At 38.8% G+C, this 288,358-nt stretch overlaps 3 protein-coding genes across 6 annotated transcripts; 2 read left to right on the top strand and 1 right to left on the bottom strand.

The window, feature by feature from the left end:
- Positions 1–11,988: 11,988 nt before the first annotated feature.
- On the top strand, positions 11,989–20,920 carry SMPX (small muscle protein X-linked; the record flags this gene model as incomplete). Its single annotated transcript, XM_080361497.1, has 3 exons — positions 11,989–12,027; positions 16,770–16,859; positions 20,780–20,920. The coding sequence occupies 3 exons, from the start codon at positions 11,989–11,991 to the stop codon at positions 20,918–20,920; spliced, it is 270 nt and encodes an 89-aa protein (XP_080217623.1).
- A 45,332-nt stretch (positions 20,921–66,252) lies between these two features.
- KLHL34 (kelch like family member 34) lies at positions 66,253–68,446 on the top strand (the record flags this gene model as incomplete). The annotated part of the gene is made up of 1 exon (XM_080350846.1): positions 66,253–68,446. The coding sequence occupies exon 1, from the start codon at positions 66,659–66,661 to the stop codon at positions 68,444–68,446; it is 1,788 nt and encodes a 595-aa protein (XP_080206972.1). The 5' UTR covers positions 66,253–66,658.
- Positions 68,447–71,892: 3,446 nt separating this feature from the next.
- Positions 71,893–284,408, bottom strand: CNKSR2 (connector enhancer of kinase suppressor of Ras 2; the record flags this gene model as incomplete). Of its 4 annotated transcripts, XM_080363336.1 has the most annotated exons (22): positions 71,893–72,108; positions 75,204–75,400; positions 111,892–112,429; positions 113,620–113,720; positions 118,986–119,053; positions 125,283–125,354; positions 127,804–127,877; positions 129,963–130,135; positions 130,993–131,041; positions 150,385–150,599; positions 152,135–152,224; positions 156,087–156,298; positions 160,118–160,251; positions 170,106–170,252; positions 186,999–187,067; positions 191,703–191,762; positions 198,020–198,139; positions 209,171–209,212; positions 224,733–224,820; positions 236,654–236,856; positions 248,161–248,324; positions 284,345–284,408. In XM_080363336.1, 22 exons carry the CDS (start codon positions 284,406–284,408, stop codon positions 71,893–71,895), a joined length of 3,096 nt encoding a protein of 1,031 aa, XP_080219462.1. The 4 variants fall into 4 exon arrangements, with proteins under 4 accessions (XP_080219462.1, XP_080219463.1, XP_080219464.1 ...); XM_080363337.1 differs by lacking the exon at positions 152,135–152,224; XM_080363338.1 differs by lacking the exon at positions 170,106–170,252.
- Between the last annotated feature and the right edge of the window lie 3,950 nt (positions 284,409–288,358).

The raw sequence follows: 288,358 nt of genomic DNA, 5'->3' as shown, positions 1-288,358 counted from the left end.
TGTTAACAACACATTAATTAAGATATTATCCAATTCAGTCAGCAGCTTAATATCGTAGGCATCTTTTTCTAGACAAAGGAAATATATTTGCCTTAAAATTAATTATCAACGTGTCTAATGATTAATCTCTTCAACTTTGATCTATTATTGAAGTAGATATGTGATTGTTCAGATATTCCCACATGTGACTTGTTACAAAATAAAAGTAAAACCAGTCTTAACCACACTTTCAAAAACTCTGATGTCAGCGCAGTTTGCAGGGCTTCAGGGAAATTGTACCTGCTCACAGTTCATTGGAGGCTCAGACCTGAAACCAGCTAAGATGTAGATTTTGGCACTGAGAGGTTGTAAATGTTGCCAGTTTGAAGACAATACAATCAGAACACAACTTGATGGGATAATTGTTTGAGCCTTGAGGAGAGCAAGTGGGTTTTTAGATATATTTTGAGTAGTATTCATTACTAGGTTGTTGGGCATTGAGATGAGCTGGGCAGAGGAGAGGGCAGCTGGAGCAAAATGTGCCATGATTCTACAAATGTTTATGTGCCAGCCTAACTTGGAATGAAGGGGTGCTTTCATGGAGCGCGTGAATGTTTGCAAAATGAGCACTCACGCCTAGCTGAGAATTTAAAGTACAGACAAGGATGCATGAAAGAAGAAATAGATGGGAAAAGATGAAATAGATGGTCCATTAAGCATTTATGCAGGTTAGGAAATAAAAAGATTGAATAAAAGAGTGACTAAAAAGATTAGAGTAATGAAGAAATCTGAGACATGAGACACAGAGACTGAGTTGCTACCAAGACATGTATAGCATTGTTTGTACATGTCTGTGGGCAAATATGTTTTCATTTACCTTACTAATATTATTATGTGAGCATCTCAGTATATAGGAGAAATTCTGGTAATGGGAATTATGGAGATGTGTAATATGTGTGGTCTTTTAAACTGAAATTCAAACAAGAAAACAAATAAACGAACAAACCTCACAAAAAACAAACAACACCTTTGGTCCTTGCTGTGGCTGGGAAAGAGCAGAGTGTTACACAGTTTTCTTTACAGTTTTTTATGTTCGAATTACAGTACAAAAGAGTCTTTTTTTTTTTTTTTTTTAATTTTAATAGAAATGAGGTCAAAGTATTCTGTTAAGGTTCAAGGTTTGTTTGCAGTATTTAACCTGGTTACCAAAAATGCATACTGGAAATGTGGGATTCTGTCTCTTAAATGAAACTTATTTTTAAGTCTATTCATATGAACAACATAAGTAAAGAAAGAACATAGGCATTCATAGAAACATGCCTTTACTATAATGGGTTAATCTGCGACAAAGAGTAGTTGTACGTGCTTTTTCTTCATTTGTTAATTACTAGTGTCTATAACAAAACAAATTACAGGTCTTTCTTAACTGTTATCCATTTTCAGCATTTACCCATCAGTTGTAATTCTGTAATGCACATCATGACTGAAATAACATCTAAAATAAGGTCCTCCAAAGCTGTTGCCCTACAAGGAGAAACAGGTGTCAGACTCTAAAGAAAAATAAAGGCAAAAGAGAAACTTGAGAGATTTGAGTCAAATATTATTCTAGAATCCAGTTCTGTAAGAATATTAGTTTGAGGCTTCAGCTACTCATTTTAGCTGATAATCTTGCTTGCTCAGCTCTTGGGCTTTGCTTCCTCTGCAGTGATTTAGAAGTTGTATATGAGAAAAAGCATCCAATATCTACTGCAGAGTACCTATTCAGCATTAGCTCCTGTGTTGGGATGCTTGAAAATGGATTTACCTGAACTGCAGGGATAAAAGGGCTCAGTCAGTGAAGGAGAAGAGCACAAAAGCAGAGCTAATGCCAAACAGCTGCTGGGTTTGGATTTTTTTGTTTGGTTTCTGTTTGTTTGTTTTGCTTGGTTTGGTTGTTTTGGGCGTGTTTATTTGTTTGTTTCTTTACATTACCTCTGAAAGTCCCTAAGTACACAAACTCCTCTCCTACCACAGAATGAAAATAAATACAGGTATTGTTTCTTGCTCACTGTAATCTGAAGTAAATGCACATGATAGCATTAGATTTATTAAGTTTGAACCCCCAAACCTGTCGGGCAGCCTCAGACCCTAGGGAAAGATGTGTACTTAGAGACTGAGTAAGTCAAAGTGAGGTAACGCTTTGAAGAAAACGTTTAGCTGACTGTTAAAGCCCATAGCACATCTATTCACTGGCATACATAGCATTCAGGTGTTCTGAGTAAGAAGAATGTCTTTTGCAGGATGAACTGATGAGGATATCACTGTAACTGTCCACCTGGACTATATAGATAGTTGAAGTAACTCCTGAATTGCTTCATGATACAGCACAGCACTTGGTTAAACCAGCACTGATGCTCTGCCACAAGGAGCCAGCTGTAAGGAGCTGCTTCATGATCACCCAGCCCTCCACGCTGCGGATAAACTCTGATTTGGGCCGGTGTCCCAGTACTACAAATCCCCACTGCTCCTTGTCAGCCAGAGCACCTGGGAACTACCCATTGCAAAACAATGGTTTGGCCTTACATAGAGCAGTTTATGTTAGAAACCTGAGCTAAGAACATCTCCTTTTTTCCTGATGAAAATAAATAATCATTTTGAGAGCTGGCTGCAATAAAGCCGTGAACATTTTCGTGGATACTCTAATCAGAGCATCAAGATTATGGCCTAGCACCTCACCGGTGGTGGTGGGCACAGGAAACACAGAGCAGCCTGCTGTTCTCAAAAGTCTTTTCCAGGATAGATGATTTTCAAGTGCCACTTTTAGCTGCAGACCTTGAGAACCGAACTGTACTTCAAAGGGCTACCCCTGTGCTGCACAGCCCTATGTGACTGAATGAAGCAGCTCAATATTTATAAGTTCTTTTTCCACTTGTGTTATTATCCTTGGATAGAAGATATTGCCAGTCCACAACTTTACTTCGTATGGGTGTGAAGTAAGATGTGAAGATTTTTAAAACTGCTTTCCTAAGAGAAACTGTTAATACTATTTTTAATACTTGAAATTTGATATTGTATTGGGAAACATAATCTAGAAATTAGCAGATGGACGACTTTACTGGTCTTTCTGTGCCAACACTGATTGCTTTTGGCAATTTCTTTCTAAACAGGTACAATATTGGTATGGCAGGAGACCACAGATGATTGAAAAATGTTCCTGTAACAGATCTAATTCAATAAAAGTAAGGTTTGATATAGATCATATTTGACTACTTGATATATCCGTATGACTAGTAGATTTATTCATATCTTCACTGTGAAAAGCATTCATTCTTAATTTTCCTGTTTTTCAGAACATTGGTGGTATGTGAAGCTAAGAATTTTTTTCCTTATGACTCATGGGAACTAAGATAAGTGTCCTGATATTGATTCAAGCTTTAAAAAACTTCACACTCATAGATTATCAATCTTCATCTTTTATGTTCTGTTCAGCAGCTATAAACCAAAGATAGCAACTGATCAATCACAAATGATTCAGCACGTTGGTGCTGTTGTCCTTGATTTTGGTAATTTCTTTATAATATCCTTGATATTCTGCTTCCTCCAGCCCATTACTTGATATCTTTTGTTCTGAGTCCATCTTTCTGCCAGGTGGATTTTTTTGTGTCTCAGCCATATCTTTATTCCTGTTCATATGCCATTCAAATGACAAATCATCAGAAATTTGTCTTTGTTTTCTTTGTTAGACTTCAGACGATTGCTGTACTCAAGTCCACTCTCACAGCAGGATCGGAGCTGTGTGTGAAACTGATTACCTGCACAGCTGTAATTTTGTTTCACACTTTATTACAAGAGATCAGTATGTAGCTGTGTGGTGCTGAGTCCCCGGGTCCTCTGGTGTATCTGTACCTCCTTCTTGTACAGCTTTGGGTCACATGGATACTACAGCGAAATTCCTTACTGGACATCAGGTGAGGTTTAATCTGACCATTAAAGACAAGAACTTAGAGTGTTCAGCAGATGTAATCAACAAGTAGGGATGGCCTTCATCAAAATAAATGTATTATGGGACTGAAAAAAAAAATAGCTGCCTATTTGAATTATCTCGATTTGTGAAAAAAACAGGTAGTTTTTTTTGTTTAAAATTCAACCAATGATTAAGTCAGTTCCTATTTTGTCAAACTTGTTTGCCCAGAACAATATCTGATGCTGCAATGTCATGGGTTTTGTTTCTTTTCCAAATGGTGCTGAATCACTATAGCAGACAGGATGTTTACAAAATCAGCATGTAATTTAAAATTCATTTTCCCTTCAAAAACTGCCAGTACCCTTGCTATTTCTTATGGTATCAGCTTTGCCAGGTATAGTGGCTAAAATTTCCCAGGAGAAATGCGCAAACAAATTTGTTGCTTGTACATCATGATCACAGTTCAGTTACTCAAAACCTTTTGTTAAGTGAGAATTTTATGGAATACAAAGCAACAGAGAATATGGCTTTTGAGTAATTCAGTGGTCAAAGCTATGATGTTCTAGCATTTGTGTGGGTTATACTCATAATGTAGCTTTTAGAACTTAATACAAACTCTTAGATGATGCTAATGATGCTATTAAAAGATGCTGGAACTCTGAAATTTAGAACAAGGTCACTGGCAGCCTCTAATGAGACCATCTTCTTAATACAAGGCTAATTATTTCTTGATGGAACAGCCTGTGATAATAATCACCATGCTTTTATATGGGAAAGAAAGAGAGCATGCAGGAGTTGAATTAATATTTAGCAGCTCAGAAATGTCACAGAAACAAAATCAGCTAATTTAGATAAGTTTGTTAATTTCCTGTCCACTAGATAATAGCAAACATTTTTTCATGCTATTTTATGTCATTCATTATTTAAATAGCCTGATGTTATTGTTGTTGGCATAGCTGTATAATTAGAGACTCCAGAGAAAGTGCTTGATTTTTTTCTTGATATTAAGAAACATATAGATTGAGGGAAACTAGGAGAAGCAATCAAACAGTAGATGATAGTTCCTCAAACAACAAAGCAGCTGAAATCTGATATTCTTTCTGCAATCTAGGATTCAAAATTACTTTCAGTTTAAAGCAAGAATAAGAGTGGGCTCTGATGCCTGGCAATTGCAATATCCACTGTATTTTAAATTTCTGTAGTTCTGTCTAACCTCATATGTCTGGCTACCTTTGCTAAAAGTATCTGTCTTTCATCAAGTGTATGTGCCAAATCATTGTTACATGGACTAGATACATCTTTACTGAAGGAAAAGAGCCCAAAAGTACAAATAAAATCTATGTGAGTTACAAAATGAATGGTGTGCTCCTCTTGTTGTCTGTTTGTCTTTGTTCGTTTCGTTGGTTGATTGGTTTTGGGTTTGGATTAGGGGTTTTTTTATTGTGTTGTTTTGTTTTGTTTTGTTTTCCAGCATCCTCTGTGTTAGCTGTCTGACAAATCTGTATGATAGCAAGTTTCTCATTTTTAAATCTTAGTCGATAACAGTCGTGTCAAATGAAAAGAACAGTTTATCTTGCATTGCAACTTTAGTTTTCATATTCTTCACCAAACAATTGAAATGAAGGTAGTGATAGGGATTAATTAACCAAATGCTTGATATACTGGGCCAACTATTCTTACCTGCTAATAAACTGTAATTTATAGAGCTAAAATTAAGATAGGGAAGGAAAGTTTTGCATTGCTGAAGATCTATGATATGTTGCTACTACTTGATAATTTGAAGCAAAACTCCAGGAATGTATTTTTTAACTTTTTACTTTAAAGAAGTCTTATTTCAAGTGAGCTTAGATTGTGAGTACTCCTTTGTTGGCTTGCATTTTTAATCATATTACTTTGCCTGCATTACACTAAAACAATTTAGACTATAATAAAAAAAATATTTTTATTTTGGGAGACTCAGGGAAGTTGTATCTGCACTTAGGAGGTTGCTCAAAAAGCAAAATATTTAAGTAAGCTTATTAAGTTGTGACAGCTTAAAGAAACAATTCTGACATTATGCAGTGAAATTTCTCAGTCAAGAAGTAAGACACATACACATTTCTGTTAACCATCAACTTCACTTTCAAAACTAATAAACTGCTCTAGGAAGCACATTAATTAGAAAACATTCTAGTAGTGCAATAAAATATATTTTGGATCTATATTGTGATTTTCATAAATCAAATAAATACATTGTTATTGTGTCCTTTGGACCTCTGTACATGAGACATAATAATTTTATGCAGTGTGTGTCAATGTACCTGGCCCTAAATTGCCAGGCATTGAATCCATCATCTGAAATGCACATATGTCTCATTATTTACTTACTAAATCATCTGCTGCATGTATTCAGCAGATGAATCTGCAAGTCATGGGTCTGTGCGTCCCAGTGGTTATTAAAAGGCAATGGTATCCTGCCAAGTAATGGTAAAAACGTATAGTTTTCCCTTTAAAATGTACTCAGATCTACATTTTGTAATATCAGTGGTAAAATGTGGGGTCACTCCTTTTATCCCAACAATTCAATACGTTTTAGATGTGATTGTCGATGGCTGTTAGGTATGTGACAGAGGTAGATTCTTTTCCTATTTACACATCGCTAGGACTATCTATTAAATTACTTGTCACTTCCATGAAAATTTGTTGAAGGAAACAGTGTTGAGCTGGTGTTTCTTAGGCATATTTGCAAGATTATAGAATTACAAAATATAAGCAATGGCCTACCTTTGTTAAATTAATGGCACATGGAAGGAAGAACTGTGTATTCCAGAGCTGGTTTGTAATATAACTGCTGTAATATCAATTGAAATAAATTCGTGTACAAGATCATGTTACAAAGTTATATTGCCTCTTTCAGTGCTTTCTAATACTTTTGTTGTAAACATGAACCTTCACAAGGGAGTGTGTAAAGTCATTTATCTGACTCCAGCTCTGCTGTAAGATGGTGTCAACCTCCTGGAAGGCAGGACCCTAGACTGTGACAGCAAGCTCCTCCATTCTAGGCAAAAGACAGGTCTGTGGGCCCTGTTGTGAGCTCTGCCATGTTTCAAGTGCAATAATGTTCTCATAGCTCAAATACTTGACAACAGCCATGCTCAGCCTTTCTGAGGAAACAGGCCAAGGGGTCTCCTTGGAAGGAGCTGTTTGTTATACGTGCCTCCATCAGTCTCGACCTAACACAAACACATGTCCCTGTTTCATACTTAGTTGTGTGTCCACCTTGTCATGGATCCTTGGGAAGAGGGGGTGGCTATGAGTAGTCTACAAGCTGTAGAGCAAGTTGTCAGATCTATCAGCTGCTTCCAGATGACAGCACTTCTAGGAGAAGAGGCAGCAGAGTGAGTCACAGGCTTAATGAAGTCATCTGGTAGGTCATCCTCCTCTTTGAGATACTTGAAAAGAGTGATTGGTCAAATAAATTAAAGTCAAAGGAAATCCTCTCTGAAATCACCATCCCAACCACTAGCTGTTATAAATAACTTTGTCACCAATTTTGAAAATTGTGGATCTTGTCCTAAAAGTTTCAAGTACCAGCAGCACATGGCCAGTACAGTGTTGCCCATGACACTGCTGTTGTCACCATTGCTGTTGTGGATCAAGTGGAGAACAGGTATGGCAGAGGAAAGTTCACTCTTGCAAAGGTGCAGCGAAAAGGAGGCTGCACTTCTAGGGGTGGTAACGTGAGTCTGTGCCCCATGCACGACTTGCTATGACAAATCTCCTGTGGCAGCCTTCACTGAAAACAGCACTTATAGGTATAATAACATTTCAGTTCCCTGACTACCTATTGCAACTCCTCCCCACACTCTTCCTTTAGCTTCTCTTCATCCACACACCCTAAGGTTCAGCCACTGGCCACTGTGGCCTCACCCTGTTAGAAGTCCTCCCCACGAGCAAGGCTGTTCTGCCAGCAGGAACATCACTCCAAGACCCTGAGGCAGCTGCTGCACGAGTTCACTCCCAACCCAACAGCAACGTAGTTGCACTGATGTGGCATTCACTTCCCATGGTTAGTCCCTCTGAGGTGAGTTCTTTGTAATTACATCTCCATAATTATTTCCTTCTCTGGCATGGCAGCAGGGATGCACACACTGCCCCAAACATCACAGGAGGAGCTGTGTGGTACCTTCTGCCACCGAATGCCTGGAGCCTGTGAATAGCCCAGAAAGACGGGGAGAGGGAGGGCAAGAAAAGGACCCAAAGGTGTGTTCTTTCAACACCTCCTGCTTGACACTTTAGTCCTGGCTTTACGATGGTCAAGTGTCACAGAGGACCAAGTTACAGGGTGAATCAAACTCTATATTTAGGAAGAACAACTGGAAGCTATGACAGGAATTCCCTTTTACACTTTGCTTCTCAGCTGAGTCCCACTCCAGCCTGGAGCAGCTCTCAGCGCCGGCCGAGCTGAAAGCATTGGAGCTATTTCAGACACATTAAAAGGATCACAGTCAATACCTCAGCTGGTAGAAGAAGGTACCTTTTTCAGCATCAAAAGGAGGTGCACATACTTGACGGTTTGGAGCTTTTTTTATATAAGTAAATAAGTAAGCTAACCTTGAAGGGGTCAATTAAAAACTTTAAAGACCCTTATGAAAACTCTTTAATAACTGCCGTGAGGTGACTACAATAGTTGTGGGTTTCTGCTTATTTAATATGCAGCATATCAGCATATTCAGAGCAGATTGTTATTGCTTCATAGCCTTTGGGAATCTTTAAAGATTTAAAACAGAAAGCCGCTTAAATACCTAGTGACCTGTATGAAGCCTGTGTATTAGCTCAAATACTGTAGTACACAGGTACACGCTTACTGTTTTCTATATGTTTGTTACAGCTAGTGAATTATTATAGGAGGGGGGTTGAGGGTAGGAGGGGTGTTCTTTTGCTGTAAGCTTAATAGGTAACTGTAGTGGAAACAACTGCGTTACAGAAAACATTATTGTATTTGCCTAGAGCTCGTAGTAAGTTTTTGTGTAGCAGACTGGAAGCTGCAAAGCAGGGGGTTCTTTTATTTCTTTGTACTAGCTGAATCTCACAGTAGTATAGTTCCTGTCAAAGCCTTTTAAGAAGATAATGCACTTCAGTTCTGTGTCCAAAATACCCCTTGTGCTTGATGCTGCAAGTGTGGTGGGGGGGTAAAGAGAGCTTCCAGGTGGGGTGTGGGGAGGGTTCTTTCTGTTGTCTGTGTGCTGCTGAACATTTCTGCGGATTACGAAAGATAGTATCATGATATCTCATTGTATTTAAAGCAAATTGAATAAGTCAGCGTATTATCTTGCTGCAGCACTGTCAGAACTTATTTTTAGCAGAGGAACAGTAGATACGTCCTTTGTTTTAAAAAGGTTTTCTTCAAAACACTGATTTATTTCACCGTAGTGGTCCTATATTTCACAAGTAGCCCTGTTCATGGGTACTTTCACTGAGAAGCAAGGGAATTCACAGGGGAAGTCTGGCATGAAACAGCTCCAAACTGAACTAACGTTGCTGTTGCTTTCTAAGTTTGGCTCAGCATGCAGCCCATAAAAGGTAAAAGGTAAGGTGTGGGGAAGCCAAAAAAACACTGGGGAATACAGGCTGCGTGCGTCTGCATTTTGCTGGGTGCTTACTTGTGAAGTCCTGTGGTGGAAATGAGGGTGAAGAGTGATTTCTTCAAGTTTGCAGAGCTGATTGGAATGCCAGAACTTAATACAATCAGTGCAGCACACTTGACTCTCTCTCTGAGGTGCATGGCAAAAGAACAGAGAAATTTATATAAATGAACTAATCACTTCAGTAATAGATGCATCTGTAACCTAAGGTTTATTTTCCTGTAACTGATGGTCAGTATTGCTCTGGAGAGAAACTCAGGGAAGGGAGGGAAAGGAAGAGAGCCAGAGAAGATTGTCTATTTTTACTCAGTAGCATGGTGTTGTCCTGATTTCTCTTGGAGTAATGAGGACAGTATGAACCGGTAGGAAAATCACCACCTCCAAAAGCAGTCCTGCACAATTGTATCATGCATCTATCTTTAGGAAGCAGTGTCTGATTGAAATCATTTCCAATGCAGACTTCTTGTGAACCCAGAGCACCTCACTGAGGAGTACTATTGCTGTGCTTGGTTAAAGTCGAGATTCAGCGTAAATCCCTGTCTGTTGAGCTCTTGGTGTCCTGAGAAGTGTGTATTGGTGTTTTTTATAATGCACAGGCACGCAAGATGGAAAAGTAAATCTTAGCTTTAATTTCTTTGTGACAGTGTTTAGAAACTAGATTCACAGTGCTTTGAAGTGTTTTATGTTAATTTCCTGTGCTTTTGTTTCCATTTCTCATTCTGATTAGAAAGAGAAAAAGATGATAAGAAAAATTAATTAAACTTTTCTGTGTTATGAACCCTATCTTTCCGATAAACTGGGGGATTGTTTTGTATTTATCTTTGGAATACAACCACTGGTTAACAGCACAGTTATTTCTATGCATAGTAAAGATTTTCAGAAAGGAAAGAGAGTGCAGTAAATGCTTTTGGCTTTTGGAAAACTGTGCAAATTTTGTCATGAACTTCAGTGGCTGAGATTTAATTCCCTGAAGTTTTAAAACTGCCTCTGATTTTAAGATTTTATATGTAAATGTAAGACCACAATATGAAACTCACTGGAAGCACACTGGTTTTCTTTTGCATAGTGGGATTTTTTTCTGATTTAATAATTCGGTGGAAGCCATTTAAACCCAAGCAACCTATGAAGATGCCATCCTCTGATTTAATACTATGTGTTGGCTTGGGCAGCACTATACAGCTGGGAGTGTGATCAGAGGGAGACCTCTAATGGCAGGTCATTTTTACTTTGAGTAAACTACTTTCTGTGCAGAGTTACACACAAATTTAAAGCCAATGCAAGAGCAAGTCTTCCATGAGGCTCTGGTGATACACTTTTATGCTGATATTCCAGACTGAAGCCAACCTACAACTCATCTGCCTTTCTTTGGTACCGCTTCCATATGACACACTCTTTGGAGAACCAAAGTCTTTGACCCACTTTTGATTTCTCAGTATATTTCTATTCTCTCCTATGTCACTTATTACTTTTCTCAATGTTTTCTTTCTCATCTCAGGTTAAATATTGCAGCAAACATATGCTGTAGTTTGTTTGTGATCAATGAGTTCTCTGGTGAACTCATTTGTCACCTTTTAGTATTTTGAGTAATAATGAGATAGTTTAAATAGCCAGACTTTGATGAAGGTCTAGTCCAGTCAGAATATTAAGAATGAGAAGTCAAGAAAACGTTTTAATTCATGTGATAGCAAAATTTCTTGCATTTTATTTTTACCTTTATAGAATCTATTGACTTTCGTGATTTCCATTTGTTATTGTATGTTAATACTGTGTCAGTCCATATTTCTATGTATGCATAAAATCATATGGAAATGTCCATTCTTTCTTATCTACCTTCTTGCTAAAGAAAATCAATGAATCTATGTGAACTAAACTTTGAAGAGAGGCTACTTTGTGCCCTAGGTACTGCCAAACAAATTTATGGTTTCTTGATCATTTCGAATCTACATGCATTAAAGATTTGCAAGGCTCTGTGAGTCAGAAAATGGTTATGTCTGCATTTATCAATGTTTTGTAGTAAGTTATGCTTTATTGAAAGAAGGTTTAAACAGAGTTCAAATAATTCCCACATACATAGTGTGGTAGAAATAATCATACATGGTTTATCCTCAAATGCTTCCCTTAATTCTTACTCATTTTACAATGCCATTAAGGAGAGATTCCTTATCTCTACTCGTTATTGTTTTTAATGTGAAAGAGATAGCTCTATTTGTGGCTATGAAAGATTAATTAGAGCAGCTCAGGTGTACTGTCGCTTTCTGATATTCAGAAGGAATAACTAAGCAACTCTGAAACTGAGATGGAAAGAGGATCTGGGCAGATGAAATGGATGCCTGTCAAGAGGCAGCATGGGTTAAGTTCTAGCTTATCTCCCCCAGCTATCAGAATGTCAGAGCCTGTAACACTTTCCCATTTTGCTTGCAGGGATAAGCCTCTGTCTTAAAAATGTCAAACCAACCAGCGTCACATGTCAAAGCCATTCAGGTAAGAGACAGTATTTTGTTTCTAATATAACAAAAATAGGAAATCTCAACCTCCATTGCTTGACAAACTGCATTTTGCTCATACGAAACACTGCAGAAGTGCTAACTGGAAATTGCTTTTTTAAAGTACAAAGCTTGGCAGATATGAAAGCACTGCAAAAGTTTGACCGGAAGAGCATCTTATAATCTGAGCTGATAAAAAACTGGATCAGATAGCTTGGTTGATTGCTTGTTTTCATGGTCTTTCCAATGTTAGGCTATGTCTGTTCATGGGTCAGCTAAGCAAAACGTGGTGATACAACTGCATAACTGATCAGAACTATAAGTAAAAATAATTCTCGCAACTATTAGATTTTCCACAGAGTTAATAAAATGCTGGAAGAATTATAGGCTAAAAAGATGGTATTGAAGTTTTTCATGTCTGCATTCCTTTCAAAAAAAGCCCACAACTTCCAATATTTGCTTAAGAAACATTTTATTTAAAAGCCAAAGTAAAATGAGAGAAATGTTGATGTTTTCATTAAAAAAAAAAATCTTATGTGTCACATACCTCCTCAGATGGCATATGCTCTCAAGGATGCCGTTGGTTGTTACATACTTGTAAAAGAAAGCTGGAGAATTATCCCAACATCATCATGAAGCAGCATCATGGAGACTGTATTTAGCTATCATCAATTCTGGTTGAAAGGCCAAAGTAGCCCCTGAGCTCCAGATTTTTACAGAATTTTAATGTATTTTGTAAAATGCACTTGCAATCAAATTTTCCAATGAATTCAGATTCCCTTAAGATTATGTAAGAAGCACAAATCGGAATTTCTGAAGTCCAATCTATCCTATATTTCCCCAAGATAATACTAAGTCCATGGACTGGAGTATCAAGAAGATTAATTACCCAGTGGTATACTGAAGTTGCAAGGCACTGTAAAAATGTTAATTCTCTTTACCATCATCAACTCCCCAAACTTCTGTGCTGTAGTTCAGTTGATATCAGCTGAGGTTTGCCATTGATTTCACTCAGTACAAATTTTTGTCCCTCTTTTACAGTGACTGTGGAAATGTTTGCATGATTAATGAACAAATGTAGATAATTTATAGCTCAAAATATTTACATTTTACATTTAGATTCCGTGGGCACATATAAGCATTTTTAAGGAATTAATTTGGTTTACTTTTCCCTTAAAGATGCAGTTATAGACTCCTTTTTATGTTTATGATGACTTCTAAATGTAAAAAATTGCTTCTAGTTTCTCCATTTAAAAAGTGCATTGAGTTTCAGCACTAAGTTTGATGCCTTAAGAAACTTTAATTATTGCAAAGGTAATTCGAATAATAATAATAAGAAAAAATTACAGCACAAACTTTAAACTAAATCTATTAAACATTCCGTCAAAGTTTGCTCCAGCAGGGAGACTTGCACTTGAATTGATGCCTATTACACTTCAAGAACTGTTAAGAACCATAACTCAAAATGTCGCTTTACTTTTATACATTGTGATTCATATATTATGATCCTTTGTTAATATGTGCTATTATAGTAGGACTGACATCTGCTGGAGAATATACATCATGCTGCAGCAATGAAAATTTAATGGCGCTTTACTAACAGAAGTATTTCAATGGCAGTCTGTGTCAGAAGTGGCTTCTTTCTGACCATGTGCAATGTAAGCTAAAATCTTCACCTGCCAACAGCCATTAAATGAAGATGTAGGAGAGTTAAAGTTAGAAACTAGTTCCCAAGAATAGTTTGGAGCAATAGAGGACAGAAGTGGTTCCCAAGAGTAGTTTGTGGTGATAGAGGACCAAAATGGTGTTAATTCCTGGCAACATTCATTGCTGGCCTCCTCCTCTCAGTGTGTAAAAGGCTGTGGGCAGCTCTGGCTAATAATTATTTGACCTACAAACACCACTCCTGGCTTTCCCCAGAGGTAAGGGCGAGGGGTTTCCTGGTTTTTTTTTGGTTTTGGTTTTATGTTTTGTTTTGTTTGTTTGGGTTTTTTTGTATTTGCACTTGTTTGTTTGTTTTTGCATTGTTATTTTTGTTGTTGCTTGTTTGTTTTTGTTTGTTGGTTTTGTTTTGTTTTGTGGGTTACATTCAGTTTTCTCTGTTCTCTTTTTTTTTAAACAAACAAAACAAAACGAACGTGTTTATACTGAAGTGGCTTTCCAGCTTATTCAGTCATCCTTCTGGACAGCTAGGAATGGCTGTGATGCTGTGGAGAGTTTACCGCAACAGTCCTCAGCTCATGCAGGGCTGCCAGTAATTCAAGACGCAACAGTTCCTGATCTGGATGCCCTGTTTCTAATAAACAGAAAGAAGAACACAAACAGATCTCTAAATACTGGTTTAATTGTGTCAAACCAGCAATCTGTGTCATATGTCATGTTTACAGATAATTTTTCCTTTGGTCTGTTCAGGAAGACCTTAGTCCAGTGAATCAGTACACATACCTACTCATTATGAGAACTGCAATGGCATCTAAAACATGGTAAACACTTTCCAAAATGAAAGGAAGATGCAAACCAACTAGTTTTAATAATTAGTATGCTTAATAATAATAATCACATCTAGAAAGCGTGTCTAAACCAATTATAATTTAGGATTTCAAGAGTCTGGAATGAAAAATTTCCTGATTAGCATTTCACTGGATGGGGAGCAGGCTCATATCTCAGTCCCAGCAGACAGGTGACAACAGGCCTGAAACATATTTTAAAATCAAAGTTGCAAACCCATGCTGATTGCAGCACAACACAGTCCTCGCAGAGCCCTGCTGGCGCACAGAATTTGGTCCACCCAATACTTAATTAAATGTTATGGTCCATTCGATGATGGACTCGTGATGATTCTTTTACCTTGATCTCAGAGCGCAAAATTACCCCTTCACAGAACAATTCTCATCATCATGAGAACAACACCCCTTTTGCACTTTGAGATCTTTTGGTTTGATTCCGAGAGACAGAGGCCTCTACACTACTTGCATTCCTCTGTTTCCCAGAATCCCATCCTCATCGCCAATTAAACATCACAGTCCATTCAGTGTTTCAGCTCTGCAAACCTGTATGACCATGCTAGCTGTAAATTGCAGAGAAGTTTCATATTCCAAAAAAAGAAGCTGCCTGGAGGTACCAGAGCCTGGCAGGGGAGATGATTAAAAATAAAAATAGGAAAGCTGTTTTTTTTCCATTCCTAAAAGAAATAATGGGTTAAGTACTGTGAGGCTGAAAATGCCCTATCCCCTGGGAACTTAGGAAGTGCAGATGAAAGGTTTCACAGCATCTAAACTAATGCTTAGTGAAAAAACCTTATGAAACTAATACCCTGTTGTCTATAAAGTAACATGGCCCTGCAGACATTTGCCAGCCCCACTGAAATCACCTTACATAAGTAAAATAAAGGGAAATAAATATATAAGTAGAATAAAAGTAAGGGTGCTTGTTTCTTGGCAAATTGATTACAGCTGTCTGAACAGTTGTTGTTACTGAAAACAGTGGGCTGTTTTCCTCCGGTTGCCCAAGCTCGGGCACGATCTGCGAGACCATGATTTGAGCAAAAGGATGGGATTGTTCATCTTCATTTAATGCAAATCAGTCAGATAGTAAGCTAACAATAACAGAGCTTGCTGTTGGAAGGTTCTCTGTTTCCACTCCATAATATCACCAATTCACCCCCTGGTTTTACCAGTGGGAGTCATGATATTTTGATGACATTTCCTAGGAGCAGCTTCTCTTCTGAGATCATGAGATAAGAATAAGTACAAATTGTGCATTTTGTTGATCACACCGTTTGACTTTTAAAATAGTCCAGGCTGGGTCATATGGGAAAATAGATACATTTTAGCTGCTCTTTCCTAAACGATGTTTTCTGCCATTCTTTTCTCAAAAATCTTTATTTTCAAGATATCTATTATAAGCCTCATTTGTGTTATGGCTACTGGCTTTCTGCCACAGACAAAAAAATCAAACTGAGACGGCCAGGTGGATATCATTCTGGAGGGAGTTTGCTAAAGCCAGGTCTGTCTGGCCTTAGAGCCAGCTCAGTCTGCTTGGACTGCTGAGTCCTTGCTGCAGACCAGGCTGGGGTTTCTGGGCAAAACCTAGTGGGTACTGGAGAGGCAACAAGCCTTCCTGCCTTTTCCTACACATCCTTTTTGCAACCAAGGGACCTATTTCTAGGACTAAGGCATTGCATTTGCAGTTTGTAACACCCGTGGGTAGATTTTGTTCATAAAATCACATTTTAAACACTCATGGCTTAAATTGGCTCAGGATGGGCTTTCCTATCCGACTGTGATTAAGTGAAGTGAGAACTGGTGTCATTGGGGGAGGGACAGTGGTCCAGTGGTTTGGGTGTTACTGTAGGATTTGGGTGACTTACACTTAAATGCTGATTCTGGCACTCACTTTCTGTTTGACCTTGCCAAAACTGAAGTAGACCCAGATATCTAAAGACACTTTTGTGTCTAATACTGATTTGTTTAAAGTCCAGTGGAATCAGAGAACGTCAGGCTAAAATTCAGAACTTGAAAAGCTTTCCGAGTAGCTTTTTCTTTTCTGCTTTCCATCTTTAAAATGGAGCTGAAAGCACTTCTCTTTCCCACAGGAGTGGTGTGATGATGCACACATTCAAGGCATAAATGCTTGGGAATCTCAATAATGTCTATATTTTTGTTACACCCCTTTATAGAGTTTTGCCATTTACGTCTATTTCTCAGTCACTATTTATGCATCATAATTTCCTTCTCCCAGGCTAATATTAACATCCCAATGGGAGCATTTCGACCTGGTGCGGGCCACCCCCATAAAAGAAAAGAACTTACACCTGAAGAAGTGGAGGAGGTAAGGAAAAAAGTTGGTTTTGTTTGTTTGTTTTATTCTTATTTTTTCCCTTAGGAGAATCCCTGCCATTGATGGAAGAAAGACTTTTAGTCAAGTTATACCAGTCTTAGGTACCACAGGTGAACATACACTGATCATACGTGGAAATAACTGGACACCTGCTGAACACTATATATACATTGTTCTGGTTTCGATGCCAAGGCACCTATAGGAATTTAAACTGTTTCAAAGGTATGTATGTCGCTCCACTTAACAGCAGGATGATATCTGCTGTCAGGAAAGAGAGACAGGATCTCACCAGCAGTGTTTCTCAAGACTGGAGTTGATTGGATACAGCACGAAAAGTTATAGCAAGGCTTTGACATAATCTCCTACTATCTGCTGCCCTGCAGAGGGATTTATTGTTACAGCTTAACAATACTCAAACAGGTTTTCAAACCTGACACTTTGGAATATTTATCAATGAGTAGAAATTGAATGTGGAGACTATACATTTGCAAGTTAAAAACAGAAATTGTGAATCCATTTACCTACACAGGGTGAAAATACTTCCTTTTAGATGGAATTCCGTGTTTGCATGCCAGTGTTTTACAGTGGGTATTTAACACTGAGGTTTACACTCAGATTTTTTCCTTAACCAACACTGAGCACAAAGGTTATGATTAAATGCAGCTGTCATGTTTCTGGATGATGTTAAAAGATTCTATTTACCATGAACTTCTATCATAAACAAGAACTAAAACCAACAATGGAGAACAAGTTAGTGGAATACTCCAAACAAGAAAAAAATGCAAACAAGAATGAGTGCTTAGGACTTTCTGGACAGCTGGCTTAGTTTGGATTTATAATTCCCAGCTGAGAACTGGTCCTGCTGGACCAGAGCTGTGGATGCTCCCCACAACCAAGGGCAGGAAAGGTTCCAGCTGACCCCACACAGCCAGACTGTCTCTCTTGCTGCCATGCGGGTGAAGCGAGGCTGTGGTGTTAGGAGGGAGTCTTGCCCCCAGGCAGACTAGAGCTGTGAGGACCAGGAGGGAGGTTGATAGTCACTTGTCTCCAGGCACAAAGAGGCGCTGCTACTGATGCAGCCCCAAACAAGAAGCAACAAAATTCGTTTTGGACAATCAACAGCTCCTTCCGACCTGGTACCGGCACTTGCAATGGTCAGGTTTAGTTATATAAGAGCTGATTCTTCCTTTTCTGTCCAAATCAGACAGATTTTTTCTGAATTTCATCATATTTGATATAAATAGTGCTCTATTTACAGATAATTTTCCTAAAGAAATCAAACCCAGGCTGGCTTAACTGTTCTTAAAAAGATTTTAAAAACTCAAAACCAAACATATAAAGTGACCTTGAACACATATTGTGACTTTCTCCCCTGGAAAGAAATTAAAACACATTCTCTCTGCAGTAATTAAGCTAGTGAAGGCATGCATGTTATTAAGCTGAAACTAATATAGGATGTGTGAATTCTGTTAGCATTTGAGAAATAAAATAAATGGCTAGTGCTAATAATTAGATTGGGTTGGGTAACTGAATATTGCTTTGCTTATCAGTTATGTGAATACTACATATGAGACAGACATTATGGGATCAAAGTTCTTTCCCCCAGTTTTCTAGTCAATATGCAAGCCAAGCAATGAGAGTAAAGACTACAGAAACAGATCTTGTAATATAAATAGAATAAAACCACTACCAGTGGACTTATCTTTTCAGCTTTCTCATTTTATTAAGTTTTGCAGTGCAGCTCATGATTCTTTAGATCAGCGTTAGACAAATACAACTAAACACAACTTCCTCTAAAGTGTTTAGCATTTTTCACTGTATTTTAAAATCTTGGTGAAGGAGATGAGGGAAACATATGTCTTACTCAAAGGAATTGTTAAATCATAAGTCAACAGTATTTTTGAAGGTCAATGGAACAGATGCGTTAATATACAACATAAATGAGGGGGTGGGAATTTCAGAAAATAACTCTTCTTCAGTCAGAGTATTTCCATGTGGGTATTTGTTAACTCCTGTATGTCGAAGTCACTCTTCAGACTTCAATAAAACTGAAGGCCAAGGTCTGATATCAGCTGTGCATTGCACACAGAGTGGGTGATACAGGGAGGGGTGCAGTCTTAAACAGTACACTCCTGAGATTAGAAAGGAAAGCTAACAGAAATGTATGGAGTGAAAATTCTCCAAAATTTGGTCAAAGTTTGCATCATTTGAGCTATGAGAGGAATGGTATTGTAGATCACTTGAAACTGTATTTTTAACACAGTATCTGCTATGTACTAATAAGAAGTAAGGAGCTAAGGGGATGGTATTTTTTCATAGTTATTCAGATTACCTAGCTGTTCAAGAAAGTTGTCGAAAGAAAGGTCTTGGCATCTTTGACTGCCAACACAATTTTGTACATCCCTCCAAACACCTTCTGTATCAATTTCTTTATTCTTCTTCTCTGCTTTGCCACTGTTCCAGGATGTTAGACCATTAATCTAGACATTAGACGGTATATATAGTAGCTGAGGATGGACTACTGACTGAGATTTTAAATTATCAAACCAGAATAATAGTATAATATTATTAGCATTATCTTGTGTTAACTAATAGCATATTAGCTAAAAAGTGAGAAAAGATAACACAAGTTTATTAGGCCAAACAGTATAATTGTTGCTTCAGTTTTCTTATAAATGGTGATCTCTAGAAAGTTCATAAAGATCAGATAAGAAATGTCAGTTTTCTAAAATTCCTTGGGCTTTTGTGACTTGACATTGCAAAAATTTTACTTCCTAATTAGCATGTAGTCCATTAGTCAACAGAAAAAAAGCGGTTTATTGGCCAATAATCTTTGACTGAAAACTTTGGAGTTTTAAAAATGAAGGCAAATATTAAGAACTGACTGTTCAGAGTCAATACAGCTTTCAAAAAAGGGTGGCTAATAAATCTAAATAGGGAATTGACTCCAAAAAGCCCATCCAAAGAAGACATTCACACAGTAGTCAAAAAAGAAAAAATAATTTCAGAGTGAAATTATTTGCAGTAAAATATTAGCTCATCTCTAAACCTACATGATTCCCCCTGTATGCCGGATTTATAAAATACAGGACAGTCTGGAACAGCCTTAAATTGCCTACTGGAAAACTACTGTTTCAAAACATGGCTCAGTCTGGAACAGAAATTGTCTACAACACATACTGTACCTTATCTAGGAGTAATATTACAGCCGAGGAAGTACCAAAGGCTGAGATACTGTGGTTCATTGGGTGATTAACTGAGATGCTTGGTATTGTGTGACTGCTGTTACTTAGCCTGTATTTTAACAAGTCAGCAAAATAGCCATTAGGCACTACCCTAATTCAAACATAAAATGAGTAAAACCCTTCTGATCTCTACAACTGAGGTTAAGAAAAAATAAATGTAAACTCAAGCTCCACTTGGATGGAGCTTTTGGGGTCCATAACCTACTATCATAGCTCCTCTCCAGAGCTGCAGAAGGGCATGATGGTTTCCTTCCCCAACTGACTGGCAACTATGAGACTCTCAAATAAATTAGATGGTAAGAATGGTTCTTCCACTTTTTTCTCCCTAAAATATGAAGCAACTGGGAGTTGCCTTTAATGTTCTGCTCAGCTTATTTTCCACTGGTGGTCTGACACTGTAAATTCTTATTCATTTACCAAAAGATCCACATCCCTCCACACTGAGCACCTTCTAATTTTTTTTTCTTTTTGGAAGGTTTTTAGACAACCACCAACAAAACAACCTATCTCTTCATTCCACCACCACCACCCTCCCATTCCCTCAATTTCCATTGGGACTGTATTTAGTATAAAAAGCTTATTTCTTGTTTCTCAAATAACTGACCTATGCTCATGCTCAAGAAGTTGCTATTGTAGCAGTAAGGTCTCTGATATCCTTTCGTGCAGAGTGTTCCTGCTTCAACAGAGGAGGAGAAAGACAAGAAACATCTCCCAGGAGCTAAGAAACTTCCCGGTCCTGCTGTCAACTTGTCAGAGATTCAGAATATAAAGAGCGAGCTGAAATTTGTCCCCAAAGCTGAACAGTAGCCACAACAAGCAGGTGAGTAAAAGGTTCTTTGCATTGCTCTATGAGAAGCAGGCTGATCCAGAAACCTCTCTGTGTCAAAAGCTAGCTTTCCAATTGCTTCAAAGTATCTGGAATCAGGTGCCATATTTCAAAATATAAGAAGAAAAGGTCATAATTCTTGGCATTCTCTGTTATTTCAAACACGCAGCATGTGGGAGGTTATATCTGATGACATATGGCACCCATCATCCAGCCTAACAAAATGTGTGTTCAGCTATTAGGAATATTGAACCCAGCTTAAAAATACAAGCTTCTTGCCTTGCAAGTACAAATTCCAGTTTTACAGAATATAGGACTTGTAGTTATGGACACTAACTACAAATAAAGGTATTACAGTGCAAATAAATCTATCACAATTATGGACAAGTAGGTCAGTATTTCTAAAACGCTCCTTTGAAACATTAGAGATTTGATAATATTTTATTTCTGTAATTCAAAACCGATATGCTAATGGCTTCATGTATTTGATCATACAAATGTACCCAGTGCTACTTGTGGCACCCAAGGACTTCCTATCTATCTGTGTGGACCCAGAAATATGATGTAGGGGATCTTGGGGAGGTCTGTGCTCCTCTGGAGTGGCAGCTGGAGACCAGGCAGGGACCCTCAGGCCCTGCAGGCAGCATCAGACACCTATGGGTTGAACCACTGGTCCATGACTAGCACCACAACTCATTCCTCACCTTATTTTACTGAGAAGGAAATGTTCAGCACTTCAGCACAGGTTTCAGAACTATTTCTATCTAACTGCAAACAAGGCCCATAAGCCTCCATTGTTCTACATTCTGAGCCTTAAAGATACAAATGATCATGTCCATGTAATTATCCTCTGATTTTCTTTGAAAAGCCTGAGTCAGAAAAGATGCATCGAGCAGTCACAGTGAAATTCAGCTGTACAGAGAAGCTTCAATTACAACAAAAAGCCTGTCTACAGTAAGAAAGAGTTGTGCCACATAGTAGTCATCTGAATTACCAATTGTGCCCAATGACACAAGTCCTTTTTATGATGATAAGAGGCAGAGGAGCTATGCTGAGTAAAAGAACATCCTCTGGTAGTTAGTGCACCAAAACATAAATGAAGAACAGAAGAAAACAGAAAGCAGTGCAAAAGGATCATAGGAATACAGAAGCTCTATGGACCCAGAATCTGAAGGAAATGGCATACAATCTGAGTTAATTGCCCCAATACACACTGCAACATTAACTTATTTTTTATCTGCAAAGTAAGTATGCCATTTAGAAGGAAAAAGTGTCTATTTTTTTTCTTGCTTTTGCCCTGCTGTGTCATAATGTTCCTGCTATTTTAAAGAAACAACAGTCTTCCTCTTTACAAAATCTGAGAAAAGGAAAATTAACATTTTGTAAAATGTAACATTGTAGCCATTACACTAAAGCAGTGCCCAGAGAAATATGATTTTTTTAATGCTGGGGCTTTAAAGAGTTTTTGCTCTGTAAGAGATATTTAGACATAAATTTAATCCCATACTTATTCTCAGATGATTGCTATTTTCAGTGTTTAAAATAGTTAGTTTTTTAATAATTATCTTACGGAGAATCTGACCGAAACATTAAGGATGTGGACAGAGATTCACTCTAAAGAAAATATTTTTATGGAAAGATCAGCAAAGTAAAGGGCATCGTGAAAGGCGTTGCTGATCATCCTTTGGATGTGATGTTCTCTAGATAGTGGTAAACTGACTGGTCAATAGAATATGTCTGTGCAGAGTGTGTACTGATAAATGAGGGCATTCTTTGGTTTTCACAGTTTGGAAATGAATTCTCTTTCACATCAGTATAATAAACTCTTCAGATATTCACTGTCACGGGATTCCCCTTTGTTAATATTTTTATATTTTTTGTGATGTTCTGTAGGAAATACCCACTGAAACAGACTAACTGCAAATTCTCTGGATAATTTCCATTATCCTGTGATCCTATAACATGATCTCATGAAAGTATCAAAGATATACACATATATATATCAAAAATACCAAAGGTTTTAAAACTACAACAATTATTTCTAACACTTCCTCCTGGTATTGCCATTCTCATCGGATAGTTTCAATAAATTGCAAGTCCGCATGATCAATTTTATTTTAATTTTGATCCATATTTTCTTGCTTGGTTTTACAGAGTGAAAACCCATCAGCAAAAATAAGGAACTTGCAAAAGAGCAGGTTGCTTCATTATTTACAAACCTATTCCTACATAATTTGCCCTTTAGAGTAACTTCTGTTAAATACTTTTGGTCTTGCTCTTTCTCCAAATTAGGAAACATGAATAGACTTGCTAAGATCATAGTTGTGAGTCTAACAGTTTGTGGGAGGGATATAATTAGTGAGATGTCATGAAGCTGGATCCACTGAAGGTCATAAAGTGCTTATCAGTTAAGATGTTCCTGTAGTCATCCCCTGCTGCTGGTCTATCACTTATAATTAACTAATTAGCTTGCTCTTCTTTGTCGTAAAGAATTTTTTTCTTCCACGGGCCTGTAGATTATGTGTTTGATGCAGCTAGTTTTAATATACAACACAAGCTGTGATTATTTTTCCTTTTCTCCATCTACAGTTTGTTGTTGTTGTTGTTGTTGTTTTTCTGCTCCCTTCACATGCACATTTCTACCTGCACAAGAGCAAAACATGCAAAATAAAATAGTAAGAAAATAGCACATGCTAATCAGCTAAATATATGTCCTACTGAATAAGTAATGATACGAAGCATCCAATTTGTGACAAACGAACTCTGGTATGGCGGAGATTTATTGCTGATTGTTGTGATACCTCATGTGATAACTAGTATGGTGATTGTACCTGAAAACGGGTCTGAGCACAAACTGGCATTTTACCTGAGAATATATATAATTGCAAACATTTACTATTACAATTCATATTTGGGTTCTTCATTCTGTTTTGTGTCCTGAAGTGTGGAGGTTTGTGTAACAAGACTTTTTATGATGCACTGTGAAGGGCCATGGGGTCTGAATGCTGGACTTCAGTTTTAAAGGACCTAAACCTTCAGCCAGAGTGGTCTATTTTTTTTTTTTTTCTTGAAGAAGACTTTTATACTTACTGAAGGAACTTCAGTAAAAAAAAAAGCAAAAAGGGAAATTTACTGCCTTGAAGTTACAAAAAAGTCTGTCATGAACATATGGGCAGCATTCCTGACACTGCATTCTGGTTTTACTTGGAGAAAGTGCTTGTCAGGATCCCCATCACAGTTCTACTCAGAATTTGCTCAGACAAGGTTGCTGAACCATGCCTGCGCTGTTCCTAACAGGGTACCTATCTTGTTCGAGGTGTGATAAGCCATGCAACTGATAGATAATCTATTATCTTTCCTGGGAACTCTACTGGGGAGGGTAGTTTAATTGCAGAAGCTGAATGGTATTTCTGTTGTCAGATTACAGAAGGAAGGGTGTTGTATTTTGAGGGTAGAAGATTAAACAGCTAGCAAAAGCTTTCCAGGGCTGCTTAGTCATTATATTACTTGCAGCATTACCTCTTCTGTAACATATTGGGAATCCTGCCTTGCACAAAATGAGAAATCTTGTCAGCAGAGCAGTCCCTGAGATTGGCATCACTTGGGGAAGAGAAAGTGAGAAAGAGAAAAGAAAAATTCCCTTAGGGAACAGAGTTCTTATATCCATACTTACAAGATGTTCCTTGGTGTTGCTATTAATTATGTACAAAAAATGTCAATTACCCTGGGCTAAAAATACACATTATACATTTGTTCACTGAGTGCTGCAGATTTTAATTGCAGTTTTGTGCTATATGCTGCTCTTAAGCTGCATCTCAGCCATCTACATCTCTCGACGTCACTACTCTGACACACTGTTCAATGGTTTTGTCTATTCTTGTGCTCACATGGACCAGAGGGATATGGTTAAACTGTCGTGCAGTAACAAGCAAAGTTATTGCCTTTTTGTTCAGCAAACATATCCAGTGCCTTGCTAGTAGAGGAACTCTGACATGCTGTGAGCTCTTGAAGCAGCCCCCAGGTTTTAAGAAAATGTGTTCATTTGATTAATTCCAAGTAGTCAGCCCTCACGCAAGAGAAGGGGATTTTACATCGAGAGGATGCCAAGGTAGGTCAGGACCTCTGATCTCCTTAGCTGGCATGGGAACAATGAGATGAAGAAGGAGAATGTGCTGCAAGAATTTCTGCAGTGACCTTCTGCCAAAGTCAGAGGAGGCTTGGGGGTATCTCGTCAATGTGTGTAAGTACCTGAACGGCAAGTGCAAAGAGGATGGAACCAGGCTCTTGTCAGTAGTGCCCAGTGACAGGCCAACCCCAGACCCACTCACTGTTTGGCCTGTGATAATTTCAAAGTACTTATTGTGTTTTTCTATCCTTGGTTTCCTACGATCCTTCTGTCTTTTGTTCAGAGTTCTCAGATTAGTAGCACTTGGGGATTTTGTGGTCAGCCATAAATTTTGCCAGGTCACTTCTGTTTGTAAAATTGTTCTAAGAAACTAGGTATTTGAGGGTTTTTAGGGTTTTTTTAACAGCATGTTTAAGGTTCTTTTGGTTTGCCTTCTAGGCTTTTTGAGTCTACTTTTATCATACTTTCAGACTTCAAAACAGAAGAGCTAGAAGTTTCTTTTCAAAGACAAAACTGTAATCCCCAGGACATCATTTAATATCAGAGGAACCTTTGGAATCACGTTATCTCCTCTAGAAAAAAAAAAAAAGAAAAAAAGAAAAAAAAGAAATAATCATGTTCTGTTTCACAGAGTTTTTCATTCATAAGTGAAAATTCTGTTCATTGTCTCTAACATAGCCTGCAGCTGTCCATCCTGACCTGAGAGTCTCTTCTCTAACACCAACGAAATGCTGTGGTAAGCTCCCAACATGTTATTCTGCAGGCCTTTGCAAATCAAAGAGAGGCTTCCTCCACATTCTCTTATTGAATGGTGGAAGTGAGGAGAAGAGCAGACTGGAGAGACTCTGCTTTCTAGATGCCTAAGAAAGCTTGAAGTTATGCATTAGGAAGTTGATTTTACTGAGTAAAGAACAGGGCTTATTCTTATGAACAACAAATGCTTCTATATAACTAGTTAGGAAAAGATTAATATTTTAAAGATATTAAAAATATTTTAAAGATTAATAACTTCAAAACAAACACTTAACAATCAGAGAACATTTTGTTCCAAAGCAAACGACAAGAATGGATCCTTGTGCTTTTTCAAAGCATAAAATATGCAAAGTCTTTTATTTCCAAACTCTGTCTTCAAGCAGAGCATTTATATTACCGGAAGAGATAAGCACAAAGTAATAATTTGAAGTAATCACTATTAATTTTTAGAACATGAGCAGGTTTTTTACTTCTCTACCTTTGCTATACTCAAGAGAGTTTACAAACATGTAGAGACAAACAGGCCTCTACACAAAGACAGAAGAAGTTTCCTCATTGAGCCTCTTGCTTTGAAATGTTAAGGCCCTTAAAATAACAAAATACTTCCCATGCTAGCAATGTGGTCCCACAAATCTCTGCTCCATTCTCAAGTGAGAACTGTCATTTTCTTGGAGAAACTTCTAAGTATTTTGTTTGAAAGCTGAAAATTCTCTTTAAAAAAAAATGGTCACTGCTGTCTAGTAATAGGTTTCCTGGGATCACTCTGTTGGTTACTTGGTCCTGAACTTTCATTGTCAGACTCTTTTATATAGAAACCTCTATGTTTCTATCAGGGCTATTTGTGACAGATTTTTGTAAGAACTAAACTGTTTAGTCAATTCCCTGAGTTGGATGCAATTTCTGGGATGATGTCCCTCAAAGGAAGGTCAGAGAGGCAGGAAGCCTCCTGAAGGTACCAGGTGTGGGGGGATCAGTGGTGAGGGAAGAGGGGATACAGTCAGTGGAATTTTTCTTGCTTATCTCTGCTAAATGTAGTAAGACGTAATACAAATGCATTGCAGCATTAAACAATAAGTACCACTGGAGTGTATTCCTCTTAGAAATGTCAGAATGGGATATCAGGAATTCCTAAAACTCCAGCTATTTGCTGTATGAACCGACCCTGGTATTTAGAGTAGGTCCTGTGAATTACATGGCACTTACCATGAGGCATACGCATCCGAATACAAAGCCATGCAGAACGAATTGTAACCAAGGAACTGTGGGCATTCAATACTATTTGGAGAGGAGAAAAGAAACAGAACTGACCACTATTAAAGAGTTATGAGTGAGATGAGAGTGATGTTGTTTCTCTGTCCTTGGGAACTGTACCACCAGCATTAGGTATGCCTGGAGGACTCAGATTGAAATGACAGGTGTCATCAGGAATCCAAAATAATAAATAATTCCAGCCTCTCTAACCTTACACAGTTCAAAATGTGTCCAGCACAAAGGTTTTCTAGTGCATACATCAGAGTAAAACAGCTAACTGCTTTTGAATACATGAAGTGCAACTTCCTACGTTATTAACGGCTCAGATAGTTTTATCAAATCTACATAAATTGTAGCCAATTAAGCTGACAGTATGAACTGAAATATCATGACTCTGATGTGATAATCAAATGAATTTTCTTCTAAATTTAGTGCCTCATCATTTTGGTTTATAGTTTTTTTGTTCGTTTCATTTGATAAAAGACTACCAATTATGTTTTCACAGCCTTGTGCTCAAGAACCACATAAATTACTGCGTCATGGTACTTTTTAATCTCTTGCAGAGATGGCTTGATATTGCATGAGCCTTGTGATTCCTGTCTGGGAGCTGGCCATGCACATGTGTCATGAGCCCTACTCTGTATTTAGGATTAGGCCTGCTTTAGCCACCAAATTGCTCCTGCTGTGCCTTGTTTTGAACTGTGTAGCTTTTTTTAGTGCCAAGGCTACTTCTGTTCCATGCTGAGTTGCAAATTTCTTATGAAAATAGATAACACCATACAACAGTAGAGCTCACCGTATGTAGTAAAGTGTCTTATATAGGTAGAGCTCACCATTACAGTGATCCCAACATCTGTTGCCCAGTTGGCAACACTACTGTGGAAATACTATTCTGCAGATGTTACTGGGTTTTGTTGTTTGTATCTGCTGCCATTCCCCTAATTCCCCTCTCTTAATTCCCTTCTGACTTGCAGTAGCAGTTTCAAATACAATGTATTTCCATGCACTAGGAGAGCAAAGTACACAGTCATAAATTAGCATTTCCTATGGGAATGTGTATTGGTTTAATTCTCAGCATTGGTCACACTGATTTGCTGCAGGTTGAACTAAACTTTTGATTGAACTTGGGAACAAATATAAGGTCTTGTTTTCTCTCCTTCCATTTAGTGGTTATATTAGTATGGCTGTATTTGTTTCTGACCACCAATGGCTGAGCTCCATGTATAGATACGGATTCAATAAAAGCAGAATAAACCCCTCAGACTAAGTCTTTAGAACTTACTCCCCTGCTTTGGAAAAGTTGCCATAATATTGCTTTTAATTTAATAACTCAGTTTTTCAACTGATAAAAACAAACAAATCAAGCCCTTCAGCTTTTAGCTCTCTTGAGTCTTTGTTTCGGTTTGTTGCCTTGGAGCAAACCTCATCTTAAAATTGCTGTTACTCCTGCCTGGCCTTCTAGAGCCTTTTACAGTACAGAAATGTAATCTTGGAGCAAACAATAGCTGCAGTCGTGAATGCACTTAGGGAAGAAGAGGGCAATGGCCGTACCGGCCCTGCGTCCTAGCAAATGAACCATGGGAGAAGCAGGCTAACCGGCCCATGTCTTCTGCCGTATTAGTGCATTTTAACGGCAGTGGTAGCAGCAATGCTGGTGTGCACAAGGAGAGAGCAGGAATGGCAAAATTGCTTTGACTGAGGAAACATCAAAGGACAAAAAAACTTGCCCCAAAGCCAAACTGCTGCTGCTCTGAGGGAAGGTCATGATGGCAATAACTAGGTGGTGTTATCTCAAGGCTTTGAAAGGTGCAGCCTTTATATAGAAGATGAAACCAACACAAAGTGTGTACTGAAATGGAAGAAAATAGGAATCTGAAGGCTTCATACCAAATATTTGAGTAGGCAGAATGCAAAGAAGAGCAAATCTCCAGTTATTTCTGTGTTTGCAAATCATGCTGTTCTCGAGTGCAGTATTCTTCCCAAAGACTGTCAAAGACTGAGACAGACTATGTCCTCTGCTGTACACATCATTTAAAGAGCTCAGATATTTTAATTTCTCAGTTTCCTTGTCTTTTTATGAAAATAGTTGAACTAATCTGTCTCTTCAGGGTCTGAATGGAAGCTTTTATTTTGAAAGAAGAAGGAATCTTTCTCCCTTTTAATGCTCAAGACAAGAACAACTCTCTCTGTGAAAACAAGAGGCATATTTTCAGTTTTCAGTCCACTCTGCTGAAAGTAAAATGAATTCAGACAGACATATCTCACATTTACCTCTTTTTTTTTTATTTAAGCCCTTTATTAAAAAGTACCAAATTATGCAATGAGGTAGTATTGCATTCCTTTCCTCTTTATATGCTTTTATTATTTTTCTTCTCAAGGGAGACATGTCTTAGAATAGATTTGCTATTAGATGTTCGAACAATTACTTCTGGGGCAAATAATTTCTGCTTTTTTAAGGAAGAGCTAAATGTTGTCTATCGATTTACTTCAGTTTAACACATCAGTAGACAACACCTGAATCTCTGTTGAGCATGTGAATGCTTCAAAGTCTTTGACAAGCCAGTAGAAATCTCAGCGAGAATGTTCCCGTTCTGCTTCATGTGTGAAAAATAAGAGATTGAACCTAGCCAAACACCATAACTCAGCTGTGTTTGCTGGGTCACAGGGCAACTTGGTTACATGTCCAAGTGTGAAGTTTTTTATAGTTTGGTTAAAAATTAAAGAAATCTGTTACCCTAAGGCTGGATGAGAAGTAGAGAAATTATTTCCGGCTCCTTAAATGCCTTACTGTAATAGACACCACGGTGGTGACTAGAGACTCGTTCCCAGAGAAGCGCGTGCTGACCTGAGACTAAAGGCCTCATTTCTGAGCTGATGATTAACTATCCTTCAGCAAGGCAAAATCCTTGAGACCCCACCCGCAGTGCAAGTTTTGGCATCTAATTCCTTCCATCAAGGCAAGCCTCTGTTATGAAAATCACACGCAATGGCATTAGGGTGCCTTGAGCCAGTGGAGTATTCCTTGATGTTCCTCACCAATGGCTGTGATTTTATTAACAGTGCAGGGATCACATACCTTTTTGGGCAAAATGGTGCAGGCAACTGTTTCTGGCAGCCATGGAGAATGGCAGAACACAATGAACTGCTCTGTACTCATTTGCCTCAGAGAGGCACTACAAGCTCTGTGTCTCCCAAAGTCTCTCTTGACCGTGGAGGTGATCCTTTTGTATGAGCTTCCAGTGGATATAACTGCCTGGACTCTACCTTCTGTTAAATGTCTTCTGGCTGGCTGGCTTCACCATTAAAGAGGGGAGCTGAAGTGCTCCAGACCCTGGGGGTATTCCGACAGGTGCAGAGAATAGATGGCCCAGAGCCTATGCCACCACCTTCTGCCTTGATTGCTGTGACCCAAGGGCTGGATGAAGGCTGGCATTGTCTTCCCTTGCCAGGGTGCAGTAGCATTGCTCAGGGACAAATCCTGGTCCTTCCCAAGAGGAAACTGACTGTAAGGAGACATACAAGGTTACAAAGAGAAGAGAGGGAGGTTGACACCCTTGTCTCACCCATCTCACCTTATAACATGGGGCCATTCAGAAACCTTCTGCCCTGTAGAAACCTGCTCTTCTGCCACCTCAAGAAGATGGCACTGCATATGCTGTTAAGAAACCTTGATCTACTTCTGCAAACAGCATTGTAAAGCTTATGTGGAGAGCTGTTAAGATGATACAAATAGAAAAAGTTGAAAACAATTAGATTTGTCTTCTGTGGGGCTTCAGCAATGTCCTACCTAGAGCCAGAAGCCATTTCCCCTTGCATTAGATTTACAGTGTGAACCATCTCCTCCAGATTTATACCTGAGCACTTTTTTAAAAAACAAAAAGAACAATTTGAAAACATGCAAGAGAAGGAACGTGCTGGTGGTCCCTCCCTTCTGCCTTGGCTCAGTGATTATCACACATACCCAGCCAGGATGCATGAATAAAGAACATCAATTCCTTCTTCTCCTCAGAAGGATTAAAACCCACATTTCTTGCCTCCCCGGAGGCTGCAGACTACCTTGGCAGGGGGGACCCTTTCTTGACTTTGAGCTAAAGCTAGGCTGCTGTGCAGAAATGAATTTAAATTCATCTGTGGACAAGTGAGCCTGACAGCAGCTTAGTGATGTAGAGCTCGGCTGGCAACAGGGAAACCTGCTTCCATGTGCCTTAGCCTGTGGACTGCTGTGTACCTTGTCTAAAGGCTAAATTGTGTAACAACAGTTTCCTCAAGCTGTGCTTTAAAAGAAACCAAGGTAGCTGCTGCTGTGTTTTTGTGCAAAGCCTGGTGCAATTAGGTAGGTGCTGAGGAAGATCTCTGTGGAAACCCACCAACTTTCTGGACGCTGCTCAAGGTTACATGTTTCTCAGGCACTCAGCTGAGCAAGTTGTCAAAACTCAGGTATTTGTAGATGGGCATGAGCATGATTTAAGTGTATGATGTAGTCAGACCGTGGTTTTGAGGGTCACAGTTTCGGAGTTAAGCACCCAAGTCACTTAAGGCATCTAAATTGCTGGGACTGTGTTCCACTCAGTTGGAACTATGTTCCTGAATTGCTTAAGTGCTTCTCAAAATCCCACCCCAAATCTGAATATGCAAATTGTATATTGTTCATTGTTAAGAGTGAATGGGCCTCTGTGTCTTTCTGCAGTCAGATCCAGGACTTCCACTGATAGAGCTGCAGGAGTACTCCAAAAGAAACTACTACATATATGTTCTGAGAAGAGATGAGCCAAATCAATCTTTTCCATTGGAGAATATGATGGTGCAAATTCAAAAAATAATTTGTCTTGGATGCCTTTTTTTTTTTTTTTTTAACAGCAGGTGATTCCTCTCGCCTTCTCCTTCTGTTTCTCTGTGGAAAACATACTTTTTGTTGTTATTGTTTTCTCAGTTTGTTTAGCCAAAAACCATTTTTCTTTTTTTTTTAGTGAAACAGGATGTCATGGTAAAATTTAGTTCTCCCATGTATTTTCTCAGTCCTAATACCTCATTTCTAAATGCTTGCCTGTCACAGATTGCAAAATCAAGTGTTAACAGTACAGCCTTGTACAGACAAGTTGCCGTAACACTTTCATTTATGTTTTGAGTAAATCGATTTATTCCATGGGAAAAAGATGGGCTTACATTTGAAGCTCTAATAAATGACAAAACCCTATCAACACAACAGATATATATGTGTATATATATATACACACACTAGTTATTGATGTGAAATAACTTCATGTGTACTGCAGCTGTATTTATCAACTATTAAATGACTGGACAATAAGCTTTACAAAGAAGAGACAATTACCACACTACCTGCAGTAACTTTGAAGAAGCAAGATAATGTGAGGAATTAAGCATATCTTGCATGGACCAGATGTCAGAATACACAGCTTTCTAATACAATCAGTTATATGTCAAGTTAAATTAGCAGCCTGAGTATGATGTCTCGCCTTCATGCTTATCCATTTCTGAAGGGATCCTCTGGGTCATGTACAAGACGGCTGTCAAATTTCCTGAGCTGATTAAGACCTCTTGCTTTTCCATGGCAAGGAGGCCACGAAATCCAGGACAGGAGTGTTAAACGTTCAGAAGAGGCTGCAGAGACTGTGAATTAGGGAAATACTAATTTTGACAGTTAGCAACCACTTTCTTACAACCCTTCCTTTTCCTCCCATTTGCTATATTTTTTCGATGTATTTGACTTCATATGAAGTGCTACGCATTTCAGAAAAAGTATTTGCATAGTGCACAGAGAGACCCCTCAGTCTCGATTTGAATATTTTGAAAATAAAATCATAGCCAAGTTCCATCTCTTTTGTACCTGTATTTGCAGAGGTGTGACCACAGTTTCTGGCCCTTTCTTTTTATTGCGTGTGCAAGAACTGAAAGAAAACAGGTGGATTAATAGTATCACAATTAATCACAGTTCAATAATGCATGATATTATCTGTAGGCATATCAGATGTACACTCTATTTATATGGAACAACACTCATATATTATGAGTTCTGTTGAGAAGAAGCCATATGACCAGGAGAAAGTAACGTTTTTAGAAACTGTAACTAGCAGAGGGTCAAATGTAAGCTATTTGCAGTACAGCCTGGGTAAGGTGGCAGAAGAGGCAGAATTCATGATAAATGAGTTGGATACCTCTGCTCAAATAGCTGATATTTCTATTTTCTTGCTTGGAGAGGAGCCCCTTCTCAGTGTGTCCAAGATCACAGAGCTTTCTGCTAATGCATTAAAAGCAAAGAAATCAATCTGAGAAAACTTACTGCTTCAGGAGCAGCAGCACTTGGCTGGCACCAAACCCACCACCCCCACACCTCCCATCCTTGTTCCTGCAATAAAGCCGCGCTAAAGTAGTGAGGAGAAATAACCTCCCTTGCCCTTACACCTCAGCAGGGATCACTAAACATCCCTTTATCTGGCTGGGATCTCTGGGGACATCTTATCTTTTGGCTGAAGGGCCAGAGAAATGCCAGAGAAATCTCTGAAAAACCCTAAAATTACAGCAAAGCTGCATCCCTTTGCTGAGACTTTCAAACAAACCCGAGATCCTGGCAAAGCCCTCGCTAAGGTTTAGCTCTAGGCGGCTTCTGGAGAGAAGCGGGACAATTCTCTTTGCTAACTTTAATCGCTATTTAGGTTTGAAGCCCTGAGCGCAGCCGGCGGCAGCGGACGAGCCTTTGCAGGGCGGTCCCTCCTCCTCCGGTTGCCAAGGCGGGAGGTGCCGGCCCTAGGGGCGGCGCTGGCTCCGGGGGGCGGCGGGGAAGCTTCGCCCCGGCCCCGGCCCCAAACGGTTCCAGGCTCGGCCCTGACGCCGTCACTGCCCCGGCCCCCGCTCCGCCACGGCGCTGGGCAGGTGGAGGCGGGAGGAAGGAGCATTTCTTGCGTTTTAAGTGCCAAGGAGCCTTTTGTCCTCACTGGCGAAGGCATCATCTCTCTCTGTACATAAGGGATTTGTGTAAGTTAACCCGCTGGATTTTTTCCCTTTCACCGTGAGAGCAGAAGCAGGTTGTCCGTGCTGCTGGCCATTCTGGGTTTCCCCGGCTGCCACCGAAACGAGCCTTTTTACTTCCCCCAACCTCCCTCGTCTCAATAATAACGTAAAGCAGCAGTCTGTCCTGCGGCTCCTTCAGCCATGTGAAGTGCTAAAATGCGAAAGTCTCATTTCTGACTGTTATTTCTCTTCTTGTGCTCACTGGGTTTATCATTAATGAAGGCCTTTTATTTATTTATTTATTTATTTATTTATTTTTTCAAACCATTAATTTTCAAATGAAATTGTGGTTTTACCAACTCAACTTATATAACGATTCTAGTAGAGAACATTGCTCAAAGGGCTAAGGCTGAATCTAGTTGCTTTACACTCCAGGTTGCTGGCAGGATTTTGGGCGGGCTGTGATTTTTTAAAAATTTTATTTTTAGGAAAGAAGTGGAAATAATTATTCCAGAGAGAAAAAAAATCACAGTCAAATATATGTAAATACTGCATCGTGACAGTAACTCTTCAGGGAAACTAGAGGGCAGACTTCTAAAATACTTCAAACTCTCTGAAGCTGTAAATAGGTACCACACCGGCTTTCCAGAAAAACGCTAAGTGCCTGGCCTCGAGGGGTTTTCGAGCTTAACCAGTTAAATGCTTTGCCTTCAAAACACTGGCCTGAGATGGCTCAAGAAGCTTATAGCATAATAATAATATTAATTGCTGCGCATCAGCAGGTGAGCAGCTCCTATTTTAAGTCTGCTAATTATTCTACCAAATATAACCAAGTTGCCATTTCCTTATGCCTCCCTTTGTCTCAAAGTTGTTGTGTCATGAATTGTGTCTTACTGTGTACTAGAAATCACCTTGGACTGAACAGGGTTTTATTATTGTTGTTGTTGTTGTTGTTGTCGTCGTTGTTATTATTATTATTATATGTGTGAGTATTGCTTAGCATCTGCATAGGGCTTGGCTTCTGACCCATTCATTGTGGCATGTTTACAAAGATCCTTGCAGTGGCATACAAAAATGGAGAGAAGGAAATTAAATGAACAAAAAATTTATTTGGATTTTTTTTTTTTTTTAAATACTTCTCGTGGTCTGGTCTTTGAGTCTGTGGGAGATGGGGCATACAGTATAATTTTTAGAGTTTGGAATTGTCAAAATGAATCTTGAAGGGCAGCATTAAAGTATTTGACATCACACATCAGAATGGAAGTGGAGATCAATGCAGCAGGAAACTGGGATAAGGCAGAAGCTGTGGAACCATTCTGGACATGCCAGTTTCATGTTATACTGCAGAGCTGTTCCCTTCCCTCATCTGGACCACAAAAGTGCAGGAATATCTGAGGTTAAACCATACAATTTAGTTTAAAAACACAGAATATTTATCCCCTGAGTAGAGAAACTAGCTGTTTCCAGCAACTTCTGGATGGCAGAAGTTTTGAGCAGGAATTAGGGATTTCAAGTCTGGCAGACTTGAAGTTCTTGGCCCTTGGAAGCCCCGTCAAAGGGCTGCACCAGCCTGTTGGCAGCCTGCCGGGAGCCAGCACGGGGGCTGATAAGAAACTGCCCAGATCAGTCATGCTCAGTGTTCCATGTTGCAACAGAAGAATTGCTGAAAGCAAGATGTTTCCATAAAAAGTTACACGTTCAAAGCATAAACCTTTCCCAGTGGAGAAATGTTCCATCACAAAATGTTGGACCAGTTTGACTCTTGGCATATTCTAAGGTACCAAAGCTCGTTGCATTTTAAATAAACTTCAGCAGCCTCAGCCCATGCCAGCTCTCAGACAACAAATCAAACAAACTCGGCTTTTTCTCCCATAATTATCCAACCTAATAATTCTCTTGTCATTTTCCTCTTTCGCTTCACTGAAGGAAGAAAGGTTGTGTTTGCAGTACACCAAGATGCTGTTTGCTTTTAGTTTCATTGCCCTGGAATGTGAAATTCATAAACAGTCATGATATAAATATATATAGCTTTAATCCCAAATTATGTATGTAAAAGCAACACCAAAATTCAATTACCTTCAGGACACAGATGATTGGGCTTTGTTTTATAAAACATTTTGTGACATAGTCCTTTCTAAAACCACCATGAAATGCACATTTTCTTCACGGACAAATGAAAGACAAATTTTGCCTTGCCAAGGTTTGAACACATGGCTCTTCAAAGTCTAAGCAATTAACACCTAATGCTTAGACGTTTCCGCTCAAACTTTAAAGTTGCATGAGAGGTGGAGAGTGTCTGCCATGAAAAATGAATGGCAGAGCTAGCATCCTGGAGGATATGTGAATTCTAAAGACTAAATGAAAGTGCTGAGGCAATGTTAAAATCTGGTAGGTATTTATGTGTTTGCCAGTGCAGGCGAATTAACACACTGTACAGTCTGCCTTATATTGTGCTACTTGAAAGCTACAATTTATAACAATTTTGCCCTGACCATTTCATATCTGCAAAATTATGTGTGGCTACAAAACTAACACAGTAGCATTGAGTCATCTTTTATACATACTGGTATGTCTCTGAAGTAACCTACGTCACTTTAAGTATAGGGGAAAGAAAATTTGGTACCTATATCTTACCTTTTAAATATGAATAACCACTATTAGGCTACGTGTTCAATCTTAAGCGATTAACTGATGCATATGTGAGTAATTTATCAACTTAATATTGCTTTAATATTGCTTTTTATCATTCAATTCCTCAACTTTTTTTTTTTTTTTTTTTAAAAAAGGAAAGAGCCATCAACTCCACGAATGTCAGGGGGCAACAAAGACCAATGGCACTTTAGAAATGCCATTAATGAGGGCATGCACTTGTGGACTCCACAGAAATAAGCAACGAGCCAGATATTTCACTTTCTGCAGCCTTTGCCCCTGTAACTCTACCATCTCCAGCAAAATAAAAGTTCAGATTATCTTAATTACAATTTTTGATTTAAAAATGCAAATATTTTTTAAACTCTTCTCAGTATGCAAAATCCATGCAGGTACCAAGCAGTGTTGCTTACCACTGAGCATGCATCTCTGGAGAAAATGCCAGCTTCTCAGGACTATTAAGTGTCAGCCAGCATGACAGTAACAAAAGACATGAGCATTAAAGTGTGACATCAGAGAACCCTTTTCCAACAGCAGCATTTTGCTGTGTGATACGTTGCATTCAGATTGGTGAGAAAGTTTTGTACATAATTTACAGTGGAGCTTTTAATATTTGATTGGAGCTAGCACCAAATGAAGTGCCAGTGTAAAAGAAGTCCAAGGCAAGTGCCTTCCTCCAGAATGTCTTTCATGTAGTAAAACAATCACTTGAAAATCGGTGCTCATCATTTAATTATGTAGCAGAGTTCTGCATTTTAGAGTTCATATGGCGTGAAACAGCATGATCTTGAGAGTGATAGCCCACTCCAAAAAAGCTTTTATTGTACTGTTTGAGAGACTAAAATAAGACTGCTGAAAGGATTCAACTGGAAGATATTTTACTCTACAATAAAAATGTCAGTAAAAATAAGGTCACCTTTCTCCAAATTTCCATCTTTCAAAATCAACTACTTTTAATGTAAAAGAAAACTAGGTAGCCTGAATTTTCACAGAAAAGCACAGAATATCTGGGGATTTTTCAAAATTTTTAAACAAAATCAGGCAGTCTTTGCATGAAGCTCTGTTTTGTGAGATTTCCAGCTTCCTGTCCATCCTGAATAACAAATAACATTTTTAAGTACTTCTAACACCTGTTGTTCAGCAGCTTCAAACCCTCGATGCTATGGCTGTGGTGCAGACACAGGCCATTAAGATTGTTATAGTCCAGGCTATTGACTGAGGATTTACAAGGCCACGAGATGCCACCACATGTCCTCTTTTGCTGCTTGGCACAGGCCCTGGTGGTGGCTGGCCCACGCAGCTGCCTGTAGGTTGCTGTGAGCTGAGCGCCTGGCCAAGCCTGGCAAGGCTGGTGGGGTGAAGCTTCCAGAATAGTGAATGGGACTGCCATGAGATCAGGCAGCAAGGTTTTGAGAAGTGCCAAATGCCTTTGGTCCCCATGCTTGTGCTGTGGGACATGAAAGGATTTGACTTTTTGGAGCCGTAGTGCTTGCGATGTGTTAGCTCATGAACCAGCCAGAAGGTTGTGGCCCCTACACTCGTAAGTCCCTTTTGAAACAGTCTAGGAATACTGGCGTTTTTTTAACCTCATAATAATTTGACCATGTTTAATCCAAGCTACACAGCACGATGTCAGTCATTGTGTTCTTGCTTCCTGTACTTTTGCCACAGACACCTGTGAGGCATTTGCCCCCCAGTTATCCCTGTGGTGAGCTACTAAGCACTGACTGCATGGAGTCCCTGTAGCAAGAGTGCTCACCATAATATACATTTTCTCCTAGCTGGAAATTTGACTTTCAGAGAAACATCCTGGTTGAGAAACTCCAGTCATGCAATTAACTCTCAGCAGGTGCATTTCATATTGCATCAATGAGTGCCCCTTACAGAGCCTTCATCACCTTCAGTACAACAAAGACATCCTGTAGCTTCGAATATCATAGCATCTTTGGACTTTATCTTTTAGTAGCACATTTTTATTGCTGATTTTTTTAAGTGCTGAAGATCTTATGAATCTTTATTTTACTTCTAATAGTGCTTAGCCTGGCCACTTCTGTACATTTCTTTGTCCTGTAGACATCACAATTACCAGGCTGAGGCTGTTTTTCATGGGGGGACCTAGCAACATCTTTTCATTTTTGTGGTGCACCATCACCCAGGTGATGCAGGTGCATTTCTACTGTCTGTTTTTCACCCTGTGCATGCAAGCTGCTAAGTGGTTTTGGTTATCATTGGAGAAATCAATAGGATTTGTAGCACCTCAAATTAAATAATAAGCACTTTGCAGGGTTGGATCTCAGGCCTTTGCTACCTCACTGATGAATTTGCTATGACAATAATTCCTGAAGTTTCACTGTCTCTGTAGCTATTATAGGGAATAAAAATGAAGTAAAATTAAACTGTCCCAGAAATCCCTTTCTAATCTCAGCGTCATAAATTTTTTACTGCTTAAGCTCTTAAGGTCATGTGGCTTCATTAACAGACTATTTGGGCATACGTGCTAATGTGATCAAGATGATACCTTAATAAAGGAACCAAGCCGTTGAGTGATGCCTATATTGAGAATCCAAATCCTTTTTAAAGCAGAGGTGCTGTAGGTGAATGAGAATAGCTTAACATGAACTCAGAGAACAAATTTTCCGCCATATTTATTAATAATTACAACAAACAATAATTCTAAGCATGCACCTGAATGAATGAACCTATCAAGCTTTAGTAATGTACCACAGAGGAAAAATATTTGGGTGGGTTATTTTTATTTTTTTTCAACTTCAGAAGGCACTAAGTTCAGAGGTAGCAAGTACCACAGCATAGTTCTTATTAACAGAGGTAGAAGGAGGGACTGCAGCACCTCATCAATAAATTTAATCACAGCATTTGGTATATACTACTTGATCTTCCCATTGAGAATCAAAAATGACCTCATACGCTCCAAAAACTGAAGATAGATCTGCAAAACCATTTTATAGGTATGACACTTTAGGTTATGAGAAGTTGGAGGGAAAACATTAATAAAAAGCAGAAAGTCAAAAATAAAATCTGAATTTAATGTGAGGTAAATGTGTTACAGCCACCATCTTTTAAGACATGTAAACTGTGGAGAGAAAATGTTGAGGGTAGCTCCAGAAAAAGTCACAGCAGCAATACTGATAACAGAAGGTATATCAGAGTTTGTATAGGTTTTTTTTTGTAATACCATTTTTAAGTGTTATAAATAATCAGTCCTTAAAAATTCAGTCTTTTTATGAACTACTTAGTTATGATAAACCTCGAGATATGCTTTCCTGACTTTGAAACTGTTAATTTTTATCCTATAAACAGCATATTTATACCAGGGTCTGTTGTGAATCCATAAGATGAAAACATGCTCATTAAGGGTTTACTTCATCTAAATGATGACAACTAGCAGCCCATAACATATTGTTTTAGGCAGCTTCCTGATCTCAGCCAAGAGATGCTGACATAAAGACAATTTAATAAGTAGAGCAAAACCCATACACACAAGCAAAGCAAAACAGGATTCATTCACCACTTCCCATGGGCAGGCAGGTGTTCAGTCATCTCCGGGAAAGTCGGGTTCCATCACACATAAGGGTTACTTGGGAAGACAAATGCCATCACTCTGGATATCCTCTCCATGCTTTTCTTCCCCCAGCTTTATGCTGACCATGATGTCATATGGTATGGAATATCCCTTTGGTCAGTTGCGGTCAGCTGTCCCAGCTGTGCCTCCTCCATCTAGTGCACCACCAGCCTAATCACTGGGAGGGAGGGATGAGGAACAGAAAAGGCCTTGACTTTGTGTAAGAACTGCTCAACAGTAATGAAAACAGCCATGAATTATCAAGACTGTTCTGGCACAAATCCAGATCACAGCCCCATACTAGCTACTTTGAAGAAAAGTAACTTTACACCAGCCTAAACCAGCACACTGATGAATGTATAGAAGCCAAGGTGTTGCTTCAGCAGGCTTCAGCTAGGAGTCTATGTGCAACTGTCACTGTAAATAATATTCACATGTATGATTTGTTGATGTGTTCTCTTGTTCACGCTTACTAACTCTCTGGGAACCACTTGCAAGAATCAACTGCTGTGCCCAAGTAGTTGCAATCTCCAAATAACTAAGGGAACAACCTAGAAACCAGGCACAGTTTAATATTTCTGCACTGAGCCAAAAATCCTTCAAAGAGCTTCAACTGCATACTATCTAATGTGGATTTTGACCACTTCAACTATTATGGCAGCCATTAGGTCAGTGCAATGCCATTCTTAATTGTGTTATGTCAGCTAAGTACACAATTTATACCTTTCAAAAATGCCACAGATATCTTCCTTATTTGGCAGGACATAAATCTCCTGCCATAACATATTGATCCGAAAGACCTTCAATCAATAGCTGTCACTTTGGAGCCACTGGGCTAAACTATTTCTCTTCTGCAAGTCCTTTTGCTGACAAAGCTTTTTGTTAGTGTAGGTAACAAGTAATTTTGACAACAGTATAATGCAAGAATTGCTTTCACTTGACTGTTTTTTTGTCTTAAATGAAAAGATCTATTGCAATTGACTAGACATGCTGTTACACTGTGCTCTATTGCAGCTGCCTTGTGCGTGCACTACTGAACCATAAACAGTGGAAAGGGTCAAAACTGACCTTAGTTACTCATGTCATACTGTCTGAGGACAGATGTAAATTAAATTGAGGAACAACATCTATATGAGAAAGTGAGCATATGGCTTTCAATAATTTCTTCATAGTGAAAATAACCAAAGATCATTATCAAAAAGATAATGTCTTTATTTCAGTGGAAAAGACATCATTTTTGTCTAATATTCTATGTGGATGAACCTAAAGAATAAAAGTTTTGAACTTTTTTGTTTTGAAACTCTATGAGTATGTATATGTGCAACCTGAAGCTCAATTTTTAGCTGCTTCCTCTCATATTCCAATTGACTGCAGGTAAAGTGCAAGAAAATATAGGAGAAATTATTTAATCAGTAATTCACAGATTCACAGAATAGTTAAGGTTGGAAGGGACGTCTGGAGGTCGTCTGATCCAACCCCCCTGCTAAAGTAGGGGTACCTAGAGCTGGCTGCCCAAGACCATGTGCGGAAACTATGAATGAGGGCAAATATATTTTAAAAGGTATATGAGAGATACTCAGATATACAAGAGTTGCTATTGTTATTTTGTTATTTTTTAATTAAAAGAAGACTTTTTCATTTAGTCAACCAGCTACCATTGGGAGAGATTCAAAGGATGAATTTATCTTTGCAACATAAAACATCTCTGATGGCTCTTCATGGTATTAATTAGTTAACCTGGAGCACATTTGATTTCCTACTGCTTCTTCCACCATCCATGTGGACAGTGATTCCAGACAGGATGTAAACATTAAAGCAGTTGAACAGAAGAAGATGATCTTAGCAAGTGCTGACCACCAAAGCGAAGTGAGGACAGATGAATTAAAGCAGATCCCTTGGCACTTCAGGTTACCGTCTCAGGAAGGACAAGGCTTTTACCAGATGTGTAGGAGACTTAGGGAGTCAAAGGAGATAGTCCATCTCTATTTCACATTCTCAATTCACTAGAACAATCAATATAGTTATGTCCCTGAATCTACCTTTTTCACAGCTTTTTCCTTCTGAAGATTAGTGTGTTTGTAAGTCTAGGCTAATTCTGCTCCAGACTAACAAAAGTTCATGAACTTTGTCCCCTTCTTACCTTACTGAAACCGATATCCTTTTCATTCCCAGGGTGCTATTTGCTAGGAATGCCCAGATGTCATTTAAAAGTTGTGGGAACAAAATGCTTTCCTGGGTCTCCTAACCCCACAGGAAGTCATTACCTTCATTTCTCACTTGCACTTTTGAGGAGGCATTTTTTGACCCCTTTTATCAATTTTTCCCAGTCAGTGCAAAATTTGATTCAAGCAGCCGTATGTGTTGTCCATGTGCAATGCTGACGGTATGTAATGAATGCTTTCAATTGATTATAATCTTTGGAGTTTTCATGATTTGAATCATGCTTCACAGCTTGGTTAAAGAGTATTGTAAAGAAAAGACCCAGTTCTCCAACTGTAACCCCCCATCTGCTCCCAAATAGAGGGCTTCTTGCTGCCTTTTCTTATATACTGCATGTATGACTGTGATAGTGGTGAGTAAGAGATCTATAAATGGGTTCTGGTGAGGAGTAAACATCATGTGGTCGTTCACTTTGGAAGCTTGTTGAGTGGGAGGCATTTACTGAACCTTGGTGCACTTGCTATAATCACTGATTTTCTATGGAGTGATAATGGGATATGTCTGTTTTCTCCTTTGTAAAGTTACTTCTTATAAAATAGGCTGCCTTAACAGAATCTTAGGGTTAAATATATATAAGGCTGGAAACTGCTCAAATAAAGACAAATTTTATTTAGCCCTCAGGTGATTCATGGACAGTCTTTCATTATATAATATCAGCACTGAATGTGGTCATTTTATTGCATATATGGAGATACAGCCAAAATCTGGATTAATTTCATATTTCATCTTCTTTTAGCTAACATGTTATATAAGACCAGAAAATATTGATGGTTGGAATTACTGGTGATTTTTTTAGGGCAAACCTTTTATCTGCTTGCTGCTAACTAGTTTGGGCATATTTTCAGGTCAAAAAAAAAATGGAGATGCAACATTAGAAACTGTCATTTTGAAGAAGAAAAAAAAAAGTGAGATTTTGCAATTCATTAATACATTTAGAGTTATTTTTGAAGTTGCATCTATGTTGAATAGCACATAAATTAAATCATTTATCACATAAAAATAGCCACTGCTTTTTGCTGTGGCTAGAAAACTTGGGGACCCAGTCTTTTTTGTCCAAGAAACTAACACTAGCACCACACTGACTGCAATCACAGCCCTGCAGCTTCTCAGAAAGGAAACAGAGAAAGTCTTGAGGGCTGAGAAAAACTCTAATTCCATTATTCAAAAAAGCTCCTAGGAATGTGCTTAAGTCCATCCTTAATCAGGACAATATTTAAGTATTTGCTATCGAGAACATAATTTTCAGTTTTCTTTAAAATGGCAGAGTGTTGTTCAGTAGAATAAGGTTGAGTGGAGTGGCAAGAGAGGCTCTGGTAGATAAGCTGCAGCAGCTGGAAGAATAACCAGGGAACATAAATGTGAGGATTATTAATGTACCATAAGCAACCTATTTTTGAGTTTACAGACTCCCATTGATCTCTGGAGGAGTTTGAGCTCTAAAAATAACGTGCCTTTGGGATCTGGGAGAGAGAGAATTGGAGCCGGCTGGAGGGAGGTCTGAGTGGATTGGAACATCATGGGGAGATAATAGAGGGTCTGTTGACTGCAGAGGGAGTTCAGGTAGCAATTATAAGCAACCAGAGAGCAGAGAGTACACCTGAGAGAAGGATAATATTATTAGCAGGTGTTTAAACAGCACTGCTTGCAAGCAGTGTGCTTTAGACAAAGTTTGAGAACAGTAGGCTTGATTTTTAAAAGCATCTGAGCACTGAGGCGAGGTTTATCATCATGGCAATTTGGTTGTTTCTCTGTTTGGATGGCAAGTGTCAGGGTTCTTGGGTGTTACAGTATGTTTTTGCTTCTCCTGCTACTTAGCTGGTCTTGTAGGTGCATGGCCTCCTAGAAGACTGGGTTACTTTTAACTAGAGCTGCCATGTCTCACTTGTGACTGGGAGAACTGGAGACAGCAAAGCTTTTGGTGGGTCCACTGCCTACTAAGACTCCTGTGCCGTAGGAGTGGGGAGAGGAGAAATGCTCGCTCAGCTGAATGAGATTTGATGCCAGTTGGGACATTTCAGTTCTGAGGCATAAAGGTATTAACTGATATTAATTATTATTTTAGTGTGACCTGGGTACCAAAGGTTTGGTATCTATAAGGAAATGACAAGGGAGTATTTGAAGAAAAGGAGCATGTGGCTAAAAGTAAACCCAGCAGCCAGATTACTTTTATTATTAACAAGACAGTGATATAGTATGTAACACCTTGCTGGTTTAGTTTGTAAACTCACTGACAGTTCCACAGCAAAGCAGGAGCAAGCAGGGACCTTGCACCTCGCTCACAAATCCACCCTGCCCCTCATTGAGTGGAGGACAGCTTCCCTTGGGACAAACAAAGGCTCTTCCCAGACTCACAGGCTGTCTGAAGCTTGAGAGCACCTCTGGAGACTGTCCAGTCCAACCCCCTGTTCAGGACAAGGTCATTGCTCAGAGCCATGTCCAGTTGGGTTTTGAATATCTCCAAGGATGGAGACTCCACAACCTCTCTGGGCAATCTGCTCCACTGTTTGACTGCCCTGACAGCAAAAGATTTTTTTTACATGAAATTCCTTATGCTTCAGTTTCTGCCAGTTGTCTCCTGTCCTGTCACTGGGCACCACTGAGGAAATCCTGGCTCCATCTTCTTTGCACCCTGATTACCAATATCCCTGAGAATTTGAAGTGCAGAGCACAGGTGGGCTGGTATTTGGAGCTCAGGAAATAAGGAAAGGCTAAACTATAATACTTGGAGAAGATAAGCATGGTGCTCCCATTCAGGGCAGGTTTCGCCTCCAGGATGATACCTGCAGGAAACACAGCCTTACCATCTAAGATGCTGAATCTGCTAGAAAGTTACAAAAAAATATAATGTAATCCTAAAAACCAGAATGTTAAATTACAGGTGTCCTTCATGCCATAAACCAGCCCAGGATGTGTTCGAAGGCAAAACCTGACACTGGCCTCTTTCAGCAGAAGAATCTGAAAACCATTGTGACATTGAGGACCACATTATGCTCAGATGTGCATGCTGCTCACTGCACGCTCTCTCCTGATCCCAGGCTTGAGCACCCGAGTTTAATCACAGCCAGAATTGTTTTATCCACCCACCACTAGAAAACAGTCACCTTGTGACATTCAGGAACAGGCACAGAACAGTTTGAAAGAGAAAAGAGAATACTCAATTGAAACACATAGAGAGCATGTGTAGGCAGGTGTTAATTATATAGGACAGGATTACACGTGCATGCATATCCTGGGGAGCCGTCAAATACAGCCTTAAAGTTGGATTTTGTCTTTGAGATCAGAAAGATAAGTACCTAAAATTACCTTGAAAACAAAATTCAAATGAAACAGAATAGTACATTGCCTCACTGAATCGGGCTACGAGACAGTTAGGTTGGTTGATTGCTAATTGCCATGCAGGGTTAGTAGCACTATGTGTAGTTTTATGACCTCTTTTTTGTGGACAATTACACCCCCTCAGTTATTTTCAGGTCATGTTAATTAATATTCAACTTCTTTATTCAAAACTTGCTAGCACTTTCAAGCAGTTAGCATAGGCCAGGTAGGGTTTTTCTGCATAGCACCTCTTTTCCCCAGGGAAGCCTTTCTTCTCAAAGCTAAGCAATTCCAGTCTTTTGAACGTCCCTCCAATATTTATTCAAATGTGTGCAGCCTACACATGTTCAGGAGCCTAGAAAAGACTGATTTTATGTAACTCATCATGAAGTATAGAAAGTTGTCTTTTTTTTCTCTGTCCCGTGGTTGGTTTGGTTTTTTTTTTTTCCCTCTGCTTTCATATGTGAACGGTTCAGGAAATCAATAAAATTTACCAAAAACAGAGATATGCCTCCATCCCAAATGCTTACATCTTATCTGTTTAAACCTATATGCTGAGAAAGTTAGTGTCTTGAGCTTTTGAAAGTTATTTGCAAAACCTGTTTTCTTCAGTATTGAGCTGTCTGGAACTGCTGCTATGAACAGCAACTGCCAATACTTGTTAACTTCAAAGAGAACAGGAATAGACCCTATGCTGGGCTTCAAATTAGCTGTGACTATGCAGGAAAGAGTCGCTCTAGACAGGTCAGTAGAAATTGCTCATCATTCCCCAGACAGCAGCTAAACACCTCCCCACCTCACTTTACATAAATAAATTAATTAACTCCCGTGGAATTTATACAAACAGCACAGAAAATACTATTCTGCCATGTCTAGAATACTGTCTTCAGTGCTGGTCAGTCATGAAAATTAAAGCAGAAGTAGGGGAGGAGTGAATTTGTGACAAAAATAGTTACAGGAACAGATACACTACTAAAAGAAGAGAGGCTGAAAATCCCTGGGACTGTTCAGTTTGGACAGGAGACAAAGAAGGACGCTAACTACCAGTAAGGACTCTAATGGGCAAACAGAGGAAGCAAGAGAAGAGGATAACCAAAGCAACTGAAAAAAATATTGAAAATTAATATATATACACATATATGTATATATCAGTAAATAGTATTTGCTGGTAAAATTAAATGTTATTTTGATTTTTATCGAATTGATGTGTCCCCACTACCTGTGGTGTGGCGTAATATATATGTCCATATCAGTAAGTAGTATTTCCTGGTAAAATTAAATACTAGTTTGATTTTTATCCAGTTGATGTGTCCCTACTACCTGTGGCATGGCCACACTGCTGTGGCACAGTGCAGGATTTGCCACTGGTGCCTGCAGAAGCTGCACTGGGGCTTCCCCAAGCATGAGTCCCAAGATCTGGGCAGGGCTGGACCCTGCTGGCCCAAGGGAAGGGGCAGCCCAGGAGCCCCCCGCACCTCATCTGCAAAACTCAAGGCTTCAAGGACCTGAGCTCTTAACAGAGTCATTAAGTTTAATCAGACAGAGATTCAGAGTGTGGGTGGAAAAAGCTAGTGGATCAGAAAGATTTGTTTCACACCCACACTGTATTCCCTGAGCTTGGGTATAAACAAGTACACTGAGTGAAAGCAAAATTGCTGGTGCAGGGAATATACTCCCCCTCACAACTTACAGGTACTTTTCTGCATGCCCTCAAAATACCTGTGAATGCACCAACGAATGATTAATTTCTGGTCTTGTATTTGTCACACAGGTCTGACAAGAGAAACCGAATGTATTCCAATGAATGAAGATAATTTGAAATATTTTATATATTTGTATGAAGACTATGAACTTCCTAACTCTGCAATACCCCATAGGAAGCATCTTCTTTGTATGTTTATATCAACACTTTCTTGTTGTGCATTTTGTTTAACATAGGGAAGTATTGCCGAAATTAAACACAACACAGCAACTAGCAATTAACATGTATGTATTGGGGAATAATTTTGACTTGAGAATGGGGAATAGTGTAATTTGAAATTTGAGAAAAAGTGGAATAAATACTTTTAAAAAAATATTATTTGTAGACAATCAGGTTTCTTTCCTTTTGAAAAAAAAATCAATATGGACAAGAAGGTTTTAAAATTATTTGACAAAATGCAGAATAAATGAGGAATGTAACATCTAGTTTGCTATTGTGTATTCCGGGTTATAGAAGAGGAATTGTGTATCATGTATAATAAAGGAAATGAAGATATTAAAAGTGATGGTCTTTCTGATGACTTCAGCTAAATTCTTTTGTTGTAAAGCCCAAGTATTTATTTTTCTTGAGAATCTAAAATGCACTGGTGCTCTGATATCTGTGCATCACCTTTACTTTCTACAATGAAAATACAAGATGTGAGCTAGCTGATAGCAAACCTGCAACCTTTATTCAAATAAAAAGATCAACCGGCCTTGATGGAACATGCTCCTGTATATAGGTTGGAGGATCACAGTGTTCAGAAGCCCAAATAAAAAGGGGACATTGAAATGCTGATGCTGAGCAAAAATCATGTACGATCACATCAACTTTTACATATGATGATTAATCCCTGACACTTGTTTTATATGGACTGTACATAAACAAAAACTGTTCAATGCATATTCTATTTTTGGAAATGATATCTTATTGTCAGAGAAATTTCATACACCGTGTCTCCATAGTCTCTATTGTGTTATTTACTGTGAAGGGATAAGAGGAGCTGTTTTGTAATAATATTCTGCTACTGTTGATTGAAAACTATTCTACATGCTCTGCAACTCTCAGCCTGCCTCTTGTTTATTCAATTAAAATAAAGATAATTATTCTGGTTAGAAAACAGATTTCAAGATGAATATTGCTAACAATGGCATCCATTTGATTGTTTTTTGCTACATCAAATAGCACAAAAGCTAACTGGCAATATTTTTGTATTTTAGGTTATTACATATATTTGCATGGCTTTGTGCAGGAAATTAGAAAAGAGCTCTACTCGCTGTAGCTCAATTAAATGGACATTATTGTATTTTTTACTTTCAATGTGCAATACAGACATCCCTTACTATCCTGTTTCATCCTTATATGCTCATGGCTGATTTCCCTTAATGCATTCCTTTGAGGCGAACATCCCCAAAAGACAGGTTGAAATGAAAGTGTCAAGAGGCAGAATGCATCAGGAGCACCTTTCATTTACATACCAATAACATTAACATGTCTATTCAATCAAAAATGAACAATTTCTCCCCACACTGCATTATCAGTCACTGATATTGGACTGGATTGTTCCTGCCAGCATGGAAGTGATAAAAAGAGGAGAAAACACAATCCCTCGAGCCAAAAGCATGTTGAAGGCGAGATGAGTCAGGGCCTCAGCTTTCATTATACTTTATTCAATTTAAAAATACTAATTTCAGAGAACTGCAGAAAGGTAAAGCCTCATTCTTCCCACTCCTTTTACAGTTAGGAAACTTCATATTGGAAATTCTAGGGGATGGGGAGACCTGAGACCACATCCCAGTCATCACATCTGGATGTGTAAGTGGAAGGACTCTATCCCTGACATAGTAGTGTGCTGCTTTTGCCAGATTTCAACTCCTTGTTACAAAGTGGAGGGGTACCACCAGTGGCCATCAAAACATCTTAATGGTGGTAAGGGGCTAGGCAAAGGCAAACAATATATTTTCTCAGCTTAATTTTTTATTTTAAAGGAAATTTCAAAATATATTCTGGACTGTCTAGAGGCTGACAGCTATGGAGCGTGGGGATCAACGAGGACCCCAAGTTAGGTCTTAGCACTACAAGGAAGATTTACTAAAGCATAAAATTAGCAACTAAACAGTAGTTGCATCTCAGCTAGTAAACTGTTAACAACTGGTCTGAACCATCATGTGCTAGTGATGTTGCTTTCTAAGTCTCATTAAAGGGTCTGACTATAGGGCATGAACAGACTAGTGAAAGATGCCCCAGGCAACTCTGCAGTCTGTTACTTCCGACATGGAAAACGTTGCCTGCAAATGTTAGATTTTGTCACAAATGTAGGGAGAGACTGAGTGAAGGATGAGCACAGAAATACATAACAACAGATCATGCTAAAATCATGCCTATTTCATCTGGTTATGTGCCAGACTTTGTGGGTATGAGCCCAACTCACTAACAGCTCTGATGTATTAACACCTCACTAATGAGATGATACATGATCACCACTCAGCAGTGAAGCCAGAGGAATGGTTGCAGCAAAATAAATAGTTATCACAACTGAACCACAGAGAGATAAACCCCTCTCCACCCCACAATCCCTAACCTGCTGAATAGGGAACACATGAAGTAAAGCAAAATACCTGAATTTCAATGTCATCCCTATGCTCTGGTTTCCACATAGGGCTGGTGTGTGTGACCGTAAATCAAAAGGACAGTATAATGCTGGTGTCACTAAGCTCTGTGCATGTGAAGTGGAGGAAGAGTTCACTTTCTCAACTCCCTACCCAGTTCTCTGCACTGTAGTTTTTTGTTGTCCCAATGCTGAAATAGAGACTTCTTCAATCTAAGTGAACATGTTTTTCTGAGAAACTGCGCAACAATGTGGTGAGTTCTTGTTCTGTTAGAAAAACAGAAATAGTTATTGTGCTGTGCCTATGGCAAAGGGTTTAGTCTAATCAGAAACCAAGATGCCAGCACATTTGGTGAGAGACTTTTAATCATCAACTGCTGAACAAAAACACACTCTAATGATTTCTCTGATCATCTGCACAGAAAAATTCAAACATGTTTAACTTAGAGATAATGATAAAGGTAGAAATAAAATCATAATTACTGTTACCAGAAAGCTGTTGCTGAGTTTGAGTGTATTTCAATTGATGACTCTGCTTTAATCACTTCCAGTTAAAGGATTATAATGCTTCTGCATTTCTAAGACAAATAATGTTACTTGCCTTAAAACTCTGGAGACCTGACTTTATGTATAACTCGAATTATAGAACTAAACTGGCAGTTTTGCATTTTCTCTGATAGTGTAGGTTATTATTCTTAGTAGTAAAAGGAAGGCCTCATTGTACTACTTTTTACTTATTGCACTAGCAAAACATCTGTAGCTAAATGCAACTGTGTTTATAGATGTGAATTCCCAAAATCAAAGTCTTGAGCTGCAGTTCATTGAGTTCAGTGGCTTCTTACCAGGACCGTGCTCAGTGCAATCACATGGGTGATAAAGATAGCAATTTTATTTATCTCTTGTTCCATGCTGTCTGTAAATTACTTATGGGAAGATGTAATAAAAATCCATCACTTTGGCCATTTTTTGTTGTAAAAAATTGATGTTGAGAGAAGAGAATCAGAGAAGGCTATCCAAGGAAAGTAGCTGTATTTTTCTTGGCAATAGCTTCAGGGTCAAAATGTTGAAATAATTTTCTTTTGCCCTTGTGACAAAGTCCTGGTTTCCCTAATGTGTGCACATTTAATTTGAATTATTTTTTGCTTTATAAGTGAGGCAGATTAAGTAATGTGTTTGGCAAAAAAAAAAAAAAAAAAATCTTGTATTTAGTATACAAGCTGCTTAGTGCTACTGGTGCATGAATAATTACAAAGGAAATCCCCCCTCATACCAGTTTTTCAGCTCTTAAAAAGTACTGCAGTTTTGCTCCTTACTTTATGCCTCTAGATGAAACAATTCTCTAGAGACAAAAAGCTAAGGGTTGGATATAAGATCAGTCGAATTTGGTAAAACTCAATTTTCCTGAGTCTTTGGAAGGAGTCTAAAGACATTTATAAAATAAACACATCTGTTCATGTGTTATACTCTCTTCCCATTACATTATTTTGCACTAACTATGAAGTGGATGTTTTCAAAGATACTCTACAGAAAACTGGTGACTAGTTGCATGTGCAATATCGAAGTGACAATGTTCTGGCCCTGATACCAGTTGTGGGTTTCTCATGCACCAGTGGCTGATAAATCTTGTCTGCTAACTAATTACATTTTATTTTGTCTGGATGTTGTACTGTGAAAAGTGATCTAATCCTTTGCTGTATTTTTAGTGAAAGTGAAATTCTGTTTGTCTTTCTTACAGATGTTATGTTCTTAGTAAATGGTTTTTACAGGTTCTGCAGTAGTTTCTATTGAGAGCATTCTTCCTCTAAAACAGTGGTTCTTCATCTTCATCTAATGCGGTCCACAGTGTGCATGCACGTGGCTTCACTCAAAACAATACTGGAGCCGTCCCTGAGTCCCGGAGAAGTACACACTTGCCTAAACACGGTGTGGGATTATTTTTAAAGAGATACACGTACTTGTAGTGAGTACGGGAAGTGTACGCTCGTGATTCCGCGAGGGTAAATTTATAATACACTCGCAATCCTGCGAGGGTTAATTTACTTACATGTGCAAATGTGCACGGAATATTACACATGCTTATGTGGAAGCACGGGAGGAAAATACACTTGTGATTGTGTGAGGAAATAATTTATACACGTGCTCATATTGAGCACGGAAAGTTACATGTGCAAATGTGCACGGAAAGTACACGTGCTTGTATTAAGCATGGAAAGTACGTGTGCAAATGTGCACGGAAAGTTCCACGTGCAAATGTGCACGGAAGGAAAATACACCCGCGATTCTGCGAGGATTAATTTTACACGTGTTCATATGGAGCATAGAAAGTTACACGTGCATATGTGCACGGAAAGTATAAATATACTCGCAATCCTGCAAGAAGTTTTACTCACACCCGTGGCGGCACGGCAAGCGGAGTCTCCATCCCGGGGAGGGGGGTCTCGGCAGCAGCATCTTGCTCGTGCTCCGAGAGACCCACGACAATGGGCGGAGTCTCGACGAGAATCCTGTTTTTTATAGGCTGATCAGATCTGACTGTAGGCATTCCAGCAGCTGCTCTGCACCCCCACACTGGCTGTGGGTGCCCCTGAAGCCTCCAAACATTCCCCACACTGGCTGCAGGTGCCCAGTGGCTCACTGGTGCCTCGGCACTCCCTTCTCCTAATGGCCCTGGCCAGGGTGCTCTGGGGCCAAACAACAGAAGCTGTTAGCCTCAAACAGCAGAGAGAGAGGGAGATGTGCCTACTTCTTCCATACTGAAGGAGGGGCAGAGAGGGGGGTTTGCATCCTGCCACAGAAGGTCAGGAGAATACCCAGATTCATGCTTTCCTACACAAACCAGGAGAGGAGCACGAATTCCTAACTTTACTGCACAGTAAAGTGGCAAATGCACACACATACAAAATCAAATAAAGCACTCTGTCCCGTGAAACACATAGTGTCCTTGTCCTCCCTCTTTCCATGACAGCCACATGTCACTGGAGCTGGGGTATGGTTTATCAGCCCTCTCACTTTCACAATGTTCTCAGCGCTTCTCGCATACTTCCTGCATGCACATCCGTGTGCTCATCCTCCATTTTTATTGCTGGAGGTTAGTGAGGATAAATGAAAGCCTCCAATGCCACCTTCTATGGCCAGTTTAGATCTCTCAGATAATCTCTCGTGAGGTCACCCACCTCTTCTAAATGTCATGCATGCATGTGATCTGAAAGCCTTCACAGGCTGTCCTCAGGCCTGAATGACATCCCAGTGACTCAGGTACTAATATCTCCAAATGAAGCCATGTCTTAATTCCCTGCTTTGACTGTTTCTCCAATAAAATGCTGCTGCCAATCCTCACATTGAGAGCTAGCAAATGGGGCAGTACGAGGGTGGAGTTTTGTGAAGATCAGGAAAATTATACTGAAAATGGCACTACACAGTTGAAAAAAATCAGTCAGCAGCAAATTAATATAGTTGTTGTGACATAAATGGAACATCTGGGCTTTTCCCTGGCCCTTGAGAAGAGAGGAATGCGCTCTGCCTATGCCCCATGTCCAGCAAGGCAAGTGAAAGCTGCATATGCCACAGTCATGACGATGACCTAAAACCAAGGTCTGGGTCATATTCTGGTGCACTCGTGTCACTGAAACCAAGCTGGTTTGCACCAGAGTAACTTTCACTTGCAGCTTTGGAGAAAAGGAGGAAAGAAAGACACTTGGAAGAGTGTAAGCTGCAAGGGAGGAAAAAAGATGAGCAGCATCATTCACCCTGTGGGAAGGTGAATTTCATTTCCTGAATTGGTATTCCATGTATAAAGAGCCCATGACTCACCAGTGCTCACCTGGAGAATGGCCTTAAGTAGATCGTGGGCTCTGGAGAAGCCTGGGGAAGAGTGTGATTCAGAAAAGAATCAGATGGGACTGAAGCCTCCCAAACCCCATCCTACTCAGGTGGCAGCAGGCCAAGGCAGCAGAGAGGGAGGACCAGTGACTTTCTTTTCCCTCCTCTTCCCTCCAGTGACAGCCAGACTCTGCCAGCTTGGTCTCTCCCATGGTCGACCCCATCCAGCCTTCTCAGTTGGAGCTTCCTGCCCTGCTGTCCCACAGGGAGCTACTCACATCCATGGAGAAGCAGCCAGAATATCCAGGATTTCTAGTCCTTCCTCACGAAACCCTCAGAGAGCTTCTTTAGTTTGACTGTGTTTTCCACTGCAGAGTCATTTTGGCCTGCTTGAGCAGTAAGTGAACCATCATGTTGGGGAAGGGATTTTGCATTCCAAGATGACATGGTTATTTCAGAAAATGCACATGTATGTTGATGCAGAGGTATTATTCCACCAGAAATTGTCTTGTTGTGTCCCAGCATTCACACTGGTGTTGCATTGCAAATCTTTACCAAAAGTAGCTTCCAGCTCTGAAAGTGGGCCTGTATGAACTTGGTGCAGGACAGAATGAATTCTACAGAAGAACATGGCTGTTGTGACATTTTAACTTATTGATTATTTTAGCTTACTGATATTTTACATGCTTTGCTCCTTCTCTTCAAACAAACAAACAAACAAACAACAACAACAACCAAAGGAAGGGCACATCCAGAAACACAAATTCCTAATATCCTAATATCCAGAATAAGAACTGTTTCTACCCTTTAAATTTCAAATAAGATAGAAAATGACCTACTTTGTTTCTGCGAGGCAGCATAGAAGAAGATGAAGTAACTCTGATGTTGGTTGTAGTGGAGTTCATTTCTGTATTACATCAGTCAGTTGTAAAAAAGGTATTCTTTATGGATTGATCTGAGTGGAAGTGCTCAAGTTGTGACATCCCCAGGGAACAGCTTTTTAAACAGTAGTGTTGTTGGGCACTGATCTTCCAATGGCTCTTTCTGTGAGGAGAGTCACTAGTTTCAGACAGACACTTTGCATGGCCTTTGTCCTGTACACTTTCAGCTTACTGACAGGCTCGGTAAAATTTTCAGACACAGCGATTATGATGTCTCCAAAGCATCACACACCAGCATGCAATCCAAGCTTTTTCCTATATAAGGCTTTTGTTTTTCAGCAAAGCACCTCTATTTAGAGAATCACTTGTGCGAATCACCAAGGCCTGATAAGACACATGCCTCATAGTTCAGAAGACTTTGTGATGGAGAGCTTATCTTGAGCAGAAGACATGGAGTACAGCCCTCAGAAGGATTCGGAAGACCATCTAATCCATCTCCTTGCTTCCAAGCCCAAGCAGCTATTCCTGCCGAATTCCAGGCAGATTTGTAGGGAACATATTATTTACAGCACACTTTGAAGATCCGCCCATGATGGCAACCTTACAACCTCCCTAGGCAACCTATCCTAGCATTTTCTTATCTTTACTGTTAGAAATTTTCTCCTATTCAAAGGTGATATTATTGGCCTGCATAAATGTAATGTATTTGGGTGATATGACATGTGATATTTGTGCAGGAAACATACAACACTGAGTAGAGCAATCAAATTATAAAATGATGTCAATCCTATCAATTTCCATCCTAGGGGTGTTAAAGTAAGACTTGTATTTCCCAAGGCTTGATTAACCTGTGTGCAAAGGCATCTTAAGTGAGGGCCTTGGTCTCTTGTGATTCTTCTAGCTCAGATGACAAAAATGAGTCTTAAAAGAAAGTGAACTCGTTCTTGCTGAACTCAAGCAAGACCTAAATGATCCCAGTCAGGAAGAGAACTGGTAGCTCCCAGTTATATAAAGCTTCACCTTCACTAATGCCTATACAGACCAAAGCCAAAACAAGGCAGAAAAGGAAGAGGAGACATGACTAGAAATTTACAAGTCAAACTCCAAACCACTGCGCCAGGCAGAGGGTGTAGCTCAGAACACAGTTGTCTTCACAGGCAAGTAGTTCAGATGAGCATGAAGGCAATTGGTGTTATTAGAAATTATGCAATTGAAATGAAAAGAGTTAGCATGAAATAATCAGTGCATGAAATTTGATAAAACCTTCCCCAATGATTCTCCTGGTTGAGATTTTTGGTAATGATGAAATGAAAGGTAGGTATAAAAAGTAACTACCAGAGAGTATTTCTTGCCTGAATAGTCTTAAGAACTTGAGATGAGGCCGGGAGCTAAAATGAGTTAAAGCTTTTGTGAAGCTACAGATTACTACATATGGTGGACTACATAGTGGACATAGAAGGGCTATTATGGTTTTGGAAAACCTAGACTTATTTTTTTTTTTTCTTAATTCAAACTTTTACCACTAATACCAATCCCAAGAAACACATTTTCTCTCTCCTCCATCCAGATTTATTATATGAGAAAGTAATTCTTACATCTAAGCAGACGATTAGCATCTAACACATCAACCCTCTTCAAACGGATAAGCAGAATGGAGGCATCTATTGCCATCACTGAATGCATAAGCTTTTAAAAATAACATGCTGAAGAGGGCCAAGAGGAGAAGAACCTTTTACTCCTCCATCCTTACACATAAGTCCCATAGTGATGCCTGCTTTTATGGCACCGCAGGCTTGTACAGGAAGCCAATATTAAATAGTTTAAGGTTGAATAGCTTGGCTCCCCTTGGAGGTGGCATCTGTGACCTTTAGAAGACTGTGCGAATCAGAAGCTGGTAAATATTTGTTTCTCAGAGAAACCCAGACAACTAAGAGCAACAAGTTTTATTGACAGCAGGGACTTAACAGCAGTGGTCTCATGGGAGGGGAGTTGACTGCACTTTTGGAGTGTTTCTAAAGTGCTTATCACACAGAACCCTGTCCTGAACCAACTCGGACAGTTTCATGTCACCTTGATAACAGAATTGCTGTCACTAGGAAGGACATTGTCATGAGCAACAATGACCATTATATTTTTTAGATGCCTGAAGGCATCCTGACCTGTAACTGTTCTTTCTGCCTATGAAAATTTCCTACACACTTTTGTTCCTGAAGTCTTTGCGATCCCTATTTATTCTCTCATTTGATCTTTTTAGTTGAGAATTTCAATGTATGGGAAACTATGAATGGCCTATAGGAACTGAAGTTCTCTGCAGTGCCTCTTTTCTGGAGGTTGTGGTAGTGTGTTGTAATTCTGGAGGCTGTGGAAATGTGGTATTTCTCCAGTAACTCTTTTCCAAAAACCTGAGGAAGAATCAGAAGTCCCTACCCACCTAGCTGAAAAAAAAAAACAAACCAACAAACCACTAAATAAAATCAAATCAAATCAAATCAATCAATCAATCAAAATTTTTATCATTTAATGAAAACAATTCCAGAGGGTGAGGCAGTAGGAAACAATCCTGCAAGCCTATCTGTTTCTGAAGTAACCCAAGTGAAATCAACAATAGTGACAGCAAGGGCAGCCATGCAACACTGATGGCTGAAGACTTTGCTCTCTCAAGAGTCAATGAAGGCTGCAGCACGGGAGCATCTGAGCAGTGATTACTGCTGCCCTTTCCCAGCCTTGCTCACTAGGGCCTGCTAACCTCATACAGACTGCTGCTCTGTTAACAGGTTAAAAATAATACGCGATACGTAGAAACTCATCAGGCTCTCTTCTGTAGCAGATGAGGGTCTCAACTGTAAAGGCTCTGATCTTTAATGCAACCTTTATTGCAATAGCACCATTGGGAACTGAATATGACCCTGGCACGTAAGGCTAAAAAATGAAGCTAAGACAGATGCTTTGGCCCACAAAGCTTCTCTCTGCTCAGAATGTTGCATTTCTGCTTGTACCAGAGTTGATGGCTATATTCCTATTGGCTTCAAAGGAATCAAAATCAGCCCCTATTTCCATACAAGTCTGTAAATGTTAAACTGAAAAATATTTATTAGATCAAAAAACTCATTTGAAGAAAATTGCAAAATATAAACCCCTGCAGAAAATTTGTCAGACTTTTAACAGCTGTTTTGTTTTGTTAAAGGCAAGTAAACTCACTTGGGGAAAAAAGGACAGGTGATTTTTATGGTGATTGCTTTCATTTTCTTATTTTTTTTATTTTATTTATAGCCTCTTAACCATAGTCAGGAGGAGTAGTAATATCAGAGTGTGCAGTTTGTTTGCAAAGATAGCTTGTTATTTTACATCTATAGCTTGTTATTTTGTGTGTTAGTGATGTTGAGAAGTATGGGAAAATATACTTAATTAAATCCATCTTTTTAAAAACTTTCACTTAGCTAGTGTAATGAAAGTGCTATACTAGCAGTGTACAGTAGTTCCTTACATAGTGATGGGCTGGAAGTCTGCCTCAGGACTAGTTTGTGAAGTTAATACATTAATTTTGACATTTTTTTACAAGGGCCGTAGGCACATCCATATATTTCTGTGAGATAAATGGTGAGAGATTATCTACTCCTCTACATATAGAAACCTACTTACCTTTTTAAGTCAGGTTTTCTCTGACCAGATTTGTCATTTCCATAGTGAAAATTAAGTAAATTTTCTTTGCAGCAACTTGCTTGTTGGACCATAGTTCAGCAAAGAGGAAGACTGGAAGAGGCCAGAAGGTAGAAAAGCCGTGCTTTTACCCTGTCAAGATCATAGAATGTTTTGAGTTGTAAGGGACCTTCAGAGGTCATCTAGTCCAACCTGCTGCCATGAGCAGGGACATCTTCAACTAGATCAGGTTGTTAGGAGCTCCATCCAGCCTGGTCTGGAATGCTTCCAGGTCTACCACTTCTCTGGGCAACCTGTTACAATATTTTACCACTCCCACTGTAAAAAATTTCTTCCTCATGTCTAGTCTGAATCTCACTTTGTCCTGTCGTAGCACACCCTTCCTAGATGGCCAACCTTGGCCTAAACTACTGTGTTACTGTCATTGCACTACCTCCAGAAAGTACTAGCACTGTCATTACTTGTAAGTTTAAATAATTTAAAGCATGTACATTCACTTTTGATCTCCTGTTCAATGGTAGGATATAAAATTTACAGCATTGTATGGTAGCTCCATATAACCACATTTCTCATTTAACTCCAGCTCTTATTCGCATCCCTCCTTTTGAAGTGATCACTGTCAGGATAGGAGGAGGTTCCTAGACATCAGAGCTGCTTCTGCAAGCAGAAGAGGAGAATCAACTGGACTAGTTTTGTGTGGATGAGGATTCTGGATTTTCTGAAAGAAGTATGATAACCTGTTGAAACATATTCCCCACCCTCACCCCAAAAGAGCACCGTCTCTGTACTGCAGGAGGAGTTTTTCCAGTTTTTCCACTTGAGAGGGCATCTCAAGCTGACCCACATGTCTCAGAAGGACATGTACTTACCCTGAGTGCATTGCTTTGTACCTCAGCAAGACTGGAGCAGCCTGTCTATGGGCTGCTGACTTCTAATGTCAGACAAATGCCATGGTTCTCCTGAGAGACACCTAGTACCCCTGGGAGATGGGCCACCTGAGAGATCTACAGCCAGATAAATCTTTGGAGTATTGGAAGGTGGTTTGCTCTTAGCCATTTTGAACTTCATGTTTTCCCTCAAAGTCTTTCGTGGGTTTCAGGTCCATCTGCCTTATGCTTTTCTCTTTACTTGTCTACATTTTTATTTTTTTTGGTGCGGCAGAAGAGCTAACATACAGCATCAACTTTTCCACTTCAGGCAAAATCCCTTAAAAACTCTGCGATTGTACCAAGAAAATGATGCTGCACTCTCAAGCCAGGGAGATGACCAAAGCCATGGTGTGCAAGAATTCTGTCCTGGAGAGGAAAACTTGACATATGCAGTCCAGTTTCTATAACTACTCTAGAAATTTCTTCCAGGAGTGGTATTTAGAGACTGTGTCTAGTCTGGAGGGAGACATCTCTCCCTATTTGGTAAGGCCACCAGTACCTTACACTGCTATGGACTGGCTCTCAGCTCAGCCTGACAAATGATCAGTGAGGCTTGCTAGTCATGGACCATTCAGTAACCCAAGAAGATTAGGAGAGTGAATGAAACACATCCCATTAATGTCTTTGCCACACTCCACCATGGCTTTACTCAGTCAGAAGTCATTAAGACAAAAAGCCCTCTACAAACTTGGTGGTTTGCTATCTGTCATCCATTCCACAGTGCATGCAATTCATTCCAACTGCACTTCACCGAGTTTGAGGGCTTGGGTGTTCTTCCTTAGCTGTCCCTCCTACTTTCAAACCTGTGTGCTTGTGGGCAAATGACATGGGATCAGCAGATGAAGGTGCAATCCCGTCAGTCTCAGGCTAAGCCAGAGAGTTGCAGAACATGGAGGGACTGAGTCCAGAGTCACTGGGTAACATGATAACAACAATGATGAAATAGTGTACAGATTCTAGGAACACATTTAGTGATCAATTGAGTGTGGACATCAGGTTCTCATTATCTCATAGAGTAACAGTGTTAAGAGCAGCTGATTACGCTGTAACCTTTACTTTGCTAAGCAACAGCCTATATCTCAGAGAACATTTGCTTGAATGTGAATTAGGGAATGGAAGGGGATGGAAAATGTGAAAAGCATCTTGATTTTAGAGAGGCCTCTGCAGTCTGCAGCAAACTCTGTGAAGGTGCTTAGCTTTACTTCATCTATACAATGTTCTAATAGAGGGAACTGTCATTTTTGTTTTCTCCTCTGTGATCCCAGAACAGTGGTTGTTCCTGACGTTTCTATCCCTGTAAAAACAAATCCCAGCTCTGGTTATAAATAAATGCCTTAAGGGACCATTGCAATATGGGGAGCCAGTCTCCATTTCCTTATAATTTTCTTAGACCTGAGGTGTGGATCCCAGTTATACTGGTTTTGAACATGTATTACTAGGAGCACAGAAAACAGATCAGGGAGGACTGGGCTATCTGCAGCAGGAGCTGCTGGGCATATCCAACCACAGACAGAAGGGCAAGTCTCAGCTCTCCTGCCATTAGTGGTCATACAGCCTGAAACTGCAGCTTTTGACAGTAGATGCTCACAAAAAAATAAAGTTTGGGAACCCAGTTCAACAAACCACAAAGTCTCAGGCAGGCAGGTGGGCTTCATGGGGGTCAGAAAAGTTCATTTTATAGCTAGGGATCCTGCACATATGCAGAAGTGACCTGTGAGCAGAGCAGCTTCAGCTTTGCTGAAGGGCTACACATGCCCTCTCCGTGTGAAGTCAGCAGCCACCATGGTCTCTGAGCAGCTTTGAATTGGATGCAAAGCAAAGGTCCCATGGGCAGGGACCACAGGTCCCTCTCTACCCCAGCTACAGGATGGGCAGTGCTGGCTGCCCAGGGGCTGAAAAGCAAGGTCTCAATGCAGAGCACCTCCAGTGCCACCAGACCATCACAGGTGCAGACAGACACAAAGGTGACCCAAGGTGAAAACTGCCCTCTGCTCTGAAGCGCTGTGAAGGCCATTAGTACGTCTGCTCTTGTTAAAATACACATTCACCTTTGTTATCCCGCAGCTGTGTTGCCTGACTCATCCCACTGCAGTTGCTCTGAAATGGGAACCCAAGTTAAAACTTTCCCAACTTGGTTTTTATTAACTGAGGAAGCTCACATCTAACCCACCGAGAGAGCAATGGAAACCATAACGACATTGGTCTGCCTGGGAGGAGAACAAAAGGGAACCTGAAAAAAACGAGAGAGGAAACAAATGAGGCACAGGTTGACTGAAAGACCATTATAATATTTCACGTTGCCTTTCACGGTTTGACACAGGATGCTTTCTCGTATCCGTGTAGCTGATGCTCGCATAACCCAACTGAGACATGGCACCTCCAACCCAGGTGTGCCAACAGTATTGCTTCCTTTCTTCCTCTTTTTCCATAAAACCACAGAAAACTGCCACATAGCCATGGCTGTGCAGACATGGCCTTGCAGGAGGCTTCGGCTGAGATCCCTGTGCTGACTGCTGGCCACACCAAACCTCTCCTTCTCCCCAGAGGCAGGCAGAGGATTGCACTCAGACAAAGCTTCTTACCAGCATCATCCCTGGACACAGATGCCTCCTAGGTGGCAGGCGAATGGATACAGTGTGCCGAGGGTTGGCACATTCCTGCAAGGGGCCAGGGAATGAGCTGCCCTGTGCTGCTTTCCTGCTCCCCCAGCTCACAGTGGGGCAAAGTGTCCTGTGGGCATCTCCATCTCCTTCACACACAGACTGTGCTTAAAGCCACGTGAGTCCCCAGCCTCGCCCAGCAAAAATGGAAACCTCACAGTCTCAACTCACCTCATCCAAGCTGGTAACTTTCTCCTGCACTTTTATACACAGACATGATCTCACCATACATTGCTTTTAGCTGCAAGAAAATTTTTCTCTCTTGCTGTTTTAAAGACTCCCTTCCCGAGCTAAACATACTTTGCTTTAAATAGGCAGGGTGACCCAAATACTATTGTGGATGGTTATTCAAGGATTAAGTACAGATTCTGGTCTAATGATTTTTACAAGACAACTTAAATCAATATGAACTTTCTGATTAGTGGTTTCTAGAAAACCTATATGCTACATCATCCCTATTACATTCAGCATTTGGCTTCCTTTTGCTATATTTGTTCATGTGGGAGATTATCAAGCATCTGAAGTGTTTGTTGTCCTCTGGACTGCACTGATTTCTTCTGGAATGAAGTGTAGCTTAGAAATTCTCTGCTGTGGATTTTTGTAATGAATATTTTACAGTAAGCCACTTGTTACTAACGAGCATAATTTTACTTGCACAACTCATTTTATAACCTTTACTCTTAAAAAATAATTGGGAAAATTTACAATGGTGATTGAAGTGTTTATTAACCAATGTCCTACTTGCAAGATTAGACTGAACACAGCATTGCGATTCAGGCCATTTTTCAGCTTTATATAGGCAAAAAAATAACTGCAAGTATGGAAGCCTACATTTTTCACAGTATACTCCTGAATATTCTTTTTATATTGCAGACTATATCTAGTATATCAATGATTTCAACAGAAAATATACTGAAATCAGAATCTCATTTAAAGTCTTCATGATGCACATGATTAAAAAGGTATTATATATTCCCAGTAAATCACATATCACTGAAACACTAATGTTTCCCTAATTTTAAGCACCACGTAGTGAGTCAAACATTAGATCTGATCTTCCAAATTACAGCTGAGAAAAATAAGATCATGGCTTGACTGCATCCCATCTAGTGCTAGGTCTATTCCTGAGATTCATAACCTAGCTGTTCAGTCACTGCCTGCTCTCTTGCTAATGGACATTAAAAATTCCTCCAAAGGTGAGAAAGACCCTAGCTCCATCTGGAGATAATTTGTCTGTTGACAAAGGAGGGTACTGGCCGAGTAGGCTTCCTAGTTAGACAAAGCTAACTGCCTAAAAGCAGAGCCAGGAGAAACCTCATTTTGATAAATATATGTATATATGTTATTATTATTTTCCAGAGCAAGGAACTGGAAGAGATTTGGCTTTATTTCAACTTTAAGTGGAAGAAAAGACGTCTCCAGGCAAATAAATAGCTTTATAAGGATCATGATTCTTACTACTTCTATTTGCCAGCTTGCCATGAAGATGAAGTAGGTCTGAGAGGGAAATGCACAGCAAAACAGCATATAATTAGAGGACCTGCTTATCTGGCTCTGGTATTAAATCAGTTCAGCTAAATCAGTACTGCGTCCTGTGGCAACACACTGTAGTCGACTGGCAACTGAGCCACATGAACTGCAGTCAATGCGCAGAATTCATTGGGAGAGCAACTGGTGCTCAACCAGTTGGGTTAATGCTGCATCTCTCTGGGCACAGGAGCATTCAGACTGAGCCTCATTTGGCCTCTCTGAAGTTACAGGGCTTGTGGTTGGTGCTGTGCTGGTACTACACAAGTGCCAGCAAAACTGGCACAAATGTGACACTGCCAGGCCTGGCCTTGCTGAGGGAGAGAAAAAGCCGTGTTGCCTTTGCTAGGGAGTGCATTGCTTAATGTGGGAGTGTGATTTTTCTGCTGCTGCTAATACCCATCGTTGCCAAAGACACATCTCTGACTCTTTTCTGGTATATCTGGATCTGGGGGAAATAGGATTTCATTAATTATGTGTTCTCAGTCCCAGCTTCTATGGCTTACCATCATACACAAAACACTTTACCAGTGCTGGGGGACTGCTGGCCATGGCTCAATGGCAGAAGATCAGTCTAGTTTCTGTGTGTCAGGTGGGTGTCACATGCCAAATGTGTCTCCTGATGGTGGATCCCCAACCAGTGGCTTGCTCCTGGCCTCTGCTGTACTCTGGGTTGGCATTACATCTGCCTGGGGAGCCACACAGTGCGGGAGGCTGAGAACCTAATCTGGGCTGCAGAGACCTCTCTGCTGTTTTATTTTTGGATTTTTTGGATTTCCCCCATTCCCCTTGCTTATGTCAGAGCAGCTGCAGAAAAGCTCCTCAAACTCACCCCTGCACTGAAGGCTCAGCCTCCCTGCTTCCCTGTGCTCAGTGCTTGCTCTCGTGGGGAAAGTGCGATGTTGTAGTGCCCAGCTTGCTGTTCCAAAACAGTCAAGGTTTATGTGCACTTCATGTTATTGAAACCTGGTACCTTATGAGTTCAAACTGAGGAAAACAATACCTTTAGGAGGAACAACTTTTAAGGCCTGGTCTCCCATCACCAGCATACCTGAATGTCAAGGGGTTAAAGAGATGCCTGGTCTCCGGTCTGTGCAGAACAGGAAAAGCATCAGACCAGGAGTTTCAACTCAATGGCAGAACAAATGACATCTGAAATACTTCAGAGTTGCCCAAACGTGGACATAAGCAAAACCACTGAAAAAGAGAAACAAGGCATCCCTTTCCTCCTTCATCCTCACTGCCCGTACATGTTATTTTGCTAGCAAGGGGGAAGATTTTTTAGCAAGATTTGTGGTCTATAATGTCAAGACAGAAAGCTGGTTCAAGCAGAAAAATCAATTTTCAGAACTATATAGCAACAAAGAATGATGTTTTTGAAGTCCTTCCCCACAAACAGAGCAGAGCATGTGTAGGTATCAGTCTACATATCAGAACAGTTTAAGCGCACTGGAAGAGTTGCTCAGCATGCACGATCCATATTAGGATCCAGTCAGTTCCCAAACACCCCTCAATTACAGGGGTGAGCTGGAATTTTATGACATCACATAAATAATTACAAACAAATACAGTAAAAAGGCTTTACCTTGGGCTTGAGCAAAAGGTGAAATTTTTCAGTCCTGTGGGAACCTCTTCTGGCCCCAAGTCTGCTGGCTCATGATGCAGCAAAGTGGTCTGGCATTTATCAACCCTGTCAAGGTTTGAAAGTCCTGAGCATGTTTGACCTAGAAAGAAAGGTGTCAGGAGGAGATTCCTGAAGACCTCCACCCAGTTATGCAGGGGAAATAAGGAAAAAAAAAGCAAGCTTTAAGAGGTCAGGATGTGTAGCCTGCCCAAAGCTACTATTCCTGGTTGAAATTAGATCCTGAAGGGCTCAGGTGAAAATCAGGGATAATCCCTTTGTACGTGCTTCTAATTGGGACAAAGTGAAAGTGAGAAAACCGAGCGAGTCAGCTCCAGCCCATTCTCAGGGGCTCTGGATTTGTTCTCAGCTGGTAACCAAGAGTGCAATTATGTAAAACCTCCTCTATAAACAGATTTCAGTTTATTATGGCCGAACTGGGGGAATCTATTTTTGTCCCTGCCTTGTGTGAATGTGTTACCCTTGTGATTTCCAGCCAGGTCATTCCAAGTCAGCTGCTTTGGCTGTGGCTGTCAGTGGAAGCTCCTCCGTCTGCCCGGTCCCTGGCCCCTCTGCTCGCCCGCCTGTGGTCGGCTCTCGGGCAGGGGGGACAAGGGGATGTGCCTGCGGCTATTCTGGTAGCTGTGAGTTATGGTGGTGTCATGTGAAGCAAAGAGCCCAGAAATGCGTGTCAAATCAAACCAGTGACTAATCCTGATATTTTGGTTGTCTTACTGCCTGCCAGGCAAAGATTTATGGTCTTAGAAAATCTTCATGCAATAATCCCCGGCTGCTGATTTGATCTTCAGCTGAGGTTTCCTACAAGAGTGTGAAAAGAGGACGAAAAGAGGACTGCTGTTCCAGGGGTGGCGAAGTCTGACTTTATCTGAGTTGGAACTACAAATAAGCAACGAGAAAAGCCAGCACTTCCTTCTCATCTCTGTGTGTGCTTGGAGCCATGCGCTGGCAGCCACAGACGATCTATTTGATCTGCCTGCGGAGCAAGAAGGGTCGAGGGCGACGGCTGAGCAGACACAAAGTGTCATTTGTTGGGATTGTCGTCTAGCTCCCTCATCTGTCACCTGATGGCCAGCCAAGCAAGGGCTCAGCACAACCGTGGACCATTCATTCTTGAACAAGCGACGGAGGCCCGAAAAGTAAGCATTCTACAGCTGTTACGATATTCAGCTGTTTTTTCTATGAAGGAATGCATTGAATTCACTACAAATTTACTAACTGTCCCCCTATGCCAGACAAGAGACTGATTTTTTTTTTTTTTTTGGTTGGGCTTTTCTCTAACAGCTGGAGGTCTTCTGGGCATTCAAGCAATGGCTGTTGAGTAGGGCAGCTGTTTCAATATCTAAGTGCATTTTAGCTTTAATAACTCAAGGGGAAAGAATTGCATTGCCTACCATGAGTTACTTCCTCTCCTACTGCAAAGCACACTGTACCACTGTGCTCGCCCAGTACCAGACCCTGAGATCAGAGGGATTTCTGTGTGATATTTTGCTGAAAGTGAAGGAGAATGAGTTTCCTGCACACAAGTCCTTGTTGGCATGCTCGAGCGACTATTTCCGAGCCCTGTTCAAAAGTTATACCCAAGAGTCTAAGGCCAGTGTAATTCATCTGCAAGTTGTCTCACCCGTTGGTCTCCAGCATGTCCTGGATTTCATTTACACTTCCTTGTTGCCCCTCTCCTTTGAAAGCCTGGAGGATATCTTGGAAGCTGCAAGCTACTTGCAAGTGACTGATGCTATTGGCTTGTGCAATCAGTACTTAGTTAACAATCTTGCCCTGGAAAACTGCTGCTTCTCCGCCAATGTGGCCAGAAAGTTCTACCTGCCGGATGCCTTAGCAGCAACAGAAAAATACATTGTCAATAATTTCTGGAAGCTGTTGGACTTGGATTTGACAGGACTGCTCGAGCTGAACTTCAGGTCTTTGCTAGCAGTGGTTGAATCACCAGATCTGCCCATGGTGAGAGAAACTCGTTTGCTTAATCTTGTGCTGCTGTGGCTGAAGCAGGATAAATCCAGGCTGGCTCACACAAGCAGCCTTTTAGAGCACATAAGATATGGCCTCATCCCGGTGGAAGAGTTGAGAAGAACCTACACACAGTCAGAAGTGCCCCTCTCTGCAGGTATTAAGTGCTTGATCATTAAGGCAATTAATTACCATACATATGTTTTCAAGCAGCCTGTCCTGCAGGACAAGTCCACCATGCTGAGGAACCAGAAAACCCAGATCATTCTGCTGGGGGGAGGGACAGCAAGTGGGGGGCTCGTCACCGATGTGGTGGCCTTTGATGTTTACAATCACAAATGGCGAGCTCTCACGCAGGTGCGGGACAGGGTGCAGAACCACAGCGTGTGCGTAGTGGGGAACTTCCTCTACGTCTTGGGTGGGGAAATAGAAGGTGGTTCCCCGGGTGATGCTAAAACCAACAAGATCTTATCAGTTACGAACAAGGTCCATCGTTATGATCCAAGATTTAACACGTGGACCCAAGTCATGGCTATGTTGGAAAAGAGAAGCCAGTTTTCTTGTTGTGTCCTAGGCAATGATATTTTTGCCATTGGTGGAAGGGGTGAGGACGGGTTGCTGCATTCATCTGTGGAAGTCTACAACATCGGCAGAGACAGATGGACGAAGGCCAGGGAATTGCCACAAAAAATACATGGCCATGCCAGTGCCATTTGCAAGAATACTATATACATCTGTGGGGGCAAGTATTCAGACTCAACCAGCACAAGCAAGGACTTATATTCTCTGAGCTCACTTGAAGGGCAGTGGATGAAACAAGCACCCATGAGCATTGCTCGGTTTGGGCATCAGATGGCAACAATCAGAGAATCCATATTCACCTTTTTAGGACTATATGAACCATTCTCTGAAATAGAAAGATACGACCCTGATCTAAACCAATGGACTCGGTTGAGACCACTGATCTATGATCGATTTTGCTATGGTCTGGCAGTGGTAGAGGAAACGGCTCTTCTTATTGGGGGAAAGAAATGGCAAAACTCACGGGAAGTCCCCACACAAGACGTGGTTGGCTACGACATTGACAACGATGGCTGGGAGGAGATCTGCAAAGCCCCCTTGCCTTGGTGTGGGCTGCAGTGTGCGGTGCTCCAACTCTCCGAACTGGCCGACGACCAAGACAGTGACAACCAGCAGAAGAGGCCACCAAACTGCTGAGCTAACACTCTGCGGAGTAATCATCCCAGGAGATGAACCAGCGGTGTAGTCCTGGAGAAGAAGAAAATTGCAATGGCACTGAATGTGACAGAGTGGAGGTTTTGCTTTGATAAGCCAAAGACTTGGTGGAAAAGGGCAAGAAAGTCTGGCTCCAGCATGGGAAAAGGTGCTGGGAGTTACAGAGCCAGAGGCTGATCTCACTGAAGAAGGATGTAGCAAGTAGCACGTTTAGATGAGAGAGAATGGTAATCCTTGACTTTTGAAGAATAATACCTAGATAGCAATTAATTAGTGTTGCAAGTCAGATTTTTCAAAGGTTAAAAAATATAATCAATCTTTTGCTGTTTTCTTAAGCAGAGGTAATTTTCCAAGCTGGTAAGTGCTATTGAATTTTTATGCTATGGCTAAGCAAAATGAAAGTGAGCTGTATAAAGACCAGAAAATTGATGCCTACGAGAACTAATAATAAGTACTGCCAAAGAAAAGGTATTATTTGATATGTTACATACCAGGCAAGAATGCTTTAGCTAACCAGCATGAAATTACTGGACAGAATGCATGGATTTTTTGATATGTAGGAAAAAAGTTAAAACAGTGACTGTTTGATAGAAGCCATTTCTCTATGAGCAGCCTTTGTTGTAGCGTGCCTTTCAGATGCTTATTTTGCATTATTTTAAAGACACACACTACTGGTACAGTACATTTCTGTTGTATCCAAATCTTGTGTTAATTAGATGGCCAGAGACGTAAGGGTATACTTATCATCAGACTCTAAGAAAAATGTTACAGGAGTTACTGTAATTAATGTTTTGACACTTACCTTGGTGGCATACACAGCTTTTTCACACCTGTTCATAACACTAAAACTGTTCATAGTTCCTGAACTGGTACATGAGTGAATCCTGCAGTCAAAAAAGGTTTACTTTTTTCAAAGAGTACAATGGGGAGGGGGTAACTGAAGGTTTTCTGAAGTCTGTTTAGTGTCTGTCTACATACGAAACAGCAATAGTCTCACTTTTTGGCTGTGTTGGCAGAGTTTGAGGGCATAGATTATGGGGGTACTTCAAGGTACGTGGATCTGTGAAATGTAGGCATAGTAATGGTCAGATGGTGGAGAATAATTTTGGTATGGAGTAAATTTAATCTCAAGTCACAAGTGTTCATTTAAAAGCTAAATTTATTGTACTTCATTTTATAGTGTTCCCTTTCTAGGCTGAGAGTTGATACAATAAAAATATATATAGAAGAACATTTAATAGTCTTAAAAGAAGGCAGCACAATGGATAGGACACGTTCTTTGTCACCAGACTAGCTTAAAAAACTGTAATGTTTAATTTTCACCTTTAAAGCAATCAAGCTGACTTTACTAATGTAAAGTGCAGGCAGAATAGCTGTTGCATAGCAACAGATCTAAGTCTTCCGAACTGCCTTGGTTTTGACAAGGAATCAACTACACAATGTGCATATACATCCATCAGATATAAAGAGTTTTTTATATGAATATATTTACTTTTGGTCCAGTAAAACAATAGCAGGAGAATCTAAATGCTTGGAACAAACAGCACAATCCATTTCAAGTCAAGCATTTTTGGAGAGAAATTTACAAAAACCTCACAAATTTAATATACAAGTCAGTACCCATGCAGTAAATAAATGTAGAGTTTATACAAACAATATTTTTCTAATGGTACAAATTTTACACTGGATCCAGAATTTTATACAAACATTGATAAATGATTTGTCATCCATATCGACTTGAATATAGGAGTACGGAAAACGGGCTACAGAAAGGCCACTCTTCTGTACAATTGTGCAAAATCTGCAAAACGTTTGCAATCCAAATGCAATAAAATAAGAAAGAGGGAAAGAAAAAGAAAGAGAGAGGAGGGAAAGAGAGAAAAAGAGGGAGAGAAAGAGATTGGAATAAAATGAAAAGAAGAAAGAGAAAATAAATCTGTCCACTCTTTCCTTCATGTCTGCATGGATACAACTGCCAGGAAATATCAGAGCTCATAAGGTTTAAAGTACATTCACTGAGCTGTACAGGCAATAGTCTAAAGTTGGTGAAGAGTACAACTCACTGTAAAAAGTATAGAAGAGGCTTTTCCCTTTTACATGAGCATTATGAAATCATGTAGAGAGTCCTAAGTTATGCAGCAAATTACTGAAAAGCAGCAGAAACATTTTGTCATGCTCTCTTCACTTTTTGAAAACAAGCCCATAAAATGAAAATCCACAATTTAATATTTTCTTCCCACTTTCCTCTTCCGGGCATGTGCCTAACTCTAAGGAACTATTTCCACTCATATTCACTGGGTTGTCTCCAGTCCACCTCAACTCTCATGGAAGTTTAAAACATTTCAATTGGCTTGTGAACCCAGCAGAACCCAGAGACATCCCTTTCCCTTCAAAAGCAAACCAGAGGCTTTCTTACTCCTCAGTTATTTTTTAGTCCTGTGCTCAGCTCTGCTCCCATCACACATTTTCCCTGCATACAATATGGCCAAATTTCACAGATCAGAAAACACATAGAATAGTTGAAAAATCCTATTGATTCCTTTTCTATTGCTGGAATTTTCAAAGCCTCTCAGATTCAGACCATTTTCTTGGGAACCTTTTATGGGCAAGAGAAACGCTGATATCACGGATGTTCAAAGTCTATGTTTTATCTTCTGCAAAATCTGCACATTATACTGATACCGTCAGTAAAAAAGCAGCATGACAGTACCATGACTAATTAAAAAAAAAATAAAAAATCAACCAAATGTGACTAAGAGACAACACATAATTTGGTCTTGATTAGAATACAAACTGCTATCTCTTTGCACTGATGGTAAACCTTAGCAACAGGCTTTAAAAAAGCATAAGGAAATAAGATGTAACCTTTTGATACTTAAATTCATGTCAGTCATTTCTGTCTGCTGATTTTCACCCTTTTGTGTGTTTGACAAAACCAAAACACAACTACAGCATTACACTTTTCCCTTGTTATTTAATAAAACTCCTAGAGTTTCTCATTAAATATAAAAAATGGTTTTCTTCCACCACCAAAATAGTACCTGCACTCCAAAAATGCAATGCAACACTGGGATTATATAATACAAAATATCGTTGCAAAAGTGACCTTCAATATCAAAACCTTTAGCTTGTAGAACTTTCTTGTGAAGGCCACAGTCTTCCAAAAATGCTTTTAAATACTTTTCTTTAATAGCTAAAGATCATATATGCTATTTCACAGAAGGTAAACACAAGCGGAGCATTGCTAGCGTATAAAATATACAAATCTTCAATAAAGACATGGTATTGTTGACCATTGAAGGTTTACTTCACACAGCTGAGTAACATTAAAATATAGTTTACTAGAGCTCCCACATATTGATATAAAACCTACTTTATGCATTTAAGTAAAGGGCTGGACTGTAGCAAATGGACAAAAAGAGAGACTTTTATACATGTGTTTCAATGTAAGAGTGAGTATGCGCTAAGGAGGCTATAAGTGCATCAACCTCTGACGAGCCATTAACAGAGTCCCTCGGGGTGCTGCTTTGATAGATGTCCATGAAGAGATCAAGGTACATTTGTTTCCATTCTTGAAAGTCTCTAGACGTCAAAGCTGGATTATCCAGAACTTTGTCTATAATGGCTACTTCTCCTTCCCTGGCCTGTGAGAAAAAAGGAACAAGGAGAGTCAATGTGAGCGATGAGTCACTGGCAAAGTCAATCACATGGGTGGAAGGAGAGAATGGGGGCAGCAAATGCAAGTCCTAGAGCCCCTAAAAGCAGGAGGGCTACCTGACTGCTATAGAACCACTTGCAAACAGATGCCCTTCCTACAGGGCATCACACACCACCCTACGGGGCTGGAGCTTCCCTTGTCTTGTCCAGCATCCTCGGAAGAGTCCCTATTCCCCCTCACCCCTTGTTCAGCTCAAGGAAGTGCAAGCCCTGTGCTGTTTACTATTAGCTGCTTGCAATTCTCAAGACGGGTTTCACACGACGAAGTGCCATCTGTTTACTCTTCTTGATCAGCATAAGAAATACTGGATGGGTGCGTGGGATGCAGCCAGATGGCCTCCCGCCCACCAGCAGAGCTAAGGCTTTTTTACCAGGCTTGTCATGGGGACATCTGAGCACTACTTTTTGCAAAGGCTTGTGCAAGGACCCCTATGTTAATGATAACCGATCTTCATTAAAGATTGGGTGTATGTGATGGGCTAGCTGGCTGCAACCTCCTCTTGCCACTGCAGTGGCAAAGAGAAAAGGGTAAAATCTAACATAACTGCTGGTACCTCCTCACCCATCGTCAAGGCAGGGATGTGGCTGTGTCATACTTACTGGCCAGTGATTAGTTTAGCAAGAGATGACAGGCCGCCAGTAGGCAGACAGGCAGACAGATCAGACTAAACCTTAGATATACCCAGAGCCCCTCGCAGTTGTTGCAGGCAGTGGAAGATGGATGCACACCACATAACCCTGGGAAACACAGCTAACATGCAGGTTTCCAGCACTACTCCTCTGCATAGGAATGGCACGGTCACTAGCAATCTCCCCTCTATCTTCCCTGCCAGACAGGTTTCACACTCATCATTGCTAACTCACATTTTCCATGTCCATACTATGAGTATGTTAAATCTTTCTGTGGAGCATGTTAAAGGGAAATATTAAGTTGTGTCAGTCCACGTTAATGGGAGAAGATCAGAGGGTCAGAGATGTCACTCATAAGCAATAGGTTGAAATGTATTTTTCATGCTTTGCAAACAGCAGCTAATTAACACTATCTGTTAGAATACTGATTTTCAGAAATGGAGGTGCAAGCTGAGAATGACCAGTGGGAACTAAACCATGGGAACTCCAGATTACCTTATCTCTGCTTGAACTAGTGTAACCTGCTTCTCACAGATTGCAGCTGTACCCACACTTCTGCACCACCAGCCAGGTATCGCATACTCGCTGGCAGGAGAATGGTTTTGTGTTGTGTCTCAGGAAAGAGAGCAGAGGGTTTTTCCTTAAGGACCTAGATGATGGCACAGAGAGCCTACAAACAATTTGGAGTGCTGTCTAAGGCTACTATTAATTTGGATAAATTCAAGGTGAGTTCAGAATACCAGTTCCAACAGGCCAGTGCAATTGGCTGCATTCAGAAAGGATAGATCAAGGGCACTGATAAAAAAGAAAGAATAACTGATTAGGTAACAGCAGTAGTTATGACTGCCAGTAGTATGACAGAGATGGACCTCTAGGCTATAACAGAGCTAGAAATTCATCCATGATGTCATTACAGAACAGGCACTTGTCACTACACTGTTGCTGTACTCAAGAAACAGTCATTATCTGTCTTTGGTACTTGTTGCCATTGCGTTTTCAATTATTGGTGCCATGCACTTTAAGAAAGATTTATACTCATCAAGGTCCAAACAGGAATGGCAACAGGTTTAGAAGATATGGCCTATAGAAACAGAATGAATGAATTGTATTTGCTTGGTGCAAAAGAGGGAAGTCCCAGAGACTCATGAAAACAGGCATCTGCTGGGTCAAGAGGTTGTAATTCCCTGGAGGAAAGCAATTCCATCTGTAGGAAGCCGTTGGTACCAAGTAGCTCAAGTGTCAAGAAATGCTAAGAAGAAAGACAATTAAGCATGGCAGCAAGCTGCTGACACTGAACCACAATTTTGGTATGAGTGATCCTGTCGTGGTGCAAAAGTACAGATACAGTGTGAACCTCCTGACACCCTGACACATCTGAGAGTACTGTGATTTTGTTTCAGTTTTTCACACGTCTATAAGTCATTTGGAAAGCCCATGTATCTTGACTTTTTCCAATGGCTTTAATTCTGTAAAGACCCACCCAGATAATACTACAAGCAGTAGTTACCTTCAATGAGAAGATACAGTGCACAAAGTTAAGTATGTGTAAGAATTTTTCAGCATGGGAGTCCCAGAGTATGAAAATAATATTGCTTAAATGCTTCTCTAGGTGATGGAAAACTAAATTAAATAATGTTGATAAAGCCCTCTTTGATGAAAGCTGTTACAAAGTCCACTGTGCAATTATCTAGTGACTGAAAATGTGATAATTTAATATAGTTAACAGGGTCCCTGGGGAAATCCAGCATATTGTTTGCCAAAATCTCTAACAGGACAGAATTGAAATTGCTGTAACAAACAAAGAAGCTGACAAGAAGGTTAAATGAACTGTGGTACATTTAGAATAACCATAAAAATCTTAAAATCTATCATTACTACTATCTATGTATTTAATAAATCCTACTGATTAAATACAAAGTTCTATCAGCTTATGCAGAAAGCAAGAGTGCAGTTTCCTCCTGGACAAGCTCAGCAATCAGAAAATAATCAAGTGTAGTAAAAGGTATTGCTCCCTTCTGAAAGGCTGCCTTTGCTTAAATTCATACTTCAGCAATTACAGAGTGAATGCATTCTGGTAAATGAAAATGTTTGGGACTCAAAAAGGGATTAAGGTCTCCTCTGATAATTTGAGTTGAATTCTGTTAAACAAGCTAGAAGAGGAGCAGCTGACTGAGATTTTTATCTACTCAAAAATAAAAGCTGATCCCCTCACTTCGACTGCTCTCCCAAGGCACATTTTTCCCTACTTTGCAAACAGCATTTCCCCATGTCTCCCCTGCTTGTTTAACACACCAGGTTCAGCCTGAACTCCAGCTGTGCACAATTAATCTCTAAATACAGTGCAGTCCGATTCAACCCTGGGGCAGGATTTTTCCTCGCTCTTTTATCTCACCTTTAAAGTGCTTTTCAGAATTCGCAGCTGGTGCAGTTTTTCATTGACTACTGGATCGCTACATCTCTTTATAAAAGATTTCTTATACTCCAGCTTAGTGGAAATCCGGTGTTCTCCTAAAGGAGAGAGGCTGGCCTGCTCCAGGGCTCTGTACAAATCTTGCAAGGAGTCTGCTGTTTTTTCCTCTATAGTTTCAACTGTAATGAGAAAAACAAAAAAAAAAAAAAAAAGGAGGAAAAATAGAGAAAGAAACAACATATCATTAATGTTATTGTATAGAGATCTATCAAAAACCTTCGCAAAACATTTAACAGAGTTAACTAGGCCATAAAGAGAATATTTCACACCTGCTAAATTCCAGAAAAAAGCGCTACAATTGTAACTGCTCCTTCTTGCTATTGCCTTCAGGAGAAAGGGAGAAAAAACTTCCAAGAATGTAAAGTCTTGACATGCACAGAAAGAATCAAAAAAAAGAAAAACGTTGCAAGGTGTAGTAATATTAGAGTGAGACACTTAGAAATCCTATCTCTAGTATTGGAGTTAAATACACTGGTTATTACAGGAAAAGGAAGCCCTGGAAGCACTGGAAGCATGCTGCTGAGGAAGGTGATCAGGAATTGGATCTCGTCCCCAGAGTGCTGATAATGGCATTCAAGATTATGTTTATGATGCTGGTTTTGGAATGACATGTTGTTTTCCTTCCTAGAAAAGTCCACTTCGTTTTATCTCTTATTTTGGATACTCGAGAGTGTTGTTCAATAGTTAGCAATGATGTCACACATGGGGTGTTTTTACTGTACTATTACCTGAAGGTTCAGCAGTAGACTACAGACTGGACATAAGAGCACATTCATGACAGCCTACCCAGCGGCACAGCAAACCAAACCAGAGCTGTTTGCATTATAGGTGTGTTTATTTATTTATTATAGGTTTTAAAATATTTGTTTTAACTAGTACTGCGAACATTTTAAAGAAAAAATAAAAAAGAAAGAGATTTTGCTTCTCTAAAACCAAAATCAAGCAAAGGGTGGTGATGAAATGTTACTCTGATATGAGCATTTGAAATGCTTCCATTAGAAAGCATCAAAACATTTCAACTTCTCACACACTTGTTCCTCCAGAAGAAATGGTCTGATGACTCAGTACAAACATAGGAAGTGCCAGTGAACTGCCAGGATCAGCAGGGTGGTGACCAGAGTAGCCAGAGTAGCCGTGGGGGAGCCAACAGGCAGTGAGACAGGCAGCTCCATCCCGGCTACCTCTCGCACACTGACACACCTGTACAGACAACAACCGGCCACCACCCGTGCATGACCTCCCTGTTGTCTCCAGAGCCCTCAGGAGCACCCCCACCCAGTCTTGGCTTTCATAGTGTTGTTTGTGTTCCTGCCCCCATGTGTCTGTGTTCTCAGGATGCTTTCATGAAAACTCTTGTTAGGAAGGCTACATTTGTTTGGTTTCAAGTGTTGCTTTTATCCTGCAACTGACACTGCACCAAGACAGTGCCATCTCCACGGGCTGAAAGATCAGCACATGCTACATGTCTGTAAGTAATGAACCTCAGTCTCCTCAGGTGTTTAGAGGGTTTTTTATTGAGCACCAACAGGGAGGACAGCTGTTGTTTAGAAGTGACATTTCCAGCCCACCAGCAGCTACCCGAGACAATCTTCCATTCAAGACCATACTGTGCAGTATGGCAACTACTCACCTCAGGCTCAAGCAAGAACTCCAGAGACCCCAGTCTCCACACCCCATCACACAACATGTTTGCATTTGTGTAGATCTTAACACAATCAAAGAATTTTGCAGTCAGCAACTAATCTAGCTATATCTCTCATCAGTTTATTCCTTTGCCCTTTCTAGGGGACAGCTGTTTTTAAAGCACTCGCTTTTATTAAAGAGATATGAAAGTAAAGAAGGGTTAGAGGCGTTTTATTGATGGAGGTGTTGTGGGTCTGTACAGAGCTACTTCAATCCCCCCAGCATGTGCTACCCTGCTCGGAGACGTGGGTTCATCACTGTAACAGAAATGAGATGCGTTTCCATATCTTGCTGATTTCTTTCTGACTAAAACATCTAATGTGTTTAAGGGCAAAACATTCAGTAGCTGAATACTTAAAGCTTTGTTAAATTTCCCTGCAGTCTTGATTTTTATGCTTTCTGAAAAAGTCCATGCAGCAACAAGAGCGAATGTTTGGGATCTCTCTATCAGTTCATATCTCTGAACACCAAAGTCCACTAGTCTGACAGATGGGGAATGTAAGTGATTTGCTAAAGAGCAAAGGGAAAAAAAAAACAACACCTCAGTCTGCAAGGAAGTATTTTACATCTGTTTCTCTTTTCTCTTATCCCTTGCTATACAAGGTAAAAAAGATCTCTCTTCAGGTCTCTTTTCCCCAGCAGAATTGCCGTGTTGTACCCTCATGGGATTAGTACAGGGACAGTCTGCTGAAGAAGCAAGCCAGTGCTTTGACTCTGTGTCATCTGAATTTTGCTTTCACAGAATCCTACAATCATTTGGGTTGGAAAAGACCCTCAAGATTATCAAGTCCAACCATATGCTAACACTGGCAGTAAACCATGTCCCTAAGAACCTCATCTGTACATATTTTAAACCCCTCCGGGGATGGTGACTCCACCACTTGCCTGGGCAGCCTGTTCCAGTGCCTGACAACCCTTTCTGGGAAGAAATTTTTCCTCATATCCAATCTAAACATCCACTGGCACAACTTGAGGCCATTTCCTTTTGTCCTATTGCTTCCTACTTGGGAGAAGACACTGACACTCACCTTGCTACAGCCTCCTGTCATGTAGTTGTAGACAGCGATAAGGTCTCCCCTCAGCCTCCAGGCTGAACAGCCTCAGTTCCCTCAGCTGATCCTCATCAGACTTGTGCTCCAGACCCCTCACCAGCTTCCTTGCCCTTCTCTGAACTCTCTTCAGCACTTCAGTGTCTTTCTTGTAGTGAGGGGCTTAACACAGTATTTGAGGTGGGGCCTCACCAGTGCTGAGAACAGTGAGACAGTCACTTCCTTAGACCTGCTGGCCACACTTTGCTAGGGTGACCTAGAGCCTGGACCAGCAGCTGGCCATCATGTCCAGGCTTGCCACTGAAAATACATGGCTTCCTGAAAAACAAAAGGTTCTCACCATAGAGAAGGACAATTTTGGGTTCAACCCTGAGGTTCAATCCTAAATGACAAGTGCCTGGAAGGCAGCATGGCCCATGTGGGTTCAACCATGAAGCTGGGGGGCTTTGCCATACCATACCCTCCCTCCCCATGCCACTGGCCTGTAGGTCCACATGGCTGGTGCTCCTCAGGGTTCACCTCCTTGGGCAGGCTGCCACTGCCCAGTGTGGGCCTCAGAGAGACTGCGGACAGGGGATTCCTAACCTCACCTCAAATGGGGACGGCTCTGAGGCTGCATAGGAAGAGGCACAGGACTACAGGGGCATGATGCAGGCAGGCTTAGGCAGCAAAGCACTGAGAGGAGCTCTTTGAAGTTCACCGGCACATCACCTTACCCAACTGGGGCTGCCTCCTCCAGGCTCTGTCACAGCCTCGGTGCTGTAGCTATGAGCTGCATGTAGAAAAGGGGATGTAATTTGCTATAAAGGAAAGAGAAGGGTGGAAAACCAGCAGGTTCCTTCTCTTAAATGTGTCACAGCTGCTGGAGCTGGGGAAGCTCAAACAGGGCAAGATGCTGACTTGTTCCACCCACGGTGGGGAGAGGGCGGCAGGCGTCACGCTAACACATCCCATGCCCTTAATATTTCCAGAGAAACACTGAAGGTGGTGGTACTGCTGCTCTCAATGGTTCTCAGTAGGCAGGAATGAGATTATACACGAATATCCCCTCCCTCACCCTTCTGCTAAAGGCTTTGATTGATTTCCTGTAGGTGTTGGTGAAACCCTTAACACCATAAAGCATCTGAGGCACTTGATTAAATACACAGCTGAGCTTAAAACATATTTTCTTTTTTTTTTTTAAATTGGTGGATTTGTATGGGAGTCATGCTATTACAGCAGGGCTGTCTCCTTAAGGAAGAATAAGGCCTCGGGTAATGTCTTATTTAGGTGGAAAATGCAGCCTAATGGGGTTTTGCAGATGACCTCAGAAGAGCAGCCAATGCAGCAGGTTGGTTTTCACCCTCACTTGGCTGTTGAGTCATGGGTTTCATCTCCCCAGCCATCATCTTTCTCTGAATACACTGGTATTCCACATCCTGCTAAAAAGTAGGGTCTCTTCTCTGAAGCACTAATTTTGTCCTCCACGCCACCCAAACCTGAACAACTCTGTAATTCTGGAGCAGAAATAAAGCTGTGTAAACTGTGCAGCACACAGCATCTACATTCAGAACCACATCTTCCAAATACAAGAATATGCTGGTAACAATGAAGCTTCCGCTGTGTCTTCAAGTGAATTCAAAGCCATTTGCATCAAATTCAGGAGATAAAAAATAAATCAGTCTAGTAAAAGGCGTGTTATTACTTTTCATTGTTCTGTTTTCCACAAGGAAGATTTTCTGAACTTTTTGTACTCTGCCCTCACTTCTTAAAATGCAATAAATATTTGTACCTACTTTTACGTTTTCTCAGGAGAGGGAGATGGAAGTTGTGGCTGGGTGGGTGAAACTCAAAGAGGTCAGGAATGGTTTGGGTTGTTGGCATTCAGGCAAAACTGGTGGGATTTCTTAGACTGTGCTGTCATTTGTTGTTGAAAAGATCCTGCCCTGAGCTCCACAATGTACTAAGTGTAACCACCTCTGAGCTCCATTGGGGTATCCATATTTCCATTGTTTCCCTCTTATAAACCAAGATTCTAAGAGCAATAAATAGGAATATGAGGCACTTGAGTGAAAAGTGACCAGAGAGAAACAGTTAACATTGGTATTTACATTTGATCAAGAGACGATCGGTCCATGTGAACTGATGATTCAGGAACATAGTACTGAATTAGGGCCATGTGAGTGGTCATTGTTGCATCCCAGCTCACTCTCTGGATGCAGAGAAGCTCTAGGCACACATTTCTCGTAAATCTGCTTTAAATATATGGAATAATCCCTACCAATTTTCAGTGGAGGTTCCTACACTTCTGTGACTCACTTTGTAAGAGCTCCCGCCACTGGAAGCTTGCATGGTTTTCCTCTTTCAGTGAGATACCAGAGGAACCAGCGATTGCACTGGGGACTGTAAGTGGACATAACTGCCCATGCAAGGATAGTGTAACACAGTTAATAATAAATTTTGCCACTCTCTGTGCTGACAAGGTCAGATTTTTCAAGGGTTGAAGCTCTCCTTTGAGACCCCTTTGTGCTTTGCTAGTGCCTCCTAATGCCACCCAGGCTCATTCTGTCACCTTCAGGCTCCTCATCCTGACTGATGGACACCGCTGCTGCCCTGATGGCATTCTTCATTTTTCTGCTATCCTCTTTGCTGCTTGCTACCTTTACATCTTAGTGATGTGTTTTCCTTTGCCCTGCAACTCCTCCCATGCACGCCCACTCCTCTACTTGCCCTGCATTTGAACAAAATAACCACCCTCTGCAAATCCTGAGTAAGCTGAGCTGTTGCAAAGTCTGTGACAGGCAGTGAACAAGGCACAAAGAGTCAGACTGAAATCCCCCAGCTCCATTGAAATTTAAGAGCCCCTCCTTTTAGTAAGCTTGCTTTCTCTGGCAGAGGAATCAGCTCAGCTCAGCTTTCTCAGGATCTTAAGGAAGCAATTTTGTTAGAATACATCACTAATTACATTATGAAACAGCTGCCATATGTTATTCTCCCCCTACAAATTCCAAAGATTTGCTTCCAATTTGAGAGTTACACTATCCTGCTTCACCATTCACACAGGAGAGGCACCTACCTGAAGCCTCCCAGAGACTTTCTGTGAGTGTCAGTAAATGCTCCAGCGAAACAGAGAGCATCCCTGGCCTCTGGGAAAAAGTCTCAAGGTAGATAAAACAGGCCCTGATGCACAAATCTCTGGGTGTGCATTTTTTTTTTTTTTTTTTTTTGCTTTGCTTTCTTGACCCTGATGCATCTATTTTGGGAACAGAAAAGCTTGTCTCCTAACTAATCGGTGATATAATCCCAGGACTGACAAAGTGTTTTGTAATCTTTCTATGCCACAGCACATAGGCTGCGCTGTGTCTAATGAACAAGTCTATCAACACTTGCCTGGTCCTGCAGTGGTTTCACTGGTAGGGAGTGGAGAGGAGATGGACACCTGCTGATCCCTTGAGGAGGGGAGGTCTCCCTCGGCAAGCTCCTGAGCACCAGCTCTGTCTATCTGTCGGCCCAAGTGTGCCCATGAGCAGGCAGGGCACGTACCATGGCCACAGGGTTCAACAGCCTGGCTGGCCTTGGGGGGAACATTTCAGAGAAAGACAGGAGGGATCTCCCTGTATTTAAGGTGAGAAAGGAAAAGGATGGAAGGAGAGTGGATGTGAGGTTTAGCTGTGCTGGAGGAGAGGAGAGAGAAGAAATCCTCCAAAGTAGTTGTTGTTGGTTTCTCAGTGTGAGGCTTAAATCCAACTTTGCTGCTGTCCAGGTTAACAAACTGCACAAACTGCACAAGAGGGAGGCATGTCCAAATGCTTATGATGCAAAGAAACAGGAATTACAGTCATTTTTTACACTATTTGGGTGGATGGCAGGCAGGCTAAACTAGCTATTTCCTTTCTCTCCAGACTATAAACTCAAAGGAAGAAAATGGTGAAACCAAAGGAAGATAGTTTTACAAGGAGACAGTGTCTGCACAGCTGTGTGCTGTGTATGAGGTCATCCCTGCACAGGTACGAGCCATGGTGAAATGGAAAATCAGCTCCTGGCAGGAGAAGGTTACAGAAATCACATCTCTGATTACTGAGAAAAGGAAGAAAGAACACAGTGTTTAAGCCTGGCACGACACAGCAGGCAGGAGGTACAATAACAGGTCTATGTGGAAGCTCTGGGTAATGAGGAGCAGATTTCCCTGTCAAATAGACACAAATAGAAACCTATGTCATCTCCTACTCCATGTTATGGCAAACTCAAGGTCTGACTGAGTGTGTGAGCATGCCTATGCATCTCTATATATATACGTATGCATATAAATATACACACATATATATTAATGAGAGTTCCATGAATGAAGAAAAGTTTAAGCTTAAGGGAAGCTTGAGAAAAGCTGAGGGATTCTTGTGCAGTGCCTTTGCAGGTCTTCTGTTTTTCTCTCCCTTTGCCTGCCCTTTTCTGATTTGTGTAATCCTCCATCCTTTCTGACCCCGTGTATCGGAAAGTGCAGGATTTCCCCCAAAGTCTTTAGTCAAGGAAGTGCGGAGCAGTGTATAAGAACAAGCTTTGATACATGTGTTTAGTGAAACATTAGTGGCTGGAGGATCAGAGAACGAGTATTAAGTTTGCATTTCATACTATTCTTTCCTCTAAAGAGGAAGTATTTTTGAGTTATTGGGATAGGGGTACATGGTTACTATTCTCTCCTGTTATGTAAATCTGCTGGCAAAAAAGATATTCCCTAGAGACGGTGTTCACTGAAAGCACCAACAAAACAGAGCTCTGCAATATGCTGAAGTTTTCCACTCAATGGTACGGCGCTGCTTCTCCTCTCATGTGCATGAGCGCAAATTGGTTTCTTGAAATAAAGCGAACTGTGCAGCCACATGGAAAACTCATCTCGCATAGGACAGATTTCTGAAGATATTTTAGGCATTCTCCACTACAACCAAGTTCAATCAGTAGCAGTGAGGTACCATAACTGCTTTTAAAAGATCTGACCCATGCCTTTGTAAGGCCTAAACGATGCTAAACCTTTGTGATGGCACCAGAGGTCTAATTCTTTATGTGAAATACTTATAGCACTAGTGGTTTTCTTTTTGGATCAGTAGATCCCTGCAAATTTATTTTCTTCTGAGGTCACCTTCCTGGTGTAATTTGAATGACCAGCTACCTACACTTTGTCACAGCCTTGCAAGCCACCACTGCCCTGCAGAGCGCAGCTGGTGAGCTGGTAGGCTGAAGCGTGTTCAACCTCCATAGGACACTTGAGCTGGTCTTACTAGAAGTCTCACGCCCATGTCAGTCACGTCTCTTCAGCTTCCCACACAACTGGAATAGCTTATTAAAAACAGTCAGTGCTAAACTCAACATTAGAAAAAAATTAGTCCTCGAGGTTTCTCCCTGCAGACCTGCATTGTTGCGCTGACAGTAACATTTTGGTGTTTTCAACATCCACTTAGCAATGAAGTACAGGTGCCAGCCAATGAGTTAATGTGTTAGTGAGAAGGGAAAACACAGACAGAGGGAATAATTAGCTCACTGTGCTCGTGCTGCCTCTGGACAGCTCTTAGCCACCTCGAATGGGCATCGGGAGAAACTCCTCACTTGCTCCCAGCCCTGCTGTTTCATGAGGTTATATTGGTGGTCTGTGATTTCAGAGATGGCGTAAGATTGAAGATGAAATAACTCCAAAGCTTCCCAAAGTAACAGGGAACTCTGATCGGTGGCAGAACTTTTTGGCAGCAGTGTTCTAAGTGCATCCTTTGGTATTTGGACACGGTACGCTACTCATTAAGTTGCCTATGAAGGCATCAGTTTAACCTTCATCTGCTGAACAGATTTTAGTGACTCTTTGGGAGAATTTTAACATGATGAAATAGGATATCCTGACATTTTTCTGTGCCACACATCAGCGTAAGTGCTGTTCAATTCTACCACAAGCTACCAATGTTGAAGTGAAATAAACAGAACAATTACATTTTGATAATATGCTTCCCCTCAGTCCCACGGTTCCGAAACAATGAGAAACTTGTCGTACTCATGAGGTATGCTGGGAGCTGAAGCAAACTGGGTAAACTGCTATATATGTGGGGATGTTGTGATTTTTAAACAGGATGAGGAAGCCCCTACAGATACATCTCACAAGCAATATATGGAAGCAATTACTCCTTGAGGATTTTTTTTTTTTTCCACAAATCTAAGCTGCTAGAGCACATGAATTTGTGAAAGGCTAAGTGACAAATGATATGGACTCAGCGACATTACTCACTAGTCAGAATCAAGCCACAGTCACTCTTGTGCAACAGCCATGCCTGTCAAGGTTTAAGGGCTTGATACATGAAAGCAAGCCTGAAGGGAAGGAGTGGGTGTTACTGGTGAACAACATCCACCAAGAAAATGAACTTCAGGCTACATCCCAAGTTTGCTTATTTATATGAAAATGTAACACTGAGAGTGAAATTTTTGAAAGCACTTGCATCACTTAGGAATTGCAATCCTACTTTCAACATGAAAGAAACATGGCAAATTAGTGTGGGCGGGGGGCAGATTATTTTAATAGCTGGCTCAGTTACCTCTGTAGTGTACTGCAGTCTCTTGGGGAAGCACCTCCTGGGGCATTTAGGAAAGGGGCCTGAAATACTTCTGAAAACATTGTCCCAGAAGATATCTTATTTATTCAGATTTATTATTGCATTTATAATTGCACGTTATGATAGCTGCACTGACTAGATTCCAGACTAATTAATCTGTACCCTGATTTACATGTTATTTAAGTGGGGAACGACACTGGCAAATATTAAGCACTCCCTGTCAGCTGCTGAATGCCCACCACGCCACCATGGTCTGTAGGCACCGCACAGAGTTCAAAGTACCTTTGAGAGCAAAAGTTATTACCGTGACAAGAGAAATGCAACACCATGCGGCTTTTCTAGACTGTACTCATGTCATCAGATGTCACAATGAACTTGTGAACACATCTGCACCTCAACGTAAAGCTCTCTCTCAAAACCGGCATGAGAGTCGTCACAGGAGAAAGGTCTGTTTCCCATCCATTGGGCAGAATGTGTTTGCACACAAAAGGAACAAGAGAAAGGAAATGAACATCAGCCCTTACAGATGATGGTTATGCAAAGGCAAAACTGAAAATTTGCTGGCTTATTTCCTTTATTAAGCCCAAAATGACACCTTCAAAAAATCCTGACTTCATAAATAAATCAAGTGCCTTCATTAAAGAAACATTTACTGCCATTTTCTATACTTTATTTTAAGGCATACAGAAAAATATTTAACAAATGTGTATGCAATTAAATGCCGGGGACTGCTAATTACAGCCCTTCTGAATGCCTCTGCAAAACAAAGATACTCAATACAGTATGTTAGAAAGGGTGGGGAAAAGAAAGAGAGGAAGCTGAAGACAATCTAATTCATTTTAGCACAGATATATGTTGGCCTTTGGCTACAAGCAGAGAATAAGCTGTCAGCGTAACCCCAAATGGCAACCAAAGGACATTTTAGAGTTACATCTTTGCTTCTGCTTCTCTAATTCATTTCCAAGACATTTCACCTCTAACTAATTACGGAATTTAATGACAGAATGTAAAGGACTGTCTGGGGTTGCAGGCCATTCCAACAAGGCTTTAATGACATATCCTTCAGGTTGCACAATCTTTATGTACTTAGCAGTGATTGATCGGCCCTGGCAGAGGCAGGTATTTCAAAGGCAACCTTATACAAAAAATAAATTCTGCCTTTGCCAAGTGTTGGAAAGAGCACTAAATTGAATTTAAAAATCAATTCCTACAGACAAGAGAGTCATAAAAACTCAGTGGGTTTGTCTATTTGGCCAACAGGCAAAAAATTTATGACAGTACAGTTTTGTAATTAATAATAGCAATACAGTGTATGTTTTTGATTGGAAAAATTAAAGATGCCAAAACAACATTGCTAAATATTTAGGCTGATTTGTGACAGTCCCATTGAGCAGAAACACAAAACATGCATTTTGATGAATTTCCAAGTAGTGTATGTCATACTATACTTTTTATTTTTCAAAAAAGAATATTAAAACTATTATAAGCTTTGTCATCTGCTGTAAGGCAGAATGATGTAATTTTATTCACTGCACATTTCCTGTTTGTGAGGCAAAAAAGCATAATTTACTTCTTATAAAAGGGAAATATATATAACTATATATATATAATTTTATTGGTATTAACATAATGCAATACCATACATTGAGCAAACAGAAAGAAAACATTTCAAAATACATTTTTTTAAAAGTATCTCCCCGTAAGATAGTATGAAATACCAAATAATTAGCATTAACATTATTACAATACACCCTTAGCCAAATATATTAAGGAAAATCCACATTCTAACCACAGAGAGAGAGGCAAACATCAACCCAGAGGGGACCCAGAACATAATGATAAATACAATATCTGAATCTACTTTGAGTGACATCCAGACAAATACTGGCCCCAAAACAGCCCCCTGGAGTCTGGGTGTTATACAGAGAATACTTTGTGCCTGCTTGGCCAGGCAGCATCACTCACATGTTTAAGTCCTAGAAGATAAAGAGGAACTGAAGAGTTTATCTGCAGAGTCTAATAAATCTCAGCGTGAGGCATCTTCTCCGTCATCATCCAAACCAGTGTCAGTGTACCCTCTGGTAATTCATTACAAATCATTAGATAAACGGAAGTCTCTGAAAGGTCTGTACATACCTCTACTTGACAGAATACACTTAGTTTAGCATGACACTGCAAGGTGACTTCCTTCACTAACGTGAAGTACGCTTAAATGACACAGGTCTGGTTGGCCTGAATGGGTTCACTGGAGTTCAGTACAAGCAACAGGATTTTACAGTTACCATGGCTGAATCCCTCTTTAATTCCTCGAGGTCTGCAGAACAAAACTGAGTGACATCAAAGCCCTTCCCTGCCAAGACCCTCTTCCCCTTCCGTTCTCCCGTGCGGGGGGCAGTATTTTCTGCAAATGTGCTCCGTGTAGACTGGATCTGACCTTGTGCCTAGTCCCATTGTGGAAAGGGTGCATTCTTCAAAAGACTGGCCATGCCCTTTGACACCTTCCTGGAAGCCTCATATCCAGGCATGTGGTTGTCTATGCTTTAACAGGTCTGTTCTCTGTTACAAACATCAGTTATTCAAGAAGAACTGACTTTCTGAACGGAGGCCATTAAGTTGCTTGCAAGAGGCTGAAGTTGAGTCTCCGTCGTGTCAATTCTCTAATGATAAGTTTATCAACCTTTGAGTCCAATCGGTTCAGTGCCAAGAGAAGTAGATCCCATTTGACATGGAGAGGTGCTATCAACTCTCGCAGTGTATTAGCCTAATACGATAAAGCAGTGATACAATATGGTGAAAGAACTGTGATGTGCCATTATTTCCATATCATATATCAGAAATACTGTCATGCAAACAAGAGCAAATAGCAAATCTGGCATACAGTAGCAGCACTACAGAGCTTTTCTAATCTGCATGCAGCTATGCTCATGAGGACAGAGACATGGCACTGTTCTGCTGTTAGACACTGCTCCATCCCTGATGCAGAAGAGGTATTTAGGGCAGAAAGGTATGTATTGTATCTTTGTGGATATGCTTAAAAAAAAGAGCAGAACAAAGACCAATTAAAAAAAAACAAACCAAACCAAAACAAACAATACAATAAAACAAGAGAACAATACACAGCCTAACCAACTTGGGTTGGTCTCCTCCGTGTTTAGAAGACATTAGCTCATTTGGAAGCACTGGAAAAGGGTCACATGAATGAGGACAAAGGAAGCAAAATATGTGCCCCAAATCCACCAAACGTGCTACAAACACAGAAAAATATCCTGTTGGCAACTTATCCATGAACTAGAAAAAGAAGCGGCACAACACACTCTGGCTCTTTTCCTTGTCCTAGCTGACAATCCAGCTTTGGGCAACGTTGGGCAAAGGATAAGATAGGGAGCTGGGAAATCATGTGATTTTGAAACCACACTGACACTACATACATTCAAAAGCTAGGGCTTGAGAACCTGAGAATCTTTGTGGGCCTGAGTTAGCAAAGAAAAGAGAGAAGAGGTGGAATAAACAGCATACAGCTAAGTTTTTTACTCAGAGGCTCTGTGTGGATATGCAGTCACTGCACAGAGGGCAGCTTCAAAAGCCCAGCTGCTCTCAGTACATACCCTGTTCTATTGTCTACTACACTTACTTGTAATAAAATAGGAAAATTTCCATGGATCTTGAAATCCATTATAGTTTTAGATCCCACATATGAAAAGCTGGGGGATATTTTGTTCTTAAAAAACAAACACTTTGGGAAAGAGTTCAACTGTGCAGAATAGAAAGATGCACAAATTAAATCCAATTTAACTGGTGAGACTTGTTTATCCCTTGTTAAAGAGATTTTTTTTTTTTCCAAAGGACAGGATTAAAAAGGAAGGGAAATATCAAGCATTGCCTTTTTTACTCTCGAGTATATCACAAAAGGTCTGGAAAGCAGAAAAGAAATGTCTCAGTGACAGAAGGCACAAGGTGGAAAAAATCCCAGATGGAAACATTGCTGCCATTTACTCCACCCACGGCAGCAACTGGAAAATGAGTTTCCAGAGAGGCAGAGAGTGAGCAATGCTATGGAACTCAAACCCTGTTCAACCTCTCCTCCAGTGCTGAGGCTTCCCAGGGACTCTGTGCATCGGCAGGGAGAGGAGGAAGAACAGAGGAAAACAGTTTATATAACTATGTCCTAAGTATAGCAGTTGAGATAAATTTTTACATAACTTATTGTTTCAAATAAGGAATGCTTAATTCTACAACCAAAATTTGACAAAAAATCCCACTAAACAAACAAAAAAACCCACAAAAACCAAAACAACAACAAAAAAACTAAAACCAAAAAACCCCACCAAAGCAAACTAAACAACCAAAACAACAACAAAACACAAAAAAGAAACAAAACACCCTCCCCTGTCCTCCCCCCCAAAAAAATTCCAACCCCCAAACCCCTGAGAAACAAAAGGCCAAACCAGCACATTTCAGGATTCATTGGGTTGAGGGAAGGGAGACTTTAGTAGACGGCAAAAGGGAATGGTTTTTACATTTCATCGTGTTTTGTTCTATAAACAGTCACAGCATTTAAAATAAGAGTCTTGGATTTGTTTGGAAAAACATGATAAGTGAAAGAGGATACTTCTGTCTCACATGCGTCACTTCTGCAGCTTCAGGAGATCCCGTTGTCTCATGGATGTTGCTCATATAACTTTATCTCTAAACATTCAGGAAGTTTGGTTTCAGAGGTGAGGCTTTGAGGAAAGCAGTTTTCCTTTTCATGAAACAAGGTGGCTATGAGTTAAAGGAGGGTTATTGAAGGCAGGGCAAATGTGTTGCCTAGGGCATGTCTATACCCTGCTCTATATATTTACACCCTGAGGCTGGCTGGGACACGTCCTCTGTGTCTACTGAAAAATTGTGTTTCCTTCAACAGATGGCGGGACAGGACTTTATTATGTGCCTAAAATCCAACTCAATAGGTGACTATTTCTAAAAGAAACTGCTAAGAAGACACATTTTCAAAAAGCCTACTTAGTAATATTGCTAAGGCCATTATAGGCCTATCACTGGTAATTCTTCACTGTACCAGTTTGGATCAGTCATAATGTGCATGAACAGCCTTTCATTAGGACCTCTTAAGATAAGTGGCAGCATACACTGTCCTATTTATCTGTCAGTGAATATAATTAACAGGCACACTTGAGGAGCTATTCTAAATAGATTTTCTTATTTACTATACCACTGTTACTGAGAGTAATTTCTTATTACAATATTTCCTATTAGTGTAGATACACATTAAGAGTTTAGAAATTCTGCTTTTCGGTTTTTCATATTATAGAAACCACATTTTTCTTTCTGTATCACTAGCATTAGCAAAAGAATATAAGTAAACAATCTCCAGCATATGGTTCCCTTTCTCGATAAGTTTGGGTTTTTTTAAATGTTTTTTAAAGGATAACAAATACAAATAACAAAGAACAAATAATGTACTTTTAGATGGATACTTATTGACACTTTGACTTACAAAACTCATGAGACTTGCAAATGCTTTGAAAAATAAACCGGCTGCCATTCATATACAAAATGAATACGACCCTATGAAAATAATGAAGTGAACTTACTGCATTTATCAACCAAATTACACTTGTGTTATGAGAAGAGCTTTACAGCAAATGACTTCCCCAGAGAGGTTACAGAAACAAAACTGCCTGCTATAAATCTGCACGTATTTCTTCAGCTAATGTGGTCACATAAGATATGAGGTATCTTATGTCTGAGCAAACCTGTAGCAGTGAGGGGTATTTACCCATTGAAAGTGGTGGTGACAGAATGCATCAGGACTGGGATCAACTCACCAAGCAAGAGCAAAGGAAAACTCCACAGGCCTTCCTGGGCATTTTACCACAGTCACTTGAGAATACACTTTCTTATGAGTGTTCACATTACATATTTTACCTAAACACACTACAAGATGCCTTATTATTAAATGGTACATTTATGGTAAATTTGCTTTTCAGACATGGGTTAGGTTGAATAATAGCAGGTTAAGAAACTTACTTTTGAAATAAGTACCGAGGTTTTTATAAATTTCAGACTTCCCATCTATAGAGACAATCAGTATAACTGTAACCACCCTCTGAATCTCTGTCCTTTGATAGAATCATTGAATCATTTTGGTTGGAAAAGATCTTTAAGATCGTCGAGTCCAACCATTAACCTTGCACTGCCAAATGTACCTCTAAACCACGTTTCCTTCATTTGTATCCCATTTTGTGTACATATTTCTACTTCTCTCTATATATCTATGAGACATACAGAAGAACTTCAACTAGATGCTCTTCCTTATTATCTAGTCCAATAATGATGTATGTCTAGTTACGCATATTCCCCTAAAGGTAAATACTACGTGTGGTATCTGGCTGCTTCTGTTAGAAGTCCAGTGCCAGGTACACCTCCCTCCTTGCTAGGGAAATGGCTCGACACCATTTGACACAGAGTCCTCAGAAGGAATGCTGGCAGATCTACAAACTGTCCATTGGTCAATGGTGGGAAGCTCCTACTGTCTTCAGGACTGCCCAGGTCTCAGATAGATGCCATGCAAAGATGAAAAGGAGCTGGTACAGAGCCTGGCAATGAGAGTGCCTGAAGAAAGAGGGTTTCAAAGACACATCCAGTGCAGCCCCCTGACACTATACTCCAAAGCAGCATCTCTACAAGTTATCCTGTAAGGAGTGAGTTAGATGTGGATGGAGCAGCAGGAGTCACTCAGTACTCCTCTGGAGATTGAGTTACTGCAGTAAAGGGCACTAAATCAAACAATGACAACATGGGAATACGCTACCTATAAATAGCAAGTTCCAGCTTTTTCATCAGCACAGCATATGCTTTAATGTCCTTCGCGTCCTCACTGGGCTAAACACAGGAACACCAAGAGCATGAATGTTATATGAGAAAGCACCACAATGAAGAAGAGGTGCAGGGACAACAGATGGTGGCATCTGAGCACATATAACCTCCAGTATCTGCTCCTCTGCAAGTGCTGTGCTTGACTCCATGAAAACAAGACACAAGGAAATTACAGGGCTCTGATCAGCAGGCATTTTTCCTCCCACTTACCACAGTATTTCTAAATGCATAAAGGTATCTTGGCTGTCCCACTATGTACTACATATACTATAGCTATTGCTAAATAACCCTCTATCTATTCAACACTAAAAAATTATGTAACCTCCCATCCCAAACAAACAAGTAAGCAAGAACCTCACTAGAGTTACAGAAAAAAAAAAAAAAACAACCCAAAACCACCTGGAGAACTGAAAATTCATAGTTGAGGTTGTCTAATACACTCCAGCACCATACCACTAACATACTTATTAGCACACAGAACAACATTATTCTCTGAATCATCCTATCTTAAGCTGTGCACATATACACTGAATCGTACTGATCTCACCTCACATGCAGGGAAGCCCCAGAAGCCTATAAACTCATGATGGTTTTCCCCAGACTCCTGCTTAGCCGTGCAGCTGTGGTGCCCGACACCGCTCTGTCTCTTGGTGCCAACTCATCGCACGGTGTGTGCTGAGGTCACCTGCACTCAGAATGCTCTTACTGCTCCATGGAAGCCACCTCTGATAACAACAGCCATGGACTTGGAACCCTTCTTTCTGCACTACCTTCTGCTGAAGTAAGACATTACCCAACTATGTCAAGGAAAAGGTTTACATAAAGATCATGCATTTGCTTTACTAATATTGTTTCTCTAGCTGACAAAAAGCTTTGATAATGCCACTAGAGCTCCTATATTATTTGCTCTTTGTTTATGGATCTTTTATTAATTGATGAGCTTCCAGCTTGCTTAACAAATAAGGATGATACCTATATCTATAGCTAAACAACTGAGGAAGGAGCACCACCCACCCATAAGGACCCCATTTTTGTCTCCTCTTTGGTATACAGATTTTTTTTTATGTAGCACATTAACTTATCAATTCCCTCCATATTATATATGTCTCATGGTTATTCTTGTGCTGTACAGGTCCCTCTTTAATATCTGTAAAACTCTTTCCTTTAGCTCATTACTGGGGTCTTACTGGAGTGACAGATCACAACTCCAAGATGGAGCAGCTTGAGTTGTGGCTCTGCCTGAAATCTGCAGTTATTTTTCCAGAGTAGTTTGTTTCATAACCATTGTAAACTAATACCATAGATTTGCTTGCAGACACAGGAGGCCCTCTAATTTGGGACACAAACAGTGAGGTTGGGTAAATCATGGAAAACATCCATTGTTATTTGTATAAAAAGAAAAACACACTTTGTTCTTTTGGATGGGAGAAAAAAGCACACAGTTGAATAACGACAGTCAGAAAAAAAAAAAAGAAGTTGGCTGATTTCTCATATTTTATATATGTTCAGAGGGCACAAAATGTAATCAGAACTTCAGTGTCCCATGGGGCAATTTATGAATTCTGAAAACTTTAAATTCCTGCATATTGGCACTCTAATTGCTGGATTATACTGAAATTAAGCTATGTATGCTGATGGGACAAGCCTCACCCAGGAGAACTCTACGTTACATTCAAAAGACAAGCAGATGAGGCATACATCTAAAGGTGAGGTTCCTTTCCATCCAATTTTTAGTCCTGTCATAAGCTAAAATTAGCCAGGCTATGACTATAATGGTATATAAAGCTCAGTTTAGTCTACCAAACCTCCTGTATAGTTTATACTGAACCGCTTGAAAAGACATCTTTATTTCGTGACCATGAAGTAGCAGGAACTGTAGTTCCAGTTTGTTGTCCCATGAAAGAATGAGTTATAATACAGCACAAAAACGGGAGTTGTGCTTCCTGACTAATGCTTTGGACTTCAACCCTGGGAAAAAAAAAAGAGGTAATGCACAAAGTTTTTGCATTTGTATCATCAAATTTTTTAATAAGGAATATTTAAGGAGAATCGGTCCTATTATTATAGCAAGCTATTCTCAATATCACTTTTATTAGCAGCATATTTCTGGAAACTTTTATACATTAACTCACTTGGGCTTTAAAAGCAAACAGAAATGTATGGAATTAATTATGACATGTCAAATTTAAATTCACACAAGTTTTTAACTTCAACCGGTAGAAAGCACTTGAGATAAAGAACACTTTGATACATCATCACATAACATAATTGCTCTTTCTGATGGTGCCTTCCATACTGGCAACAAAAATATCGGTGCACTGACAAAATCACTCACGTGACTACATAACACGTGGCCAGACTGTCATCTCCTCACTGCCTGCCTGCATCCAAGGGCAGAGAATTGAGATGCTGCCCTCATCACGGCTGCTGACAATGGCAGCAGCTTTCCATCCTTGCCAAGGATCTCATCTAAATGAGTCAATAAAACAGACAGAACACATAAACATTTTAAGTTACTGGTATCAGACTATGTGGTTAAGGTGAAATGAACAGACTGAGCAAAAAGCGTCATCTTTGTGCCCTGTTCTGCTGGGGCTCTTCGGTGGCTTTTGCTAAAACATCTAATAAGAATGGTGTGAAAAACCACCCAGTTAGGGAAAGCTGCAAGGGCTGATTTATTATTATTATTAGATATTTTAATCTAATCTGCAGCTCACTGGAGAAGCACACTATGTTATTACTTATCTGGAGCGGCCATTAAGTGAAATGTTGACAACTCCCCCTCACCGGCTGTGCTACATGTAACAAAGGGGTCCCCTTCTCTCTCCTCATGTGTTAGCACGTGTTTGATCTGTTAATCCAACTTGCCTTGTCTGCTCCCGGGCAAGTCATAGGGTTCTGCTCCAACTCTATTTTTGATTTAGTCAGGTCTCTTCCAGGCTCAAGGAGGACCATATTTAGGAATACAAATACTTTCAGACCTCAAACCCCTTGCTCAGATCATGAAACTGAAATACACTGCACAAAATTAGCATATAAAGAAACTGATTGTAGAAACCTTGCTTCTAATTAATTTGATTTCCATAAAAATAAGGCATAAATAGCTTTTTTATGCTTTAAAACAATGATTCAGCTGCTTTCTCAGGTGTCTACAGTGTCCTGGAAGCCCACCAGACCAATACAGCAGTGAGCTGCTTGTTTTGCTGCAGTGAATTCATTACCTACTCGGGAATATAAAATGAAGAATTAATGATAAAATGTTTCACACCTGGTAGATAGTGAAAGCATACATCTTCATCTGGTGAATTTGAATTTTATTTTTTATGAGAATAATTATGTCTACATAAAAAGCTTGCACAGAAAGGTTTTACGTAAGGTATTCTTCCGGCAATTAGAACATTGCTCTGCTTTTTGCTTATAATCGCTTGTATATTTCTAACATGCAAGAGCTATTTTCAGAGGTGCTCCAAATTTTTCATAAAATATGTATCCTAAGCCTATCATATGCCAAACAATGCAGTCACCACTGTAAGAAGAGAAAATCAGAACTGGACAGGGATTTCATGAGGCTAAAGGCTCCTCTTACAGGAGTCAAATGCTGAAAATGTCAGAAGATCCCCAGTGTATTTCAACTTTAAAGATAGCAACAAACAACAAACTTTCAAGTATTTCAAATCTCTGAACATGGTACAGTGAGTATGATCTCTTTAATTGGACAGTATCTCTTCAAGCTTGCAAGAAAGTACTTCTATATACAATTTAGGAGGGGGAAAAAACAGCAAACTAATCTGTCATATCACCATATGTGTTCAAACTCCTGGCTAAATACTAATTCAGAAAACCACAAGGCAGCTGTCTGGTGAAAGAAAAGGTAAAAGGCATTTGTCAGGCTGGTCAGGAAGCCCGGAGGAGGCTTTGGATGACATGTCTGGGTTTCCCAGCCACATCATGCCCAGCCATTGAAGAGCCCTTAGCTCTGCTGCCCAGCCTTCCTCTGAAATCCAGGCACCTGTCAAAGGACCTCTTGGTGACAGAGGACGTGGTGTGCCCAGCAGCTTTTAAGGGAAGATCCCAATCAAGTTCTTGGTGTGCTGGAGATAACTGGGAAGGAGTTATTCCTACACTGTCACTAATCCCTACAAGGTTTTTACCGTCCACGTTCTTTGTACAAAGGTAAAAAGACATTGGTGCCCAAATGAATTGTTTCTCATTAGCCTCCTCCTTCCTAGTTCATCCTCAAGCATCTCCTAAACACTAAAACGTTTCTGTCACACACAGAATCATAGATTAGTTGGGTTGGAAGAGACATCCAAAGCTCATCTAGTTCAACCTCCTGCAATGAGCAGGCACATCTTCAACTAGATCAGGTTGTTCAGAGCGCCGGTCCAGCCTGGCCTGGAATGCTTCCAGAGACGGGCATTGTGTTTGATGAGGTGCAGTTTCCATAGTTCTGTATGATGCTATTGTTTCGCAGAAGAAAGAATCCTGCATTGGAAAGATTGCAGCACCAATACCTGATTTGGGCACTGGTTCTCTTCTCCTGCACATCTGCCCCCTTCCCAATGCGGGAGGGCAGAGCCCTGCTCCTGCCTCAGTGTCCCATCCCATGGAGCTGAGGGCAACACTCCTGAGCTCTGGGGAGACCTGCTGTCCTCTTGGAGTGATGCAGCAGCACACAGGGACAACCAGCATAGCCTCATCAGCACCCAGGTACCCATTTCCCTTTTCCTACAGCAGCATAAGTTCCTCTATCAGCACAAACCACCAGAGCAGCATCGGAGATGGGCACTTCTCAAAATATTTTGAAATGTTAAAAGTGTTCTTTTTCAGGAGAATGAAAATACAATTTCTTTGGCTTTCGGCTAGAACTGAAAGAACGATCTTAGGACGTGCATGACTACTTGCTAACTCTTGTTACCTCATCCAGGGTTTTAGGCCACAAGTGGGGAAAAAAAGTTTTTAGCTTCCTCAAAGTTATCCATAACCGGAAAAAGAGAAGACTAATGAAATAAAGGAGGGTCCTTCCCCAAGGACGGCCCCAGCTCTGGGAGCAGTTGGGTAGCAGGGGTACTGCTAGAACAAGATGGCAGCTGAGCAGAATGAGCCCATCTCTTCGGCAAGGAAGAAGAGCAGGAAGAAGGCTGGTGTTGGGTGGGTGGGAGTACCCACGGCAGCTCTACCACTGACACCTGACCTTGGCTTTGCCATAGCAATCTGCTGGGAAGTGGGTGATGCATTTCAGACATCACTAGTATAAAAAAATACCCTTGATCTGGGTAATAGTATCAAGTGCTCAGGAAGGCTTGGCCTGCTCCACTGGCAGCCTCCAGGCGAGCAAGCGATGCTGGTGCCCTGGGCCGCCAAGCACTAGGCCCTGGGTCCTGCCCAGGGCAACAGGGTATTGAGAGGCTTGTTGAGGAAATCCTTATTGTCACCACAATTGGTGGCTGTTGTGTGCAAGGGAATCCTGCTTTGCAAAGGGGCTCAGGGAATGTGCTGAAACACCCTCTGATGCTGGAGGGAGGGCTTCCTGTAGAAACAGTCTCCCTTGGGAACTGCTGGATAAGTGTGCTCTTCCTTCAGAACATGGTCAGCCAAAGGACACTTGTCCTTAGGAGTTTCTGCTCTCCAGACCAGTTGCATGGTCATTCCTCCACTGGGCAAGCTCTGGCATGACCCAGAGCCACTCTGCAGTGGATACGTGCCCAGCAACTCACCACTCACTCCTCCTTCGTTTTGCTTAAGTGCTTTTCATCACTAAACAAAGAAAATAACAACACCTCTACAGTCTGAAAAACACTGAATATCATGCAACTGAGCTCTGCTCTCATCCCACGATAGCAACCTCCCTCCTATTGTGATTTCTCAGGCTGCTCAGTTAGCTATGTCCTCTGCTAATTTCTTTTGTAACTATGTTGTCTTTTTTAGTTTTCTTCTCCTCTGCAGTCTTGTATATGATAAAGCATTACACTTCTCTTTCATGCATCACTGACATCAAAACTACAACCTCTATTTTTTTTTCCTGTCGGGCAGAACCATCTTGTACTGAACAGTTCCCTTTAGTTCTCTTCTTGGCTTGCAAAGTCACGATTGCAGAGTATTTGTTAAAGATATCAAATCAGCTTCCACAAAAACAGAGAATATGGGAAGTTTAGATTCTACCTCCTAATAAATATAGAAAGTAGTGGAGATGAAGCAGAAAAAAAAAAAAAAAGAAAGAGTGTAAATCCCTGATGTGTCACATACTGAAGGCTGTATATCACTGTGGCCTTCTCACCTCATAAAGCAGTATTGAGGAAGGGAGGGTCAGCTAGGATTAATGGTGGAGTGAAAGGCTTTTCCTGCAAGGTGTGACTGCGCAGTCTAGGACCATTCAAGACTTGGTCACTCCTATAAACAAGGGGGATGTAACAGAAGTCTATATAATTATAAGCACATACATATACCAAGTAAAGAGAGAAAAGGTTGATCATTGCATCTTCCAGTAGCAGGAACATCTGAAAGTCTGGCAACTTTAAAACCAATCAAAAGATGATTTTTCTCTCCAGCCTGGAATTGAAATGTGCATCTCCTTGTTGCCACCTGATACAGCTAAAAAACCCCTGAATTCAAAATTGCTAAAACTATTTTGTGAAAGAATCCTTCATCAAGGGCTACAAGCAAGATATCTTTAACTCTTCCCCAGAAATAAGTTTTTAGGCACTGTAAAGGCAAGCTTACTGGGTTAGCTGGAATGTGGGGCTCGATGCTCTTCAGTGCAATCACTTGCACTACCAGGTTTTGACTCAGAATTTGAGATGTGATATAGAACTATACAAATCAACATTTTGGACAATTTTTACTAAGCCCCTATCTGCTGTGCAGAATGGAAATGTTAGACTGCAAGACAAAACAGTAAAAAAACCAAGCTTAGTGAGTTTCTAATTTTGCAAGGATTTGCTTTTTTCCGAGGAAAGTAAACATTCTTCTTAGAGAAGCTGTGTATCTGATAGCAATAAGCACACTAATTTTCCTGCATAACATCAGGACTTGCTGTCAGTACAACCGGATACTCCAAAGAGACTTTACAACATTAGACTTGTCACTGATGCTTTTGTAATTTGCAGTGACTTGAATTTATGTTCATCTTCCTCAATGTTTTATATTACAGAAATATAGGTGGACAGGTTCTAGAGAAATTATCCTGGTGCAACAACATGAAATTAGGCTATAAATTTATCTTTGGTCTATTTCATATCTTTCATAACTAGTGTAAAAGAAGCAAAGAAAACAAGATTGCTTTTAGAAAAGAGACTCAAGGAAAATAATTTCAAAATACATAGAGATCATACTACCTTTAATATATCAGATAAGAGCAAGGACACTATAAAAGATTCTACTGTGGTTACAGAGTAGCCACAAAGTTCAGTGTATATGATATGATATATGTGTTCAACAACTCTAGAAAAATAACTTACTCAATTTAAGTTTTCTATGAGAAAGTAGACGAGAAAATAGGAATGGGCAAGAATTTATCTGTTCTGATTACATTACGGTACCATAGGTAACGTAACAGCACATCTGCTAGTGATGAAAAAAATGCTGGTGAGCACGATTTAAACAGTTCTCTGTGAACTATTAAACACAGCAAGAGTACGGTCAGCTCAAGCTGAAGTTTTTTAAAACAATCCCTTAGCAGGTGTGTGTTTGGAGGAATTCCAAACTGGAAATGCACAGTTACATGCCTAAGTGAAGACAACAATCTCCCCTGCTCAGCCTGGAACCACTACAACCATTATATTTGCTTTGGAAGAAGGAGACAGACAGTAATAAAGCCCAGGAGAAACAAAGATCTGGCTATATACTTTTTGTCACTAATAACAGTGCTAGCTATGGCAACTGGTAAAGATGAGCAAGAGCAGACTGAAGAAATGCAAAACATAAAAGGACAAAATAAAGAAACAGACTCATGACTTTGTATTTTAAAATATCTTCTCCATTTCAATATGGTACAAATGAGTAAGTCATCTGAAGAAAAAGTCTCATGAGAGGCCTCTGCTCATACTTCCTGAAGACATTAGCTAAGGGGACACTATGAGAAGGTTTTGTTTGTCAAAAATAACCATAACCTCAGCTATTTAGGGCCCGAGATATTACAAGGTTTCCAACATAATCATGAGGTTATGCCAGATTCTCCTCTTTGGAGGACAACTTGGGCTGAGGAAATGTTTCTGTGGGCTGGCACCGTCTGCCAGCACATGGCCCCAGTATAAAATATGTCCATTTGGCTCACTTGCCCAGCATGCTACATTGTAAAGTTCTGTGAAACAAAGGCAAAGGCAGCATGGGTGCATTTACAGGAGGTTATCCTGTATGAGAAATGTGTTACTATTTAAGAGCAGTTTTTCTAACTGGGGGAAAGATTTATAACACTATCATCCTCACTTGTGGCACAGTGCATTAAGGCTGATGGGATTTTCAGTTGAAAACCCAATCACAGCCCAAGGAAACTTGTTCTATAGCTTATCCTCACCATTACAGATTTATATCCTCTTTCTAGTCTTCTGTCTTTTGCTTCCATCTCACCCACTAGATTTTGTAGATTTTGCCATCTTTGGTGGACATCTCCTGGTGGGTAGCAGGATGACCATGAGCCAGCACTGTGCCCTTGTGGCCAAGAAGGCCAATGGCATCCTGGGGTGGATTAGAAGGGGGGTGGTTAGAAGGTCCAGAGAGGTCCTCCTTCCCCTCTACTTTGCCCTGGTGAGACCACATCTGGAATATTGTGTCCAGTTCTGGGCCCCTCAGTTCCAGAAGGACAGGGAACTGCTGGAGAGGGTCCGGCACGGGGCAACAAAGATGATTAAGGGAGTGGAGCACCTCCCTTATGAGGAAAGGCTGAGGGAGCTGGGTCTCTTTAGCTTGGAGAAGAGGAGACTGAGGGGTGACCTTAGTAATGTTTACAGATATATAAAGGGTGAGTGTCATGAGGATGGAGCCAGGCTCTTCTCGGTGACAACCAACGGTAGGACAAGGGGTAATGGGTTCAAACTTGAACACAAGAGGTTCCACTTAAATTTGAGAAGAAACTTCTTCTCAGTGAGGGTATCAGAACACTGGAAGAGGTTGCCCAGGAGGGTTGCGGAGTCTCCTTCTCTGGAGACATTCAAAACCCTCCTGTGTAGCCTCATCTAAGTGTTCCTGCTCTGGCAGGGGGATTGAACTAGATGATCTTTTGAGGTCCCTTCCAATCCCTATCTTTCTGTGATTCTTTCCCTGCTACCCTAATGTTTCCTGTTCCCAACAAGCACTACAGATCACTACATCCTATAAAAAGTGTTTCCTTTTTTTTTAATGCAGGTAAATTAAGCCCACACCACCTTGGTGTGGTCTGCTTTCCATTTTTTACTCTTTAGTCATTGATTTACTCTCAGCAACCTCCTACTCCCCAACAACCCCGGGGAGCTGCGATGCTCAAAAATGCAGTCTGCTGGCAGCTGAGGCAGAAGAGCCACATTGAGGTGGAATATAAAATCTCACCCTTCCATTCCTGTTTTCCTTTCAGTACAAACCCAAAGACTACAAGTGTCTCAGGGCTCCAAGGGTCAGTGCTGGTGGCTGGGGCCATCTGACCATGCCCTCAGCCTCTCACATTCAGCTTCCTTTGAAGTTCACGACTAATGAAATCCATCAAGGACCCACGTGTTGTTTTCAAAACTGACTGAAAAGTCTCATTTTTACTGCAAGTGACTTCTGTACTCTTGCTATAAATGCCACAATCTTGTTTAGCCACAACATGTACAAGCTTAGGAAATTGGCCTTTTGGGATGGAGGACAGCAAGAAGAAGGTGATTGACATTTTTGTATTTCATTAACTATAAAAGCCACTTTCAAATTGTGACTCTATGTGGCAATAATTTTTTTCATTTTATGAAAACCCTGAAACTTCCTTCCACCTTCTACCAATAGTTAAAAAACAATTAAACCAAAAATTTCAGCCATCCTTTAGACAAGTATTCCCAGGAAAATTAACACACATCCTCTTTTCCTCTTCTCTTACTACGGAGACATTTTACAAATATTTTGTGGACTGCGCAAGACATTCATGGACTCAAATTTCTCAGCTTCTTAGAGTTTGCACAGATGCAGAGACAGCCTGTGTATGCCATAGGAATCATGATGGCCACTATAAGGCACCCACATCTGCAGGCAGAACTTGTGAATTGGACTGCAGAAAGTTCAAATGCATTGTGAGCAGAAAACTTAGAAAGCACTGATTTATTAATGCATAGTGTATTAATGTCTAAAGTACCTTTTTAAAAAATTTATTTTTATTCCTCACTATTGCCATTTCATAAACCATTATAAAAACTCTGATATTTTAACTTTCAGTGTGCTGGTATAAAAAATTTATAGTATGGTTAAGTTATCCTAGTTCATTAATAAGTATTCCCAGCCCCCATAAGAATCACATGAAACTTTCGAGGCTACATTAGGAAATATGACATTAAATACCAAGATCATACAATAGCACTGGAGAAGGTAAGTGTAGTCCTCAGTGGCAAAAACATGTGCAAAAAATAAAGAAGTGGGAGTGTAAAATTTAAACAGGAGTTTTCCTAGGCTCTTTACACAGTCAGAAATAAAAGCATTCTCTTCCATCTTCTGAAAAAACTGAAATCAGCTACTCCAGTTTTCCCTAAAACTGTTAAAGTTAAAAATATAAATTCTTCACTGTAAAAGTCTGTGCATGTCCTTAGCTTGATTAAAAAAAAAAAAGTCTATTGAAAATAAAATTTATTTTCTTTCTTGAAAACAAGTGACATGGTATTTTCTAGTAGGAAGGAAAGAAACAGAAGAATTCTCAGAATAATCAGCTTCAAGCTTTTTATAGATTAAGTATGATTTACATATGGGATTTCAAGTGTTCACACTACTACAGTAAAAATACCACTTTAATGCCAAATGTAGAGGCTATTAAAATACTGTTCTATGAATTCTGAAGTGGATTTTGCTATTTTTACTACAGGAAGATACTTTTCTAATTCCTTAGGTCTCCCGTTCACTGTTTCTCAAGTGTTCTGTAATGACTGCTTTGCATGTATAGGAAACATCAGATTAGCTGCAAGGAGCCCCCTGACACATGTCTCTGGCATCGTCAAGCCCAGCCAGGTGCCGTACCCTCAATCTCCCCCTGCTCACCCCACTGCACTCAAAATCTGAGTCTCATTTAACCCGGAACTACACATGCAATGCCGTCCAGTTAAGCTTTATTACTTATTCTCATTAGTCTTGCTGGGTTAAGTGATCAGGGTAAACTTCCTCCCTGCTGGTTCCCTGTGGCTGGGCCTTGCAATGCCGCTGCCTGATCTCTGTCCCTCCCTGAATTTTCAACCAAGAGAAACCTCCCAAGAGAGATTTCCTTAATCTCACCTCCTCCTTGATGCCTGTAAATCTTTGCATGATTAAATCAACATTCCAAAAACTGGCTGAGAAGTGGTTTTAAATTGAAGCTTTTTGGCAGCCTCTCTCCTCACTCTACTAACAGTGATAACAACTCAAATGCTTTTAAACAAATCAGTGGTTATATTTTATATTCCTAAAGGCCAAAGTTCATCCCTTTGGAATCCAGAAGAGAAGAAATAATTAGCTGCTATTATTTCAGGCCAGCAGTACTCAAAATGTGGAGCCAGAAAGTGACCACGCTACTTAAAATGCAGCCATTTTCTTCATGTAAATACAATAAGATCCCGCAGAGAACTCATTTCACACTTTGTCCATGAAATCATACTGTTTAGTAGCATCACACTAGGTGCAATGTTGTGGGAATGTTAACTATCATCAAAATCCAAAATTTGCAATCGGGGCCACAAAAGGAGACAAACAATCTTTATCTTCTAGCTTTTGAAGCATTATTTTAAAAAACAAAGCTAGAAGCCTACTTTCATTATTAATGAGAAGTGAGATCCTTGCAAAATGGCCTGATTCCAAGACTTTTTTTTTTTTTAAACATGTATTATGGCACTTGTTTCATAAGAACTGGCAATGCTTGATATCGAAAAACAATAGAAGAGCTTACAAATAGAACCCACATGGTTAGTAAAAAGTCTGAGAGTTAAGCTCCTTTGAGGAAGAGATAAAACCCCAAGTGACAACAGGATGAACTTTCAGTTCCCCAGTAACATCTCCCTTGGCTATTTAGATGCAGAATGGGTATGAGACATGACACAATCTTTTCCTTCTCAAAGTTCAGCTCCCAGTAGTGAGTGACATTATCCACCTCTGATATGTAAGGTGTGCTCTGACAGCAAAAGCCAAGCCCAGAGGGAGGAGACACCAGAGGCTCCATGTTAACAGGGAGGGCTGTGCGATGTGGGGTTCTCCTGCAGCTGACCTGAATGCAGAAACAGTCCCAGACTGCACTAATGACCTGGACGGTGGAAGAAAATTCACCTAGTAAAATTCACAGGCACCAAAGTGGGAGGAAACATCTCCTAGACTGCTGAAGGACAGTCTCAGAAGTTAGAATGATTTGGAGGCATGAGATTCCTTGCCAAGTTTCATATAAAAACAGTGTGGTAAATGCTATGCTAACAGACACAGAGCTTGGCAAACACCAGGTTAGTCTACAAGGCTTTTTTTTTTTGTCTAGTCAGGCTGTTGGTTTTACAAAATGTCATATTTGTTTGTTGGTTGGTTTTAGCCCAATTAATTAGACATTTAAAATCACCTGAGGTTTTTATTAACAAAAGCTACTTAACGTGGGTATGTCAGAGGCACAAGAATAATCAGCTCAACTACAAATCAAAAAATAACCTTTAAGCAGAAAAGCATCTGGGATACTGTACAGCATGAACTCAAATACGAAGTAGAGTAATGGTTGCAAAACAGATAATTATGACAGTATAGTGCACAAAACTCTCAGGTTGAAGTCATCTTGCTGGTGTCAGCCAGGTATACTGCACCTGGCTTGGATGCTGCCATCCCAGGAGTGGGAGTCAGCTAGAAAACCCAGGGAAGCTCAGCAAAAGTGGTCAGAAGTCTAGAAAACACCCTCTGTGAGAAAAACGAGACCAACCTTTATAATAACCTTTCAGCTTGAAAAAGAGCTGCTGTAATGGAGCAGTTTTGTTTTCTGTGCCTTAATGGAAAGGAAATGCTAGGCTTAAATTGCAGAGGGAATGACGCAATATCCATTATGGAAAAAATAAATTCCTTTCCAATACAGCAAAGAGGAAAAGCAGTGTCTGGAGGGAATGAAGAATGGCCACTGCTGGGGATGTTTAAGGACAGTAGATATAGCAGATCCAGACTGAGAGGGCCAAGCTACACTGGATAACCTTTGAATTCACTTCCAGCTCATGGGCTTCAAGACACGCACAGCACACTTAGAGCTTCACCAGAGCCTTCAAAGGGGCCAAGATTTTAGCCTTTGTATATTGCCTTCCTGCAGTGAAAATGTTTAGGAAACAAGTAACAAGATTAAGATGCCAAAACATAAGCACTAGTGCCATTTTCGCTGTCAAAGAATATCCAAGGAAGTTGCATGGGGCTGGCAGGTTGGACACATGACCTACAGGAGATCTGTGACCCTCTGGAGCAGCAGATGGTGGGTAAAAGGAAAGGAAAGTCAGCCAAAGGCCAGGCTGCGATGCTAGGAAAATTAACAAAAAATTGCCCTGGAACATTCATTTCATAGGCCTCCAAGACAATCTTCATCTTAAGTCCAATAACTTTGAGGACTCCTTTTTAAAAACACATTAAACCAAACAAAACTGATATGTAACAAATTGGAGTTTCCACATTCCCCTGTCCAACAGAAAAAATGCTAGCAGGATGACTGTCCACACTGAGGGCTTTAATATCTCATCCTGCTTCCCATGACTAACAGTAATTTAACAAAAATGTATGCTTACATGGTGACACTACAGAACTCCGGCATAGTAGTAGTTCAATAAAACTACAGCCCTCCCATGTCCTTCCAAGGCCTACTGCCTCAAGTTCATCCCTGCATATGTTTTAACAGTTGCCTTGAAGGAACCTGACAGCCACAGACAGCAGATGGTACCACCTGGAGATGTAACAGATGTAATCTGAAAACATTTTCATCCTCCTCTGTTCTCTCAGTCCTAATGGTACCACATCATATTCTTCTGAATGAGTTATAATCAGTTACAGAAAGGATTGTTTTGTTTTGTATTTTTTTTTCTTTTGCTTTGGAAAAAAAAGAGCTAAAAATTTTAAAAGTATACATTTTGAAATAATATTCTCATGCACACAATGGCTGGTTAACTTTTTTCATTGTAGGTGTCTGTTACCTTTGCATTCAGAAACTTTCAGATTAGGCTGAGTCCCTGCTGCATCTCAAAAAGGAATTACTCCAGCTCTGCAATAATCCCAGTGAAAAATGTTTTTCTCCTGTATTGTGCAGGGGTCAAATTTGAGAGGGTCTTTAAACAATTTTCAGTGAGTTTCTGTGAGAAGATTTATGTAAATGATTAAAAACAATGTATGTTTTGCATGTTTGAAATCAAAATGAATGTGAGGGTAAATTTTGGAACAGGAAAATCCTCTTTTTAATGGGAAACTATAGGCTATTATAAAAAAAAAAAGTCTGCTTTTCCTTTTTTTACACAAAACAATTTCAAAGAAGCTACATATCTTTGTTAAAGAAAGGTAACTGTATTACACTTCAGAATGAAAGAACATTTGGAATTGAGAGGGTAGAATCTGCAAGCACAAACCAGGCTTTTTTATATTGCTATTGAGATATATCGGGCCAACAATCTGGGAAGCAATCACTTATCCTTCAGTACGGCAAAGAGAGAAGCCATAGCGGGCTTGTGAAGTGCTCTGCCACTTAGGAGTGGTCTTTTCCCAAGGACAGCTTCTATTCAGCCAGACAGAAGAGAGGGCAGTGGCAGAGCTCGCTTACACCAAGAAATAGAAAAATTAAAGGCATTTAATCCATATATTTCGGGCAAAAGCAGATGATCTTTGTTTGCAATGACACCCAAAGCTATTAAAACAAAAATAAGAGTAGGAGTTCACCTCTCCTTTGCATTTTTAGCAGCATAGGCAATGGAAATAGATTCAAATTTAAAACGTGGCAAGAGCATATTTGTGGGTAAAATCCATTCATATGTAAAAACGCTAACCGGCATAAAATCAAACTACTTTTATTTTTGTTGACAGCCCATATTACTTTCTGAATTAGTACTCAGTAAATGATTCAATATTTGCCTTTCAAACACTGCAGGATTTTTTTCCCCTCAAACTGAAATTTTAAAGTTTTGTATCCCATCATTTTTATTTAGAATACAAACCCACTTCTTTAATGTAGTTTCTTTTGCATATGAGAACTCTAAAAGCTTTCATTCAAGATTTAAACTTTATAAAATAAAGAACAAGCTCGCAAAGAAAGATACCTACTCCCAGTACTTGTTTATCCAAGTTAGTCTTCATATCAATATTGTTAAATATAATAAATAGTCTAAAGCACATTTTTATACACACACATATGGCAGCTAGAAGATAATTAAACAACTCTTAGTTGGGATGACAATTTTCCCAAATACGCCATTGCTTCTGAAAGCTTATAGAAATTCCTGTTTGGATAAACATGTATATCTTAAAATTTAACGAGGATAAAAATTGCTTAGCCTGACATATAACCTAGATTATCAAAGATGCGGTCCCCTCACCCACTCATTTTCAAATATAACAGCTCTCATAGCATCTTACCAGATCTTATGAGAAATGAAGCACTAAATGGTTTAGTTAAAAAAAGAGTGTGTGAAGACATGACATTTCTTCAGACATTTTGTACACAAAGCATCTGCTTTGAAAAGCCAATGAAGTGATACAGCAGCCACTGTCTTGTCCTGCTTTTCCACAGTCCCTTCCTTCCTGAAACTCTGAGCCACTGATGGAAATTTCATTGTAAATATATCAACTATCCATGGCAAAGCAGTGTGGACTAGCCATTTACATTATGAACCAACAGGCTTGAGATAATCTTTTTGGACACAACCAGGCAGTATTTTTAGGTAAGCTCATTCTGAGTTAACAGCAAAGCTGGCACCTCAGCAGTGGGAGGGAGAGAAGTTTCCTCCCAGCAGACAAGGCACGAAATGCTGATGGTCCTGAGCATGCTGGAGTGCAAACACCCAGTCAGGTGCCATGGGAAGGCTTAAATGGAATTAGAAATGAAATATCAGGTTGAATCAAACCAAGCTCAAGAAAAGGAGCCATTTCATTAGTCTACTTCAGTGTCTGACCCTGCACGGGCTGTGCTACCAAGAAGGACATTGAGCAAAAAGAAACCCCTGCCCTGGTAAATGTTCTGGTTTGTACAGGGCTGATAGTGGACATAGTAAATTAGAATTACATCCTCCTTAGTGTCCCAGAGGGTGCTGCACTTTGTGGTATTCACCAGCCTCATAAAGAATATTTGTAACGTGAAACATTACCTGCCATTTCTCATAGTGCCGCTTATTTAAGAACATTACCAGGCATGCACACCTTTACTACTCTGAATAATTCCAGAGGGGAAGATACAGTATCTTAATGGTCTCTCTCTTGCCTCTTGGTGTGGATAAATCTAACTAGGTGGTCAGATGACAGGACACCACTAATGGTATCCTCTCTAAAATGGAAGGAACTGCCTATTAATTTCAGACTCCAGGCCCTACACATTATTGATCCTGACTCCCACATTTCACTGTTGCTTAAACCCTGCTAGTGTGAAAAGACACCCTATCCAAAAAGCAGAGAAGCAAATCCTAGAAGTGGCATGCAGTGTGCCACTTCCTAATGTCTGGGCAGGTGACAGCACCAAAGACTCCCAGGGAGTGCTCTCCAAAGACTTTTTTGAGGAGTATGGGGAAAAAAAAGGTGCAAGTTTTTCCATGGCTAAGTCAGGGGAACCTACAGCCAGTTACACTCTGTAGAGAGCTAGTATCTTCTTCTCTGACATACTGAACCCTTAGTAATTCCTGTCACTTGCCTACAGACCAAAGAAGTCTTTGAAAATTAAGGAACAACCATCAAAAATACTTCAAAATAATAAAACAAAAATTGAAGCAAGCTTTCCTGGATCAAAACCCCCAGTCTCCCAGGGAGACCCTAGAAGCGTGCTTTGGCATTAAGAGATGAAATCTGTTGAAACGCAGAGCGCAGACAGCAGTGGGGCCAGAGGGGAAGGTGGTGACAGTGCCATGATACACAGCTGTCTCCTTCTGTTACCTCCCACTAGCAGAAGACAAACCTGAATAGGCCCAACTTGTCATTCACAACAGAATCACAGCAACACAATGCACTGTGCCACAGTCATTGACCTGTCCTCCGTGTGCAGGCTGCCTCCGAACAACACAGCAAATGGAATGTTTAGTGCCACATCTGAACGTTTGCCATTTTTGTAGCCTCAGAAGCAAACACATGGACAAACACAAATATCCCACAAGAGAATCCTCTTCAGTTACGAAGCAAGAGACCATTACAGGACGGTGTCAATATGGAACATCTAAATGATTTACACAAGTCATTTTAATTACGGAAACAAAACAATCCAGGTTAGCAGTGCAATGTTAAAGTGATATAACAAGACAAAAAAGCTCAACTGAACACATCATGAAGTTAGATCCTAATGGATAAACATAGGAAAGGACAACCCATATTTTCAATTTACCATGATATATCTAGGTGTTACAGTAGAGCTGATACACATAACTATTTGCAGTGTCAAATCTTGCAATATCTATTTAAGGCATAATGTAGTGATTAACAGCAGATTCTTAGTTCTTGCAAATCACTGTAGCTTTAGTAGAAAGTCAACAGAACTATGTTAAATTGCAGCAGCTGAGAACAGCATCTGAAAAAAAATGTGGAGCTCCTAATCTGTGGTGTGGTTATTTGAAAACAATTCTGCAAAGAAGCTGGAGCAAAGAGGACTGCATTTTACTATTCAGTTTAACTCATGAGGTTTTAGAAGTGGGAATGTAAAAAAAAAAAGCTGAGAAAACAAACTTTTGGCAATGACATTCGACTTGTACAGCAACAAGTGCAAAGGAGCGGCATTCCTAGTCCCCCACAACAAGCAATAAGAATGATTAAGCTTTAAAACACATACATGTACACACAAGAACACACCTAATCATCCAAGAGCTCAGAACTGTGTCAGGATCACAAATGTGCAAGGCAAATAAATACATTTAAAAGGTTCATCTGATACCACATCAAGGAAAGTTCAAGGTGAGGTTTAAAACATTTATAAAAGAGAGAGGATTCCCCTTCTCTAGCCAGTTCAATGTGTCATTTTTCCCAAAGCAATGGAGGTGAGGGGGCAATGATGTAGCATGCGCAATGGCACCTAGCCTGTTGGCGGACTTAGCAGTTATGAGCAGATATCTCAGCTGAGAAACTGGAATTTTGCACTTGAGAACACCACTTGCATGAAATCCCCCTGGCCTTTTACTGGTAAGGGCACTGGAAAAAGCCAGTGTTGCAAACAGAACATTGCAGCCATAGCAACAAGCAATTCAACACTTAAACTCTTCAACAGACTAAACAGTATTTTCTTTCAGGTTTTATAATTTCATGGTCAGTAATTTAGCACAAGCATTTTACCTGTCTAGCTGGTCATTAATGTCTCAAAACTAATCTCCTGTTAAAGCTTCAACCAAGAAAACCTCCGCATCCAAACTAAAATAAAAGTATGCATATACTGGGAGAACACGTCAAAAATTAAACTTTTTTCTCCCTTTTGGGAAATTTGCATAGAAAGGTGGAGAAGAGCCCAAGTTCTGGCTCATTAAATCAAGCACTAGCCCTGTATTAGTACGCCATAAAATGTGACAACCAGGAACCCCAAAGCCTTAAAACTGAGATTTAAAACACCTAACAACTTAGACCCTGCAACAGTATTCTCTGAGTCATGCCCAAACAGCACAGAAACTCCAGCGGGAATTCTCCTTGACCCTTTTCATTGACAGTGAGGAATTTTTTAAAAATAGTCTTTTATTGCTATCAGTAAAAACCCATTTGAAAACCAAAACTGAAGGCTAAAAATAAGATAAAACATTCTGCATGGTTGATGGCATTTAACCCTGTTAATTAGACAGCTTCATTTCACAGTCAGTAAGAGTCTAATATTACCCTAATAAATGTATGGGGTCTTCTTTTTGGAAAGTGTCATGCATGAACACAACCGAAATAGTGCATTTTTGAAGTTTTAATGGCATCAATTTTAATATCAGCAAAAGAAATCACCGTTTTCTCAAAGGCAAGAATTTGAGATGTTTAAAACCTACTGACTAAAGCATAAAGACAGTGGAAAACTGTTGATACACTCCCAAGTAGACTAAGTAAGGTCCGCATGAATTTTAATGCTGAACAAAGGTGCTAACCTGAATGAATTAAGTAGTTAGTTAACTATCCAAAGCTTTCATTATCTTTTCCTATCTCTTTACCATTCTTATACTCATTTACTGCAGTGAAAAAATCAAATTTGAAGGAACCAGATAGCACAGACCCTTTGAGATCTTCAGGGGTCATCCCGCCTTCCTTGCCGCTACCAGTGACTTAATCACAGCATCACTCCACAATGCATGGGTGCAGATTTTGTTGACCGACCCTATAACTTGAGCGTGAACTCAGCTTTGCTAGCAACACATGCTGAGAAGCTCCATAAATGACAGTGAAGGCCAAAGCATGAAACAGACACGGAAATGTGTTTACACGTTCAGGAAGAGCAGGGACTTTCCCCAATCCCTGTTTATTTGGATTATGTTTGACAAGTAGCACTAATATCTATGGAGTTAATGTGCCATGTAAGAGGCAGTTACTCAGCATTATGGGTTTTTTTTAAGCCCCGCTGGTCACATAGTTGTTTTCTATTAATTTATTTGTTTGTTTGAACCGTTTTTTAACCTTCTCTCCCTGTAAATCACAAGGTGAGGAACTGGGGAAAATACACTCTCTTTTTCAAATTCTTAGAGCTTCTGAGTTGTCTTGTGACCTGCTCACCTGGATACTACACAATCACAGCCTGACCCTGCACTTCAGGATTTACCAAGTGTTTTATACAACCCAGATGGGGTTGGCTAGAAATCTTACTAAGTATGTTCTGAGACACAGATGTGCCAGTGGGAGAAGATACAGTGCAAGTGGAAATGTGAAGAAAGCATGGAAGTGAAATCCATTTATAACAAAAAATTACTAGTAGGAGGTGATTGGTGACAAGCCTATGGGGAAAATGTCTGGTGGTCATGAGAGGTCATGCAGCACTCTGATTATCAAGCCTTATACATAAGGCAGATCAAAGAGATGTGCGACAAGTGGGACCTGGTAAAACATAAGGGATATTGAAGGACTGTTGGGTTTTTTTGACACGCAACAGGGAAAGCAACCTCTACGTTACACGAACAAGACTCTTGAAAAGCCACAGAAATATCCCATACTTACTTTTATCTTCCTGGTTTTCTTCTGGTGCTTTGCCTTCCTCCTCCTCCTCCTCCTCCACCTCCTTTTGTTGCACTTCTTCGTGGTGATCGGTGGCACCGACTGAAAGGCTCTGGCAGCAGTGGTTGAAGCCACTATCCCGAGGCAGAGTAAAACTTCGGGGCTTTCCCCCATTCCCATTCAGCGCTTGCATCCGCTCACCCTCCACGAGGGGGAAGGGGCCGTAGTGGTCTTGCAGGTGGCACTTCTGGGTGGGCAAGGTGGACTGCCGCCGGTGCTCAGGGGAGACCACGGTTGCCTCGGAGAACACAGAATCCTCCAGCGGCAGTGTCTGCAGGTAGTGGAGTCCCGAGCTTGTCAGTGGTGTCTCTATGAGGTCCTGCCAGGAGCGCCGCTGGCTCGCTGTCTTGCGCACCGGCGAGTCGGTGGCACTCCCTGCCACCTCTGGGCGAAACTCCTCGTGCGACGACTGCGACTGGGAGGTCTCCGTGGATGAGAGTCGGCTGTGTTTTGGCTCCACGTAAGGGCTTGTGCAGCTCATCTACAATGTTAGCAAGGGAGCAAGCTTCAGATCAACGTAGACCAAGACCTACCACTAGTAATAACCATGTACTTTTCAATGTTACTGGCGGTATCCAGTTCAGTAATGAAGGCACAAACTTAATTGACTAACTTGCCCTGATCCTAACTTTAAGGCATCCCCATATCTACACATTTTGACCTGCAGGTCAAACACCAATACTTGCTCATAATAAGCGTCTTTATTATATCCCTTAGTCCATAAAATAAGCTAACACAGTTATTTGCAGAAAACTTTGCAGAATATGGCACTATGGAAGACATAGAAGAGATGTGCCCAGTCCATTAAGAATCTTAAAAATGCCATCCACATGCCTGTTGGCAGCCTATATTGCTAAAAATTTATTCGGAATCATGTTTGCAATACTTCAGTGCAGTTCAAAGATCTATGATTTTGGAAGATGAAGTATTGTATTCAAATTAAACATCATGAACACTCTCCCCAGACTCTCTCAAGTTTTCATTCAAATTTTTGCATTTAAAAACCTATATCCAAGTAAAATGCATTTGTTAACACTGTCCGAGTATATGGACATGAAAATTAAAATTGCCAGTGCAGAAAAAGTTAGAAGTCCATACTTTGGTTTCATATCTATAACTGCTTCAAGAAGAAAATAAAACTCCATTTGTTCTAATTTATAGAGAAACCTACTTTTTCACAACAACAGAACAACTGGTATCACTGTTTGCAATATAAGACAGAACATCTTTATGTTGGCGTTTCTCTGGAAATTCAAGTGTAATTTGTTACTGTGAAGCTTCACAGCACAACTGTTGGAGCCTTAGAGAGGAGTCTGAGTTGTTACTGAGTTAACACCATTTTCTCAGAGAAGTTGATAAGGGGGCAGTGAGGGTTTGCATGCATGAGTAGGGGTCTATCATGAATGAGGAACACAAAGAATTCTGTAACAATCTATTTTGTACAGCGAGTGGGTTTATAAACCCATGTTTTCTGCAAACCAGTGAAAACAGCAATGATGACTGTTGAAGTTAGCGATGCATGTTATTTAACAAATGCCTTAAGTCAATACTGGCTCAAAAACTATACTAGGGAGTGCCATAATGTGCACACTCACACGCTTTTAAGCAGGAGAGCAGGTAGAAAGTGACACTTTATGTTGTCATTCCTGGAGACAGTTGCAGGTGACTTACCGAAGGAGGCCGTGGGTATGTGTCATACGGGGGTGGTGGGCTGTCTTGTTTGGGTGTTGATGGAGTGTCAGCTTCCTCCTTATCACTCTCACTCCAGTAATCTGCAAGTCACATACAGATCAGATCAAAAACTACCAACGCATTTGGATACATTTGTATATCAGAGACTTTGCTTTCATAAAAGACAAGTGGAAACTCCATCTTTGGTATTACTGAGAGTTAAGTACTAGTGAATGCTGACTTTGTAAATGTTAGCTGCTGAAATTAGGAATTGTTTTAATCTAAAGAGAGAAAATTCAAAATATTATGGTGTATACTAAATCTAATGCCCCACTGAAGAGATATTAAACAACAACCTGCAAATGAACCACAAATTTAAATCTTGTGCACACCTTATGAACACGAAATGTATTCAGAACACTCCTAATACAAGTATTAGATTTTCAAGTATTTATATAGCCATATATATAATTATGATTGGACATATATTGGCTAGAAAATACTGAAAGTATTTTCTGAACAGAAAAGATCAAAAATGTAACTTGCTTAAGTGTTGTTGACTGCAAATAAAATTAACAAATGTAATTAACACCAACTAGCAAATCAAACAAGTAGAGGTCATTGCACACATGAATAATCAATGCTATTTTTCTACCCATTTTCTCCATTGTATACTACCAGCTATCCAAGATTTTCAATTCAATTTCTACTAACAAATTGCTGCATTTAAGACAGAAAAACTTTATATCACATATCTGCTTCATGAAACAGCTGCTGCCCTGTTATCCATGCAAGAACATAAAGGTGGTATGATAAGGAAAAATATGACAGTGACATTTAAGTGCAGAGTTCTGAAAGATGCATGAGAAAGTACAAAGGACACAGATCTCGTAGGGTAAATTTAATGGAGTATGAGGCTTCATTTTGTCAAGAAATGAAATCTTGGCCAAGCCCATCTCATATTTTTGATAGCTTGTTCAAAGGGGAAAACACATGGAAAAATGTACCACCTGGGAACTTATATTTATTCTGTTGAAAATATTTTTGAAGCAGAGCAGCATCTAACTAAATGGACATCGGACTTTAACATTCCTTACAAAAGCAAAGTACTTAACTGCCAACTCGGCTCAAGATGGATAACTTTAACTTTTCTGCGTGTTGTAAGACTTGTGCAAACATTTCTGTTGTCACTTTGTTTCTGACTGTATTACCTTCTAGTATTTGGGTAAATCACTGTACAACAGAACACGTGAGCTCGGACTATTCACAGAGCAATCACAGACAATTTTAACTTCCCCTAGTAAGTATTCAGTGAACTGAATGACTTACTACTTTCTCTTTGATAGATGAGAAGACTGATCGCTGCTTCATAAACAATCTAAACCAAAAGTCCAAGCTGGCACAACATATAAATTTGGCTGTAATGATTTTTTGTTACTGTGACGATTATTGAGTTGTATGATTAAAGATCTACTGTACCTTTTCTTATTCCAGATTTGAAACAAAACTTACCTTTAAATGATACCATCTTGAACAGTTGTCCCCAGAATTTTGAATATTTTTAGGTTGTAGTAATGGTGGGAACAGCTTTATTTATCAATTTAATTTTTCCAAGCACTAACAATTCTGTTTGAGTGTCTGATGTGCTTCATGCAAGCTTATAGCCGAGAGATTGTCTTTAAATGTCTTTAAATAAATCAATAGCATAAATAAAGTTTTCATGATTGTGAAATAAAAAATTCCAAACAGTTTCATTTATAGAAAACTGCTAATAATTAATTTTTGCTGAACAAAAGCCTGAATCTGTGAAAAGTCTTTTTTCAATCACTCTTAGTTTTATGGAAATTCATTTCCAGCAACTCAAACCACCTGAAAATATTGGCATATAAGCATGTTTGTTCCTATTACAGCAAAGCCTAATGGCATGATGTGTGGTGAGAGGCCTGTCAGAACTGCATCACTCAGTGACATTTCTGAAGACTTGAAGCTCAACTGTTTATTCTGAAAGTAAAATTTAGCAGCCTCAGTGCAGGTTCCAATTTTGGCTAAAAATACAAAGATGTCCTTGCTGTCAAATCCACATATAATAAAGCACCGTATGATCGGGCTTTTGTGCACCTTACCTCAGACAGGGAATTCTGTTGGCAGCCTACAGATTGTCTAGAAAAATCCTGCAGTCACAAGGGTCAACTTCCAGATGAAATGTATGAAAATAGCCTCTTACCAGTTTTCAAAAATATTCTCCTCTGGCCAACTGACTCATTAGAGTCTACCTAAAATGTCTTTAATGCTATCAGTCAGTTGCCATATTTGCCTCTGTGATTGTGTCCAGTTCGGTGACAGACAAGCTCAATGCATTGGTCATATCTTGGAAGCTTTCTGAATGAGCAATAGACCGCATATGTTACATATAAACTAACACTGACCTACCATTTACCAATTAAATATTTTCTGTTTATATAAGATAGATCTGATTTTATATGACCGGAAAGCATTTATCTAACTTCTCCATCCAAGGAAGTCCCTTGCCATATTGCTAACATTCATTGTATTTCATATGGAAAGCTGATGGTATTTTTATAAAACTGTTCTGTACAGAATGTGACATTTTATTCAGCAGTACATCCACAATTTGGTGATTCGTGCATCTCTGGAGCACTTGAAATATATTTTTGCACTTCAGATTCAGAACCATTCAACTCTTAAATGAAACAGGTTTGACAACTACTGTTGAATTGTTTCAGAGGCATTCTAAAGCTTTGCTGCAAAGGGCTGAGCTGAACACAAATAAAAGACCTTTTGTAAAATCAGATATGGAAATGACAAATGATAGTCACTGAATACAGAAAATTCCAGCTTCACAGTTTTTATAATTGCAGAAAGACTTGAAGTGATAGAGAGGTTTTACTTTGCTAACTTGATGGCTCTGCTACTTGGGGACACTACTGAGCTGTTTAATAGCCCTTGCGCTGGGAGCCAAGGATAACCACCAGAGGTGTAAAAACACTGTATGGCAGTGAGGGGTGAATGTTATACTGAAACCCACACTAAAAACAGCTAAGCAACACAAAGAGGATATAGTTTTACCCATCTGAATATGATAAATCAATCTGAGTGAATGACATTAGAGCTGTAACAAATTGCCCCATCAGTACCTGGGATATAAGTTCCATAGTAAGAGGGGTCTCACTGATTATCTTCAATAGGGAGATATTTTAATAATACGTAACATGAGGCCTGTATCTACATGATATCATGTCTATGAGCTGGATCATCTTCTATTTTATTACTCAGTGATTGCCTAGTAACAAAAATATTTCTGCACATCCATCTGGATTTTGAAAAGTGCATCATGTCTGTGACTGTGCACTTTGACAGTTTTAGCATAACTGTTCATACACCTTTTCCCTGACTGTCCCACATGTTGTAATTCTAGTGCCAACTTGCTGTCAATAGAAGTTTGAATTTGGCTTTGAGTATTAACATGAAGGGTTTCCTAGAGGACTCCAAGATTCAGAGTTTGTTCATGGCCTCTTCAAGCAGTGACAGGTGGCATACAGGTCCCTCCAAACTGGATTGTAGGACTGCCTGGGGAGTACAGATTCCCAAACTGATTTTGAAGTCTGGTGAGGTACTGAGAACATGACTGGAGGGACAGTGAGCATGGTGCTGCTGTCCTGGGCTGTGTGAATGTGAAGGGCCTGGCGTTATGAATGACATGATGTGCCAAGGACCATAGCACACTAAAATGGGGTGGGCAACACTCACGGGGTAAGCAGCTGCACTTACTGGAGACATGATTAGAAATGAGGCAAGAGTAGGTACAACCTAGTGATGTCCTAGAATGACAGAACATCCAAAACCCTTTCCATGCACACTGCTACCACCAAATGTGGCAGTAGTCTGTAAGCCACTGCTCTTCAACTCCAGGCTGACCCCTTTGGGATGCTCTGTGGTGAGGCAACCAGGGCATGAATCAATGCAAACATAATTTTCTGATGCTGTTTTTCAATATCCTACCACTACAGAATAACCCACTCTCTTGATGTTTCTACCTAGCTGCTGAAGTCACCCTTGCTTCTGACTGGGGAAAGGAGCTTTTTGCACAGCATCTTCCAGGAAAACGGCACCACAGTCACAAATTGCAGAGAGACAGACCACACGCATCTTCCTCCTCATGTTAGCAGACCAGAAGGTCATGGCTAAGGCTGCTGTCACATGGGTTGGTACAGAACCCTGACTTTGGGGCACAAGGAGGACACCATGTGGCCAATTTTGAAGCCTATTGATAGCCTTTGGAACAGGATCCTCCTTGAAAAATTGTATAGAAATATAGTCTTTGTGAAGAAAAGACTAGATTAAATACATTGCTGCTGCAGCTCTGAGCTATAAGCTTTTTGGGCCAAAAGACAGAACCTTATTGATGAAGGCCGCAGAGCCACAGAATTAGAAAGTGAGGTTTTGACTCAGTGGGCAGCAGGCAGACAGGCATCTGGATAAGCTCTGGATCATCATGACCACTGCAAATTTCTGGTGGCTGCTGCCAGGTACCTCTGTAAAAAAGAGCATGGATTCAAAAGCCAGCCACTTGCCAAACCACCTAGTTGAAAACTAACGCTTCTGTGGATCCATGTGACCGGCAATTCTAGGAAATAGCCTCCCCAACAGAACTGATGACTGACATTCTCCTTTTCCCATCTGCAAACAGGATTTCTACTGCAGCAAACGAAAGCAAAGTGACTCATTATTTTATATATGCTGTTTTTCTAAACCCACAAAATATTAGACATCAAAAATAAACAGATGTAAAGTGCTGTGAATCTTCAACTCCATATGAAATGCCAACCGGGCTTTAGTACATACCTCAATATAGCAATACCAGCAGAAATCACAGACATGAAAAATGGTCTTAAAATTAAAGTCTTTAGGGGAAATTCAATTATGTTAACAGGCTTTAGAAAAATGGTTTTGTTCCTGAGACCAATTTCATGCATTCCTGCTCTTTGTGAATTCAAACACCAAATGCAATGTTTGAAAAATTTCAGTTTGCAGATTCTGAAGTTTCTTCTGATAGGGGACACAGTCTCCTTGGTACCACATGCCAGAGCTTATTACCAGTCCATTTGCTGCTTTTAGCTACCTTCTGTGCCCTTCTCGGAAATAAACCAATTGTCTATGGACCAGAATCTGAAGGAGCTAATCAAAACCCCTGAGAGAGAAGGAATTCTCTAAAACTACAACAGCGATAGCCATATGTGAATCACTCTCAGATGGTGAGAATGAGGCCTGATACACAGCAGGGAAAGAAGAACAGAGGAACTTGTGATATGAGCTACACAGAAGAAACCAAAACAACAAAACATTACCTTGCTCTTGTTTGATCCTCTCTCTTTCTGCATAGCCAGCAGCAAGCATGTTAATTCTGTTTAGCCATCTGAAATAATATTAAAAAAGCAGTTATACTGATCCAGGCTCTAAATTTTAGGGTGTGTTTCTATAAAAAACAAAGTTAGAAGCATCTGAAGGAGATTCAGGACAATGTTATTTTTCATGTTAGACAACTGTTTTCTTTCATACTCAGGGAGTCTCCAAAGATCTTTGATTTTGCTGTTGAACAAATTGTTTTCACAGCAAAGATTTTATTTCCAATGGAAAACCATGTATGATGTCAAACACCTGTAAAATAAAGGATTTGGAGATAATCAAAGAATTATTAAGTCTGCTGCTAACAGATATGCCATCACACCAATACTCCTGCTGTTGTGATTTCTTAAGAATAATCACCACTTTTCAGAGATGTAAGCAATATTTTAAGGCCTGAATTGGCAACCTAGCAGAGGAATAGAGTAAAAACCAGCAGTCAAAAGAACAGGTTCACTCCCAAACAGACAGTGAGGTTTAATTATGCCATTATGTGTTTTAGAGCTCACCTACAGTGCCAAGTACAAAGAGAAGGAGGCATATCAGAATTCACTTTTGTGTTCATGTCAGAGAAATGGGGAGAAAAGACAGTTGCCTTAATGCAATTCACATCTAAGGCTTTAACCTCAACTTAGACTTGAAAAAATGCTTGAAAAAAGCTGCACAAATTAAAAAAACAAAACCAAAACACCAACAAAAAATAACAAAACAAACTATTGCTATTCTTTTCTAGCAGGGCTGTCATTGCCAAGCATACACTTAACTGCCTGTAGCAATGCACTGCTTCAACCTGCTCTCTTCCCCCACGGGGCTCTCAGTGTATTCATTATCCAAATGCTTACACTAAATCAGGTTTTCCATCAACAAGGCTTTAAACCACTGTGACAATCTCCCACGGCTCTCCATTTCATGGTAAACCTGGAATTACTTGCTCAAGACATCCCATAGTCAGGATTTGACAGGCCCAGTTTGCCAAGCTACTGGCTTATAATTTTACTGCTAGGGTATACAGAAAGATAACTGAAGTCAGGTTTGCATTTTCACCACGAATGTGAAACTCCTCTTTCAGAAAACTGTGTCTGATGGGTTTCATTTTCCCACTGTATGCATGGGAACTGTGGTATTGTCTCAGCAAGGTGGACACCTTTGTAATCACTCCTGCATGCCAGCCTTCACAACATTTCAGCGTAGGCTAAGCAGGCATTAGGTCATAAAATACAGTTGCTCTCCTCAAAATTAACTCCTGTCACTGTCCTTCCACAAATGGCAATGATGATCTGTAAATCATGTTAATGGTCCATAAATCATTGTACTTTGGGAAGAAAGCTAGAGATTTACTCCTGAAGTGATTACAGAATACTGAATGTTAGCATACAATAAAAATTTCTGTCAGAAGAACAGGGAAGCTGAAGAAACCTAACTTATCAGTTGTAATTGTTAGGGAGTGCCATACACTTTTAAAAATAACTGGCACACAGGAACAGTAATCCAACAAATCATGTCCCAGATAATGATTTCACATCTTCACAGCAGAAAGGTGATCCACTTCAAAGCTATCTTTTAGGTTCACACTCCTGATATGTGAAGGCTTCCTTTGGGGAATAAAGCTCAGCTGTCTCAACGGCTCTGCCTGTCCAAATCGGAGGCACTGAGGCAGGAACCTCACCCAAAGCACTCCAGCCCTGTGCTGCTGAGGAACCAGCAAAGGCCACTGACTTGTCCACATCCAAAGAGTAAACCAGCAGAAGACAAGTGCCTGCTCTGTCAAATGGCATGGCAGATAGTGGAGGTGAACCTTCACTCGCCCCTCACCTATTTTGGATTTCACATTCCCAATTCAGCTCACAGCCTGCAACCCCCCAGCACAGCCACCTACAGAGCCTCTTTAGATAGGGCTCCTAACCACAAAGTATTAGATGATACACCTATAGATGTTCTCCTGTTGGAAATCTTCATTCTGTCCTAAATATGAGATAGCAGTTTTTGTTAAGCATACGTGAGAATGAGGTAACAAATTAAACTACACAAATACTTGACTGAGAGTCAATTGATACCACTTACAGGTGTGGTAGATGATTGTTTCCAGAAAAATACAAATTAAACTACACAAATACTTGACTGAGAGTCAATTGATACCACTTACAGGTGTGGTAGATGATTGTTTCCAGAAAAATGTTATTTCCTGAAAAGTATAACCTAATGAGAACTCAGGAAATGTGCAACAGTCTGAGAGAGAGGCAGCAGACTGACTTCACATTTAATAATTTTCTGCAGATCACGAGCTGTGTCATGGTTTGGAATATTACCTGCCTGTGGGGTGAATGAGAATGTATCGGCGTGGTGGTACACTGTAATCAGCCATGGCTTTTGAGTGGCTTGCTAGGTTAGAAACTAAAAGAATGGTATTGACAACTTCTGCATATTTTCTGATATGTGGCTGCTACAGCTTCTTTAGATAGAGTTAGATTTGGTGTGGTTAGAGAATTAATATTATTTTAATAAAGCATGGCTAGAGTTATGGTTCATTCAAGTTAGAATCGTATTGAAAATCCAATGCACTGGGCTCATATCACAGGGAAACATAAAGATCTCCTGCAGACCAGAAGAGGAGTGCCTGCTTTACAAAGAACTGTTTTTCCTGGTGCTAAGTGTCCAGTTATACAAATTTTGCTTATTATGAATATTAAAAGATACAAAGCCCTAGGACATGGGAAGATTTAAATCTTTCTTCCCCATGGTGTGTTGTGTCCTGGTAGGCACTCTAACTTTTAAAGGGCAAGAGGCCAAGAAAATATTTCTTCCTTACTGGAAATGCAGCTTTAATTTTCTTGTGAGAATTATAGAAGCTATTTGTTAGGTATAACAATTAATAAAGTAGTCTCGCCTGGAAGGTGCAGCAGTCATCTGGGGTTTTTTGTTGGTGTTTTTTTTGGTTTTGTTTTTTCCTTTTTTTTTTTTAATGTTTAAGAATAGCACATACATTTCTTGTCAGCATTTAATTGAAACAATTTTATGACACATAGAACAGCCTTAAAAAATAATCTTTCTGTAGACCTGTAACTTCTGTAAAGAGGAATGCAGTATTGGCACTCTCACAGAAGAATAGCACATATTTTTCTATCTTATCTCATGCTCCAGATAGAGATGATGCTTTTAAGTCAAAGCAGGGTGTCAAATTGTCCTTAATCATAAAGCTCGAGGATATAGGTCAAACTTGATACATGGCAATATGGATACCTTACAGTGTTTAAGAGTACCCAACTGCAGCTTAACCAGAATGAAGAAGCCTGTAGAAGATAAAGGAGAATTTTTAGAGGCCTTCTTCAATGAAATCTTCCAGAGACATTCTCTGCACTAATATTACAAGCTGACTTGTCATCTTTCCTCTTGATCATAGAGCTACACTGAGGAAGAAAGTTCCTATCAACATGGATACTCAATGTCACAAAAAGAAAGACGACAGCTCAGTTACAGCAGGTCAAGGACGCTCTCAGACAAAAATTGCACATGAAGTTACTCACTGTATTTCCCTGCCCAGCAGATATAATTTTGGCAGCCATACATGTAATTATTTAAAAAAATGGACAGTTTGGAATAAAAAGGAAGAATAAGAATATTGTGTTTAAGCCAACCAACCCTGAAAAGGATGCATTTGCCTCTGAGTTGATGATCAGGATTTTTGTGTAAAGAACAAATGGTCCATAAACAGCATGCACAGTTTGCATGGAAAATCAGAACAAAGTTACACATAGTATCATCAAGCACAAATATATGGACTGCCTTCTACATCAGAATATTTTTTTGGAATGGGAATAACAATGAATTTACAAGAAACATGTTTCTATGATTCTATACACTTACACTGTCAAAACAGTGCTTTGCATCAATAAAGAATATTCTGTCCTTCTTCTGACCCAGAAAAAGCATGTTATATAGGTAGAAAGAACACTTTCGCTGGTGCAACCATGCACATGAAAGGAACTTCAGATGCCGCTACAATGAAGTTCAGTGATCACAGCTCTCCAGACTCCTTAGCAGCATAATGGTGTGGCACAGTCATAAAATTAGTAAGAAATTTGAAGAGTGACAGAGTTACCCAAGATTAAAATACCCATTGTATGTGAGTAGATAAAATAAACCAACACTAAATCATTATATACAAGGAATGAAGGAATTGAACCATTTTGAACTTTCAGTTAGACTCTGTATTAGTAGTTTTCTACTTTTATTTCTCCTTCTTCAAGTATAAAATGAATTGAAATGACTTCATGATACATAATTAAAATATATGTCAGAAACTTGACAAAAAAAGAAAATAAATTGATCGAAAGAGTTTTAACTTAATAACTTGATTCTGTGTTTGACTTCAGCTAGGCTACAAAATGCTTTTAGACAAGAAGTATTTTCTTATTTCTGCATTCGAAAGATTATTTTTCAGCAACCCACATTTTTTTTTCTAATATATTGAGTTAATTTTATGTTTCTGAAACTGAAATACTTTTTCTAATATATTAAACAAAGAGAAAAAAAAATTGTGACACTGATGGCAACTCAGATGTAAGAATTTTGAGTGATCCATAGATCTTGACAGAGTTGCTTTAAGTTTACTTACGTATAACTCAGATCAAAATTTGGTCAAGCTCATTCTAGATGAATTAATAAGCACTTATTTAAAAATGTGATAAAAAGAGTATTTATGCTGGGAAGTTAAAAATCTTTTAGTTCCTGGGGTTTAAACCACGCAATATATTTTTAAAGAATTGATTCATATTTGCTGCTGTTTTCTGATTACTGAACAGTTATATAAATTTTTATTCTTAGAAACAAGGTGTTTTGTCATACTGACTGAGGACCTGCTGACAGAAATGATTTATCTACTGCTGTGGTTCAGGATATGCCAAATAGACCATGGCATTATTCTGTTTTCTGGGAAGCAAATTGTATTTTGAGTGACTGACTTGACAGAATTATCAAGGAAAGGCAAGCCTAGAATTTTACAAACCAACAAAAAAGGTTTTAAGTTTTTTAACTGCAGAGAGACTTTTGAAGTGAGCCTTAGTCATGCATGAACTTTTGAAAAAATGTTAACAGACAGCTATTTCCAAATGAAAGCGAGCATACTAGAGTATTGGCATACTTCTCCAGTCAAATATTATCAGTAAAAAACTGGCAGTACCCTGAAGGTGCTCTGCCAGGTAGCTGAGTCTAGTACACACAGGAGAGATTAAAATATGATTATAGCACTTCCTAACAGTTTTATGGATTGAGTTTTATCTCCTTTTTCCCCTGTTTTCAAAGCAATTTAGCTCAGCGAGGATGTCCACAGACACTAAGATAGACCAGTCCTCAGGTTGCAACAATAGATATTTGTTTATGTCCTCTGTCATATGATGAAAATGGCGTATTATTTGAAATGAATTAATTTCAGCTTATGTTGTGAAAATAAATGAAATGATCCCCCAAATATATGAATGGACAAAAGATTCATGTTTTTAATTTACCATTCAAATGAATTAAGGGAACCATGTTTATTTTGTGCTGAAGTCTCAAATATTATCCTGAAAAAAATGCACAAGTGGCCTAAAATAGGTGCAGAAAAGCTAAATACCTAAAGTCTTTTTTCTTTTTGAGTTGCTGAGATTTTTACCACTAAATTTCAACAGAACAACAATTTCACTTCAACATGTAGGTTAAGTTCAGAGAGTAGAGACAATCTGCAAAATTAATTCCTTGTAGCCTCTATCTCTTCTTTCAAGACTGGCAGGAGAAAAACATCAGTGACTGCTTTAAATCTTTCCACAACTTCTCATTTCCTTCAGGGCCAGAAATAGAAGCATCCCCAGAGAAAGCATCACCTGTCTTTGGGAGTATGTTAGCAAGCAGAGTTGGAGACATTGCCTCTTTGCAGGTGCCACACAGCCCAAAGCAGATTTACAGAAACCTACAATTCTGAAATTGTGTTCGGATGTTGTTTCACATACTGCATTTGTTTCTTTTTAGAAAAATGGAATTTGTTTCTAAAAATCTTCAAACTTTTGTTTCAAGAAAGAAGTAAGTTTTGCTTTAATTTAATATTTAGCATATGCAGACACTCAGAAATAATGTTACTCTGCCCTTATTTTCTCAATGTTAAATTTAACTTTCTAGATTAACATGTTAATTTATCATCACTGTGTTATTACTAGCTCCAAGAAGTGTCACATTTGAGGAATGGTTCCTTGAACTTTGCTAGATTTCCTTACCTGTTCATATCATCTAGATGTTCAGCAGCAAAATAAAAACTTTTGATCTTAGGATGGCAGGCTTTGAATGCACTGTAGAGGAAAAACATAATTATAAAAATGTGATGGCACAATGCTTTTTGATTAAGATGTAAGATAGTGTGGTCACCAAGGAATGAGATAAGTTCAGATTTCCTGAGTTGTTGGATGGCCCCACACAGCATATAAACATACAGCTTTTAGGATTGTCCCAGATTTCAGCAAGTAAAGTGCTCTTCAAATACCCCTTTCTAAATAATACTTGATCCATAGGTGCATAAAGATTGTTCAACAATCACCTGCAGTGTACTATATTTGGATAAAGTTAACCAGTTAAGGATATAATTTTATCTATCAGGTAACTGGACTGATATACCTATAAGGTGTAATTTTTTTTTCTGAACAGAAAATTCACTGAACAATCCATTTGATACAACAGAAAAAGGCTCAGTCCTGGTAATCTCTCACATCCCAAAGAGCTTGACATTACCTTTAACTCTAATGACTGTGTTTCAAACAGAAAAATGTGATGTGCTGATTGACTTCTGAAAAGCTGTTATAAATCAACACTGTGTTCTTGAAGTCATTCTAAGCAATGGGCCATTACATCTCATCTTTTATTTCTACCAAAGTAATCAACATGATTAGCCAAGAGAATTACTGCATTTCATCCGTAATATGAAATAAATTACTAGAAAAAATTTTTAACTATGTTGGGTAACGATTTATGATGAAGTACTTGAAGATCCAGAAAATACATGTGAAAGTAATTAATAATTTACAGTATGGAAGAAAAATTTTTGAGAATAGGCTGAAGGTCTCTCTTAAAATCAGAGCAAAAAATGCATAACAGTCCTAAAGAAAAAAAAGGAAAACTGCAAACACAATACATGAAGAATATAATAATTTTTCTGAGATACAATGGATTTTATACATACATAAACATATAATAAAACAATTCTCACTCTCTCTAATCCATTGTGTCTCAGAAAAATGGTGATGATGTTCTTCATGTGTATCATGCTTGCAATTTTCTTACATGTCTGTGCATGTACATATATTTAAAAATATGAAAATAGGTTTTAAGAAACCAGGGATATGAAACTGATATCCAGGAAAGTTACTCTTAGTGAAGGTAACATAAAATTGAGACAAAAAGAATTCCTCTGACTCCTTGGAGCATGACACAATGTTATGCAATTGAAAGCAGATGTACAGTGACATCTGTTCAGTTTAGAAATATCAAGTTACTGAGACCCCAAACTTGACTTCTTAAAATTGTTCCAGCATCTGTTGTCTGGATTCTTTGAGGTTTTTTCTTTATCTACCACCCAGGCAAGGAATTTTAATAGCTACATTTTGTGTTCTACTATCCAGTAGATACCAAATTGAGTAAAAAAAAAAAACCCAATTTAGGCAGCGTGCAATTCTGAGAAATGAGCTGACTTTATGCTGCTGCCCCAACAAAAAAGAAAAAATGAAGCAATGTAGCAGGACAGAAGGACAAAAAGCCCAAGCTGATGTATTATTATTATTTTTTTTTTTTTTAATGCAGTTTCTATTTTCTGCCCTTTGAGACCATAAAGAAGAGCAGAGTTCATCCTGAAGAGATACATAGACCAACTGATACCAGGTCAGTGTCTTCTTCAGAACTGTATGTACTAAAAATCATATCATTTTCCTTCTGCAATTCCTTTGCTGTACAAATTTCAGCGATTCTACAGTCTTGAAAAACTTAAAAGAACAGCAAAAACCATTAGAAGGCAAGGTAAAAAGTTTTGAACAATAATGAATCTAAAAATACCTCTTGGGGATTATGTACATGTCACATTCTACATATGCTTGTATCTGCATCTAGATAAGAAATGGATTTATGCAATGGCACAAAGCTGGATGGTATCATACACAGCTAGGTGAGAATAAAATTTATTTGAGATCTTTAGGTCATACCTCAAAAATACAGCAAATATCTGGCATTCTTTGTTTGCTTTACTTTGCCTTAAGACTGATACACTGTGTCAGCAAACTTTGAGATGATGCTAACTAATTTGGAGTTACATTAAAGATTGATGCCTGGGCATGAACTTGAGGACTTTTTTATTTAGTCTCTTTATTATGGTTAAAGCTCTTTACTGAGCTTGAAGGTATTACACACACACTGTCCAGCCACCAACAAAGAAACAAACAAAAAAACCCCAAATCAGAGAGGAAATAGCAGAAGGAAGGAAAACTAGGAAGACAGAAGCAGGCAAGCAGCCTTCTTGCTCTTAATTCATTTTGCACTCGTCAAGCACTGTGATTCATGATGAAGTAAGAAAAAACCTTCAGGAAAGATGGCACACAGAAACCACACTGAATTTGCGTGTTCTGTATAAGCTTATTCTTTGATAAAACCAAGTGATCATTGAAATGAAGTCCATTATATCACTGTTACAGGGCAAAAACCTTGTGCTTTGCTCTATGTTTTCTATTGTATCACTGCATTCTTTCTGAGCGTACTCACTATTTTTTGCGGCACTCACTGGCTCTGTCAATTTTAAATTCAGGTAGACTGATGAATCCTTCTGCTTTTTCATCCTGCAAAGATAATTCTAGATATTACTTTTGTTAAAGTGTCAGAAAAAAACCTTACCACACTGAAAACTTGAAGGTATTTTCACTTGCTTGCTTCTTATGTAAGGAAGACTAATGTATACTCTGCTCTGGCAAACCTCCCACAGAAGTCACTGGGACTTTTGCCAAAGTAGTGAGACAGTTCCCTTGGTGTAAAATACAATTTTAAATACTCAGTTTTCTCAAACAATTTCACAGCTGAAGCAGCATTTGAAAAGATACAAAATGACCAAAAGTATTCAGGCAATTAGTTATTGTAATTAGTTAATTTTGGGGGAAGATGTGACTAATTAGTATGGAGAAATGCAGCCTACAGAAATAGGGAGAAAAGCTATTTACATGTGTGTTGTTTACCATCTTTATATGATATCATAGCTAAGAGTAATGATATCTCTTCAGCTACGTTCATCTCTCTCCAACACTCAAGAGAGGAGATATCTGAGCTTCCTCCCCTCTCCTCTAAAGACTTGCACATAATTTATTTTATGAGATATTCAGTCTTCCTTGACTTTTCATAATTTGAAAGCTTTTTTTATTTTAAGCCACTAATACACCAATAACACTGACTCTCTATTTAACTGCTCATAACTTTGCATAAGAAATTAGTACAGTATCGTACAAGTGAAGCTGCAGAAAACACAACATCTTTTTCTCAGAATGTCCATGGTTATTTATGCTACATATGCAGTGCATGTGACTGTATCTTTTCTTAAAAGTAATGATGTAAGACACAAACAGCACATAAATCTGGAACTAGAGGTATTCTGTGGAAGGTACAAGGCGGTAACAGGTTTTTAGCAGGTATTTTAAAATCAAAAGGATGCTGTTTAGAATAATCGTGCTATTTCTTTTTTGCATTGTTGCATAAGGAAACAAAATTTTGGCAAGAGCACTGTTTGCTTTTCTGTCCATCCGCCACTGAGGCTCTCCTTGCCAGCTTTTGAATCTATTGGTGATTGCAGACACTTTGGTGAGGGAGCTGAGGTCTCAAAAATAACTGAATCTTGGCAAGTCTCTGGGACACCTGGGATGGGGGTAGACAGAGGCACCCAGGCCACTGCCATCTTCCGCAGCCACAACTCAGTGGTTCCATATGCTCCTTGGCCACGGCTGGTGACCAGTCATCATACTTATAGATAGAAACTACCAACCTGACAAACACCTCCTAGTAGACCTTGTGGGGGGAGTATGGAGAGGAGGAAGTGAGGGTTACTGATCTGCAGCTGAGATCAAGGCACAAATGGGATGAGTCTGTGGGAAAATGGGTTTTGATAATGCTGTTCATGGAATAACTTGCTTTCTGTCTATTTGGGGAAAAGTTGGGGATCACAATAGTTTAAAAAGGTTATGTATAAATGCTTGCAGTGGTTACAAAAGTCCAGAACTGAGTGTATCCACATATTTACTAATGAGACTAAACAGGGTTTAAAATTAAGGTTTCCTAACTCACTGGCAAAAAGCTTTTTTGCTAAAGCTGATATAAATAAACGCATACTAATACAGAAACATGTTACATAATCAAAGCTGTACACAATTCGGTTGGGCTGCTCTGGTGTTCTTAAGTTCAGCACATATGAGCACTGAAATCAGACTAAAAGCTACAAAGAAGGAATGACAGGAGGACATGACTGAGAAAACAAAAGCATCTTCCTTATTTGCCAGAGGTTTTGGTGATTACACTTGCACAGATAAACAAGCAACACCAGGCAGCACATCATTAAAGTTTACACTTCCATGACTAAGCTGGAATGACAGGATTAAATACCTTCTCCCTTTCAAGGGTCTGAGGATAGATTTATTCTAAACTGGTGAGAGTAGGACAAAGGAAAGTGTGTCATTTCTCCCTGTAATAAAAGGTGAATTTGAAGGACTAAATATCTCCAGACCTTAATGGTAATTTAGTCAGGCAGTTAATATTAATTTTGATATGATTATTTGGGTGAATAAAGTTATTCAAATATATAAGCACTCAAAGCACTGGCTTCCTGCTGTCTCATGGCAACAGCACAACACAGGTTATTTGTGGAAACAATGAGCACAGGTGCTTACCTCTTCATTGATGTACCAATATAGAGATGTGTCCTTCAGGACAAACCAGTATTTTTTCCATTTCTGGGAGAAATAACTCTTGGCATCTTTCTTTTTCCAAAGCCAGCCTTCACAGTCTCCTCGACCAAGATCTTTACATGAGATGCGTCTTTTACTTTTACCAGGAATAGGAGCTGAAAGTGACAAGTTGATGTCAAAGTGTTTGACTTGTCCACTAAATCAGTAAGACAGCTAGCCAGAAAGTGCTATATATTTGCTCAACAAAATTAATTAAAAATTTCAACTTCAGTTTGCCATGACAAAACTTCTATTTCGACCACAAAGTCTGTGCCATGTACCATTAGTTGAAAACCAAACCAAACCATGTTCAGCACCTCAGAGAGCCCATATTCTATGGATAAGACAAAAAAAAAAGCAACATGGAAAGAGAAGATGTTATAGAGAAGAGGCTAGATATTTAAAAATAAGAACAATTGTTATTTGTAATTTTCAACAAATTAATATTTCACATCAGATTAAAGTACACAGCATATAAATTCATGTACTTTCACACTTGGCTGCCAGTTGTTCCATATTTTTGTGAAATACAACTGTGTAAGTACTTCATGGGTATTCCAGAAAAACCCTCTTTGCAGCTCTTTTTGCAACTAAACATTTCCTACAGCCTTTGTACTTTGTAAATCAAAGGAGGAAAATTTTCTACAATATAAATTACCTTACAGTTTAGGTAATGAGCAAGGGCTGCAGTAAGGCACTACATGCAAACAGCTGGAAAAACCATCCTTGCCCCAAAGAGGGCAGAGTCTAAGTACCCCCCCCAAAAAAAAGACAACAGTGGATATATGCAGGTAGAGGAGCATTAGGAAACTGTGACATCAGTATTGGACTAACACCTTCTCGACATGATCAACTGAACTGAACACTGGGTTAGAGCTAACAAGTTCTAGTTCCTCAGAAACTGCAATATCATAAACATTAAAGTTGGCAATTTCCTTCCTACCAATACATGAAAACAAATTTAATTTTTTACCTTTATTCTTCTTTTTACTTTTCTGCTGTAGCGAAGACTGCTGAAATGTCTACAAGAAAATCAAAACAGAAGAAGTGAAAATATAATGTTTATATTCAAGCACATCCTTATCGTAAAAGAAGTCTAATGTTGTGAATGCTGGAGTCATGACCAGGTAAGACCTTCAACCAACAGACTGCTAGGCCTAGGAAAAATGGTAAGTTTAGTTCATATGTTCACAAGGTTGTAAAGCAAAACCACACAGTGAATCATCTTAAAACAGAGCACAAATTAGTTTGCCAAAACAACTGAAGTTTCTCTCTACAACGATCACTCCTCTCTTGTTCCATTAATAAGGAAGGAATGTCTCCCTTTGGTTAGAATGATAGTGAAGCTACACAGCTCTTGCATTGCTAATAGTCTAATTAAGGTCTTCCTGGCACAAATATGGAAATATGCAAATTGACAGACTGCCTAATGCAGCTATGAAGGCATTTATATAGTGGTCTTTAGAAGACCACATAATTTGCTCAGAAATGGGCCTAATATTTTTAAAGAAAACAATGAAATTCTGCTAAATCACAACTGGGGAGAAGTCTCCCAAACAAATACTCTGAAATAGAAACCATTTTATTTTTTTACCAGGTTTGACTGGAAATATTTCCCTCCAGTTGGTCCATGCCCATGAACTAACCCATTTCCTTGACAATGAGACAAGATGGAAGTTATTCCTTTACTTAAGATCCTAGCTGATTAAAATGACAACACATACTAACATATTTTACAGTCATTTCTATGAAAAAACTTTAACTTAGATAATCACCATCACTCCAGTGAATTAAAAAAAATACATAAGTAATCAAAACTTTTAAAGACATTATTTTAGTTGCTTTGAATTTTAGTCTTCTGTAAAGATAGTCAAATATATTAGCGATGAAACTAAGAAAATGCCATATTAGAGTGTCTGAGTGTTAAGACCTCTTATTTCTCCTTACTATGAATCAACACAAAAATCAAAACTTTTGTGCCACTTGTAAAGAATAAATCTAAGCAAAAGCATTGACAGCCCTGTGAGCCAAAATCCCACTCCTAGCTGATAAGAGAAACCCTCACCCAAGCTTACAAGACTCTCTTTTCAACTCCAAGAGCTCCTTTCCATTTTCTCCTCCCCGCTTCCTGTACACCTGAGCTCAGCTGTGGGAGCCTGAGGCTCTACTTCCAAGGGATGTCTCACCTCACAGCTGAGACATTCTCAAGCAGCAAATACTAACATGTTTGTGCGGATAAATTACCAGCAATACAATGAAAATTAAATGTGATATCAAAAATCAACTGACTTAGTAGATGTGCTGATTGCTTGTAGGCTGCATCTGAAGAAAGCTACTCAACTGAATTGCCACCTCAGATGGTGAGAATAGGCCTCCACTGGGAAGACAACAGGAACCCATTTGTTTTGATTCCCTGGGTGTCGTCCTTTTCTTCTGCTACTGGTGTCAATTCACTCAGCACCAGCTCTTGGCAAGTCAAGACAGCAGCACCATCTCAGCTTACATCACATGAAATATTTCTACCTGTGTAGGACTAAGAGACATCTTTAGGGGCAGAAATGTGTAAATAACTCCCTCTTAGATGCTCTAAAAATCTTACCTATTTCAAAATAGCTGAAAAAACACATAACACAAACTCAAAACATTAGTACTTCTCGGTTAAAAAAAAGATACCATTTCATTCTGCTGCTTGACTTTTCTGCACTGATATTTTCACAGTGCCAAAACAGAAAAGGAAAAGCTCTGCTTGGTTTTCTTTTAAGTGATTCTGAAAGTGTATGAGAACATGAAGAGACTTCCCTTTAAATGTTTCAATAGTAGATTGAACCTGCAAAAGTGAGCTTGCACTTTTCAACTTCTGAGGCAATTTTTGGGAAGAAAGGGTAATGAAGGGATATCAGTTTTAAACAGGAAGGCAGCACGAAATTTAGACGTCTAGCCATTTTTTCATACATTATGTCATATTGCAAAATAGAATGTTTTTATTTAATTCAGTTATTATTCTAAATTAGCTCATTAAGTTAAGGACACAATCTACAACTGAGTGAAGTTCTTTGGAACTGTTCAACTGACTTCAGTGATTTTAGCTAATACTTTAATTTATTTTACATAGATTCAGGCTTCAAGTTGGCCTGTGCAAAAACAGCACCGGCTATTTTTTTTTTTTCTTACCCACTGTGCATTAGTCAATGTCCTTCAGTTTCAAATCCACATCATGCATATTTCCAAAAAAAAACCCAAATAAGGATGAAATCTAAAAACATTTCTTCTGTTGCTTTTTATAGGAATTAACCAAATGCAACCTGCAGCCTCTTCCCAGTTATTAGATAATGCTTCATGCCATCTTCTCAATGCTGTTTAGAATCCCAGAACGTTGAAGGAAGTCATGGACTACCTCTTGCTTAAAGCAAACCTTGCTTTGAAGCCAATGCTGGGTCATGTTCTTTAAGGTCATCTCCAGCCTAAAACCAGCTGTCTCCAAGGAAGGAGATTCCACAACGTGTCCTAATGTTGGCCACTATAACGTTTGCCCTTTTAAAGCTTAATTCCGTGATGTGGCAAATATAAAGATTTATTTTTAATGGTATGAACCCTGAAAATATGTATTCACACCAAAGCCAGAAATTCAGTTGTATTAAAGCAAGTTTGCTGCAAGATGCTGTTTAATCACCCACCCATGAGGCCAGATTTCAACATAGGTTCACTGCATTTAGATTCTGACAAATCTTAAGCTGTGAGAAACCGCTTTCATAAATATCTTGTCCCAGTTTCCAGGAAAACATCTTTCCTACTAATTCTGAGAGAAAGCACAAAATTAAATTAAACCAGCATTTTATATTAAAGTTGTTAGTAACTCAAAATAATAAATAAAATAGAAACAAAACAGCCACTGAAAAGATTAATTAGATTAATATCTTAACTCAAATGAAAATTTGGCCTCCTGGAGAAAATTTGCAACTGGTTAATAATATTCTGAATGACAGGCTTTCCAGTTGCCTAAAATACAATTAGAAAAAACTTTCCATTATCTAGAAGCAAGACATCACCTGATGTCCAACATATATAAAAAAATCCCTTGAAAACCCTGACCCTCATTTACTTGAATGCAAGATTTTCTCCTATCGTATGTGGTATTTTAGCTTGTTGTTTTTAATAACATACCAAGACTAAACCCCCTAACAAATTCATATCTAAGTAGAATATCAAAGAAACATTTTAGGTATTATATATGTCTGCCTTTGCTATCAGCAACCTCCAAAGCACATGTATTTAAAGAGAGACAAAACATGATCTATTACAGGGATTTTTGCCATGGTTCTTTTTTCTTTTTTTTTTTTTCTTTCCTTCTTTTTTTAACAGTGGTACTAGCCTACATTTACCCCTATCTTTCTGAGGGCTTAGCTCCACGTCCAGTGGAGATTTCATTGTGCACAGAACAGCCATAACAGTTCCTCTTCCTGCAACTGTTCATTATTAAACCTGCTATGTGGGTTAAACTTACTTTCGCAGCCTTCAAAATGATTGTCAGAGTTCTGAAAGCCCAGCAGAAGACTGCACAACTGTAAATAGCAATCTGCTATAGGGTATGCCTTTCCATGCTTTTAGGATGATAGCACAGAAAACATCCAGGTGGAGATTTACACTAACTATCTATAACTATATTTGTTCCTTTACTAAGAAAATAATCACATATAGTTGGTATAATCAACAATATTTGTATGCACATGATCATGCATCAGCATCTTTGTATGTACAACACAAAATTTTCAAGAAATGAGACTATCAGGTTTTTCTTTCATCTTGAGAGTTATCTAGCTTTCTGTGAGCTTTCAGCTCTTGTAAAAAAGTACTCATTCTTGGTCAGTACTAAACCTTCTGTGTACTTGCTCAGAAGTGAAGCAAGCTTGAAAGTTAGTCATTAACATTCAGAAGCCTGAACATGTGAGTATTTATTATGAACTACTTAGTAGTAATTTGATAGTTGTCTATTTGGAAAAACATATTTAAATCATATATTTAACATATTTAAATTAATAAACTGATCTTCCAATGCTAATATTAAATTGGAGTGAAACTGCTATCATGAGAGGTGAATATTTGATAAAACTCATGTTATGATGAAAGTTAGAAAATGTCTATTCCAGTTGATACTTCAAATAAAAGTAGAAGACAAGTAGACTGGTTATCAAAACTATTAATTTGGGAGGACTGGTTATTCTGCGAAACTTCAAGAGTCTGAGGAGGAAGTCTAAGGATTTGGGGTCAAACTACTCCTACATAAGAGCTTTTCTAAAATCTAATATAAATTCTATGTGTGACCACCTGAACATGATGTCCATGTCAAAAAACTAGCTTTATTCTAATGGTTACATGAACCTCTTCATGGTTACAGTATTTGTAGGTCTACCAAAAAAAGACCATAACTGAAGTTTTTCTGAAGATCTGGATTTGCCCCAGCAATTAGTATGAAATTTGACAGCTCCTAAAATCCTATTTCAAGTGCTCATTTGTTTCTTCACTTTTCAGAGATTTTGCACTCGCTCATTTTTGGAAAGCTGGAAGAGAGAACCAGGTTATGGAAATAATAACCTCCAATTCTTTTACCCGAATTTGAGTTCAGTCTGATGGGGAAAGAAAATGGCAGGTATCTTTATAGTTTTTTTGAGAGCTCAAGTCAAATCCAATTTTTCTCAAGCTGCAACATTAGAGCCTAAGGAACTATTTAGAGTTAGACAGTTCCCCTCTGTCACTATATGATAACTTTGTCTAGTTTCAGCAAAGTAGCTTGTAACATTTCTGATTACTGGAACTTTCTGCTGCAAATGGGAAAGCCAATACCTGGAAAAAATGAAAGCTGGAGCTGCTAATTATTTGATTGAGCTCTCACACTCAATACTTTGAGAACAACGGCAATGATCTGTTTTCACAGTTTTGGTACACCACATATACGTGTTTCTCTGCATTTGGTGTGTTAAGACCCACAATTTTGGAGCTAAAAGAAGAGTGAAAAGGGGGAAAAGTTCAAAGTTATTTATATTACATTGTCACACTATCCATCACTATCAAGAACTCATGCTTAATAGTACTTGCAACAGACGATTTTGCCAATTTTTTTTTGTTTACCATCTTGTTTAGTCTCCATTAAGAGCTAGTGGTAGTACTAATTATTTTCATGGGTATTTGTCAAAAATATAGTTTTCAAGGACTATGCTAGAAAGGTATGACGAGATAAGACCTCTGGAAGCTCAGAAAGTTTGAAACCTTCTGCCAATCATCAGCAGAATTTCATTCACAACAGACAACTGTTTTGTTTACAGCAGGACCAGCTACTGACCTATGTCTAGCCCTCAAAATAAGCAAAACGATTACTGATATAGTCATCTAGGTCTTGAGGCTAGCTGAGTTCCCACGGGGCAGCTGCAAGGTAGTTTTTGGAACAAGAGCTGAAGCTGGGCTACGCAGGACTTTACTGACATACGAAAGAAGAGACAAGGCATGACTTGGAATCAGTTACCAGGGCTCAAGGTCAAAGGAAGCATCTATGGATGAAATTGCACTCAAAAGGGAACCTACTAAAAAGCAGGATAAAGAAATACTATGTTCTAAGGTATAATCCTGTTTTGAAAGGCAAAAACTTCACTGCCTTGTTTGAATAGTTTTGCGTGTTGTCTGGGGTTCAGAGACTGCTAACAGAATGAATATCTGCAAAAAATCTCACGCTTGGCATATCTGATTTTTCAGGTCATGCAGGGTGTTGTACGAAACACTCTTGTTCAGGAGATGCAAGTTTCCCCATCACAAAGTTAGAGTTAAAATGCCTGATGAGGGAAGGAGTTTTCAGATTTGAAATCCTTCCTGGGAAGCTGGAAGTTCTTCTCTGCCATTGCATTTTCCTAGAGGGAAACTAACACACAAACTCAAAGATTATTCCAAATCCTAATCTATTATCTTTTCTTCTTAGATTTTGCTTAATAATTGTACATTTTATTTTTAATTCTGGATTTTGAACTTTGCATACATTCAACATTCTCTGATTTATCTGTGGCTACAACTATTTTGTTGCCCAAAACCAGTACCAAGTAGCACTAAGTTGTGAATAAAGTATTTTTAATATGCTGCAAGAGTTCTAGTTTAAACAATCCTTCTCAAAGCAGGGCTTCACTCTGGATAGGTAAAAGGCAAACGCAGTAAATGGGATTGCTCATGTGAGAGAATATCTAATACAAAATGACAGCAGTGAATTTATGAAAGCAGATCCAGAAATATTTCCTACGCTAAAGTCAGAGGCTGATGACAAAACAGTCATCATATGTGAGTAACTCATAAATCCATGGTGAGTTGGATGAAAAGAGATTTACAGACAAAGGACGCCACAGTTGATTAACAATGCCCTGAAACCTTCAGTAGTGCCTCTCAGAAGCAAAATTTCTTGAATCGTATCTTGATCTTGTGGTTCTTTGGTAAGAGATACTTGTGCTCTCCCTGCACAGTACTCTCTGCTCTTGAGCACACTCTATAATAAAAATACCATACCTGGAATTAAAAGGATAACATTCACTAAGGTTCTAGCTAAGATATTTAATGCTAGAACACAGTATGAACATTATATATGAACAGACTTCTAAAAGTGAGCTTTTGTAGTATAAACAAAACAACGCCAACAAGTAAGGTAGAATCATTATACTAAATATCCTGTGGATATTTCTCTTTTAAATGGCAGGTACCTCAGGCAGAGAGAAACATGAATCACTTCTGTCAAATGGGTTGTGAGAGGCACAGACAAATTAACAGTCACTGGAAGAACAGCTCCCAAAATTCATGGCTTGATATGTTATCCTATATGCGTATATTCCTCCTCCTCCCTCAGTTTTGCCTTTTCAGAACTATAAAAAGGTGTTTCAATACTAAGACCAAATGAATGTGTATTTGGCAGCAGCCAAAAAGACAATTTCAGAAAACATAATTTGCTACATCTACCTGACAAGTGATGGCCCTGTTCCTGCTCCTTTTCTTCCCCCTCCCCCTCCCACCACAGTAGCTTTATCAAAGGTTTCTAGGAAGTACATGGCCATGCCTTCTATCACGCATGGTCACCGCTTTTACTGGTTCCTGTATTTTTGGAGCTCTGCCCATGAATTCACAATGCACGCATTTTGCTAGTGACCACAAGGATAAAGAAACAGTGTGTGTCTCAAGAGGAATATACTAAGAGCTTTTTACTGTAAAAAACGTAGCTTTAGACCTTGAAGATGTCCACTTTGTAGCTGCTTCTGTTGCAGGCAATGGATACATTACCTGTGCAGGGTGCTCTCCTTATTACATAGTCAACAAGGGTTGATAACATCAAAGATGTCTAATCTTTTCATATAACTGTTCTATGGCTGCTTATGCAAGAAGATTATGCTAGCTAGTGACAGAAATGTCATTGTCTGAAACATGATAGCAAGCACAGCTTTTCTATTTAGGGATTCAGTCTCCTAACTCTAAACATTTTCTTGTAATTTTTGGGGGGAGGGCCTCTGTGACAAACGTTGCGTTAGCTGGATGCAAATTTGAAGTTGCACAAGCTAGTGCAAATTGTTTGTGCAAAGTCGTTAGCACAATGCATGCAAAACTTAGAAAAATGAAAACATTTTTTAAATCTCCAAGCCATGTTGAGAAAATAATAAGCAGAGATCCTACTTTCCATGACCAGGGAAAGATTTTCCTTCTTAGCCCTTAAGTCACAGGACTTAATTGAAATACTGAAGCAGTAAAACTTCTGGACAATATCAAATTTAAATGAGAGTTCTCTTATTCCCCCACTATCTTTTTGACTGACAGAACAAGGACTGCAGCACTGTCATAGCTGCCTGAAACAAATGAGGATAAAAAGTTAAACTAGACAAGTGCTGTTCATTAGAATAATTTATTCTGAGATCATTCTGCTGCTCTACATCTACTCTGAAACATGTAATTTTTGGTACCTCCCACACTGCTTTTATTGACAGTAAGTAATCTAAGAGAGAAAGGGAGGTTCAAAAACTATATGTAGTCTATAATGGCAAAAGTCCAAGATGCATCAGTTGTTCCATCACTATGTATATTTCAGCTGCATCTTTTTAAGGAGGAAAAAGAAACGGAATTATGACCCATTACAGAATAGTATTTAACCCTTCATTTTGATTTCTACCCCAGTGCAATTCCCAGATTCATCTCTTACTGAAGAGAATGGACTAGCCAGAGAACCTCAAAATGGCTGTGGCAGGAGGGCACCTCTGGAGACTGTCTCATCCAACCTGTTGTTCCAAGTAGGGTCAACTAGAGCATGTTGCTCAGGGCTGTGTCCAGTTGGGTTTTTAATATCTCCAAAGATGGAGACTCTGCAAACTCTATGAGCAACCTGCTCCAGTTAAACCATCTTCACAGTAAAAGTAGTTTTTAGTTATGTTTACATGGAATTTCCTATATTCAATGTACATCCATTGCCTCTTCTCCTTTCGCAAGGTATCACTGAGAGGAGTCACCTCATACGCACTCCAGAAGCCTTGTGGATTGCTTGTGCCCTGCTCTGTTGCCCCTGCAACAGATACAACAGTCAAACAAACCTCTTTCAAATCATGCAGTTTCCTCCAGGAAAAATCTGGTTTTGCTTAGACAATTTCTGTCTTATTCACGGGAAAGGTAGGCCCTCCGTATGTTTATCTAAACACTAAACCAATAAGGCTACCCACCAGATTTAAGAAACTTATTCTGCAAGTGATCTGTGTTAGATCAGAGAGGTGGTCTGTGGCACATCATGGAACTGATCCTGGACCCTCTGGGAAGAAAACTTAAGCTACTGTAAAACATCAAAGAAGCCAAGTTTAGAGCATTCACAAAATCTTGCATCAGACCCATGATCATTCTAGACGAAAAATCAGTAGCTTAAAATAAAGGTCCCATGTCCCCCTACAACACCTAGGTGTTTGCTTATGATGAAAATCACATGTGCGGGTCCTTTTGTAGGAGCAGTCAATGCTTCCAGTTGTGTCTCTCAGTATGACTTCTTTCCTATTGCTCAGTGTGGCTGAGTGCAGGGGATGTAGGTGCTCTGTAATGAATGAAGGCAGAACTGAGTAAAGAGATTTTTGCCTTAAGGAAGAGATACTCTTGCAAGCTATTCTCTGTTAGCACTTGGGCATAATATTCTTTCAGTGAGAGAAACAGAAAACTCATTCTGACTTTCAAAATACTAAGTTTTTGGTGAAAAATCAATAAAACAGAAAATTGTGCTTTTCTGGAACTAGGGAGTTTAAAAAGGCTGTGGTGCAAACAGGAAATCAGTGCAGAGTTGTGTGTGAAAAAGCAGTCTTAGCAGAGGAGATGCACAAGACAAAGTACAGCCATCAAAATGCTTTCTTTCCTCATCTCTAGAAGGCAAAACATACAAATCCAAATTTTCTTTTTTTAAGTAGTACTATTCATCAGGAGAAAAACTTATCTACTGGACATGTCCTTACTATAATTTCCAAGGCTTGGAGATTTCTCTCCATTTGTACCCTTCAGGACTAAAATGACATTTTCAAAATGTAATGCTTTGTGCCTCTTTATCATTGTACCATGCTACCAGAAAAGGCTTGCAGCAATAGCTGTAGTAATAGTTACATATCAGGGCTGAATATGGGTAGCTTTTGACTACAGGAAATAACAGGATCTTGAACAGAGGGGAAGTTTTCAGGGGGAAATAAGGGAAAGAGCATTTGTACCTCAGGTATTATACATTCTGTTAAAATTTGTACCAAACACTTCCATTGCACCTATGAATTAAGGCAGAAAAAGAACAGTTCATTCCAGGGTAGAAGTCACATTACTTGCTGGAATTTAGTGAAATTTCCTCTGAGCATAAGATGAAACAGCATGTCTCAGAAGGTGGGGAAACATAACATTTGGTCTTTTTAATTCTGTGCTGGTTATGGTGACCTTATGGATACAAACCAGCTTACAAAATTATTTTTACACTTCATTCTAAAGTCAGAATTCTGTAGTGTTAGACATACTATCTACTTAGATTAATCTGAAAGCAAAGGGATATACTTGAGAAATGGACAACAAGCAGTTATCACTATATGAAAAAAAGGAGGGCTTTTCCTTCACAATACAGCAGCAGAGATGGATTGGCTGACTCAGAGATCAGGTGCTAAGCAACAAGCACTTCTTCCCAGTACAATAGAAACACCTCATAAAACAGCTTCTGTTCTGCAGCCGCACTGCTGCAAAGAGCCATTTTCCTCCCAGGTGCAACCATACAATCTTCCATGTTATGGGTCAGCAATAGGTTTGAGGAGCCACTGCCATGGAAGCGGGGCAGAGGAATGGGGCAGAGACTCCTGCGGAGTCAAAACCACTGCTTTGAAAAAATCACTTGTTCAGAAACAATTGTGCTGTTTGTCAAAGCCTTTTGATATGACAGTACTCTGAAATGGGCATCTGCCCCCCTTTAATCCAAACATTTTCACCACTAGTACATGTTTTATATAATATCAAATTTCATTGTGTGTGCCAGCTGGTGTCCTCGGTTCACAGCTTTCATAGTCCTGGTGCCTTCCTTTTCCTTGTGCAGAAAGAAGTAGGGAGAGGAGCCAGTTGAGAAGTCAGGACCCAGATCTAAGGTCTCATAGATGTGACACTCCCCACCATATTGCAGTGACAACTTATGCCAAGTCCCCTCTGTGCAATGCCTGACATACGCTTCTCTGCTACAATATTCTGTGCTTAATCTCTTCTTTATTAAAGGGGAATAACTTATTATACCTTAAAAGAAATCTCTGAGCTGTGCTATTGTGATTGTACTAGCTACAGGTAACATAGGTTACTGGTGTACAAACAATGTTAATACCTACAAAGGCAAATGTCCTTTATCAGGTAGTGAAAGCAGGATATAACCAGGAGTGATTAAACGAAGTAGATAACAGAAAAAATACAGAATGGGGATGTGAAAGGAAATTGGGAAATGTTCTGAGCTGAGAGATTTATTAGTCTATAGATCTACATCTCTTGACAATGTAAAAATTACACTTTCTGAGCATTATATCATATGCAGCAGGGAATAAATCTAGACTGGCAGAGCTGGACTAGATGACCTTTACTGTAACTCTCTCATTTTTAAAGAATTCCCCAGCTTCGTCATGGAAAGAAATCATATCTGGCCATTTTTTACCTCATGCTCAGGCTTGAAAGAAGGTAACAGAGAAAGTTTAAAATAAAAATTTGCCACAAAAAACTCCAACTGTGCTTCATGGTGGCCCCCTCCAAAATCTCACCTCATATCTAGAGCATTTTGTTTTGCTGCAATAGTTAACTCTGGATTTTAATGACAGGCTATATAGAAATAGATGTAAAATCTCCCACATACAATACCTTCAAATTTCATTTTGGCAACTGCTTCCCCAATAAGAGAAAATTCATAGTATTAACTGCTGCTTTAAAAGAGAAGCGATGCAGATGTGAAAATATTCTCTCATCTGTGATAGAAATAATATTCCTTATGAACAATGCAAGTCTTATTCCATATAATTAAAAGAACTTAGCACTCCCTCTTCGGGAGACAAAATATTATTATTTCACGAAATGTATGCTTAACCAGAACTCAAGTATAAATCCGCATATGCACATCCACTCTCTTCAGTCTTGAGTTTAAAGGACTGAGAGTCTAGAACTGGTAGAACAAACGTGAGATTACTGAGGCACTTTCACAAGATGATTTTAGCTAAACAGCAGTAATACAACAGCAACTATGCCTTCAACTCTGGCAAGTTACTCTCCTCTCGGTTACCACTGAAATCACTGTTTTATTGCTCACCATCTGCAGTGCAGCAGGTTGGGAATGAGCTCGTGCACTCTCCATCCATCTCAGGAGGTTTTCAACACCCAACTAGGCAAAGTCCTGAGATGCCTTGTCTGACCTCAGAGCTGGCCCTGCTTTGAACCAACACCAGAGTAGAGACCTCCTACCGTCTCTCCTAGTCCAAATTATGCACTTTATGCTGGTTTCTGAGGCTTTTGTTTGTTTGTTTTTCTATAGGAAATTCATTAGGAGTGATGCCTTTCTCTTGCTGGGACGCTAATCATAATTTTGTTCTCTTTCCTGCCCTGTGTCCAAATTTTCTTGAAATTATGATGACTGGCCCTCCATTCACCCAGTATGCCACTTTTTACTGGTTCCATCATTAGCAATAGCAATGCACACCATGTTAGAATGTGGAATTTAATACATATCTGAATAGGATTAAATGAAGGTGATTAACTGCAATAGCAAAGGACTAGACCCAGGAGGCCTCTCTATTCCTCTATGTTGATTGCGTTAGTCTAAAAATAATACAATTTCCTCTTCCATTAGGAAGGAATTTATATGCTGTTTCTCTCTTGTCTTTTATCTCTGAAATGTAATTTGTTTTGGACCAGATTTTTACCAAACCCAGATGGAATACCTAGGTTTACTTTTTAGAACAACAATCTTATGGCTGTCCCAATTACTTTCAGTTGTGACAAGTACCTTATGGAGTAAGGCATATTTTGTTTATTGGTTAACTGTTTCACCCTTTGTTTTATAGGCCACACAGTTCACTTATGGCCTAGAAGAAGTTGCTACACTGATTTCAACAATGTAACTACTATTTTTATTACATATTTTGTGCTTGTTAAATTTTTGAAGTGCTGCATTCAAAAAAAGGAATATATATATAGGATAATTTAGATAGATTTCTTTTTCAAGTGAAGAAGCTGGCCAAGGGCTGGAACCACTATTCCATCTTGAGAATGTGAGAGGTGCTGCTCTTCTGTCTGAATCAGATACATAAAACCACGAGTCTGCAACTGAAAGAAATGAAACATGTGCCAAAGCTGACTATGGGCAATGAGGTGATTGTGGCTGTGGAACACAATAGTGTTTCAGACTCATGAAAGCACCAGATATGAATTTCCAGTTGTGTTTCTTCCTCTTACCCATCTACCCCTTACTGAATTTTTAAGTTTTTGTTCTTTCCAGTTATCTCTCAGAGCAAAAGACCTTCTGTAACAGAACTATACTAGAGGAAGCTGACTAGAGAAATGCAAATAAGCTAGGTGCTCATGATGCCTTCAGAGTGAAATTGAATATTCTACTCTGCATTGCATTATATGAAACATTTTACCAGTGTTTTTCCTTTGAATAGACATTGAGTGTTTTAAAAGAACTCCAAACCAGATTATTCTATAACTTCATAAGCCTATTAATCTCTGTTTCTACTACAGAATGGTGAGCTCCTTCCATTTACACACACATGGATCTAAATATCATCACAGCCTTCTGTCCTTGTTACATGCTCATTGATGGGAAAATGAACAAGGACTTGAAGTGACAAACAGGCCAAAGTGCTCTCTTACATCCCCATATGGCTACAAAACTAAGGTGAGATACGACCAGTGTAACCTACAGAAGAAAGGGACGTAAATATCACACATGCTCCAGTTACCTGCAGAGGATATCCCACTGTTTAACTTTTACCAGAGCCAAGCTATGCTGGACTTTCATAAACATACAAGTACTTGAGAAGAAACTAGGGCATCACAGTGGTTCAGACTATTGGACCTGCTCTACTGAGGTTCCCAGGAGCCTGCTTGGAGTCCAGACTGAGAGTGCTATTTTTGAAAAGGCCTGACATTGTGAAGAATGACAATTTTCTTCACTTGTGAAATTTCAATAGTATATATGATACTTTCAGTTGAGGTTTGTGTTTTCTGCCTTTACAGTGGTAGCTAGTGCATGCACAATTATATTTAGACTGTAATCTTCAAGAAGGAGTTTAAAATTCCTTTGCTGATGATTGATGCCTGTAAGTCCATAATAATTCTGCAAGCTTCAGTATTATTTTAACACAAATATTTAAATAGAGATGAAAGACCATAGAGAAGAAGCAATACTAATTCAAGTGTTAAAAAAATCATAGAAATACTTATGGAAAATACTTTTCACTATGCACTTAGGTTAAACTGCTAGACTTTTATGATATAGTAATTACAAGTCTAACTATAGACAATTGTGAAAACAGGGAGAAAAAGAAAGGAAAAGAGAGCCTTGATATTTAAATACTGCCATAGTTGGACTTCAAACATTTTCAAGAAGAAAGTGTACAAACTCCATCTGTTGTAACGGTACAATGACATTCTAGGTTTCAGACACCTACTTAAAATCTGTGCAATTGATTTTCATTTTTTACTCTACTGACTTACTTTTGTTTAATTACAAATATCCATAACAAAAATTCACCAAACAGAAATGTGTTAAATACTGTGATGCTTACAATTGTAATAACTTGCTAGTTATTCTGTGGAGTGGTTTTGAGGTTTTTGTTTTGTTTAGTTTTTTGGTTTTTTTGGCTTCTTTTGGTAAATAGTTTTCCAATATATAGTTCTTATTAGATGCAATTTCTATTCAGAAGATTTTTGCAAAAATTGATGGGTAGCTTGGTCAAAAGTTTATCAGGAAAATAATATTCATATGTTCTGCATTGTCTTAAATGCTAGTTACTGAGTACTACAATTAGAAGGTTTCATAAATACATGCCTGTTAGATTCAAGAATTTTCATTTAAAATGTAAGTACTTTATGTTAAAGTACCTTCTCTTTTTCCTTCATTTCAGCTTTTCTACAGAGAAGAATAGGAGTAAGAGAAAATCAACCACTTAAGTAGAGTTAGACTTCAAAGTGTTCAAAATCACGAGCTTTTGGTAAATTCCCTGCATTGAGAATATCTAAATTCATAGGTTTTAATTAGAACTTTTAAAAAACATTTTCTTGTATTTTTCTCTGTGGAGGGGTGGGTGAGAGGCAAGAAATATCTGGAAATATGCATCATTTAAGTAGAAAAGTTATTTTTTTCTTAAAAGTTACTGTCTCCTTTCCAATTTATCTTATCAGCTAAATATTTATTTTTGCAATAGGTCCACCAGCAAATCTTCTTCACTTAAAGTATGTTCAGCAAGATCACTGTTGCAACCAATCGAACTTTGTTTGCCCAGACTGATGTGGACCCACCAGCTCTGCTGAGCAACCCCACTGAGCTGAAGCAGTACAATAATCTCACGAGGACTGGCAGAGAGAAACAGCTGAAATTAAAACCATGGCCAAATCCCTCATCATCACTGCCTCTGTGTCCTCACTGGCAGAGTGGAATGGAGAGTGCTTGGCTCTCTGTAGGTGCTCACTGCAGCAAATACTGAAATTAATTATTTGAGTTAAGAGTTGCTGTGCTGCACCCCAACCACATGGGTAGTTACACGTTGTTAGAGAGGAAAAAAAAGTTTGCCAAAGGTGCACCAACTTCATTAAATTTGCAGCAAAAACCCCCACCCAACTGATAGCTTTTATTTTATTCCTCCCTTATTTAAACTAAAACTGGAACATTAAAGACAGTGCATGTGTACGTATCTACACATGTAGATTCAGCAATATCCCTAGGGAACAAAGCCCTTGTTTCTTTCCTGCATTCGTTCCTGAGCCACCTGTTCCAGATGAAAGAACTTTAAGTGGTATATCTTGCTATTAAACTTACTTTATTTTCAAATATAATTAAAATGACCAAGAAAATTAATGTAATTAATTAAACAATTTTAAATAGCCTGGCTATCAGCAGTGAAAAGCTGTTACTCTTTTGTCACTTCTGCTATGACAAGCAAGTCATTAGGTCTTGCTAAATACATATGAACAAGCGAGCATACACTGGAAAAGGCAAAGGGATAGGAGACAGGAAGGGAGAAGGAGTAAGGTCAAGAATAAAGTTTATTGGTATAGGCTTGGAAACAGATGTAAGCAAAGTTGCCTTTTCTTGTATAACTCCCTACTATATACAATAGGCTGCAACCTTTTCTTTCCATAGTCCTGCTGTTTCAAGACTAAAGTTGTATTGATCCAGACAGAAGCAGATTATTATTAACCTGATGCAGAACTTCTTTTGACTCCTGACACTATCTCCCTCTTAAATAACCACATTGTTTTCCTGCAATAAAAACAAAGCACAATGTACCAAGGAAATTTCTACACAGAATAACATAATGAACTTTAAAAACTATAATCATGTGTCAGAGCTTTCATGTCTTTTCCCCCAAAGGTCCAAGACAATTTTAACTGCAGCATTTTATATCTACAGTAATAGATCACATTGAACACCTGCTCGCACACCAGATTAACGACAGCTCGAATAGTTTGCCTTGGCTTAATAAAAACATTAACACTCCATGTTGGTATTTCTTTTGCAATACTGAGGAAAAAAAATAGAATGCAAAACCAACAACTGGGCTAGAAATCAATGAATGGTGGAAACACTTTCTGGATCAGGACACAAAACAAAGCAAAGTAGTGAAGAGACCATGTATATGAGAATTAAAAAAAGACTATAAGTGGATACAAGAGATGGTTACTTCAGAGACATAACACAAACTCGTTTGTCTTCCACTATTATATTAGCTATCAAATCAGTTATGTTCAGTGGACACAAATAAACACCATTCATTTTCAAGGCCATGACTGAAATGTTCTCTTGACCACACAGTTTTTGATTGTAACGGCAGGTCAACAATATAAACACAATTCTTAAAACCAGTGATTTTATGCAAATTTGGTATACTGACAGTCACAAAAACGCTGGACTGCCATATTCTTGTGATCACTTCAGAATATAACAATTTGAGTCTGATGGCATTTTTTAAAATAACTTTTAGCAAATAAACAGCAACAACACAGTTCTAAATTACCATGGTAAATTTTTAATGCCATCCACATTGTTTACAGGGCAAAATCATACTATTTCCATTGTGGTCATTTAATTCATCAGTGTGATTTTTTTGATCGAATAATTGCCTCTTTTATGGAGCCGTGTATAAAAGCAGTAGACTCAAGAAGCTGAAGTCAGCATAATTGTAAAAGCTGCTTTCCTGCAGAAAACCTTCACAGTGAAAAGGTAATCAAGATGCAGAAGTCAATGGCTGCAAAATGCAAAAGGACAGAGGTCTCCAATTGTAAGGGAAATTAATAATTAACTAGTGGGATGTATTCTCAGTCCAAAATTACTTAACATGTGCATCAATGGGCTCAAAAAAGAATGAAAACATCATTGAATAAAGGTAACAAAGAATTGAAGACCAGTGGATGATGTGAGAGATGAATACTGAGTGAATAGTATGGTTTCTGTTCCAGGGGATTCAGAAAGAAGGGAAAAGAAAATAGAGGAAAAAATAAATAGAAATGATTTTTAAAAAGTGTTATTTCACAGAATTTGCATATTAAAAAGATAATTTCAAAACAAGGGTTTTGGTAGTTCTGTTCCACAGCAGATCCCAGATTCCTGGAGCTTCAAATACTCCATGTTATGGACTCAGGAATCAAAAAGGCAAAATTGAGGGCCCAGAGCCCTTATTCTATGGTATTTGATACTTAGGGTTGCTTCAGTGAAATAGATTATTTAGCAAACACATCCAACAAGTCATATGTTTCAACATGGCCAACCATACACAATATTACCTATTTAAGAATAAAGAATGCAAGATAGAAATTAGACTGGGAATACTGGTCTTGCAAATAAGTGATTTGGAAAGGTGACATTTCAAAAAAAAAAAAAACCAACAAACAACAAACCAAAACCAAAACACACACAAACCCAAACAAAACCCAACAAGAAACAAATAAACAAGAAACCCAAACAAGCAAACAAACAAAAACACAAAACAAAAATAAACAAACTCAAGTAATAAACATAGAGGAAACCAAAGAAAACCCAAGATGGCACCTTAAAAAAAAAGTTTTTCTCACTGCACAGTGTCAAGAATTTAACATATACTAACAAAGAAATGTTATTGAGAGATGAGTATTCTCTCAATACATGGAAAGTGTTGCAAATTTACCACACTATTGTTTATGGAGTAGAAAGTTCTACGTTACACAAATAAGTTTTCTAGTTTTTCTGTAAATATTTTATTTTAAAGGATCTTGCACTGATTAGAATCCTTCTAGGAAAGGCTGTAGACATTACAAAGAGGACAGTTTGGGGACTCTTGCAATCTCCTTTGCTTTATTTATTAAGGAAACACTATATATCTGTCTGCCTTTAAAAATGGAAATCTTCTCACTCTCAGATTTCCAACTCACAAAAAGAGTGTAAAACTGAAGTTGGAAATAATAATGTGAGAAAAAATGTTTATCATCATACCTAAACTACTACAAATGAAAATGAAAGGGAATAGCAGTCTTTGCATCTAGGGACCTTATTTAATTAAAATACACCCCAAGCAGTTTCTTTTAAAACTTAAAGACATGTTCTCTGAAATTTGTCAGACTCACCTGTACACTGCAGCACACTAAGGAGTTTTAGAAGCCAGTGGACCAAGAACTCAGAGAGTGCAAATGGATATAAAGGCTCCATTAGTTTCAACTGATCTACACCATCTAAAATGTGATAGTCCTTAGTGACGTTTTACAACAGGAAAACCAGTTACTTGTCTCTTACACGTTCAGTGAAGCTCCACCTGCCAGTTTCTCAAAGCAGACATCCTGATGAGCCCACACTGCTGTCTCCCTTAAGCACTGGCAATCTAAACTACATACTCTTTGTTAGTATATAAAGATAATTTCAATTATTTCTAGTGTTTTGCTGCAGAGTTACTGTGTGTGTGTGTATATTCCTATACAACGACATATTTTACTGAGATCTAAAACGTAGATACTTTTATGGGGTGAAGGTGATACCATATCCAAAATATGTTGTGATCTTCTAACTCTATTTTTTTGACACTTTTCAAAACAAGCAAGTTACAGCAATTTTCCTGTTACATCCTATTCAGCAGAATCCCTTCTGTCACATTCACTTGAGTTATTGAGGGCTATGTGTTAAAAGCAGATACATGCATTAGGGCTCCCCTTACCTCCAAGGAAAAACAAATTCCTCCCACAAGTTTCCCTGCCATTATCGGGCCTCTCAAGTATCTGTAGTAATGGGGTTGTCTGATAAGACTTAGCATATTGCAGTGACGCAGATGCTGGAAAGAAGGTTTCTAGCCAGTCTGGAAACCGCTGCTTCTTCCCTTTCCATCAGCAGCAAGCAAGACAAGGCAGAGATACCACACTTCCTTTCAAACATGACATCTCTTGAGTTAAAGGAGATAAATCACTGGTGTCTATTCCACATTTGTAACAGCAAAATAAGGAATTCTAAAATATTTATTCAGGACCTAGATGTAGCCAGAGGACTAGTTGTAGTCAGAGGACTAGGAATCAGTGCAACAGCAGTAGTCCAAATAAGGTTTCAACACCACTATAAAAACAACACAGTCACCACAAGCACAGAGCAACAACGGTTGTTAATGTTATTTTTACTCACGTGGTACAAAGCGGTCTCTGGTCCAGGTGTGCCCATGACTTCTTGTCTCAATGAGTCCATCTGTAAACTAGGCAAGAGCGAGTAATGACTAGGGCTACTACTCTTGTCTCCTTTCTTTTTGGATTTTTTCCCAGTATCCTTTTTGCTGTTCCTTTGAAACATGTAGTCTTCTTGACCTATTTTCTCATTGCTCATATAGCGAAGCAATGAATTTTCTGTGGAAAGAAAAGTAGTGGAAAACATCATTGTAAATTGTTGTATGTATGTTAATCCCTTTTCCAAAACATATAATATTCTTGCTAAGACCTACTGTCAATTTTAAGTCTTCAAGACTATTTCATTAACAAAACTCATTTGTTTCTTTGGTCTAGATATAATAAAAACCCAGTCTTTTTGTAGGGAAAATTCATGATTCTTGCAATTTTCTGCTATCTTTGACAATAAAAGGAACAGAATATTAAGGAATCCCCACATCAATAAACTTCGTCTTGAATTTTTCAAAAAATGAACAATGGTACACTTATGATTACATCTGTAATATTTTCTTTAAACAAGATTCTAACGAATACAAATGATCGTGGTGCCATATATTTAAAAGTAATTTGTTTTCAACATTCATTTGAGATCACTCCCTGTATCATCCATCCTTTCCCTGAACACTCTACTAGCATCTGCCAGCTTGTAACTGAGGGACATCCTCAGCCAGAAGCAATGTTTGTGAATTTAGGAAACCTCAGCAGATTTGTCTTTCACAAACTTGTCTGGTCTTTCCTAGTATTAATATCTACAGCCTCCTGTGGCTATGGGTTCCTTAGCTTGAACCCAAACTGCATGAGGAGCCAGCTCTTTTTCTTTCTAACCAGCACTCAACCGAGATCTTTGATGTTTCTCAGGTCTTTTTTTCAGAAAAGCAGTGACAAATCCATCTCCTTACTTCATTCCACACAAAATTTTATAAATTTTCTCATGTCCTGCCTACATTCTCCCAAACTGATGATGGCCAGCCTACTCCATATGTTTGATAATTTTTGCTGTTTGCTGAACCTTCTTCAATAGAGATGGAGAGACCAGAACTGCACAAACACCCATCATGAGCAAGAACTTACACAATACCATTTCTTTCTTTGTCCTGTATTCATTTCCTTTTCAGATCCCTATCAGATATTTAGTTAATGTTTTAACGGACATATCTATCATTAATATAACATCTTGTTTCTTGGCGATAATAGCCATCTCAGGTTATAATTTTGTATATTAAGGTGCGTATCTGAGCCTCACAAACCAGAATTATGAAGAACTTATTCTTGATGATTTTGAGGTAGGTGCCATCCAGCTCTAGAATGTTTCCATCCAAAAAGTACTCACGAAGACAGAGAAATGTAATACACAATTCTCATTTAATCATGACAATTTATATCAATAATAACCACATGTTTGTCCTGTAGTATTAAAAAAAATTAAGGCCAGATTCAAAATGGCCTGGATAATACAGCTGAATCAATGAAATGCCAATATCAAGTTAAGCCAAACTGCAGGGTTTTGCAGTCACGATTTTCTTCTGCCTGGATGAGCAACTTCCTCAATCCTAATACAGCCTCTGCAAAAAATTAAGTATACATAATGAAAGAACCCAAAAGAGGTTCACAGAAATATGTATTTAAGCAAGCAGCAAAATAAGGTTGAAATATATAGCTTAAAGCATGATAAAACCCATAATGCCTTTTACAGGCTATATGTTCAGATCACTTACCTCTCCTACTATCTCTTTTTATTTTATTGGGGTCTTCATAATCCCCCACCCAGTTATATTCTACTGGCATAGAAATAGGTCTTAGTTTCCCTGGAAACAGAGGGAAAAATTGACATCATGCACCATAAGGCAGCATTAAACTAACATTCCTCAGAAGAAAGAACAAATTATGTGCTAAGCTGCTATTCTACAGGTTTCCTTATGAGAAAGGATACAGCATCACCTCTGAACATGGGGTTAAGACAGGAATTCTGTTTTCTTTGGCAGACAAGAAGCAGCTAAGTATTTAATGGATTTTAAGTTTAGAAAATAAAGCCAGTGGACTGATGTTTGAGACTGACTGATGCATTCAAATTACTTTAGTTTTGACTGAACAATATTTATTTATTATTCTGGAAGCCCCTGGCACACACATGGAGAGAACTGTTTTAAAGCATATGTGAACTGTTGGTAACAGAAACATCCACATCACTGAAGTACCTTCACAAATAGCATTTTTGCTGGTGGGCTTAAAAGATCCATCAATGACTGAGTAAGAAAGGAAGCAGAAAACCTCTACATGTAATTTCTTGTGTAGCATTTCGTCCACAGAAAGCAAAGAACATTACTATTGGTAAATTCAATTTGATTTCAGCCAGCATGAGATGGAAAACCTCAAGACTTATATATTTTAAATTTTGATTTGGAAGCTGCTGAATTGATTTTTAAAAATGCTGTGAACTATGATTTCTGCTTAAGGATGCCACAAATATAAATGGAAATTCAGTGAAAGCCTGCTATGCAACTTAGTGGGGTTACTTAAAGTGGTCTGAAGTTTTTAACAAGTTAAATAGTATATTTAAACAAAACAGAGCAGCATAGCATATGGCACAATATCTGGTAGACTCAAACTAAAATGTTTTTGCAACAAGGTCAGCCCTCGCTCTTTTTTTTAAATTGATCCACTGGTCACAAAACACATAAGCGGGGAAATAATTGATTTTTAAAAGTAGCAGAGCTTATAGTATAAACTTCAGAAATATTGACAATTATTTTAGTAGAAAACACCTGCATAAAGTTGGTCAATCTTACTCCACATTTTTGAGGTTAAATCCACAATACACTGAAAAAGAAAGACATGTTTCTAATGAAAACAAATATTTGAACATGTCTATCTGCCTATTGAAGTATGGTGTCCACCATACACCATGTGGGCAGCATAACTGTAAAAGGTTTTATTGTCTTTTTTTAAAAATTGACAAAAAATGGGGTATGTTCTGTACAGACCACAGGATCGGGTTGCAAATACACCAATGCTCAGGAAATACAACACATATATCTAAAGTCTTATTTGTAATTTATTTTACTATTTATGGACACATATTTAGGTCTGATTGAAGCCGATAAGATTTAGAGCATAGAGTTAAAAAGTCATTTCCTGCATGGGGATGTATTTGGCTCATGTTTACTTGATCAGAATTAACTTTCAACCATTACATCTTTCTAGAAACACAACTTTCTCTTCTATGTGAGGCTGAACTCACAGTATCTTATTGAAAGGACTTGCACACTTAAAAAGATACAAAAGCTACAAAATCATGCGAAGTCTGATTGCTATCAAAAGCAATAGCCATAACAAATTTTCTATAAAAGCTCTGGCTGTTCAAAGTGCATGTTTTCTGTATCTGGCAGTAAAACTGCGACGACCAAATTAATTTCTGTCCTTAAACTCATTTCATTTCCCTGCTACCTCTGCTAATCTCCTTGTTAACTCCCGTAGATTCCCTAAATCTGTTTTCCCTGGTGATTACACTCAGGAAAATGTCTTCCTTGAGATGTGAACAGAAGCTTTCTGAAGCCAGTTAGCAGCAATTATACAACAGCTGGAACCCAGTAAGAGCCTGAAAGAGAAATCTCATTGTTAACATTTTCAAAAAATGTCAAAAAATTCCAATAAAAAAATTATGGAGGGTCTTATTAGCCTCTTGCAAAGCAAGACTGAGAAATATATATATAAAAAATTAACACCACCACATAATTAATGATGAGTATATGTTGAAAACAATTATTTCTCTAGGCCCTGGAATTCTGTTTTACCTTCTTTAATGGGTCACCATAAGCCAAAAGAATGTTATTGTCATTTTCTAGATTTCTGTGAAATCCTAAGGTTATGTCTAGCCACAAATCTTACGCTAACAAAGGCCACATGGGAAACTTTAATGCTGAAATGGTAATATTTTTAGAAAATACACTTACATGAAAATTGACTCTATGGTGTGAAATTATTAAAAAAGAAGTGAGATCAAAAGTGAAAGGCTATATAACAAATGTGTTAAATAATTCCTGATTTTCAGTGTAGTCTTTGATCGAGGTATTTATACCCTTTCTGCTAATTAAAAAAAAAAAAAAAAAGCTATCCTGCAACAAAATAGTGGATTCAGCAGTCCTTGAAGAAGGAATGTGTTCTTTTTCGCTCCAGACCACTAGTATTAAAATTTAACATCTAGAACAGAGTGTACATCTCCATTAATGGAACTGACTCCATCCACCAATTGTAATAGTTGAAATACAGGAGTAATAAAATAGATATATCCACTCTGAAAACTTAGAAGTTATTTTGAAGTTATTTTGTACACTATGGGCTTGGTTAGGAAACACCTGAAAACACTTCAAAACCAAAAGAGTACTGAGGATTTTGCAGCACAATTGTGTAGAAAGGGTGTATTCTATGAAAATGCATTCTTTAATGTTGCACAAACACATTGCTCCAGGTCCTGAGGATACTTTACACAGCTCGGGCTCAATTTATATCAAGGTTCCCAGGTAATTTTGGAGCTTGGCTCCATGATGTAGGCAATCTACGCTTCCTCATAAATGAAGTCTGTCTTCTTCTCAAAGTGATACCATGTCAGGATTACTATAAAAACTCCAACATACAACTTGTGCTCAGTTTAAAAATTGAGATAACATAGCAAGTAGGGTGAAACAATATTCAAGTGTGTACTCAACTAACACTATAGCAGTCCAAATATATTTTTTTTAACACAAGATTTTTCTCTTCATTTTCTTCCATATCCTAACAATTCTGTGACTGCACGACTTGATACTTGGCAACAGAAAACCAGTTCTCCCAGTCCAAAGCTGAAACAAGTTACAATGCTAGCTAAAGGAAAAGTTCCAACAGATTCAAAGGGAAAATAATCTGGAGCATAAAGGTTTGAGGAGCAAACCTCTCACCAGAAATTGTTTCTCAGTTCCCACCCTAAATAAGAGAAAATCCAAGATGAGGAAGTAGCATGAATACATGTGTGTTTTCACATGCAAAATGCTTTCTTATAGACAACATATAACCTCAAATAAATAGGAATTGCTACATACAGGAAGCCATCACTTCCCATATAGGAAGTCACAGGAAGTTAACAGAGTATTACAAAAAAACATAGTATCATCAGTCAGACGTCATTTCTGGCGCTGAAGAAAAATTAAAGAGTTTTAGAGAGCAGTGCAAGCATGAGAGTTCCTGGTACATCTGATGTGGGTTTCATCTTTAAATGCATTATACTTGCGTGAATTTTTCTAATGCTGAATTCCTAAACCTATGCAAATCTTGTCCTTATATTAGGAGTACAATTCTATCCTGTATTTTCAGTACAAACACATGGGGTTCTGCCACTATTTTCTGGTAAAATGATCCTGAAACATAACCTGGAAAAGTAAGCTGGTAACAAAATTCTAGAACTTATATTCAGAAAAACAATCAATATAAAACTGGACTTACCCTCCCTATCACAGTAAGCAATTCATTTTTCCTGCACAGAATTAGCTCTCAGGTTGAAATTGGACTAAAGCAGTACAGAATTCGTAGCAGAATCAATGACCACCAAAAATGTTTCCACGCTTAAATACAAAAGCAGATGCACAAAAATTCTAAAATCAACAAATAGTGATTATCCTTATGAGATCAATGCCATACCATATGTTGGTGTGCTCTCTCTCCTTCCAGGACCACTTGTTCTTCCTTTCTCATATTCATAGCAGTATAAAACTGCATCTTCTTCAACAACATTAAAGCGTTTCCGATATTCCTGGTCAAGAAATGAGTTTGGCGATTCGGATCCTGTATGAACGGGCTTGCCTACTATATGTCTGCCAACATCATCACACGGTAGATTTCCTTTTTCATCCCTTTAGTAAACAAGAGAGATTTTTAATATATTGGGATAAGACTTATTTTGTTTGTTTGGTTTTGGTTTTGTTTCTTTTTTAACTGTGAATATTTCAATAAACATGGGAATATGTAAGTATTTCATAAAAGGAGGAAATAGATAACAGCGACCAACACCAGGATCACACATTGCATATGCATATGTATGTGCCAGTTATCTCACATATCTCTGCTTATTCACTTCCTTTACAGACTGTATCTGTCTTATAGATTTCTCTTCAAAAGAATCATCTTGAAAGAAAGCTGACGTGCAGCTACTCTTTTTCTCTTGTTTCTTTTTTTGAATCTACCTAGCATTTCGTGATATAGGGTAATGAAATGTTGACCTTCATTTTTATATTTGCATTTTTAACGGTGTCAGACAGTTTTAAGACATAGCTATATGGCAAGTACAGACAAGTTCAATCTTGTTCCTTACAAACTAACTCCAGAGTGAGAATAACCAGGGACCAATGATATACAGACATTTGACATAGTCTTGCACAAGCCAACTCAGGCCTAGGAGTTGTATAGGTACATCCACGCAGTACCAAACAGGGTGTGCAGCACCTGATCATGACCTGCTATTCCAAGACAGCAATGCACTGCAAGGAATACACTTTGCAGTTTGTGTAGAGATCCCCAAGGTGATTGCTTTTTGCTTCCCCATCCCACTCTTCAAAAATGCACACTACCTAAAGGCAATCAACAAGAGAGCAAACTGCACGTGGGGAAGGAGCCCTCTCCTTGTGTTAGATGAAGCAGGGCTCTGCAAACCTGCTGGCAGGACTGTGCCTGGAGATGGCTGCAAAAGACAGTAATTTCTGGGCAACAAAAGACACGTGAGGCAGCCAAGAGAGAAGCTGGAGCCTCACGCCTTCATTAGAGAGCTTCTGCCCCTCTGGACCACCATGTGGGCCAGTTCTGACCCACGCTTCACTTGGCACCTTGAGACTTTAACTGAGGATGAAGCAAAGCCCCCTCATGGGATCCAGGCAGCCACAGAGAATGAGGAAGGTCCATCCTGCCTTGACTGTGACAGTGCGACACCACAAAGCCCCACTACCCGCTACGCTCCCTTTGCCAGGCTGCTTTCCCAGAGCAGGGATGGTGCGGGCTTTGTGATGTGAGCTCAGCTCCATTCAGGGAAAGACTTTCTGTGGTAACAGTGCTGGGGGACCCCAGCAGATAACACAATGGAGAGTGATGTGAAACAGCGAGATGCTAATCCATGATGCAGCTATATCAGATTAGAGACTGGCACAATGAAGCCTCCACCATAAGAAGGATAGCCTGGGCTGGAGAGAGCTTTATTGCGAGCATAGGCAGAAGTGTAGAACCCACCAGGCAAACTCCCTTTGGCAAAGCCTTCTGGAGATGAGGACTTCAGTTCTCACCCTCAAATGTCTTCAGCAAATTTGAGCAGGCAGTAACTTTGGACCAGCACTTCTAAGTAACTGGCACACGGAAAGTGTCTGTCCCTCTTTCTCATGCCATCCATGTTAAATTATGTCAGCAGCTGTACTATCTGTGCGTATCGCCATCAAAGCGACCTGGCCTCAAGGCTTTACACTATACATCAAAATAACAAGGCTTTTATTCCATTCCAGTAACAAAAGGAGGTTTGGATGTTTGTTTTTCCTTGGAATTGCAACAACAAACAGAAACAGATGCTGAACTGTTTGATAATACCCCAAATAAAGACATGCTTAAACAAAGTTAATCATGGCAAAAACCCCTGATAAAATGCCAAAACAGATTATTCCGAAACACTGTGCACTATGTGACAGGTTTATGAAATGAAGTATAGTCCATTAGGATGAAGCTGATTAAAAAAAAAAAAATGTACCTAGCTTAATCTCTCTGTAAGATTACAGCTTGTACTAATATGTATTTTAAGATTTAATCAGAATTGGCCCAAACTACTGCATTATCATAACAATTTAAGAAATGTTACTAATAAATAATCAAAATGCATTTTTAAAATCTCTGTTTCTAGATTAGAACTCAAAAACTGCTTAGAAGCAAATATTCACTAAAAATACGTAAAAAAAGGATGCATTTCTTATCAAATAGAAGTATTTTTGTGGTGGTAAACATGATCAGCAGCATTACAAAGGCAGTACTTCTTTTAAGATAGTAGTACAGTTTCAGCTTCAGGAGCAACAGGTCTTTACCATGTAACTACTGCATTCAGTGAGAAATCAAAGACCATATTTTTCTTAGGGTTTCATTTTGCAGCTTTTTTATGTTAATGGGTTAAAATTACATACTTGACTTTTTTCTGTGGATTTTCTGAAAACGATGTCCTTAAAATATTTACATAGACATATCAAAATACTGTCATCAGCGAGATAAAAGACACATTCAATCCCTATGAACAACTCAAGGTTTGTGACTGACAATGTTTTTATTTAATTAGAAGAAAAAAAAAACAGTGAACTAGAGTGTTTGTCTCTTTATCAGTCTGTGGCAGATACTAGAGTAATCATGTTAGCAAGTTCAACAGCATAGTATCTGTCACATTTGAAACAAAATGGCAATATTTTTTTTCAATAAATAAAGCCAAGCCAGGTAACAGACAAGGCAGGGATGAGGAAGGAACTTGGGACTCAGCTTATGGCTTCACAAAAGGTTTGAGACATCATCTACAACACGAAGTGGAAAGTCACTCTTTTGCCCTGGAAAGTTTTTCATTTCTCTGAAGAGTAAGAATTTATCATAGAATCACAGCCTCTGCTCCCCACTAGGCAATTTAATTTGCCCTATACCTTGCTATCAGATAACCCCCAGGAAAGTCTTGTCAGTATCAGGCCATATGTCTTATTAATTGGCTACTGCTAAGGAAGAAAAACTCAGGTAAAAGAAACTCAGGTACAAGAAAGGACAGGCTGTCCTTATGACCTTTTCAAGCAAGTTAACTAAAAGAAAAGCAAGAAGGAATTCAAAAGTACATTGACTGAACATATGATAGCCTGCATCTAAGAATCTGGAAGCTTTAGAAAAAACTGATTCCTCTCAAATACATTCTTAGACCTATGGGTCTACTGCCCATGGTTATTTATAGGCCATAATTCTCTTAGAATTGTAGGAAAGCAACAGCTGTGTACGTTATGGAATTATAGTGAATCATTTGAGGTCGTGTGAGGGTAGGATGATGAATCTGCAAGGAGGATCTGCTGCTTTTCTGGCTCAGCACCCCCAGAGACCTGGGAGAGATGAAAATGTCAGTTCCTGGTAGCAGGTCAGAGTAGCAGATACATTTACAGGGAAAAGTGTGGGCACTGCAGGATCTAGCAGGGTGGCCACACTAAAACGTGATCCTGAAATCTCCTCTACCACTACCAAATCAATGTCTCAAAAGAAAAAATATGGTAGAACAAAACAGTGCTCTTGATGTTGAAGTTGAAAGTTTCTTGCCTCTCCTGTTGTATCATGGCTATTAGTCAAGGGGACAGATAAGAACTGTTTTTCTAGCTATAAATTCGGGGTTTCAGATAATTTTTGCTCTTCTGAGATAAGACAGGATTGTTACAAACAACAGATTATTCCATATTTGAGAAAATAGGGTACTGAACCTTGTTTTCTAAAGGCTACTGGTTGTTTTGCAGACAAGACACTGATTCAGACCAGTGTGGGTCTGATTCAGCATATCTATCCTTAATAACCAGTTCACCCCCGAAGTGAAGTATTATCAGTCTAATCCTGCAGGGCAGGATTACAAATGGGTAGGAACAGAATGGTCAGTTACTTTACACGCATTTTTGACATTGAGTTGTACCTGAAATGATCTTTTTTACCTTGGAACATAAGGTTCTGCAGGAGGAGGGGGTATGTAGAGATCCTGAAGCGCAGAGCTGTCTCTTTTTGTAGGTGTGCTGATAGTGCTGGATGGCGTAGCAACACTGCTTGTTGGACTTCTAGGAATAAGAGGCTGGTTCAAAAGAGAGAGAGAAATAATCATGATTATCCTTATATATTACATATTTCTGTCTGAAAAAGCTATATTCTATAGTTCGGAAAGTTAAAGAAATAATTAACAGTTCTAAAGTTTTGTGTGCTTTTAAACTGACGGAAAAAAATACTCATGCTAAGGAGACAGATCTACATATGGACATGTATTGTGCTTATAAAATTGACTCCTCTGATTACATCCTTTTCCCTTTTGCGCAGCCAGGTTATAGTCAATGCCCATAAAAACAGTAATCAGTAGAGCCACTGGTGAAATCTTAATTAGTGAGTAACATACACAATCCAGTGAATTCCTTAATTAAACTAACATTGTAATGAAAAAGTCCAGTGTTTACAGTAAAAGGTGCATAAGTAGGCACTAAATTGAATGTCATCTCCCCCCATCTGCTCTACACCCTAAAAATTAACTGTAAAAGCTTCAGTTTATGTCTGCAGATGCTGTAAAATCAGGTGCTGCATCTTCAGAGCATATGCACTAAGAGACAGAATAAACTGGAGATTATAATTATTATTATTACTCCCCTGGGCATACTCCTCACAAAGTAACATTTACTCACAGGTAGATAAATTTTATCCTCACAGAATAACTATGCTTTCTAGCTATCATCCCAGTCCACCACAGGGTGTTTCAAAAAGAAGGACCCAAAATGCCGTGTGTTGTGATTTCAAATTGGGTCCACCTTTTTGACACATGCTGTCAAATTCCTCCTCTAAATCAGAACCCTCTCTCTTATGATTTAGGCACCTATTTTTCTTCCTTGACTTTACTATCGTGGCTAGCTAAATAATGACCAACCATTTGAAGACTTTACTAAATCACTGTTGAGCTGGAAATTATAGCGAGGTTTTCTAACAGTCTCTATACAAATGCAGAAGAATGAAATGAGAAGCAAACTTAGATTGCTTTAGTCTACCTAATAATATGTCTGTCTGCCCAATAACAGAAGTCTTACGTTGCCTGGCTTGTATGACAATGAAACTCAAGCAGAAGAAAAAGAAAAATGGCAAAATTGCAAGTACAATAGTATCTTCATGAACCCTAAAATTAATCTAATATTGAACAAATGCTGAGTTTTGCTTTAAAACAGTTCTTTCCCCTCCATCTTACTGGAAGTTAACACCTTGAAGAAAGAAGTGTTGGAATTAAAGAGAGTTCATCATACCTATAATTTCTGACCTAAATAACTACTGAAGGACATGAACATGTCACATTGTATTTACAGCAGAGAAGCTCTAAATACTGATTAAATGGCTGTGTAGAAAGATCCTTCTGCCAGCACTAGCAAGAATACCTTATGACAGACCAACAGGGCATTCCTGTGCAGAAAAATCAGTCCTCATTTTCTAGATATTCATCTTGACGCTGTAGCATTATGCCTACACTGCAGAAAACCCCAAGAGTTCAACAGCAGGAACTTTTTCAAAATGTTGGCCTTTCATAAGCTAGTAATGAGCCACTTGAATTTATCCTTACCAAGCAAAGCCCCCATTATTGTGTTACTTTTTTTTCAATTTGTGTGTAAGAATCATGCACGCCACCTAGAAAACCTCAGACATCCTTTAGCCAGTTACTGCCATGGTTTAGGAATAGAGCTGTGTTAGATGCATTACAATTTATCTCAGACATAATAAAATGTGTGCTTAAGTTTTTCTTGTTAAAATTTTGCAAGTCTGCCTTTAAAGCCACAGCTACAAAATGACAGAAATTTTCTGAAAGTTAGGAATCCATGTCCTGTAAATGGTGATACTGCTAAATACTTTCCTTGTTAATTAGAGTATAGACAATACGTGAGTATTCTGTAGGCCAAAGAAAGACTGCCTGTATTTACAGAAAGAGAGGGAGAAACACACACACAAAACCAGACAGCTAAAAGACTTTACAACTACTGAAAAGAGGAAGACAGAAGTCTGCAAAAAGAGGACTAAAGTTGGTGGCAAAACTGTGTTAAAAAAAACAAAAACAAAACCAACCAAACACCAACAAAACAACAAAAATAACCAAAAAACAAACCTAAAACAAAATCCTCTTTTGGAGGAACAAAAATCTTACTCTTTAAACTTTCACCTGTGACACTGTAGCCATAGATGCTCTTGAACCACTTACAAATGCAACATTGATTATTTCCTCTTTGATAACTTGCACTTTTATGACAAAAACAATTTGCGTGTTTCTGAGTAGCTTGTAGAATTACTTTTCCTTATAAGCCAAAAGAATTTTGTGACCTAGACCCTGTTTACATTTGTTAAGCCCAGGCTGTTGCTGTTCATGGCTCATACTGGCAGGAGCACTGAGAGGAAGTCAAGCTGGGTAGATGGATTTGCTCTTTTCCACTTTAAGGAAGACGACAGCCCTTTACCTTTGCCTGTCTACTGGCTAAAGGCACACTTCACCAATCCCTGATAATGCACAGCCCATTGGAGGTCAGTGTGTCTTCCAAAACAGTTTGCTGGAAGATGCTGGAAATAGTGAAGCTTGTGCATCTTTGGCAAATGCATATTTTGGTTCATCTTTTGGTGAAAACAATGAATGCAACAGGAAGAAATAGCATTCAGTCTACTACGGTCAAACACAACTTATTCAGCTATCTGAAGGTAAAATGTTTCTCTCAAACTGTTCTCATGTCAGATAGTGGGACACTTTCAGAGGTGGAATTACAGTATAATCAGCGAGAGTCTGAATGACTGAAGTATCTCAAAGGATGGCAATGTGGGTAGATCCTCCCAGGGTACCCAGAACTCTCAAGGGGTAGGAACCATAATACAATCTAGAACAAGAGGAAGCACAATCCTGTAGGATTGTCCCAAAACATGCTAGGGATGTCTCTTCCATATTTGGGTCATATTGCCAAAGTCATCTCTCCAGCTTATTTCCACAAAAACAGAAAAGCTGTGTAACTGGGAAAAAAAAAAAAAGAGAAATCCAACTTTAAAAATAGGTGACCGCTTTTTTTGTTGTTGTTGTTGTTTTTGTTGTTGTTGTTTTTTAATATATTTATCATCACTTTATCAGATAAATCAGTAAGCTCTTTTAAAAGAACTGCTACATGGTAAAAGCATTCAAATGGTCTCTCTTGTTAGTAGCTCTAAACATTAAGAACATTGCTGTAACTACCACCCTGTGCTATAGGAGTTCAGCTTTCATTTTATAAGGAATTAAAAATCCTGGTTGAAAAGAGAGCCTTCAGAACATGACCTGCAGATATGGTGCATCTACATGACATTTTGCATTGCAATTTAGAGGGCACTCAACTGTTCAGTTTGAGTCAATCTGTGCACCTGCAAGTAAGTCAGCTCATGTAGCTCTCTGGTTCAATAGCAGCCATTCAGTGGACTATATGCAGCACATCGAACAGAAAAAAACACATGGAACTCCATTCACATATCTCTGAATTGGATGTTTTGGAGATCAGTGTTATCACTGAGTAAATTCTCTTCCAAGCACTAGAGCTTTTTCTTGCTGTAGTCCCTTTTGGTAGGCTGGCTAGGCCAAGTGGGATTGCTGAAAAAGCAATAAAACTAAAAGGTTTTCAGGTCCAAAGAGTTAAATACTTGATCCACGAGTATAGCCTGACACAGAAAGTTTAGAATTTACATATTAAAACTGGAATAGCCTCAAAAATGTCCCACAGAGGACCCTACATCAATGTTAACCCAGAAAGACAGACACAAAATCCGTATTTCAAATGTGGAGTACTATTTCTCAAACTTTTTGGACGCACCATCTTCCTTCAGGATCATTAGTCTTTATGGACTCTTTCTCAAATTGTCAGTTGGCCAAGGAACAGATAACCAACCATCTTTACTTAGAACAGCCATGTTTCCCCAGCACAAGGAAATAAGTAGTCCCTTTAAGGACTGATGTGTAGACACTCCTCTCTCCTCCAGGAGCTGCTCTGCCCCTGGGTAGCTCTGCCCCAAGGTCCCAGCCTCCCTATTGCTGCTTTCCCCATCCTCAATCCTGAAGGAACTGCGAGGGTGCCTTCCAGTAAGTCAGCATATTATTTTTACTTTTTTCTCTCTAAACAATGAATGTAATTAATATTTAAAATATACCATCTAAAATTCTTTTTAATGTTTTTTAGAACTCTTTGAACCTTTCATTAACTCCCTTGGAAGCTCCAATATATAGTTTGAGAAACATTGCTCCAGAAAAAGACATACAATTTTTAAAAACATAAGCAAAACCAATACAAAATGTCTTTGTACAGTATTTGCATCAGTAAACAGGTTTTCCTGCAAGTATATAATTCATATTGGACCAAGGTTATGACAATTTATTGAACAGAATGTTTCCAATAAAATAAACTTTTTGTAAGACCAAGCATGAAGTAATGAAATACTGTAACTAATTCATACTCTGTAGGCAAACCTAGTCAGAATCCATTTCAACAGTTCTGCAAAGAATGCCCAGTTCCCTTGTAGTCAAAAGACAACAAAGCAACCGAAGAGCCAACAAGTTAATATTTTATTCAAATTTAATGATTAAAAAATGTAAGGCCACTAATTCTGATCATAAATGATTAAAACAGAGTATAACGTTGTCTCTAGATGAAGGAAGGAGGCAATATAAACAAGTAAGGAAAAATACCAAATAAAAATAATAAAAATAGCATTTTCTCTCAAACAAGGAATGTTGTTTTTGCTGTTGCTTCTTAGGAGGTTGAAACACTGAATAGATCATAGTCAAGATGTGATGCATATCTAATCCAAAATAAAGTCTGTTTAAAAAATTACAGATACTGAGGTCTTGGAGATTTTATAACAGTAGAATTTAATCACATACAAAAAAAAGTACAGTGAACTATTTCAAATATACAAAAGGTGACATTTAAATAAAATTGGTAATGGGTGTGACAGAGCATTTAAGGGGGTCCGGAAGGTTTTCTTCCAAGTCAATACACAAGATATGGCTGGCAAGTGGACCTGCCCCGAACCTCACTGATAGCAGTAAGAGCCCTTTCATTGATATTGGCTGAGCGCAGTCCAAATTCGCTGAAGCATGGCCACGTGTTGCTTTATATTATAAAGAAACTGGGCGAAGAGTCTTCTGCACAGTATTCAAAGTCCAGTTTCTTTTGACTAATTAACAAAGTGTTTTCCAGAAGGCAAAGGAGGACTTTGCAGCTAGTTTCCTGCTACTGTGATGATAGCAACTTACATAACATTTCATATGCTCCAAGAATCTTCTCCAGTAAACCTTCCTCCCTTGTTCAAACAGCACTTTGGGGAACCTCCCTTTGAAACCTCCCCAAAATAACACAAAGTGGAAAGGAGAAATAAAACAGACAATCTAGAGTTGAGGATGTTTATTTAAGTTTGGTTTTGAACCAGGCAAAAAACTGGGGAGTTGAAAGATAATTCGTCACCTCTATGTCAGGTAAGAAAAATTTTAAAACGTAAAAGGTTAAACTTCTTTGGGTTGCTCACCACATTCAGTAGCAGTCAGAAATACAAACATCACAATCTGAAATACCATTCAAGGCTTTCACACAATGGATCAGAGTATCAGAAAAAGTAACTGAAAGGCAAATTTAGTAAGATTTGTCTTGCAGGCATAACATCTTAATATTTATGGTACAATGCCGTATTAATGAATACCTTCAATTTCAAAGGCAACTGCAAAATTCCCTAAGGCCACAGCTGCCTAATTCGAATGTTATAAAAGCAATAACGAAAAACACAGGCAGAAAAATCCCTTGATTTCACAAATTTTGACATGATTCCAGAATGTGTCAAGGGAAAACTTTGATTATCTGCAAGAAGTTGGATACTGATGGGTATTAAAACAGACAATCATCAAGTGACTGAAAACAAAACAAAAAAACAGCACTTCCTTTAATCAGAATATGAGGAAGAAACAAATGATGGTTTTTTTTCTGTACTGCTTGACCTTAGAGCTGGAATTAATGCATTTGTAAATACAAACTCATTATGTAATGGTGCGTAGTATAGCCATAGGCTAATTGTATTATTTTACTGTATATCAATATCAGTTTCAGGACTGCTACACAGGATGCCTAGTTCTTCTTTGTTTCTCTTAACCTTTCATACTTATTCTAAGGATAAGAATATTTATGAAAAGAATGAATATTCTACATTTCTGCTAAAAGTAAAAATGAACAAACAAAACCAACAATAAACTCTCCATCCTCCCCTCTCTCCCCCCAAAAAAAAATCCAACACCAAAACAACCCAAATAATTAGACTAAATTTAACTCATAATTCATGGCAATGCTGTGATGTGAAGGCAGAGCTGTTCGAAGTAAACTACTGAACATCCTAAGAAGTATTTATGCCAACTAATAACCAGTTAATATCTGAATGATCTAAAAGCATTTTCCACACTTAGAGAACATGAAGGTTTGGCTGGCATATGGCTAATCTAGGTCACTAACAGTGGACAGCAAGCTCTTAAACATTTCATTATCAGAACGCATAATATCATTACCAGGATGCCCTCTCACTCACACATCAAGCCCCTTGACACACTGGCAGTACCTGTGCACTGCCTGAACTGGAAGACTCATCTAGCACTTTCTCAGCTTACAGGCACACTTAGTAGCTCTCCATTAAGTCTCATTTTTCATGTAGTTGCAAATGGCAAACTTCATGTTCTTACATACAACTATTGCCTAAACAAGCAGAATGCAATTTACCAACAATACCTCAATATTATTCACTTCTAGCTAAAATTCAGTTTTGAAGGCTCTCAATTAAAACATCCCAAAGTAAATATCAATGTAAATGAGTCTCTTAATTCACCGAAGTATGTACCGTTTACATTTGCTGTAACAGCTCTTCAACATGTTCACTGTTGGGTTGTATTCAAAAATTCTGTCTCTGCTTTTGTGTCAGCCTCCTTACGTGACGGCAAACTTCCACCTTCCCACCTCACTTACTGTAACTTGATCAGGAGGTGACACCTGGTTTTTCCTCTGTACGTTCCATTTGCAGAACCAAAAAACCCACAGCAGCCTGTTTGCAGATCCTAATTCCCATTTTATCGGAATGTCATCCCCATATCTCATTCTGAGGTCTTTTTAATATTTTGTTCATATTTTGTACTCCAATATAATTATTATTGAGTCATAATTTCCTTATAGCTTGTGTCTATTGAATAATATATATGGATCAATTAACTTAGCTCTGGATGACAGAACAGTTATAACATTCTCAATTATTTCATGACATCCTACTATAGGGAAACAAGTTATCATAATTTCCCCTGCTTCCAAAGGTGATGGAAGTACTGCTTTTCCTTATTTTTTTCCTATCACTTTCACCCTCTCCTCTCACACTATCTCTCGAGCTTTTATTAAATAGCACCCTCACATGAATCAGGAACATAAGAAATTTCAGAACAGCCATAGGGCAAATTGCAATTGAAAAATTTATGGGTTTTATGAAGTGTTTTTTTCAGAAATTTTTGAAGTAAATTCTGTTAAAAAAACATAATTTCTTCATATTTTTGATAGCCATAAAATTATACTACACTCTGATAGTTTTCGCTGCTTGTTATTAATCAAACATACAGTGCCAACTTCACACTTAGGCTATATTTAAACTTTAACATCAGTTGACACTAACATCTGTTCACCTCTGATCTGCATAAATTAATAACAGAAATCTCCACATTATGCAGCTTCTGAAGTTTGTGTTCACCCTGGAGCTCTTTTGACACTCTGTCTACTTAAGAAAATCGTTGTTCCTTGACTAAAATAATAAATTACAACAGACACACATATGCACACTGCAATGCACACTGCACATGTAAGTGTTGACTGAGGTTCTGGCCTTTTCCTGGTGTCATGTTTGATAGAATCAGAATAACATCATTGAGATACCAGAATAATATTTCTAACTTCTAACAGTATCTCTATTAGTACTCATATTAACCATAAAATATTCATATTTTCTATGCTATGAGAAAAAAACCCACAACAAAACTAATATTTGCATTACCCAAATCCCTAAAGCTATAAGATTACAGAAAACCTCTGTATAGGGTCAGTCTCATCTAATATAGATAATTCACATTTGTGCTGGCTGTCCAGACCCCCTTTGGCATCAAAGGCAGAGAAAGAGGCATGAGCAGCGTTCCAATTCACCTCATTCTAAGGTAGATCAATCTAAAATAGGCCAAAATGAATGTATGTCCAATGGTCAAAGGGAGTAAAATTGAGAAACCTGAATGATACGTAGATACATACACAGTAGATATCTAAAGTTAGATCAGTTGAATAACACCCTAGTATCTGTATTGGACTAAGGATGCTGAGATGGAAATCAGAGCCAAATAAAACACTAAAAGATGACTGGATTTTTGCTTCTGGAAGCGAGTGTGGCATTTCAAGCAGACTCACAAGTTTAGCTCATGACTGCATTCACTGTAAAAGGACCACAGAAATTCTCACTTCCCTACTGAAATTAGTTTAAATGGTGGCAATTGGTTTCTATCCGATTTCTTCCCACCCTTTTGGAGTAGCCCACCTCGAATTAGCTGCTTATTTGCTATTGTCTGCATCAATGGCCCATGTCAGAAACTTCTGTTGTGGGGTCCTCAGTTAAGTTACTCTAGCAAATGATAAAGTGAAGCAAAAAGGAATATTTAGACTGACAGTATTTCACCCCATTTAAAGCAATGATGTGCATTTTTCATTCAGATTTACATTTTCACTAAAGCTATGATAAAAGTGCAGCCTTCAAGTATGGCCATTCATACACTCATACCATGCAAAAAGATCTGCAATTTTAAATTCAGATGCTAATAAGATAATTTTGGTTTTAAAAACTCAGTTTCAAAGATGATGCATTTAACCATTATACAATAATTTCTATATATGTATATATACATACATATTTGAAATAAATTCTTCATTAGTTCTTTTTACGAAACTCTTCATATTTTAAATGGCAAAGACCACAGCTACTGGTAGTGGCATTTCCATATCTAATTCCCCTTTGCCCAAACTTTGCAGAAGTCTTTTCTCTCTCAAATGTACTTAATTTTAAATTGGACTTTTTATTGTGATAATAAAAATATCCCAGAGAATGCATTCTTTATGCAAAAAAAAAAAAATCCTAAACATTGTTCTATCTGAACTGAACTACAAAAGGGATTATTTGTCAGGTCCATCTGTTGGTTACATGCTTTCATCAGTTTGAACATAACTTTTATTCCCTAGAGTAATACATCACAGTGACATTTTATCCCAGAGTGAAACACACAAAAGCTTTAATTAAACCATTCCATGGTTTTCAGCACATTTCAGGCTTACTAAAATTAAAGGCCAAATGGAATGCTACATCTCCTTAAGTGCAAGGATTCAATCTCAAGGACAACTTTGGCACGCATGCAGCTTTATTTACATGAGGAAATTTTGATGGTCAAATGGTTTACTGAATAAACCCCCTTATAAATTTTCCTATGACTCCAAGATTGTTCAAACTGAGAACTCAAGATCTTTTCCTCCTCGCTTTCTTTGAGGTTATACTGCACTGAGAGTTAACAATAAGTCAAACTAAAATCTATCAGTTTCTGAACTATGCTTGTTTCTCTTTGGCTAGAAAAGTTATCTGGGACTACCTTTTTGCATTGTAAAACACTGGGATGATTACTTCTTTGAAAAGTTCTAATAACAGGTTTCATTTCATTTGAGCCTATGAAAACAAACTGCAGAGAAATAATTTCAGAAACAATTTTTCAAAGTATACAAGAGTAAATCCATATGCTGCTGAGATGAAGCATAAAAAAGCATCATTGAGATAATCTATAGTTAAAATGATGGTGTATGACTTATGATTAAGCTTCATTACCTGCAGAGCAAGGGGCTTCCATCTCATATTTTTCAGTAAAGCTGGTGCTGAGGTAAGCATGCTCTGAGGTCGCTTTTTCAAAGTTAAGATAACACCACTCGGATCCTCTCGTAGTGCATTCACCAAATTTTTCAACTGCCACCCCACCTGGTAACCAGTAAAATCATTACAATAAAATTGAGGTACAGTATTCAATATGTAATGTTCCCTTTTTAAATAAGATCAGTAAAACAACATAATAGGAGTGTGTATATAAATATTAAAGGAGATTAACTCTAGAAATGTCAAAAATAAATCACTGCACACAATCATGTCAACTAAATAATTATTATAATGCATTAAGATGGATATGCATAATTTCAGGTTCTAGAATTAATAAACTGCTGTTACTCCACTATAAATGCACAATTAAATTTCAAAGTGTTTTCAAAATTAGCTCTGGTACATAGACTTTAGAGACTAGAAAGTTTAAAAGCCCTGGATTCTGTACCAACAGTTCACTTCAAAACTGACCATTTTGTACTCCGTGGTTACTATTTCAAATCGATTAACCACATGTAGACACACTACTTCTACTCTTAGCAGCTTATGCAAGCACAAAACAGTTCAGGAAAATCTTCTACTCTTCACACTGCTAATAATGCTATAAAAAAATCAGAATCACAAGGCCCTTAAAAAAAAATAGTACTTCTTTCATGATTATTTCAGAAACAAATACAGTAAATCAACGACAGAAAGGTAGTCTAACCACTACTTAAGTATTAGCCCAAAGTAAAATTTTCCTAACTGAATTACAGCATTTTGAAACAGTCCAAAATTAAGAACTTGACTAACATGGAAAACAATAAGCCCTTCTTTATAAACACAGGACAGAACTTTCTGAATCATTTACTTTGCATTTTTGAAACAAGTACTTCAAATATTACAATAGTACAACTCATGACAATGATTTTCAGTCTAAATCATGCCTGATTTTAGGTATCTATCTTGAAATGATTTAAGATATTCAATCCCTGCCTTTTCAAGTTGGTACCTAGAGTGGCAATACACAGAATCATACATCCATCAAACATCTTGGCCTATAGTCTTAGAAAGTGAATTTTTCTATAAACTTGACAGCTTTCCTACTTTCTTCTCTCTCCCCGCCCCCCCCCCCCACCAAACAAACAAGTAGATTTTTCTGCTATTCAAAAGATCACAGTTACAAATATTTTCCTTCTTTCACACCTTGTACAAGAACAATGTTAAGAAGAAAATTATCCAATTGAGAAGTGAAATTCTTACTGACAGAACATCTAGAACTATGAAGTGATGAGGTAACATCATTGTAAAAATTTTATACCATATCAATGTATTTGGAGAAAAGCCGAGTAGACAATGCGAATAAAGAGACAGCAGATGCTCCTTATCATTGATATAGTGCAATATGACACAATATGTATTTCTTAGCTACGTTTAAGCAAGGTAATCACACATTGGTTGTTGCTACTTATTTTTTATCTTATTCTCTGTTACTGCAAAATTAACTTTGTTTGTTTAATATCACTTATTTTAAGAGCTGATACTCCCATATGAGCATGCCACTTAAGCCAACATTAACACTTATCAATAACCCTGAATCACAGACATGGTTCAAACCTCACCACTATTCCTTAGCTGCTGCAAACTTCCCTGTCCTGTTTTCACTGCAGCGAAGTTCATTATATCCAGGATGCACTTCTACAGTAATACTATTGTGACTAAAGAAACAGGGTGTTGACAATATGCACCTTTCTGCAATATTTTCCATCTTCCATAGTAGACTTCCAAGCATGCTAGAACTCTTTTCAGTCCAGTGTAGTAGGCATATGGCTATTATACTTTGAATAAAATGAAACATGAACATAATCAACTTCATCTCAACTCCCACATCCTGGTGAAGTCTCCATTATGTTTCAACAACATCTAAACCAAGTCTCTGTAAGTCCAAGCTTTATGTCTTAATACTATGATTTTATAAAAAATACATTCCTACTTAAAATAGTTTTCTTACTCCAAGAGACTTCCACCACTGCTTAGAGAAACGATTTATTCCACATCGTTCCAGCATGTCACCTTGGGCATATGCAAGGTTTCATTTGCTACCCAAAAGAAGGAATTAAAGGCCTACAGTTCATGTAAGGTATCTCTGTATGTAAGTTATTGTACACTTTAATTTCCTAATGTAACAACTAAAACCAGATTTCTGGAGAGAAATCTTTCTGTTGAATAAAGCAGCACAGAAAGCCTTGAGGAGATCATGAAGTGGCCCCAGTTACAGAGTCAGGATGTAAAATCCATGCCATTTAGGTTGGTAGGACTCTGCGTGTGAAAGCTGTGCTTTAAAGCCATCTGTTTCTCACTGAAATAGCCAGAGGAATATAAATAAAGTGGGGAGGAGGGGGTGTGTGGAGGGCGGGTTGGTTATGCTAGCGGTTTTAAAATTATTTTAAATGCACTTTCATACTTTGCAGAGATCATCTGTGTCACGTATTTCAACTACATCTTACATTGCAATAAATGGAAGATTATCTAGTCTCTTTATGAGAGTTAGGGGGATTAAAGAAAAAAATCACCTCAAAGCTCTAAATCTGATGTATTTAATTTAGAAGTTCATGAATATAAACAATTTAAGATAATTTTTCGCAGGAAAATTTTAAGTTTACTGTACATTTCAAGTTGAGTTCATGCTCTGCTTTCACTTAGTTTCCTGACAAGGAGTTTTCTGTCTGGTTCTGAAGTCCTTGGTCACTTCTCATCTTTTGAAAAGAAACTACTAAATTGGCCTAAGAGGAGCAAGTCACATAAGAGGTTGTCAACAATAAGTTGAAGGAAATTGATGTCCACGTAGGAGGCATGCTTTTCAGTTCACACATAGTTAGATCCCATCAAAATTCATATTGACACAGACTAAACAGAAGCCATCTTATTTGAGGAGGTCAGGTTGGAAAGAGGAATGGCAGCAAATATAGCTGGAACTGAAAATTTTCCAGAAACCCAGTTCAGTGACAGTTTCTTCTAAGTGTGACTTGAATTTATTCTCTCTAATCTCTCCTCAGGATCTTCCCCTCTCTCATTACCACCACAGTTATCAATTCTCAGCTTCTAATCATGAAGCTTTTGGGCAGAGCTTTCAAAGCCCCTACTGCATCCTTTATCCTCCCATGTACTGCAAAAATGGAGAGTAATAGGGAAGTTTTATTATTGGTTTGAAAATTCAATAGGTAAGTAGATTAGCAGAGAGCTTTACTTACATTAAAACAACCTGAGCAATTGATTTTTAAATCAGTGCACGATACTGAGTAGGTACCCATTTTTAAGGACCATATAAGTTACTGTTGCTTGCTTTAAAATGAATTTACATTGTTAAACCAACTGCCATTTACAAGCTGTAGTCAGGAGAAGTTTCTGTGGCAGCAGCCTAAGCCCAGTGTTGGGTTTTGCTGCACAGAGCCTGAATCACTCCCGGCTGCCAGTGCAGCTCATGGCCAAGCACAGAGAGGGCTGAGGGCAGAGAAGGTACAGCCCGCGGGCCAGGCACTGCACACAAGCAGAATCCAGCCGGTCCCTGGGTAACACTGGGAGCCCTGGTTGAGGGGAAGCGTGCCCGCTGCATGGGTACAGGCCTGGGCACCCCAAGGAGCACAGGGCACCTTGTGGAAAGGTGGAGCTTGGAGCAGGACAGGCCACAGGGGTTTTTTGATGAGGAAGGAGGAGGAGGAATATGGGGTCAAGGAGCAGCAAGGCAAGGTATGGCTTGCAAAGACAGGCGAACTAGGGGAAGAGGGAGAGGAGAGTAAGGAAGCACCACACAGGTGCTCTGAGGGGTTGTGCTGAGCTGTTTCTGCCAAGAAGATTACAGCATCTTTGCTGGAGGGGTCTACTGCCAAAGTAAAGGAGGAATAGACAGGGTAGACCACATCCATGCCACCTAAGGACCAATACCCAAAGGTCAGATAAACAGCACTGCTGGGGGATGGCACAAGAAGGGACCATCACCCTCTCAAAGGTGAAGGCAAAACTCTGCACCAGGAGAAGCAAGCCTGCAGGCAGGGTGGCTGCAACATCAGTATCAGGCCACTTCCAAACTTCTCATCTCATCACTACATGCCCAGAGGTTTGTTCAGGCTGGGAAGCCTCACCATCATGCTCCAGAGATACTCGGGGCTACCCAGGTTGGCTCAGTGGGGTCAGATGGGCACCTGGGAGCCCTGCACAGCTGCACCTGGCTCTGACACATGCTCCTCATCTCCCCCTCACCTCCCACTGGCTTCTCCATCACCTGCAATGTGCCAGTACCCATTAACCCAAATAGTAGAAAGCTTAGCAGGTGGTGCTGTTAGGTCTGCTCCCTCAGCTATCACCCAGGAAAAGACGATGCCCCTGAGCAAGATGAGACGTATTTTTAAAAACTACAATTTATTTTGGCTTGCAGTAAGCACATCTGGATGACAATATTACAATAGCCTGGAAAGGAACTTTCATTTTGAATTCCAGCTTGGAAAACTGGTCTTTCCTTTTTCTGAAAGTAAGGGTGAACATTCATTCACTCGGTTTTTATGCAGCCACACCCATGACAGTATTCCCAAACTCCTGTGCTCATTCATGATTTCTCTGAGTACTACTGTATGTTATGAGCCAGAGAGGAACTCTGTAAAATATTAACATGCAGGCAGCTCAAATACAATTGGATGGACCTGATCCAAGTATTTTCAGGCTGCTACAAGATCTAGTACTAAACAACCTACAGGCTGAAAAATCCAACACATGTATCCTAAACAAACCACAGAACAGCTGCATCATTCAAAAGCAGTGTGCAAACCTAATGCACACTGAAACTACATCATCTAGACGGTGGAATTATAGTCAAATGATAAACAGAACAGAGTTCATACCTTTACAGGTGTATTCCTGTTCAAAGGGTCACCGGAGTCCCATGAAAGTTAACAAGAGCTTTCTGCTTCCATGAAAAGTTACCTTTTTTTCCTCAGTTACAGTAATTCTTTCCTGACTTGTAGATTTGTAAAAGCAAAAAGTAGTAATATCTTTACACTTTTGAAGGAAAAGTAGTATCTTTCCACTAAATATAACCTGCAAAGCTATGTGCTATTTTCTAGCTAGCCAAATATGCAAAAATGCTCCAGGGTTTAATTTTAAAAAGTTACTGGAATGGGGAGATAATCAAAATTATCATTCTTTCAATGTTGCCTGTTACAAGTGGCATGCAGCCAGAGCTCTTTGACTTATCAAGCATTCCAAGCTTCAAGCTTTTACTCATTTTTCAGCTAAAAAACCAGAATTTTGAGAAGGAAAGTGTATTCACCTTAAGAAATGGGTATTTTTTAAAGAACTTCTGTATCTATCTCCCATCTTGCATTTTATAAATAAAAATTAGTGCATTAAGAAAATAACATTGCACTTCAAATTAGTCTATCAAACGTAGCACACTGCTAAGCAAGTCAGAATCTGACAAGAAACTATCTGGCATCATGCTGTTAAATTAACAGATTGATTTCCATGAACACTGGCCAGAAATGAGGATGGTCAGCTGGCAGCGCTATGAAACAAGTATGTTAGTGGCAAGCATCTCCTTCCCTTGCCCCAGCTGCAGATGACTGAAAAGGCTAAAAAAATAAGAGAAGGCCATAGGTCTTCCACCTCCAGAAAACATTACTGTGTAAGGAAACCAGAAAAGGATGTTTACAACATGAACTAACAGAGAGATGAAAAGCTCTGTCTGTAGTCTGTATGTGGTAGGAGAAGCAGTATCAGGAGAGTTGCAGATGCCTTTCGGGGATTTATCCAGCTTCTTAGGTTAGCATGATAATGAATGTCCAGGTTTAGACCAGTTCTCTCCCAAAGAGGAGAGGTTAATAATATTGTGATTGCATATGCTGCAATTCTAATTAAAGACTATCTTGGCTATATTATTTAAATAAATGCAAATTTAATCCAATGTTAGTTCTGTGCATCTTTAGAATGTCACTGATAACACTGCACTGTATCATTGTCCAAAGTCACAACATAGTTTGTATGTAAAGTACACTGAAGAAAATCACATCTTTTGCTTGAGTAAAACCTGATCTTTCATCAAAACTTTTGTTTTCTACTACTAAACTATGAAATAAGTAAGTTTTATATTCATTTTTGGCTACATAAACTAAAGCTCACCATTAAAAGACTTTCCCAAGAACAAACTAAGTTAGGACTCAAATTTAGAGCTGAATACAGAAGCTACTGCCTCTCCTTAAGCTGCTCTAACCACATTTCCCTGTCAGAAAACACATCTGATCCAGAACATAACCTCTGACTGATTTTATTAACTTGCTCTTTTTAGGTATCTGCACAGTTCAGTTCTACCATAATTCAGCAAACTTCACAAATGTTAGTAACACAACTACAGTGCATAACAGTAATGGAGAAAAGCATCTGTTTTACCCCTGGGGGAACTGAAACTTGAATCATCTAGGGACACAGAATCAGTTCTGTATTGAAGTTTGGACACTGTTTAATAACAGTGCTTACATTTCACTTTTCACTGATACAATGAACCTTCAGTTCAGAACTACCTCACTGTTTTGCTTTTGAGCCACTGCTAGCAACATCCTAGAACAAATAAACAAGTATATTTTTGGGGAACAGCAAAAGGCTCCAACTTTATGCCTTTGAATATATCCTTTTTTACAGATATAAAGTCAGTGATTACATACAACAGTTGAGGAAAAAAGGTCTCATTTCCCTATTCAGGGTATGGCTCTTAAAAATGAGATTGATTTCAGTTTTCTCAGTTTTGGAACACCTCTGAAATATGAAGCATCCTCCCTCACTTGGGTACCTGCTCTTCCCACAGTGAAAGGCTGCCTCCAGCATGATGCCTGTAAGGCACCTCTCTCTTCCACCAGGAGTACAGATAAATAACCAGAAGAAACAGGTACTGGCAATTTGGAAGGTGGTCATCCACCCTTCCATCCACTTGTAGCATGTGTATCTCAGCATTATTTAGCTGCAGAGTCACTAAACTCAGTCTTTCAAACCCTAGAGGGGTGTCTCATGCACTGAGATGTGCATAATTTCAGGTTGAAAGCCTTCCCTGAAGGCAAAACACTCTGGCGATGGGAATATATGAGTAGGAAGCCCAGTCACACAATAGGCAAGAAACCACCATGTGCCTGCACTGCGAGCAGGGAAACGAGGGTTCTGGTTGCAATTCCCAGTGACCACTTTTTTTTTTTTTTGTTTAATGTAAATGCAAAACAAACTACACATATCTTGCAGGAAATGGGCTTTGAGAGCCACATTGTGATGAGCAGGCCCTACCTGTTCTTCAGCAACAGCAGACATTAAATTATCATGCTGCCATCAGTCTCCTCACTTAGCTTCATTTTCAGGAGCTTCCAGGGAACGTATGGAGAGCCCAGGTGCCAACCTCCATTTCAGCAGGGACAGACCTCCACTGCCTGAGAACAGACAGTTTAGTATTCCCAAGAGGCCACAGGTGAGTGCTAAAGAAACTTGAAGGCTGAGGAGGGAAGTGTTGATAAATGTCTAAGCAGGCTCAGAGAGCTGGTGGTACCAGCTGAAGGTTCAGGCAGGATTTAGGCAGACTGGATCACACACCAGTTTCTCACAGATTAAGCTTTAAGCACAGATTAAGTATGGATGTGGGTGGCCTCATCCTTCCTAGAGGGAAGGGAACAGACAAGTTCTCCATATTTCATGCAGCATAAGGAACGTGCTCCTCAGGAGTGACCTTTCAGTATTAACGCGCCACAGCCACTTTTGCCTTACACTAACTCATGTGCTGCTGGGTTCTCACATCTCACAACAAGAATTTGAGGCACACGTGTGTGTGCATTGTATATTCTCATATTTAAATTTCCCAAAAAAGTTTCCCTGGAATTAAAATAATAAATATACATAAACACACATGCATGCACACATATATAAATATTTTTGGTTTGGTTTAAATTTGCATTATCACAGCCTAATATTTTAGAACTATTCCAGTGAGTCAGTAATTCCAACAGTCTTTGACACCCTTCCTTTCAATGTATAAATAAAGTCCCTGAGATCCCCAGATGCCCTGAAGCTAAACAGTGTTGCTACCCTTCAAACAGATGTTTCCTGAGACTGAATTTATACAGTGAAAGTAAATAAACAAGTGTACAAAGAAATTGTAAAAAAAAAAAAAAAATCCTTAAAGGTCAATAATAATGTAGGAAAGTGGAAAAAAAAACCCCACAAACCAAAAACAACAAACAAAAAACCCCCTACCAACCCAAGCAAACAAAAACATCAAACAAAACCCAAACCATCCTTAATTGAGCTGAAAACTTATGTTGCATTACTTAGATAAAGGAGGGACGGGGATAGGGAGTTAAAATAACTTGTTATAATAAAGTAGTAATTATTTAACCATGAGAGTTGTTTCATTTTTTGTTCCATTTTATTGCTGTTAAAATAATTAGCCATAAACTATGTACAGTGTTCAAGCCACTGAGGAGTTCTAGGCCAGTACTGAGGTTTTTTAAATAAAAATTTACATATTCGGAATATATCTATTCAAATCAGGCATAGAAATTCCCTGCTTTAATTTTTCCTCCCTCATGACATAACATTCACTTGCTTTTCTTACTATTTTGATCTACGTCTACAACAACTACCAACACCTTACACTTCCTCACAACTACCTCCTCACTTCATCAGAATAAGATAATGAATTATGCAACACAAGATCAGGCTGGAACCTGAAGATCGGCTGTGTAATTTACACAGCTGCTACCTGCACAAAGCACAGAGGTACTCAACACTACTGAATCCTAACTCATTCGTGGTCCAGGCTGCACACAATTATAGTATTAGCCAATTAATTTGCACGAATTTGAAGACAACTATCCTTACCTTTCATCTTCTCTACAGTCTACTTCAATTTTCAGCAATCTCAGTTAAAAGGAAGATTATTAGCAGCAGAATAATACCTGCCTTCCTTTGTAAATACACATACTTGAACTTAAAATAAGCCTTTTAACCTGTTCTTACAAGACAAAATGAGTAATACGATCTGTATTCTGTCCTATAGGCATCAGTGCAGTTAACAATAAAAAATTCCAATTCTACTTATTATCTGCTAACTGGGTATAAAACATACGCTCTAATCATATATTTCACACATCAGAGACTAAGAAATTTTGAAAGAATTATTTTAATTGCAGCGTTTACAGTATTCTCATTATGGAGAATATACTGTTTATATTGTAATTTAAATTGTCTGCAAATACAAACTGTACCAAGATTGGTAGCCACTAGGAACTACTATGAATGTATGATTTTTTTTTTTGGTGTAGTGGCAGCACATTGTCTTTCAGTATTTCTGCTGGACAAGTTAATACCATTTACAGCACCTTTTAGAGGACTTTTTTCTATAGAAACACTACCATATGTGAAATAAAAGCAAAACACAAAACTGTACAAAATAAATCCATTAAAATACATCAAAATGCATCATATCCCAGTATGTTCTGTACACAAAGGTCAATTTAACAATTAGATCACAAGAATACTCCACAGAATACTGCAGCTGTTTTTAGCAGATACATCCTCAGGACTATGGTCCTAAGTATAGCTTGTATAAAAAATACTTGATTTGGCTATGAACTCAGTAACTTGGCTATCACCAGTGGTGAAACTATGAAGATCCACTGACGACATCCACAGAAAGAGTCAACTATTGCTGCAGCAGAATTCTTACTACAATTACACTGTTTCCAAAAGTGCCTTCAAAGTCACCCCACGTGTGTATTCCCAAGCTGTAGCCAGTGCCATACAGAACAGTCTATGTTGTCAGTTACAAAAGAACTGTTTTTCCCATAGAAAATTAATGGAAGAAAATAGTCTGCTGAATGGTTATTCATACATGCTCTCAGCCTGGAGAAGGCTGAGAGGGGATCTTTTTTATGCTTATAAATATCTCAAGGCTGGTTCTCAAGAGGATGGCACCAGACTCTTTTCAGTGGTGCCCAGCGACAGGATGAGGGACAACAGGCACAGACTGAAGCACAGGAGGTTCCATCTGAATATGAGGAGAAACTTCTTTACTTTCAGGTTGCCAGAGCACTGGAACGGGCTGCCTGGAGAGGTTGTGGAGTCTCCTTCTCTGGAGACATTCAAAACCTGCCTGGACATATTCCTGTGTGATCTGCTCTGGTGAACCTGCTTTAGCAGGTGGGTTCGACTAGATGATCTCCAGAGGTCCCTTCCAACCCCAACCATTCTGTGATTCATCTAACCACACATGCAAACTACCAGGCTTCAGTGATAATGGAGTTGTCCACTCTGGGGTACAGCCAGAACAGGAAAAACCCCTATTTTTTTAAATTAGCTGTGGGACAGAGCAAATGGCAACAGGTGACTACAATCAGCTGTCAGGGAATACTTCCAGAAATACAGTATAGGGCCATTGAATCCATGTTCCAACCATGTGAGAGGATGGGCACCTTCTGTTGCACCAGTCTCTTCTATTACTTCCAGAAAGGCCACCTATATTAATCTGAATCTCTGGGTGCTTGACTGTTCCACAGTTCCATCAATAGTATACCAGTCCCACAGATGAGGCTTAACATGTCTAGCACATATTCTGCAAGCACTGCAGTACACCTTAACTGTAGCAGAGGGTCGTGATCAGGTCCTCTGGAACATACATTGAAGAGCTCACTCAAAGTGAGATGTTGTTGCCCAGGCCACAGGACCAAACCTGCCATTCACAAAGCCCAGGAAAGTGAGGAGCAATTCCTACAACCACTTGTGACATATGAGTGACCCTGCCAGTGTTCCCATTCCATTTTGGGGCAAAGTCAACCAGGTTTAAATCTTTCAGCTAAGCTAAGCAGATTGACTTTAAAGTAAGGTAGAAGCACTCACATAGTTATGCTCTGTCACCACCTAAGAGACAGGCAGAGCTGAGAGGCAGCACAGTGTGGCTTTCTGCTGCAAACAAATTCCACTGACTGGTGACACAGGTATGCAGTTAAGTGTGCAAATTTCACATGGAATGAACAAAGGGAAATTATTTAAATGTTGGCAGAAACATGAAGCGGCGTGGGCTGGCCAAGCTTATGGGGCTTTAGCTAATACAGATGAGACAATGACTTGTTTGTTATGTGATTTGTCAATGCCCACACTGACACAGCATGCTATTTACATAAAAATGAGTCTGTGCTCATCAAAGTGCTGTGTGTTTCACAGATCAACTCCAAACAAGCCCCAGAGATCAATGGAAAACAGATTCCATGGACAAGGGCATTCAGAATCCGTGCTGCAGAAATGGCAGGAGAGTCCTTGTCCATTCAAAATCCAAATCCAAGTGGGGCAGTTTTCTAAGCAGAGGCATTTTATCCATGGAGCTGCTGCCAATTATCTCCATTTGTTTTATTCTCCCAAATATTTGCTTCATTCAAAAATATTTCTGGAAAACTAAAATGAAATCTATTCACATGCACAGACATCTGCTCTTTCCTAACTCATTAAAAGACTCCTACTTCCTCTTCAGAGTACCTGAGAATACTTTCTCCCTGGAGAATATTTCTTGGAAAGCACAACATAATTCATCTGCATCTGTTAAATTTGTCAAGTTGTTTCTCTTTTTCACTTATAGTCATGTAAAAATATTTGCATTCACCATGGGGAAACAAAAGATCATCTTCCCTCACACATTTCATTTTTGTGATATAACACTTCCCTAACATATGGGATATAAAATATTTCTGTGTGTATTTGCACATCTATGTGGAAAAGAGATCATATAAAACACCATACAATCTCAACATAAAATCCTTGTAAAGGGAATTGCAAATTGACACAAAGATTTTTCCTTTTGAGAGGATCATGACCATTTAGTTCCTTTATCTGCATTACACAATATTTATGGGAACTGTAAATAAAGAATAAAGAATTAAACTGAAACGCTGAGAGGGACTTTGTAAGACAGACTACATTTGCCAAAATTAAAGTATGATCGTCATATTCCTGACAAACTACAGAGAGTTCAGGACAGAGTTCTGCAGAGAACTGTTACTTCCATAAAGACTTCCACTAACATTTCTGAAGAGACCTAAAAAGCTTTTAGATGTAAATCCCACCTATCTTTAAAATCAAATATTCGTGTTAACATTTACCCAACCATTATAAACAGAAGAAGCCTAGGGATTTGGAAAAGATTAAGATCATTATTTGGGAGCTATTACTCTCTCTCATCTTCTGTAAAAGCACATGCGTGAGAGCAACAGAAGGAAGTTGAGCACGAGACATATTTCCTTTGAACTTTTATGATCTTGCTGCACTGTCTTGTTGTTCAAGTCAAACATTATAAGAGAAAAAATAATATTATTTTAAATGAAAGACATTTGAAAGATGATGTTAGTCAAAGTTGTATAAAGTGTCAAACATCTGATGTCAAAATCTTGGACTGACACTGCTCTCCCCTCCCTCATACTCTTCCAGCCCACTTCCCCAGTGAGTCTCTTTAGAAATACCATTTCCTTCAAAGCCAAGTTAATAAGGTCTTAAATGAAATATCTGTGTTCAAAAAAACCCCAAAAACTAGCTTGGATCTGAAGCAAATCCTGCTAAACAGTGCAGAAAAGCTAAATAAACAGAAATATTTTCAATGTAATTTTTTTACTTAGAGGTGGTTTGTTTTAGTTTTCACAAAATAAGAAGACATCTACAGCAAACTCCAATTTGGAAGCATAAACTCCAGAGATTCATACGCACCCTAAGTTCAGCATTTCCTATCAGTTGGAATTTGCCAGCTCCCCACAAACCCTGAGAGGTTCTATTGAACTCCTGTCACTAATTGTACAGTGAACCTTAAAACCTGTTCCTTACTTTTTCTAAGTAAATATTAAGTTACAGTAAGGATCTAGAAAGGTATCATACCCTGCTTGAGTGTTTACCTTGGCAGAAAAGCAAGGTATGATCTTGTTAATGTATCCATCATGTTTCAGAGCAATTTTAGGAAAATCTCCTCAGAGTTCTCATACTGTAAACACAAAAAGAATTCCAGCAACTCACTTCCATGGACATGGCTTGGCCCAGAAGAGTCCATAGTATTTTCCACAGTAAGGAACATAGCATATAAAACTAGGTGTTATCTACTGCATGATTTTGAAAAAAACCCAATTTCAATGGTAACTTATAGGTATTAAAAATATTAAAAGTACCAGCTTTACATGAAATAGCCTGATAACAAATCATATTAGCCTATTTTGCCAAACTGAACACTTTTCCATCACCTATGTCGACATATGTTCTGATGAGTTTTAGCCAACGAGCACAGACTTTGGGAATCCATGTCTATCACGTCATATCATATTTGTATTAACTCCATAAGTCATATCATACTTGTATTAGAAGAATAGAAAATGTGTCAAGAATGCCTCTAAAATAAAGAAACTATGCACAGGAAATTACACAAGAACAATCTGTTATTCAAGAATCCTACACTATCCTGAGTCTATACCTCCCTGTCTTCTGCTTGGAGTATTTTCTCTACCGCTTTATCACAGATGCAAACAGAGAAAATACTGTGAATAGTAATAATTCATATAAGCAATAATATTGTTTCCTGCACTTTCAGTTGGTTAAAAGGAGGAATATCTTGAGGCAAAATACACTCTTGAATTATATATGGGCAGAAACACGAGTACGGCGGTACAGTGCAAATTCTGAATTGCCTGAATGACTTTTTTTTTGTTTACATTGGAAATATTTTAGACAGGCAGGCTTTTAGAGGAGATTAAGGATGGAATTTACAGGGAAGTTTAAGGGAAGACAGTGTCTAAATCCTTTGAATTTAAATGCGGGAGTCATATGTCTTAGTTACAGAGCTAACTAAAAAAAATTCTATTCTCTAAGGCAAAACTGATACAGAAGATTAACATAGCTACCTAAACTCAATAAAGCACAATTTAAGGACAGTTTTCTGAACATCAACTTTTCACTGACTTTAGGCTTAGTCTTATTTTATTTTAAAAATTCAGAAGGTATTCACATTCCAGACATCCTGCCAGCAACAAGTGGCATACATCCTGTTATGCATGTTTTCTATCAACATAGCGAAAGATCAGGGTAATCACTTGAAATCCTTTGATTTCACTGCCAAATAAATACTGTGAAGATTAAGCATCTCTACAAGCATACAGAGGATGTCAACAGAGAATTTAAAACTATTTGACACCCAGTATTAGGGCATGTATAATAAAAATCAATATAAGTCACTTCATTATTCTCATACTTCGTCATGCTGCTAATTTGAAAGCCGGTGGGCTTTCTGAAAGAACTGCCTTTTCATGCTTATTAACATGTGATTCTTGTAAAAATTCTTAGTTAACAAGTTGGATTTTAAAAGAATCATGTGTAATTTATCTTCCCCATATTTATATTAATTCTTTGAAAAATAAAGTACTAAAAGCCAGGCTTTAAATTCACTTTGAAAAACAGAATACAGTAAAGTAACTGAAGAAAATAGAGATTTTTTTTTAAATCTAAAATAAATTTAAAGTTAGGTTTTTTTTTCTTTAATTTTGATTCTCCAATCACAGGACATGACCTAAAAAAACAGTTACATGTGAACAATACTTCCTTACGGCTTTAGAATCAGATCTTTGAAAAATGTAGTCATAGTTATTTCTATCTTCAATATGAGTGACAATGCATGACAAGTTACGAGGCCCAAGCTGAAAAACCTTCTTTTAAGCTAGCGAGCAGTATTTGAAGTGTGAAAAAAATCAATAAACAGAGAAGACAATATATAGTATCTTCAGAATTATTTGTCTCCAAAGTAAGAATAACTGGAAAGAAGGATACATCTTCTCCCCAGAAAAATAGATTCCTAGAACTGCACAGTAAATTCATTATGACAGAGGCCAGAATACAAAATTATTGACTTAAGACTCTTGTCAAAAGAAATGAAAAGATTCTTAAAATGCAGCAATATCTATAGAAAAGATTGACTATTTGAGCTCTATAAAGTAGAAAGTGAATGAAGTGAACCTTTGTAAAGGTAACATGGGAGGTGTTATCACATTTCTAAGTGAATGCTAGCTGACTCTCACTGTGGAAAAATGATGTCAAAACACAGGGAAGTTACTTGTATACAAAATAAATTACGCCAGTTATTTTACTTGTTGATACAACAATGCAAGAGCATATGTAAATGTGTGATTTAGTCTATTACTGTACATATCCTCTACACCAAATGTTACTGCTGAAAAATTAAATTAAGCTTGTCTTAGGTCCCTATCATCCTTTTTCCTAGAACGACAATCAACTCTTCATTCTCTACATCTCAAAACACCTAGCTTCACTGATGCAAAAATCAAAACACCCAAATCCTACATTCAAAATTCCATCCAAGTAGTTAAAAAAGCTAATTTTAACGCTTGTCCGAACGTTCTTATTATTAGTGTTAAGAATAAGAATACGAACTTTCCATCAAATAAATGCAGCGTAGATGTGCCAAGAAAACTAGAATAAATATCCAGTTGATTGGAAATCTTCAAGTTGATATGGCAACTTTGCTATATAGTAAGATCAGAATTTGTTGGAAAGACTAGCTAGCAAAAGGACTGAATGCTTGCTGATGTGCTTCTTCAGAGGTGTATACATTTTGATAGCCAAAATAATAATGTTTTAAAATGTTTGTCACATTAAATTGATGTCATAAGCTTTCTTAGTGCAGAAAAATAAAGAAGCTGCTCATCAACTGTACCTGTAAGTAACAATGTGAAACAATACTCATGAAGAAACTATATGCCTAAATAAAATTCACCCTGATCTGCTTCGATTTATCAAATTACATTGCATAGCTCAAAAGGTAGCTTCTTATCACCAAGTTCCACATATGTACAGTATATTTGATACCAAACTTAGCTAGGACTACACTGAAATATTACACTAATTTGTGCAGAGGAGCTGACAAGATGTACAATGGCCTAAAGCTAGAAGTGGAATCCCATGGGGAATGACAAAATGCAGTTTAAACAAATGACTTCTCTATTAATAATAGCAATCTAGGATATTTCTTGGTCAGTTCCTTACAAGGACATATGTAATAATACCATGTATTGACTTTCACTACTTTCAAGAAACCTTGTACTTTGGAAAAAGAATAGTTGCTTTCTATACTGACAGTCTGCTCTTTTCTGTTACCAAGCCTTACCTTAGAAAAAGTAATTTTAACAGTTCACCATTCCTAAATAAAATCACCAGGAACTAACATGCATCTGTTCACACAAAGAGCAGTTTGTATGGTATTCCTTTTCTTGCCTATCTGAAAGATTTGTTTCATCTTACCTTTCCAAGTTTAAAAAACTGCATTTAAGTTAAACTAAACACTAGACACACTATGGGAACTAGACACTATGTGTTCACTAGACACACTATGGGAAATTCACATGCTTTTGTTCTTGAAAATCATGTTCTACACATTCCAGTAGGTTGGGAAAGTTGTAAGTTTTCCAGCTTCCAGGAAGTAGTCTTAGTCTTAAACCAACAAGGGCACAACATTTCCAACTCCCTGCATCCCTTCAACGCAAACCTTCTATTACACTAAAACAAACTGTTTATTTTTAGAGCATGGGTAAGCAGAAAACACCCTAACATATCGCCCAAGCAACAGCTATTTAGCCTAACTTGATACTTCCATGATACTCAGAGAATCAGGACTGAAGAACTATGTGGTTTCAGAAGAGAAAAGGAAATTTTAGATGTTAGAATAAATAATGATTTATAAGAATACATTCTTCTACACATCTCTACACACGCTGATGTGCCATGACACCTCTATCTCCAATTGACACAGAACATAATTATACATACCACAGTTTGGTGGTTAACTTGAATGACTTCATCCCCAGCATGGATTTTCTTGCACCGATCTGCAGGTGACTGAATTTAAAATAAAAGAGATGATAAAGAATACAGTTCTTACTGGTCATCATCTCTGTTTCAGCAGTATGATTGCTAAGCTACGTAAATCAGGTTTGATAATGACATTCTACCATGAAATTAAGAATTAAAGGAATATTTAATAAATCAGTTCATTGTTGTTGGAGAAAAATAATCTGTACTATTATACACAATACAATCAAATGTTAAGAAAGGTATGAATACTTTTTTTATTAAAGGGTAACCAAGTCCTAAGGATTCCTTTTTCATTTCATTCTGCCAAGAGTGCTTTAATCTGCCTGACATCCCTTAAGCCTTGAAAGCCAACCTTTGGCTGCATTTCGAACCTACCAAGACTAACTGGCAATGCTCATAAACAAATTTCACAACAGTGTCTTCTTATTCTACAATGTTGCAGACAGCCTCATTAAATTTCTGTTCTTCAAAGGGTACACAAAGAAAGAAAATTAGGTTAAGTACCAGCTAGGGAGGTCATATAAGTTACGTGGTAACTTAGTTTCTGGGTCAGTATTAGCCGAAAGAAATGCAACCAGCATCAAAATCCTATCAAGACCACACTTTCAAAAAAAGTTTTGCTTGTTGCTTTTGCCTCAAAAAAAACCCCCAAAACCAAACAACTCACAAATAAACCCCTCAACAACAAAAACTCCAAACAAAAAATCCCAACCCTCCCCCATAAAGTGATATCCTCCCCAAAATTTCCCTTCTTCTGTCTTCTATATTTACAGCAGACCAAGTGTTTTCTGAGGGAAACACGTCCATTTTTAGAAGAAAATAAGTGTCAATGCTTTGATTTTTCTCTCAGTACTGTGGTTGCCAGCCTATGAAGGCTCTTAATCAACTTATATGTAGAAGGTGAGACTGACAGTTTGAAAAAAATCAAGTTGCTCAGGGATAAGTTTCCAAAAAGCTGCTATGAATTTTACAGAAAGGAACAAAATTAAATTCATTTTCAGCTGATATAACAGGTTGTCTAGAGAATACTCTCCAGGTTTGAAATGTGGACTGTTTGTAATAACCTATGTACCACATCCCCCTTCAAAATATATGTCCCATAGCTATGCCATGACTTCCTAGTACAACTGCATGTAATTCATGGCCTATGTTAAGGACAGTGTTTAAATGGAAGATATCCGAGAGAAACATGTGGCTGAAGTAAGGGTGGCTCATCACTCAGTCCTAGAAGACATTGCTTAGAATATCCTAAATCAACTTGGGCTTGTAGAAGTGTAATTTTACATACATAAAGAACAGCAGCCCTGACTTTTTGGCACCACTTCAGCCTCAAAGGTGTAAGTTGAGTGACTTGGGGAAAACTTTTAACACGGGTGATTATGTCCTAATTATCTATCTTGTGCCTGACATTTCACTATTCACACCTATTCATACCTCGAACAACCTTTATAATCCTCACATGTAATACTGCTATTTTAGTTCAGATGTAGTTACACCTAAGACTTTTAAAATGTAAATATGTCGTCACCCTTGAACTCTACAGGACTTTATTACAATACAAACTTTGTCTTGTATTGACTTGAGCACTAGCAGCTTGAATCTTGACAAAACAGGTATTTTGTGTAGCAGTTTGCCAAGCCAGTAAAATATGATCTGAGAATCTTCAAATTGGAAAAGTCTACTTAAAAAAAAAGAAAAAAAAAAATCATTGCAATTATGCCTCAAATACACTGCAAGGTGAGATTAAAAACAAAAAAGTTTACAACTCTAGTTGCAACTCTAGTTCCTTATCACTTTTTCCTCCCAAGAAAAGTGTACAGACCTTGCTGTAAAGAAGTGATATCCTTTATGATCACTATTTAAGGAAAACAAAGGAAAACTGACAAGCTACTTCTTTTTTTTTTAGATGCATATGCTGATCATTAAGTAAAAGATTCATTCATTAAGTCCTACTAGGAGGAACAAAGTGTGTCACGTGACAACTATATCTTCAGTAGCTGGTAATTTGGCTCAACAGAGCCTTGAACAACAGATAGAAGTACCTGTCACTGAGGTTCACACATCAATACCATACAAGCTATTCAAAATCTGCTTAGAATTTATTCTTCCAAACAGATTTAATTTTGTACTTCAGGCTAAATGTTGTCTTTGTCCCATTCTCCCACTATACCATGCTGTCTGAAAGACCAGCTTATATCCCCTGGAGCACATTGTTTGCATGTCCAGAGTGGAGATTTTGGTGTTATTTCTTCTGAAATGCCTCCCTTCCCTGAGATCTAAGGGCATCCTGCAAACACAACCAGTGCACAGTAAGTGGAGACACTGGGAACATCCCCTTCGAAGTTATACTCATGATGGAGATGTACTGCATACTATTACTTTAGAAAATGCTCTTTTATGTTGGAAAACGAAATTACAAAATGGACTTACTTGAAGAATATGTTTGTTTTGTGAATTAAAATATTCTCTCCAACACAGTCTGAAAGGGCTACTCAACAAGAAAGATGTCATCTCTTGCTGGACCAATGCACCCTTTAGAATTGTTACTTCCAAACAAAAAGGAGAAGATGTGAACCAGAAAGCTCAGCTTGCTCTAATGCTACAGGACCACCCGAGAGAAGCTCTTATGGGGCAGTGACCTGTGAGGAACGCTGCTCTCCCACAGTTCAGGTTTCAGAGTTGAGCTGCTTTGAACTACAGGGCTGATGTGCTGGGAGAGATGATTCCTCATGCTGTACAGCAAGTGCCAAACTCTAATGGGCTTTGTAGCTGGACATCAAATACCTCAAATGGCAAACAGAAAAAGCAGAACTGTGGTTACAAAAACTACTTTGTCATGTTAATGTGACTAACACTGCCATGCTACTGTATTTATTAAAAACACAAGTGCTTCTTTGTGATCTTTGAGGAAAGTGTCATACAAAAAGTCTGCCGATGTCTCACTTGGAGGAGCAGAATTGGAAAGAAAAAGGCCACAAAATTTTGTTCAAAAGGAAGAGAATTTGATTCCTCACTGTTTCCTTGAAGTTAAATTGCATTGTGATAGTAAACATGTCAACATCATGTCTCTCCTCCTATCTATTAGAATATTTTTATTTTGTTTTTTTGTTTTTTGTTAAAGGAAGCAGCTAACAACTATGTGTTTAAAAGCAGAAGACACTTTTTTTTTTAAGGCATTACTTGTTTTCATAAATGCTTTAACAGGTTTTTCCCTAGATAGCAGACTGCAGTTTCTTGGCCTGCTGTGAGCACCTCCTGGATGTTACAGTGAGTGAAATAGTCAGTAACGAAAGCAGAAAAATCATCACGACGGAAGCTTCTTGATGTGGCTTTCAATTATACTCATGAATCACAAAAGATAAGAGTTTTGAGGGAACGTATTAAGATTTTATTTTTATCTTTGCCCCTGGGAAATTAAATCCAATATTAGTAAGTCATGGAGAGAAATGGTTCTTTTTAATCTGAGAGAAATTCAACTGTAAAAGCCATTCTCTTTCATGTTTTCTAGATTAAGTTCAGCTATGGCTCTGTTGCTTTTGTTCAGTTTTGCTAATTTTGCTGGTGATATCTGTAGCTGTAGGTCTGACTCCCTAGAATTTTGATTTCAAGGTTGAAATTCCTTGTGTTTTCCTTATTCTGAGACAAGTGGCATTCACAGAAGCTCTACAACAGAGATTATCTGCCAGGTATAACCCATGGATATTCTGCCCATAGCAGAAGAAAAAAGAAAGAAGAAAGGCTATCAGATTGTAGTTCCTAGGAAGGGATGAACATTCCTATTTTATTGAGATGTTAACAGAACCTCACTGCAGATCAGAGGCAGTAGCTATAAATACCATGTAGGTAGGTTGCACTTCCCACGGTATGACACAGTAGCAGGATAAAACAAACATTTCTGACAGATTCATTTTAAGAAAATGCCATCAAAATCTTTGAAAGGAATTGCCTTAACTATTATGGAACAGTTCAGTGTTGTTTAGCGTCTTGTTCCATGTTCATTGAAGATTATGGGTAGAAGCCTTTTCCCCCAAAATGACAATTTTGCTCATTTCCTCACAGACAGCCAGTTGTCTAACCATGGTGTACAAGGAAAAGAGGCTGTATTTCAAAGGCAGTTGAAAAACAGTCTATTATGTTTTGCTTGTTGTTTAATACCTTCCTTGAGAATTAGTACACTGGTAATAAGTGTTCCTTTCTATAGGCATTATTCAGAAGTTCATGCAGAAATACACAGTTATTTGTCATCATGAAGAGATGTCCTCATTTCCATGCATTTATTTATTACCAAATAAAGCTTGATAGATGGAAAATATAAAAGCTGTTTGTCTAATACTGCATCAAACTCCAGCATATCAGTCGATACATAATAAAGACATTTATCTTTTATTCACAGAGCAAGGTAACTTCAAGACACCTACTTCCTATCTGGATGAAGAACAAATCAAAACTCATTCCCCTGGTCCTCAACTGGGAACAACTCCTTCAGTTCTGGGGTAAACAATCACAAGCGTTTCTGCTGCCCAACATGCTATTGTTCTTCAACAGCCAACTAGCACACTTTTGCAAGCAAAATGTAGTCTATAGCAAAGGGAAAGCATAAACCACAGGTAAGGTCAAAAAGGCTTCCAGGCCTGAACATACAGTATTAACAATACTTACATTTTCTGTTGTTCCAGTAATTACATGGAGACCATCATATGTTGATTTAATGTACATACCCTAAGAAAAAGACATTATGGGAAAGAATTTTTAAAGTGTTTCACAAACCATCACCATCCAAATATAACTTGCATATCTCAAAACGAAAAGGTTTTTTTTTCTTTCTTTCTTTTTTCAAGATTTTTTTGACTTTTAATACATGCCACGAGGAATTCATCTCTGCATAGGAAAGTGCTTTCTAATACACTTAGAAAACAACAGCCCAATTGATTCTGGCCCTAGTTAAAACCAGCAAACTAAAACTTTTACTGCAGTCGTCTCCATAAAAACTCCCCAGTTTTTTTAATATACTCCTTCGAGTACAAATATAACAACAGTTGATAACAAAAAGAAACAGAATTACAAACTGCCTTAGGATGATCGATACTTCCATTTTGCTTTGGAAGCCACAGAAGACTTTAAAAGATCTGGAATCTCTGGTAGGCGATGCTGCAAACAAAACTTTCAAACGGATAATCAATGCTCTGAAGTGTGCCTGCAAAATGGCTCTAAGACTTTCTGACAGACTTACTCATCTCAGTGAAAAAGTCAGCTATAAAACTCAATCATGGAAACGTAAACATCAACTTCGTTAGCTATCCCGCTTCCTTCAAAAATACGTGGGAAATGAGGGATGCCTTGTGAATAGACAGAAGTTCCTGCATGAGTGGTCTGAGACAGTGCCAGACTTTTCATCTATTGACGATTCAAACATTTTAACAGTATCCACTAAGACAGTGAGAGAAGAAAAATGAGATAATTGGCATACACTGATCATTCAACAACTTCTGAGGAGTCTGCTTTCCCCTAAATGTTTCACATTAACATTATTTCCATAACCTACTTTTTAAAATCAGAGTGCCACAAAGAAGTCTGTTCCTAGCTGAGGAATAGGGTGTACGGATTAGTGATTAAGTATGGTAAAGAGGCAAAGAAGACATATCAGGTTGGACTAACCCAGTCTGGGACTAGAACTCACAGACATTTTGGTCATGGGAACAAAGTAGTAACCCCCACTTAAAGTAGAAGATATCCACACTGGAAAAAAAAAAAAGGACTTTACAGGTTCCTCCGGAGAGGGGGCTCAAAACTAAACTCCTATTTTGCTCTGCACGATATGTAGCAGTAATGACATCAAATCCATTTGTTGTGTTGGGCTGTCACAGCTAGAAGAGAACAAAGCAAGAACCTGCTTGTTACTACACAGATTGGAGGCCTCTAGCATTATTCTTCTACTTCCAAGTCCTACATGCACCTTCAGTAATTTCTCGATTCATTGGCTTTATGCATGTAATTTCCTCCTTACTTCAGTTATCGCAAATATAGAATGGCAATTTCTTACACATTTATCCTCACAACACCCCTGTGAGGTAGGGAAACACTAATACACACACTTTTTACAGGCAGGATAATGAGCCACATAAGAAGCTGAGACACACTGGTTATTTGGTACTTGTAGCTACCCCAAAACAATAAAAACCAGGGCCTAATACCCTCTCAGGATCTGGATCTAAGTGGCCTAACCATACATGCTGTGACATGGAAAGAACTGAAACCGTGGTGATTTCACAGTGGCAGGAACTGAATCAGGTCCCCACACAGAGCAATTTCTGAAGAAAGTCACGTCTTTCCTTTTATTGACAGTGAGTTACTGCTTTCAACTTAAAAAGTCTGGATGAAAGCAGAGGATAAATCTTCACACTTAATGGTCACACAATGTTTAGTTTTGTGCAAAGCATTATTCTGAAGGATAGTAAGGTCATCCAAGTATGCTATCATGGTGGAGTGCAATTCACATCGATCTCGTATTTCCAGAAATTTAAAAGACTTCAAAGAAACAAAAGAGGAGAAAGAATTTTTGCAGAATTTTCTTTAAAGGCTAAGATCAACATTTTGCACACATTAGGAAAGAGAGGGAAGCTGTAAAAGAAAATAAAAATATTTTTATTCCACATGTGCAAAATTAATAAATGTTATACTAGTGCTATGCCACACTGATTTTGCACGAGCCATCATAATTCTGTTTAGAAAACAGTTTTTAAATGGGGAGAGGTAACATTTTGCAACAGAAAGATGAGTACTGTTTCACTCACTTTCCTCCAGGCCTTGTTTTAAGTGAACGATATATGGGAAATAGTACAGAGAAGAGATTGTTTCTGGCCTATTGTTTGATCTCCAATTGAAATAAGAACACTGTAGACATTTACAACGTTTCCACTCTCTGCCTCCTTGTGGCTGCACAATGTCAACAGTACTTTTGGTGATGAAGAATACAGGTGAGATTAGTGTCTGTGCTCTTCACTTGTACTGAAACAATCTGGCAGATACACATCTTAGATACCCAAAGGTAATGCCGTGGATGGAAAAGAGAAGAAGATACTAGCTCCATTTTATCACACATGTAACTGAACTTTTACTTTTTCACTGTGACATCATCTTAATGGAGTCCCCCAAAGTCACACATGCCTCTTTAACCCCAAACAGTTCTCAGAACCCTGTTCATAATTGTTTCCTAGCTCCTCCATTATTTCACATCAAATAACTCATGAGAAATAGTAGGAACAGTAGCACACTGGATTCCTGGGAAATGCTTTCTAGCTAGGCAGCCAGCAGTGCACCTTTAACCAGCTGCCACACTCTGCTGCATCTATGATTGTATTTCATGAGTACTTTTTCACATGACAGGCTCATTTTGTGTTTGCTTCACCAGGCAAGAAATAACCCAGAACAGTCACTCTCATGTTCTGGTGGGTTCACCTTTACAGTTCTAAATCTAGCAAGCCAGGTGAAGAGCTGCTACTTGAAATCTTACCAGGGTATCTGAACTGACTAGGGTTAAACAACTATATGAACAGGAAAAAAATGAAATTCAGGATTAACCCTTGAAACTGTTCTCTGATATTCTGTTCTATATAAAAAAAATAGAAAGGGACTGTTAAAGAAAAAATTCCCAAGGAAAAGTGGTAGCTATAACTTGGTTACCTGCCTTTTTTTCCTAACAAAATGAATACAGTATCACATTTCTTTACTAAATACAATCACTGTTTTCAGCCAAGCAGCAATATTTTTAAATCTGTTTCCTGATAAAAGGTACTATCTAAGCTAGTCAATTTTGTTTCTTTCTAGAATGTCAGTAGTGTAAAAATACACAAAATTAAATTCTGCTTAGTGACACAGATAACTTCCAAGTCCTCAAAAAAAAAAAGTGACTACTCATGGGAACATGCTGGTGATTGCAAAGCTAGCCACATTAAACCATTTTAGAGCTATTTAGAAGAATTTTCTACTCTGACAACTCCCTTTTCACTCCACAACTACTGCAGGCCGTATCTCTTCCTGCAGCAACGCTCACTGGAGAACACATGTATGTAGCCAGTCCAATAACCACACCTGGGCAACAGACCAGGGATAGAGGAAAGAAAAAACAAAGAAAAAAAATAAAAAAGGGGGGGAAAAGCAATACCAAAACCGACCCACCCAGAACATTGCTTTACACAGTACACAAGAGTTTCCCCATATCTCACCCCAACAACATTTTCTGCTTGACAAGTCATTAAATCTGTTCTTTTCCTAGGTGTTAACTGGTTTTAATATCTAAAAGACATTGTCAACCCTGTAACACAATTATCTTTTCCTTCTGCATTAAAGTATTAGACTGGCAATTTATATTTACCTCTGACTGATACTTACATTTCCACAAAAAATGTCAAACACAGTAGAGGAAATATTTGTGCTGATTAAAACATCCTGATAAGGCTCCAATGCATTTTAAGTTGTAAAACCTCCAATCGTTTTCTGAATTCCGTCTTGTATTTACCACGTGAGTTTAGGGAAATAGCATTGTTTTCCGACCTTTTCATTTCCTTCTCTCCTCCTTTTCCTTTTCTCCCCCGATCTACTTTAGCTTCTCAGATATTAAATTTGAGACATGTTTGATATTCTGTTTATGTTAGGTGACAAAAAAAAAACCCTTCCCAGTTAGCAGCCATCCTTATCCTTTTCTCTCTACTTGAAGTCTTTCCATCTTTAAAGAAGATTTTATTTAGTGATCAGTAGAGTTGGCACAGAGCTCTCATGTGGGTCAAAAATCTAGAAGAAAGGTGACAATAATCCATTTTTCTATCTCCATCTTTGCACGAATCCTGGAAGAAGGTCCAGAAGTTATTGAGCTTCGCATTCATCCCAGTGCTCCTGATGTGCAGAAGATACTCACAACTCCAAGCTCCACCATCAGTTCTTAAATGGACGCACTTAGCACTCAACAGTAAGGTATTGATATGCATTTGCTGTATCTTAATTGAAATATTTAGTTTAAAAAACAAACAAACAAAAAGCTGAAGAACCCAAAAGCAAAGCTTTCATGCAGAGCACAAAGAGCAACCTTACAAATACAATCTGTAAGTAAGAGTAGCACTGTAACGATTTGAGAGGTATGATTACCCTTCTGGTACAGATATATCACCCTTGGTTCCTGCTCTGGAGAGCTCACAATCTAGAGGGCACAGCACAATAGAGAGGCAACAGAACAGTGGCATACAGGCTAGGCTGAAGGGAAAAAAAATGACCATATCAAAATAGCATTGTATCCTTCTAAGGCTTGTATACTGCACAGCTGGAATTTTCCACTTTTTAAAAATACATATAATAATTTTCATGACAATGACATGGTAGTCCTCAATCAGCATGAAGACCCTGTTCAGCTGGTACACAGACACATATTGAAAGAAAAAAACCCCTGCCTTAAGAGCTTCCAGTTTAAACAGACAAGACAGACGGAAGGTATCAAACAGAGGGAGAGAGGGGGAAGAAATTCTCTATCTGATCAGCTAGCCAGCAGGAACAGACCCACAAAACACAGTCTTATTTACAAAATCACTGCTCAACATTTCTCAGTCACTGGGGGTTGACACCACCCTACAGAAAGACTCAAATGAGGAGGGGAAAAAAAAAAAAAAAAAAAAAAATCACAGCCACAACACAGAAAGGAAAATAAAGAAGAGCTCAGATAAAAATGGACACAACTTCAAAAAAAAGGTGGCTGTGAGAAAGGGGAAAAATATTCTACCACTACAGCAGAACACAGGATTTTGAAAAGTTGACTGCAGTGAGCTGGTGGAAGAGATAAAATTACAGGAGAAAGAGAGCGAGGAGAGAATCTGCGAAAAGCTGAAATCTGGGAGGACTAGTTTGAAATGGATTCAGAGATAAAAAGAAAGCCAGTAGAGGAAGGGAAAACAAACAGCAGACTAAAACAAAGGATGGGGCAATATTTACTCATCCAAATGTCTGGTTTTTTCTCATATTTTAATTGTGATTTGCCAAAAGAGTGGAAAATTAATTTAGTGTATAACTGCTCTAAATACCTTTGCATACCAAATTTGTCAAAAACTAAACAAAACCAAAACCCCAAACCCAACAACCAACACACAAACCAAAATACTCTCCAAAACTACACCATCCAACTTCAAAAACCTGCTGCAAAGAGCACAGCAGTAGCCTTTCTTATTCAATAAAATGGAATGATCATAGACTTGGTGAGAAGTTGCAAAAGCTATTTCATTTGGCAAAAACAATGGTTAACTGTACTCTGATCACTTTCTACTACATCCAAGGATAGTGGGAAGATATATTATTAGTGATGTAAAGCTATAGAGCGCAGTTGTTACCAGGTTGGTATTTTCCATGCAGTGGATGTTGGATACTTAAGTAAACAAAAGATCAATGGTCAGGTCTTGAACAACAAACATGAGATGGCTGCACTGAGCCTTTAAAAGCACCTGATTAAGCATGCAGAGTTCTTGCTATAAAATTCAATAATCTACTTCTGTACTTCTGCTGTAGAGTCCTTGAATAACTTATAAAATAGCTTTATATCCCAGAGATACTATGAAGCATATTCCAGAATTTGACAGGTTTTGTGCATAAGCCCACGCAAACTTCTTGGTTGAGTTGATCTTAGTAATTTAAATCCCTTCAGACTTCAAGATCTTAGAACAATCTGAACCATTTTTCAGAAGCTGGTATAAATGGCAAGAACTTCTTACTCATTTCTTCCTGTTCACTAAACTCTTTGTATACACCACTCAGCCTTACAAAACACTTCCTTGCTGTTCCAGCTATGTGGAAAACCAAACTAGCATGAGAAATCAAACTATTTTGAGACTTTAAAACGAAAAAAAAGGCAAAGATGTCCTATTCCTTTCCATATACACAACTTATTTTCAAAAAATCACTTTCTCATCCTGGATGATGGGTTTGATTAACTGCGTACTTCTTACCAGCCCTTCACTTGGCTTGATGTTTGTAAGCTGGATCACTTCAAGGTGAGCAGACTGGGAAACCAGCGGATCAGAAGAGAGCGAGATAATGTGATCACAGACGCCAGAGAGAGTTTTACACTAGGAAGAATATAAGAAAAGAAAATGTCACAATAAGCATACTATTGCTAACCATTTGCATATCAACCTACTTAAATTGTAGCACTGCATTTTGAAAATACATATTAAATCACATCGTTGAATCTACAAAGGAATGAAGGAGGAGTGGGAAAGGCCTCAGTCAGCAGCACAGTACAAAATCTGTTTTTTGTGATGACCCCAAAGTGACAGAGCATCAGACCAGGAAAGAACAAGAGACAAATGCTTTTGCATCTGAGTAGAGAGAAGGGCCAGCGTGAGCTGCTCCCATGCACTCCCAGAGTTCAGTTCCCACCCCAAGCTGTGCTTGGGCAGGCAGGGAGCAGGCATGTGGGGAGCTCCAGCCCCCACTCTCTACCCACATCTTCTGCAAAGACAGTAAGTGCCCCCAAGCCCCAATAATTTCTGTTGAATGTGCAGATGTTCAGCACAGACGAAAATCGGGCTCCTAATGATGACGGTTAAATCCCATTAACTCTGAAGTTTATGCTATGCTCATAAAACATGCTAATTGACTTTGGATGGAGTTTCTCATGTTCTACTGCAACCATGCATGATTTATTATTGCAGACATGAAGACAACAATACATAACCCCTTCTTGATGGGATAATTCTTAAACCAGTTATCTTTGGCAGCATCTTCACAGCAAGATGGAAATAAAAAAGTTTCTAAAAAGGCTGGGACTGTCAAATGAGTACTGTGTATCTCCTTATCTCTCACTCCCTGAAACACCCTCTTCTCAGAAGCAGGGAAGCTGCGATTTTTTCCTATCATTCTGTCATATTTCTGTAAGCAAGTTTTTTGAGAGCTTGAATGTTTTCTGTAAAGTCCCCTTTCAGCAATTAAAACTGATTTCTCGGTTCAGGTTTCCAAATGTGTGTTTTGTCAGCAAATTCAGGGATTAGGACATTCTTCTTGTCCCAAAACTGTGGGTACCTCGAAAAACCAATTAAGAAGCAGCTTAACTGTGCTCAAATTCAAAAGATGAAGGCAAACCAGTCTCCTCAAATGACTGAGACACAACTGCACACGACTGCTGCATCCACCACTCTTCCAAGATTGCAAAGTGTAGTTCTTAAGGTAAAAAATCTCTACAATAATTCTACAGAAAAAATAATATAAAACTGGATGTAACCTCCTTGCCAAATCACCATTACAATTCCAAGTGCCAAACTACAAATATATCCTGTAAAAAGGAAAGTTGAAAAATTTAAGTGATAAAAGCAAAACAAAAATTCAGTGACAGTGAAATCTTAATCCTGTTACCAACCACTATGCTGGGATTTCCTCTTATTTAAGTTATTTACAAACAGTTGGAAGTTTAAGCTTGTATATGGCTTATTTTATTTAACAATAATGTTTCAGACTAAATAAAGAAATCAACCAAATGGAATATGTAAGAAGATTTATTTTATCAACATGACCTGCTACCAGAGAGAATATTACCTTCAAGCATAGACACACACACACAAACACACACCCCTCCTACCCCTTCTGCTTTATCTGTATTTAATGATGCAGAATTATTATTGAAAAAAGGAAGCCAAGTAATGGGAACCCTTAACCCTATTATGGGGTTAAGAAATATATATGGGATTAAGGGCTTTACCTGAATCAGGAAGAAGTGAAAGAGTGAACTTTATTGCAAAACTGGGGTTTTTTATAGCTTTTTGGACACATGAAAATTTGAGCTGACATTTTTTAAATGTAAAATTGATTTTGAATTCCATAATAAAAATGAAAGCGCAGATTCACTGTTTGTTTAGGGTCTTTAATACGATCTTCACATGTTATTTGAGTTTCCATTCCTTTTGTAACTGCACTGACAATTATTGAAAAATTACTTTTAGAAAATTACAGAACACTCAGGTCTCCACAGGTAAAGTGAATAGACCTACATTATAAATCCTTCTCTGGTGATGAAAACTGAATTTTTTGTATCTCTTTAGAAATGTGTTCACCCACCTATTCCTCCTACTAATCTCTTCTAAAACTACCAAGTTTATGGGGTCCTTAGCAGTTTCAGAGAAGCTTCTATTCACAATGAATTAATGTCTGATTTTTTCACTCTTATTCCTAACTGTTGCATTGCAGAGGGATGCCAAAACACACAAAACACATGCCATTTAAAGTTCACAGATGTGGCTCCTCATTCAAAAAAAAGTCCTCAGCTGCCCTGACAGATGATGGGGAAAGGAGGGGAGTGAGGCAAGTCCAGGATATGGCACGGAACAGAAGCCTAAGCTGACATGCATAAATGGCTCCCTGGAGCGGCTGCTTAAGCTCTGCCTCTCCAAGAGAGGGGTATAGACAGTCTATACAGCAAGCCTATGGTGATCAGCATTCCAACACAGTTACATGGTTGCAATCATAAAACAAGGTAGTGTGAATATTCTGGAAAAGGAGCTCTGGGAATATCAAATGCCAAAGTCACTGAGTTCCTATGATATTTAAAAAAAAATAAAAAATCCACCATATACTTCTATGCATTTCTAAAATATTCTTGTCTTCTGGGTCTTGCAGCTTTCTTTCCATCTTAGATATTCATACTGCTGTCCAATAGCATGATACCATGCCCATTCTAAGCACAATAAATGAGCCACAGCAAAGTCCCTTGAGAAGACCCTATGACGAGAGGATGCTCTTTCATATTAAGGATTCAGATTCTCTGACCTTTCCAAAATGTAAACATTCATTCGGCATGTGGGGATGCATACATAACTGTCTTTCTAGAAAAATGATACCTAGGGGCAAAACTCTGCTATATCATTAGAAAATCTTTTCCACTTCAGGAGTACTCAGTCCTCAGTAGGATAAAGACAAAAGCTGAATACTGAGAACTTTTAAAGCTCTATTAAATGTTATCAGGTTTATTATAATATATCAGTATCAGAGATAACTGGAAACAGCAAAAGAAAACAGAAGGTGCAGAAAAGTAAAAAGAGAAGTTCTTGAATTACTTTTCAGTTTCTGACCAATAGAATTGGCTCTTTTTATCTAACAGAGCACTAGTGGACCAACATGTCATGAATTAAATGCACCCATAAAGAATGTTTCACAGAAACAGTCACTCTGGATGATCACAACATTGTCTGCTTAGCAATTATGGAATAGTTCTGTCCAGTCAACTCATTTCATTAAAACGTGTTTTGCTCTCATTGTAAGAATTGTCCTTTCCTTTGGAGGGGAAAGGATGTTTGCTGTAGGATTATTTTGAATTTAAGCCTCACTGCTATTGCATAGCAAACTGGCATATTCACGTTGCCTAGACTTCCAAGGAATGATTAGTTTATTTGTTTTTAATTAAACTGCTCACCTAATTTCAAAATACTATGCATTTCATTTTTTCCTCTTCCAGCATAATGTCAAGACCTTGGGAATAAAAAGCAATTTTTTTAGACAACAGGCTTAGGTTCTGCCCAACGACCCAAAACTTTCAGCTGCTACAAGATAATATTTAGCAACTCCTTTAGTTTTCTTCTGAAAGTATAAGAACCCTGTTTGTATTAGAATATTTACAGAATTTTAGAAGGTTCCCATAACTATTATACATTTAAATTATTTTGGTGAAATACTCGTTGATTAAAGAGCTGGACTGTAAGTAGGATCAAGTGTCTTTTGGGTTTGTGTGAAAGGCATATTTTCACAAACTCTGAGCTCAGCCAGAGCCAGGACAGTAAGGGGCCCACTCTTACACAGGTATCCTCTCCCTGTTGCACACACAGGGTACACGGGCTCTCACTGCAAACAGAGCCTGACACAGCCAAAGTAATGCCTTTTTCCTTGCCTTTACTCTCAAAACATCCCATTCAAGGTTTGTGGGTTGTTTTCTTGTATGTGCCTGTGTCTGTGGAGGATGGGAGAACTATTGGGGAACTTCAGCCCCAGAAGCATATTGGAGCTTGGAAGGCTCTGAGAACACCTTCATAGGGTACAGCTTTTCCAGTTTATGACAGTTTAACCAGTGGCTCTGAAGGTAGTTACTGTCCAGTTCCTGACCAGGTTACTGCTGTTTACTTCATCGGCCAAGGCTTTTTAATATATCAACCAGCATAAAGCAGCACATAAGACAAAACAGCCTTTTCACCAGGAACATGCTTCCTCCCCATTAGGCCTCTTTATGAAATAAGACCTTGGACCTATTCAGTGGATCAGGACCTTACGTGGCAAAGATGCCCCCAAACGGCACAGGAATGAGGATAGTTTAATAGAGGCAACATCCTACTGTATTTAGAAAGTTCCCAAATAAAACACTTTTAACTTCTCTATGCTCCTCTTCCTAAACAGGTCACACTGTGGCTCATCAGGTTACTTCCTTATTCATTCAAAAAACCTCCCTGCCTAAATCTAAAGTTATGTTCGATGCTACTTTACTTCTAGCTTGACTTATTTTTCCTAAGCTCCCTGGGGCTTCACTGGAGCTTTCACCTTTGCAGATGCAAAGCCAATTTGACAAGTTATACAGGTGCAAAAAATACACAGGTGGGGGTACTATAATTGTTTTATTATTGTTTATTAACAAAAAGTTTTAAAATTATTATTATATTTAAGGGAAAGTAACAGACTGACATAAAGTTTTGCACATGGGCTATTCAATTAATTTGAGTGGAAGAAAAGCACACAAACAGTGCACTTTTGCTACTCGTTTTGTTCCAAACAATTGATGAAGGCATTCTTTTTTCAGCATAAGTATTCAGTACAAGCTGTATCACAGACATGAATGTTAGTTTCACTAAAATCGGATGACAGTACAACTCACCTTTTCTCTCAAATGGTAGTTACCTTTTGTTATTTTGTAAAACTACATATCTGTTTATGAAAACATTGTTAATGGGATCAGGATGCTTTATCTTCTATAACTGTTGATTCCCCACTGCAATGCAGTACTAGCTACAGTAAGACACACAGAAAGATGAGCATCCAATTGCTCCTGCAAAATCAGCAGGCATTAAAAATGCTCAACCTTTCTCAAGCTGCACTCAGCTTCCAGCATGCAAGACATCTGAACAAAGGAAAAGGATTTGGCCAGGCCAAAAAAAAGTTATCAAAGTCTTAGAGAAATCAACAGATGATTACATTTTCTCCTTTTGTCACTATAAGCCTTACAGCGATTACTGCAGTTCTCTTTTGCAGTAACTCATCACTTCAGTAACAAATTCTGCTTTCTATTCAGTGACGAACTTATAATTGCAGATTGAAGCTATACCTCAGTCTTTATGTGCAAAACTAAATGATTCAAAGGAGGATGAAAAACATCACTACACAGCATTTAGTTGGTTGGTAGAAATTCAAGGGGAAACATTTTCTTTCATTCAGTAGGCAACTACTTTACAGCTCAGAGTGTGAAGAACGAAAGCAAATACTTTCTACTGGTATCTTTGGACTGTAGTGTACCCATTTCTAATAGATTTTCCACAACTGCTCTTTCTTTCAGCCAGGAGGACAAGGACCTAAAGGTGACTAAATAAGATTTGCATCTGTTCTGATTCCCTGTGGCTGCTTCAATTTGTGCTGGCAAAATGTCTGTCTGCTGCAGGAGCGTGGAAGCTCGGAGGGACACAGCTGGTTTCAGAGGAATCCACAAGCCGTGGCCTTCCCTCAAACTGTTCATCCCTTTTCTGCTCCATACAGGCAGTTCTAGGATCGCAAACCATTCCTTGTCAAGCAAACAGACTTGTGTTTGTTCCTGTCCTTAATTTTACCCAGGCTAGCGACCAAGCTTAAATCTATCTTGCCAAGTATTTGCAACACTGAAGCATCCTGGCTTGAACACATCCTCAGGGCTGAGGACAAGAAAAGTACCAGCCTCTCCCATCAACCTTCTCACCTATATAATTTTGAATGATGGACAGGATACCAATAAGACGCGTGGACATTCAGGGCTAAAAGTAAAGAAAAAAAAAAAAAAAAAAAAGTCTTGCTAAAGTTCTGCTTAATCTGTCAGGAAAAAAACGGAGCTCGGTTAGTTACAACTGACCGAGATGAAGCAAATTGCTACATGAGCATTCAGGATGTAGTCTAACTAGTTAGCTTAAGCCAAACAAAATAATTATTAATCAATTGATTTTAGTCAAAACATTTGTTGTACTGTAGGAAATACATCAATAACTCCAGTAATCTTCGAACAAACTTCGCCTGGACTTGCATTTATACATAAATGAAGTTTAAACACTGAACTTAATATTATTTTGATGCAAGAGAGGCTTCTGTTAGAGTTAAGTTTGCTGGGCCCAATTTGCAAGGTATAGCCCCTTGAAAGGAAGCAGGTGGTTACTTCTTTTTTTTTTTCTTTAATAAGACTATCAAAATGATACCTTTAACAATGTATCTGTAACAAATATTCAAATACAGTGGGCAGGAGTGGATTATCATCACAGTGGTACCTGCAAGGCTTGTAGCAAAAGGAGAATGTTCTGATCCATTACTTGTTCTTTTCTTTTTCAATTTAGTAACTTTTTACATTTAAATAGCTTGTGTTTCAAAAACTTCTCAGTATTAATTTCACTCTGTGGTTCTACTTTCTGTGATTTTCCAACTCAATAAAACTATTTTTTGGGGTAGGAAAAGCAGCATAATTTTAGGAAAACACTCTTTTTTATATATATAATTAAACTAAGAAGAAAAGTCAGTTAAAACTTATTATTAATCTGACTGGTGCTCAGTCTACTTTCAAAAAATTAGTCCTTCTTGAATTGTTCTCACTTTAATACTCTACTGCTTCACATGGATTAATCTGAACTAGATATTTCCATCATATACAGCCCTGAGCAGCTCGATGGAATCAATGAATTATTCTTCAAAGATTTTAAACCTTCATTCAGACTTTAGCAATAATTAACTTATAACTCCCCAAATAAGCAGAACTGATATCCTTTTAAGATGAGCATTTTTCCATACATTTTATCATCTGAAGTTAAATACATATAAAGATTCTAAATATAAACTAGGGAGAGCATACTAATTTCCAAATTTGAAGCAAACACCACACCTACTGCTAATACTTTCATATTTAGGCTCACTGTATTTTAAAGCCTGTTCTTCTTAAGTTATCATTTTCTATTGCCATCTACTTCTGTTGGTATTATTATCTGGTGATATTTACTTTCTGCTTGCATTAATTTATTATTACAATTATTATTATTTAGTAATATTGCATTGCTTACTGAGCAAAAGGCAACCTGGAAAAAACATACTGAAAAATGAAGTGGCAGAAATATTATTAATTTCTCTATATTCAAGAATATTTCCGAAGCATCAACATTTTCATGAGCAAAAACCTGCATATTATTCCTGTATGGTTTTATGCTTCTTATTCCACAGAAAGCAAGTGTTTCTGTGAACAAATTCATAGCAAAAAACCACTTCAAAAATATAGTTGTCTTTAAAATAATTGTTTCAACACACCTGCAATTCTAGGGCATAAAATTATAGAAGAGTCTTTTTTTCCCCAGACTCTGCAATTCCATTTTGAAGAAATCAGCAAGTTGAAGTAGGTAATTTCTTCTTAAAATCTGATTGGTTTTCCATAAGACTTTTTTCCTTTAGATCCATTTTATGTGTTTAGTTGAATAATACAGATTAGTTTACTACTTAACCTAAAATTGTGAGTGACAATCAAAATGCTTTTATAAAGCATTTGAAACTTGAATTGCTTGGAGTAAACAAGCATATTGATTTCTTGAATGTAAACTGAAGCTATACAGCTCTGTCTCCACAGAATATTATTTCTTAAACATATCAGTGATATCTAAAAGGCTAACATCAGAATAAGTTCAGTGACATCAAAACATACTATTTATGGACAAGGTGATTCAGCAGTCTTTCCACATGAACACCACTGCCATCTCTGAAAGAAAGATGGTATTCATTTGCTTTTCAAAAGAAATTACTGACATTAGGATATGAGCACAGTAACTATTTTTTGGCCTTACCTAATTAAAGCAAACCAATCCATCATTTAATTGAGGATCTTGGCTTTGGTGAGGGATATTGACTACTCCACCAGGCTTTGGAGGAAAGCATGAAGACTCAGTGACAGGTAAATTTTGGAAGTATCCAAGCATGCACTTCAATAGCAGCAGAGTAGTCTCCCACCTGTTCCCACATACACTGTTGACCCCCTCCAGTTTGGCACAAAGTAGGCTCGCTCCAGGAGGAAATGGAGCCGCATCTCCACAGGTGATTTGCGCATACAGAGCTCCAGACCCTGAACCATGGCACATGAGTTCAAAATAACAATTTGAGCCAGGTGAACAATAGAGATGTCCAACCCAGAACACAGGTTCAACCTGAAGTAAACCACTGGACCACCAATAGGTAACGCAGACAAAAAACAGCAACTTTGATCCAGTGATCTGCTTCTAAGGTGGTAAATTTATTGTTGTCCTAAAGAACAAGGGTACATAACTGACATTTAATTTATTTTATTTTCATTTCTTTAGCTGTAGTTCTTTTAGGATCTCTTAAAACTTGCCTTCAATCCTTAGTGGGAACAATACCTTGCAACAAGGATTTCCTTAGGCTAATTGCATGAATTGCTAATCAGTTGTAAGTCATTGCCTTTCGCTTTTGTGGGGAACCTTCTTTTCTTGTGTCATGAAGAGAACATGGTATGCGAAATCATGTGGGATGAGACCATCATTTTGAATTAAAATTCCTCTCTAAGTCATCCCAACAACCATAGCTATATGTTGGTATCTGAGCATTCAAAGGCAGCTGGATATGATGCTTGCCAGACGCTACTTCTCTTACCTCCAGGACTGCACATGATTTGCAGATGGGAAATGTGCTCAGAAAATGGACTTGTAATAGCTTGGTCTTCTAATTTATTTTCTCTAGAATATCTGTGTACATATTCTCTCCTCCCAATCTTTCCTAGTTCTTCCAGCATCCCTCATTGAAAATTCTTTTTACGGCTTCAGCAAAATTTACTACTACTCTTTCTATATCAGATAATCTTCTTTTTAACATTCACCTCCAAATTTACTGGATGCACAGTCTAAAGCAGAAGATTTAAATCCTTAATCCCCCTCTAGAACATCTTTGATCTAGTTTGTACTCGTCCATTCACATATTGTTATCTCGTAAGGTATCTAGCAACCTCTCTTCTTTGACACTGGCATAAAAATACCATGCACTCTCCCAAGACCTTAGCACCAGTAGGCTCTTCCCCCTCTTTTATTAATCTGTTAATTACTTCTCCCAGATTGTCCAACGGGCTAAAGCCACAGCACCTTTTTCTGTCTTCCAAGGAAAGAGGTTAGAGGGAACTGTGACTTCCTTCAATTCAAATTCTATCATTAGCCTCTTCTGCTGAATTTGTAAAATGCTCCCTTTCCAATTCAAAATGTGATTTCAAGTCCCAACCTTTAATTATTCAATCACATATTTATCTCTTTCCTCAATTGTGTTTGGTCAGCTTTTGCCCCATGAAATCCCATCCATCAGTTGAAATGTAACATGGTCAGAAATAATCCAAGTTACGTGTAATACATGCAGCCATTTTTAATCCTAGGCTTCAGTAAAACATTCAACACCCTATTCATATTTCCTTGGAAGCTTAAGCACTAATTGTAGAAGCCAATTAAGCTCTCCACAATAATACATATGTACACCTGTCACCACAATGAAGTTACTGTGGATTAAAGAAATAAGCCTATATGAGTCTGAATGATGTAAGATCATTTTTGAAACCTGTTTCAAATTTGTGAACTTGCATATCTTAGATGAATCCTTCTATTGAAGACTATATTAACTGATGTTTCATCAGCTCTAAACACTACTGGCTCCCTTTACAATCCTTTTTTGCTAATTTGTAAAAAATATATACCGTATATAGCAGATGTCAGGACTCTTGGCTCTTACAGTAGAAAACTAGCATGTATTGAAAAACAGGCTATATATAATGATTTCAACCTTACAGCGCTTCAACTTTTTCCAATTACAAACATCATTACTTATACACTTGCAGAGATCAACCTAACAAAGATGATGATGTCAGCCCACTAAAATTGCTAGTTCTTTGTGTCCCACAGGGGAAAAAGATCGGTTAAACTTAAAAATACATGGAGACATTTTATTCCCCATCACTGTGAAATCAAAGCATCAAAAGCTTACAGAATTCAGCTTGCCAAACATTTTATATGGGACCACTGGAGAAAAACAAAAAAAAGTTCACCTTTTAAAATAAAGAAATATAGTATATTCTTGCTTAAGCTCTGATAATAAGGAAAGTAAGATATCAAAACCTACCTAAATGTGAAATACAGTGAACAAACGAAACCAATTCATTACTCACTCCTAGGAAGAATATCTTTGTCTCTAACTTTTAGAAATAAGGTGTGGGTTAACTTGATACTCACTAAACTACAGTCACAACAAGAAATGTAATTTAATATCTAAAACTTAGATGCAGTTTTCAGACAAACTTTAGTCAAGGTTTTGACTCTCCATCCACCAAAATACCAGCCTTTCAAAATCATCCTGTGTTCTGATGCCATGGTGATTTTCACCTGCTTTATTTATTATCAACAGCACTACAGGTTCTGGTAACAGACCATTTTATTTATGCTAAGAATTCAAAAGGAAAATATTGCATTAATTTTCCTATCACTAGGCTAGCTCAATGCTTATGAGGAATAAAGCTGCATAAATTAAGCTACATCACTAACATAAATATATATGATTTCACAGGAGCCTAGTGACCAGCTCTCTTGGGAAAAAAAAAAGGCCATTATTCAAAATAATTCTTCTGACCATGGTTTACAAATAACAAATGGGCCTGAGCCAGACAGACACAAGCCCTTGCAAAGCTCCTGGCTTCTCATACGCCAAGTTCAGCTTCCATAACATCATTACTTATTCACAAGTTGCTTCAAACATTCACTCAGTCATACTCAGAGTAGTTCATTATCACATCGGCACTGCATCGGAAGAGTCCAAAACACACACATATATAATTCTATCTGGTCTATACAAATATGTTTATTGATAGAAATCCAAATACTACTTACCACATGAAGAATTTTATTCTCTGTTTCATATACTGTGCAATCCTGAAAGAGTAAAGCAGAAAAGGCAGGTTAAATTGATCCAGTCATTTACTTTTCCTAGATTTATCCTTGAAAAATTTAATTAAATTGAATTGAAAAGACTTTAGGATGAAGCAAAAGATTTCAAAGTCTCAAACAGAATGGAAAGACTCATGTAACTGAAGTGTGAAGCCACCACAGAAAGGAAATACTGGTAAATGTTTATATTTATTCACTAGTTCTTGTTTCCCTCCCTGAGACGGATAATGATCTTCCTCTACTGTTTTGGCACATACCAGCCAGTTACATATTTGCTAGACAAGTGCCTTCGAACAGCAGTCCCTGACCATAGACAAGAATGACCCACTTCTAGTGGTAACACTGAAAAATAGACATACCAGCAATAGTCTTTAGTAACAAAGAAAGAAAACTAAGCCGAACAATTCCTGCTGAGCTGAACTGCACTGCTGTGTTTGTACACCCTGACAGAGAAGGAAACCCTGGGAAGAAGGAGAAGAGAAAACAGAACCACTGGAAGGAAGAAAAGGGAACCCCTGATTGTTTAGAACACTCCATGTAATGGGAAGGAAGACAAATGAGGGAAACAAGATATAAAGGAAGCTCGAGTCAGACTATCTTAGGACATAACAGCCTGCTGGGGACTGCATGCACTTTGTTGTCACCTTATGCAGCATGTGAGATAGTTTCTATAAGCAAGACTAACAGATGGGAGGCCAGGGGTTATGAAAGTTTTGCTGACAGATCAAAACCACAGTGAATATAGAGAAATGGATTTAGTAAGACAGAGAGCACATGAAATAAAACCAACATTGGTGAAAGAACTACTCTTTGCTAAGTTCATCACATGCTCTAGCTTTATGGTAATTAGTGCAAACTCTGTTTAGAACAGATGCTTTATATCCTACCTAATAACCCACATGAAAAATGTGACTAAGTTTTCATGTTTTAAGTCTCATTTTTAAATCAGTTTATCCTCTTAAAAAAATTACTGTTATATGCAACCTCTTTTTTTTTTTTTTTAATTAACTTTTAATCCATGAAATGCTTCTACTGTTACTCAAGCAAGAAAAGCCAATGTGTCCTTAAGCTTTATGTACAGCAACCCATGCAGAAGCAGCAGGTTGATCAGGGAATATTTTCCTAATAACAGCTGCTGGCATTCAAGAAACATTTGCCAGTAAGTACAGCCAGAAAGAAAATCTAACACGTTTAATTATATGCAGATATCAATGAAGTATTTGCAATCTTAGTAGCAAAACACACATTTCATTGTTCTATGTGGGAGGGCATGTAACATTTTCAATCTGGATACATCTATGTTCTGCATGAATCATTTTGCAAAAATAGCAGGAAGGGATTGTAACATTTAAATTGGAGAAGAAAAAAAAGTGCTTTCAAGCAGATATAATTATTTAATTGGTAATATGAAGAGTTTACTATAAGTTTAAACATTCAGCTTAAAGAGGATACTATTTGAGAAGTCTCACTACTAAGGGAAGAAGGACTTGAGGTTCTTAAATGCTGTAGAGGTTTATTACAATGAACAAACCAGTGGATAACAGAGAAACACTCCTACATCTTTCAAATGAAACTTCCACATAATCATGAAGAAAGCTAAAGAAATACGCTTATTTCTGACAAAGGAGGCATCTATATGAAAAAATTAGATATTTCTGAATCTAAAATATTTCTGAATCTACAAAAGACAGTAAAGCAAGTGGAAAACTTCTCAGGCATCCAGTCTATGTATAGGGGCAGGTTGCCTCACCCTTACATTCTCTCTTCAACACATAATTCTCTACAAATGCAGGGTCTGGGAAGATGAATTGCTAAATGAGCTAATCATATAGCAAATAGGTGATTGTTGATGCTACATCTTCATATTCAGGCAAGAGAAAAATTAACAGTTCAGTAAAACACAAAAGACAGAAAAACTGGAGGAGAACACACACAATGTTTAGGTAAAAAAACAATTCCAAAATATACTTTTTCCATACATGAATGACATCCAACTAAACACAATCCAAGCATGAACTCGGGGAAATGGGCAGGAATGCAAAGATCAATGCCAGCACAGCCCTGAAGTCTAGGATTCAAAGAAACCTAGAAAAGGTCAACAACCTGATCCCTGCATCGTTGCAAGCTCATTTTAATTCCTTGCAGCCTCCCCTAGGGATGAGGGCTGAGACTGCTTCCAAACAATCCCAAGAGCAAAATCTCCATGTCACTTTCTTTCATAGTGAACAGTTTATTTCCCCTTAGATTTTTAAGTCATTTCACTGCTTTGTGCTCTATCTTTAAGCAAGCACTGAGGATAACTGTGCCCACTCTACTCAAATATCCCTTAGGTAGAATGAAAAGCTGAATGCTTATTACTGGGGGCCTTTACCATTTTCAATTATTGCTTTTTCATACCCATTTCATTTCAACTAAAAGAGATTAAAGCACTTGAGAACTATGAAAAAGAACTATTAAAAAGAGTCACTAACTATGCAATTAGAAATAAATTTGTATTCTTAATAGCATACCACCCACAGCTGGAGAACCTCTCTTCTTTCCATAACTAGACTACAAGCCCATATCTTACTCCTGAAAGATCTTCTTAAATATCTGTTTAACCACAGAGTCAAAACATTGCAATTAAGGTAAGAAACAGAACCCAAGCAAGTTCAACATCAACTTTTTTCTACTTTAGAAAAGGAAGAACACACAAAAAAATTTGCAACCACGCTTTACTCCTACACAAACTGACAATTTGATATTCACTTAGTGAAACAATACTGTGATTACCCCGGAACTGAAATACAGATACAGTAAGGGGGAGATATTTTACTTTTACTTGTTTTCTCTCTGAACTTCACACATATATTCACAGATAAACTATAACTAAAGATAGGCCATATGATCTTCTTCTAACCAACCAAACAAAACTTCAGCTGAAAAAACATAAGGTTATCTTCTAAATGCATATTATTTCCTAAAAGATTCATAACACGGATTGCTAATAAAGCAACAAAAGCAGCTCTGCATTAATTTATACTTCCTGAAGATGTAGTCAACTATTGGCCATTAGCAGTTTCAGATAGGAAAATGGGACAACCTCATCTGCAAAGAAAGAAAAATAAAAGGGGAATATGATAGAACAACTTAATTACTAATATCAGATTTTCACTCTTTCCAGCTGTGCCTCATGCATCAAAAACTGTAAAAGTGACCTTTCTGGAGGCAGCCGGAACTAGGCTAAGATCCTAAAAACCAAGAAACATGAGGTCCAAAACTGGAAGAAACAGAAAAAAAAATGCAGTAAGGGAGAAAGATAAGAGCAAAAAGGACAAACTACAACAATCAGGAAGAGGGTTCTTCTGCAGTTTCAATCCCAGGAAAATTTTAAGACTAGCAAGATCTATGCTACACTACAACTGAGAGGCATCACTTCTATTTCTTCCAGAACTTCAGACCTTCATGATCACAATTCTGCTTTACTTCTACAAAAATGACAAGTCTTATCTGCAAAAATCCTATCATATTTTCATAAGTAATAATTACTAAAGAAACTTAAATTAAACCCACTGGATGAGACAGCACTGACTGGTGACAATGCTGTAGAATGTTTGCATCTCATCCCACCCTGCCTCAGATGTTACTAGAACATATAAAATACAAATATATGTGGATTTTATTTTTCAAAAGCAATGTTTATGATGCTTCATTTTTCCATTATATTTTCTTTTCCTTTCACTATTATTGCCTTGTTTTTAAACATTTGTCACAGAAGTGAGGAATGGGGCCAGCTAATTATACCAGCTCTTTCCTTACTCTTTAGTCCTTTGCTTTGCACCCGAGCTGCTTAAATCTCAACGCAAAATTTGAAGTACTGAGATCTAGAAGACCTCCCAGCTCATCCTACTGATCACATATATAACCCACAGGAAAAAAGTGTTTGTACAGTTCTCCAGTGCTATATCTATGGGATAATATTCAGAATAATAATATTTATATTTTTTGCACATATATGATCTGGTGTCCAAGTCTGAGTCAGCAACTTGTCAAATTACCTATTGCAATTACTTGTCAAACATTTCTCCTCTCAGGGTACTTGCAGGCTATAATCTTGAAGTATGTCATCATTACTACTACTATTATTATTTGTGATTTTGCCACATATTCTAGGCAGCTGCTGCACTGTACTCTTCTTGGCACTCTTAAGTTCCTGTCAGCTCCATGACTTCAGAATAAAGTTATGCTAGCTCAGGAAAATAAAATATGTACATACAAATAGGTAAGGGATACAAAAAAAAAAAAAGCAGAAATATGTTGATTAGTTCTTTCAGCAACAAACTTGGCAACACTTCAGCCTTTCTGTTTATCCTTAGATCAGAGTGCTCAAGAGAGGGCATGGACTTCTTTCACTGTGTTTTCTTGTCCAGCAGAATGCTCTAGTTGCTCATGTATATTTAATAATCCGAATTTATTTTTTCCTCCAAGGCACAGAAAATTTCCTAGGCAGAACAGATACAAAAGCAGGTTACATGATTGTCAAGAACAAAAACCAGATCTCCCAATTCTCAGGTACCATGTTAACGCCAAAATGTCCCTTGTGAAGTCATAGGATAGCAGCATTGCTCAAAAGCTGTGTGGTGCTACAGAGGTAGAGCAACTTGTGAGGAACAAGAGCTTGCCATGAGAGCATGTGTTCTTCAGGCAGCTTCCACGCTGCTTCTGGTGAAGCTTCTTCACTGCTTTTTAACTTGTTTTCCTCTGAAATCCAACAGAATTTACATGTGTATGTTTGTGTATAATATACTGGTTTTACCAGTATTTTGCTGATAAAATGTTGGCAAGGTTAGGAATCCAATTTTAGAAATGGTAGTGAAATTGTCTGGAAAATGTACCTTTCATGAGCAATCTCACACATATTCCATTTCTAGTTTTAAGAGGGCAACAGGTAGATTTTATGTACTGCTTAAAAGCAAATTTTTGATAGTCATCATTATTGCTGTCACCATTACTTTGAAATCACGCAAAATGTTCTAAACCATGTAACTCCAGTTCTCTATTTGTAACAAAAGTAATTAATTACATGATTGCTAAAAGAGGGTTCAGACTTTCATGCATTGCGAAGCCTTTGGTATAAAATCTCTCTTGAGCAATATAGCCATTGGTTGCAATTAAGCCAAGCCATTCTTTAAATCCCTTTGCCTCTCAAATTGATTAAAACTGTAACTGAATCCTTTAATACCAGTATGTGTCAAATGGATGGTCTGTCAGTCTTGCTACTTAGCAAGAATAAAAAAATAATTAAGTCGAGAATGCTCAGATCGTAAGTCCCAGTCCCTTGAGCCTCAGCACTGCATCATCAAAAAGAAGTTGTTCTGGCTTCAAGGAGCCCACTGTGAGACTGTTCAAGTGTCACCAGCTCTAGGGAATTTATGCCATTGGCTCTAGAAATGCTCATTTGGTTTGAGTTCTGCCCAATTCAGCTGTAGCAAGAAAGCCACAAGACTGAGGTTTGCTGGAGTCATCACTGAAGGTTCTCACAAAAGATCTTGACAACAATGATGCCAAAGTCTAAAGCTTTGCCAAAACACAAAGAAGACATAAGTTTAATAACTTTCATAATGGATTCATTTATTATTACCTTTCATCATTCTTCTCAGACTAAGACAAGGGCACATTATTTCCAAACAGGTACAAGGACAAGATAGATTCAATCAATTTAGTCTTTCACTACTTGAAATAGAAAATGGATGGAAAATATATCCAGTACAACTGATGGTGGGATGAAAGGACAACTTTGAAACAATAAGCTTGATTGATATAATGTAGGCTACAGCAAAATGTTCATGTATTCTGTAGAGCATGACTATTAGAAAACCGAAGGCTATTAGGGAACTCTGCTCAGGCTGCGATTTACAGGCATGTCTGAGTAATTACTGGAGGAATAAAGTACAAATTAGCATATATACAGATCTGTCCCAAACTCTCCCCCCTCCGACCCCTTCATCCACAAAACCAAGAAGCAAAAACCTCTTAAACGCCCCCCAAAGCTACAGAGGCTGTCAAGCAGGTAACATTCTCCTCTGGCAATGGGCAAAGAATTAAGGGTATGACACAGGCAGAGGTTTCCTAGTGCAGTGCTTTACCATATCTTTGATTTTTAAGAGATCTAGCAGGACACTGGATGCAAAAGGTGTAGGCCCTGGGGATACTAACAATTACAAATGTTTGAAATGGAGATGGGGAAGAGGAAATACATTTCTCCTTTCTCAGTACCTAAAATGCAAAAGCCAGCTCTTCTTAAGCTACGTAACTACCCAGCGCTTGCATTGGTAATTCTTTGCTGCTGCCAAACAAAACGATTTTTTAAAATTACACAGCCATTGTTAAAACTTTATACTGCATTTCTAAGTGGACTTTCCAGAATATGTGCTTTCCTTGACTTTCTTCCCACTGAGTGCTCCAAAAGTCTCCTGTCATGGCTATTCCTCCTACTTCAGACTGCCACAGTCCCAGGGAGCTCTACCCTCACTCTCCCTCTTTCTGCAACCTCTTCCTTTTTGCTCAGCAGCCCCCTAAAATCATGCTGCTTTAATTATCATCTCTGTGTGGATGAGTCACAAATCTCTCAGCCCTTCTGTTCACATTCGCAGTTCAGAATCTCCTCCTGGATATTTGCCACCAGCCCCAACGCAGTATGCTGAAAAGCTGAAATCACGTTTCTTCCCAAACCCTCTCTGCTCCCCGCTTCTTTTCCTATCTCTGTCAACAACTCCACCACCTTATGTCCCACAAGCTCACAACCTGTGTGCCATTTCCAACTCCTCTTTGCTTCCCACACAATTCCTGTCGATTTTCTTCCCACTGCCATTCAGAAATATTTGCTTTCTTTCCCACTTTTGCTACAATTATTCAAACCCTGCAGTTTCTTGAAATCGGCTCTATGACATCCTCACTCTATTATTATTCCCTGCCCCTCCACACTGAAGCCAGAGCTCACCTGCATCCGCAGCAACCCACTCTGTCCTCCCCCATTGAAAACATGCGTAAGAACTCATGGGGATGGGAGAAAACAGAATGGTGAACCTACGCCACTTAAGATACTAAGAAAAACAAAATGAAATTTAAAATGCAATGCAAGCTATTAAACAAATGCTACATAAAAGGACATTTCCTATGCAACCTACACAAATGCACTTCTAAAAGTCTAGAGCCTTTCCCTGAATACTTAATGAGCATGCATTCTCTAAGTTCATAACCCTGGTGTACAAACTGATAGCAATTACCCAGCTTGCTGAGTACAAAGAATTGCCTTTATTTCATTTAAACAATCTGCGTGGAGTGGCACCTATCACCATAGTAACAGAATACTTCACGTAAAAATTTAACACAACTTACATAAATCACCCACAGATCAAGCAACTACTGGGAAAAATTGCTCACTGGATTAAGAGCGACGCCATGTATACACTAAGCTCTTTTCTTCTATTTTCCTGAAGTCATTTTCCATTTCCAATTATTTCTACACTCCTTTCTGCAAAAGACATCATATTGCTTTCCTTTGGGATCTGGTCACATATTAGTTCTTGATTTGCATATAGAAAGTAACTATACATCTTTACTAAAATGAGCTGGCACAGCATTAGGTCAGCAACCATAGCAATTGTTTTAGCACTGACTAAAATCACGTCGCTACTTGCTCATATATCCTGCTAGAGCCTAAGTACTTACACGGTCTAAATTGAATTTCATCTATTAGGGGGATTTCTCTATGCAGTGATAGTCTCAGCAGGTAAAAATAAAATTATCAACAGATGAGAGGTTGGAAATTAGTCGAAAATGTTCCATCCAAAAAAGAAAAAACAAAGTTAAAACATTCTTTTTTCCGTCTCTCTAATTAAGAAAAAATAAGCATCATGCATTCAAAAAGAAAACTTTCCTTATTGACATGCAACATTGAGTTTGTAGCACAATGTGTTGTGAGATTCCTAAGTTTTCAATGTCACTTCCAAGACCATTTAGAGGTAAATAACTTCTTAATTTTTCATTTCTGCTTTTCCTCTAGTACGGCCATTAAAAAAGAATTCTGGTTTATAAAATACAATGGCAGCCAAATATTGCATGTTTCGTTTAGTGTCTAGGTGGTTATTCTGCCAGAGAAAATAAAATTAATCAAACGTGAGAAAAAATAAATATATTTAGGTAGATGGCATTTCAAGCTCAGCTATGACATTAATGTTTTGTATTGGTTCATCTGAAATTCTTGATGTATTTTAAATGGATTTACTAAAACAAATACAAACATACCTCACATTATATTACTGAAATAAAGATGAACCCTACAATTTTCCACACTCAAGGCTTCTACTAGCTACCTAGCAACACATGCTTTCTGTAATTCACCATACTGAAGTGAAATTTTCCCTTGCTGCAGCTGGTTACAGAGACTGGACTGTGTCTGGCAAGGGAAATAAGTTTCCAAAGGAAAAGAAATGCAGAGTCTCAGTCTTCGATTCTACTGATACGATCAACATAATCTTAATTCATCATCATTAATGATTAAATTTAGCACTTATCACAGATCACACAGGAAGCATGGCATATCCTCTGTCTGCCTCTATTCAAATAGATACTGTGGTGCCACTCCACATGCACTGACACTGTGCCCACAACACTCAATCGAAGGAAAAAAGGTTTTATTTAGAGGAAACATATGAGATATTAAAACACAATTTTCCCTTCTGCCTACACTTCATCTCAGTTTCCACCAACTTTCTGCAAGTGTTTCCATGAGTGCATGAATTAACCCAAGAATTCCTGATTCTTTCAGCATCACCTTGACCCACTCAGGCTCCTTTTCTTGGAAAAATTCAACATCTGCATTGGTTTACCAGTATACGCACCATCAACAAGACTAGTCTTTTTTCTACAAATTGTTCTGCTTTGTGCCTCACTCCCTCTCATGTTCAGAGAATGTCAGTCATTAATCTGGAAGAAAAACAATCCAAAACGCCACACAAGCCAACGTCAACACTTTTTTCCTTTCTGATCACAAAGTTTCTCTGGTACTTGGCAATCTTTTGGGGCTTTTGTGTGGGGTTTTTTTGTTTTGCTGTGATTTGGTTGATTTGTTTTTTGTTTTTGTTTTTTTGGGGAGTTTTTCTGGTGGTTGTTCTTTTTCATTTTGTTTTTCCTTCTTCCATCCGTGAGAAAAAGAAACTACTTTCTCTAAGAATGTAAAAGAAAATAGAGCTAATAAATACACAGGACTTTACCGGATGGGTTTTTATTAAAGCATGCTGTGGCTTCATATGCTACTTTGAAAATGTCACATCACAGATTACTCAAATTCAGGAAAAAAAACCCCTCTTTACAGCATATATCTCAATGACAACCAATGAGGCATCGAATTATTTCTAGTAATGGTCCATATCCCTACAGATTATTATTGATATTTTAACCTTGGAGCTATTCTGTGCCTCATCCCATTTCAAAAGGACTTCAAAACTTAAAAAGACTACAACATATCTACAAGTAAGACATGTCAAGCTAGGGCGGGGGGAAGAGGGAGTGAGGAGAAGGGCGGAAGAATAAGAAAATATCAGAAATAAACTATCAAAATCAGAAGAAGACATCAACGTTAAGCACCTTTGGCACTATTTTATAGTACATTAAATTACATCTGTTATTTTCTATAGAAGTATGCTATAGTGAAATAAGATACTCTACTATGAAAAAGAGAAATAATTTACTAAAGAATATAAATTGAAACCACTTTGATATAGCTTCTTGTAAATAAGAAAAAGTTTCATATTTCCATCAAGCCTTTACATTCTATTTTACCTTATTTATTATATATTGACTTCTAAATGTGAAGAAAACAACTGCACAGGATAATACATTTCCTGAAACACAACTACTTCTGAGCCCTGCTTTGAACCTTATGCAACAGAAAATCTTGAATAGGAGCAGCACTTAAGAATACAAGGCAAGTCTAAATTTCTGTCAGCGTCACTTGCAATGAGCTGTAACACTCTCATATGAACATCATTTGGGTTCCATGGACTATAAGCAGATAATGCCTGCGTATTCATTTCAGGGGGGACTTTTTTGTTCTGTTTTTAACTTTTGACCACATCTATTGAGCTACTCATTTGTACACTTACTCTCCCACTTGTACACTTATCAGAAATCAGACATTTTCTATAAGCAGTGTACTATGAATATTTCTTATTCCAAGAATGATCCCAACGATCTGGAAGCGCAAACCAGCTTTAATGAGGAACCAATCAAACATTTGCATCATTAAACTACTAAAGCCAGTTTATTAGCTAAAGATTCTTGAAGTAATTAGCTACTTGGTATGACGTAAAATTCAAAATTTTAAAGCTATATTTAGCAAGTCCTTCAAGTCCTTAATAACTAGGACTTATAAACAAAATGGAGGAATTGTGATAGAAAAGGTTATATGAGAGATACATTGTAACAATATGACTCAGGATATTAAGTATTCTTCGCTGTTCATGAATTTGATGCTGCCCTAGCATAATGAATTGAACCATTATATATTATTGCTTTTAGATTCTGAATCAGGGCAGAGGGCTATGAAAGTAAATTCCCTTTTTATCCTTTAAATGAGAAAACAAACCTGCACTTAGTTTCTCAGTGAGACTTAATATTTGAAGCATTAATCATGTAAATTAGAGCCATCTGATTATAAAAAACTCAATGTCATAAAAAATAGTGCATTACTCAATAAATAATTTGTCATCCTTTTCAATACCTTTCATATGAAAGAAAGCAATGGCTAGAAGTCCAAAAAAGATTACTCCTCCAGCATGGGAAGAGAGTCCACTGGAGCATGGAGGATACAGACACTTTTTCAAATCTCAAACACCTTTAAATGGGGAATAATCTCCAAATCACTCAGCTGAGGCAGCGCACAGGGCACTTCTGCATGTGCTCTGTATTAGGGCTTCTAGCTCAATGTCCCAGGTGCCTGTATGTCAAGACAGAGGTTTAGTGGATGGTTGTCTTGGTCTTTCCTAGCCGCCACCTCCCAAATTGCACCACTCAGGTTCTCACCTTGTGTCACCCAAAATCCGAATTTACCCCCAAATATTTCCTGCAAGGCAGATGAAGTCAGAAGTGTGTTCTGTGACAACAGTGCAATCAGGTCCATGTCAGCCAAGTGACTGTTCTCCATCTCTACCCATTACATTGAAGTGCTTCCACTGCATAGTCCCTCTTCAAGAATGTGTTTAAGCAGAGGAGTAATTGCAGTGAAGCTTTTATAATGGAGTATTTACAGGCCTACAGCTATGTTTCTGCTGAAGCATTTTGCTAAGTAAATCCCACAAGACATTAAAGTTGTGAGATGAGCACCAGTGGTTTTAAAACTAAATAAACACAGGAAATCATTGTGAAAGGTGATTAAGGAAAGTAAAAAATGTGTGATGAGTGCTATTAATGATCGCTACTAAACTGCAATAATAAGAACTATGGTGTTCAGCAGCAAAGTTTTCTTTAAATGTCTGATAACTTATCAAGTTGATATAAAAATAGACTTTTCAGCTATTCCCGAGATTTTCAGGGTTTTAATTCTAAACAAGAAAGCTTCTTTAGTGAAACCCTAATGGGTTCCTGAGCAACAAGAGCACTGAGAATGAATAGTAATAAAAGCTACCTACAGATTGCCTAAGAAAGCAATAAATCTTCTATTCCTTACAGTTATTGTTGTGCTCCCATTCTAAAACAAAACAATCACACTTACACGGACCAGATTCTGGCACCCTCTGAAACTGAATACCCTGACTAAGTCAATAGCAAGACTTTCATGAACACCATAAAGATAAGGAGTCACTCCTGTTCTTCCTTATATGCATTTATGACCAGAACAATTCTGCTGACACAAATCTAAATTCATGAGTGAACCGAAGGGGAAAAAAAGCAGAATCCAAAACAATCTCATCCTTCCAATGTGTACACCCCTATCCCTTTAACACCTATCTTATACCATCAAAAAAGAACAGGCCTTTTTTAATTACTGCAGTGTAAACAGAGAGTACAGATAATGCTCCACCTCCAACTCTATGGGGATGCTCTAAGCAGGCAGACAAGTGTAGGAGAGAAAGGCAGAGAGTGCAAGGGAACAGTCACAAAAGTCATGATAGTGTCATGGATTTGTTTATTTAAATCCTTTTTTTTTTTTTCTCCAATGTTCTGCTGCAAGGGAAGAGTTGATTATAAAAATAAACCAAGAATGCAACCCCGAATTAAATAAGCCATCAGAAAGGAGGATGTATTAAGAGTGAAAACTTGCAGGAAATGCCCATGAAACAATATCCTAAAGTCCTAAGGGGGAGAAAAAGATTCCTTAAGCCAAAATAAAACAGCTGCACAGAAGCAGACGATTAGTGCAAATGCAAAGCAGGTTGTAATAATAACTTGCAGTGGTCTGAGGGACCTGCTTGCACTAGCAAATCCACCACACACAGGCCTGTTAGTTGGGTCCTGAGCAATGTGCAACACACAGAGAAAATGAAACGGTTCAAACAAAGCATGTGCCGTTCAGAATATTGCTTCAAAGTCTGTCTCTAAGTAGGTATCATAACTCCAACTTTTTTAATTATTTAAAATTTAAAGCACAGACACTGAATAGATTTTCTTAGACTTCGTACTTGCAAGAGAGATGTAATTCTGTCATTTTTTTTCTTCATCATCCATTTACCACTGATAAGAGGACACACACAACACATCCCACGACCCACACTTAATTCCATGAGAAAACACTGACATTACAATTAGCCTTAAAACATGCAAAAGAATTCAAGCAAGCCAGGAAACTTCTAGACTTTTTTCATTCATCTTGGCTTAAGAATAATTTTTGATTAATAAATCTGAAGGTTGGCTGTAACTTAAACACCACAAAACCAAAACAAGCAAACAAAACCAAAACAACCCAACAACAAAAAACAACAACAAAACCACAAACAACAGCAAAAAACCTCCACCATTTCAAATCCTGCCAGTGCTTAGATACTGAGGTGAATACTGGAGTTCTATTTTTGAATTGTACTAATGTCTCAAAAAAAAAAAGTCAAAACTATAAGAAAATGTATAGACTGTATTTTTTTTTTAATAAATCATTAAGCTTTATAAAAATCTGTTGTTAGCTACTGTTAAAAGAACAATTGTAACATTGCCTTCTGTAGGTCTTTCACAAAAAAAAAATATTATAAATTATTAGAAGATAGTAAAGTACCATAAATTATTATACGTTGCATACAAAAGAAAATGGTATCTGAGACAGCAAAACACCTGGTAAGGTGATACTGAAACATTCAATCTACAGCCTAAAGGAAGCACAATGAGGATCTTCAGCTTGTTCAGCGATTTTATAAAAGAAAAGCTCAGCAAAGACATTTCAGAAATGTTACATTGGAATGCATTTGTTTTAAGTAGAGATCAAACCACATGTGTTTGGGACTAGTAATGGAATTTTTCATTATTATTCTTCTAACTACAGCCCAACTCAATTTCAGAGCATGCTTAAATTAAGGCACATAAATGTTCCTTTTGACTTTACAGTATGGATTCATGTGCTGAACTGCTCCCTGATTGGGGTAACATGTCATTTTGGCACAGATGAAACTGCTTTTCTCCATAGGTATGAAATTGTAACATTTGCTCTCACTCACACTGAAAAATACACATAGAGAAATATTTACCTACAGCATAGCAAATTAGTATCATGGCTGAATTTGGATGAATTTGTAAGAAAATGAACTGATATTGAGCTAATTCCTGGGAAATATTGCAGCAGTTGATATTTTACCCACTTTCCCACTAATAGTGGACACATGAAAATAGATCAGGTGGCTCTTTCTCTGAATTAAAAAACTAGACTGTGATGCACAGCTACTTCTACAGTTTGGCCAAGCTGAAGGGACGCCCTTCATGCCTCCTTCTCATATGGTACTGACTCTTTCTCACAGCCCAACAAGGGCATAACAAGACAACAGGACAATGGATGAAAAAAACAGGCATTGTGAAAAAGGGAGCCTAAAAAATTAAGGCCTGGGCTCTTCTTACTCAGCCACTACCACTGGCATCTCCATCCCAGTTTGAGGAAGGCTGTTGGTCACAAGGCCAGTGGGGAGCATGGGGTGGCTGAAGGATGGGACTGGTGGGTCAGCCCTTGGCCCTTGGGCCTGGAAAGCAAACAGGCACTCTCACCGTGTGGTCTGTGGGGAGGGAACAGCCCATGCTCCATTTCCACATCAAAAACTCCACACATAATCGAGGGAATAATTGATGATGATGATGATAATAATAATAACAATAAAGAAAAGTGAGAAGCTTCTGATTCCCAAGCTTGAGCACATGGGACTAGTGATATATGAGTTGGAGAAAGCAGTGAGATAAAATTATTCATCAGTGTTGCATACATTTATGAAAGGGTCAGAGAAAAATGCATTTCTTTTATAAAAGGGAGATCATCATCATGCAAAGTCATGCCAAGTGGCCACAGGAGAAGTTTAGCTTTGCTTGATTTGGAGTGATGCTTCTGAAAACCAGAAAAAGTCTCCTCAGCACTCCTACCTAGCCCACTCTCTCCATTTTCCCATTCACCTTCCCAAGTGCAAACACACTCTTGAACTGCTCAGCAACAGTGGTCCCTTCCATCTGCTGTTGCCAAACCGTGCTCTGCATGATGGGCACTGCTGCACTGCATGGTCAACCAATGCTAGAAGATGGTAGCAAGGCCCTTCACAACCATCAACAGCAGAATCGTATCAGAAATGCAGGTATATGATGATAGAACTACTTTAACTTCCTAGGTTATTTCTACAGAATTTGGTAGCAACATTAGTTTGAACTTGCAGCAAGTGACTTTTCAGTTTCAGCAGAACAACAGGCAAAGACAGGGACAGACCTAAACCACACACAAGAGAAGCAACAGAAGGCTGGGGAAGGCTCTCCAGATTGCACTCCCAAACGATGCCCATTAAGCAAGTACTTTTCAGTACCTACTTCTGGATTTCTTGAAGGTAGGATGTAAAAAAATGTATACAAAATATTCAAGCCTAATGGGAAAACATATCTTCTTAACAGGTGTCTAGATGATATGAATTGTATGAAAGAGCAGATGACTAAAGTCCAACACACAGAGACCTTTTGAGCCAGACAGTTAACTAAAAATTAATGACAACATGTAAGTACCTAAATACGCAAATTATTGAGCAGTTTTTGTAGATTTATTTATTTATGTACATGATTTATATTAGACTGGAGAACCCATGATGAAACTTACTACTGAGATATGCAGAGGCATATACACAGCACAACCCAAGCTAGTATTATAAAACCAGGAAGCAGAATTTTTACCGAGCATTAACTAAGTACTAGTATTCCCTTATTTTTGTTAGACAATGATATAGACAGAATAACACAAAGTTGTGTGAAGAATGCACTGGTTATTTAAATTTAGGAAAAAATCAATTCTAAGTAGATGGTCTCCTACCTGTTGTACTATTGTTGTTAGTTCCAGACAGAGCTGTATGACATTATTTCTCGTTACTGAGTAATCTGTGACAGCAGCAAAAGGTGATCTAAAAAAAAAAAAAAAAAGAAAAAAAAAAGAAGAAAAATAAATGTTTACTAGTACTAGTTTATATCCACTTGCTTCACATGTGTACAATGCACTTAACACATATTGTTTCTAGAGATATTAAGAGCACACAAAATACCCAAAATTTACTACTAAAATTGTAAAATACAGGATACATGGAAAATGTTTACCTCTCCTTGGTTTTGCAGTTTTTAAGATCCTCTTTAAGAAATTCTGTTTATAAAAGCATTATTTCTCACAGCCTTCCAGTTTCCTTCTGGACTGCCTTTTATTCCCCCAGAAAAAGTCCACCTTGCCTTCTGCAATTGTTCAGGAATATTCTCATAAAGGCAACCAGAGGCATCGCTTGCACCTGTGATATGAACCGTGTCCAGATGTGAATAAGATCAGAAAAGCATTTGGCTGATTCACTGGGATTCCTGGGACCTGATCTAATATCTGGTAAAAGTAACGGAGGGATTCAGAAGAAGTAAAATCTTATCCAAAGGGGAGAACAGCATTTAGAGCCAGAGATGCATCAACACACAGAGGCTGCAAAGGTTAAACTGGAGGCACAACCTAACACTGTGCTACAATCAGAGGTACTTAATGAAACGAAAAGTTGAATCTAGCATTTAGAGACGTCACCCATATGTATCCTATACGTTAAAACTTCATGTTAGAAAGTTTAAAATGCTCGTCTACCTAGAAGCTTGCTTGTTTTCTAGAGGAACTGCTAAAATATATTTGGTTAGTAAAGCTGGCATTTCTCTGATTTCTGTACTACAACTCAACCTGGCCTATTTTCTGTATTTAAGAAGCAGCCAATCACTAGGCAGGACAGGTATTTCCTCCAAGAGGAGTCAAGATTCCCACTTCATCACTGTTGTAAATGAGGTTTTTGTGGGCATTATTAGCATTGCAAATGTGGCATTTCTCCCTAATTTACCTGCTTCAGACATGTAAAACAAAAAATGTGGCAAAGAACCACAAGAATTGTAATATCTGAATAAACTAAAAACAGATCATGCAATGTGCCAAGATCTCTAAACAATGCTTGAAGTGTGGTTGCCTTTAAATTAAGCTGTGTGACTAGTGCCTTCCCCAACTGCTTGCTTTCATCATGTCTTAGAGAATAAATATCTGTATATACCTTTAAAAGCTTTACCGTTCTGGATGGTACTACACCTTCCTCATCTAACTCTAAAGACAAGTTTCCAGTATAAAGAACTCTACTATAAGCAAACCCAAATTCTAACTACAAATATAGTTCTACTGTTTATTAACAGGTTTCTACATTTCTTTTCAATATGCAGAATTTCTGAAATTCCAGTGCAGGCAGATTTGGAACTGTCCATACCCTCTTTCTTCTCCAGGGCTCCCAATGCAGCCCTGATAGTTCATAAGACAGAATGAACTTTGAGGTACATACTCAAGTCTTGCAGATTTAATATTAACATATACTTTCTGCCCATATTTTCTAGGGAGAAAAGCAGTACATTCTTTTTAAACAAAAGTATGGAAATGGGAAACTAGACAGAGTTTAAGAAACATAAAAGTAATAAGAGAGCGAGGACATAGTATACAGCATGTGGGTAAGTTCCAAAAGGTGCCTTAGAAAAGCTATACTCAAAGCCCAGGTTTCATGCTGTGTATGGCAACAGTACAGTGGGTACACACTACAGCAGGCCTACCCACAGACACACGCCCAGAGTGTTACTGAAGTTTGAGAGACATGTGAGCATATTAAAGGATAAAAGGTAACTGAACTGCTTTTAAAAGTACATTAGCCAAGATGTACAAAAACACTGATATTTTTCTTTTCAAAATTGTAACTGTTGAGGTTCTGGAACCCACCCGAAACCTTGATTTTCGAAGGTCGTGTTCATTTCTGAACTCATCTTTATTGAAGATGAATGCAATCAAGAGAGCAAATAGTATTATTTTACTTTAAGTATGGATATTAATAGAATTTGATCCTAAAATTACACAACTGGAATCTATTTGACATTTCAAAGCCTCAAGCATTTCTCTAAACAAAATCTCATGGTAGGCTTTGGCTTCTAATACCACATCATCTTTCCGCATACTTTTACAATTTAGTTTGGTTTCATGGTTCATGAGGAAAATAATGACATTTTTACCGTCATTGCTCTTAGTGAAGATCATTAGAAATGTCCCAAATAAACTTCGTTGATGTTAAAGAATAGGCAAAGGGGCTGAGACGTTAGTCATTTTTGCTACACTAAAGTTTACACAATGAAGATTTACTGAAAACATGTGAAACAAGCAGCAAGGGTGCCAGCAGGAGGGACAGGACTACTAAAAATCAATAACTAATATGTAATATTCTGAAAAGTGCTTCATGACTTGGAAGGATAAGGAGACAGGTCCATGTTATATGGACTTGGCTTCTGCAGAAGAAGTAAGGTGTCCTCAAGCTACCTCCTCTGTAGGTCTCCGTAGCTTATAAATCGACTCCCTCACATCAGTTTCTGCTTATGATTCCCTGAGGTATTGGTGCAAATTGGATCAGCAAAACTGAAATTCCCTTTACTTGCCCTTCCCAGTTCAGACCACTTCCCTGGAGGCAACCTGCACAACTATACAACTATACAGCCACTACTGCATCAGCAGCTGGGGAAACAGTAAGGACAAAAGCCTCTTTAAGTATTTACTACTAAGGGAAATGTGTTTTGCTATTATATCCCAAGCCTTAGTCCAGCAAGACTTCATAAAACAACATGCCAGCAGTTTCAACCAAAATATCAACAAAAACTTAATCACTGACTGGCTTTCATAAAAGACACCATGTGAAACACTAAACTAACAAAACCCCTCTTCAATAACAATATATCCACTGATTGGAGTTTTAGTACAGCACAATAGCATTGATTTGCAACAGGTGAAACAATATGTAAAAATGCAAATAAAGCCTACATACACTCTAACTTTTCACCTGGCTGCTAAAACACTTTCCTTCTCAAGGCATCAGAAACACACAAAGCAAAAGGAATTCCTAGTTTAACTAGTTTACTTCTCTCCCATTGTCTCACTTCTCTCTCTGTCATTTCCAAGACCTTTTTCCACATACATTTCTGTATTTGTGGAACCCTTTTTTACCCAGTTTTTCATATAGTTCATTTATTCTTCCTTCAAAATCTCTCTGTGATTCTCTTACTTTGCAACACCCACATAAAACACCTTTGTAGCTCCACAGAGCACTTGCCTGACTACACACCCTTTCCATTCTTTTCCTCTTCTGGACATCTGCTAGTTTCTCCTTGCCACTGTCTACCCCTTCTGTGCGAAATGAGATTGGTGCAATCACATCAGTGCTTCTGCATACACATGCAGGGTGGGTTTACCCTTGTTCTCACCTTTTCTCATGCCTTCTCCCTTCCAACATTTGAAGCCATTAGCCATTTTCAAACGACTTTCACAAATATGTGGGTGATATGTTTCAAGGATAAATAAGTTCATACATGTTTTGTGATCATGTATGCAGCTAATAAAATTGGGAGCCTCTTGGTGAGCCACTATGAGAACACACTTTGTGAGCCTGCACCTTATTAGACAACACAGATTCCACTGAGATGAAGATTTCTAAGTACCTTATTCACAGGGAAAAAAATTACAACTGGTGCTCACCTTTTTTTTTTTTTTTTTTACCATTAAAGTCAATCAACTTCAAGACCCTAATGTATAGGAAATAAGGTTTCCCTAACACCAGACATGACAGAGCTACTGTTCTTTTCATGTTTTTTTTAAACTGTTGTTTGAGTCAAATAATGAAGTGACTCTGAAAAATGAATTTGGTTATAAATATGTAATGCAGGCTGTAACACACATGCATGTACATATACACTTTTATGAATTGAGACCTAACTAAAATCTTTAGCACTACCAGCATTTTTCAGAATGAAAACCAAATCATATTATCTAACATTAAAAAAATAAGCCACCCTGAAGGATTGGTAGGAAAGTCAGCTACATCAATATAGCACAGCTAATTCCCTCACAGAATTAAGAAATAATATAATTCAACAGCTATTTATACTCACAACTGGTGTTTGCACATGAAGCAAAATCCTTCCCAAACAATTAAAAAATACGTATGTTGTGAAGGAGATGCATACATTTGGTATTTCTACATTATCAACATTTTCAGTCTCATATGCTTTAGCCTCCTGATCTGTTGTCTTCACATAACATTTGGTTAGGGGAAAAATCATATATAGAAATAACTATTTCACTTTAAAAAGTTGCAATTTGGACAAATACAGACTGTTGTTAGTAAAAGCACTGTCCCCAAATAAAAAATAATCCTATTTCACCACTGGCTGTAGTACTGAGCTGTTTTGTAACAACAGACATTACGAGGGGTTTAAAACAAATACCATACTTATTTTAGCACCCTATGAAGTTAAAACATCCTCAGACCAGTTCGATTAAACATAATAGTCCAAATTCTTTTAAAGAGAGAGGTAACTAAATTGGTGATATAACTCAGTATTTAAAGGCAACACATTAAGCTCAAATAAAAATTTGACTGTACAGTATTGTTGCATATATATTTGTTCCTAATCCATCTAATACTCATAGCTTTAGGCTTTCATGAAACAAACACTTTATTTGTATTTCTAATGGAAATGCTTTGTGTAGAATGAGGGAGGAATGCAGTAAAATTCACACTGCATAAAGGAATTCTTTAAATGAGTTCTCTGTTAAACATTTACAGCTGTTCCAGTAGCACAATACGGTTAAGTACCGTAGCATTCTTAGGCAGCACTTACTGACAGGTTTGGCTACCATTTAAACAAGCATAAAGGGAAATGCATAAAGGAAATGTAAGATTCACAGGTTTAAGACTGAAAATCAATTGACAGAAAGTGCATTATTTGTGTGGTGAGTAAAGAATTGCTAAACTCTTTGGTTTCTTTTTGTTTGGGTTTCCATTTGTTTTCCTCCACCATCTTGTGCGCAAACCAGATCTACCCTGACAGAAGAAGCAATAACCAACCACAGCTAACAGGCCTGTATGAAGTCTCTTACAAAGGAGACTCTAAACCAGTAACACTTTTTGTGAGGAAGAAGTTATGGGCTTGCAAACACTCAAGCCTAATTTTCCCAGTGAATGCTCCTCTTTACTTAAAACTACAAAATAGCCACACTATAAACATCACCAAGGCTCATTCACAGAAAACAATGAGACAAAGAAATCCAGCTCAACACATTTTACCTACAGTGGAAGAAAATGTATGCATTGTTTATGTCACCATGGTGAAAAGTGATCCATTTTTGAGTGGGGAATGCGTTCTGCTACCACAGTGCTTTCATACAAAGCAGGCTTAAAGGGTGCACTGAAGCTGATCACCTAGAATTGTTCATACATAAACAAAGGGTGTTTACATCATTGCAGGCTGCACTTCTCTGTAGACAACAGAGCATCACCAAAAAAAGTTTACACAGCCCACAGTGAGGCTTGGAGCTCCTGGTCTGCTGTCCAGACTTAACCACTGAAGCATTCAAATGCTTCAGACGCAGATTTGAGCCTAACTTAATACAATTTATGTATACATATAAGTGCTTTGCTGAATATTAGCACATTTAAGTCCCTGCCAAAATGTCTTGTCCACCTAGGGGTAGAAGTCAAAGGATTAAAACCCACCACTCTGTGAACGCTGCTAAAAGCAGACCTAGACTTGCCAGCAAGGCCTTTTACTCTGAAATTTTACATTTTGTTACCATTGTCAGCAATTTAACCCATATCTTTTATATGACCAGGAATTTCTATTTACAGTTGGGCTATTTGTTCATCTCCTTGTTCCATTTGGTTCATGTATCATGTATCCAGACAGCAGTGGTAAATTAATCAGACTGGTGCACATTTGTCAGCCTGCTAGCTTTTCTCTGGCCACAGCACTGAAAGTCTTGAACACAAAAATCTATCTCCACAAGATCTCTTTGCTCATACTACCTAGGACTTCAGTGTAATCCGCAGCAGCAGTTTCAGTTTTGTATTTCCAAAAGGGGGATATTGCTAGGTTGAAAAACAAGGGACACAGGAGAGTTACTGTGAAAGACATATTGAATCACTGCCCACACAGATGGCTGAGTTAAACAGTACACTAAAAAAATCCAGTGTTCCCTGACAAATCTTAATTCATGACCATTAAAATCTGTGACCCAGCAACAGATGCAAAATGTTGTAGTAGTTACCTCAAAGGAAGTTGACTATATTTTCTTAAATTCTTAATTGAATAATAAACTGCTGCATTGTCTTAGCTGTGTCTTCAATGAAGACTCAATTAAAGCCCTAAGAACAACCATCCTTTCCTTACTCCCAGTCTTTAAGTCCACATTTATAGTTTATGCAGTTTGTTACTATTTGATGTTACTTCTTGATGCTGCACAAGTTTTATGGTATGAGGAGTCCCTGCTTCAGATAACATGGCCCAAGAACCATAGTGTAGGCAAGAAGCCCAGAAGCACAACTAAGAAATTTTTCTTGCTTAGTGCAGTCAGCAGGAAATACAGATTTTCAGGGTGTACGGTTGGCAACAGAAATGCAGGTGAATGAAGACAATGTATCAAACCAAGGGTAACCAGCAAAAGCAAGGGATGCAGCCAAGCTGTGGGCTGGTAGAGCAAAGAGACAAGATGGGAAGAGACAGAGGCCATGCAACTGCCACCAAATGTCACCCCAGGTCAGTTTCCCTCAGGATGCTCCCTCTTCCACACAGCGCAGTACAGTTTTTTCCAGTTAAGACTATAGTAATGAACTGTACCTGTTAAAACTAGCTGTCCCGTGAAGGAAAAACATATGATGCACAGTGAGACTTGCAGGGGGAAAATGGGGTGCTTAAAAGACGCTTTTGTTTCCAAGGCTGCCTTCACTTTGCAGCTGCCACTGACTCCTTAGGAGACAAATTCAACACTCAATGTGCCAACTTCTGATGAAAATACAACCTCTTGTCTGTCTGTCAGATGGTTTGTTAAGGTGTAGGAGAAAAAGTAGTGGATGAATCTAAGCACCCTTCACCCAGGACTTCATCACAATTTAAGTAGTACAACCAACAGGTAATAGCAAATTAATAGGAAAGGAATGAGATGCGAGCACAGTATAAGAGCTGTCTGTCTCTTAGAGAGAAAGCTAGTTATAAGTATTGTTCAATGCTCTAAACTTGGACCTAAGAAGAATTTTCTGGAATCCCTGTAATATCATTGCTTTTCGGTTCATATTTGCCTCTGGACAAAAAGTAGGAAGCATCACTGGTGTCACTGAAGATTCAAGTAACATGGCAAAATCTTAATGTAATTTTGTTAAGGATGAAAAAAGTAGTTCGATTCTCAAAATCCTCTGTGAGATCATGGTGCTTTTAGAGCAAGAAAGCCATGGATGGATGGTGTATATTTAATTCAGAAATCTGAGAGAGACAGTGAACACTGACACATTCTCACAAAGGAGCACTTCCACAAAGTGGTTTTCAGGTGGACTGTAAATGTGTGCTGTAAGAACAAAATATGACCTGGGATTAACAGAAATGTCTAATTTCAGTTTTCATTAAGTGTGCAGATACTACTGGATATACTATTGTAAAGAAAAAAACTACTTTTATGAGGTTAAGAGATAGCTTTGTGCCACAAAACTGCAATGCATTCTTGTTATGGATCCTCAGTAGTGAACTCATAACAGTAATTTAATCATACATTTAAAAAAATTCTCTGTTATACCTTATGTTTACCTTGAGAGGCATAAAACTTCTTACTCAATTTTTATTTTTAGATCAGCTGCACACATGTTTCAATTATGTTTTTTCCTTCATTTATTCTAATGGTTTCCTTTAACAATTCAGTTTATTTTCCTTTCAACTATGTTTTTTGATTGTCAGCTTTCCAGTTTTCCTAAATCTTTGACTACCTATTTCATATTTTTGAACACTGAATTAAAAAAAAAATACAGACATAAACATAAATATAAATATGGAGATCTGTATTCATTATATTTGCCACTAGGCTTCCAGGCTGTAGCATTCTTCACGGTCAGGAGTACAAAGCAGGGAGTTTTCCTTGCTTGACCAGAGTGCTGCTTAACAGTATTTATCTCCCTCCTGCTTTGATACCAAACAATATATTTGCATAAAATGAGTTGCTGAAACTTTAAATGCAAGACTGTGTGTGTTTTAACTGTAATTAAAAAGAAACATTGAAAAATCCATTTATGAGAACTGCTGTACATAATCTCAGCAAAGAAAACATATTGCACAGAAATCACTGAGGCTCCCTCGCCAGGGTGGAGTGTTTCAGCCCTATAAAAGGGAGGAGAATTTCCAGGAATCTGACACATCAGAGGAGGATTCAGAAAGACAGCATATATTACTATTCCAAAGAATGTACCTCTCATGAATTACAAGAATAAAGAATGAAAAGAACACCAATGATCTAACAGGAAGTCTAGAACGCCTGGATGACTGTATATATTATTCTCTAATTCTTGAGAAGTGTCACTGGAGACATTTAGATTCGAAGCTGCTTTGAATATCAGATAAGTAGTTTGTTGCTCTAGCCTGAAGTGTGGTTTTCTATCACCTAAGAGCTAAGTTAGTTGTCAACTGGAAATGCACCACGCTTTAACAAGTGTCTCTCATAGTTTTTCAAAAAAGCACCAATCTCATCAGCAGATTGGTTTGGAAAAATCTGAAGATTAAGGAAAGAGCATAAAATAAAACATTATTAAGCTAAAACATTTTTTTAAGTCTTCTGGAAGAGAAGATTGATTTTATGGACTGAGAAAGTTAAAACACAAAGTTAAAATTAGTCTAAAAAGTTTAAGGACATAATCTATTAATGTGATGACAGTTTCTTTTACAGGATGTTATTGGAGAGCTATTTCAATCTCCTCAAAATCACCAGCAAACCTCTTTTAAAAATGGCTAGAATTCTCTACCAAGTTTTCCGGTTCCTAAATGAACCTAAACCAGAAGAATTTTAAAGTCTGGCAATAAAAGTTACCCTACTTTTCAGTAAAACTCAATCTCTGACATACATCTGGAAGCAGGACTGCTTCCAGGCAGAGACCTGGAACAAAGAGCGTCCTTGGATTGGCCTTGCACAGTAGCACTGCAAGAGCCACGGTGAAAGTAATTCAGCACATCACAACTCTCACACTCCTTTTGATTACTGTGCCTAACAAGGTCCTTATAGATCGTGTCTTACAGAAACACCATAGAGTTCACCAGAGCAGCAAGTGAAGCAAAAGTTGTATGGATTCATCACGATTCCCTACACATAATAGCCACTTAATTGCATTTCTATGCAAGCTGGAGCTGCTTTTTACAGATCTGACCTGAAAAACACTGCATAGCGGCAACCCAGTATGGCTCTTACAATGGGGTGGATGACTCTAACAGCCACTTTAATTCTCCTAATGGTTTGCTGTCCCCTCTGTCACACTGGACATGGAAGTGGCATTACAAACCAACCAAAACACTAACAGCTGTGCAGAATAAAATTAAATCTCTGTTCCTGACTTTAAATAATTTATTTTTAAAATCTTTCTATCTCCCCCTAGTGGCCCCAATAGCTGCTTAGAAGGAATACAATAAGCAGAATCTTATTGACCTCCAGATGTTTCTGCTTCCTGAGAAAAATGCCATCATTGGCCTACCTTCATCCTAATTTGGGGACTTCGCAAGAAGGAATAATAAATCTAACCAAAATAACCACACACTCATAAATAAGAGAAGTCTTAAAATGTTACAGAAAACATTTGTCAGACCCAGGTGTTTAAGCTAGATGGATCTTTTAAAGAACTTTCGCAGAAATCTGAATAAAATTAAAATATCACTTGTAGGAAGCCTAACTTGGGCATTAAAGAGAACATTGCTAAAATCAGGCTACCACCATGGCTGACCTAATTTTCAACTTCTTGGAACTCTTGTGTCTGACCAGCTATCATTTCAGATAAACAAAAAAGTAATTTTGCATTTTACTGGGAGTAGAATTGATATGCATGCTTTTAGAAATTATTTAGAGATCTTCCCACACCAGCACTAAAACCTACTAGCAGAATTATCTCTGACAGATCCAATACAGCTGCCTTTATAAACATAAATTTATGAAGTGGTAATTCTCAACATGCTCCTGAACTACAAACAAATTTTACAGACTGGATTTGTCATTTAACACTAAAAGTGCATCATTTGGGTGTGGTGCACAATACTAGAGTGACACATTAGTGGTCCGATGCAGATGTTTCCTAACATCAACAACTACTTTCTCACTGAAGTTCAACTATTACATTCATATTAATATGCCAAAGCCACACTGTTTTTCAATGTGTTAAATGTATATGAATATATGAAAGTTTAATTCATAATTTCAGATTATTTTATGGAAAAAAAAAATCTCAACTTTGTAACTCACAGTCTTTATCCTTTAGCCACAATTCCAATGAGAAAACAATCAAGGTTGTATCTAAATAGAAAGATGTGGCAGACACTAAACTGCCTGTGCAAAAGAACATGGTTTTCTACTGTTCCTTCCATTTTAAAATGCAGAATGGTATGCTGGTCTCTGCCAAAAATGATTTGCAGGGATAAACAGCGAAGCCTACAGGTCTTCTGAGTAACAACAAAGGCTAGAGGAAGAGCTAAAAATGTATTCCAAATTTTTCAAGTCTCATTACTAAACTCTTTCCATGAGATCATATCGCTTCTCTGTACATCTAATGTTAAATGTCTAAGCAGAAATTTTGGAGCCCAACTTCAAGTACACCAGTTTGAAACTTGGGGAAAAGTGAGGCAAAAAGAAGCAGTAGTGGTAGCTGCAGTCTAATGAATAAAATAAAAAGCTTGCATTTCAGCTTAAGAAATGGAAAAAGATTCATGCCTCACCTAAACCTTTCTTATTGAAATAATTTACAGGACAGAAGCCAGTTTTCTTCAGGAAAATGAAACACAGTAAAGCCCACAGCAGTAAATCCAAACAATTCTGTCGATCCAAACAAATCTTTGTGTAATTCTTAAAATTCAACAAGATCACACTGTGAACAAAACTCCAGCTGCTAGATACAAAATAAAATACACCTTTAAATCAAGATAAGTATTTTATTTTTTGCTGATAAAACTTCATTGTGATGCATTTTATAAAGACATACAGATAGACTAATTTTAACCATTTCAGGAGTTTCAATTATCATCTTAAATACCTGCATATTACTCTTGTTATCATCAGAAAAATGTCACTACAGATACAGTTAAGGAGAGCATTTATGTCCTGGTCCCACACACTTCATAGGTAATAGAAGTAAAAGTATAAACCAGTTCCAATTGCATCTACAGTTGCAGAGGTATTTCACTGAAATTTAAAAAACCTAAAATGCAACATGGATATGTAGGCACACAGACACACATACACACACACAGACTGGAAGTATATATTGACATCTGTATAATGAAAACTCTGATCACAGTTTTGTGATTTTGATAGTATCAGGGCAATTAATTTAAGTTATGCAGGTCAAAGTGTTGTTCTATATTAATAACAAAATACATATATAATTTAATTATGTCATCCTGTTGCTATATTGAAAATATTTCCAGATATGTGTCAGGTTGCAGTGCATTTAGAAGTATTGTACTGAAATGCTATCTGAATTGCATGCTGACTTAAGAAAAAATTGCTACAAACATCCTCTCAGAATTTGTAAATGAATTCCGCTTCCATTTCAATGTCTGCATTACATTTTGTAAAGAAGCTGGGCTTTGTGTGTGTGTGTGTGTGTGTGTGTGTGTGATCTGGTTACCTGTGACACATTTGGGAGATTTTACCTGTCCAACCAAGCCAGCAGACTTTTAGCTGCTCCAATCAGATCCACTACTGATGTCAGAAAATCATTTGGCAACTTGCGGCTGGTCCTTCCATCATAGTGGCCACTCCTCCTCCTCCCAGTGATGAAGTTCTGCAGATTTTTGGCAGATGCATTCAGTTTGTGAGAAAGGGTTTTTAGATTTTCTGTTTCCAAACCATAGTTCTGCATTGGAAAAAAAGACAGAGAAGAGAAAGTTAGCTTTGCAGCTGAACATGAAGTACCAAGAAAACCAAGACTGCTCTTTTGCTTCAAAACTTAACCATTCCTAATAATTAAGGTAGAAATACACCCACTCATTAGTTTTTAAAGGTATGGCATGTTCTGTTTCTAAAGTGCATAAAAATAGAACAAAAGAAGAGCAAAATTATGAGTGATCTTTCAGCTAGTTTTAGATGCAGTGAGAAAAATATCTCAAAATGAAGAAAAAAACCTAGTCTGGAAGACTGATCTTCAAAGCAGTGCTTCACGCTTAGTAAATCAGATACTTCTCTCAGTACATGTGCTGGTTAGAGATCACAGAATCACAGAATGTTAGGGATTGGAAGGGACCTCAAAAGATCATCTAGTTCAATCCCCCCATCGGAGCAGGAACACATAGATAAGGCTACACAGGAATGTGTCCAGGCAGGTTTTGAATGTCTTCAGAGAAAGAGACTCCACAACCTCCCTGGGCAGCCTGTTCCAGCGCTCTGGCACCATCAATCAGTCCCTTGGCTCTGTGCTCACACCAACTCCTAAAATCACATTAGGCAAGAGGGCTTGCAACTAGCAGAAGTATGCAGTAGGGACACAGTGTGACAGGAAACTGCTTTTGTTGCTTTCAGTGAAGGAAGCATGCTCACTACCTTATTTTTATTCTCATTGTCCATAAAGATCTGCCACAGTCACAGACCAGAGAACACACTCTGCTCAATGTCTATGTTGCCATTTTAAAGTTAAGCCATAAACTTTGCTTCCATTCAAGAGTCAATCCCTTAAACTTAAATCACGTTCCTGAGCTGTGCAGCAGAGACAAAAATAATTACACAGAAATATTAACAAATAATACTTGAGAATCCTTCAAATCTACAAATGTAGTTGAAACAGCACTAGAGAATGCCCTAATTTAATGTTCAACTACAATACAATATAGTACCATCAGTAATTTGTTATTTCTATAATAGATTTGTTTTCCTCACAAATGGAAAGAATAATAGTTATTTCTAAAGAGATCTTCTTTTCCCTTTGTAAAGGAATAAGCAATTGCATAGAACTGAGCTTATTATTCCTGTAGGGGAAAGATGGTACTTCCGAAGGTGCTCCTCGCTTTAACAACATCACAGGGTTATAACATGGGGTGCTCACAACTTTTTCAGTCGATGATAGAAAGGGCTAGTTACTATCAAAGGTGGACCGTTTCCTACCACAAATGATGATGAAGAAGTAGCATGCAGAAAGCCCCTCAGGCTGCACACAGAACAAATCTACTTCCTAACAACAACTGTTGTCCTCACTGGCTCTTGTCCCAGGCTCCTGCTTTAGTCCCCATGCTAATCTGCCCCCAAGGAGAAGAGATGGGAGAAGAAATATATTTGCCTATGTTAATTTAAGATTTTGTTTCTATAGGAAATGGGGGAGGGGTGTGTGATTATTTACAGCAGTTGTCATGCTCCTAATCCAAACCATCTATTAAATGAACTTAATCTCTTCTTTAATTATACAGGGACTGCTGGAAGATTACACAGAATGAAGCTAGTGCCAGTGAGCCCCTAGCCCTCCCACAATGTCCACTCCCAAGCAAACGGGAGACAGATCACCACAGAAAGGAGAAACCTCAGCACACAGCTTGTCTGCTCTCTCGGGCCAACCCCTCTTTGTGCTTGTAAACCCAACAGACTTGATAAGGGAACTGCTAAAATAACAACCATATTTCTGCAGCAAAGGATGCACTTTGGGACTTGACTTAAGGAGGGAAGCGACCATATGCTAAGGCTGCACTTTAATAATCACGACTTCTGTGAACATTCATATTCTGAGCAAAGGCGGCTTTGCGGGCATATTTCTCAACTGCATGGGTTCTGCACAGGCGCCACCCTCTGCCACCGCATTCAATTAGACAAATTGTATGTTTGGGCAGTGACTTTTCCACCATGTAAACAGTCTATAGCAATCATACAACAGATAGAGGTAGGTTATAAATAAAAAATTACAAGATGAAAACAATAAACGGGGATGGAAATGTAAAATGTACTTTGCAGCTAAATGGCTCATAACTAATAACTTATTAAATCAGTCCAAATTAAAAGAGCTAAACATCAGATAAAAATAAATTTGTTTTTTCTGCCGTTTTCTCTGGTTGCTGTGGCTGAGAGAGCACAATGGAGATTGCAGACTGGGTAGGAGTGAGTTGGAAAAAAACATCAGGTTTGTTCTTATTTCACCCTGCTTCTCGGGCATCTAGCTTATTTTGGCAAAATTAATGGGGGAAGAATCAAATGAAAGATATTCTGGATGAAATATAAGTCACACAAAATGTCTTATAGATGAGACAAACCAAAACCCCACCACAAGCAAGCCCCACGACACCCCCACAACATGGTGCTCACCTCCCCACAACACAGGGGCATCGACCACAAACCTGGTTGGCCACAGAGTTCCCTTCTTTCTGACACACTGAAATGCTGAACTTCTTAATTGAGGTGGCTTTTACTAAGAAACTGAATGCAATTATCCAAATATTTGGCTCAGCTTCAAACCACATGAGGTAAATATGAGTTTCCTCAGCAGTCACCACACTGCACCTCCGAAACACTCTCAGCCCCAGCACTGAGCTGCTATGGAGCCTCAGCAAAAACCACATCCCTTGGCCCCAAAACTCGCTGTCCTTTATTAAGCTAGGGGTGAGCATGGGGAAGGAGCAATCCAGGCACCTGCTCATCTCCCAGCCAGGCTGCACTCAGGGCACATGGCTGGGGGAGACCACGCTGAGGCCTGGGTTGGATCCCAATGCTCCTCCACAACAATCTCAAATAATTTCACCTTTCTCTCCATCCTCCCCCCCATCTGCTTAGATAGGCAGCAGCTGGGTACCATCCTGCACTGCTGTGCTGTGCCACCACAGCAAGAACCCTGACAGGCAATGGAGCAGGCCTCCCATCCCAGCAGCAAGCAAAACACCAGCAAAAAGAAAACCTGCAATATTGAACACTTCAGACTGAGCAAAACAATTCTCAAAAATTTATTCTATGACAGCAAAATAGGGTGCATTTGTGTATATGCTTCTTTAGAAAATTGGCTCATGTAAAAGCATAGTGGGCTCTTGTTAACATTTCATGTGATCACCACTACAGACACTCTTTTTCAAATGTCTTTTTTCACTGTAAGATTTGTGGAAAGGAAGAGACAAAGTTAATGGATATAAAGTCTATTTTCACACATACTCATCAAATGCCTGTGTTTTCTTTAACATAAAAAAGCCTTAGGGACAAATTTAATACCTACGCTACATATAAAATTCGGTCTTGCATGAGGAATGGCAATGATTTTGGTAAAGCCTCCACATGGAGTATGAGACAGATATAGCCAGAAATGGAAAATACAGAGATAAATTTCAGGTAGAATATATTTTTGGGCAGCTGTCCTTATTGAAGCCTTCAAGTAGAAGGATCCTAAAACATCAGCCAAGCTACCAAAATCCCCCCTTTGTTTATCGCTAATATTTCTGGCCCACATTAAAAATGAAGAGAGTTGTATGTTCCAAAATTGGAAAAAAGCTTACTCAAATAATAATTCCCACACTTTATATGTGATAATATACTATTAACAATAAGGTTTTCTTAGAAATGCACTGTGTTTATTTTCAGGCAATGTAAGGAGATAATTGCAGGCAAAGGAGAAAACTCTTTGTTTTCCCCTTCTCTGCATTTAGCCAGCACTGACACAAGTTACACTTTCATTAACCAAAATAAATTCACAGTCACTGAAAGAACCACAAAGAAATCTCTGCATGCTTGTAGAGATTATGAGCAGCAAAGCAAGTCTATGCATCTGCTTTCATAATGAGAGGCCACAGAGCAAGAGTCTCTTCAGAGACACCCCACCTCAACAGAAATGACTCTAATGGAGTCTATTCTGGCAATCACAAAACAAGAACTTGATGAAGCTAAGCTACACTGAGTAATAGCTTGTCAGCAGGTGCTCAAACTAAAGGTGGTGGAAGCTATTAATAGACATTTTACCTGCTAATTACTTTTCTGTGGCTTCACATGACAGTGTGAGTGATGAATTATAGTTCTTTTCTTCACATGCTGACAAGCAGCAGCTCTAATCACCACTGATGAGTTTTGCCATTTTTTTCCCTGTGTGTCTTGCAGCAGCACCACAAGGCAGGAAGAGAGTCTGGTAACCAAACTTTGGAATTAAAGTGAACCTTATTTGGATTATCTTGATCAGTGTTCATTAGTTGATCATCCTCCCTTCCTCCCCACCTTCCTGTGTTAAATTCACTTAATTCATGCTGGAAGGAAAGTGCACCTCACACTGCTAGCACAGGTTAAAAAGTAAAGGGTTCCTAACTCATACAGCACTATCTCTGCTGGCTCAGATAGGGTGTCTAGAGGCTGCTGAGACGTTTAGTTTAGAGTATTTTTATGCTGCTCATTACAAGTGCAAAGATGTCTCAGCTAATAAAAAAAGCTAAGTTCAGAAACCAAAAGAAGTCTAGGCCTAAACACATCACAAAATGCAACACAGACATAGCCATAGTCCCATTAACAAATCCAGAAATCCCTCAGAATAGATGTCTTGATCACAACTTTTATGCAGCCATGTATTTATAGACTGAGTGCAGGACTTTTAGGTAAGAATACTATATGACTACTAAGAAATGGACTTAAGATAACCTCAGGCAAGCTTAATTCTGCTCCTCACTATTTTTTCAGTGCTTTCATGTTCCATATTAAATTCTTGAGCATCATTTCTGTATGTAATACTTATTGGTTTTAAGCAAGCAACCCAGATCTAGTAAATTTCATAGAGTCCTCACTTCTCTGGAAGCCTGGGGAAGTTTTTAAATTAATAATAAAAACAGCATTACATGGCTACCATGGCACACAGCATCCATTTCAAAACCATGCCTCAAAATTTGGGACAGCCAAAAATTCACTGAGGAAAATTGCAACCTTTGTCTCCAAACTCTTTTTTAAAAATGAACAAAATGCATCTGAACCTCATTCTCCAAAACACTTGGCTGAACATATCCCACAAAGTATGAGGCAGAGCTTACCAGTCCAAAGTTACGTGCAACTGAGAACACAGCTTGTCATCTGGAAGGTGTCTTATGTAACTTATACCTCATCAGATCTGCCTACAACATATTTCTAATGGCCCTTCTTCCAGCATCATGAAATGCCAAAATTTAGGTTCTCTCTACTTCAAATAGCACTGACATATGGGGTAATTTAGAAGTGAACAACACGTGATCCTTACACATCTGTTTCATTAACACAGAATAAGTAGATAAGGAGAAGAAGCCAGTTAGCTCAAATGACACTTATCATTTACTGCATGTATTAAGTATATACTGATTAAAAGGCAAATGGTTCCAAAGACTGTAAATATTTGTCCTAAATGTTTGTAGTCAGAAAAAAATCAGGTGCATGGCACTTACAGCCCTGCAGAACCCAAGAAAGATTAATAATTATCATCATCACCCCCTTTCCTGAAAAATGCCCTTGTTTTTCCACAGCACAATCAAGCAACACATCAAAAAGCCAAGACCTGGTTATGCTTTGTAGCACTAATAGAGCAATTATGTAACTATTCTTCTTATTCAATCAGCAAATTCTGCAAGACTAAGTGCTCATTATTTCTTGTTTATGTTCTTTTGCATGTAATTCTGTCCCTAGCCAGCCAAGTCCTCTTATTTCTCCAGAATTCAAAGTTACAGTTACATATCCAGTTACATGCATTTCACAAAGTCTTAAACAGCTAATCAGCAGTTTTGAATTTAAAAATAAATAAATAAATAAATAAAGTAGATTGTTATTAATACACTATCTCTTTAAAATGTTTTACAGCCCTTTTTATCCAGCCTGCCTTTAAATTGGTGGGTTGCATCTTTAAAGGTCCCTTCCAGCCCAAACCATGCTATGGCTCTATGAATCAGAGCATGTATTTCACACTTGCCCAAAACTCCAAACAGACCAAAGAAAAAAGCAACTAAGAAAAGCATCTAGGATCCATAACTGATTCTTTAGCCGAATGGGAGAAAGAACGTTCATCCTTTGCATACAGACATATTTACTGCCTTTAGCATATCCCTGGGTTTACTGCAACTCTGTATAAAAGATCTACTAACAACAACAACAAACATTTTCAACATGATCTATATGAGCTATCAGAACACCTTTAAATCCTTAGCTTTATTCATCTGGTGATGGACTTCAGGATTTCCTTCTTGGCAGATAAGCTGTCTCAGGCTGAAGACAGGAAGGTGGATGATATATAAGCAGAACTTTAACTTTGAAAGGGCAATAGTAAAAAGGGTAAGTAATTTTTCTGCTATGAGCATGCAGAATATTAACAATAAATCCCAACTTCAGTACAAGCAAATCTCCATTCTGAAATGAAGTCTTCCTCATTTAGCCCTACGATGATTAATTCTAATATTCACTATTACTGACAGAAGTAGTTTTAAGATCTGACTAGTGATAAGGGCAAAGGAAAGGATTTCTGCATGAGAAATAGCAAGAAGATGAAATTAAGATAAAAGGCATAATTCTTAAGAGGAATTGAATCACTCATGGGTAAAGTAGGCCTATTTTTTACATTCATTTGCATATAAATGTTTTGTGTTAGTGGTAAATGATAAGTAATTTCATGCTGTTAGTGCACACCAATGTTTTCTCTGCCAAATAATAATGCTATTTCATCTGTCGAAATCTTCTAGCTTTACAGATTCAAATATAGAGTATGTAAAAAATTCCTGTGCAGCCATTGCCAATTTAAGTAACTAGCATGACACTAGTACTGAAACCAGTATGCTATACAAAGAAACATTCGCTGTGTTTTTTTTAAACAAACTCTATTCTGTACAAATGCACATTCCTTGAAGAAGTATTTTGCAAATTCACAGGGACTTTACAAAGTTATCTGTTTAAAGAAAATTAAAGCTACTTGTGAAGTTTCCTAAATATTATCTTCCCAGAACAAAATATTTCTCACTTTAAAGTCTCCTTCTAAAAAATATTTCACATTTTAAAGTTGAACAAAACTAATTTAATCTTCATTCAAACTAAATGTACAAGATATTTTGGAGAAGTAAAGCAAAAAAAATCCTCATGCATTGTAGCGATAAGAAGAAATCTTTGGCTGTGTAGCCTTCAGTCTTTGTATTCTTCAGAGAGCAACACAGGGCAGCATTTTCTGGAAAATATATGATACCAAGGAGACAAAATTTAGAGTCCATGGACACTCAATAAAATATGGTCATGGCTAGTTCTGATAAATGAAACACGGTCTCCTGACAAACAGAAAAAGTATTACAGGCATTTCTTTGCTTTCTGCTGCACAGGAGCTACAAGACTTCCAGATGCACTCCAAACCTGAAGACTGATACAGTGATTTGATGGCATAATGTAAGTAACCTGTTCTTCAGTGTGCATTCCTCTTTTTATAAGCATCACCTCTGCCTGTCCTCAATTTACTTTCTCTTGGTATTGTTTGTTCACCTCCAGTTCTTAAAGCAACCAGAAAAATCAGGGTCATCATATTTTATGTGTGGATGAAGGTGTGCTACACTGTTTGTTTACTGATTAAATGTAAAACAGTCTTAGACTAGCTTCACTGCCATATACATACTGAAAAATATCAGGCTGAGGCTGCATCTGTGTGATAATTTTCTCAGTAATGAACAAATGTATCTTTTTTGTATTACCTGGAGTGGCCCAGAGGAAAAAATACCATAGTAGCTAACTCAATACAATTTCTGTTTTATCTCTAGAGCTGGACATGCAGTTTCTTAGTTTACCATTTTTCAAACAGCTTTGAGATGCCAATTAATTTTTTAGATTTTGTCACTACGAATAAACATGTACACATCAAACATGGATCTACTACCTGTTAGTGGCACCAGTGTGATCTTGGTTTCATGTCCCAGTTTGAAATGAAAGTCATGCTGGAAACAGAACATCTCTACAGGCTTATCTCCATCATGACGTTTCCCCAAGGACTGATCAAAACCCATGCAACAATGAAATACCATCACAGACCTCACTACTTCTTTCTTTTAAGCATGAAGAACATTTCATTTATCTTGCCTTTTCTGACACACGGATTTTATAAGACATTAAGCTGCACAGAGTCAAGACAACCTATTGAATGTGCTCCCACCTCCACAGACTGAAGGAGAGAGTGAAGAAATAAACCATGTTAGTTACATTGCCCACTCTCTCCTGGAGCACATTCAGCTTCAGTGATGGTGTGTGATATGTATGCCTCCACCTTTATCAGTCAAGAGTGACCTGTAACAGCAGCAGAGCAGCTGGGCAAAATCTTTATTCCTCCTTCTTTGAAGCACCACAGGAGAAGAAAACCTGTGCATCTCACCCCCAGGCTGCTGGCTCTCTTGTCAAGAGCACAGTATGGCAGGCTGGCAGCCAAGAGAAACGCTACTAAGACAGATAGCACAGGCCGCTATTTGTTCTCTGATCAGCTAACAAACACTGGAAGATCCATTTGTTGCAAGTGCTTATGACAGGACAGGAATACTGTGAGAGACCATAGCCACCCACCCACCTTCTGTCAAAAATCAATAAAGTACATCCTTTAAATAGCACTGTCAATCTTAACTGCTTCCTTCGATTACTGCAGCAAGGAGTTTGTCTATTTAGCACTGTTCAACAGCCTCCACCTGGGTTAAGGAGGTCCCATGGTCTCTCCGTATCAGCCAAATGCACTTGTTCAGGCTCTCCAAGAAGACAATGTTGCCCCCTGAACTGTAGGCTTGCAACACAAGCAGCTGGATTGTCATTTGTCATATCCACAGCTGACAGGGCAGAAACTAGGACCAGAAATTTACCCTCAGAAATACTGTGAAGGGAAGCAGGAAGGAAGCAGCTCTTAAAACACATCAGCTATCAACATTGCAGAAGCTTTCCTCATTGACGAAAACTCTATCTTGGAAACTCTCCCCTGAGGAGTGGGACCAGGAACGAACAGTGAGAGGTGGATCTATCCCCCTCAGTTGTCCTCAATGCCAAAAACTGTTTAGGTGGTCACTCACTAACTCAGAGAGAATGGGGAGAAGAGTTAGAAGTGACAATCCTTTTGTTTTTTAGTGATTAGTTTATAATCAGAGACTACATTTCCAAGGCAAAATTAACAGTCATATTCCCACCACATCATGCCAGCCATCATCTCCAGCACTCACACAGATCTTAACTCAGTTGGATCATACCCTTCTAACTCATGCCAAATTCTATCATGAAGCCCCTATCAAACTTCGGTGAAACAGAAAAAATAATCAGATAATTTTCATTAAAATACCTTGCACAGTAACTTCCTGCAGTAGCAGTTATCCTATGTTGGAGAGTCATAGTCTTAGAGTTCTCCTAAACAATACAGTCAACATTAGAGGCTGCTTGGAAGTATGGGCAAGCACTAACCAGGACAGATACTGATGCAATAAAAAAGGGGAAGCCTGTAACTATAGGACCTGTATAGCCAAAAGGATTGTCTCTGAATTAAATTTCCTAAGAGGTTTATCTGACTGCTGAACAATAAATTCAAATTAAGACCACTAAAATCAATATAATAATCACATTTTGTATCCCTGAGGAGCCATCAGGAGCCAATTGTGAGACTGCAAAAACCTCAACTTCAATTAGAAGCTGTGATCTGAATACCTGCTATTGTGTTTCAGTGGTGCTGTTTTCTATAAGAAGAACTCAGAAAAGAAGAGAAAACTACATGCACAACAAAGACCAGGAGGTTAGAGACTTGCTGCGTGAATTAAGGATGCAGTGTTAGCCTTTGCTACAAATTCCTTATTTTATATTCAACTTAGTTCTTTAGACTTTTGCCTAAGATAAGGGATGTACAAATAAAAGTTGTGTTTGTTTGTCTAAGATAACATCTATAAATACATATCTGGGAAAAAAAAAATCAGCTAATGAACAAGGTTCTTTCTGTGGAAGCAGGTTATTTCTGAAAGAGCTGCAATCTGTCTCCCTGTGTGCTGGGAAAGAACGGTCACCAGCATTCAACCTAACTTAGATTTTTGTCTCAGTTAATTGAAGTATTTTCTTTCTTGTTTTCTTTTGCACTGCCTGATAAGTACTTTGTGAATAACACTATGTTCCCTTCAATATCAGTAGCAATTTTTTTATTTTTTTTTAAGGATTACATCCTTTCTATTATTTCAAAAACAAATAGATAAACTAACTCATTGCACTGAGCCACTCTGAGACTACTCTAAATAAAATAATCTGGGATGTGTTTAAAAACAAATGTCTTCCTGCATGGAACAGATTTTCTCCTCTTTTTTACTTTTTCTTCTGCTCCCTTCCCCCTCCCCCCGGCCCAGCCTTGTCTTCATTACTCCTCACATCTATCTCCCAAAGATGCAACAACAGGATATTCAGAAAAACTGATGCATACTGAGAATCCACAAGGCTTCCGAAGAGCCTTTCAGCCTACCATCTTTGATTGCCTCTACTGGGATTCGGCTTTCTTAAACTGCTTCTGAGGCTTGGAAAAGTAGTATGCATTAAAAATCCACAAAACACCACTTTAGGTAGTCAAGTACATCTTAACAAAGCTGTTCACAATCCTTCCTACAGCAGTGAATGTGGACAGTGTGCTCAACCTACCACTGATCTCTACAGGCACACAAAAAAATTTGTGAGAAGGGTGAAGGCACCACCACACCACTCACTAAGGAGATAATCCCAGTTACACATGATGTGACCTGACCAAAAAGACCATTATGAAATTCCCTCTGTATGCTCAATCAAAAATGTATTTAATCCTTTTTACTGTGAAATACAAGCAGCTATGTTTCATCAAGCTCGAATAATCATCTAAAACATAATTTGCATGAAAGGATCAGTGAAAAATGACATGGTTAATATCAGGACATTTTATTTGTAAAGGGTAACCAGCACCCAATTACTGCATCCACATATGTAACTCTTTTACATTCCAAACCAAACCCAGTTTAGTCCTTTTTTGATTTCAGATAAGCTTTGAAATATTCAGACATACGCAAGCCTTAAATCTCTGATACCGATTTATTTAACAAGCACCATCCCATCACTAGTTACCGCTCTTTATCTTGCCTGTGGTTTAAAATGCTAAATTGTTCATACGTTACATGTCAGGAGTTTCTTGGACTACTTAGATCGTCTTTAGGACTAGAAATTTGAACACGCAAACTGTGAATATGCAAACACTGTCCTCTCCCCCAGTTTTCCCCAAGAAGTTTACCAGGGCGCAGAGCAAGTCTACTGCTTCCAAGATGAGCTCCTGATGGCCAATTCGTGTGACTCCAAGGTCTTCCAGCTCTTGATGAGTAATGCGTAGTAGCTGGTCACCACTAATCTTCTCTCTCTCAAAGTTCTTAATATATTGCTGCAGGCAATCATCAAGACCTGCAAAAACAGAATAGAAGAAGGGAGGACAAGTTAGCAACTTTTTATACTGCCATAGAAAATAAAACTGGGCTGGAACCAAAAATCAAGCCAATGGATGATACTTTCCCTACCTTTAAGAGGAACATTTCAACATTACAAAAAATGTAATGCTACCCAGAGGGAGAGCTATGGCAGCCACAGCTTTTCCACCTGTGGATGATACCAGCCACTCCTGAACCCTGAACACAGCCCTGAATTTTTGTAGTATACTGCACCATGAATGCCTGTCTGGCAGCCCCTAATAACAGATATGTTAGCAATGCCTCCATTACATCTTGGAGGGGAGAGGAGAGGAGAAGAGGGAGAAAGGGAAGGGAGAAAGACATGGTCCCTTCTCTAGGTACAGCATATCAACATGGAGCGAAGAGTGCCGCAGAACATGAGTTAATTCATCATCCATCCCTTCCCAATCAATCTTTGCCTAAGAGGGCCAGATCAGTATAGGGAAGCTCTGCAGTATGTGCATCCTTGTGCTAAGGGGATAAGGAAAACTCTTGGGAACTTGGTGGTCCATCTAAAACTTGTGTCTGAATACCTTCCAATAGATCATCATGATTGATACCAAGTAGCAGGTTTTGACAAAAACCTGAATGCATTAATCTAGCAGCTTCTTGAGAGATATCACCTTTCTGATGGCTGTCTTCAAACAACCCCAGCCAGCACATATCTCTCTCTAATGCTGAAAAGACATCTGCACATTAGGTTGCAAGGAAGCGAGAACATTTTAACTTGCTAATCAAAACATCTGAGAAATCTGAGGATACATTTAAAAGATCAGTCTAACTGGTGAGCCCCAGCTGACACATAAAAGCCACAGCTTGCAACATAAAGCTTCTCTGATACTGGTTTTGTTGTATTTTTGGTTCTGTTTCACCCCCTTTAGGGTGTATCCACAGCTCCAAAGAGACTCATATGAGGAACATGTTGGTATTGCATTCAGGGATACCCCAGTGCCAGGCTAGCCTGCCATTCCTGGCTCAGTCTTTGGGCAGGCGTCACTCACATTCCATCCCTGCTACATCCAGCTGAATGTGCCCTGCACACATCAGTACAATCCTCACACAGCTTTCACTTCTAGAATTCACACACCAAAACTAAACCATATACAAACACACTGTAAATCAAATACTCTAGGCCCAAGAATAGAGGAAACTCTCCTTAGCAGGCGCCCAGTTCCAGCAGCCTCTGACCATGACCTTCTAGAATCTGCCACCTGATTTCCTGCCTCTGAAACAAAGCCACATAAAGGTCTAGGTTAATCAAGCATTTAGAGCCATGTCTTCCACTCATTTGTTTCCTTTTCTAATCAAACAATCACTCCAATTGGTCATAGACTCTATTACAGCTTATTAGCAGGGAACAAAATCGTGATTCAGGACAGTTCATGTATCACATCCTCCCACATGGCTCCCCGATGTGCTTGACTGGCTTGTGAGGAGCTAAAATTATTCTCTAATTCTCCAGTAAGGAAAATACAAATGGCTAAACTTTCAGTAAGAACAATGATCTACTAAAGCTTTTATTCTCCCAGGTTTCATCCCACTACCTTAGGGGAAACTGCATAATCAGAACCACCAAGACTGATCCACAAAATGACCTGATTGCCACACGTGTGCATGGAAAAGAAGACAGAAACACTCTCTAAAGTCAAAACAATACACCCTGATGCTCTGTGGAGGGCCTCACCGAATTTTTGATATTTTTTTCCTTTGTACTTAAATAACAAATATTCAGCCTTTGGCCTTAGAACTGCTTGTTAATCACAAGTAATGTTTCACTGTAGAACAACACAATACACACCTACTCAGTGTGCTGTACAAGGGGAAGATCTTAATTTCTCTTTTCTTAGACACCATTGCTTCAGAACATGCCGAAGGGCATGAATCCTGCATATTTCCAAAGCATTTCAATGAGAGCCTTCAAGTCACCCAAACACTGTGGTGTATCTCTGAAATGCTAGGCAATGCTCATCATTATTAGCAATCAGAAAAGCAGCAATAAAAATTAGGTTTTCTTTTCTGCATGATACCTGGAAAAGAGGCTATTTACCAAGTCAAACATCTAGAACTCAGATGTTAACATTTAAGTTAAAAAAGGAAATAATTTGTCCTTGAGTCTTCTTGAATCCACTTTATTTGTTCACACGGAGACACACGATACCATTATCTTGAATTTTCTGAAGTAAGCCTCCTTGATTTATCCATATTTGCATCTATTTTTTCCAAAAGCCCTTCTTAGCCCAAGACTTCCATCTGGTATATTAATTGCATGAGCTGTTTTACAAGCACAGTCCCATGCATAATGGCATTGATTTTTTGAAATAAATTGAATATTCTTGACAATATATGAAACACTTCATCTAAAAACATATTAAAAATAGGCCATAGATGTTTTTTCACTAAATGACTAAAAAAGAAGACAGTAAGTACTTGTAATATTCCTGAACTTAAGTCCCACTCTGTTTACACAGACTACTGAATGAGAATAATAACATTAAAATATTCAACGTCATCAGGTATCAAAAAAATGAATTCCTAGCTAAGAGACTAGCAAAACAAATCCAGAATAAGACATGACAGATGCACTTAATAAACACTTACTGACAGTTAATTCTAAATAAAGCTGTTACTCTTCCTCTTCCTGCTATCTATGTATTTTTGTCATTCAGATGTAATATAGATGGATGCATATAGTTCATATAGGGTATGAAAAAAATTTAAGACAGCAAAAATATTACTGACAATTGCTTGACTCACCAATTTCGTAAGAACCACAGCCATGAAAGAACAAAATAATTTAATCATAAATTGCATGACATTTTCAAAATACCTTGCCACAATTGCTTCCCGTCATTCCCTAAATAGAACATCCTTTTTGAAGTCATTTATTTCTGTCATTCTATTTCGTAAAAAAAAAAAGAGCAGCAACTCTTTTTGTAAACAAAACTGTGTACAGATAGGAAATTAATAATAATAATAATAATAATAATAATAATAATAATAATACATAAAGGCTGCCTGCATTCCTTGCCCACACCTTTTCAACCCAGAGCCAGGCAAACAGCATGTTTGCCAGCAGCCCATCAGCCACTGCTGCATTCACATCAACAGGAGAGGAACTGCAGGAAACAGGCACCCGTGCCTCATAATGCCATTTAAGTTCAGACAGGACAAGATGTACCAAAATCCATCAGGTGCATGGGGTCCACAGAGACACCCTGGAAGCTAACTGGGAAAGCACAGATTTCTTAAGAGCACTTTGTCTTTTACAATATTCCTGCAAGTCCAGCATCCACTCAACCTCAACATAGTAAAACATTTTTCTAGCTGGCACAGTCTGCTCCTCTTCTGCTCCACAATGCCCTCATATCAGAGGATGTCATACAATCCACATACCCAAGGAATCCCAGAAGATAACTCAGTTTGATGTACTAATCTCTGTTCCTGGCCACAGGTGTGATTAAGTTTGCCAAGCATCTAGTAGTTCTGGATATTTCAAGAACAGTCATTTGTGTCTGAAAATCAGATTTGTTATTATGCTCTGGATACATAAGGCTCTATAGCAGGAGTGTCAAACTAATTTTCACCGGGGACCACGTCAGCCTTGTGGTTGCCTTCAAAGAGCCGAATGTAATTTTAAGACTATATAAATGTAACTACTCCTACATTTATACAGTTCTAAAACTACATTTGGCCCTTTGAAGGCAACTGCGAGGCTGACATGGTCCCCAGTGAAACTGAGTTTGACACACCTGCTCTATAATATATCAAACAGATTTTGTGATATCAATACACAAGTAAGTCTCATATTCAACAGCTCGCCTTCTCAGCCAAAATAACCACAGGATCTTTTGAGTATATATGAAGGTAAAGGTATTCCAATAATAGGAGAGCTTAAAGTCAAACCATATGATGGTGCTCCTCTTCCTTTTAGACTTACTCTTTAAAGGAAATACTATATAATGTAACTTTTTTTTCTTTTTTTTTTTCTTGAAAGATTCCTCACCATACACTCATTACCAGGCCAGTTTGACTGGGGCCTAGAAGAGCATTTGATATGTTAAGTTAATACATTGCAAATCTTTGTCAGCTAGTATACCCCTGAGGTCTTATGTACACAGATAGACTGTTCTGTGCATTAACAGAAAAGGAACAACTATTTTCATTACATTTAAAGCAAGTTCTACCTCATCTGTGGGACTAAACAAGCACAAAACAATACCAAAAGTAAAGAAAGCTCCCCCAAAAGAAACTGCTCAAGAGATTCAGTGCTTTTAACGTTAAAACATTTCTCTAGAAAAGTTTCTCTTGCAACTAGAACATATTAGAGCTGGTTTCCTTCCCTGCTCTGTCATTGTGTTCTGCCTTGTGTGAGCCAAATTGGAGTCCATCAAATCATTAACAATTTTTAATGGCTTACTGATGTGAAATGGGGCAGATTTCTGTGCAGAGAATTCCTTTTATTACAATGGCACAGTAGAAACTGATCAAGAACTGTTTCATTTTGTTTTTTCACTCACACGGTTTTCTCAAATAAGATTGCAAGATGCACTGCTACCCTCCAGGGAAATCTTCCACACTTGCAATCTTCCTAACTAATAACACAATTGCACACTTCATGATCTCTCTGAGGTATTATCTTATTTTCATGTACATAACAGGTTTTCTTTTGAAACAACTAAACCAACAAACTACCCTGTAATTCAGTGTCAGAAAAGGTTATGCACATCTGTGGTAATTCAGACTCAGATGACACTCTCCATGAAATACATTCTCTGGTTCTGATCCCACAGTCTGCTCCTTCCCTGCAAGCAGTTTGGTCTGTCCTCCCTCCTCAAAGAGATCAGAAAGTATTAAGATAGACTATATTTTCCTACAGCTAGATCTGAACTCAAATTTGTAACCAGCTGTTCCGATATACAAGAGAAGATACAGCTCTAAAAATAGAGGCAACTAGGTAGAATATTCTTACCCAAATTGATGGCAAAGGAATTTTTCCTTAAGACTAGAAAATCTCATGTCCTTATCAGCCTTTTTTTCAGTTTGGGTTAAGGGAAAGATAATGAACACTACAGGTTTAACTATCACACCTGAAACTTTTTTATGCTCCCCTATTAAATAAGGACAAGGATGCACCCTGACAACTTCCCTTGGCAAGCCATTCTTCCGTAAACTGAAAAGTAATAACTTACAGAAAATAATGGAATCATTTAGCACAGGAGGAAAAGACACAGGTTTCTTAAAAAAAAAATAAAAATTACAGGTTTGGGGCTTTTCTTTTTCTTTAAATATAAGGCAAACAAATTAATCTTTCAATCTGGACAGAAGAAGTATGCTCTATCTGACCTCCATCAGTTGTATGCCTTAACAAACACAAATTCAGCCAATGGACTGTAGCACAGAATTTAACAAGTCATTAAAAAAAAAGTTTAAACTAGAGTTTAATAAAAGCTAGACATTTATGTAGCACTGTTCAGTGCCTTTTCAGGTTGCAAACTATTATTTGTTATATTTTTACTCAAACTAACATGATGGCAAGAACCACTAAAACACGAGATATTCAGAAAAATACCATGGTTACTTTTTTCACTACTCACTATTAAATATGCGTTAAATTTAAGCCAACTATTCTTAATAAATGATCACCCTAGAAAGTGCATGTAGGTCCACTTATGCCACACACTATATTTCAAACTTGAATGTTCAGCTGAGTTCCTGAAAACTTAGAACACTGTGTTATGAATTACACATTCGCACACAGGCTTTATTTATCTGGAGCTGGTAGGCTACTAGCCTATTTGCTTCAATTATTAAAAATGCAAGCTTTCCTTACATCAAAGAGCAAAACAATCAGCCAGGAAACTTCTCCCTCTCTTTGACCTCAACCAGAGGGCTGCTCCCAGGCAGAGGCAGCCCAGGGCTGGCAATTCTCCCCACCACAGCAGCTCCTGTTTGGGGTACACACTCAGCTTTCACACTAGGAGAACTAGAGCACAAGAGGTGAGACTAGGAAAGTCCACAGTCTGACTGTGGGAGATTGGCATTTGGAAATTCTCCATGTCCCTCAGTATGGATGTCACCACAGAAACCGGGAACAAGCCAAGCCAGCTGCTCCCCCACCTGAGAGGCAAAGATAATTCTCCTTTGCCCACATAAGGGATGCGCACGTAAAGGATGCTCGCTGCTTCGGTGTCTTCAGCACCTCCTGGGCTTCATATGTGACAAACAGATGTCACAGTTATCAGTGCCAATAGACAGAGCAAAGAACAGAATGTTTTAAGTGGATAGCAAGTGCCTACCGTGGATGGTACAGACGCAAAAAAGTAATGCCCTATCCCAGGGAAGCGCTGCAGGTAGGACAGCAAAAGAAACACCTGAAGCAGCTTTTATTACAGATTGGGTAAAAATTACAATATGTTTTAAAGTTAAAAAATTTTTAATTGCTGGACCCAGATTTATGAATGGGTACAGGATTAATTAACCTGTAAAATCCTACATTTTTAGGCAATGAAAGAGAAACACAATGCATTAAAAAATCCACTAGATATATACTACTACTTCCAAAAAAGCATGTTAGGTTTGTAGAATGAAGAACTTGAAGGACAGTTGATGAGACCATGAGAAACAGCAACGTAATCTGAACTCAGCCCCTCCTGAAGGTATTATAAATGCTGAGACTCTGGTTACTAGAGCAGAGGTACTGTGTACATCACTGGAGTAAATGAGGAAGGTATCACACTGGGCTCCTGAAGAGATGTGCGAAACGAAGAACTGAAATAAAAGTGTATTTTAGACATTGCGTGTTGCTCTGTTCTTTTTAAGGTCCTCGCCAGGAGAAAGGCCTGTGCTCAGGTAAAGAAAAAAACACCAGTGAATTAGGAGATGCTATAATATTATTCTGGGTGAGAATGTGGGAGTCAAAGGGTGTATTTGTAACAGCAGTGGGTTGAAACAGCAGTTTGAGATGAAAGAAGTACTGTCTCAAGTCACTACAAATTCTGTAATTAAAAATCAAATTTTGTTCAAGGAATCTAACTTCTAAGTGTCTGCTGTTTCTGTGTCTACAGATACATGATCTTTTCACAATCATCAACTCTCATGAGACCTGGATATATGAACTGTATGACCATGTTGGCAATAAATGGCAATTTTGTTCATCAGAAAATTGCAGAAAGATCAAGACTGAGTGGATCATACATAGCTCGTCAGCAGCTCTACCTTATAAAAAATTTCACATGGACCAACTTTTAAAAGGGTTTTCTTGAAAAAAGAAAATGAAATTTTAAAGAAAAGACAGACTGAAAGTGTACACGTATACTAACTACAAGCATGATTTAAAGATACAGAGGACTGAACTGGGTGCAGTGTCTAATAGAACATATTTTTAATAAAATCAGTCCTTGCTGATAGACTACTTATAATCAGGGCTTATTATGGCAAGTTAGACTTGTTAATTACAAGAACAATATTCAAAGTGTTCTGTTTAGCTGTTGATAAACATAATCATTCATATTTTTCTCAGTGCTTTTTGTTTCCATTATGCCCATCTGTACAGCAAAGCCAAATCTTTATACAAGCACATATAAGTTTTGCAAAGTATTTGAAATCTTAAAACATAGATAACACTGCAAGAGTGACTGCCGAGCACTGTTTCTATGAAATTCAAGGATTAGTACCGCTGATTATCAATATTGTTCTCAATGTAAGAGGTTATAATTATTGTTATATTTAGGACTCTTATTATTGGATTACAATGACCACATTGTTCAACTACAGCTGTGGCCTTTGCACACGAGAAATGCTGAAGTGTGCTGAAAAGTTAGTGTGGCTGATGATGATGGCAGCAGAAAGCTCTTTGCTAGTGGAAGGGAGAGGAGCCAAACAACCCACAGCATCATTAAATATCAGGAAACCCTCAAATGAAGCTAATCAAAGGAATGCATTCATTCACTCTTGATAAACACTACTACTACAAACTGCAGGGACCTAGGGCAGTCACAATGGGGATGGGATGAGAAAGTATGCATTCATTCTCATAATTCAATCTATAAAAATGACAGATTTTAAGCTCAGGGTTAGAAGTTCAGCACAATTTGGGAGGCATCTAGAGATACACTAAAACTATCCATCCTGTAATATTTTGGGGTTTTTTGTTTGTGTGCTGGGTTTTTTTGTTTGTTTGGTTGGTTGTTTTGGGTTTTTTTGTTGTTGGTTTTTTTCCCCTCCAAAAGAATCCTACTTGTATTCCGAACAAAGAACTGACGGGGTAATGGGATGAGGATGTTGGTTAAATATCATATTCTACCAAAACCAGAAGTTCACCAATAAGTTGTCCAAGCATTATAAAGATTAATAGACTATAAATACTGAATTAAATACTCCTCTAAAATCTGCAAGAGGAAATCCCATTATTGTCTCCTTTTTTTCCTACATAAATCTATGCTGTCATTATTATTGATGCAGCTTTGAGGACAAGGAATGTACCACAAAGCTTTGCAAAAAAACAAGAGGAAGAAGTGGCATTGTTATGATACACAAGGATCCAGACAGTCTAGTCTTATTCAGGGTCTCAGGATGCTAGAGTCTGTACAGAGTAATATACAAGGAGACATGGTCCTGACCCTCTCTTCCTCCATGAAACTCAAGCTGGCTAGTTAATGAAGGCAGACCCTATAACAGCTACTTTTATTTCTACTCCATTTCGCTTTGCTGTTTTCACACTCACATAGTCACACTCTCATTTTTCACATGTACTCCAGTCTGCAGAATAACTCAAGAGAGGGAAGTCTTGTGTCCAATCAATAGTTAACTTCTTCCTCAAGGTACCACATTTCTGCTCCAATTACAACATGTAAATTAGAATACATTGCAACTATCTTGGCATAGAGGCATTTTTTAATCAGCATTGTAAAATTAGGGTTCTAAATACCATTAACCAACATCTATTTGATTTCTGTTTCATTGGATTTTTTTTTTTTTAAACTTCAAACATAAAAATTTTTCTCCTCTAAAATGATTCCTTGTACAGCATCTGTCTGCATCACTAGCACTGTAGGGATATTAGACTAGAAGGAGTAACTTTATATTTTAGGGGGAACCAATTAGGAATAAAGCAATTTATTAACACAACACAAAGTTTTTCTCAGCACTGTACTTCTGACTTCAGAGTTTTTAGAGGTTTATACTAGTGCGAAGCAACTTTACAAGATTAAAAGACATTTTATCACAAAACATACAAGATTAAAACTCAGCTGATCACCAAACATATTATATTGCGGTGCCTGCAAACAAAAAGGCTACACCGCTGGTTTACGTGGGGAGAGCAACTGTCCATCCAACAACAGCGTATGGCTCCTATCACTTCTCCAACACATCTCTCAAGCAAGCAGCAAACACTGATGACATTAAAATAGGCTGAAGTGAGTACCACCAGGTTCAGGTACACCACCAATGTGACAATGCCAGAGCTGGAAAGGGCTGGCAAGGGCACAGCGTGCCCAAGGTAAAGCAGACCTCCATCTGCCCCAACCCTGGGGCCACAGCTGCATATCTCCCACCCCAACTGTGCTGGCGCACAGCCTCTGCCCCCCGAACAATTTTGCACCGCACAGCAATGACAAACTGCCAAATTCCCAAATATGACTGTCAGCAATGAAATGCAACCACCACATTCCCTAAGGACGGGAGGCTTTTCCTAAATAGGTGTGGTATTGGGTTCTTCAACAGTTCAGAAGGGGCTATAAGGCTGAAACACCCCCTCAAGACTTAAGATATGGAAGTCTTTATTTTCCATCACTTTTTGCCATCTCCCATGATTATTTGCAGCTGTGCTTCACACTAGCACATATAACTATAGGAAGTGCAAAGCCATCAGTGTCCAAGCCTACAGCAGGCAGGCAGGAGGGAAAGTTTCTTCAAACTCTGAGTGAACTCCCATTCATTCTTCCTTCTCCCAACGCCCATGCAATTCCCAGGCTTGGAGCTCTCTTTAGCAGAAGCTCACACAATTCAGCACAGTGAGAGATTTGGGACGGTTTTAGGGTTGTGGGCAGAAAAAGCTGTAGATTCCCCTCCACATGACAAAGAAACATCTGTAACTTAAAATCACTGGTCAAATACTTTGATTTGTGTAGGAGTGTATGAATAAAAAAGGGAAAGCCATACTCCTAATATTCATCACTTCACATACAGTGTCTCAGTAACCATTCCACCCCTCTGCAATATAGAAATGAACCACACATTAAAGGGGAAAAAAACAAGTAGAATACGTAAGACAGTCAGAAGATGTTTATGTAAGCCAAGCACACCCCTGACATTAACCAAGTAAGTAAATAAGTACTGGTTGTTCTTTCAAATGCCTTCCCATCTTTGCATTTTTACAGCGTGCTCCAGAGAAGCCACATTAAACACACTGTTGTTGTCACAAGAAGGGACCTCCTCTTCTCTCTCTCTCAAATGGGCTGATACATGCTATTACACAAAATAGTCAAATAAGCTCTGCCACAGACTTTATTATAGTTCTTCACCACCAAAACCAGCTTTGCTGCCAAGAATTTATTATGTCAGAAGGCATCCTTTTGGAGTAAGCTGGAACATCACATCCCTGGAAAAATAATACAACAGCTGTTGAAGCTTTCCTTTACTTCAGTACTTTACACTGTCCCTCACTACTGGAGAAATCTGTTAATGGTTCAAATGAGGCTTCAAGGTTTATTTGGCGATGCCATCACACAGGGTACGTGGATTTCATGCAGCCCAGCAGTGTGGTTAAAAACAATGCATTCTATTTTACAGCACAAGCAGTTCCTCACTTTTGCCACACTTCTGCTGAAGCGCTCTCTGGAGCAGCAGTAGATAAGACACTAGCTTTGGCTGGGAGTGCTTATATGATGACTTCTACCCATGCCCCAAATTTTTCTTCCTTCCTCTACACTTAATTTGCCTTGTAATACCAGCAAAATCATCCTGTGTTCACTGGCTCTATCTGTCTTCTCTCAGGAAGGATTTCAGAATTAAGCCAGAATCCTGAGGATATCACCTGTAACTGAACAGAGTATGTTGAAATAACCACCTACAGTCCTACAAGTACAGCTCTATTACATTATTATACACATAGATCCTATGTATCATAAGTTGAAAACTCTTCCGTTTTAAGCTTCTTGTCTAAGACAATCTGCTTCAAACTATATTGAAAGTAGAAAGCTTTACATAAAAGTATGTGCAAGTACAACTTTACATGCCTGCTCTTCCCCACTCTCCCTCTCACTCATTAAAGGAGAAGAACACATTCCATAATCTACAATATGAACCATAAGGCTGTAAAGTGTGAGTGTAACCCACACAACTGGATCATGGCAAAATACATTCATGAGTTGCTTTTATTTTCTTTGGCAATATACTTTTTAAAATAATGTTATCAGCTCTGCATAAGTCATAAACAAATAAAAATTTTAAAAAATGCTGAAGTGACAATCTAAGTTACAGTTTAGCTAGTTTCTCATTTTGTATAATCACTTGCTCATACAATTTATCCATATGAGCAAAGAGCAGTAACTAGGAATTAGATCCTTCAAAGACTGAATTAATCTACACCGACATATTAGTCGCTTTCAAGTCTCGTCAATGTTATATCCCCAGGAAAGAGAAATGAATGTCCACATGGAAAGTAATGTGTGTACGCATCAGACAAAATTAATAACAAGTTGTTTTTTAACTGTTAACTGCATAGCACTAAACTGATGGTATGAAACCTGTTCCTGAAGCTCTTTCCCAAGGAGAGGATGAGGTACTTAATTAAATACAGGTGTTACACACTACATACATTTGTGCAAAATGCTGCAGTTTGGTGCTACTAGCATTTTATAATGCACACATATACATGCATTCACTTAATCAATTCAGAGGCCTCATACTCGCAAACCCAAAGAAAAAGCTGAAATCCCCACACTTTGCCACTGTTGCAGGCAACACTGAGAACCACCTAGAGGGAGGTGGAAGATGCACACTGCATTCGTCCTCCCAAGCAATTCATGTAGAAAGAGGCCAAAAACGTCACAGAAAACACAGGGTCAGTGAGAGCTCTACCTGTGTGGAGCCCTCCAGAAGGCAGCACAAGGGGAAATGATGCTCTCCTGCATTTTGCTCAGCCATACTTACAAACAGCCTTGCCTCAAGCCACATGGAAGGCATGGCAAACTAAAACAGAGCTAAGATTTAACCAAGGCTGCAGTTCAATAGACTCTAGCTAACATAGCTTATCAGATGAAAGGAAAAAAAAATATTGAGTTTTACCACTGAATTAACTTTGAGTTTGGGTTTCCTTTGTGTGATCTTCACCCTTTAATTCTGCAATATCCTCGGCTGGTACAACTAAATACTTTCATCAGTCGGTGTGGGATAAGTATCCCAATTATTCCTGCCCATTTCCACAAACTATCACCAGGAGGTAAAAGCTGTTTAACACTTTATGAGCTAGCTGTATACAGCCAACTGTAGTATACTTCTTGGTCTCGCTCCATTATCTCTGGACCACTTAAGTAATGTTTACTTTATATTGAAAAGTTTTGGAGAAGGTCTATCAGTATAAAAATACTGTTTCGTTAGCATCTCATCCAGACCTAATCAAAAGCCGGAATAAAAGACCAAAACCAAAATGTACAAGAACATATTTGAATTTTCACTCTGCAGAGTTTAACTGCAGACTTGTTATATGTACTAATTTTCTTACTGTATGCGAGATTCCTTATTCTGTATTTATTCTTAAAATTGCACCTGAAACATAACATTAGATACCATTTCAAGTAGTTGTAAAACCTGAATGAATTAACGATAATTATTATTTTGATCACAGTAATTCTGGCTGACTTTGTATGCCTTCCTCCTTGCCACTAAAGACTGAAGGAAAAGACTGTCCTGTCCCTAACCTGCCACAGACTCCTTTACTCTCATTAAAAATAAACTTTCTGAACTTGAATGACACTTAAAGAGCGGGTTTTTGAAAAGACAGATGACACGTTTATTTCCCAGTGCCTGCTCTAAGGTATCAAATGCATCCTTTCCACCATCATTTCCAAATGCCAACCAGTCTGTTAAACACATACTTATCAGCTGTGTTCTGATCTTCTACTGCATCACATGCATCTTAGTGTGTATGTATTACTTCAGCTTCCTGTTAAGAAACAGTAATACCTTAATGCTCTTCAGTTCTTTTAGAATGTCTTTGTTAACTTGAACTACTTTAGAAATGACAGGGCTTTTAAAAATAAAGCATGCATGAAGTCATGCACTGGTAGATAGGGAATGGCAATTCTAACATCTATAAATATAAGGTGAAATTCCCCTCCTCATGACAGGTTCTGCTCTGCTAAAGTCCCCTTCAGAGCTGGTGCTCTGCATAATGGCCAGTTTCACAACTGTAATAGAGAGAAAAGTGCAAAATGGAATAAATTTCTGAAGCTTTAATATCATAGTTTAGTATTAAAATTTCAACAAGATGTTGGTATATTTTTGAAAACTAAAATAACAATATAACAATATAGGACGTGTTGATTTCTGGGACAGTACTTTTTAACAAGAAATGAACACTAAATCTTAGAGTGAAAATTACGATCAGGAGGAGATTCTGGAGACTTTTGACCAGAGTGGTTTTGCAGCACTTTGCTCCATCACCTCTGTCAGCCCATCCTGCAGCCAGATAACATGACTCCTCCTTGAAGACCACTGTTGTGCCAAGCTGCCTTAGGCTCCTTCAGCTGAAACTGCAGCATTCCCATCTGCAGCCCACCACCACAAAACAGAAGTACTATCCATTTCCGCACAGCGGCAAGAATTTAATCGCAACACCTGAGCACCAGTGATGCAATCCTCAATAAAGAAAAACCTGTAACAAGGCTTAAAAATATCCTGCCATGATATTGTGCCCATAAGACTATGTGGTCAACTTGTGGTTACAGTCAGATAAGAAAATCATAATGACAGGCAAGATTTCAGCAAGAACCCTGACAGCTGTCTCAGCAGATGGGCTGGGAAATCTTATTAGGATTCCCACTTGGAGAACCCACCTTACCACCAAGCTAGAGGCTGCTTAAAGACCAGGTAAGCTTTACTTATATCAATATCACTCTTATTTATTCCTTTCCCAGCACCACCACGTGCAAAAATTTCCCTCAGGACATCTGTTACTTTGCCAGCCCAACCCACTCCCTCTCTTCATCTCCTCATTTTCTTTGCACCATTTTTCATCCTCCTCTCTGTCCCTGCAGGGCTCTGTGGTCAGCATCTCCTGCAGCAGGCAGCTTTGCTAAGTGGCAGAAGCTGTACAGCAGACTGACAAGAGCCTAAATGATTTAGCTGCTGCATGAGAGCTGCTGCTAACATCAGCAAAGCCACCCAGAAAGAGCATTACTGTAATAGTTCCACCTTACTGCTGTCACTTGGAAAAATCTGTGACTAGCAATAAAGGTATCTAAGTCATGCTCCAAATATCAGGCTGGCAACATCACGATGCACCAGAATCCAAAGGAAAATTATGTTTTTTCTACATAAAAACTCAAACTCTGAGCATCTTGTAGGGATCCTCCGTCCTATCAGGAACACTGCATCTTCATCATTTGCAGAGAGAATTTTATAACTTATTCTACATTGTAAGCCAGTTGTTGGCAGACAGAGCAGTGCTTTGACTTCCAAGCATTCAACAAGAGTTCCTATTAATGAAACACTTTTAACCCACACAGTTCAGGTAGGGAGCAACTTGCTAACATGGGTCTCACAAAGTCTGTGCATCACATTTAGTGTTGGGCCCATCTTCTGTGACACAACTTGACACTTCAGTCACATATTAAGCTCTAAAGCATCTGTTCCATAATGAACTGTTACATGCTTGCCAAGAACCTAAACACTGCCTTTTGGATGTGTATTGCTAAGTTGCAGGCCATAATTTAATACTCATCTGACATTGACGGTGACCCAACATTTAATGGAGCTTAATGCTCTTCTGATGCCACTGATTAAATTATTGCTCAGTAGTCCAGTTTCATAGTCTACAATTTGCAAGGAAGCAAGACAGATATACAGGCACTGTCTCCTCTCACATCAGTGAATCAGTTCACTGGCAGGAAAAGGTTCCTTAATTGAAGTTATAGGTAAGTACACTACAGTGCATCATTCGTCAATACAGATTTTTGTTCAGATGCTTTAAGCCAATTATATTGTTATGAAATAGCAAAGTATGAGTTATTCCCAAATGCAAGAGGAAAATATGGGTAAAAGCCTTGACCCAGCATGTACAATGACTTCATAACATCCTGAGCACTGTCCAGGAAACTCAGTCCCCTGGCCAACAGGAGTTTCTATTCATTTTCCCCCCACAAGGTTGTTTAACAGTTTGGTCACTGCTTAGACACAGCTGTGCAAACAATCTTTCAATGTTTGGCCTGATGCTATTGAACTCCATCCCAAAATGTCTCTCTCCTCCTTTCTGAACATAGGATGAAGAAAGCTAATTTGGACGCAGAGGATTAGATGCCTTTACAGCCCAATTTAAATCCTTAGATGCTAACATTTTTGAGTTTTGAAAGAATTTTACTAAGTAAATTAGCAAGTTTAAATTTATAGCTAAGACAGTTGGTAGCAACAGTACTTTCTAAATCACCTCGAGAGGGCCTGTTCACATCTGGAGGGAAAAAAAATGCCCCGTGAATGTCCAAATGTTTAAAACAATTAAAAGCAATTAAACAAAAGCAAAGAGAAAGTGATGTTTCAAAAAAATACCTTGGAGGAGAACTAGAAAAAGTTTTTGAGGGCACAGACATAAAAAACAACAACTCTGTCCTTTTAGATGCCCAGAAAAATAAACCTTTCATCTCAGAAAAAAGCAGAAGAGTGTCAGTACACAACTGCTTTTGCAGGATTATTGATTATTACATTATTTTCACAGCTATCAGCAACCCAAACCCATACCACCCTCAGTAAAGGAACTAAGGACTAACTACATGCAAATAGAATGCTATATGCTAGCACGAATGCAACATTAATGCTGTAGAAATAAAAAGGGTCAACATTAGAAAATCCCCAGAGTAAGGTCTTCAAGGTATATGCACCTCAGCTACACTGTAGTTCTCAAATATGGGCCGCATTCCTGAGACCATCCAAGATTTAGCTTCAAGCCTGTGAATACTCACACCAAAACTAGAGCAGATCACACTAGCGCTTTATGTAAGCATGAGCTAGTGCATCCTGTTAGGTGATGAAACTTTAGTCCTTGCAGAAAGTTGCAGAGTTACTCATGTCTTTTCAGCTGTTAGCAGGCGGAGACTAAATAATTTAATTAAAATTATGGAAGGTATAAACATCAGACCTAAGTATGCCCTTTACAGTGTCTCAGAAATTAATGTCATTACCTTAGACTATTATGAAAATATCAAAAGCATCAGCATTTGGAGATATTAAAAAAAAGCTTTCCCATTAAACACACATTATTAGCCAGTGTTAATATATGTAATATGTTCCAAAATGAATTTTAATACAGTTTTATAGAACCATAAGGCAAACTGACTTCTTCCTTTTTGGTTTTTATCCAGAAATGCTTTAATACTGTTAAAATAACTTGATTCCCATTTGTTCTGAATTTGGTCTTCAAGATTTTTTCATGTTATGTATTAGGAAAAAAAAACAAACCACAAGACAATAAATCAGTGTTTTGAACATGCAATAGCTGTTAATTAAATTTGAAGCTGTTAATCTCTGTGTAGAATCTCAAACCTAACACACTGCCCACATGAAGAAGATCTCCAGCTCAAACACTGAACTGAAATCTCAAGAAGCAGGGTCCTGGATGACTCTTTGGGAGGTGCTTGTAACATCTTATGGTTTCTGAGACCTTAAGATACTTTGCCAAGGATAAACATATTTTTAGGATTCTACCAGCTGTAAAGTATGTAGAATCCTTCTTCCCTTTTTTAAATAAATATTTTCTGTATTGTCAAGCCCATAAAAATGTATTTAGTTCTAGTAATAACTGACTTTTTTAAATTTGCATCTTACTCTTCAATTTCACCTTTCCCACTGCTTACCACTAAGCAATTCTGCAGAATTATAGCAGCCTCCCAGTACCTAAAGGGGACGTACAAGAAAGCTTGAGAGGGACTGTTTACAAGGGAGTGTAGTGACAGGGCAAGGATTAATTGCTTTAAACTGAAACGAGGTTCATTGAGATTAGATATAAGGGAGACATTCTTCACCATGAGCATGACAAGGCACCAGAACAGGATGCCCAGAGAAGTTGTGGATGACCTGTCCCTGGAAGTGTTCAAGGCTTTGAGCAACCTGGTCTAGTTGGAAGTGTCCACATCCACAGCAGGGATGGTTGGAACTAGGTCATCTTTAAGATCCTGTCCAACCCAAGCCATTCTACAATTCTATAAGGTTACACTTCAACCAGGCCTTCAGAGAGGTGGTTTGTTGTTTTTTTTTTTTCCCTTGCTGTAGGAAAGAAGCTAAGCTCCAGAAAGAAGGAGAAGATTTTCTTCTGCAAACCCAACCCTCATCACTCAGTAACCTCTAAATGACAATAGGAAAATTTACCCCACTGGCATGCAGGAAAAACCTAACACGGTATTGTTTTCTTGCACCTGATTTTCACAGTTATATCTGAAAGAAAACTTTACCATTCGGCATTCACAGGAAACAAACAAACAAGCAAAAAAAATCTCTTTTCCTGCACCTCAGTTTTTCCTTTGACTGCAGCAGTCATCACCTGCTCTCCACTGTCTTTCTCCAGCAGTGCATGAGGAATGAAGAAAGTGTGTCTCAGCCCAGTCCCAACTCATCAGCACAAGCAGGAACAATAGCCACAACAGTCACCTTTCTCTCATCCCTAATTCCCACACACAAACTCACTGCTATTCCTCCCCCACCTCTGCCTTGCAGCAGAGGTACTTTGGGTCCCCCACCATGTCCATTACAGCTGGGGAAGACTTCGGTGTGACCACGCCTTATCTCTACCCAAAACCTGTCTCACCTCTGCTCAGAGCTTTCCCATGCAGGCAGTCAGCCAGCCAAACACCCACTCCCCACAAAGCTGGGGGAGAAGCTGCAAAAAGCCACAGCCCACATCTTCTCACTTCTGCTCAACATTTCAGGCTGCCTCCCCCTCCCCACAGGGTGGGTGCCATGTGCTGCCTCCCCACCCACTGCCAGGGCATCACCGCATGTACAGAGCCACCTCCACATTCACGATTAACAAAGCTGGCAGAAATCCACACAGTACAAATTCATTGTGAAGACTTGGCTTGAGGCTGGTCTTGGCCATTTAGAAGAGCAAAAGGAAGGACAGAGGATGATTAGCAAACTTTCACTGATATTTTCCATGGCATTCCCTTCAGAGTTCCCCAGAATATATTATTAAAAATGAATGATAGCTTTTAATCTTTCACACATTCTGTATTTTTAGAATACAAACAGCTACACAAAAATTATTTTGATTTAATGCTGATTTTGAGCAGATGAACAGATCTTAATTTAAGAAAAAGGTCCTAAATTATGGACCCCTGAAGAATTAGCTGGTTTATTTCACTGTTATTCAGAACCTTTTGAATATCAAGCTGAAAATATAATAAAAGGCTGTGCTTCAGCATTTTCAAGATTTCTGAGGCTTATAAATTTTCCTTTAATTTATAATTGACAGAGCTCCTTTTTAAAGTTAGTCAGAAGTCTATTCCAAACAGCTTTTTAAAGAGCTAGCTAGTACTAGATAAGAAAAAAACAGTTCAATGAATGTGTCACTGTTACAGAATCAATGTTGCAACATGCTTATAATATTTCATTAAATAGCACACCTTTAGAAGATGAGAAATCATTAGTTTCAGTCATGAGCAGAAGCATTCACCTTCGCATCAAATACTAAAAATGCCCACACATTTAGGGGCAGTAAAAGAGGATCTTCTAGGCTTCTGCAAGACATTCAGAATTATTTGATTAGTATTTTAATATTTCAGGAGTTTAAAAACACTACTTCAGGGAAAAGAAAATCTAGTTATGTAGTTTGTTTAGGCCAGTAATCTCAACTTTCGAAACTGCTGCATCCCAAATAAAATTGTTAAAAGTTTTTCACTTAACTACATCTTTTTTTAAAAAGAGCATTGCACTAGTGACTACTGCTAACAAGAAAAGACATGGTGATTAAACGTTTCATGTCCTTTAATAGCTAATCTGAAGTGCTAATTAGTGTTCAAAACATGACAAAAATATCAATTGTTACAAAGGTTCTCACCACACTGTAGAGTGATGAATAAACTTCACTTTTTTGTTTTGCTTGAGTCAGAATCGGAACGTTGCAGACCTGGTAGCTTAAGCGCTGGTTAAACAGAGTTATTCTTTATAGGACTTTCTTAGAGGACTTCCCAGGTGTCTCAGCTCACGCCTACTGTCTAAGGAGGCTTTCTGATTTCCCTCTTCTTCACACTCTACACACTTTAGTACAAGGGCAGCCACCAATTTCAGAAACCTAACTCTAATTAAAAATTCAATATTAAACCCCCTTGCCTCCTACAGATTAACCAACGTGAAAGAAGCTTCTTTATTAACCACAAGAGTTTACTGGGCACATTCTTTGGATGCAGGCCTTTCTCACATGCCAGGTAATTTCACTCACAGTGAGCACATTAATAATCCATGAATGCTGTAGGGAGGTATGGGGCTATGGTAAGAGATGTCCCCCCTGCCAGCACAGGACACTGGTAAGGGATGTCTCTCCCGCCAGCACGGGGCTATGACAAGAGATGCCCCTCTCCCAGTCAGCCAGCAGCTCTGCACCAGCTGGCAGTGACCCCCTGCACACAGGCTGACCGTGCTGGCACATCAGGAGCTCAGCGCCCACACCAATAAGTGTACAAATGTGGACCAAGGCAAGAGCCAGGGAAGACTCTCTTTTCACCCCTCTACCAAGACTATGAAAGCATCTCCACCTGCTCTTCCCTGTGATCTGCCTTCGGGCATGGTAAATGCATCTTTCATATGTTACCACTATGAATTAACAATACAAAAATGGTGTATAGTTCATTCAAGACACCTTCCATTAATTGCTTCATTTTTCTATATTTTTTTTTATTAAATGGGTTGGCTTCTTTTCCTATTAGTCTTGACATTTTAATATCACCAATTCTTTTATGCAAACTCAACACGAGAAAAGGCTTAGTCTCAAACTGTAAGATGATGTCATTTCAAATTTTCCTTGAGAAAGTCCATAAATACCCTCAAAAAGATTCCTTTGAAAGCCATAACAAATACTGGCACAAATAAAAGCCAGAGCTTACAACAATATAAACATTTACTGTGACATCATTAATAAGAATTTTCATTCAGAACCCAAACTGATATTTTGAACTTGTTCTAACACACAAGCATACTATACAGACTGATCAGATGATTTCTTATTCTTATCTGTAGAGCACTTTAAAAAAATCTTTGAAGTCCTGTTATGATCTCAGTCATAATTGGCAACTTACTGAGCAATGTGTACTGAAGCCCCTCCTGCCCTCATAACAAATGGGATGCAGATCCAGCCAATATCCACAGCAATACCACATATCAATACTTTGTCAAAGCTCTAATATTTCTCATACAGCTTCAAGGAGCTTCTGAAATAGATTTTGATGGTGTATTTGTTTGTTTTTCATCAGCACACACACAAAGTTTGTTTTGTACTGTCTCACTTATTGTAACAGTGACAAGCATTGAGCAAGATCAAAGCAGCCCTACAGTTCATAGCAGGCAGGAATTTTACACCAAAGGGTTTCCTATTACTCAAAATAATTTAATCGGATAACCTATATGAAACAAAAAGCTTGCAGTACTCTTCTTTCTCCTTCTATTCATACATTGTCCCTCTCTTTTCATGTAAAACAAACTAGGTTATACAGGGCCTGCATTTACAGAGTCTAAGACAAGAGGCACCCATCTGGTCGGTTTCTGTCACCAAGCCCTTCCCCAAATACTGGGTTACAAGTTACTAACACGCTCTCCTCTCCTGCATTCAGTCAGAATAATGGTGAACCAGATGGCAAATAGTGATGGCTTCTACTGAAGTGTGCACAATTATCATTTGGTTATCAGATCTCTCCCTCCAAATAACCTACGCAATAATTGACCTTTTCTGTTGTGCCATTCAGGCAACAATGTCCTTGGTGCATGCCTCTCTACTTAGGGACAAAAGATGCCTGCTCAAGTCCCCCTCCATCCCTTCCTTTTGGGGAGGTGGGGTTGGTTGGTCTTCATTTTTGAAACTCTTGTATTTGCAAAAAGAACCCGACTTTTTTTGGTCAACAGGTTCATCAACAATATATTGAACAGAAACCTCATTTGTGAAATGTTAAGCCTCTAATAACAAATTTTTCCCTTTTCAATTTGCTACAGAATCAACACAAACATGACCACCAAAGAATTTGTCAAGGGACTGCTTGGCAGCTGGGACAAAAGTTAATGGGGTTGTTAATCCTCAGCCCACCTCACAGCTTTTGGCATGGGAAAAAGATAGGAAGAAACACAGGGTGTGCATGTTTTGCTTAGAAGGTGAATCCATCTCAACAGTCAATTTAGCTTCCCAGCTGAGTGAAGGTCCTCAGACCTCCAGGTCTCAAATCAGGAGTGACAGGGCATGGCAGGCTTCAAGTCCCACCTGTGCACAGTCAGATGTGCGTGGAAGAAATCAAAGCACTGCAATGAGGAGGCTACTGGAAAAACACACAAGGCTTCCATTAAACTGAAGGGCATCAACCAACACTGAGCGCCTACAAAAGTACAGACAAACCTGCCTCTTCACTAAGGGCATTTTTCATGCCTAACAGCTTCTAAAAAGGTTGCTGGCAAAGGCATACAGTGTCTTGTAATGGTTTCTTTGTTGAAAACACATTCCCGAGTTTCATGCATCAAACCAAATGCCCCTCAACTTAGCCTTGTCATAAAGCTGAGGCATTTACACACACACAACAAACTGTACCTTATGACAAGACTGAAAATGTTTTCTGTGTTAATGATTAACAAATCTTTGTATTTTCGAATATATAAAATGCCTTAATGTCTTTTTATTTCTAGGTTATACAAGCCCCAAACAGCAATGTCCTACAAAACCAACATCAGCAAGAAATGAATCTGTCAAAGAGCAAACAACTTCTGCCTACCAAACAGGATATATGGAGAGTAATATAATGGAGTGGTTTTAATTAGCTGGGCATACAAAGCTGTTACAAGACAAATTTCTTTCATTAAAAAAGAGCAGCCAGTCTGCTAGAAATGCTTCAGTGCACTTACAGTAAAGATGAGACAAGGCATTTAAACCTTGTTCCTCCTCTGTAGTGAGGAGGAGCCAGAGGACTTGGGATAGAACTGGTGATGAGCAGCCTCTTCACCTGCTGCTGAAATACTGGTAACTCCCCAGTAATGTGAGCAATATGGAGAGTCCAGCAACACATGGGAAAATAAAAATCAGCAGTATAAAGAACCATTTTCTGTAATATTTTTCATACATGTGGGATAATAGGTTCTTACAAAATTAAATGTAGCATTCCTTAGGTCTTCCACTACTAAGTACAGAAGTTTAGTGTTTTAGCAAAAAACTGTGAAGAAGCAGAATTTTCTTCATTACTTCTTTGGTTTTGTTTTCCTTTTATTAGTCTATGTGAAATATTTGCTCATTTGCAAAGGCAATTTCTCTTTCCCAGGGTTATATCCCATAGCACATGGGGCCTGAGTCAAGCACTTATTTCATACATACAATTTCAAAAATGTTATGAATATCACTTAAAAAAATGAAAAAAGATAACATAAAAAAAAGCAGCTGAGAATATGTGTATATGCATAGCATGCCTTTTTTTCTGCTCTCCACTTAAATTAGTCTGCTTTCCACATCATACATTTGTATCGCAACATACTGTTCTCACTTCCCCCTTTGCTTCAGGATAGAGGTACACCCTGAAGAAGGGCTAAATCAGCTGCTCCTTGTGCCACAGGGGCCAGGGGACGCATCAGAAACATCAATGGAAAACCCACTGCAAAGATTATTAGCAGAGGAGTTATTCTGCCCAGGCCCACAGAGAGACTCATGCACTTAGAGACAGAAATTAGATGCCTGAATTTAAGACCACAGTCATCAAAAGCTGCTCTTAATCTTTCAGGGCATGGTTGCAGACAGTTTTGTCTGATCAAATTAGGATGGAGACAGACGCATCCTTGTCTCCAAGTCTTGTTCTTGCCAATGCCACCCTGGGCACACCAGCCACACGCGCACACACACAAACACGAGCCAGGATGCTCATGGTATTTAAGCGTACAGAAGACCTTATGCTCCAAGTCTTTGTTCCCAGGAGTAAGAAAAGATTCTGGATAAAATGAAGAACAAAATATAGATCTTTCTGAAAGCAAAGCTGGGAATCCAAGATTCGCTCTTGTAGCTAAATGGGGATTTTCACTGGACAGCAGTTTCTTATTTTTAACGTGGTTTTGGGAACAGAGATTACAAGATATTGTATGAATGTCAGATTGTTCCCCTTCAGTTCAAAACAAGTCATTGTTCTGGGATGGGAAACTGTGGTTTCTCAAAAGACAAACATCCCTTCTTGCTTGTTTCATTAAACTTGCAAAAGAAAATTTAATTCAAATTAAGAAAACTTCTATTCGAACAGATCCACTGCAGAAAAACAATTGATATATATATATGCTGTTGCCACTTTGCACTCATTACAGGGGCTAATGTTTTGCAAGACACATCTTTTAAACCTTACTAAGCTTATTATTTACTGTCTCCTGACAAGCATGACTTCATTTCAAGAGCTGGCACACATCCTACTGTAAGAATCTAATCTTTAATAACATATCCTAATTAAATAGGCACGTTTAATGCTAAAAAAAAGAAGGGGCTAAAATTCAAAACAAACCAAAAACATTCATTTGACTAAACACTGCAATTGGATTAGAATGCACGGAGCAAACTTAAAGTCACATATGCTACAGCAAAAAGTCATTAAGGGAAGGGGGGGAAAAAAAGGGAGGAAAAAAAACCCCAGAAAAACAAAAATGAAACACACACACACAAAAACCACAGGCAAACATCTCTTTATAGCTGGCCTTACTTGACCTTTCTGAACTCCTAGCTAGTTTATGCCCCATCTGTCAAATGATAATAACTTTAAAGGGAGCACATTTAAGAACTGATCCAAAGTTCATTCAGGTCAATTGTTCTTATGGTGCTTGATTACATGCAAGAAGGGTGCATTCTTCTAGAGGAGCTACATGGATCTATTTTTCTCAACACTGATGGCTGATGTTTACCATTAAACCATTTAAAATTTAGTATTTAGTGCTGTTTCACAGTGGCACAAAAATCCTAAAATACTAAGCAGTAAACAAAAACAAATGACCTCTTGAGATTTAAATACCTGATCATGTCACTAAAGAGCTATTGCTATCTATTTGCTCATTTTTAAATTACTATAATCTGGAAGCCATTTTTTCCTAGGGAGTACAGTCGAAACATTTGACATTACTGAGATGCTTCGAACTCAAAAACTTCAAGCTACAGCTTTGTGAACTGCCATAACACTTTCAAAGATCCTATCAAAAGAAAAGTAAATTAGATAGATCTGCTATTTTAGAAACAATTTTATCATTGGTTGAAACTAAATCCCAACATACATCAATCTTTTCCTTCAAAGGTCTCATTTTAATTATTTCTTGAGGTGAATTTTGATTTATTAAGATTTACCAAAACAGTTTTCTGCAGGAAACTCCTTACAGTATTTGAAAGCACTAAAGGAGACAGTATAGGATTAAAATTTTAAGTTTTAATTCTTAGGATAAATACAAGTCAATTACCTTGTAAAGGGTGGACCACATTACTGAACATATACAAACTGAGGAAACCTAATGAAATGACAAGACAACATTATAATTTCTAGATGTTATTTAATTCTGCCTGTTAGTTGAATCAATTTCATACATATGTAACTGAAAAGTTATGAGCATGTTCGTTTTTCCTTTGGACCTAAAAATGTCACAATTCTCACCACAGCCAACAATATATTATCAACTGAAGAACAAACATATTCTAAAATAAGACAGCAAAGTTTTTATTCAGCTTTACCTTCTTTTCAGCTACAAAACAAATTTTTGCTTAATTTTGGGGTTTTTTTTGAAGGAAGGCATCACATATCAAAGTTACCTTTTGAGTTATTCTATTACACAGACAGCACTCATTCCCCTAAACAGGAGTTTGGGCAGATCTGCAGAGGTGAAAAACATGCAGAACAGGGTATCCTGCAAATTCAAGCCCCCTGTTTCACAGTCCCTGGTATTCGGATGCCCAGACAGCCACCTACAGCACCCCATTATAACCCACTTTGGAAAGCATTGTCTCAGGAAGACGTGCAAAACCCTATGATCTGATAACACCACCAGAAGCAGTCACTAATTGTCCAGTCTGTTCAGGTTTACTCCTTCATAACTCATTAGTGTTAGTTACCTCCAGTTCATAATTGAATAGTTCAGTGTGGCTTGCAGCGAGCTGAGGGACAACAGTTCGGATGGAAGACAGAAACTAGATGATGGCCAAATAAGTAACAGAAAAGGGTTTTATTGACCAAGACAGAACCAGTGAGCTCCTTGTAAACTACCTTAGTAAGCTTCTAGTAACTGAAAACTGAAAAGAAGAAATTACCTTTAGCCTTCTGCAAGAAAATTCATCTTTTATTCATCTAGTGAATACTACATAGTACCATGGGATATATTGGCATAGAAAAGTGTTCTGTTTTTTCCCAAGACCTTGGGTTTGTACGCTGGCAAATGCTGACATTTCCATCAGAGAAATGGCTAGCACTCCTCCATTAGCTTTGCCATGACTCTTCAGCTGCCTTATTCAAGGCAAGGTAGCTAGTAGGAACACCAAATCCTTCATTTAAAAGCAGACGAAAAGGAAACATGCTAATCTTAGGAATACAGAAGTTTCATGATTGCATATGTACCATTTTACTTTCTGTAGTTGCTAGTGGTAGCTTCATCATAACCCATTCAATCATTTAAATGCTATGCCAGTAATGCAATTTGCTAAAGCAGACATTTAAAACAATCCTTTGAAGGCTATGAAGTATCCAGTATCTTTAAAAAATTAGTTTATTTGCTCTCAGGGAGTCCAGTCCTGCCATATAACAAACTTTCTTATTTTTGTAATTATAAACTGTCCTCCTTCTTTCAAATGTTCAGATTGACACATACATAGAAATTCCTTATGTACAATGACTACGCTTCCAGGCTGAACCTCTTTCTCTCAAATCCATACGTAGAGCATGACAAATTATTCACACTACACTGTGCTCTTAGAATCAGTTACCAGGGCTCCAGAAATAGGTTTTTGAAAACAGACTGCATTAAACAGATAAGATCCATATGGTTTAAAATATATAATGAAATAACAGCTAAAGTAATGAATACTACATTTGATTTTGAAGTCCCGTACCCAACAGCAAAATTACCAATCACAGGTATCTTCAAGAGGACTTGTGGGGCATAACACTCAAGACTATACTAAAAAAATACAACAAAACATTTAGAAACAATAAGCATCCACACTTCAGGTAAAACTAATGTATATTTAGTTTTATTTGAAAATGTTTGAAGATTGCAGTATTTGAAAAGGGCAATAAACACCTCTATGAAAAGCAATAATGACTACTTCATCACCATGCACTTACAGAAAGTTTTGGAAATAAGTAAAAGCAGACTATAAAAATAAAACCACACTAACAGATTATTTTTTTCATATTAGCTCTAATAAAATAAAGTCTGCCAAAAAGAGCCATGCTTGACCTCTTAAGAGAAATGGAGATGAAGGGCACACGGTTCTCTCCATGGCAATAAAGCAACAATAAACGAGCCAGCCAGAAGTCAACCAACACTGAACACTCAAGAAGGTAGTTTTTGGATATGCCACCCCACATTTCAGTCACACTTCAACTGGAATAATAAAGAAGAAAGTTGTTGTTTGCTTGGTGTTTAAAAGGTGTACAGAAAGCAGGACAAGTGTCGACTCACAGTAGTTGACTGTACACAACATGTTATTATTTCAGAGAGCAACTTTTCTTTTGCATACAAAAGGTCCCTCCACCACTATTTCTTAAAAATCTGAAACAAAATAAGGACAAAACTGGCACTGCACCTTGCAAATTAAAATATTCACCATGTGAAGGCAACCAGTAAAACTACAAACCAGTTAAAGGAAGGCATGACAGTCATAGATATCAATGAGGGGAATTCAATTACAAAGATTTTAATTATTAATCTGGAATTTAATCGGGGAGCTAGAGCTAACTCTCCAATTATTATGAAGAATGCCAGCGAGCCTTCAGCAACCACACCCGGTCACAAGTTCAGGTTGACACCTTTCAAAAAACACCAAGGGCTCTTGTCACTCCCATGAAGGGCTTCACTGTTGACTCAGAAGGAAGAATGTCATCTAGTGAACTACTCAGACAACACCAGAATGTCCCACCTATATTTACCTCGCCTCATTATGCAGAGGAAGGTTTTCTTCACCTTCTTATTGATGTAAATATTATCAGGAGAGAAGGGAGAGAGAGAGAGAGAAGGAAGGAAAGCCAGAGAGGAAAATTCTATTTTAAAATAGGTCATTTATAGCTGTAGCTATTGGTGACTGGCAGATCTGGCTAAACTAAAAATAAATTATACACTTTAAAAAAACCAGTAATATTATAAACTTCTACATAGCCAACAATCATCCTCTGTGCGAGGCAAGTGCCATTTAGAGGTGACCCAGCCAGCTGCTCAGCAGTATCCATGGGTATGTCCACTCTGACAAATATAAGAGTGCCAAGGAGCAGGTCCCAGCATTACCATGGCTCATGCACACCCTTAGCTCCCACCTCAACATTCCTCCAGACCACTTTGGCCAGCTTGCACATGAAGATTTTGTTCCACTGGTGGTACTAAATCAAGCAGCGCAAACATGGCCCTATCAGCAATATATGAAGTTATAAATGGCTTATCAGCTTGCGCAGCTCAGCTGGACATCCACTGACCATCCACAGTAGACATCAGCAAAATCCTAGCAGAGGAGTCTCCACAGCGTTCACAAGGCAAAATTCAGCATTACCAAGAACCTGTGCTGCCTAAATCAATGGATGTTTGATGCTGATGTGAGTCTTAAACTATTTATTAAAAAAAAAAAAAAGCTACTTGAACCTTTAACATAAAGGCTCAACTAATTCTTATCAGATTTTTACCCTCTTTTTCACACAAAAGAAAAGGTATATTACAAAAGTACAGCACTTTGCATCCCACTGTATTAAAATAAAACACTTCAGCTGAATATAGTTTAATTACAGCTTACTCTGGCACACTCATATATTAATTAACAGTTTACTTGAAAATCCCCACCATATGGTACTGTAGCAGATGTTAATCATGTAAGGCCAAACACTTGGAAATTACTGTTCTAGGCACCTCATCTGAGGTACCAAGTGCCCCAAATTTCTACTTAAAGGATAAACTGGAAATGCTGAGAACCCTGCAAGATCACACTCACAGCTATTTTCTCAAGGATAACATTATTTGGCAGATAAGAAGAAGAAAAAGGGCTAGGTTTTCAAGCCTCCAGTGCTTTCAGATGTCTTGATACACACAGCACTAAATTACCTTTGAGTAAGAGAAATGCCTACACTGAAAACCTCAAGGGAAAAATTTGTTTCATCTACCAGACATCTGCTAACCCTCATATACGGCGAGGGCAAAATGTATGTATGAACAGATGCTCAGGTAGCATTCCAGATCTTGGATGCACCAGAGAAATGGGCCTGTGTCTTCCAGCCCTTCACCCTTCAATTGCAGGAAAGGAGCATTATCAAGAGCAGCAGATGATTGCTCTTGGACAGTCAGCTATTTTAAATTCAAGAGCAAATGTCCTGCTAAGTCCAGCTGTCCCACAAGAAGAAAGTAAATTCCCTGCACTGTGCTGCAAATAGGTTCACATGGCAGTTGCTTTCCTCTATATTTTGACTATAACATGGGCTCAATACAGGGCCCTCATTCTTTTTCTTCTTGCAAAATACAACCCATCTCCACCTCCTTACTTCACCATTTTAGAAAAAATGGATGCATTTGAAAAGCTAGAAGAGATGAGTGAAGAGAATATAAGATTTCAGTTTCACAACACAGCCCTTCCACAATTGCACTCTTTTTTGAGTAAGGTATTTGGGAACCCTTATCCTACAGCATTTATTTTGATAAGTATTCAGCTTCTCAACTGAAGGTTTAAAGGTTTCATTAAGTAAATTATTGAAGCAGTGTGATAGTAGCAGTTTTGTTTTATTTGGATCTGGAAATCTAAAGTTAAGTTATCTTGCTAAAGGCAAATGCTTGCTACAGGTGATCATTTATTTAGCTATGTTAGGATTTGATAAGGAAACTGTAACTTCATGGGGAAAAAAAAGAAAACAACAAAAAAGAAAACACATCTACATAGCAAGGGAGCCTGAGGAACAAGCTTTTTCTTTCTCCTGGCTGCATATCTTTGATAGCAAGACTTGCATGAAGAATTTTCTCAGGAAACAGCTTTTCCCTATTTCTCTGGAAGTCAGTAACAAATATTAATACTTGACTCTGAGAAACACAGTACAATCAAATGCTACAGTAACTCTACTGAGATAAAATGGTTATCTACACTTCTGAGGATAAGACAGAAAGGCTAGACCATTTGCCAATTTGGGTTTTACAAGATAAAACTGCCAGTTTTACTATTGTCAGACCACTAATAGACAACTACTTGCAAAGATTCAAAAAATACATTTGTATATACTTCAAAACTCTCATCTGAAAAGTGATCTGGTTTATATCACTGCCTTGCAAAATTCTTGACACCCATTAACCAGAAAAGGCATTTGTAAATTGCTTGGTTTAATACTGCAGTGTGCAAATAAATCTGAATAAGATCAGAATATAGAGCTTTGCTGAACTGTTGCTTAAAACCACTTGAGAAAACATATTGTGAGGCCATATTTAAACTAACAGATGTTTCAGAAACAGAACAATATGTTCAAACAAAATAAAGGTGTAAATGGGCAGTGTAAAAAGATCTTCACAACTAACACATTAATTTCGTTAGCAAGTGAGATCATCTCATCTAGGAAAGCTCCCTCCTGAAAAGATCATTAATTTAGAAATGAATTCTCATGCTATGCTTGAAATTTGGCTGCACGAATTATTTGCAGAGTGGCTGCTTATGTAACGTTGCCTTTGCTATGGCAACACCAGGGCTGTTAGGCTTTGACACATCCCAGTTGCAATTGCAGTTTCATTTTCTGCTGATAAAAAAATGGCAGGAGAGGTTTTCTAATCACAAACCAAGATGCTCCAAAACACATCACTGTGACTGATGTGGTGGCCGCTGATACTGCTAAAACTCCTAATGTCAGAAGGGCAAGCAAAAAGTGAGACATCCGTAGGAAAAATAAACAAGCTAAAGAGAGAGATCTTCCAGTGCTGCTAGCACAACAGGTTTAAAGCTCGAGTCCTTAAAACTAAGGTTTGGAATAGCGCAGTTTGACCCTTGACCATCAGTCTTTGTACACACTCTCCTCTCCAAACAGACTCTCAACTTGTCTTACTAAAATTCTAATTACTTTCTTACAAATAGAATAACTATTTATACATTTAAAAGTTCAGGAGTTCATCATAATTGTGGTCCAACTATATAATATTTTTCTACAGCTTTTCTTGCTAGGCATTACAGTAAAAGCCTTAACTCCATTTAACAGCATTGCTTCAAAGCTAATGGAGTAGTACATGTACCTTCTGATACTGCAAAATTTCAGTTTGCTTTTCTTGGGAGAAAAGAGAAGTCTTAATGCTGACAAATTGTAAAACACCTGATCTATTCCACATATGGCACTTAGCAATGACTCTTCAAGTTGATGACTACTCTGCAGCTCATCAGTCATCTACACAAGCTTCATAAGGAACTAAAGTTTCAGAATCCAAGTATTTTTCATACTCTTAAGTATCCACCTTTTGTTTCCGTGAGACAACTCAGCCTTTTCCGTATTGTTTCTAATAGTCCATTTGTTAATGGCCCTACCGAAAGCAATACGAAGGGAATTAGCATAACCAAGTACCTTTAACTCAATAAACCACCGAAAAAACCGAAAAGGACAAAATTGAAAGCCTAAAATGAGGCACATACATATGTGAAAGAGCATCTCCTCTCTACCATAAAGTAGATGCTCACAGGCCTTTTTAGCACCGTAGTCCAGTCTACACTCCAGGAAAATCTCTCTCCTGAATTCTGTCCATAACAGTCTTCTTCAGAAAAAGCCAAGACAAAAAATCAGGTAGGTCTGATGGAGACCCTGAATACAACAGTCATCTTTACAGTTTTTAAGACCCAAATCCATTCGCTTGATCCAAGTGCTGCAAGAAGGTTTGTGCCTTCACAATCTTCTCTGTTGCTACCTGATGGTTCAGGAACAGCAGCAGGACCTGGGTGTTGCCACAGAAGTTCTAGGGCTCTGCACATGCAGGAACATGAGTTAAAGAATCCCCATGGCAATATCTTTTTTAAAGTAATCATTAAGCATTAGAGTCTTTCATTTCAGACCATTCCCGCAAATTCTTGCGTTTTCTTGATGGATAATATGTAATTCTCATCCCACCAAGTGGAACATAGTTGTCAGCAGCCCATGATGATTCCATGCAAACACACATGCTACTGAAAATGGACATGAACTTCTGTATGTAAAGAGCAGACAGAAACTCAGTTCTTAAATCCATGTAATATTCAGTCATCCAAATAGGGGGGCTTTTGCATTCTAGTTTTTTTTTTGCTAGCAAATTAGTGTTTCTCCTTCTCTTCCCGCAGTCCTCCTAAATATCTACATGCTTCTAAACGCTGGTAAAGTAGACTTTATAAAAGTAAAAAGCTCCTATTCCATAGCATTAGAAGCCTTTAGAGCAACTCCATGCCTGATGTCAGCTTCTTCAGTATGACTACCATTACAACAGTATAAGCTGTATGAGCTTAGTATAAGCTCTATGAGCTGTCATTCAGCAAACAAAAAATAAATATTTAAGCTTTGTTAGATAAAGTAATATAAATTTTTCCAGGTGGATTGCATCTTGAACAGATTCTGCCATCCAGAGACTGGTAATGAATTAAAACTAGAATATTGTTAAAAGCAGCAAGTCCTTATCAAACTACGACCATTATAAATAACCTCAGACAAAATAAGTTAAATTACAAGACTCAGTTAAAAACATCCTGATGTTTGGAAAGTAACTGCGTATTTTTGAGTTTCCTCAGCACCTCAGAAATCTAAACCACATCTGACATGTTCTCTTCCCGAGTCAGTGAAACCCATGACATTTGATGGCACTTGCCTATGCAACGTGTCATCGTCTTGCAACGCAGCAGTGGGATTCACACATGTCCTCCAAAGGGGAGGCAGAGGAGGTGATTGACATAGTTTCAGCTCACTTATCCATGCAGGGCCTTTAAAATTAGTCCTAAATATATGAAAAGCAAAATAATACACAGTTTGAATCAATTTAAATATTCATTTTATCCTCCACATATAATATGCTATCCTGTGGGAGAGATGAGCTAATCCATCTGCTCTTTTTTCCAGCTCTATGACAATTAATCTTCTGTCTGTGGGTTTATTTTAAACCATTCCAAAACTCATGTGCTGACACAGGCTCCACTTGTTTTGTCATTTTCATTTGCAAAGTTTTAGCTGGTACTTCGGTCCACAACTTCTTATCATACACATTTTCAAAGGTCAAAATGTAGATAGTCTCCTACTGGCATAGCCAGTTCCAGGTACAACTCTATATCTCAGCAGCAATATAGGATATTAAAGGATACATAGGCCAACCATGTTTAACAGGGAATTAAAAAATGAGAAGATATTGGAGAGACTGTATGTATTCCGTGAATACCCACAGTCTGGAGCCTGCTCCTATCCAGCCATCCATCCCAGAGCTTCGCACTTTTGTCTAACTTCCGAGCAGGAATACTTTTTCTGTCTTCATTTCTCACATCTTTTAATATTAGGTTCGATGCTTTATCACTGCCCTGAACAAAATGCCACTGAAGTAACAGCTCTTTTGCCTAAATAAAGAATTCCAGACAGGGCCTTTTATTGCAAACTTTCAGGTCATACCAGCAAGACCATCACAAAAACACTGAGAGCAATAAAATCTAAAGTGTTTCATTTCCCCTTACTTTCAGATAACTGTAAACAATGTTAAACAGTAGGATTTTCTTTTTTTCAGGAAAGATTTTGCTTTGAACATTGAAATCTATTTTGAAGAATGCTCTTTACAGAGCTGCTCTGAGCAGGTATATTACATAGCAGGGCACTTACTTCAAGGAAGAGGTAAAACTGAGTTCAACATTTAAAAATCTGTAAAATAGTCTCAATAAATCAGCAAAATATTCTCAAATCTTGAAGTTTAATGTAATTTATGCAAGCCAGACTTGACTGCTGCTAATGCGAAGACCACTAATGCATTCACCCCAAAGTTCTCATGTCAGAGACACATTCATGTTTTCCTCATATAACTGTATTGGATACCTCTTAAAACACAAACAAGCTATTTTTAAGCCTTTCAGAAAATTATTTTGTTGGAGACAATGTCTTTAAAGCAGCAGCAGAACATTTTTTCACACTGATTTCAATAACAATGTTTGCAATGCTACAAATTATAAGTGTGAAAAACAAAGTTGCTGTAGCCAAGACCACTTGTCCTTATCCTTTCTCCAAACTCTGCAAGGTGTGATCTATCAGACAGGACCAGACCTGCCCACAGCTGCTGGTCATGCTCATCTCCAGGCTCAACTTCCAAAACTAGAGTGGCTATCGAGGTGGTTTTCCTCAGACAAGGCTAATCAAAGGCAGGTGCTTGATTTATTTGCACCTCACTCTAAATGAAGGCTAATCTGCAATTCAGAATTCAAAATAAAAGCTTGAAGCAACATATATGGGTTTGCTCAGTAAAAATGAAAGTTCTCCAGAGAAACAACCGAGCATTCCCACCAAAATAAGCAGGTTAAATGCTAAAAAGCAAGCTTCATAATCCAAAAAGTAGGCATGATGGCAATAAATGCTTTTTTTTTGGTAAACTTCACAGAATTATTTTATAAACTGATATACAGTTCTGTGTGTTAGTCACAGGTTTCTAACAACAGACTCAGCCTCACAATTTTAATCTTATCATTTAGCTTACTGTTTTTAAATAACTGATTTTATATTGATGCAGTACAAAAGCAAAGTATGCAACGTATTCAACTATCATTTAATAAAAGTACTTAAAGTATTACATTTTTGAAGTGTTTTAAAAATGCACTATCTGCAAAATCATTATTTCTTCTGCATTGCCAAAATATGGGGGAGGCATCTCAGACATTGATCTCAAAAAAAACTCCTACACAATTTTTTTTTTTCAGAAGTAAAAATGTTGGAAGATAAATAGCTGTAATAAAACATTATGAGGTTGAAAAGGGTTTGCTTTTAATACTGATCATCTGTCGCTACTTCAATTTTTGTTATTAATACTTACAAATTTTTTAGCAGATGAAAGATCGCATTATTCTTTTTTATTATTATTATTCTATGGATTGAAAATGCCTAAAAAAAAGGAAAACTATCTATGTTACTGAATATAATTGTAACTCGACAGCTATAAATGCCAGGATTGAATAACTGAAAACATATGCTATATGCCTGAAATTTTAAGGATGATGAAACTGTCACATTAGTAGCACGCAGCATGTTATAAAGAACTCCCACAATGTAACAGTTGTTCAAAAGTTGTACCCATCCGGTCATTCTATCTTTATTAAAAGATATATAATACTAGATGGTGATTTATTCAAAACGCAGCTGCAGCCTAAGTTAAAGGTAATTAAAAAAAAAAAAGAAAAAAACAAAACAAACAAACAAAAAAAACAAACACAAAAAACAGAAAAAGCAAACAAACAAAAAAACCTCCCACACCTTTTAAAATTAGAATATTGAAGTTGGTACATGCAGAATACCAGAAAAGCACTTCCAGAAAGTCCAAATTTTATTCTCATTAGGCTTTATTTTGGGGGAGGACAGGTGAGGGAGCGGGAGGGGCAAGGCAGCATCTACAAACACACGTCAGCCCAGCAGACTCTTCTAGGCTAATGTAAATTCCGATCTTTAAATGCCGCCCCTGCGGACGGGGATCGCCACCCCCCACGCGTGAGTGCCCTCGGCCCAGTCTGAGCGCACTTCGCCCGGCGAGGCGGTTTCACGGCAGCGTGGGCGGAGGGGGCGGGAGAGGGCGTCACGGCATCCCCAGCACTCCCGAAGGCGCGGACTGACCCACCGGCCCCGCCGCCCGTGGAGCCCCCCCCGCCCCCCGCGCGGGGCGCGGTTGCAGCCATGCCCCCGGCACGGGCGAACGCCCCAGGCTGGGTTAAACTTTTATTTCGCGAGTCACTTCACACCGCATCTGTCGGGAGCAGCCGACCACGCTCCTCGCCTCCCCTCGCTGCTGGGGGAGGAGGAGAAGCCCCATCGCCACACCGCGGCCGCCGCCCGGCAGCATCCCGGTCTACCCCGGGCACAGCATTCCTCCCGCCCTGCTCCTCCACCTTGCTTTATGGGCCGCCAAGGGTCGCCAGCCGCCCCCACTCTGCACCTGGGGGCGGAGGGGAAAGCGCAGCCCCTCGCCCCAGGGTAGTCCGGGACCGCCAGCGCCCGCGCTACTCCTTCGCCCCGGCAGCGTGGCCCCGACGGCCTCCCCCCTCCTTTCCACCTCCTAGCCGAAACGTGGGGGTAGCCGGCGGTGCTTGGAGGCGGGACCCCGGCGCGGGGGAAGCCGCGCAGCTCTCCGCACCTGTGGGGATGGGGGGGTGATGGGAGAGGGGCACCGCGCAGTCCCAGCGCCGCTCCTCACCTTTCATCCAGTCGACGACTTGGCTCGGCGACCACTTACTGACGGGCTCCATGATGAGGGCCATGGGGGTATCGGGGGTGCGGGGCTCAGGTGGCCACCGCTCTCCGGGCGAGGGCTGAGGCTATACGGTGTGGCGGGACCGCGCTGCCCGTAGCCCGAGCGGCGGCTGCGGGAGGAGAGAGCCTCTAAATCCTTGCTTCCCTGCGCTCCGCTCGCTCGCTCGCCGCCTCTGTGCCTCCCAGGGGATTTCAGTTCATGTTGCCGGCTCGGCGAGGAGGGGGAGGAGGAGGAGGAGGAAGGGGGAGGAGGCGGTGGCACGCTCCGACGCCTCCCGCCCCCGCGGACCCACGGGCAGCAGCAGCGGTGGCGGTTCCCCACTCCGCCGAGGGGTCAGTTCCCGAGCGGTGGCGGAGCGGGCGGCTGGCTCGGCTGTGCCCGGCTCTGCTCGCCAAGTCCCGCGGCTCTTCGCGGCCGCGGCTCCCGCGCCGGTGTCTTTTTCTCCTGGCGGAAATGACGAGGCGGCTCCCGCCACCCGAAAATATCTCCAAGTGAAATGGGAAGCGACACCCGACGGCCGCCCGGGGCGGGGGAGCGGGGCGGGGGACCGGGATGACTCGCAAGGTGCCGCCGCCGGGGGCGGGGGGACGGGCCTGGGGCGGTGGCAGCGCCGAGCACCTGCTCTCGCCGAGCCGGGGCAACGGGGGGTGCCTGCGGGGGAGCGCAGCCAGCAACACCGAGCTGGCGTTTGCGGTTTGGTTTTGGATTTTTTTCCTTGAAAAAAGCATCGCTGTATGGGCGGGAAACGTTTATGGGGTTTTTGTTGTTTGGTGTTTTTTTGGGGAGGTTTTTATTTTGATTTTTTTTTTTTTTTTTTTTGAGAAAAGCTCGGCTGTTAAGTGGCTGTGATGGACGGTGTTGCCGAACGCCTGCGGGGAGCCGTGCTGGCGGGCGGCGCAGGTGTGCTGGCGGTCGTTGGCCGGGTCTGCTGTGAGCTCGGAGAGAAGAGGGACAGGAGCTGTACCTCAGTATTCTGCCTACCTCATCCCAAGGGTGCAGTGATGGGGCAAACTGAAGTGAGGTGCACCAGCAGAGTCGCGGTGGGAAATTAGCTGGGGAGAGGGGACTGCAGGGGGGCTCCTCTGCCCATGCTGTCCTGAGTTGCATCACCAAGGTGTGGCTACAGGTGCAAAAATCCACCATCCCCACAGCCGATGATCATTGCTGGAGCTGTTCATCTTCTCCTTGTTGTGTCTGCTCCCTGCCCCCCCTCCCCACGGCTGCATCGTCCTGAAGGCTTCCCCAAGGGGTCAATTCCCACAGACCCTTTGCCACTGTGTCTGTTTGTAGGAGTCTCTCCCAAGTGCAAAGCAGTTTTTCCTGGGATAGCCATGGGTGCTTTTCAGGTAGCCTTCTTAGGACCCTCTGCTCTGATGAGGTGGTGGCCCCCCTGGAGCTCTCGGGGAAGGATAAATACCGCTAAAGGGTGTTTCCCTGCTAGTGTGTTGGCCGGTGCACAGCTTTGCCTGCATTTGCATTTGCCCTGCTTCTCCTGCCAAGGCTGAAGTGACGGCCATCGAGATGTTCTCTCTGATGGTGTTGGCTGCTGAACACCAGCTGCTGACGCTGACATTTAATATCTGTATGTGAGAAAAAAGAGGATTCCCTCAGCCCTGAAGTGGCAGCAGCAAAGGCATCCCTTTGCATGGCATAGGCAGCAACAGAAGCTCTCTCATTTTGGTACTTGGGATTGAAGCACTAGTGATGAGGGACAGTGAGACACTCTCAGGGTGGGTAACGCCTCTCCCTAGAGTCCCAGGAAGAGTCTTCCTAGCAGCATTAGTTAGGCTCGACCCTCAGTTCCAAGATTGGACTTATCTGTGAGGAGGAACTTCTTTTTACTGAAAACTGAGGCTTTGACACTGTAACTTTCCTTGAATTTGGCTCTAGACAGGTCTCTTGTGTCACATTCCTGCAAGCACATTGATGAGACAGACTGCTTCTGAAGAGGATGCATTACCTAAAGCCACTGAAACAATAAACCTCACTTGCAAATTAAGACTATTTTCCTTATGAAAGGTTTGAAAGGTATGCAGGATCCCTGCATACTGGGATATTGTTGTTGAAAGAGCGTGTCATAATTTTAATTAGAAACCAGTAGTTTGAAAGGTTTAGAAGTAAATACCCAAGATCAGGCAGAAACCTGGCATATAATTTATAACACCATTGTGTAATTCTCATTGTGCTGAAAAATTCTTCTTGGGTGAGAAAAGGGGAAGTAAGTTCTCAGTGCATATGTATGAAGTCCTATAGTTCATAATTACAGAATGCACCAGGATGCCTATAGCTTGCCAGCGTAATTTGTAGCTAGCATCTGTGACCCAGTGCTGTCTCAGTGGTCAGTATCTATTAGTTTTAAAGCCCCTTTGTAGTGGTTCTAGCAAATTATGGAACAGTAAAAGGGGGAGCATAATGCCCCACTCCAGTAAACAGATGATGTGTTGAGTATGGGATTTAATTACCTTTGTTGATCTTCTCATAGAGAATAGCCACCTCATAAATACTGGGGTAAATCCCACTATTTTACTCAGGCAAATGTTCTTGTTTCAGTCTCACTGAAGAGTGTTGGCTTGGCTATCGTGGGGAGGATTTGGCTCATTATGAGTGATGACAAAATTATCCAGCCATGGTATTTAACTTGATGACCTATTACAGCAATAGACTCTATAGTCAGGACATGTGCTACATAAAAGTATTCTTTTTAATTTGCTCTAAATTTATTGCTGCCTCATTTTATTATTGTTCTCTCTTTCTAGGATAAGAAGTCAGAAGGAGAGCTGAATGACTTTTCATGCTAACCTTCTTTAACTAAAGTGTCTCAGCCAAAATACCTTAAGCAACGTCTTTCTGTTTTCATCTCTTAGTTTAGTGGCCCTCATCTTGCCGTCACACCTGCATGAGTCAGGCCTTTTATGTGAAGCATATGGGACAGGCTTTTGCACAGATGCTGAACTGCAGGATTATGTCCTAACTCATCTTTATAATTACTCTGGTCTATATAAGTGCATTAAAAAATACTGTGTTTAAAAAAATAGATTTCTTAAATATACATGCCCTTGTTAGGTAAGCCTCAATTTATTAGGTAGTAAATGTAAAAGCAAGTAAACAGTAAAATTCAGTATTGAAACAAAAATAAAATTAACAGGAATGAGTTTACAACTGAAGTACAAGCCTGAACCCAGCTCTGTAAACTATGTACCAGCTTAAATATCCATTCTCTGAACATCCATGGACATGGATGGAGAGCCTCAGAGAACAGGTTTGGGCACACGCATCTCCTGGATCAGCAAGCTCACAGGAGAAAACATGTCCTTTCTGTTACAGTACACTGTAAAAAAACAAAACTCCCTAGAGTTTTACTTGCACTCATAGCTGCTACAGCAGTACCAATTATAAATAATACAAGTAAATAGTTCAAGTATGCCTAATTATGTGCTTTTTGTGCCTATTTAATTAATAGGACAACTCCTGAAGTAGAGCACTGCTCAGCCTGAGTAATGGTGGCAGAATTAGATCCAAGTTCTAACACTGATACATTGAGTGGGCATGTTTTATGTATATGAAGCCAGACTCTGCAGTGCATAGCAGTGATGGATACAAGCATACCTGTGCATTCCCCAATAACTTCATCAACTTTCTGTTGCAGTCTCTAGAATACACAGAAAACGCTCGGCAATGAGAAATTGAAATCTTGCCCTGAAGTTAAGAAAGGAATTTAGCTCTCAAAAGACGTTGTTTCTGGTGCTGGATATTAAAGCAAATTCTTTGAGAGGAAGGAAAATGAAACAAGTGGAGCTAAGCTAACAATAACTAAAGCTGAGATCTAATAAACCTAGTTGGATTAAAAAAAAAATAAGTAAAAAAGTTAATACTTTCTTCAAGTTAAGAAAGCATGTTTATACTTTAGTGAAAAATAAATCCCTGATTTTTACAAGGGAGGCTTTATTTGATAGGAAT

The sequence above is a fragment of the Nesoenas mayeri genome (genome assembly GCF_963082525.1).
Source record: "Nesoenas mayeri genome assembly, chromosome: 1".
NCBI classification, from domain to species: domain Eukaryota; kingdom Metazoa; phylum Chordata; class Aves; order Columbiformes; family Columbidae; genus Nesoenas; species Nesoenas mayeri.
This window is presented reverse-complemented; position numbering and strand designations above follow the sequence as displayed.